Source organism: Brassica napus, chromosome C7 (genome assembly GCF_020379485.1).
Source record: "Brassica napus cultivar Da-Ae chromosome C7, Da-Ae, whole genome shotgun sequence".
Lineage (NCBI taxonomy): Eukaryota > Viridiplantae > Streptophyta > Magnoliopsida > Brassicales > Brassicaceae > Brassica > Brassica napus.
The window spans coordinates 53,799,922-54,014,984 of NC_063450.1; the positions used below are offsets into that span (position 1 = coordinate 53,799,922).

The 215,063-nt window shown below is 34.1% G+C and overlaps 31 protein-coding genes, 4 long non-coding RNA genes, 1 other non-coding gene and 3 pseudogenes across 51 annotated transcripts in view; 16 read left to right on the forward strand and 23 right to left on the reverse strand.

Moving 5' to 3' along the window:
* The window catches only part of LOC125590184, a 23,881-nt gene extending 17,059 nt beyond the window's left edge, over positions 1-6,822 (forward strand). Inside the window, exon 4 of the long non-coding RNA XR_007326387.1 lies at positions 6,567-6,822. This is a non-coding gene — a long non-coding RNA (uncharacterized LOC125590184). The remainder of the gene's footprint in view (positions 1-6,566) is intronic.
* A 1,220-nt stretch (positions 6,823-8,042) lies between these two features.
* On the forward strand, positions 8,043-9,814 carry LOC125590183. 2 transcript variants are annotated; one of them, XR_007326386.1, is made up of 4 exons: positions 8,043-8,272; positions 8,369-8,627; positions 8,934-8,991; positions 9,577-9,814. It is a non-coding gene; the product is annotated as an uncharacterized LOC125590183 (long non-coding RNA). The 2 variants fall into 2 exon arrangements; XR_007326385.1 differs by having other exon boundaries at positions 8,064-8,627.
* A 1,831-nt stretch (positions 9,815-11,645) lies between these two features.
* On the forward strand, positions 11,646-11,717 carry TRNAP-CGG. The gene has a single exon. It is a non-coding gene; the product is annotated as a tRNA-Pro (tRNA).
* A 717-nt stretch (positions 11,718-12,434) lies between these two features.
* LOC106411109 (aldehyde dehydrogenase family 3 member F1) lies at positions 12,435-15,278 on the forward strand. Its single transcript, XM_013851795.3, has 9 exons — positions 12,435-13,066; positions 13,177-13,273; positions 13,359-13,565; positions 13,780-13,904; positions 13,993-14,097; positions 14,167-14,339; positions 14,421-14,511; positions 14,597-14,746; positions 14,905-15,278. Exons 1-9 carry the CDS (start codon positions 12,797-12,799, stop codon positions 15,139-15,141), a joined length of 1,455 nt encoding a protein of 484 aa, XP_013707249.2. The 5' UTR covers positions 12,435-12,796; the 3' UTR covers positions 15,142-15,278.
* LOC125590185 lies at positions 15,035-15,977 on the reverse strand. Its single transcript, XR_007326388.1, has 2 exons — positions 15,310-15,977; positions 15,035-15,217 (listed from the first exon to the last, which is right to left on the reverse strand). It is a non-coding gene; the product is annotated as an uncharacterized LOC125590185 (long non-coding RNA).
* A 7,990-nt stretch (positions 15,978-23,967) lies between these two features.
* On the reverse strand, positions 23,968-26,508 carry LOC106409375 (protein SHI RELATED SEQUENCE 2). The gene is made up of 2 exons (XM_013850023.3): positions 25,091-26,508; positions 23,968-24,692 (listed from the first exon to the last, which is right to left on the reverse strand). Exons 1-2 carry the CDS (start codon positions 25,638-25,640, stop codon positions 24,301-24,303), a joined length of 942 nt encoding a protein of 313 aa, XP_013705477.2. The 5' UTR covers positions 25,641-26,508; the 3' UTR covers positions 23,968-24,300.
* A 7,911-nt stretch (positions 26,509-34,419) lies between these two features.
* LOC111208158 lies at positions 34,420-36,391 on the reverse strand (annotated as a pseudogene).
* A 1,005-nt stretch (positions 36,392-37,396) lies between these two features.
* LOC106408605 (purple acid phosphatase 6-like) lies at positions 37,397-39,531 on the reverse strand. Its single transcript, XM_048763404.1, has 7 exons — positions 39,317-39,531; positions 39,008-39,226; positions 38,807-38,918; positions 38,504-38,730; positions 38,283-38,421; positions 37,854-38,196; positions 37,397-37,766 (listed from the first exon to the last, which is right to left on the reverse strand). Exons 1-7 carry the CDS (start codon positions 39,476-39,478, stop codon positions 37,586-37,588), a joined length of 1,383 nt encoding a protein of 460 aa, XP_048619361.1. The 5' UTR covers positions 39,479-39,531; the 3' UTR covers positions 37,397-37,585.
* A 1,281-nt stretch (positions 39,532-40,812) lies between these two features.
* Positions 40,813-44,594, reverse strand: LOC106408607 (annotated as a pseudogene).
* On the reverse strand, positions 44,346-49,154 carry LOC106411174 (beta-galactosidase 3-like). The gene is made up of 17 exons (XM_048763403.1): positions 48,797-49,154; positions 48,561-48,656; positions 48,372-48,484; positions 48,228-48,294; positions 48,056-48,148; positions 47,823-47,966; positions 47,640-47,728; positions 47,451-47,556; positions 47,271-47,358; positions 47,072-47,190; positions 46,822-46,986; positions 46,567-46,745; positions 46,379-46,488; positions 45,985-46,094; positions 45,661-45,885; positions 45,008-45,547; positions 44,346-44,920 (listed from the first exon to the last, which is right to left on the reverse strand). The coding sequence occupies exons 1-17, from the start codon at positions 48,980-48,982 to the stop codon at positions 44,780-44,782; spliced, it is 2,571 nt and encodes an 856-aa protein (XP_048619360.1). The 5' UTR covers positions 48,983-49,154; the 3' UTR covers positions 44,346-44,779.
* Positions 49,155-60,885: 11,731 nt separating this feature from the next.
* On the reverse strand, positions 60,886-65,853 carry LOC106409581 (3-epi-6-deoxocathasterone 23-monooxygenase CYP90C1-like). The gene is made up of 9 exons (XM_013850188.3): positions 65,351-65,853; positions 63,720-64,044; positions 63,430-63,579; positions 63,046-63,321; positions 62,424-62,513; positions 62,190-62,268; positions 61,919-62,025; positions 61,682-61,812; positions 60,886-61,427 (listed from the first exon to the last, which is right to left on the reverse strand). Exons 1-9 carry the CDS (start codon positions 65,590-65,592, stop codon positions 61,310-61,312), a joined length of 1,518 nt encoding a protein of 505 aa, XP_013705642.2. The 5' UTR covers positions 65,593-65,853; the 3' UTR covers positions 60,886-61,309.
* A 4,183-nt stretch (positions 65,854-70,036) lies between these two features.
* Positions 70,037-73,599, forward strand: LOC106411402 (D-2-hydroxyglutarate dehydrogenase, mitochondrial). Of its 2 annotated transcripts, none has more exons than XM_013852158.3 (16): positions 70,037-70,395; positions 70,486-70,805; positions 70,895-70,996; positions 71,086-71,133; positions 71,393-71,463; positions 71,547-71,665; positions 71,749-71,848; positions 71,920-72,025; positions 72,123-72,203; positions 72,274-72,371; positions 72,440-72,548; positions 72,621-72,726; positions 72,791-72,876; positions 72,955-73,080; positions 73,165-73,258; positions 73,383-73,599. In XM_013852158.3, exons 1-15 carry the CDS (start codon positions 70,287-70,289, stop codon positions 73,255-73,257), a joined length of 1,674 nt encoding a protein of 557 aa, XP_013707612.2. In that variant the 5' UTR covers positions 70,037-70,286; the 3' UTR covers position 73,258; positions 73,383-73,599. The 2 variants fall into 2 exon arrangements, with proteins under 2 accessions (XP_013707612.2, XP_013707611.2); XM_013852157.3 differs by having other exon boundaries at positions 70,044-70,395; positions 71,749-71,844; positions 71,916-72,025.
* Positions 73,600-73,832: 233 nt separating this feature from the next.
* Positions 73,833-75,312, forward strand: LOC106407062 (probable ubiquitin-conjugating enzyme E2 17). Of its 2 annotated transcripts, XM_013847844.3 has the most exons (5): positions 73,833-74,055; positions 74,149-74,252; positions 74,329-74,495; positions 74,586-74,674; positions 74,771-75,312. In XM_013847844.3, exons 1-5 carry the CDS (start codon positions 74,026-74,028, stop codon positions 74,864-74,866), a joined length of 486 nt encoding a protein of 161 aa, XP_013703298.1. In that variant the 5' UTR covers positions 73,833-74,025; the 3' UTR covers positions 74,867-75,312. The 2 variants fall into 2 exon arrangements, with proteins under 2 accessions (XP_013703298.1, XP_013703297.1); XM_013847843.3 differs by having other exon boundaries at positions 74,586-75,312.
* Positions 75,022-76,588, reverse strand: LOC106407063 (50S ribosomal protein L7/L12). Of its 2 annotated transcripts, none has more exons than XM_013847846.3 (2): positions 75,995-76,588; positions 75,022-75,376 (listed from the first exon to the last, which is right to left on the reverse strand). In XM_013847846.3, the coding sequence occupies exon 1, from the start codon at positions 76,517-76,519 to the stop codon at positions 76,004-76,006; it is 516 nt and encodes a 171-aa protein (XP_013703300.1). In that variant the 5' UTR covers positions 76,520-76,588; the 3' UTR covers positions 75,022-75,376; positions 75,995-76,003. The 2 variants fall into 2 exon arrangements, with proteins under 2 accessions (XP_013703300.1, XP_013703299.1); XM_013847845.3 differs by having other exon boundaries at positions 75,022-75,310; positions 75,995-76,586.
* Positions 76,589-77,224: 636 nt separating this feature from the next.
* On the reverse strand, positions 77,225-78,715 carry LOC106409336 (peroxidase 49). The gene is made up of 4 exons (XM_013849980.3): positions 78,414-78,715; positions 78,147-78,338; positions 77,906-78,071; positions 77,225-77,823 (listed from the first exon to the last, which is right to left on the reverse strand). Exons 1-4 carry the CDS (start codon positions 78,636-78,638, stop codon positions 77,411-77,413), a joined length of 996 nt encoding a protein of 331 aa, XP_013705434.1. The 5' UTR covers positions 78,639-78,715; the 3' UTR covers positions 77,225-77,410.
* A 764-nt stretch (positions 78,716-79,479) lies between these two features.
* LOC106411026 (long chain base biosynthesis protein 1) lies at positions 79,480-82,251 on the reverse strand. Its single transcript, XM_013851700.3, has 11 exons — positions 82,061-82,251; positions 81,801-81,956; positions 81,625-81,719; positions 81,457-81,548; positions 81,284-81,377; positions 81,135-81,207; positions 80,918-81,050; positions 80,663-80,837; positions 80,437-80,577; positions 79,992-80,357; positions 79,480-79,920 (listed from the first exon to the last, which is right to left on the reverse strand). Exons 2-11 carry the CDS (start codon positions 81,904-81,906, stop codon positions 79,753-79,755), a joined length of 1,443 nt encoding a protein of 480 aa, XP_013707154.1. The 5' UTR covers positions 81,907-81,956; positions 82,061-82,251; the 3' UTR covers positions 79,480-79,752.
* A 1,012-nt stretch (positions 82,252-83,263) lies between these two features.
* LOC106411029 (probable methyltransferase TCM_000336) lies at positions 83,264-85,297 on the forward strand. The gene is made up of 4 exons (XM_013851701.3): positions 83,264-83,644; positions 83,723-84,136; positions 84,207-84,479; positions 84,882-85,297. The coding sequence occupies exons 1-4, from the start codon at positions 83,561-83,563 to the stop codon at positions 85,221-85,223; spliced, it is 1,113 nt and encodes a 370-aa protein (XP_013707155.2). The 5' UTR covers positions 83,264-83,560; the 3' UTR covers positions 85,224-85,297.
* Positions 85,298-85,564: 267 nt separating this feature from the next.
* On the reverse strand, positions 85,565-86,195 carry LOC106411030. Its single transcript, XM_013851702.3, has one exon. The coding sequence runs from the start codon at positions 86,092-86,094 to the stop codon at positions 85,726-85,728; it is 369 nt and encodes a 122-aa protein (XP_013707156.1). The 5' UTR covers positions 86,095-86,195; the 3' UTR covers positions 85,565-85,725.
* A 3,250-nt stretch (positions 86,196-89,445) lies between these two features.
* On the forward strand, positions 89,446-92,299 carry LOC106407005 (transcription factor BEE 2-like). 2 transcript variants are annotated; one of them, XM_013847777.3, is made up of 5 exons: positions 89,446-89,831; positions 89,932-90,114; positions 90,194-90,490; positions 90,577-90,668; positions 91,973-92,299. In XM_013847777.3, the coding sequence occupies exons 1-5, from the start codon at positions 89,592-89,594 to the stop codon at positions 91,998-92,000; spliced, it is 840 nt and encodes a 279-aa protein (XP_013703231.1). In that variant the 5' UTR covers positions 89,446-89,591; the 3' UTR covers positions 92,001-92,299. The 2 variants fall into 2 exon arrangements, with proteins under 2 accessions (XP_013703231.1, XP_013703232.1); XM_013847778.3 differs by lacking the exon at positions 91,973-92,299 and having other exon boundaries at positions 90,577-90,805.
* A 1,883-nt stretch (positions 92,300-94,182) lies between these two features.
* Positions 94,183-95,522, forward strand: LOC106408608 (transcription factor BEE 2-like). The gene is made up of 4 exons (XM_048763407.1): positions 94,183-94,548; positions 94,649-94,831; positions 94,911-95,207; positions 95,294-95,522. The coding sequence occupies exons 1-4, from the start codon at positions 94,198-94,200 to the stop codon at positions 95,387-95,389; spliced, it is 927 nt and encodes a 308-aa protein (XP_048619364.1). The 5' UTR covers positions 94,183-94,197; the 3' UTR covers positions 95,390-95,522.
* Positions 95,523-97,428: 1,906 nt separating this feature from the next.
* Positions 97,429-99,494, reverse strand: LOC106408610 (U-box domain-containing protein 5). Of its 2 annotated transcripts, XM_048763406.1 has the most exons (5): positions 99,348-99,494; positions 99,166-99,239; positions 98,886-99,071; positions 98,694-98,801; positions 97,429-98,617 (listed from the first exon to the last, which is right to left on the reverse strand). In XM_048763406.1, exons 2-5 carry the CDS (start codon positions 99,214-99,216, stop codon positions 97,529-97,531), a joined length of 1,434 nt encoding a protein of 477 aa, XP_048619363.1. In that variant the 5' UTR covers positions 99,217-99,239; positions 99,348-99,494; the 3' UTR covers positions 97,429-97,528. The 2 variants fall into 2 exon arrangements, with proteins under 2 accessions (XP_048619363.1, XP_022561310.1); XM_022705589.2 differs by lacking the exon at positions 99,348-99,494 and having other exon boundaries at positions 99,166-99,341.
* Positions 99,495-99,761: 267 nt separating this feature from the next.
* LOC125590187 lies at positions 99,762-101,181 on the forward strand. The gene is made up of 2 exons (XR_007326389.1): positions 99,762-100,970; positions 101,054-101,181. It is a non-coding gene; the product is annotated as an uncharacterized LOC125590187 (long non-coding RNA).
* Positions 101,182-102,429: 1,248 nt separating this feature from the next.
* LOC106409236 (GATA transcription factor 19) lies at positions 102,430-103,862 on the reverse strand. Its single transcript, XM_013849896.3, has 2 exons — positions 103,133-103,862; positions 102,430-103,021 (listed from the first exon to the last, which is right to left on the reverse strand). The coding sequence occupies exons 1-2, from the start codon at positions 103,433-103,435 to the stop codon at positions 102,641-102,643; spliced, it is 684 nt and encodes a 227-aa protein (XP_013705350.1). The 5' UTR covers positions 103,436-103,862; the 3' UTR covers positions 102,430-102,640.
* A 9,712-nt stretch (positions 103,863-113,574) lies between these two features.
* Positions 113,575-116,147, forward strand: LOC106408611 (annotated as a pseudogene).
* A 424-nt stretch (positions 116,148-116,571) lies between these two features.
* LOC106411049 (vacuolar sorting protein 39) lies at positions 116,572-121,066 on the reverse strand. Its single transcript, XM_013851724.3, has 11 exons — positions 120,597-121,066; positions 120,287-120,498; positions 119,717-119,848; positions 119,484-119,627; positions 119,291-119,403; positions 118,787-119,210; positions 118,379-118,708; positions 118,064-118,285; positions 117,746-117,988; positions 117,101-117,658; positions 116,572-117,006 (listed from the first exon to the last, which is right to left on the reverse strand). Exons 1-11 carry the CDS (start codon positions 121,009-121,011, stop codon positions 116,806-116,808), a joined length of 2,994 nt encoding a protein of 997 aa, XP_013707178.1. The 5' UTR covers positions 121,012-121,066; the 3' UTR covers positions 116,572-116,805.
* A 429-nt stretch (positions 121,067-121,495) lies between these two features.
* On the reverse strand, positions 121,496-123,582 carry LOC106409480 (CRAL-TRIO domain-containing protein C23B6.04c). 3 transcript variants are annotated; one of them, XM_013850111.3, is made up of 7 exons: positions 123,303-123,582; positions 123,182-123,224; positions 122,931-123,020; positions 122,658-122,834; positions 122,491-122,589; positions 122,155-122,400; positions 121,496-122,068 (listed from the first exon to the last, which is right to left on the reverse strand). In XM_013850111.3, the coding sequence occupies exons 3-7, from the start codon at positions 122,973-122,975 to the stop codon at positions 121,766-121,768; spliced, it is 870 nt and encodes a 289-aa protein (XP_013705565.1). In that variant the 5' UTR covers positions 122,976-123,020; positions 123,182-123,224; positions 123,303-123,582; the 3' UTR covers positions 121,496-121,765. The 3 variants fall into 3 exon arrangements, with proteins under 3 accessions (XP_013705565.1, XP_022561953.1, XP_013705567.1); XM_022706232.2 differs by having other exon boundaries at positions 123,182-123,228; XM_013850113.3 differs by lacking the exon at positions 123,182-123,224.
* A 1,277-nt stretch (positions 123,583-124,859) lies between these two features.
* Positions 124,860-129,041, reverse strand: LOC106410760 (plant-specific TFIIB-related protein 1). 4 transcript variants are annotated; one of them, XM_048763410.1, is made up of 6 exons: positions 128,431-129,041; positions 127,939-128,097; positions 126,190-127,771; positions 125,822-126,105; positions 125,544-125,621; positions 124,860-125,117 (listed from the first exon to the last, which is right to left on the reverse strand). In XM_048763410.1, exons 1-3 carry the CDS (start codon positions 129,010-129,012, stop codon positions 127,004-127,006), a joined length of 1,509 nt encoding a protein of 502 aa, XP_048619367.1. In that variant the 5' UTR covers positions 129,013-129,041; the 3' UTR covers positions 124,860-125,117; positions 125,544-125,621; positions 125,822-126,105; positions 126,190-127,003. The 4 variants fall into 4 exon arrangements, with proteins under 4 accessions (XP_048619367.1, XP_048619366.1, XP_048619368.1 ...); XM_048763409.1 differs by having other exon boundaries at positions 125,544-126,105; XM_048763411.1 differs by having other exon boundaries at positions 124,864-125,621.
* Positions 129,042-129,090: 49 nt separating this feature from the next.
* LOC106410761 lies at positions 129,091-130,642 on the reverse strand. 2 transcript variants are annotated; one of them, XM_048763412.1, is made up of 4 exons: positions 130,323-130,634; positions 130,039-130,254; positions 129,494-129,541; positions 129,091-129,379 (listed from the first exon to the last, which is right to left on the reverse strand). In XM_048763412.1, exons 1-3 carry the CDS (start codon positions 130,548-130,550, stop codon positions 129,515-129,517), a joined length of 471 nt encoding a protein of 156 aa, XP_048619369.1. In that variant the 5' UTR covers positions 130,551-130,634; the 3' UTR covers positions 129,091-129,379; positions 129,494-129,514. The 2 variants fall into 2 exon arrangements, with proteins under 2 accessions (XP_048619369.1, XP_013706810.1); XM_013851356.3 differs by lacking the exon at positions 129,494-129,541 and having other exon boundaries at positions 130,323-130,642.
* Positions 130,641-132,714, reverse strand: LOC106410759 (probable polyol transporter 6). Its single transcript, XM_013851354.3, has 2 exons — positions 132,352-132,714; positions 130,641-132,156 (listed from the first exon to the last, which is right to left on the reverse strand). Exons 1-2 carry the CDS (start codon positions 132,473-132,475, stop codon positions 130,772-130,774), a joined length of 1,509 nt encoding a protein of 502 aa, XP_013706808.1. The 5' UTR covers positions 132,476-132,714; the 3' UTR covers positions 130,641-130,771.
* An 11,307-nt stretch (positions 132,715-144,021) lies between these two features.
* Positions 144,022-146,194, reverse strand: LOC106407622 (vicilin-like seed storage protein At4g36700). 2 transcript variants are annotated; one of them, XM_048763414.1, is made up of 4 exons: positions 145,812-146,194; positions 145,531-145,709; positions 145,324-145,404; positions 144,022-145,118 (listed from the first exon to the last, which is right to left on the reverse strand). In XM_048763414.1, exons 1-4 carry the CDS (start codon positions 146,149-146,151, stop codon positions 144,273-144,275), a joined length of 1,446 nt encoding a protein of 481 aa, XP_048619371.1. In that variant the 5' UTR covers positions 146,152-146,194; the 3' UTR covers positions 144,022-144,272. The 2 variants fall into 2 exon arrangements, with proteins under 2 accessions (XP_048619371.1, XP_048619370.1); XM_048763413.1 differs by having other exon boundaries at positions 144,022-145,160.
* Positions 146,195-149,941: 3,747 nt separating this feature from the next.
* Positions 149,942-153,243, forward strand: LOC106411497 (HVA22-like protein k). Its single transcript, NM_001316249.1, is given in 6 exon segments — positions 149,942-151,922; positions 152,124-152,273; positions 152,449-152,512; positions 152,598-152,693; positions 152,774-152,846; positions 152,926-153,243. A coding segment is annotated over 1 exon segment (1,386 nt). The 5' UTR covers positions 149,942-149,943; the 3' UTR covers positions 151,330-151,922; positions 152,124-152,273; positions 152,449-152,512; positions 152,598-152,693; positions 152,774-152,846; positions 152,926-153,243.
* On the forward strand, positions 151,143-153,171 carry LOC111197755 (HVA22-like protein k). Of its 2 annotated transcripts, none has more exons than XM_048763415.1 (7): positions 151,143-151,581; positions 151,864-151,922; positions 152,124-152,273; positions 152,449-152,512; positions 152,598-152,693; positions 152,765-152,846; positions 152,926-153,171. In XM_048763415.1, exons 1-7 carry the CDS (start codon positions 151,549-151,551, stop codon positions 153,012-153,014), a joined length of 573 nt encoding a protein of 190 aa, XP_048619372.1. In that variant the 5' UTR covers positions 151,143-151,548; the 3' UTR covers positions 153,015-153,171. The 2 variants fall into 2 exon arrangements, with proteins under 2 accessions (XP_048619372.1, XP_013707726.1); XM_013852272.3 differs by having other exon boundaries at positions 151,314-151,581; positions 152,774-152,846.
* A 1,048-nt stretch (positions 153,244-154,291) lies between the features above and the next one.
* LOC106408613 (small RNA degrading nuclease 2-like) lies at positions 154,292-155,389 on the reverse strand. Its single transcript, XM_013849351.1, has 5 exons — positions 155,156-155,389; positions 154,958-155,077; positions 154,796-154,865; positions 154,417-154,712; positions 154,292-154,330 (listed from the first exon to the last, which is right to left on the reverse strand). The coding sequence occupies exons 1-5, from the start codon at positions 155,387-155,389 to the stop codon at positions 154,292-154,294; spliced, it is 759 nt and encodes a 252-aa protein (XP_013704805.1).
* A 5,864-nt stretch (positions 155,390-161,253) lies between these two features.
* Positions 161,254-163,626, reverse strand: LOC106409685 (homeobox-leucine zipper protein ATHB-40). Of its 2 annotated transcripts, none has more exons than XM_048763416.1 (3): positions 162,892-163,626; positions 162,225-162,544; positions 161,254-161,723 (listed from the first exon to the last, which is right to left on the reverse strand). In XM_048763416.1, exons 1-3 carry the CDS (start codon positions 162,977-162,979, stop codon positions 161,484-161,486), a joined length of 648 nt encoding a protein of 215 aa, XP_048619373.1. In that variant the 5' UTR covers positions 162,980-163,626; the 3' UTR covers positions 161,254-161,483. The 2 variants fall into 2 exon arrangements, with proteins under 2 accessions (XP_048619373.1, XP_013705721.1); XM_013850267.3 differs by having other exon boundaries at positions 161,294-161,723; positions 162,225-162,550; positions 162,892-163,618.
* A 12,082-nt stretch (positions 163,627-175,708) lies between these two features.
* On the forward strand, positions 175,709-177,607 carry LOC106410190 (probable NAD(P)H dehydrogenase (quinone) FQR1-like 2). Its single transcript, XM_013850674.3, has 2 exons — positions 175,709-176,409; positions 177,130-177,607. The coding sequence occupies exons 1-2, from the start codon at positions 175,841-175,843 to the stop codon at positions 177,356-177,358; spliced, it is 798 nt and encodes a 265-aa protein (XP_013706128.2). The 5' UTR covers positions 175,709-175,840; the 3' UTR covers positions 177,359-177,607.
* Positions 177,608-178,292: 685 nt separating this feature from the next.
* On the reverse strand, positions 178,293-179,999 carry LOC106410189 (BES1/BZR1 homolog protein 2). The gene is made up of 2 exons (XM_013850673.2): positions 179,613-179,999; positions 178,293-179,228 (listed from the first exon to the last, which is right to left on the reverse strand). The coding sequence occupies exons 1-2, from the start codon at positions 179,850-179,852 to the stop codon at positions 178,551-178,553; spliced, it is 918 nt and encodes a 305-aa protein (XP_013706127.1). The 5' UTR covers positions 179,853-179,999; the 3' UTR covers positions 178,293-178,550.
* A 1,721-nt stretch (positions 180,000-181,720) lies between these two features.
* On the reverse strand, positions 181,721-183,046 carry LOC106410191 (NEDD8-conjugating enzyme Ubc12). The gene is made up of 6 exons (XM_013850675.3): positions 182,885-183,046; positions 182,652-182,804; positions 182,454-182,562; positions 182,295-182,373; positions 182,101-182,217; positions 181,721-182,037 (listed from the first exon to the last, which is right to left on the reverse strand). Exons 2-6 carry the CDS (start codon positions 182,767-182,769, stop codon positions 181,900-181,902), a joined length of 561 nt encoding a protein of 186 aa, XP_013706129.2. The 5' UTR covers positions 182,770-182,804; positions 182,885-183,046; the 3' UTR covers positions 181,721-181,899.
* Positions 183,047-185,863: 2,817 nt separating this feature from the next.
* On the forward strand, positions 185,864-187,580 carry LOC106408619 (calcium uniporter protein 1, mitochondrial-like). Its single transcript, XM_048763417.1, has 2 exons — positions 185,864-186,529; positions 186,976-187,580. Exons 1-2 carry the CDS (start codon positions 185,879-185,881, stop codon positions 187,435-187,437), a joined length of 1,113 nt encoding a protein of 370 aa, XP_048619374.1. The 5' UTR covers positions 185,864-185,878; the 3' UTR covers positions 187,438-187,580.
* Positions 187,581-201,529: 13,949 nt separating this feature from the next.
* Positions 201,530-202,212, forward strand: LOC125590688 (calcium uniporter protein 1, mitochondrial-like). Its single transcript, XM_048764377.1, has 3 exons — positions 201,530-201,577; positions 201,750-201,989; positions 202,093-202,212. The coding sequence occupies exons 1-3, from the start codon at positions 201,530-201,532 to the stop codon at positions 202,210-202,212; spliced, it is 408 nt and encodes a 135-aa protein (XP_048620334.1).
* Positions 202,213-215,063: the final 12,851 nt, after the last annotated feature.

A 215,063-nucleotide genomic window follows, 5' to 3' on the forward strand; every position in this document is an offset into this window, starting at 1 on the left:
GTTCACCTCCTAGGCTGAACCAACCAATAGTGTTTGAATATTTGATATTTGATATTTTTTTTAAAAAAGAAATAAAATTAAATATCCGAATTAGATTATATTTTTAAAATAAAATAATAAAATTACATAAAAATAGTTACAAAAAATAAATTAATTAATATTGTTAAGTCTTTAGCAAAATACTAAACCCTATACCCTAAATCCTAAACCCTAAACGTTAAGCCTTAAACTTTGGATAAACTCTAAACCGTTGGAATATCTTAAACCCTAAATCATACATTAAAAACTAAATTTTAATAACACTAAACCCTAAATCCTAATCACTAAACCCTAAACCCTTGGGTAAATCATAAACTTTAGGGTTTAATTTTAAATATTTTTTATTTAGAATTTATGATTTATCCAAGGGTTCAGGGTTTATCCAAGGGTTTAGGGTTTAGTGATTAGGGTTTAGGGTTTAGTGTTATTAAGATTTAGTTTTTAATATATGATTCAGGGTTTAAAATTTTCCAATGGTTTAAGGTTTATCCAAGATTTAAGGTTTATAATTTAGGGTTTGGAGTTTAGGATTTAGGGTATAGGATTTAGTATTTTGCTAACGGTTTAACAATATTTTTGTAACTATTTTTATGTATTTTTATTGTTTTATTTTAAAAATATAATCTTCTTTGAAAATTCAATTTTGTTTTCTTTTTTAAAAGATATCAAATATCAAATACTCAAACACTATTGATTGATGAACCTAGGAGGTGAATCCAAGAATTTATCGTCCCATTTATTGACATTTTTCTAATTACCTAGTGTGGTTTAGATTAGTTCTATTTATCTAGTGTGACTTAGTTTTCGTCACTCACATGTGCAACAAGTATTATTTAAGTTACAAAAAAAACTTTTTTTTATTATATGAAAATAAATAGGAAATCAGACAAATTATAAAGGATATTCGAGCATTATGATGAAGTAATTATTGGTTTTTAGTGGATTTTGTTATACTAGTGGACTGATGAAAATTTAAAACATATTGTTAGAAAATGAATATGTATGTGACTGGTTCGCTATAATATTTGATGATCGTATAAATATAAGTTGTTTCCCTTAATACATAGTAGTTTGAAATTAGATATAATTTTTATATAAACAAATGATTAATTTTAGAAACAATGAGAAATCTCCATATGTATATATATATATTCTGATTATCCGCATGTATGTTATGTCATTTTAAAATTGATAATTTAAACATTTAAAATATTTTAACAAATTATACATATTAAGTATTAACAGATTAACTATATTTAGTATTACAAGATTAAAAATTATTAACCGATTAAACTGTTTTATATTTTATATCCTAAAACAGAAACATATTTTAACATAATATATTATAATAATAATAGATTTAATTATTTTGTTTATACATATATTACATACTCATTATAATTTAAATGTTAAAATTTTATATCAAAAAGACAGCTTAGGTGAATGGATTTTATTTTTCTGAACTGATAAGAAATAACCATGGGAAAATATCATGTTTACCATTTTTATGGTACCATTATTTATCTTTACCAACACTAAATAAACATTTTCAAAAATATCTTAGTCATTAAGTGACAAAAGACTATTATACTTTTGTTTTATATATATATAATAAATATTTATTTAAATAAAAAAATATGTTTTCGAATTACATTTTTTCAAATTCGAACTTTTTATAATAAAAATTCAATTTTTTTTTCAATTTTCTTTTTGAAAATCAAAAATTATGTTTGTAACCATTTTTAAAAAATTATATATATTTCACATTCCAAAAACTCTACTCATCTCTCAACTCTAAATCCTAAGTCTAGATGAGTTAACCCTAGGTGTATAAATGTTTTTTACCTTCATTAAAGCGATGATAAAAATGGTTAGTGTAAACATAAAAAAAATGTTATTATGAATTTGGTATCTGTGGCAATTTCCCAGTGACCACTTAACATGTCATAAATATATAAAGAGTAATTTATTTTCAAGACAATATAATCAGTATTGTTTAATAATGCAATATTGTAGTAAATGTTTTAAATATATAACAGTCATTACATATAAGAAAGTAAAGAAATATTCTAAAAATTCAGATGTAATGTGAATGAATAATAAAATGGTCAGTAATCATATTCTCCAAGATTAGACATCCACATTTCATTTTATTCCTACTTTCACATAAACAGAAGATTCCACTTTAAAATGTCCTGCTATTCTTATGTGTTCACCAATTAAACATTACTGAAAATATCCACAACTTTAGTTTGTGGCTTCTAACTGGATGAAGCAAAGCAAACAAACAAGTACATAAGGTCTATTAATTAATTATTATATTAATAGAAAAGCTCTAAAACTAGATATAGACCGACCACAAGCGGTGAGTACAGACAGTCGAGTAATTAATTACAACAACTACTCTTAACTCATGTCCGAACGCGGCGGCCGTGCGTGACCGATTAAGCGGTGGGTGGCCATGGTGGTTTCGTCAAACAATTAGTAGAGAGGTTAATAGTATTTAGGCATGAGACTTATTATCCGAGATCCGGATTCGATCCGAGATCCGACGCGGATCCGCTCCGAAAATCCGGATCCAGATAGTAAAATGTTGGATCCGTCAAGACCGGATCCGGATCCGGATCCGGATATCTTGATTTTTTTAGTCCGGATATCCGGATCCGTAATTTTTATTGGTAATTATTTTAAAATTTATATATATATATAATATAAAAACTAATTTTATTCATTATATTTTCATTTTTGTAATAGTATATATAAATTTTATAATACGACATAGAAATAATTAAAAATATTATATACATTTTTTTATTTTTAAATCATTGTTAGTATTTTATATATATATTAATATTATTTTTTATTTATTTTAAAAATCCGGATCCGGATATCCACCGGATATTACAGTGTTTAGAAAGATATCCGACACCTGAATATCCGAGAATCTCAAATCCATATAAGAATAATAAAATCATGGATCCACCTGATAAGAATCTGGATATCTTAAAATACCCCGGATATCCGATCCATCCCATGCTTAATAGTATATTAACTAATAGCTCAAAATCTTAGACATTGACTAATAGAGTGATAAGGCACCTTTTTGTCGTTACTAACAAGGTGTATTTCGTTCGCATCTAAACAGTTTTTTTTTTGTAACACACACATCTAAACTATACGGTTTTATGCTTTTATACGTAATGTATTAACCTTCAATTACATAGTTTTAATTATTATTATTTGACATAAAGTTATAATTATTATTCAAACATGTCTACCCGTCTGATCGGTCACCGATGAAGTGATTAGTGTCCAACCGCTTGCAAACTGTCTCAAATTGCATTTTAAAGCAAACACAGTTTTTCTTTTTGAACGATGACCACCAACAGATATATCATACAGTAAATCCTTTCCAAAGTCTAACCATATGTTTTCCTTGCTTCTAGTAAAGGCCGACTCTGGTTCTAATATAATGGATTAGTGCATAATCGATTTAGCTATAGCATAGTCAAGGAAGAAACAATTGATTGCTATTGTTTATCTATTTTTTAGAAGTGATATTTTGATTTCTACTTCTCATTAGTTAGTCTTTTAATTTTAATTTTCCAGCTTCACCAACGAGTTTTTTTTTTTTTTGATAAAAAGATTCACCAACGAGTTTCTGTGATACATGCAAACAACATAGGAAAAAAATCTAGCCAACTAGTTTTTTTCTGAAACTAAGTCAACTAGTTTACTCCAAGATCATAACTTTGTATGTCACATTTATATCACGAAGGTGTGCGTAACAATGCATGTTTCGCACTTGGCAAACTCGTTAGTTCTGTAATCATATAAATTAAACCATCCATAATTTTAAAGTATACATTCGTTAACGTATTAAATGGTCAAGCTAATACGTGTCATAATTATTTAATTTAGATTCAGATAAAATTGAAATCATATGTAAGATTTTGATTAACATTATAAATTATGATATTATTAGTAAATTAAGATTCAAATGGGATAAATTCACATATTAAAAATGATATCACAAGAATATAAAATTTTAAAGCTTTTTAACATTTTTTTTTTGGTTTGTTCTATAAAAACATTATTAACATTTACTTTACTATAAAATTTGTTCTATCATAATAAAATTATGTTTTATTAGTATTTAATAATTAATGATCAACCGTTAAATTTTAATGAATTTTATCAGATTTTGTTAATTGTTTAATTATTATTGGTTTACTTTTATTAAAATTTGATAATTAAAATTTAATATATGAAAAATATATAAAATTGTATTTATAGAATAAGTAAAATATTTTATAATATTTTATGCACAAATACATTAAATTAATTTGCATATTTTGAAGAGTTGAATTTAAATATGTTAGAGTGAAATTTCCAAATTGCCCATTCCTAACTATAACAAATAAATTTGCAGTTTGTACCTTTCATTATAAACAAAGTTTCATCAATTTTGTTATTATAACTTATTTAAAATCACCAAAAAACTGAAAAAGAGTGCTGACAAAACAAAAAACTGAAAAAGAGTTTATCGTTATTTTATTGTATTGTAAGTCAATTTGAGCATGATTTATGTTAAATTAATTAGTTGCAAATAATGTTTGGTAGGTAGCAGTAGGTAGTTGCAGATAAACTTTTGGTCAGCGAAATAATTAGTTTATTTTCACCCTGGGTTCTTGTTGTTTAAAACTTACTTATATTAAAATAAGTTAAATTGAAGTTGTTGATATTGTGAAAGTTTTCTTGATTAAGTTTATCAAATACTAATTAAATTAATCAATAATTATTAGTTCCACCAAAAAGTATTAAAAATAAATCTAAAAATCTTCAACTAAATGACACTTAAACAACCACGTACATGTTATAATCATAAATCAAAAGGAATGTGTAAACTACAATACATAGTTTTTAATGATCAAAATTAAAATATATATAACATATTTTTATAGTACTCTTTTAACAACTAGTTATATTAAGATAGATGCCCAACAAGTTTAGAAAGATACAACCAGAAACAAGTTCAACCACAAAGTTTCAAAAAAAAAAAGTTCACACAAGATGAAAGAAGAAACAGTACAAGAGGATAAATGATAGAAATGTTAAAGGTAGCATGACGAACAAACTAATATTCTTGTGGTTTTTTTTTTGTCATTATTCTTGTGGTATTTAGAATTATTTTTACTATTTTAAAATTACATTATCATAACCTAGACTAATATTCAGTTTATTTATAATATATTAAAAAATTGTTTCTTTCCTTTTGCTAAAATTTGATTAATTTATATTCAAAAATACATTATCAGAAATTAGTAATAATATTTGGGAGATACTATAGAAATCCATTTTCATATTTTTATTTTAAAATATTTTGATAATTACTATACATCTAAGAACTCGTTTTAATCCTTTATTGTATTTTTGAAATCTCTATGAAGTTATAAATATAGAATACGAATTTTATACTGTTCTATTTTAGTAGAATATTTCAGTTTTTGAAAAAGAAATCCATCTCATTGTTTATAATAACTGTCTATTTTAGTATTTTCCCAAAATGATTTGCCCTCGATTTAGGGCCGACGTCCGAAGCCAACCGCTATCCACAAAGGACAAATATTTCCTTTTCATCTCCATAATATAATAAAATTAATTAAAATCTTAAAGAAAACAATTACCCCATCTTTGCTTGACAAATCAATTACGTCGACATTTATTTTAGCAAGTCAACTCTTTCCATTAACGTTTTTTCTTTATAATAGGAAGATTTTGGATCGAATTCTAGATTACTTTTCAGTATTGATGATTTATGGATGTCTTTTTGTTGTTGTCATCGACGTAGATATATTCATATAGATTCTGCAAATTACTATGGTAATTATGCATCCATAAAAACGAAGAAAAACTGCGTACTATTATAAATATATTCATATAGATTCTGCAAATTACTATGGTAATATTGCGTACAAGATTTTCCGCCCTTTTATTATGCGTAGAAATAAAAAATTGTTAGATAAAACTTTGAAGATGATCTTAATTAGCTAGTTGCTCATCCTTATTAAACATCTAAGGCTCTCTTTAGAAACATATTAAACTAGTTCAAGAGAAAAATATATAACAGTTTTTTCAAAAAAAAAACAAAAAATATTTAACAGTAGAAAGAAATGGAAGTCGAGTCAATTTTCAAACTATGTAATAATAATATTTGAATATTATGTTCCATTAGTCAAACTGAAAATAGTGGTTCTTTAAAAAATGTCGCTTAGAGATTTTAAATAATTTTTGTAATCCATTTAAATACTTTTTACAAAACAATATTTAAAGTATTTTAGTATTATTTTATTATTAGTTTTAAATATTACAAAGTATTAACAAAATATTACAAATTAAAAACTGTATCATTAAAATAAAATTTGATTCACGAAACCATACTAATATTAAAACAGAAATGGTACTTGTGAGACTTTAAATTGCCATCGCATGGGATATGTAAGACATTCAAGATAAACTTACAGAAGTTGACGGGATGTGGTAGCTCACTTGGTAAGGACCTTGTGGGCCAATTGTCATGCTCACGGGTTCGACGCCAAGCGGAGGCGAACTACCCAATTCTGTCATCAAATGCGGTACTGGGTGTTGGGCCTTGTCCCCAGCCCAGGTAAAGCCCTCCCGGGTGAAGTGGACCGCTGCCTAACCGGGCCCAGGGGAATGACCCACGTAAGTGGGGAACCCCTGGATTATCAAAAAAAAAAAAAAAAAAAAAAAAAAAAAACTTACAGAAGTTTCAAAAAAGTTGTCGTAGATTATATAAGTCCTTCACCGAGTAATATAACAGAAAACACAAAACTACACATACGAAAATCATACGATGACAAATTTACGTATTGACATTTGAATTGTAAAATTATTTTTGGTAAGTCTTGAGCTTGGGTTTGCGATGAAATGGACTTTCTATTCTTCGTAAATTTTATTATTGGTAAGTCTATGAATTTCGAGACTCGAAAAAGCTAAAATAATGCTTTCAGTTTTTCTTTAGCGGACAAAAAGAAAAAAAAAATAGTAATCAATTATTATCCGTAGCAATATTGGATAGCTAGAAGTGGTGATGATTTAGCGGCATACTCAGGGGCGGTACTGAAATTTTGGGGCATACTGTTGTGTCTATGCAAAAACTTTTTTACGAATTTGGAAGCCTAAATTTTTATTTCGAGGATCTATCTGTATGTATTTAAAAAAAAAAAAATTGGAGACCTGTAGCAAATATTTCACTTAGCATGGTCTAGGGCCGTCCCTTAGCATAATAAATACTAGGATTTGATAAAAATAAATCCGAACCAATCCGGACCGATTGGATCTTGTTTTATGGTATTTCAGATTATAGATATTATCTTTACCAAACGCGAGCTTAAATGGATATCCATTAGAACCCCGGATCATTCAAAATCTCAAAAAAAAACTTGTACCAAACATGATTTCAATTCTTAATATATATGTACCTAAAATACACTAAGATATTATTGAGCATCTAAAATAATTATCTATTATATGAAAGCTGATGGTTGAAGCCTGAAAATTTTAGATTTTAGTTTTTTTCGCTGAATAATGTTTCTCATTTCATGAAAATTTGGTTTTCATTTTATGTTTTCATTTATTTAGTTTTCTTTTTTATCAATAAATATGTTTACATTTCGTTTGATTTTGAATGATCACTTTTGATGTTTCTTTCTTATTTTTGAATCGATTTTACTTATGTGAGGATTACAAAATAGGCAAATTAGATTTCGGTTTTTTCCAATCGGATTTCATAAAGGGATATTCAATTTCGTTTGGATAAAGGGATATTTAAAATTCATAAACTCTAAATAAAAAATATTTAAAATTGAATATCCCATTTCGAAATTGAATATCCCTAGTAAATAAAGGGATATTCAATTTCGTTTTTTTGTGAAAAAGTTCAATTTCGTATTTGAGCCATTATTATTTACACGGAAACTATTTCCACAATGAATAGTGTAATGACCCACCTCCACTATCCCCACTATCTCCACCATCCCCACCACTCCCACCATCTCCACCATCCCCAACTTCTTTAAAGAGAAAGAGAGAGAGAGGGAGAGAGAGAGAGAGAAAGAGAGAGAGAGAGAGAAAGCTCACCTGAGCTCCTCGCCGGAGCAACCGTGTGCCGTGATCACGTTCAGCTTGCCACCACCGATAAACGCCCTAGGTAACCGCCGAAAACCGCATTTCTTAAGCTCATTTTCGTTTCCGTTTAGTAAATCACCCATAACTTCCTAACCATTGATCATCTCGTACATCCAAGGCCATCATCGTGTTCCTCTCGTCGAGACGAAGCCGTAGACACCAACCACACCTCAAACGGATCCCGGACGAAGCCGCACGCGCCTCCCGAAGATTCGCCTCGGCGCGCGCGTGAAACACACGCGCCACCGCCGTCCGCCGGAGCCACCGCGAGTTCCGGCCACGCGCCGCCGTCTCCGACCAAAGTTCGCCGGAGCCGCCGTGACTGACCACCGTCCGTCCGCCGCCGAGAAGCCGCCGTCGCCGCCGTTGATTTTCCGGTAAGCCGCCGGCGACCGACACCGGTGACTCGCCGGTGACTCGCCAACTCGGCCGAGTCAACCCGGTGAGTCAACTCGGTGACTCGGTCAACCGGTGGTTTGACCGGTTTAAATCGATTTTGATTCGGTTAGGTTAAACCGGTCGGTTAAAATCAATTGGAAATCGGTTAGGGAAAACCGGATTAATTAATTAATTAATTAATTAATTAAATAATTAATCTTTGACCAGCGAGTTGACTTTCCCGTAAATACCCGTTTTAAACCGTTCGAAAGGCGTTCTGACTCGAAATTTCGATCTGATTTCAGATTTGGAGTCCATTTGAGCAGCTGGAGTTCATAGATACCACCTCTTATTGTTGCTAAAGTGAGGGTCTATTCCCGAACTCCTCTTATTCGGCTTAGGATCTCGAATAAGTATAATTTATTTCTAATGTGTTCCGTCTGTGTGAAATCGAGTCTGTCATTGCTTGTTTAGTTTTAGGTTCTTTACATAAACCGGAACTAGGGGGTTAGAGGATTCAACATTGATTGTTTCACTTAATGTAAATTCTTAGCTAGGATTGTTTTTGTTTGGAGACGGATACAGAGTCGGACTGCTGTATGCCGGATTGTATGGAGGTCACGGCCAACTTTAGTCGACCGGTTGAGCCGTAGACTGGAAGTGTCGATAAATCGTCTACGTGCGTGTGTTACCGAGCACTTTTTCGGTGTGTGTATGAACCGAGCACCTTTTCGGTAGTGTTTTGGCCTGTTAGTGGGCGGCGAGTGTGCACCTCGCTAGGACCATTGTTTGTTGCTTGAGTACTTTAGGTACTGTGTTTGACATGCATTAGAATTAAATTATATTTATTCGGAGTGCTATGTCCGGGTCCATGGACTTCGGGGTAGCATCCTATACCTCGCTGAGCGATTCCCCTGTCGCTCACCCCTCATTCTTTCCCCCTTTTAGGTGAGACCGATGAGCAGTAGTGATTATCGGACCGGTGCTATTGGGCTTTTGGGCTTCTATCGCTTTTACCGCTTTTATCTTTATCGGGCCTTTAGGCCTTTGGACTTTTATCGTCTATGTTATTCCTATTTCAGACTTTCGGTTTATATCGTATTTTATATTTCAGATGTTATCGATGTTGGGTTTTTAGGCCTTTTGTTACCGTATTGACTTTTATATTATATGAAGATTATTATTATTTGAGTTGTATTATTATTTTATTTCCGCTTTTATCAATTTATTATATTTTGAAAGTGACGGGTGTCACAAATAGTCTCCGCAAAACTAACCAATCCCTCTAGAAGAAAAATAAAGAAGGGAACCACTTCTAAATAAAAGGATGAATTGTCCATATTTTCAACGTAAATATTATTCGGAAATTAGCCAGTTTATTTTCATATTAATTAATCTTCCAGTTGCCGCTACAATCCTAAGATATATCAGACCAGACAATTATGTTGTGTCAGAGTTTAAAATGTATGACGTAGCTAATAAAAAGATTTTTTCTTAGATTCACCCCTACCGTTCAAGGTTCACCAGCCAATAGAAAATTGTCATTTTAGATCTAGTATATTTTAATTAAGTAAACAAAATAACTTGCCAAATTATATTATGCTTTTAAAATAAAAAAAAATAAAAAATAAAATAAATAAAAATAACAATAGTTCTAAAAAAGATTATTTAAAAAAATATATTTATTTTTAAGATTTGGAGTTTAGTGTTAAAGATTTATAATTTAGAATTTATCAAAATGTTTAGTGTTTTTCCAAGGGTTTAGGGTTTACCCCAGGGTTTAGGATTTACCCAAGGATTTAAGGTTTTCCCAAGGGTTTAGGGTTTCGGATTATAGTTTAGGGTTTAGTGTTTTGTTGACAACATGTTTAGTGTTTTTCCAAGGGTTTAGGGGTTTACTCAAGGATTTAGGGTTTATCCAAAGATTTAGGGTTTATGATTTGAGTTTAGGGTTTAGGATTAGAGTTTAGGGTTTAGTATTTTGTTGACAACATGTTTAGCGTTTTTCCAAGGGTTTAGGGGTTTACCCAAGGATTTAGGGTTTACCCAAGGATTTAGGGTTTAAGATTTGAGTTTAGGGTTTAGTATTAGAGTTTAGGGTTTAGTGTTTTGTTGACAACATTTTTTTTTTTGAATTCGTTTTTTATATATTATTTTTTATTTACTTTTAAATTTTATTTTGAAAAAATAATATAATTTGCCAAGTTATTTGGTTTCTTTAATTAAAAGATATTAGATTTAAAATGACAATTTTTTATTGGTTGGTGAACCTAAAGATTCACCCTAGAGGGTGAACCCAAGAATAACTCTAATACAAATTAACACTAATTATACGAAGAAACATTAAACATTGAACATTAAACACAAAAACTAGTAAGTAATCAACCATTTTCATTGGTTCACATTTAATATCATGAAGGTTAGATTCACGACATTCCACATGTGCATATGCTCTTTTGAGCTTATTCATAAGATTTGTTTAAATATTAGGTTAATGCTACTTAATCTTATGAGCTTTATTGTTTTTTGGGCGGCTTATGAGTTTTAATAAAAAAAAATGAAACGTATTGAAAGGTTTTTAGACTTTGACTTCATAATAATGTTTATTTACTTATTTAGCTAAATAAATTGATTTTTTTTTTTGGGCAAAAGCTAAATAAATTGCTAGAGTCTTCATTTTTGGATTATAATTAGTGACGATAAGAAATGGATTTGGGCCCATCAATTACGTTTCGGTGCCTTGTGGTTTCCGCCACTTTACGCATCTCCATCATTTTTTCTGGTTAATGTTATCAATTGGAAGATTTAACTTCTTTATTTGACTTGTCAATTTTTCACATCTACTAAAAATTTACTCCACTCGCATATCAGTTAAATTGAAAATTACATATTAAATTATTATCAAATGAAATCAACAAACGAATCAGAAAGTATAATCCATGTTTTTAAAAAGTTTATTTCATATAGAATTTCCGATATAATAGATAGTTAGTAGCTGTACAGCTACATCATCAACCGGGTGTTTGGTCTAGTGGTATGATTCTCGCTTCGGGTGCGAGAGGTCCCGAGTTCGATTCTCGGAACACCCCTCCCTTGTACTGCTCCTATTTTTTCGGATCTGATCATCGTAATAAAAAGCATACCATACAGGCCTATTTAGTCCAATGGGCTCCATTATTCCAGGGATATAACCATCGCCAAAAAATATAATACAGGCCTAGTTAGTAAAATGGGCCGGATCGCTTAAAGGCAGTAAAAAGTAGGATGGATGTTCAATGGGGTTTCCATGTGTGTCGGCAGAGAAGCAACCAGTACATAATGGACAAATTTTTTTTTTTTTAACAACCAACACATAATGGACAATTTTATATGAAAATCCTGATCGATAAATTTTACTTTAGATGCAAGGTTAAAAAAAATAATTTTCCCTCAAATTATAATATTTAAAATATCATTTTCTCCGTAAATATATGAAAAATTTGTTGTAGTATTTTCAGTTTCTAGATCGGATCAGAATTGTATGACTGTTTTGCCAACAATCACCTACACTACATAAGAATAATAACAGATCTAAAATTGGTCCATCAATCACCTACACTAACGTAGTACTGACGCTAACTTATTGAGGTTTCCAATTAATATGCAAACTTACTGAAGTTCCCAACTATGTATGAATTTGATTGCGGGTGTCACTAACAAAAATAAATAAAGAATTTGATGTTTACCAGCGGCGAGGCATTCAATGTCCGGTTTCAATAACCGACGTTCCGGACTTTGTTAGTTGTGAAAACACACCAATTAAATGTCACCGATTCATATATTTCATATAATATACTAAAAGCATTTGTAGAAATTATAATATCTAACACGTGAACATTGCATAAAACTATAAACTATAACATTTAATACAAAGACATGGACATGTAACTTCATGATAACGATTGTTAAACCTAAGATAGCAGAACCTATTTAATGTTTACCTTATCACTTTCCCAACTAGTTTTTTTTCTTTCCCCTTTTAAACACCACCTATAAGTGGTTGAATCTTGAAAATGAAACACTCTAGCTCCAAAAGAGGCAATCAAAAACAAACAAACAAGCAGAGAGCTTCTTAATAAAACCAAACTCTGCTTCTGAATAGAGTCGAGAGAGTTAGAGAGTAAAAGCCATGGAAGCCATGAAGGAGACTGTGGATCTGAGCTTGAGAGAGATGAGAGAGACGTTTGCGAGCGGGAGGACGAGGAGTGTGAAGTGGAGGAAGACACAGCTCAAAGCTATAATCGAGATGGTTAAAGACAACGAAGAAAAGATGTGCGATGTTCTGTTTCAAGATTTGGGCAAACACAGTACTGAAGCTTTTAGAGACGAGCTTGGTTTTGTCATGAGATCAGCTGCTACTGCTTTAAACAGTCTTGACAAATGGGTTGTTCCCAGAAAAGTAAGGACCCTACACCATGCGCATACGTTAATAATTGTAGTATGAGAGATAAAAATATTGGTTAATCATTTTTTGTTTGGATAATTGTTTTCTTGGTGATGAAAAAACAGAGCAACCTTCCTCTGCTGTTCTACCCAGCAACGGGGAAAGTGATCTCAGAACCGTATGGGACGGTTCTTGTTCTGTCTAGCTGGAACTTTCCTATATGTAAGAGTTTGGATCTTGAATCACTTTCCTTTTTGAAATATTTTAATAGAGTTAAATATTGTGCTTTTTAATTGTTTGTGGTCAGCTTTGTCTTTGGACCCAATGATTGGGGCAATATCAGCAGGTAACACCGTGCTGCTCAAGGCATCTGAATTAAGCCCTAACGCATCTGCCTTTCTCGCCAAGACGATCCCGTCTTATCTCGACAACAAAGCCATAAAAGTTATCGAAGGAGGACCTGATGTCGCAACTATCCTCTTGCAGCATCAATGGGACAAGATCTTCTTCACCGGTATCACTCTATTCACACCTCAACACTCTATAACTAGCTTTGTTGAATTCAGTCATTATGATGACGGATTTCAACTTAAAATCAATTGACGAATAAATAGACTGGTCCTTTCTCTTTATATATTAGTTAATTATTTCTATAACAACCGACGTGAGATTTCATTCATTTACATGCTTGTTGTAGTGGAATATGCCTAATTGTTGTTTGTTTGTAGGGAGTCCAAGAATCGGAAAGATTATAATGGCTGCAGCTGCAGAGCATTTGACTCCTGTGACATTGGAGCTTGGTGGAAAATGTCCCACCGTTATTGATCACCACTCTGTTTCAAAGGACATAATGGTATGTGTTTTTTTTTCTGTTTTTCTTACATCCAATATTAAGTAATCTTGAAAGTGTCTGAATTTTATTAACTTTCATGAGCATATAGTCGATTGTTAAGAGGATCTCTGGAGGAAAATGGGGATCTTGCAGTGGACAAGCTTGTATCTCCATAGATTACGTTCTTGTCGAACAGAGTTTTGCGTCTTCTCTGGTACGTGTCCACACAAATGCAAGCATTGTTTCTGTTAGTATCTCTAAGAGTTTGTTGTTTTTTCTATAGATTGAAATGTTTAAGCCGGTGATAAAGTCTTTCTTTGGAGAAAACCCTAAAGAATCTGGATGTGTAGCTAGGATTGTCACCAAGAAACACTTTCAGAGATTGTCTCGTCTTCTTAATGATCCTCGTGTTCAAGCTTCAATCGTCTATGGTGGCTCCATGGACGAAGAGAAGCTGTATAATTTTGATTTAATCATGTTTCTTTCATAACACGGAATCTGTTTTACAAGTCCTTTAACCTAGGTTTTGTATGACAGGTATGTTGAGCCAACGATCTTGTTGAATCCTCCTCTTGATTCTGAGATAATGAATGAAGAAATTTTTGGTCCAATTCTCCCGATCATCACAGTAAGCATAGTTAAAGTATTCACTAGAGTAAATAGTTGACTAATCCTTGCTGATTTTTTTTTCTATTTCCTCTGATGTAATGAAGTTACGTGACATCCAAGAAAGCATAGGGTTCATCAAGTCAAAACCAAAGCCACTTGCCATCTATGCATTCACCAAGGACGAGAAACTTAAAACTAGAATCTTGTCAGAAACATCCTCTGGAAGTGTTACCTTCAACGACGTCATGATCCAGGTATATATAATATAGTCCATATTCCACACACACACAAGATTGATTAATTAATCCCCATCAAACTAGTCTAAGCGGATCTACGGGCCTTCGGACCTATAATTTTCTAATCATTAAAAAAATACATTTCTCATGTCTTCGAGTGGTGCTTGGAATTGCAGTATATGTGTGATGCGTTGCCCTTTGGAGGAGTGGGAGAGAGTGGAATGGGAAGGTATCACGGGAAATACTCATTTGAATGTTTCAGTCACGAGAAGGCAATAATGGAAGGAAGCTTAGCAATTGATCTTGAACCTCGATACCCTCCATGGAACAACTTCAAGCTCACTTTTATTAGACTAGCATTTTGTGAAGCTTACTTCAAGCTTGTCCTCTTAATGCTCGGTCTTAAAAGATAAAATCAGAAAGCGAGAAGAGAAACACACACATATGTGATTGGTTCATATCACTTATGTTTGATTTTCATATCTTCACCTAATAAGTTTGCACCATATGTCATTCAAGTTATATGATATTCTATAAGTTGATTGGTTCATATCACTTATGTTTGATTTTCATATCTTCACCTAATAAGTTTGCACCATATGTCATTCAAGTTATATGATATTCTATAAGTAATTTTCACATATATCTCTACCGAGTTACAGTCTTAGTAACCACGGTTACATACGTACTTTTCATTGAGAAATTTATATTAGAATTAACTAAAAAAGTTGTACAAAAATTTGATTGCAAGACAGACAACCGCAGTATTTTCCACGATAGATCTCAAGATTAGTACAATTCCGTAAAACATTAATATGGACTTTAGTGAATTAAGTAGTACGTGAAATGATACTTATGAACAATTGGACTAGAAAATGAATGTATACCGTCTAAAATTCATTAATATTCATCTAACTGTTATAAAAAGAACTGAAATTTTATTATATCGCAGGAATTTAAATGAAGCAAAATTTTATATCCGTAGGAGAAGATAACACTGATATAGAGAGAGTGTTTCTTATTGAAAGGAAGAGAAGAGTTTTCAGTGTATTTACAAACGAACGCAAACGTTCGTATATATAGAAGAAAATTTACTGTGCAAATAGTGCAGCGGGCCCCACATCTTTTTATATTTTCAACGAAAGCGGCGCTGTCTCTATATGTCTTTTATAACACTCCCCCTTGGGGGCCGGTGTCACTATTCGCTCTCGCTTAACGTCTTTGTTGCCTCGTTAAAAACCTTTCCAGGAAAACCCAATGGGAAAAACCATAGTAAGGTAAAAAGAGTACAACTACGTAAGCTCCCCCTCGAATGAACAGTCATAGATCCTTCTGATGGCGCATCCCAATGTTATGGATGTGTTTTCTGAATACCGAGGTAGGGAGTGATTTTGTGAAGAGGTCGGCTGCATTGTCGCATGATCGAACATATCTTACTTCAATCTCTTTATTCTTCTCGAGCTCTTGAGTGTATGAGAAGAACTTCGGAGGTATATGTTTGGTTCTATCACTTTTGATATATCCTTCCTTCGTTTGAGCAACACATGCCGCGTTATCTTCATATAGAATAGTTGGCTCCGTACTTTCGCCAATCCCACTGCTTGAACAGATGTGTCGGCTTATTGATCTTAGCCATACACATTCTCTACTTGCTTCATGGAGTGCAATGATCTCAGCGTGATTTGAAGAAGTAGCAACAAGTGTCTGCTTCTGAGAACGCCAAGATATGGCGGTGCCTCCAATTGTAAAAACATATCCTGTCTGGGATCGAGCTTTGTGTGGATCTGACAAATAACCTGCATCTGCAAAACCAATCATTTGACCTTTTGAACTTTTAGGATAAAACAAGCCTAAATCAGTTGTTCCTTGAAGGTAACGAAAGACATGTTTAATTCCATTCCAATGTCTTCGTGTAGGAGACGAACTGAATCTCGCTAAAAGATTAACAGCAAAAGATATGTCAGGTCGAGTACAATTTGCAAGATACATAAGAGCTCCAATTGCACTTAAGTATGGAGTTTCAGGACCAAGTATTTCTTCATTTTCCTCAGATGGTCGAAACGGATCATTTTCAACATTAAGTGATCTAACGACCATCGGGGTGCTAAGAGGAGTTGCTTTATCCATGTTAAAGCGTTTCAATACTCGTTTGGTATATGTAGACTGGTGTACAAATATACCCTTTCGAGAATGCTCAATTTGTAATCCTAGACAATATTTTGTCTGGCCGAGATCTTTCATCTCAAATTCTCCTTTCAGATAGTTTGATGCCTTTTGGATTTCGTTTTGAGTTCCAATAATATTAAGATCATCAACGTACACCGCGATTATCACAAATCCGGATGTTGTTTTCTTTATGAAAACACAAGGGCATATAGGATCATTCGTGTATCCTTCTTTTGTTAAGTGTTCGCTGAGACGATTATACCACATTCGTCCAGATTGTTTTAACCCATATAATGATCTTTGCAATTTTATTGCACATAACTCTTTAGGTTTGGAACTTAACGTTTCTGGCATTTTAAATCCATCTGGGATTCTCATATAGATATCAGTATCTAATGATCCATATAAATATGCCGTAACGACATCCATGAGACGCATTTCTAAATTTTCATTGGCCGCTAGGCTCATCAGGAATCTAAATGTGATTGCGTCCATGACAGGAGAATAAGTTTCCTCATAATCAATTCCTGGCCTTTGAGAGAAACCTTGGGCTACGAGACGAGCTTTGTATCTTGTAATCTCGTTTTTCTCATTTCTTTTTCGGACAAACACCCATTTGTACCCAACAGGTTTTACATCTTTGGGTGTGAGCACAATAGGTCCGAATACATTTCGTTTGTTAAGCGAATCTAATTCGACTTGAATTGCATCTTTCCATTTTATCCAGTCATGTCTCTTTTGACATTCATATACAGACTTTGGTTCTGGATCTTCGTTTTCTTCATTTATTTCCTTTGCTAAAAGGTATGAGAAAACGTCATCAATATCATCCATCTCATTTCGTTTCCATATCTTTCCATTATGGATGTAATTGATAGAAATCTCATGATTTCCTTCAGATTCAAGATGCTTTATATTGTCGTTAGATTCACAATTTTCTTCGTCCAAAATATTTTCTGTTATTTTGGGAGTATCATGCTTTTCACATTCCTTACGTTTTCTAGGAAGTTTATCCTTTGAACCAATAGGTCTACCGCGCTTTAAACGTGTTCCTGATTCACGTGTATCAACTGCCGTTCCACCATTTTGTGGTATTTCAATACGAGCAGGAGTATTTGCAGCGGGTATATGTGATTTAGTTACCATTTTGGTATCAGCAAATGCATCAGGTAGCTGATTTGCTATATTTTGTAAATGCATGATACGTCGAACTTCTAGTTCTGACTGTTTCGTAGGAGGATCAAGGTGTAATAACGATGGTACACTCCATTATCTCTTTTCCTACTTGTTTATTGTCTCCCCCTAGAGTTGGGAATTCTTTCTCATTGAAATGACAATCGGCAAATCGTGCCGTAAACACATCACAGTTTGTGGTTCTAGGTATCTTATTATTGATGGAGAATCATAGCCAATATATATTCCCAACCGTCTTTGCGGTCCCATCTTTATACGTTGCGGTGGTGCTATTGGAATATAAACCGCACAACCAAAGATTTTTAGATGAGAGATATTTGGTTCTTTTCCAAATGCTAACTGTAATGGAGAATATCTGTGGTATGCACTTGGTCTTATCCGAATTAGTGCTTCTGCATGCAGAATAGCATGTCCCCATACAGAGGTTGGGAGTTTTGATCTCATGATCAATGGCCTTGCAATTAGTTGCAGCCGTTTAATTAATGATTCTGCCAAACCATTTTGTGTATGAACATGAGCAACAGAATGCTCTACTTCAATCCCTGATACCATACAATAATCATTAAAAGCTTGGGATGTGAATTCACCAGCGTTATCTAATCTAACTCTTTTAATTGGATAATCTGAGAACTGTGCTCTTAATTTGATTATCTGAGTTAGAAATCTCGCAAATGCCATATTTCGAGATGATAACAAACAAACATGTGACCATCTACTCGATGCATCGATTAATACCATAAAGTAGTAGAATGGTCCACACGGTGGATGTATTGGTCCACAAATATCACCTTGGATTCTTTCCAAAAACTTTGGTGATTCTTTGTCAATTTTGGTTGGTGATGGTCTTATGATTAATTTCCCAAGAGCACACGCATCACATGTCATTTTATTACTTTGGTATATATCTTGGGTTTTTATTGAATGACCATGTGAGCTTTCAATGATTTTTCGCATCATTGTAGTGCCTGGATGACCAAGGCGATCATGCCATAATGTAACATCTTCTGGATTTCTTTTTATCACAAGATGTGATTCTATAGCATCAATATAAGTGTGATGCAATCCAGAAGGAAGTTCTGGAAATTTTTCCAGTACAAGGCCTTTGCCTGATTTTTCAGAAGTTATATACAAATACTTCTTTCCATTCTCAGTTGCAGACTGAGTGTTATACCCTTGACGGTATATATCTTTGAAACTCAACAAATTTCTCTTAGAATTTGGAGAATATAAGGCATTATCTATGGAAAACTTTGTTCCATTAGGCAACATAAAGTTCGCCTTGCCAATTCCTTCGATCAGGTCTGTAGGACCTGATATTGTGTTTATAGTCATTTTTACTGACTTTAAAGTAGAGAAATATCTCTTATCCTTCAGTATAGTGTGCGTTGTGCCACTATCTGGTATGCAAACTTCTCTACCAATTTGTTTAGTTGTTGTTCCATTTGCTTTCTTATCCATTTCTGTAACACACAGTTAATATTAATAAAGAAAATAAACTTTCATAATTAAACATATTATTCATCAATAATTATACATTAGATATTTTGAAATATAACATTATTTTGAAAGTGAAATACATAATATTTTATGGCATCACTAGGCATTATTAAGCTTGATCAGTACAAACACTTCAATTATTTTGATGAGTGGTCTCGTCGAAATCTCCCATAAAGTCAGAGGATTCGAGGTATGTCGATGTTGTACCCACAAGGTGTTCATTGAGATTTACTTCCTTTGCCTTGCCTTTAATAGATTCTTGGTACAATTGGCATAGATGCCGAGGAGTTCGACATACTTGAGACCAGTGTCCCTTCGATCCACATCTGTAACAGACGTTCTCATTTTTATGAGTAGGGTTTTCTTGGGTTTCTTTCCCTTTTACCCGATCAGATCGATTCCATGTGTTGGATCCCCTTCCTCTTGGGTTGTTACTCCTTTCATAGTTGCGGTTAAATCGATAACCACGACCACGACCAAAACCACGATTGTGACCACGGCCACGACCACGCCCACGATAGGAATAATTTCCTTTTTCCAGATTTTTTATATCCGTTGCATTTACCTCAGGAAATGCTTTGGTTCCCGTGGGTCGGGCATTGTGGTTTTTAATGAGGAGTTCATTATTTCTCTCCGCTATTATAAGCGCCACAGCGAGTTCAGAGAACCTCGTATACCCACAATTTTATATTGTTCTTGTAGAACATAATGATTTTTGTGAAACGTTTGGTAAGTTTTCTCGAGCATTTCTGCTTCCGAGACAGGCTTACCGCAATAATCTAATTGCGCCGCTATTCTCAATATAGCGGAATTGTACGTTTCCACTTTTTCAAAATCTTGAAATCGTAGTTTTTTCCACTCATCGAGTGCATGGGGGAGAGTAATTTTCTTTTGGTTATCAAACCTCTCATTCAGAGCTTTCCAAAGATCTAAGGGATCTTTGGTTCTCGCATAATCATGCGTAAGATTTTCATCTAGATGCCTTCTCAGAAATATCACGGCCTTAGCCTTTTCATGAGAGGTTGATATATTGCCGTCTTTTATTGTTCCGAGTATTTCCTCGGAATCTAGATGGAGCTCCATGTTTGTAACCCATGCCGTGTAGTTTGTCCCAGTTACTTCCAATGCCGGAAACTGAAGTTTCTCGATTTTTGCCATTTGTATTTCTAAAGCATATAAATAAAAATTATTAGAATATTATTAATATTAAAAGAAACTGTTTACATTAATCATGCAAGCAATTACAAGGAGAAGCGATGTAAAGAAAATTAAACCGATATTCATCTTAAATTCACTCAGAGTAAATTCTCCAACGAATAAACCATAAATAGAAACACAAATAAAAATGGCACATAAAAACAAAAGTGCGCGAATCATCTTTCTTGAAATGAAAAATCAGAGGAGAGCGATTTGAAATTTTTGAGAGAAGATGAAATGTTTTGGATGATGAAATAGAGTGAAAATGAGTTGTATTTATAGATGAAAATTACTGTTCATGACCGTTGGAGAAAGGGGAAATTTTTGAAAAAATTTCTTTGTGACCGTTGGGGTTAAATCGAGTGCACTAAAAATCAGTCTGAAAATATCGTATTAATCAGTCAATCAAATCTATAAAATTTCATAAAAGTAAAAAAATTATGACAATGAAATATTTATGTTATGATAATTAATCATGCGACGGCTCAGCCGATCAATGCAGAATAATAAATAAATTATACGACGGCTCGGCCGACCAATTAATAATAAACAGGATATAAGGCGGCTCGGCCGACCAATAAATAATAAACAGGATATAAGGCGGCTCGGCCGACCAATAAATAATAAACATGATATAAGGCGGCTCGGCCGACCAATAAATAAATTAAATTACTAGTAAATAATATAGGCGGTATTCCGGCCATTATAACATGATATAAATAATAGTAGAGGCGGTATACCGACCATTATAACAGGGTATAAATGATACAAATAAATTTTACCGAATCGCAGAGTGATCGTGCTGATAACGTGTTATAAAAAGAACTGGAATTTTATTATATCGCAGAAATTTAAATGAAGCAAAATTTTATACCCGTAGGAGAAGATAACACTGATATAGAGAGAGTGTTTCTTATTGAAAGGAAGAGAAAAGTTTTCAGTGTATTTACAAACGAACGCAAATATATAAAAGAAAATTTACTGTGTAAATAGTGCAGCGGATCCCACATCTTTTTATATTTTCAACTAAAGCGGCGCTGTCTCTATATGTCTTTTATAACACTAACAATATTGTAATTATTTTTTACATACATGGGGTCGTATACATGTACGTAAAGGTGTGTATGTGTGTCTTGTCCAAAGAATAAAAAAAGCTGATGAAAAGTATGGGCGCGCACACCACAATAATAGGTCACTGCATCACTGAGGCAATTTCTTTCATCCCCACCCTATGTAAAACTCTACCAAAAGCCCTAGCTAGTTTCTTTTCTTTTGGTTGGTACGTCGTCCTTACTTGCCCCTCTTTATTTCCAATCTTTTCAACCTTCCTCACTATTATTAATTTCATCTTTACTTCTCTCTCTTTGTCTGCCTTTGGTTGTATATGTATCTTCTTGAACTCGAATCCAACCAGAAACCATATCTCTTCTAGTTCTGTCCTTCACTCTTGGAGAGTTCAAAATTAAGGGAGGATAGGTGACTTGCAAGTCAAGGTACGTTCCCGAGGCTATAAACTATACGTAACGTCATGTGGTTTACTTGTTTCTTGTCTCCCTAATTTCTTGTATTTATGATCAACAAAGTGAACATGTTATATATGGATCTGTATTCGTAGTTTCACACCTGTCTAATTTCCCGGGGAATTAGGATTACGTTAGTTATTTATAATTTATACATTGTTATTGCTTCCAAACTTCGGGTAATATATGCGCAATTAGATTATCAAGATTTATATAATAATAAAATATTTAATATACGAGTAACAGCCATTAAAACAGAACTTTAAAATTAAAACCAAAAAAATCTTCAACTCGTGTTGAGTTAAAAAAATCCCAACTTTCAAATATTAGTTGCTCTAATTCTTATATTTTGTTGACTCAACCATTTAAGAAACCCGAATAGTCAACTATTAAAATGGATTAAAAATAAATGTCTGTGAATTCTCTAAATGACATCATTTTTAAAATTGTTAAAATATTGATTAAACGACATTTTTTGCTTATGTAAACACTTAAAGAATCTCTTTCGCGAAACCAGATCTCCAAATCAACTTCATATTCTTCGCTCTGGTTTCGCGAAAGAGATGTTTTAAATGCTTACATAAGCAAAAAAAAATGTCGTTTGATCAATTTTTTAATCAATTTTTAAAATGATGTCGGTTAGAGAGTTAACAAATGTTTATTTTTAATCGATTTTAATAGTTGACTATTCGGGTTTCTTAAATGGTCAAGTCAACAAAATATAAGTGTTAAAAAACAAATATTTGAAAGTTGAGAATTTTTTTGGCTCGAACACGAATTGGAAGTTTTTTCACTTTAATTTAAAAGTTCAGGGTTTTAATGGTCGTTTTCTCTTTAATATACTCATTCTACGAATTAATTAGACTTTTATATACTGAAAATGTAACTAATTCATTGTAAAAAAGTTTTTTGGATTGAATAAATTTGACATTCATTAAAAAAAAAAAGAATATGTAACTTTTTTTTTTTTTGAACACATAAAAAAAGAATATGTAACTAATAGTAATTTTTTGTTCCAAAAAAAAAAAAAAAAACTAATAGTAATTTTTCTCTCACTAAACGAGCTCACTGGTTATGAAGTCATGATATTGATATACATATCTTATGGCCGATGTTTCTTAGCAGCATAGTGGCAATATAACAAGAAGTTATTTTTTGGTACTGTAATATATAAGCTTGTTGGTGTTATACAAGATATAGATTGTTGGCGTCGGAAAGACGTCACAGAGAGAAAAATATTAATGTTTTCATATTTTGTTAGTTATGCAATCTGCTACATTATTTAATGTGTTTGTGTAACCTAAGGTATAAGCAAGACTAATTTAACTCTAGGAAAGGTTGTATTAGCTAGGAGCTAATTAACTAAATCTTAGTATGCACTAAAAGTAATTGGTTTTATATACCAATGCTGTTACCATGGCCTGTGATGCATGAACAATCTATATCATTAATCCACGAGTTCATAACTTTTCAAACACCAATTCATTGTGAAGTGGAACCCTCTATGTGTAGAATCGACAATATATGAGACCGGCCAGTACGGTTATCATAACTTATTATATGCTGAAATTTTTTTGCCCTCGTTTGCTTTCCTGTCGTTTGTCACTATTGATTTCACTTTAGTTAGTTTGTTACTTTACTTTTAAATATAGATAGACTTCACTATACCATATGAAAATATTATAATTTATCCAATATTAAAACACAAGAATTTCTCGAGGTTACCCAATGGGAGAAGCAAACCGGCAACATCGAGAACCAAAAAAAAACAAAACTTACATATTAACGTAAACCACCAATAATATTTATGATAATTATTCATTACCGTACAAGAAGCATAAAATTAAACACATATTACAAGACAAACAAACATGCAGATGTTGATACGATATGAAAAGTCGTCCATCTATTACATAGGGCTGATGAAAAAACACTCAAAACACACATTACATATATAGTTTCAATATATTATATTAAAAACTGGAGTTCTTGATTTAATCAAGATCTTGGTGGGTTTTGATAGAATTGCGTACCTGGTGGCACGAACATCGTCATCATGTTACTTGAATAGTAACTACCAGAATTAGGATCTACAAACATCGCCGAGGATCCTCCTCTTCCACCGTCTGCTATAGCTGGAGTATTAGACGTATTTCCACCTCCTGCAGAAGAGCTATGATGATCGCTTCCGCCACTGCCACCACTCATGTAGCTGCTTTCAGGGCCTTGGTCATATAGAATTCCTTTGAAGAGATGACCTCCGATGTTCACCGTCGTTTGATAAGCGTATTGACCATCTCCTCCTTCGTCTACGCCGCTCATTTTTACACACCGGAAAAGCGCATCAGAGCTCACTTCGGGTGGAAAAGTCGCCTTCCCCATTTCTAACCCTAAAAAAATACACACATTAAATTTCAAACAATACACCCGAAAAATCCCACATAAACAATAGATTCTTGCGCCTAATTAATGTTTTCTCTAGTAGCGTTTGTGTTTTCAAATTAATTTATGTGATGACTGCTTTCACAACAGAACACAACACATAATGGTTTTATCAGACATCTTGAAAATCTCAAAAATCAAACGAAATTGACAATTTAAAGATGTTTGATGAAAAAAACATAAAGTCAGAACGTTATATTCTTACTATAAGCAAAAAAAAATTGCCGTAAAATGGAACATTAACAGCTGTGTTTTTAAATGTAACCCAGTTTTGTTCTAAAAACACATCAAATATGGTTGGAATCTGAAGTCGTCAGAATAATTAAACCAAATCTGAAACTAAAACCTGCTGAGTCGGATGGTAAGCGAGAGGAGGATGTTCCCGGAAGAGTAGTATCCCTATGACGTTTAGGGATACTCAAACCGCCGCTACCACCACGGCCTCCGCCTCCAGATGTTGACATATGAAGCTGCTGTTGTCTCTCGCGGCGTCTCGCAACGGGAATCCACGTGCTCCTAACGTGAGTGGAACAATCGAAGCCGCGGCTCTTACAGCAAGTTCTGCAACGCAGGTGAGTGCAATCTTTCTTGGCTTGGTTTCCACAGTCCCGACAGCTTATGGTGATGGATCTTGATGATGTGGATATATCAGAGACGTCTATCTGATGACCTGGATCAAGATCTATGCTTTGTTGTTGTGGATGTGGTTGATGGTGGTGCATGAGAATCTGTTGCTCTGGTGGAATCTGCCATACGCTCGAGCTTGGGTTAATATTATTGGTGTTTGTGTTTGATCTATACCAAACCCAGTTTGTCTTTTGTTGTTGTTGATTTCCTTCTTCTTGGTCTCCGTTGTTGTTGTTGTTGTTTCCTCCTAGTGAAAACATCCCAGCCATTTCCTAAGACCTAACACTTCAAACCCTAATCTTGACCAAACAATATCCATAATTCAAAAACCCTAATTACCATGAAATCCTTTTCCTATTTGCTTCTCTTTCTCACTAAAGTTCAGCTTTTTCTCACTAAAGCTGTTAGAATCTAAATCCTAATTTATCTCTCTTGGAGCAAAGTGTGATTCTTGGTAATGAGTAGTTTTTTTGTTTTTTTGGTAAAAAGTAATGAGTAGTTGAAGTGGGAGAAAGTAAGAAGAAGAAAGAAATAAAAGAGAATTAAGAAAGAAGAATTTAAGCTGGGTCTGTGTATGATCTTTGTTTTTCTCAATAGATTTCTGCCACGCCGCCGCGTTCTTTAGCTTTCTCTTTCCTCTGCTCTGCTCTGCTCATCCCTAGAATTTAAGTCTCTCTGATTTGGGTTTTTGCAGATTCTGTGAAAACCAAAGTGAAAAGCTTTTCTTTCCCCTTCTCACTTCGGCTTTGTCTGAACAAAACGCTTCTAGTTCTGTCCGAGTGAAAGTAAATATAATTAGAGAAATACTCTCTTTCTCTCTCTATCGACTCCGAGTCTCACACCCACGGGGGATGATCCACGGTCCAAGCTTTCTTGTTCTCATCCCATGGACTAGAGTTTGTCACGTGGCGAATTTTATCTTAACATGGAACAATTTAGTTTTTTTTCTTAGAAATTTTTTTCTTGATCAAATTTTCCTTGGAGTTATATAACATTTATGATTTTTACGTAGTTATAAAAAAAGAGTTAGCACATGTGCCTGTACGTATAGTTTAACGGAGTATTAATTATGGCTAACAACATCTCTAAAATAAACTCTATAACTCCAAATATAGAGTTTTTTGCTCTCCAAAAAGAAACTTCAAAACTTCAAATTTGAAGTTTTGAAGAGTGAAACTCCAAATATAGAGTTTCACTTTTCAAAATCTTTTTATTTGCATTTTGGTCATTACAATTATATATCATATTTACAATTTTTAAATATTTTTTTGTTTATTGTTTTAATCCTTAAAACTTTTATATCTCATAAATATTTCAAATTTGTTTTATAAATTTAAGTTTTACACATGAAATTAAATAAAAATTTTAAAACAAGATTTATAATATTTTAAAACTAGAATTAAACAACAAGAATATTACAAAAAACCATAATAAAAACTTATTAAAAAGACACATGAAGACATAATTATTACTCAAATTTAAATATTATAACAACACTAATAGTCTGGTAAATTTGCTCCAGAACCTCTCAAATTTCCAAAATATTGTCCAAACAAATTTTGTCTAACCGAAGATGATTGTTGTTGTTGCTCTTGACGCCTTTTTCGTACGATTCTTTCTTGTTCAGATCGAATGTATTCAAGAATATTAACATCATCCATAGAAGCTAAGTTTTTAAGCAATATTTTATTTTCCTCTTTTACTTCTTTAAAAACTAACTTTTTTGCTTCATTTTGTAGTCGTAATTCAATCATCTCATGACTTTTTTCCATGCTTGTTGCACTTTCGTTTAAAAGATCAAGGATTTTTTCGTTTGATGATATCAAACTATCAGCGGGTATATTATGAGGATATCCGTTTTCAACAATTTTTGGTTCGTAATCTACAAATAAAAAATAAAGAGAATCATTTCTTACTTCGAAATGCACTAGTTGATTATATATGAGAGCATTACGGAAATAATTTTATGGAATAATGTAGTATTTGCTTGCAGTTTAATATTTAATTATGTATTTTTATTTATAATTTTATATTTTAGTGTAAAATTTTTTAATTAATATTTCTGTAATGTTTATATTTATGTACTAGTTATTTATAGAAGTTTTATGAATTTACATCAACTATGACAAATATAAGGACCATAGTATAAAATATAAATAATTTTGAAGTTAGGTTTGAAATTTTACTTTTGGAGAAGAACACATTGAAACTTCAAATATAGAGCTTTGGAAACTTCAAAATAGAGTTCTTTTTTGGAGATGATCTGTTCTCGTTTAATTATACGTTTTATGATTTTATCTAGTCTCTAAGAATATTAATTGCTCACCTAGATGCCTTAGGTTCTCTTCTCGTACTTTAACGTAGCTTTAAGTAAGTTTTAATAATCATTTAAATGAATTTTATGTCTAATCACAACACATTTGTCTACAGAAATCATATGATCAAAAATGAATTTATAATTAATTAAAATTATTTATTTAACTATATATAGGATTATAAAATTTAAAATATTTTTCTGCAAATACAAAAAAATTATTCTAAATAAAGGAAATAGCAACATTTCCCTGAATATAAAGAAAATTAACATTTTTAATTTTCATATAAAGTTATGTAAAATATATTTTATAATAGAATTTCGAGTAAAATTTTAGAGATATACTGGAATTGTTCTTACGGTTTTTTATGATTGAAAATCTCTTAGTGAAGCTTAAATTTATTATAGTACATTTGGATGTCAGTATTTTTCTTTAAATTTATAGATATTCTTAATTTTTCACGCACCATGAAATCAATGATTCGGCGAACTAATTACAAAGAGTAGACTAACAATCAGTGTGTGTTTCAAAATAAAAAAAAAGACTAACAATCAGTGTTGTATAAAAAATCACCATAGAATAGTTTATGGAAAAAGAGAGATTCGGGGCAGTGAAAAAGAGGCGCTCTTTTTATTGATTGTAACAAGTGATCATATTAATATTAGTTGTGAGTGATCTGATAATTAAGGAAATATTTACAACAACAACAAAACTGAGGAAAGGTGAAAAAAGAAGAAAAAATGCACGTTCGTGTTCAAAAAAAAAAAAAAAAAACGTGTTCAAAAAAAAAAAAATGCACGTTACTCTTTGGACTCTCTGCGGCTATACAGGGGAACACTGCGCCACCTACGTCTACTTTTTTTGTATTCCATTCTTTTTACTGTGAATTATTTATGTTTCTACAAAAGACAGTAAAATAATGTAATAAAATCTATGAATAAGAATATTTTGATTTGCATTCTCTAGGATAACTAAGTGAACATATTCTGACACAAAATAACATAATATTAAAAACAAAGAATACAAAATGAGATGGTAGGATCACCTTTTTGCTCCAAAATTGAAAATTAAATAATATCTTCGTTTCATATCACTAGATTTGCTATCTAGATGACTTAATCAGGAGGTGTATATTTTGATTAGAAAATATATGTAAAATGAGGCTGTAAAATATTAGCCGTGCCTATATGGTTGAAGAAGAAACAATGGCGGCATCAAATTGATTTCAAATAAATTTTAGAAGCATGTCTACAAATACTTGTTTCTTATGGTTTAAATCTTTGTTTCTTCTTATAAAATTTATCTTTCTTTCTAATAATTCACTTGTTTATATTTAACTTTATTGAATTATATTTTCTTTAACTTCGTATTTAACAGTTAACTTTTATTCCATTTTTACTTTTTTAAAAAAGCTAATAGCTTTATATATAAATTACTGCATTATGGATCATAGTCCTATAAAATTTTATATTTTTGTTGTACTTTTTGTAAATAGTTTATTTTTATGTCAACAAACAGTTTGTTTATAAAGTTTACTTATTATAAAATATCTAAATTTGTGGCTAAGTTTTTATTGTGTTTAGGGCATCGAAAATTCTTCGCACGGCTAGGAAACACTTTCGGCAAGGAAAAACATAAGGACAACAATTAAGTTAAAAAAACATATGACAAACGATATTAGATTTGAAATATCCCTAATTATACTCTTTGGTAATAAGATCCCGTCCCCTTGCATCCTCTAGGAAGAGACCATATCAGGCCATTTAAGTTCAAAAAAAAAAAAAAAGACCATATCAGGCCATATCACGTAATGTCCGAGCTATTAAACTTCACAAATCACCATAAAAATATGTAAAATAAAATGCATACAATTTGATTAAATACGGATGCAATTTAATATATTTTCATTTTCATACACGAGTTCCATGCTATCCGATGATTATATGAGGTATATTCATCCAGTTACATGGTATTTGTTATCTGAGATTAAAAAAAAAACATTGTTTGAGATGTTAATACATCAACAAGGATTCTACAGTTGAAGATGCTGTGATGGACCAAAAACCTGTTGGATTGGTCTGGATTTTTTAGATCCAAAATTTAAAATCAGTCATTTTATAATTTCTCCCCTATAAAAATCAGTGGTGTCACTTCTGAATAGAACAAGAAACAATAGCTATATCGTTTATTTTGCTATTGTATAATTAAATAGTAAACTCGTCCGCTTGACCACATAATTGGACCAAATTAATATCTAATAATAAAAATCAAATTAAAATCGCCTTTTTATCAGGATAGGATCGATCAGGTTAGTCTAATCCGAAGGTTTTGGAAAGGAAATGCTATTTAAAATGGTGAAATTTAGTCATGAAGGGTTTTTAAACAAGAAAAGATAAAAGAAAAGAAAGAACGAAAGAATGAGAAGAGAAAATGATAAGTGGGAGAGGCCCGAGACAAGTGGGAGAGGCCCGAGAAGAAGAAGACGTTTGCTGTCTGTCCCTTAAACCTGTCGAGAGGTCTCTTGAGCCCAGTGTTGTCTTCTCCTCTGCGTTGACTCTCTCTCAGTTTATTTAAAATCTTCATTTTTTTTTTGCTTAAACTTTCATATTTTCTTATTTTGTAGTAGTTTATTTTTTTTATGTTTTATAAATAAATAACAAACAGTGTTTCAAAAAGGAAGAAGATATAATCGCTTGTAGGAGAGTGAGCAGTGGCTGAGCTACAAAATTTTTTTTCGCCGGGGTCATAATATACAAATTAGATATATGTATATTATTATCATAACAAAAAAAAAAAATTCAACAGATTAATGGGGGCAAATGAAAATTTATACATAAATTAGTGGAGTCAAATGCCAAATTTTAACTAAATATTATAAGGTGCACTAAAAAAAATTTCCCCCAATTTTACTGAGGTCACTTGACCCCACCAACCCCTTAGTGCCTCCGCCCCTGGGAGTGAGTCGATGTAATCTATACTAATAAAAATAACCTTTTAAATTCTATAGAACGTTTACATCAACAAAAAAAACTTCTCCCGGAAGAAGCCATGTGACATTGTTACTAAAAAATAAAAAAATAAATAATAAGTAAATATATACAATATAAAGAAAAATAAATATTAAGTAAATATGCAATATAAGAAATAGAAATATACATTAAACAATAATATGTAAATATACAATATAAGAAAAAATAAATAATACGTAAATATACAATATAAAAAATATAAATATTACATTAAAAATCTATCAGAAAAATGTATAGTAAAATAAATAATAACTAAATACACAATATAAGAAATATAATTATTATACTAAAAATTTATCGTAATATTAAAATACATAAATATAAAATATAAATAATAAATAATAAATAAATATAGTATATAAGAAATAAAAATATTATATTAAATATATATCATAATATTATCATTGATATAAAACCAAAAAATTTAGAATAAATAAATATACAAATATGAAAAGATAAACAGTAAGTAAATAAACAATATAAAAATAGAAAAACTAAATTAAACATATATCTGAAAAATATAATATATAAATATAAATAATAACTAAATACACAATATAATAAATATAAATATTATATTAAAAATTTATTGTAATATTAAAATAAGTAAATATAAAATATTAGAAAAATAAATAATAAGTAAATATAGTATATAGGAAATAAAAATATTATATTAAATATATATCGTAATATTATCATTGATATAAAAACAAGAAATTTAGAATAAATAAATATACTAATAAGAAAAGATAAACAGTAAGTAAATATACAATATAAAAAATAGAAAAACTAAATTAAACATATATCTGAAAAATGTATAGTTAAATAAATAATAAATAACTATACAATATAAAAATATTATATTAAATATCTATTAAAATATTAGAATAAGTAATATAAATATAAGAAAAATAAATAATAAGTAAATATAAAATATAAGAAATACAAAAAAATATTAAACATCTATCTGAAATACATATAATAAAATAAATAATAAGTAATATATAATATAAGAAATAGATATATTATATCAAACATCTATCGTATTATTACAATTTGATATAAAGCAAAAAAATTAGATAAGTAAATATACAATAAAAAATGTGCATTATAAGAAATGGAAAAACTACATTAAAAATCTATCTGAAAAATTTATAGTTTTACATTTTATTATTTCCAAATATTTTTATAAGTAAATAAACAATATAAGAAAAGCAAGCGTACAATATAAAAGAATAGAAATATTCCATCAAACATCTACCATTATATTATCATTTGATAGAAAAGCAAGAAAATTAGAATAAGTAAATATACAATATAAGAAAAATTAAACAATAGGTAAAATACAATTAAGAAATGAAAAAAATGTATAGTAAAATAAATATTAAAATAAATAATAAGTAAATACACAATATAAGAAATAGAAATATTACATTAAACATCATTCATAATATTAGAATAAATAAAATATACAATATAACGAAAATACACAATAAATAAACATAAATATCAGAACTGGAAAACCTAAATTAAATATCTATCTGATAGTAAAATAAATAATAAGTAAATATAGAGTATAAGAAATAAAAATATTACATTAAACATATATCATAAGATTATAATAAAAATAAATAATAAGTAAATATACAATGTACGAAATATAAAAACTACATTAAACATCTGAAAAATGTACAGTAAAATAAATAATATGTAAATATACAATATAAGAAATATAAATATTATATTAAACATCTATAAGTAATATTACCGTTTGATATAAAAGAAAAATAAAATAGAATAAGTAAATATACAATATCATAAAAAATAAATAATAAGTAAATATACAATATAAAAAATAGAAAAATTACATTAAACATCTATCTGAAAAATGTAATGTTTATATTTTTATTATTTATAAATATTTTTATAATTAAATATATATACAATATAGGAAGAAATAAATAATAAGTAAATATACAATATAAGAAGAGAAATTTCATAAGATAGTCTTTTTAACATTTTTGTCACAAAAATAGCACTCAATGAAAAAAAATGATCAAAAGAAGTTTTATTAAAGAGTAAGAATACATTTATACCCTAGGTTAACTAATCTAGACTTTGGATTTAGAGTTAAGGGGTGAGGTTTTGAGGATATGGTTTCAAATTTTCAAAAATAAAAAACTAAAATTAAAATTTTCAAAATAAAAAGGTTTATTTTGGTCATTTCCCTTAATGAAGGCTATTTTGTGACAAAAACTTAAAAAAGACTATTTGAGAGAATTGCACATATAAGAAATAGAAATATTACATATTATAATAAGTAAATATAAAATATAAGAAAAAAATATTAAGTAAATATAGTATAGAAGAAATAAAAATATTAAGTTAAATATACATCATAATATTATCATTTATATAAAAGCAAAACATTTAGAATAAGTAAATATACAAAATAAGAAAAGATAAACAGTAAATAAATATACAATATAAAAATGAAAAAAACTAAATTAAACATCTATTTGAAAAATGTATAGTTAAATGGAAAAATGTATAGTTAAACAAATAATAAGCAAATATACAATATAAGAAATAGAAATATTACATTAAACATCTATTGTAATATTACCATTTTATATAAAAGCAAGAAAACTAGAATAAATAAACATACAATATAGAGAAATTCTCTAGGATAGCCCTCAATGAGAAAATCTCTAGGATTGCCTCAATGAGAAAAAATACCAAAAGAAGTTTTATCAAAGAGTAAAAATACATTTATACCTTAGGGTTAATTAATCTAGACTTAGGGTTTAGAGTTAAGGGCTGAGATTTTGAGGATAGAGTTTCAAATTTAAAAAAATAAAAAGTAAATATTAAAATTTTCAAAATAAAATGGGGTTATTTTATTCATTTTCCTTATAGAATGTTATTTTGTGACAAAACTTAAAAATGGCTATTTGAGTCAATTGTCCTACGATATAAGAAAAACTAAATAATAAGTAAATATATAATATAAGAAATAAAAACTATATCAAACATTTATCTGAAAAATGTATAGTTTTCTGGTTTTTTATATGTATTCACACAAAAATACAATTCAGAATTTTATTGTTGTTCAGAATACAACGTCCAAAAGAATAGTTATATAGTTAACATTTGGAAATCAAAATAGTCTCGCGCGTAGCGTGGATTAATTTATAGTACAAATAAAAGTTGAGATTGTCGTCGTTGATGAGATTATAATAAAAGTTTGGCTTTTATTTTATTCTAAGGGTTTGTTTTTTTTTTAAGTTGTAAATATGTAAATGTTTATGTTAAGGCAACATTTGAACAAAGTAGTGCTAGAAGGTCTTAATTTTGGGATGCTTGCTTGCTTCATGAAAGGAGTACATTTGAGCAAATGGGAACAAGAACTTAGACAATAATGGAAAAAATGAAATTCTATTATAATGTAATGGCTGTCATTTTCTCAGCCTTTAAATGTGGCTTTTTGTTGATAACAACATGTCATATTTGAGTCTTTTAGAGAAAAGTCTAATCTATTGGATATCTACATCAACCATATAATAACAATATAGTTAAAGAAGAATAAGAGTTATGCACCAAACCTAACATATATCCCCTTCAATATTCAAATAATATACTCTTCTGTATTTTCTTGGTAATTTCATATTTGTTAATCGGAATTACATATCGAACCCAAACTAATTCCCAAAACTCATAAAAAGCTGGATTTTCTTACTATTGAAAACATCTAGAGATGGTTAGAAAAGTACTGAAATGTATACAAATACTAAATATATATAAAAAACATTTATAATGAATTTTCCAATTTTCAGTGGTTTTATTTAAAACTAGCCATGATTTTTAATTATCTAAACAAAGGTAAACACAAACCGAAAGTACAATCAAACCCTATACTACACTTTAAAGATCGGCATGCAATATATAAAGTAAAAATTAAAGAGCTATGGATCTTGGCTCAATCAATAATAATAGGGCAATGGATGTTGAATTTTGACTATGGTCCATGCGTTGTTAGTGATTGGTCGGTCGGTCCATATAAATGTAATGATGTAAATTGTGTTTTTTCACTTCGCACCACTCATTATCCATTTAATCCAGTTGGGTTGGGATGCAAATTAATTGATTACAGAAGATTCTACTGCACCTTTACCTCCTCCATTATTCATTTAATGAAATTTTATGTCTAATGGATTTTAATATAATTAAGATATATAAATAATGATAAAACTTAGGTTTCTGTAATTGTCCCCACTCTATAAAATTAATTTAAATTCATACTTTTGTAACACGCAGGACCACTTCTTTTTAGTCCTTACAAGTCTAGTTAACTTTGAAAGAGAATTGGTTCTTACAATCTCAACTTCTGATACTTTAAGTAGAACTATTTTTAGAGGCTTGTCTTAGATCCTAACTATTTTTCTGGCAGTTACAAATGCGCACGCTTATAAGAAAATGCAAGAACACCATAATTAAGTTCTTAATCAAACTAGGGTGTTCTTTAGATTCCAAAGAGTCTTAACGTTTTAACTAAACTTGCTGCATCTCCTTCCTCTTAGCATCCACAAGCAGAGCAAGTTGTGCACATTTACTTTTAGCTTCTTCCAGTTCCTTTTCTAAGTTCCTTACCTGTTTCATCATCCATTTACATATATGTTAGAACTTAGAATCTATGTAACAGACAGATGTTTGTCTCTGGTTTTATAATATGGAATCAAACTTACCGTCTGTTCCATTTCAGTCTCTTTCTTTGTATATTCCTCGCACCTACTAAGAAAGAACACATTAATAATCCATTTTTTCATGAAATGAATTTTTTTCATGTTGAGTTTACATATACACTGAAACCGCTAACTGGAAGTTTAGGCGCCTCTTTGATGAATCCAACTTTAATTTCAGCTGCAGCCTGTTATATATAAGAATGCTTAGCGATCATTGCTCTCACTGTCTAAACATTAACATGTGAAAGTACACATGAAAAGAAAGAAAAGAGGAAGTGTTGGTTTGTGTTCCATTGCAGCTGCTTGTGGTTTGTACATTATATTCTCAGGATATCTAAATTAATCAGCAATATTGAACTGCACCACAGGGATTCCCCGAAGAATAATCTTGAAATTTTAGAACATTTTGAGATATAGCATTGAAGTGTAAGCCTGAGGATAAAGAAACTAACAAAGTCAGCCTTTAAACACCCTTGCAACAGCAAGAAAGAATGTTCAGGAGAGTTACCCTTAGAGAATGCCTAACACGGTAAGAGATATGAGATCTAAGTTCTAATGTTCTCGAGTTAATCCGTTTCTCGTCCTGAACACTTTCATCTCGGAGTCTTTTGTCCTGTTATACAGATGTTAGAACCCAAGTCCTGCAAATTACCTGGCCCTTTAAAGAAATGTTAAGTACCTCGTCATCATCGTCAAAACTCAGCCCAAAGATCCCTTCATCATTAAGCCACAAGTTGTATATAATTACTTTTGATCCATGCGCTCCAATATCCTCAAACTGGTTAAGAATGGAATTAATAAACATGACACATTAGAATTACACGTGAAATTAGAGTGTTTAGAAGGAACCAACCTGTGACCATTTGAGAAGAATGTTAAGGTTGGTAGACCAATCTTCTGAAGATTCATAAACAATTGGTTGGGGCCCGCCCATCTTTGGATATATCAAATATCAATCTGCATTACAGAAACGATTAATATCACTTGAGATAGACGCATGGATATTATATACATAAACAATTAAACATAGGTCCTCAAATTATGGAGAAAAAAATTATTAAAATCTTTAGTAAATGTCTATATCTCCTAAATTCTCAAATCCATGATCAGATATTGTTTCAGGCATGAAAACAAGAAGCTACAGATGCTGAAGGTTTTACCATAGGAACAGTCACATCTTCCTGGCCCGTTTTCCTAAGGAACGTGTAAGACAGAAGACCAACGCTCTGTGTAGCTTTGCTAGAACAGAGAAGATAAAAACATAGTAAACTTAAAAACAGAACACACGCTAAGTTCAGAGTGTATATTGTATATATCAATACGCTCCAAGTCTCATGGTACTTGTCTTAAAAGTTAAAACCATTTTCATCTACACACGCAAAAGGTGAAACTCTTTGTAGTAACCTGACTAGAAAGAATCTCAACGTTTCTTTTAACAAAATATAAAAATACTTACGTTGTCCAATTGTCGTATTAGACTTCTTTGATGAGTAGCCTAAGCTCATGCATTTTCTGATCCCATAGGGATCCATCCTGGCGCCGTCGTCTTGGAAAGCTAAAGCTGGTGAGTTGTCTTTGACTATATCAAATCTTGTCGATCTTGACAAAAGTGGCCCCGTTTTGTTTCTGAGGACGAATACAAATGCAAATGCTGTAACATACAATTCAGTCACAGACTCACAGTGAACAAAAGATAAGCAGTTCCCTTTATGCATGCATACCTCGTTAACTGCATTATCAATATTTAAGAAAACAACGCGTTGTTTTTTTTTTGGAGATGGTTTAGTTACGTAAACAACAACACGTGTTTAGTTTCTTCCCTTTTGGAATGCAGATCAATCAGAGTGTTGTAGATATTTTACATTTCGAATTATAAAATATTATTTTCCTTATTAATGTATTTATTTTGTTTGTATATGAAAAAATAAGATAATATTTGATAATCCAAACAAATTTATCCCTGTAATATCGGGCAAAATCTAACGCAATCTTATTATTCAAGCTAAATTGAAAATATTAAATCTGATGAAAAAAGCAAATAGAAACAGAAAATCAGAGAAAACAAATCTAAAATCCTAAATCAAATAAGAGAAAAAAACAAGAACTTAGACATTCATGTTGGAGGAAACTACTCGTCCGTTTGTAAATTGTATCTGTTATACAACATGATAGAATCGGCTGCGACGGGTTCATTGTCTTGATTCCTATGCCATGTGTAGAGTGCATGAGTCTTGTTCTTGATCTCCAAGAGAGCGTGACCGAAACTAGCCTCTCTGTAGGCTGAGTAACTTGGTTGAGGGTCAGTGTAACTACATGCAAACACAAAACATAAAACTTTTTTTATATCAAAAAAATTAAAAAAAAAATCATTTTGTTTAAAATATTGTTCTTAGTACCTGTTTGCGATTCCTTCAATGTTTCCTCCATCTCCAATTGTAATGTACATTGGAGCATTAAGATCTTTCACAGGAGTGCTCAAGCCATTGGTGATGTTGTATTTAATATTGGAGAAACGTTCGGATCTCTCATAGGCATGGACGTGACCGGCCAAGACCAAGTCAACTTTGCTGTTAACAAGCCACGACTCAAACGCTATCCTCATGCTCTCACCTTCCATGTAATGGTAGTTGTTGCTGTTGTACCACGGCGAGTGAACAATGACAATCAACCATGGAGTCTCCTCTCTGTTCACGTTCTTCAGCTCTTGCTCCAGCCACAAGTATTGTGGTGTGTATTTGCCTGGTAATGAAATTACGTGATGTTACGTAATAAAAATCAAGAGAGATTACAAAAATGTTTAGGGTTTTGTAATTTTTTTTTGTTACCGTAAGCAGAGTAAGAGGAGAGTATGATGATGTGAGCAGGGCCACGTCTGACTGAGTACCAAAGAGGAGATATGCTCCCTGAGGATTTGTAGGAGTTAGGGTAACGGTGCATGTAAGGCTTGAAGGCGTGAGGCTCACCCTAATATTACAGATTCAAATTAAACCGAATAAAACCAAACAACAAAAAAGACTTGAATTGATGGCGACTAAGCGAATCTTACAATCTCCGGAGCGAAATCTATCTCGTGATTCCCAGCGGCAAAGATAAAAGGCTGGTAAGCAGCGCAAGGCTCCATGAATCTTCCCCAAGTATCCCACTTTCTCTGATCATGGTTTGGTTGGTCGTCTGCGTAAGACAAGTCTCCAGCAAAGAGAACGGCTTGGCCTTTAGGGTTCGACATGTAATGGTACAATGTCTCATTCGAAGCATAAGTTTGTCCAAGATCACCTACAAAAAAAAACTCATTTCATATCGATATGATAACACTAGTTTGAATATAGTTTTAAAGAGATCAGTGAATTACCAATAATCCCGAATGTGTAGGGAACATCGGGTCCAACCTTCGGAGGAGTCGTGAAGTGGAATTGTCTAACGGATTTAGCGGTACCAACCTCGTAGATGTACTTAGTATCATACTGCAACGTACAACAAAAACATTTAAGACACCATATAAAAGAAGCTAATGTTGTTAATTAAATGACAAGTTAAGTAATGAAACACAAACCTCGAGCCCTTTAATGTTAGCGTGATGAAGAAAACCAGAAGTATAGTCATAGAATCTGTAAGAGGACGTTGAACCATGAGCTTTCTTCTTTGCCGGCTTCACGTCGCTGCTGTTACCAGCGATCCAGTAAGTAACGACGTTAGTACCAGCTAGATTTAACGGTGTTACCCACGAGACGATCATGGCACGTCCGTCATGGTCTCCTTGCGTTAGATGAACCTGAAATAATACCGAAAAAAGAATACAAAAAAAATTAATACAAAATGATGGTTTGATACGTTAATGCAACTGAAAAGATATAGTCAAAACCTGTTCAGGAACATTATGACCAGAGGGTGGAGGAAATGTTTCCAGAGACATCTCAATCGATGGTAGAGCTTGTCTAACGTATTTACTTGTCATTCCACCATTGATTACAGTGGTAATGTTCAGAAGCACTAGAGATAATAGGAAGAAATGGATTGAGTTCATGTTTAATCGTTTGATTGTTTCAATAGCTTTGGTGTTTGTTCTGATCAATTGGTATAACTAGTCTTTATATAAGCTTGAGTCCGATGTTTAGGAATATGCTCTTTTTGTCATGTTTAGGAATATGCTAGTGATAAGTATTTAGTTAGGAATATTTTGTTTTTTGAACTGTTGGTTGGGAATAATATTGAAGAATAAAATTTAAACGGAAAGATGTAAAAGATTTTTTGTAAAAATAACTAATTTTGATTTAGTTATATACGATCGTATAAATAAAATGTAGTTAATTCAGGAAAAAAAATATTTCGGCTCGCTGATATTAACTTCGTTTATTTTGGTGAGTTTTGTTATTAACAAATGATCAAAATGTAGCAAAGTGTTGAATAATCATCTTCTTATCATATTTTTCGACAATTATAAGTTTTTTAAATTTGAGATATATCCGTCGATTCTTTATACGCAAAATATTACCAGCTTTTGTATTAGATGTTAAGATATGGTAAAATATTTTACACAAAAAAAATCTAAACAGAATACAAAAAATCTAAGGGGCTGTTATTGGCTTTTGATTTAAAAAGAGTTTTGATGATTTTTTAAAATTAATTAGTTTCTGAATTTTAAAAGAGTTATAATGATATTTCTATTTTCTTAATAATTTTGTTCAAGAGTTTTATAAAATCGTTAGATTCTTTATTCGAGATAATTATAAACTTAAGCAGAGTATCTTAAAATATTGTGTTGTTGTGTTTGTTGTTATCCTCTTCATTTTCCCAGTTTGTATTAAAACTGGAAGATTTTTAAAACTGCAATTTAGGCTTAAGTAAACAGATTAAAAGATTTTATAATTAACGAGTTAAAAAAAGGTTTATAAACATAACTACAGAAAAAAAAAGAGAAACCGTTAGAAATGAAAACACAATAGAATCTCCTCTCCTAACATAAACCGTTGACAAAGACAAATCAAAACCAAACATTAAACCGAGTTCATTCATACCCAACAATTCCAGTCTCCATAACCGGTTAAAATTGCCGTTGGTAACCGGTGGGCAGAACGTTTTGACAAGACCCGGAATTGCGTAAGACTCATCGCAACTTTTACCTAACTCACCGGGGGTTGTTGGTTATTGTATTTTAATGGATTTAAAAATTCGAACTAAATCTAGTATTATTGGTTCTATGATTTTTAAATCTGTATTAAAATCATGTGTTATTGGTTTAATGATTCATAAATTATGTATCAAATCAAGTGTTATTCAATTGTACGGATTTACTAATATATTTGATTTTATAATAGATTTGAATGGATTTGTTTGGATTTTTTTGTTAAAAATACAAAGACTAAAATCCGAGGGAAAACCTCCAGATTTGCATATTTTACTTGGATTTATAAATACTATATGGATTTCTAAATCAATCAAAATATATAAACCAATAACACCTCAGACTACTCTAAACCACAATGTTTCTGTTCAAAACTAACACACATTTCAACACATCTTACACTTTCTTTTCCTCCTCTCTCTGTCTTCTGTATAGTTTGGTTATACATTTTGTAGTCAAAGAGCTCAATAGTTGTCTTCAAGGCTTCCAACTGGTTAAAGATGTCTCAGGGGAACAAACAGCTTCAACAGTCAACCGTTTCAACACATTCGGACACGGGTCTTTCCCGAAGTTAGTGTTTGATATCGTCACTGCACATCTCGCTTTCCCTACACACTTCTGCATATAACAAAATCACACCACGGTTATAAAACCAAAAAAGTGATTAAAACTTTCTTTATATGAGTAAAGATTCTTACCCTCTCTAAGATAACGTATGAAGTAGCTGCATGACACTCTCCTTGTTGGTATCTCCCGCATTTTCCCAAAGGAGTACCAAAGCTTGCGAACTTGATAGCTGAAATAGCCTGACCAGGGCTCCATTTCAAATGAACCTTTGGTCTATGAAACGTTTGTCCTTTCCCATAGCTTTCCAGATGCCAGTTCTTGATATTCGGATGGTGGTGGTTCAGAAACTTCAGCACAAACTCCAGATACTGATCTTTTAACCAAAGAGACAGCTGATGGGTTTCCTCCAATCTCCTCGAATATGACCAACAGGTTTTGGCTCGGCTTTAACCATGATCTCGGCACATGGTAGTATCTTTGTGTAGGCTGACCACAGCCGGATAAGCACTTGTTTGGCTTATATGTTCCGGTGTAGCTACAGTGATCACAGTCACCGGTTGCAAATGCTGTCCAGTATCTACCAATGCTCTCACCGTTCACCCATATCTGACCTTTTCCCATACCTTCCATGTCCAGAGCAAGCGGCTCATCTCCTTCAGGTGCATCAAAATAAGTCTTGTGCCATGTCAGAGGCTGAGGCTTTTGTACAGTTAAGGACGTATCCATCCACCCAATAGACAGTGTGTTGGTTGGATATGCAAGATTCATAGCTTCACCTCTCAGCTCCACCTGGTATGTCCATTTTTGCCATGACAAGTCTCGCTTCCCTTGAGACAAACTGGGGCACTCACATTCTGAACACAATAGGGATGATCAGGACAAGAGAAAAAGGATTTAAAAAAAAAACTTGAAGCAGCAGAGAGAAACGAAAAAAAAGAGTACTAACTGGTAATCCAACAGCAACACTCAGCAATGCTATTCTGTTAGTTCCAGAATGTAGATTGATCTTTCCCCTATAAGTGAATCTCCTATTTTGCCTTATTCCAAAGGCAGAACCTGTGAATTTATATATTGCATATCAGAAACTCTCTAATGGAAGTTAATGAGGCAAGTTAGTACTCCCACCAATTCAATTTAGCTGTTATTCTAGAGTTTTGCACACAAATTAAGAAACTAGTTAAATGTTTAAATTTATCTTTGTTTGACTATTATAATTGCATAACTTTTATTATTAGTTTAATTAGGAGCAAAAGAGATAAATTAATAGAAAAAGTTACATTCAAATAATAAAACGACACTTATTTTGTAACAAAAAATTTATGTTACAACGACACTTAGTTTGAAACTGAGGGAGTATCATATACCTGAAAGCTGTCCATTGACAAATATATGAACGGCATGGCATGTGGACTGGACAATGAGAGTTGGTAGCTCTCCACCATGCAAGAATGATTCAGTTTCGCCAATATCAACACTACATCACAAATTCCAAAATGTTGGTTTAGCAAGTCCTGAGAATCACATTGCAGCCATAGCTCATGTTTTCTTTTTATTACCCAGTCATGTATCAAAGATAATCGCTTGTGTCACATGTGACATTTATCCGCTCCAAGAGCCAAATGATTATAGCATCTTAAATTTAGAACAATGATTATACACTTTACCTTTAAAATTTGTAATGTAGTGTTGATATAACAATTTGAGTATCTTAAATTTAGAACAATGATTATAACAATTTGAGTACCTTAAATTTAGAACAATGATTATAAACTTTACCTTCATCTTTAATGGTTTGATTGCTTAAGAGCTTTGGTGTTTGTTGTGATCAGTTGGTTAACTAGGCTTTATATAAGCGTTGGATGTTTGGGAATATGCTATTAGGAAGAATTTACTTAGGACTATTTTCTTTTTGAACTGTTTGGTTCCGTATAATTTTAAAGAACAAAATTTAAACTGAAAAGAGATATGTAAATCATCAAAATGTAACAAAGTATAGAATAATCTCATTATCAGATTTTGTTTGGTTGACAACCAATTATCAGATATAAGATTTGAGATATATCCATCGAATCTTTAGTTTAAAAAAAAAACAAAAAAAAAAACAAAATCCATCGAATCTTTATACGCAAAATATTACCAGTTTTTTCTATTAGATGTTAAGATGTGGTAAAATATTATTTTTTGTCAGCATCATAATCAGACTCAACTAAGACTCTATAAATAAACTTGATAACTATGAATCCATGTGTATGACGGAACATGATTGTTGCCGAGCACTACGTGTCAAACTATTCACCATTTTGTTGTGCGTCTGTTGTACATAAATGAGTTTTGAGTAGTTGAAACTCTCTTTTAGAAGTTAAATATCTTCCAAATATGTTGTAAAAGCTGGTCATTCTTATGGTTTTGAAACATTTACTGATCGATAACTCCATTGCAAACGTTACATGAAATTATCGTAGATTTCTCATACTTTCTATTGGCCAAATGAGAGATTTTATTTCCGAGTGAAGGGATGATATACTAGCTTTTATATTTTTTACTTCATTGGTCCATCAAAACTTTCTAGTATATTATGTGGTAAAGTATTCTACACCGGAATAAAAATCCAAACAGAATACAATTAATATAGAAATTTATTCGTTGACAAAAATCTAAGATTGAAATCCAGGCTTAAGTAAAAAAAAAGGTTAAAAGCTCTTATAAACATAACTAAATCAGAAAAGGAAAAAAAAGGTTGAAATGAAATCATAACTAAATTAGAAAAGAACAATTATTTCAAATAACCTCTTTTTAAAATGACCAAAAGAGAAAAATAATCAAAAGGAAGAAAATGAATAAAAGACATTTCATTAAATAGATAAAAGATCCTTCTACCTCTTGCTTTATAGATATATTAAAAAAATCTATTAGTTTTGAACTATAAGTTTTCAAATTCTAACATTTTTATAATTGTTTTTTCAAATTGTTTTAATTTTTTTTTTTTTTTGAAATTCGAAAATGCTCTTTGAAACTATTTCTAAAATTTTTATTTAAATTTTTTTAATACTTATTTATTTATTTTTTAAAATTTTAAACTCGACTCCCAAAACTCCAATTCTTGACTCTAAAGCCTAGTGGTATAAGTGTATATTACCGTGATACATTTTTTGTCATTTTATTCTCTCAGAGCTCTTCTGCTGGAAAAAAGACACTAAAAAAATCTTTTATAGGGAATTTCTCATTAGAAAACGTAAAAAGAATACGGTTTGAAACAAATGAACCTCACACAATAGAATTTCCATCTCCTAACATGAACCTTCATTGTTGATTACAGAGCCAAATCAAAACCAAACACTAAACCAACTTCATTCATACCCAACAGTTCCAGTCTCCATAACTGGTTAAAACGGTCGTCGGTAACCGGTGGGCGGAACGCTTTTGACAAGACCCGGAATTGCCCAAGACTCATCACAACTCTACAGACTCCTCTCTTACCTAACTCAAACTACTCTAAAAACCACAAAGTCTTCTGTTCAAAACTAACACACACATGGACACACATTTCAACACATCTTACACTTTCTTTTCCTCCTCTCTCTCTCTGTATAGTTTGGTTATACATTTTGTAGTCAAAGAGCTCAATAGTCATCTTTTTTAAGGCTTCCAACTGGTTAAAGATGTCTCAGGAGAACAAACAGCTTCAACAGTCAACCGTTTCAACACATTCGGACACGGATCTTTCCCGAAGTTAGTGTTTGATATCGTCACTGCACATCTCGCTTTCCCTACACACTTCTGCAAATAACAAAACACATTTTCCTAAGATAAAACAAAGAGTGTGGTTAAAACTTTATCTGAATAAAAGATTATTCAGATTCTTACCTTCTCTAAGATAGCGTATGAAGTAGCTGCATGACATTCTCCTTCTTGGTAACTCCCACATTTTCCCAAAGGAGTACCAAAGCTTGCGAACTTGATAGCTGAAATAGCCTGACCAGGACTACATTTCAAATGAACCTTTGGTCTATGAAACGTTTGTCCTTTCCCATAGCTTTCGAGTTGCCAGTTCTTGATATTCGGGTGGTATTCAGAAACTTCAGCACAGACTCCAGATACTGATCTTTTAACCAAAGAGACAGCTGATGGGTTTCCTCCAATCTCCTCGAATATGACCAACAGATTCTGGCTAGGCTTCAACCATGATCTCGGCACATGGTAGTATCTCTGTGTAGGCTGACCACACCCGGACAAGCACTTGTTTGGTTTGTATGTTCCTGTGTAGCTGCAATGATCACAGTCACCGGTTGCAAATGCCGTCCAGTATCTACCAATGCTCTCACCGTTCACCCATATCTGACCTTTTCCCATTCCTTCCATGTCCAAAGCAAGTGGCTCGTCTCCTTCAGGTGCATCAAAATAAGTCTAAAGAAACAAAAAAAGTACTTACCCATTAGGACAGATTATAAAAAAATGTCCTTACCCATTAGGACAGATTAGAAAAAAGCTTTATGGAGTTGTGTTTGATTCAATCAAACCTTGTGCCATGTCAAAGGCTGAGGCTTTTGTACAGTTAAGGATGCATCCATCCACCCAATAGAAGGAGTGTTGGTTGGATATGCAAGATTCATAGCTTCACCTCTCAGCCCCACCAGGTATGTCCATTTTTGCCATGACAAATCTCGCTTCCCTTGAGACAAACCGTGCAGTGCAACAGGACCCAAGATTCCAGTGTTCCAAGACTCAAAGTGTCCACCCACATTCTTCAGAGTTGAAGAACAAAAGAGATCATCAGGACAAGAGAGAAAAAAGGATTAAAAAAAACTTAAAGCAGCAGATGAGAAAAAAAAAAGAATACTAACTGGTAATCCAACAGCAACACTAAGCAATGCTATTTTGTTAGTTCGAGAATGTAGATTGATCTTTCCTCTATAAGTGAATCTCCTGTTTTCCCTTGTTCCAAACGCCGAACCTGCAATTTATATATTGCATATCAGAAACTCTCTAATGGAAGTTAATGAGGTAAGTTAGTACTCTCACCATTTCAAATTAGTTGTCGTTCTAGAGTTTTGCACACAAATTAAGAAACTAGTGAAATGTTTAAATTTGCCTTTGTTTGACTATTATAATTGTATAATTAACATTTATTGTTTATCTTAGTTTAGTTAGGAGCAAAAGAGATAAATTAATAGGAAAAGTTACATTGAAATCATAAATGACACTTATTTTGTAACAAAAATTTTATGTTACGTATACCTGAAAGCTGTCCATTGACAAATATATGCACAGCATGTCCAGTGGACTGGATAATGAGAGTTGGAAGCTCTCCTCCATGCAAGAATGATTCAGTTTCGCCAATATCAACACTACATTACAAATTTCAAATGTTTGGGTTAGCAAGTCCTGAGATTTCACACTAGAGCTATAGCACATGTTTTTTTTACCTGGTCATGTACCAAAGATAATCGCTAGTGTCACGCGTGACATTAATCTGCTCTAAGAGCCCTTGAGTGGTGAATGTGGAGCTGTCGTCTAGAGATGAAAGATCTTCCAAATAGCTCTGCCACTGGAAGTTGGCTGTGTTTGTTGGTAACATTTCCATCTGTGATGTTTGAACTCCAACCTGAAAATTAAAAAAGGAAAATCAGAAAAGTCACAAACATAAGTATTCTAAATTCAGAACAATGATATGACTTTACCTTGGCAGTATTGAAGACTGCATTTCTACAGTCAGGAAGAATGCTGATTGACCAAGGAGGTAAGTTGTAATGTACGTTGTTAAACAACACTCTTGATGCTGATTCTGTGTCATAGTTTGCAAGGAAAGCTGAACAATCTCCTGATTCTGAAGAGTATACATGAGCCTGAAAAAGAAAAAAAAAGTGACAGAGTTTAGTAAAAGGTACAGCTAAACCAAATCATATCTATCAAAATTAAAGCCATTCAGACCTGTTGCTTGTTTCCTAAAGATGTAACAACAGGATCAGTAGAAACCAGAGTTTTTTCACACATCTTGATAGCTTTGTGGAGCTCCTTTAGATGACCATATTTAGGTTGCCTGATTAATCCTATTCAACATGTAACAAGGACTCAGTTTGTACATAAAAACCATCCCATTAGCCTTATATTCCAATGAATCTGGCATTACCATATTCGTCAATGGGAGCATCATAATCATAGCTGGTGGTGACAAATGGACCTCCAGCTGTTCTTCCAAAGTTAGTCCCTCCGTGATACTGTTCTCAAGGGAAACAGAGAAAGATTGCCTTCAGGAAAAAACAAATCTAAAACCAAAACGTTTAGTTAAGAGGTTGATGACTCTACATACCATGTAATAGTTAACAAAGGATCCTCCTTTTTGTATGAAACGTGCAACAGCAAACGCTAGATCCTGAACTGGTCTATGGTGCATTGGCCCACCGAACTCAGTGAACCTTAAGATACATCAGTTTCAAGAATATATATAAATTATCAGTTTGAAGATGATTAGTCCATGTAAGTAAATGAATGTTTGTACCAGCCACTCCATGCCTCTGTCCATATGGTTGGCTTGTATGGCTTGTTTGGAGAAAATGAATCACAGTAGAAACCGTTGCATGTGTTTATCTGTCACCAAAAACCAATTAGTTTCAGTACCAAAGCAATTTAGTTTTTGAGTTCAACCAAATACTCAGTAAGTTATTACAAAGCTTGAACTCACCACAGGGTCAGGGGCATCGTCTTCTTTGCACATGACCCAGGGGACACCAGTCTCAGTTGCTATAGCCATTTTAGCAGCCCATGTCATGTAGTTGTGACCTTCAGCACCCAATAACTGCCCTTGTCTTCCATACTCATTCTCAATCTACATTCCCAATAAAACACAAGACACCTTTCTGTTAACTCATAACATCACTAATCAGAGTATTAATCTGTTCAAATTAAAGTAGTAACCTGAGAAAGGATAATGGGACCACCCTGGGACTCGTACAAATTCTCACTCTTCATCAGCTCAACAATTCTCTCAGTGAATCCTTGCATAGCTTTCTGCAACGTTACCCCCAAGAACATTTAACATCACAAGTTTCTTAAACTTTCTAATGAATAAAAGTAACTCAAAAGAGACCTTGAAAGGCTCATTATCTGTTCTGAAGCTGATTCCAGGAACATACTTCAACCAAACAGGGAACCCTCTGCTCATTGCCAAAAAAACAACAACTTTAGAGTTGAGGCAATTGAATCTAAAGAGACAAGACAAAAGCTTACTTACCCAAAATTCCACTCGGCACAAACATAAGGCCCAATGCGAAGATGAGCATATAAACCAGCTTTGTGTACTGTCTTCACGAATCTCACCAAATCATTTCTCCCATCAAAATCATACTGAAGAAGAAGAAGAACTAATTGTCAAACACACAAAAAGACAGAACATAATGTAGAAATTAGGAACAGAACTTACTTTGCCAGGAGAAGGCTCATGGAGATTCCAGAAGACATAAGTCTCAATCACATCAACGCCTCCATCTTTCGCCTTCTGAATCAAACCTTCCCACATCTAACAGCAAAAAAGTTCACAACTTTAAAACACCCTTTTATGAAATGAACGAAACAGAGAATCAAAGTTTTGATTTTTCGTTAAACCCACCAAGAAAAATTAAAAAAAAAAAAAGTTTAAGACTTTATCCAAAATTTTACATCAGGTGTGCTACGAGGGTAATGTATAGAGCCAGAGAAGAGGATTCGTCTCTGTCCATTGATGAGAAGCGCTTTACGGTCATAGGTAACGCCGCATTGAACAAAACCAACGACTAGAATCAAAAGCCCTAAGCAGAGCCAGAGAATCAGTCGTGGAGTAGAATCTCTTGTCCCCATTGACCGCATTGAACTTCAAGAGACCACACACAGAGAAGAACAAGAAGGAAGAGTTATGTAAAGCTCTTCTTCTGGGTTTGTGTAGCTCTCTGAAGAAGAAGGAGAAGAGAGAGAGAGGAAGAAGGGGTTTTATTGCACTACACAAGTGTTCTACTCGCATCAACAACACTACGTGGTCGTGAGCTACCGACGCTTTCCCACCAATTTTTACTCATTTATTAATTTTTTTATGAACTGAAAAATAAAATAAAGATTAAAAAAGGAAAAAAGGAGGCACGTTTGATTGGATTAAAGCAGCAAATCACGCTATTTTTCAGTTGAAGATTTTTACTTTCTTTTAATTTTTTCTTTTGTTTATTAAAATATTACTCCCTCCGTTTCAATATAGATGATGTTTTAAAAGGTTTGTTTTGTTTCAATTTACATGAAGTTTTGAGATTTTAAAGAAGTTTTGAAATTTTAAGGTTAATTTTAACTTTATTGGAAACTGTTCAACCAATTAGATTTTACCGTCTTTTTTATAATTGGTTAACTGATTTTAAAATTATATCTTTAAAATATTTTTCGAAGGAAATGTAATTTTCTTAATCTTTGTGCACTATTACAAAACATCAAGTATTATGAAACAGAGGGAGTATTGTATATTGTTGTGAGTTTGATTTCTTGGTTAGTAGATGTTGAAATGGATTCACACTGTCCCTGTATCTTCCACTTCCAAATCACAGTGTACCTGTCACTTACCCATGTACAAGAACTTTAGCATTAGTAAGTTCACCAATTAACAGTATCCTAAATTTGATTTGGTCGTATCTGAATTTTAAGTGTGTAATTTTTATCCGGAAATTGGATTATAAGTTAATTCGGACTTTAGTAATCATGTTCTGGTTTAATATGGTTCATCGAAATGTTTATGATGGAAAAATTATAAGAAAGTTTGCAACAACTGAAATCAATTATTTCAAACGTTGTTTATTAGGTGATGTTACGTTAGTATAAGAAAACTTCTAACACATCATTAGGAAGGCAGCCGAAGCAGTATTACATATTGCGTTTTACGACATAGTGATCACTTAAGTTTCAAAAAAATAACGTAGTGGTCGCTTGTTCATATGTTTTAACACCATTAAACTGAAAATCTAACATTACAGCTGGTTAAGAATCATTAAATAATAAATCTTTTAAAATGTTTGGATGGTTTTTTGCTGTCTTTGTAAATTTCCTTGAAAGTCAATTATCTGATGAGAGTTTGAATCCATAGCCCCACTTGAGATTAATTAAGAGATGCTTCCTTAATCAAGGGATTAGCAGTAAGACAGTAACTCTGGAGAATATTTTTTTTTTAAATCACATAAACATGTGAATGTCGATGCCCTCTTGTTTGGATGGTTAAAATTCCAATTTGACCCAGTGTTATTTTACACTAGTACCACCCACCGACACCGACACTAGTCTTGCGTTAGTGTGTTTGACTCGTGATTTCACAGTTCAACTAGGGTTATTTAGGGAACTCACAAAAATATTTATGAAAAGTTTGGAAGGAAATAATAAGACTCTCCTAGAACGCAAGGTCCGACATATACGATATGAAATAAACAAGATTTTCAGGTCATGGTTTGGTGTCCCCACGGTGGATGATTTAATCATGAGAAATCGGGAGATTAAGGATTTGTATTAAGCCGTAAATATAATTAAGGCTTGGACGACGTGACGTGTGGAGAGGAGACGGAAAAAAGAAGAAGGACCAAAAAGAGTGGGGGCAAACACGCAGTCGCATTACGCTTTAACTAAACTATGCGGCAGACCCACTTCCTTGGGGCTCTTCATTGTATCTCAGTTTTGCTAGGTTTTTGTTTATTCCATCGTCTTATGTGTTAACCACTAAAAGTTTTGATACACACAACAAGTATATATATATAATTTTTGTACGTCATATTGTCCTTTAATCTTACTTTTATACATACTTTAATCTCGTCTCAATATTGTATATTAATCTCTTAACTAATGGCAACTCTCAATCATTTTATAGATATGATTAAACTCACTTCAGACATATATATAAATATATTCTAGATATCAGTGTGAATTGTTTTTCGTCTGTTGTTTGGAAACACACAAGTTTTGATTCGAGCAATCCTAAAATGGACCTAAAAGATAACAAATTAATGCATCAAACACTGTTTAAGTTACGAACTGAAGACATTAAAACTCTTTATTGTGATATATTTTAGATTTTTTTGTTTTGTTTTATGCATGTTTCTATTTATAAACGTCAATGTACAGTTAGGTTTTACAAAGTTAAGCTTAGTCGGTCACATTATCATGTTTTATGTTAAGTGGTAGTTGAATTTTAGTTAGACAATCACCAACCCTATATGTTTTATACTCCCTCCGTTTTTAAATATAAGTAGTTTTAGTAAAAAGAGTTTGTTTCACAATATAAGTAATTTATATATTTCAATGCATTTTTTTTATTGGATATTGTGTGACCAATGAAATAATGTTAGGTTTTTAATAATTGGTTGAATTAATTGGTTAAATGATATATTCTTTTAAATAATAAATTTCTAAATATTCGTATTTTTAAGCAAAACTACTTACAATTAGAAACGGATGGAGTAACATTTTCTTCCCTTCCAATATAACAAATGAATAAATATCTCACCAACTGATAGTAACAAAAAAAAAAAAAAATCTCACCACTGATTAATTACATGTAAACGCAAATGTCGTTTAGTCTAGGTGTAGTAGGATGGTGCATTGTGCTTAAGAAGGGGTCCTACCTTTGTGGGAAAAGCTTCGGTGCACGTGTCTTGCGTGAGTTCTTGTCCTCTTATGTGCCATGAACCCACACACACCGTCGTTTCCTTCCGTCCATTTTCTTTGACTCTCATTGGCTTGGAAGTCCGTGAAACCACAAGATTCCACACACCGTTAAATGGCTCCGTTACTCTTGAGTTGTTCTTTTCTTATTCTACTATTGCATTTTTTTTATTAGAGGGAGAAAGACACTTCTCACACGCCTCTAACCTAAATGAGATTACGTCTGTCGGATTTTCCGATCTTTTGCTTGTTCCCAAGACATATATATAAAGTAGATTTTCATTCTTGTACGTTCAAATCTCGACCTATGTAACGCCAGATTTACATTCTCCATATCTTGAAGCATTACTTTTTGTTTTACTGTTCCTATAGTGCATATGAAATTTATAGAGGGAATGAGTGGAATATACCTGATTAAGGTCCAAATTAGCTGAATGCCCATAATTATGGATAATCTAAAAATGAGTAATTTTTTAACACTGTGCGGACGAAAATACCTTCATGTTTTATCGAAAACAAATAACTCTAGATTTATCAGCTAAATATTTACATAGCAGGTAACAATCTACATATCAACTAACATATCAGCTAATAATTTTAGTATCATCTAACAATCTATGTATCAAACAAATGTATCGACTAACAAATCATATATCAGTTAATGAAACTATTAACAATTAATTAGTTATCTATCAAATAGCCCCAAAACTATTTGTAACAACTAACATTTCATGTATCGATTAAGAATCCATTAAAATCTAAATAATAGCAGGTAAGTAATAAAATACCTACTAACGTATATATTATCTAAAAGTTGATTGTGAGTCGAAATTAGAAACATTGGAATTGTGGTGAGATAATAAGATTAGCATTATGGATGTTAAAAGAATCAAAATAAAAAAATAAAGATTTGTGTTGAATTAGAAGATGATTTGAAGAATCTATACGAGAGATAAAGAGATTAGAACTCATAAAAAGGAAAAAAGAGAGAGATAGAGATAAATGTATTATAGTCATAAAAAATATTAAAAAGAAACAAGTATATATGACAAATTATATGGTTTTTTTGGTGCATTCTTACCAATTACTCAAATTTATACCAGAATTTACTAACATATCACTATCTTTAGATAAACACACAAATCTGTTCTTGTTTTTCTTTTCTTTTGACATTCTGTTATATATTTCGACAGCAATACCTGGATCATAATATAATCTCACCTAGTAATAGCTAATGACTTAGTATACAACAAACTAATGTATCATTGTAAATATCTTAAAGTATCACCCTCTATTGCATATGAAAATGCTTGAGAATCATCCGTCGCATATTATGTCATAGAAGTGAAGGAAGGCAACATAAATTTGTAATATGTATTGCTTTATCCTAAGTTAGCTTTTACTATTTATGGATAGTTTAAAAAGAAGACGTTAACCAAATTATAAACCTGATGCTATTGGTTTGTTGCTGTTGAACAGGGCACGATTTTGTTACAAAAAAAAAAGAGAACAGAGCACGGTTTTGTTACAAAAAAAAAAGAACAGAGCACGGTTTTGTTACCAAAAAAAAAAAAACAGACCAGAGTTCTGGTTCTTAGAGCATCTCCAATGTAAAACTCTATTTTTTCCTCTAAAATAGAGTAAAAGTGAAAATGAAGTAAAATTGCTCTAATCCTATTCTATTTCCCACTCCGTAATGGAATGATGAACAAAAAAAATAGATTATTTCATTTATGTAGTAAATTTTATTATGGAGTGAGATATGAAATTGGATTGAAGTATTCATTACTCCATATTCATTTTTACTCTATTTTAGAGGGAAAAATGGAGTGGAGATAGATATGCAGTGTCTGTAAAGGCATTATGTATTAATTTGATATATATACTTTTATAGTTTCATTAACGTATTTGAAAACAAGAAAAGAACTCATTAAATCACTGACGCCGAGGAATTGTAACATTTTTTAACCACTAGGTAAAGTGGAATCTCGATCGGATCCTCCTGACTGTTGATTTGGCGCCACGTTAGTAGTTCGTTAGCCTTCGCGCCTTTGACTCTTCCTTGCGAGTTGCGACCCTTTTCATGTAGCTTTTTTCCCCTTTTTATTAACTTTTTCTATTTGCTTTAAACCTTTTTTTTGTTTCTTTTTCCCTATAGTAATTTGTAATCATTAGTTATAAACATAATAATGCTTAGCATATGATATGAGACATGTTGTGATTACAACAAAATCTAATTACCGTTACAGAAAAAAAAGCTACCATTGTCCGTTCAGCTCATCATCTCAATCAAATGATTGATTTTTCCTGTTGTTGATTGAATCTAAACTTTTGTAACGAAACTGTCGTGTGAATTATATCTTCCGAATCTTGCATTACATATGTATATATATGTTATTAATACTAGCTCAACAGCATTTACGGACCACTAGCTAGTATATGCAATGTTACCAGTTGCCACGCATTGCTTCACAAATAAGAATTCATCATTTACTACACATGTGTGGTTCAATCATAGATAATATATACACCGACACCAAAGGATGAAAAATATTTTAGTGTCAAAATAATTCATTTAATCGTGCATGTAAGTTAACACATTCACTACAAGAAAACAGCGGTATTCTGACGGACATTCCGACGGAAAATAAAATCCTCGGAATTTCCTCGGAATATACCGACGGAATTCCGAGGAAACATCAATCCGTCGGAATATTCCGAGGAAATTCCGAGGAAAAATGTGTTCCTCGGAAAAAACCGACGGAATTCCGAGGAAACATCAATCCGTCGGAATATTCCGAAGAAATTCCGAGGAAATATTATAGGGATTTTACAAAATTCCAAGGAAATTCCGACGAACTAGTGATCGATCGATGCGTTTTTGGACATATACCCATCGATCGATCACATTGTTACGCTTTGGTCCATCTTAGTGATCGATCGATGCGTTTTTGGACATAAATCCATCGATCGATCCGTTTATAAAAAAACATTCGAGATTTTGAAACCCCAAACACTAGTTCCTCGGAATTTCCTCGGAATATTCCGAGGAAATTCTGAGGAACACTTGATATCCTCAATCGATCGATGGGATAATCTCATCGATCGATCACATTCTTACGGCCCGGTGCATCTACGTGATCGATCGATGCGTTTTTGAATATATATACATCGATCGATGCGTTTATAAAAAAAAATTGACGTTTTGAAACCCCAAACACTAGTTCCTCGGAATTTCGTCGGAATATTCCGAGGAAATTCCGAGGAAATAGGGTTTTTAAACCGAAAACAACGTTTTGCGGTTTGAATAACACCTATATAACCCTTATTAAGGGTCTTACGTTCATTATGAAGTCAAAAATTTGTTCCTTACCCTATAATAAACACTTTTCCGATTGTATGAACGAAATCCCCACAACATAAGAGAAACACTTATACACTTTAATGAATGGTAAAGGGAATACTTACAATTCGTTTTGAAATTTTTTATTTCATGGTTTATGCTCATCTATACAAAGAATCCTCAATGGTATGCATTACAATTGTATAAGAAATGAAATACGGCAAAAAAAATTGATGTTTTGAAACTCCAAACACTAGTTCCTCGGTATTTCCTCGGAATATTCCGAGGAAATTCCGAGGAACACTTGATATCCTCAATCGATCGATGGGATAATCTCATCGATCGATCACATTCTTACGGCCCGGTGCATCTACGTGATCGATCGATGCGTTTTTGAATATATATACATCGATCGATGCGTTTATAAAAAAAAAAATTGACGTTTTGAAACCCCAAACATTAGTTCCTCGGAATTTCCTCGGAATATTCCGAGGAAATTCCGAGGAACAATATAAATTAATAGAAATACATGCACATGATATTTTTTTCCTCGAATTAATGAAAATATTCTGAGGAAATTCCGACGGATATTTAAGTGGCCGTCGGAATTTCCTCGGAATATTTTCATTTAACCGGGCAAACAAGCCGCCAAATATTTCGCGAAAATTGAAATTGAAATACTGAGGGAATTCCGACGGAAAATATCCGTCGGACCCAAGGTTTTATAAACTTGAAACGCATCTTCTTCCCCATTTCTCTCTTCTTCCCCATTTCTCTCTTCTTCCTCTCCGGCGATCTCTCTCTCCTTCCGGCGTTCTCCACCTTCTCTCGCGACGATCTCTCCGGCGAATCCTTTCCATTCCCTTGCAAATCATGTAAGGACCCTATCTCACTCTCTTAGGTCCTATTTGTTAGGTTTTTAAGTAGATTTGATGATTTTAGAAGGTTTTTGATAGATTTTTGTTAGGGTGATTGGTTAGGATTGTGATTTGTTGTGTAATAGGTTTAGAATTGTGATTTGGTTGTGTTGAATTGATTTAGAACTTTTTTTATAAATTGTTCATTATTTTTGTATTTACAAAACGTTTTTTCTATATAAATTCGATTTTACAAAACGTTTTTTGTATATAAATTCGATTTTTGGATTTATAAAAGATGATTTCATATTTTTTAAAATATTTATATTTATTAAAACTAATTTTGTATTTATAAAACATTTTTTTGATTTATAAACACTATTTTTTTTTATTTTTGTATTTATAAAAACTATTTTTAAATATACAAACCGTTCTTTGTATATAAATTCGATTTTTGGATTTATAAAAGATGATTTCATATTTTAAAATTAATTTTGTATTTATAAAATATTTTTTTTTGATTTAAAAACACTATTTTATTATTTTTTGTATTTATAAAAACTATTTTGTATTTATAAAAAGATGATTTCATATCTATAAAAATATTTATATTTATAAAACTAATTTTGTATTTATAAAACATTTTTTGATTTATAAACACTCTTTTATTATTTTTTGTATTTATAAAAACTATTTTGTATTTATAAAAAGATGATTTCATATTTATTAAAACTAATTTTGTATTTATAAAACATTTTTTTTATTTATAAAAACTATTTTATTATTTTTTGTATTTTAAATATGTTTTCTATTTCAATTTTAATTTTATATTTTCGAATTTCAATTTAAAAAAATAAATTTATAATTTTTTTTTTAATTTTGGAAATATTCCGAGGAAGTTTATCCCTCGGAATATTCCGACGACATCTTCCTCGGAATATTCCGAGGAATTTCCGACGAACTTGTGGTCCTCGGAATTCCGTCGGAAATTTCCGAGGGATTTCCGAGGAAATATGAATTTCCGAGGAGTTATTTCCGAGGATTTTTTTCGTCGGTATGTCGTCGGAATAGCGTTATTCCGACGACATACCGACGATTTTTTCCCTCAGTATGCCGTTGTTTTCTTGTAGTGATTGTTCCACAGTCTGCACAAAACATTCTCTCATATAAATGAAACACGATCACTGATATGCTATAATAACACCTTTCTTGGACAAAAACCTCTGCATGAAATGATCTAATAACGGCCATTAAGGAGGCTTATGCTTATGAGCTTAAGTGGAGTCATTATTATACCGCACATTTATATACTTTAGCGGAATATTGCAACCCATTATCTTACTATATTTTCTCCTGTGATCCGTAATCAAACATACGTATAATTTAAAATTATCTCTAACATTTGATACTTGGCCATGAGAAAAAACAAATGATACACACAGACCATGCCGTTGAACATAGTAATCGAGACCGATGGTCTAATTGACTATACAAAGAGACATATATAAGCACGTAGCAATAATAACATATTAGAAATATATATATTAATACATTGATGCTCACCATTATTACTTGGTTTACCAAATGCAGTTTGCTTAATATAAAGTTAATTCTTCACAACCTTAAATATTTTCACGTACTATATAATCATCATTTGCCCGTTTGGTCGGCCTGCGGATCCAGATGTTGACTTTTATTGTAGAAGAATTTAATTTAAAATAAATATTTATGTACAATTATATAGACCGAGAAATCTAATTCTTTCTCACCCAAAAATTACAAGGACATGTATATTTACAGTAATATTATTGTTTGTCATATACTGTAATATTGTTACTGGTAAGGAGATCAACAAAAGTATGGAAAACATCAAAAAGATTTGCTCATCAAGATATTGTATGTGTGTGTGTGTTCTATTTTTTTCCAGAAATTATAATCCATTCATAATCTATCCACTATGGAGAAAAAATCTTAAGAAACTTAAGTGCAAGGTAAAAAAACAAAGCAAATAAAAATCTAAATTTTGGTTATATAAGTACATATAAAAAGGAAATGGTTTTATTCAATATTCTTATGACAGTGCAGAAACTAAGGAAATGCCACAGGAAAATCTAATATGCAAAATGTGAGCTCATTATTTATAAAAAAAAATAGTTATATAAATTATCATTTCCTAATTATACCATAGTAAGTGCTTTAACCCTCCCCCCCCCCCCATACCAATAATCTTAGAGCATGATTATTGATATAAGAACCCGTCTTTTAATTAAAAAAGTTAAGAACCGTCTCTTAAAAATCTTATTTAAGAACTGGTTCTTACCTTTTTTATTTAAAAGTTAAGAGTCAGGGTTCTTATATTCCGTTAAAAATTTCATTTTAAGAACCCTCAAATAATCATGCTCTTAACTTCGTCCTCATTTTTACTGTTTCAATGAAAAATTCGATTTTTGTGATAGCTTTATTTCTATTTAACAGAACGAAAGAAATAAGTTTCTATCTTGATTTAGACAGTTAAACAAAAAGAAATATAAACAGAAGTTTCTTACTTGAATTCTTGATCCATCAACATAAGTTATAAAATCCAAAATACTTTAGTGAAGAACTGGTTAGAAATAAAGTGCACAATTATGGGCCATTGTAGGCTAACATTGGGCATTTAGGTCAAATATATTAGTATTGTTTTGTTCTCGTGTTTTCTTATTTCTAGGATAAGTTATTTAAAGCTTTTTTTTTTTTTTTTTTTTTGAGAAAGGGCTTTTTATTTAAAGCTGTTTCATAGTGTGTTTTAAGATAACAGAATAGTTTGATTTCTTCTTCATTATCCCGTCTATCAAAACATTATTAAAACTATTTTAATCATTAGTTTGCTTATAATTACATTTGAATAATTATATTAATATAGCAGAATTAAACATAACATAACTAGAGTAGATTAATAAAACCCATCCAAAGTAAACAAATAAATAAAAAGTGGCAATGTCGAAGATGACATAAGAAAACTCCACAAATTGATAATAAGAGAAATAATTATAAGGTGGGTCGAAGTACACAACATGCACGTGTATTCCCCATGGACATGTTTCGTCTTTCGTGCATGGCATTGTCCTTACTATGGCCGCAATAAATTTCAATCCGTTCTCATCACCACCCACCAAATTATACTCTTTTAATATCATATACTAGATACATAATACTTTGCTACGTATCTACACTTATATTATTGTACGAGTTGTTTATGGACCACATTCTAAGTTTGTCTTACACTCAGAGACATATTCAATATTTGAGACACTTTTTTTTGTTGTTTTCTATGTGGTCGGACAACAATATTTCTGTTGAAAGTTTCACTGGTTTGGTGTTCCAATATGGGAAACAAATTCAGTTTGGTCCTCGTTTCCTAGGATGCATTAATGTGTTACGTTTATTGATATAAGCTGCCAATTTGGAGACGGTAGTTTGGAATGAAACTTATGGATGTCATGAAAAATGTGGACGTGGTCATAGCTACATTCATATTATAGAAAATTCAATAAACTATAACAAAAATTGCATAATAGATTAAACTGACGTTTGGGTTATGTTGATATACAACTACAAAATGATAATCCATACTCTAAAACCGAAAAGAGGGAACAAAAATATATTACTTGGAGGATAACAAAAGAGGTATTTGTATACAGATTTATAGATAAGAGAAGTTTATATTGGAACCATGAGATAGCTCCCATTACTCCAACAACAACTGCAATGTTACTAATTGTGGACGGCTCACCTGCACTCACTTCACCAAGCAAGACATCATCAGAAACCACCCCACTAGACCCTGGAGATTGCATCCACATAGATCAATACCACGACTATATACATCACTCGTCCCCTTATTAACCGTCCACACACAACCCATCCATGCTCCAGTATCCACGCACCGCCCATCCACACACCACCCGTCCACCCCCTCCCGAGTCCACACTTTACCCATCAAAATTAAAATCGAAGCTTCGCAGATATGGGTTTTGAAATCCACAACGACACTAAGAAACCAACAAAACAAAGACGAATCTTATAGAATCTTAACTTGGATAAACCAATTAAAAACCCAAAATCAGAATATGTATGGGTTTTGAAGAAACTAACCTCGCATGTCTTGAAATCGAAGCAAATCGGAGTGGGATTAAAATTTGGGGATTAGACGAAATGAGGAAATCGATTTATTTATGGAGAAAGATAAAGTCGGTGTGCTTCAGAGATTCGAAGGATTTAGAAGATTGGACGATTTCAGAAAATCTAGGTTTCTTAGACATCGTTGTTTGAGGGGTTGTCTAGAAGAGGAGAAAAATGAGTATTTTGTTCTTTTATGCTAGATTAGGGTATGACAGCGACGATGTGATTCGGAAGGCTGAGAACGGAGATGTGTTACAGAGGGCAAAATCGAAAGGAGAAAAGTGTGAAGAACGATTAGTGAGAGAGGATCTAGGATTTTGAGAATTAGTGAGAGAGGTGGATTTTGAGAATTAGTGAGAGAGATCTAGGGATTTTGAGAATCGCCGCAAAAGTTATTCAGAGAAAGACTGTTATTTTTATGAAAAAATTAGGGTTGGGAAACTGATTCAAAATGAGTTTGGTTCAAAAAATAAATCAAAAAAAGTATTTGACCGGTTTGATGGATTGGTTTGGTTTATGGGTTTTCTATTGGAAAAGGGCATCTATGACATTCACTATCTTAAAAGGTTGTCACATGTTGAAAGTGTCTTGCGATGTAATTTCAAAGTGGTAAAATGTCTCGGAAGGTAAAAAATAAATTCTTATTGTATTGCATCGTCGGTTGAAGTAAAACATGCAGTTTCTTCGTCATCATAGAAATCGATAACAATTATTTATGCTTTACATGAAAATTTGGCGATGACAAATAGACAATAACAAATTCTTGAAAACGGATACAGATAAAATTTCTAGAGCATAAAACAAGAAACTCGATAGAGATTTAACTAACTTAGACCTCATGAGTAGGAACTATATTAGTTGACATACAATCCATACACATATAAATGAAATCATATCTCAAGTTGCGTTTGGCTCTAGTACTATAAATAAAAGAGAAAGGGACAACCTAACCAACGCTTATAATTTGACATGACAAAAAATACAAAATAATTAGAATCTCTCATCTTTGAGCCATCACTAGCTGTACGTATGGCTCTTTCTGCCTTACCCACCAATATTGTTTGCTTATCTTCTTTGCTATTTTACAAAATATATTTGTTTGCTTATCTGCCTCCTTTTGCCCAAACACTTTCGTTCTTTTCAAGGATCTATTATCTAATGATCTTCAACTGGGATACGAGAGGTTCTCTCGACTGGAGCCACTCGGATCGGAAGCCTCCGCTTCATCTTGACGGTTGGAAATGACACGATCTTGTCTTCCTCGGCTGTCCAGCTACAAGTATATCATTACAAATATATAGTTTCATCATCAGAATATATAGTAAAGTGGTATATCATCAAAACACATATATAGTACGTTTTGGTAAGAACGTAATTCTTTTTGTCGTCCACGACTTATACAGTTATATACACATTACTGTATTTAAACATGGGATGTGACATGACACTAGTACAAACCACAAAAGTTACACGTGGAATTGATTTATTGCGAAACACTTGAAAATTTCAAGACATTTATCGGTTTACCTGTATCGGGTTACGAGTTGGTGAAGAAAGATGGCGATTTCGAGCTTCGATAGTTCTAAACCAGGACATAGCCTTTGTCCACCACCAAAGGGTGTGAAGCAAACATTACTGTTTGCCGATCCATTAATTCTCTGCTTAAGAAGATAAGTATTAGTAGGTGACACTCGTCGAACAACTAAGCGAACTCATGATGTTTATAAATTATAAGGACATTAATGAGAGGAAATAGTCACGTACGTCCCATCTCCACGGATCGAATTGATAGGGATTCTCATAAATGTCTTCGTCCATGTGAACCGATATGAATGATGCCAATACACACCATCCTTTTGGTATTAAGTAACCTGCCATTCACCCACCAGAATTTATACTATATGATTATCCGAAAATTAGTGTATTGTCTCACTAAATACATTCAATTCAAATAAGGGAGCATGTCAATTCATGTTATTTCATTTAAAATTTAATATCTAATGGGTGATTATTATATAATGGTAAATGAACTTACCTTTAATTTCTACATCTTCGAGAGCCTTCCTCCACACACCGTTAATGATATTAGCCATTCTCAACGTCTCATTTATCACCTGTTTGTGTTTCGAAAAGGGCAACAAGAAATTAAAAATTACTAGAAAACAAGAAGATTAACCTTTTGATCAACTTCATTGGTACTTTTCTATTGATAATCAGTAGTAGTAATTTATACAAAAAATGGTAACATATTTTAATTAACGAAACTCACATTTTGAGTAAAAGAGAGAGACATATAGTCGGACCAGTTATATTCTTCTCCCGACTCCAATTTCCGCCTCTTCACATCCATATTCTCCTCCTTCAGTTAATCAAAAAATAAATAATCAAAAAATAAAAGTTTGAAACATTCGACAAAATTAACAAAAAAATCTAAAACAACTTTAATAACAAAAAAACTGATAAAATATTGAAAAGGAAAGCTAACGCGTTTTGATTGAAACATTAATGAGAGAGTTGAAAACAAAGCGTTTTCCGTGACGCGAACGCTGTTTTGACACAAACTCGTACAGACAGGCGTTCACTCAAATCGTCCTCTTCTGACAGCCATCCACTCCACTCTTTTTTAATCCTACGGTTAATATACTCGCACGTGTCTATTCCCTTCCACACGTGCGTGTGATCGTGTGTCTCGTCGAGAAGACTTTCGATAGTGACTTGACACGGACACAAGTCAAAACTCTTTTCTCTCTAAAACTATAATTCCCTCTCTAAAACTAAATCTCATCCGTTAAAATCTCCTCGAATTGAATCTACGGTTCACATACGTCGGCAGTTTGCATACAGAGACACACACGTGTGGGTGCTGTGTAAGTTTGTATATTAATACGTACCACGAGTTTGGCTAGAGCGACGGGATTGTCACTTAGGAATTTGACAGCCAAGGTCATTGCCGTAGGCATCGTTTCCTCTCCGGGTATCATCATCTCTACGATCTTCCCGCTGACGAAATCCAACGGCTGAGATTGCTTATCTGAAGAAGCACCGTCACTAACGTCTCTTAGTAGCACATCCACCGCGTCATTCGCTGGAGAGTTCTTCCTCTCCGTAGTTGCCACTTGCCTCTCCTTCACAACCTTCTTAACTATCTTAATCAGCCTCTCTTTCGCCTGCATGATTAATTAGTTCAAGATAAATAAATATTAAACCCTAGCAAGTTACAAGCGAATCTGACTAACAAAATAACAAAAATGTACGATTCAGTGATATACTCAGACCTTTAGGGATTTATAAAGTCTAGTTCCAGGGAAGTTGATGGGAATACAAATCAAACCCTTGATGAATTCTTCGAACTCAAGCTTGAGAATATCTAAATCTTCACCACGTGATATGCTCATCAACAGTTTTACTAATACCTCAAACGTCATCTACGAAAAATAAAACATTACACGATCAAAATGTTAGAAACATATATACTTAAACTCAGATAAACATAACATGTTATCTACAACATGTTACATGTGTGAATTGTAAACAAAAAATATTAATCTGAGTCTTGTAAGAATACCCTTTTGATCTCGTCTTGGACATGAACCACGGGAAGCTGAGCCCAAGAATCTAAGGTGAGACCAACCGAGGCCTCAATGTCTCGAGTGATCCTCTCCTTGAGGTGAGGAGATCTAAAGAATGCGCCAATGATCGTGTGTAGCCTCTTTTGATGAGGTCCATTGATGCTGAGAATAGAGTTTTCTCCAAGTAGTTCGGTGATCGACTTAGGGTATGCAGGGACGAATGTGTTGCCATGGTTTTGGAGCACCACTTTGTTAACCTCTGCATCGGTTGATATTATGATTGGTGTCCCTATTATGTTCGTCTTGAACGCCTTCCCGTACCTATATATATGGTTCACGTGTAGAAAGATTTCCGTAAGAATTACTCATATGATATAACTAGTTAAACCAATAAAAAGAAAATGCATCCTCTCCCACATCGCTTGGTATGAACACTTTACACGTTAAAAGTCACATGAAATATTATTAATTTTTAGTTACTGGTTGAAATATAGAATGGATATAAATACCTATGGTTTTCTTGTTTGAAAAGATTTCTCGAAAACTAAAAAAAAAACTGAACGAGATAAATGTATGAGTGGTAATTAAGAAACTAATTCTTTGGTTTCTATATATTTAGCAGGTATTCGATCGTTGGTAAATCGCTGGGAACTTTTTGTTTGTCAGTAAGAGTGTAAGGTATTTTTTAACACTGAAATTCATCAATATTCATCAAAAGATTCAAGAGCAGGATACATATCTTTGAAGGTATTGAAGAGATATTTGAGGACATATCTTTGAAAGGTTATCAGTATGCAGAAAATAATAATGAATAGCAGAAGAGCACAACATAGATGTTTAGTTTGTAATATATTATAATAACAACAAAGGAAAATAATATATAAAACAGAATAGATAAAGATGACACATGAAATGAAGTGAACTCAATCATAAAAAAAGAACAAGATCCTCTGCTAAAACTATTTTGCTGCTGTATATGGCCAAGAAGATGAAGACAGGTTGGTTTTGTCAGACTTTTTATAATCTTTCAAATTATGTTATGTCCAAAAGTTTTAATTTATCTATTCGCACCCCCAAAGAGTTACCTGTATATAACAAATTCATTATCACTATTACACTATATGATCCCCTCTAACTTTTTTATCTTCCCAGAAATGAGATAAATCGATTGTAATTCAGTGGAGTTAATTAGGTGTTTTCGTTTTTGATTTAATTCGAAATAAATTGGTGTACATTGGAAAATTGATTTATAAGAATACAAAAAGGAGATAATCTTCACTAATCTAAATTCATAATGAAGCATTTAACTCAGTATTTATTTTGTTGACTGCGATGAAGCATTTGATTTTTAAATTTTTTTTTATAATAACTGTTGTCTGGGTAGATGTGGATGTCAGGATGCGAAAAAAAGAAAACACTGGACTAATTACGCAGACAACACACATTTTGAATAGTCTATGAATCGTTGTTCAAAAAAAAAAAAAATAGTCATGAATCATTTTTTTTTTTAAATCGTGTTTAAAGAGATTTAATCCAATTCTCTTTTTAAAAATAAAAAATTAACGGACTTGTTAGGAAAAATTATTTAAGAAAATCTGCTTGAAGGAATTAAAAGAAAAGGACTTACAAAGACTTTCGTTTGTCCATGAAGGTAACAGGCCTAGAAGAATATCCACAAGCAATAAAGGCTAGGGTTTCTCCGATCACCGGCCATCCTAAGCTTCCCTTCGGAATCATACCCTTCTTCGTCCCTTTCTCTTTTTCTTCATCTTCATCTCTTGTTTTCCATTTTGTTAAACGAATCCAGAGCCGTGAACGGAGAATAATTCCGGCCGTCAAAACCAAGAAACCAACGACCCAATAATCCATAAAATAAGATGGCCCAAAAAGAATACCAGAAAGACTTAGATTATCGGAAAATACATAAACACGCACCAAAAGAAGCTAACCACGCCAAAGCACATGAAGCTATTGCACATGTATTGCGAATATAGCAAAAGAAAATATGAAAAAAGGAGTAGATGATAGAGAATTAGGTTTCTCAAATCTCAAAGGCCATGCATGAAGAGAAAGTGAGAGAAACAAATATTTGTAGAGCTAAAGGTATGGTAATGTCATTTTCAACGGGTGCCGAAACAGAGGAATAAATGATATAAAATCCACTTTAAACCGCTTACATATAATTTTTTGTCAAGCTGTATATATCATTGTCTAATAAGTATATTTAAAATAACAATTGGTTTATATATTTTGATTGATTTAGAAATCCATATAGTATTTATAAATCCAAGTAAAATATGCAAATTCAGAGGTTTTTCCTCAGATTTGACTCTTTGTATTTTTAACTAAAAAAACCAAACAAATCCATTCAAATCCATTATTAAATCAAATATATTAGTAAATCCGTACGATTGAATAACACTTGATTTGATATAGAATTTATGAATCATTAAACCAATAACACATGATTTTAATACAAATTTGAAAATCATAGAACCAATAACACTAGATTTAGTTCATATTTTCAAATCTATTAAAATACAACAACCAATAACCCCTACAAAACAGTCAATCACTAAATATAATACTATGCAACTTCAAAAACAACCAAAACAGTTTATGTAGAATTTTGAATTTACTAAAAACATAACATATCAACAAAATCATTTTAAGAAAATGTCTAATAAATAATTTAAAATAGAAATTTTATAAAGATTGTATTTAACTAGAGGAACCAGTTTTGTATTTCACAATTGTGTATTTACAATTGTAAAAGTGTGATAATATCTAGAATAATTATTATCTGTCATAAATTTTAAATATAGCTATTGTGATTGAAAATGATATTTCAACATTTAGATTACAGTTTAGATCCTCAATACATACATTAAAAAGTTATTTAGTATAAAATATTACGGATTAAATTAGATTGAGAACTGAAACTAACTAAAACAATATGACACTTCTATAATTTTCATATTTAGTTAGATAATTAAATTAATAATCAGTAAATTACAAGGAAACTAATTTAGACATTTACACATAAGATTTTGTTATTGATATATCTTATCATGTTTCACTATAGTGTTGGTATATAATTTTACTTTCCATTTATTAATTAAGTTACTAAAGTAATTATACTATAAAATGATTATCATTTTTAATTTGATATATTTCTAAAAAACATACATTATATAGATTTCTTTATGAAATAACACATATCTAGTTATTACTATGGAAATTATTTCTTATGATAACTTTGCATTGTGAACACAAAGTAATAAATATTGTGAACACAAAGTAACAATTACTATGTGAAATAAATAAGAGATTTATATTATATTTAGTATAATAAGTCTTAAACAAATTTTGGATGTTTTTTCATTGTTTCTGCTTTTGTTGTTTTGCAGACAAGAAGCTTAGATGTTAACTGGGACCTTACAGTTTAAGGGTTTAGTTTCGTTTAGGATATTAAAATTTACATGAAAATTATAAAATATTAAAATTTGTAGTGTAATAATTTATAGACATTTTATTTATTTTATTCAAAACGGCCAAGTGAATAGAAGTGGAGTTGGACCTGGGCGTAATACTAATACTCTTGTAACATCGGATCCGAAGTTTTAAAATGTATAAATCTAAGTCGACGTTTATACAATTAATTTAAGAGAGCAAAGAAAATAAATGTTGTGGTTTGTAATGGAGGAATAAATGAGGGGACATAAACTAGGAGCGGCTATTGCGCCACGCTTAGGCCGTTTTGTCTCGTCTCATTTTTAGACATCAGATAGCTACTTCTCACCCCCACTCAATTCTCTTCTATCTAATTATTTATTGCTTTCATTATTTGTTCCAAAAAAAAAATCACTGTTTTTTATTTTAGTCGAACTATTAGCAACATAGAACATGTTAGTATTTGATCTAAACTCTGCTCTAGACACCTTTTAACTGATGAACTTATTAGTCGTTTATATATGATACATGCAGTGCGGCCCTGAGATTTAGGGGCTATAGACGGTTTTTAAAAAATTCCAGCTAAAAATTTTTTTGGTAAATTTGAGGACCTAAAAAAAATTTTTGAGAACCTTTTTTTATGTGATTTTTTCCAAAATTTTTGGAGACCTAAAGCCAATGTTTCGTTAGGCTTTGCCCAGGACCGGTCCTGGATACATGCCATTTGTTTTGGTTGTGCATGGTATTATTATGTTTAGATCTCAACAACATCAACATGATCCACTTCCCCGGACCACATTGTTTATTTAACCAAGCATATATGATCAAAGCAACTAAAGATCGATCAGAAGAAGAAAAGATGACCCAATGCATTGAAAGAATAAAATGATTTCCGCAACTCAAGATCTACTTTTAGATTTTGAAACAGTGATGAACATAAGTTCACCGATTAGTACATGATAACAAATCATGACAACCACAGAAAATAATAACGTATGCTAATCAGTGCCACTGAACTACTACTCCCTCCATTTCATAATATAAGTAGTTTTACGTTTCAAAATATAAGTAGTTTTGACTAAAAGCACGAAGATTGAGAAATATTTTATAATAAATAGGTTAGATATAATTTAACCAATAAAAAATAAATCTATTTAATTTGATTGATCACACTGTATTCAATAAATGTAAAAATTATCTAGAAATACGAAAACTACGTACATTTTGAAACAAAAACATTTTCCTAAAACTATTTATGGTATGAAACGGAGGGAGTAGTACTGTATTACATTTGCCGATGCCATTATATGATTATTGATATTTATGTTATTATGTACCCGCACTTCTTATTATAAACTATACTCCTTTGGAATACTTAATCCAACTTTGTAGTTGGGGATTGTGATTACTACCACATGTCACAGGAGCTTTTTAGACTTAATATTTAAGACTCACATATTAATTAATCGAATATATGTCTGATAGAAAGCCGAGGTAAACACATTTTTAATGAAAAGGTCGGTCCACAATTAATTAATTAGAAAGCTTTCTGCCTAATGCGTGTATTATATACTTACTTGACCCCAACTTGTAATAACACAAAGCATGTGACATGAAAACCACTTCTGAAAATAAAAATGGCCTAGTAATATAGGCTGTGTTATTATTATCTTGATACCTATAGCCTAGACTCCACAGATAATTTAAAAATGTATCGAGCTGTGAACCTTTAATTACTCTCTAAGTATATTCATCGCTATTAACAGAGTCGCTTAAAAACAAAGTGAAGTATGGATTGGGGAGATAGATAGATGAGGATTCGTTTTCAGTGTCCTTCGAGAAATAGTAATGCATTTTGTATTTGAACTCGATTTTGCAATTTGCGTTTGGTATAGTTCTTGTATGGATCAGAACAATACGACTGCAATAAAATAAAAGGATGTGGAAACAAAGCATAGTAGAAAGAACACACAAAAACAAGATTGAATTGTCCCCTTCAAATCAACCATTTGGTGATTTTGAAAAAAATAAAATCATTTCTCATAAATGTATATGTTTTTTTGGAATGATTATGATTTTGGATTCGTGGATCCATACATCCCTTAAGATGAAATTCAGATGACATACATTATTATTCTGCATAGTAGATTTTTTTTTTCCAATGATATTTAAGTATATAACTTGCAATTCTTTTACTAAACAATGTAAAACTTTAACCACAGAGACCAATTGATGGTTGGTTATTGAATATGACATTTCTCAATCCTTTTTGATTTTTTTTTTGGATGGTTTACAAACCAGTGAGATTCCCATGTAAAACAATTGATTTGGATAAACTATAAACGTATACGTAAATTAAAACAAACAAAACAAAAGTTTAACGTGCTCAAGACGCAACAACAGCATGGACACCAATCTCAGGATTACTCTTCATATCAACACCATCAAGAAGACACTCTTTATCAAACCGAGGCTTTCTCCGGTATAATAATACGAATCTTTTTTTTAACAAGATCCAAGTAAGCTTCACTAGTGTATTCTCTATCACACCAGACTCACATAGCTCCTAAACCTCACGACCTATGGACTCTACATGACGTGACCGCTCTCTCCCTCTTGTAAACGGAACAATGCAGAAGAAAATCATCACTCAACACTAATGGCATGTAAAGTTACAGAATTTGCAGCTAACAAAATCAAATCCACCAAAGACGAAGACGATACACTTCCACAATCTATGGATTTTGTGAGCAATCACGTTTGATAGAATTGGCTTTTGGTAACTAATCAGAAACTCTGTTCTATCTAAAGTTCGAAACTTTATCAACAATAACTTAAAACGGGAATCTCGCAAAAAATTCTCTAAAGTTCAGAGCTTTAAGATCATTTCAATTAAATAGAAAGACTTACTCTGATTCGGTTTGTGGAGCGGTAAGAGAAGCGTTTGGCCTGAGCTTCTACAAAACGCAGCGTTTCGTTATTGGACCATCAACAAGAAAACGCAGCGTTTCGTTATCCAGACACAAGGGGGGTAATTGTTGTCGAACTAACGAACATTTTAAGCAAGCGAGACGGAGACGTAAGTGGCAGGAGGAGGAAGGAAAAGAATAATGATGATGATCCATAGATGGAGAAGATCAGGAGAGTTCGTAAGATCTGCTTGTAAATCTCTAAGTAGCCTCCGACCAGAACATAACTCAATGTCTCCTCCTGTTTCAGGTTCGGTTTTTTTTTTTTTCCGATGACTTTTTTGTTAATTCAAATTACACCTGGAAATTAAAAAGATTGAAACTTTGGGATTGGATTTAGGCTTTGTGAATCGTTACGAGTCAAAAGGAAAGACCTTTCAGTCAAATGCTTGGAATGATCATAACAGAGAGCTTGATCTTGGTAGAAACTTGGGGATGATGCAACAGTATAAATCATTTGGGTCATCATCAGCTTCGAAAGTCCAGAGAAACCCATTGTTTTCTTCGTTAGAACCGAAGGACGTTAGCTACTTCAAGGAGATACTTGGTGATAAACACGTGATTGAAGATGAAGAGAGGCTTGAGACTGCTAATACAGATTGGATGCACAAGTACAGAGGATCTAGTAAGCTGATGCTCTTGCCCAAGAACACTGAAGAGGTCTTGTCTTGTTTTTATTTTTCCAATGACTTTGTTTTGGATTCTGATGAAAATTTGTGTTGAACATAGATTTTTATGGTTTGTTGCAGGTGTCTCAGATACTTAAGTATTGTGATTCTAGGAGTTTAGCTGTTGTTCCTCAAGGAGGAAACACCGGTCTTGTTGGTGGAAGTGTCCCTGTCTTTGATGAGGTTCTTCTACACTTCTTTTTCTTCTACACATTGATTGTTGTTGATAAAAAAATGTTGGATGAGGTTCTACACTATTCTCATCTTTGCAGGTGATCATCAATGTTGGTTTGATGAATAAAGTCTTGTCCTTTGATGAGGTAATCAGCAATCTTGTATTTAAAAAAGCAGCTGCTCCTCTCTTTTTTTTTTGTCTTACCCTCTCTTTTTTTTTTGTCTTACTTAGATGAAAATTGGTGTTAGCTGATTAGTGGAGATTACAACCTTTTATTTTAGTGTCAGTTGCTTCATAAGTATATAGCTAATAAGGCAGCAAGATTCTATTAGATACAAAAAAATTATTACCTAAAGAGTAATGTAACTACATGCTTGGTGATGATATGATGCTCTATACTTCAGGTTAGTGGAGTCTTGGTGTGTGAAGCAGGATGCATTTTGGAAAATCTGGCAACTTTCCTTGACACAAAAGGGTAATAATAGAAGAGAAGAGTGTTTTTGTTTATTACTTAAAATTGTTGGGTTAGCAGCAAACATAGATTAATGTTTCCTCTAGTTTTGTAATGCCACTAGACTTAGGTGCAAAAGGAAGCTGTCATATAGGTGGAAATGTTTCAACTAACGCTGGTGGTTTGCGCCTTATCCGTTACGGCTCACTTCACGGAACCGTATTGGGTAATAATCAATTTATAGTCCTAGTCACTATATACTTTTGGATCTCATCTTCATTGTTTTTCATGTTCTTATTACCATCTCAGGTCTAGAAGCTGTCACAGCAAATGGCAATGTGCTTGACATGCTTGGAACTTTACGCAAAGACAACACTGGATACGACTTAAAACATTTGTTTATCGGTAGGTCTCATCATGACCTTGTGCTTATACAGTCACTTCATTAACAAAAGAGAGTTATAATTATCTCACAGGGAGTGAAGGATCACTTGGTATTGTGACTAAAGTTTCTATACTCACACAACCAAAGATGTCTTCTGTAAACTTAGCTTTTATCGCTTGCAAAGATTTTCTCAGCTGCCAGGTTTTGATCTTCTTTACACTTGTAATCAGATTCTCTTTACTATAAGGAGATGACGTGTGTGAACCATTGTCTCTTATTAAGTATTTACCTTTTTCAGAAACTTCTTGTTGAAGCAAAGAGAAATCTTGGAGAGATACTGTCCGCTTTTGAGTTTCTTGATAACAACTCCATGGATTTGGTAAAAGCTTTTAGGACCTGTTTGGCATTAGTCTATGATTTTTTTTGCTAAACCGATATTCATTTGACAGGTACTGAACCACTTAGACGGTGTCCGTAATCCAGTTTCCTCTTCAGAGAACTTTTATATTTTGATAGAGACAACTGGAAGTGGTGAAACTTATGACAGGTAAAATGAATTTGTATTTAAATCCATTGAGAGAGTTTAGTCTAAGTATGATTCAATAACTAATGCAGGGAGAAGCTTGAAGCGTTCCTTTTAAAGTCACTGGAACAAGGTTTAGTATCTGATGGTGTAATAGCTCAAGACATAAACCAAGCATCCTCGTTTTGGCGCATACGAGAGGTACACACTTTAGTATCATTTAATCTTGATGTTACACAGACGTATAATGTCATATATATTTTTATCTTGCAGGGTATAACAGAGGCGTTACAAAAAGCAGGAGCTTGTTACAAGTATGACTTATCCTTACCTGTTGAAGAGATTTACAATATTGTCAATGACCTTAGAGGGAGATTAGGTAAGATACATATCACTGCACTGTCTCCTAATAACTTCAAAACTGAATCATGCATATGGTTCAGGTGACTTGGCAAATGTTATGGGATATGGTCACCTTGGAGACGGTAATCTTCATTTAAACATCTCAGCCTCGGAATATAACGATAAGGCAAGTCCAAATATTGATCTAAAACACTTGGAAGATGTCTTCCAAAGTGATTAATTTTCTTCACTCTTTACTTTGCAGCTTTTAGGTTTAATAGAACCTTATGTCTATGAGTGGACATCAAAGCACCGTGGAAGCATCAGTGCAGAACATGGATTAGGTGTAATGAAAGCTAATGAGATCTTCTACAGCAAATCACCTGAAACCGTGAGCTTAACAAACAAACAACAAATCGATATAACATATCTATAGAGTTTTTTGGGGTGATTCTCGTCACACTCTTATTTGCAGGTTGCATTAATGGTATCCATCAAAAAGTTGCTGGACCCTAAGGGGATTCTCAATCCATACAAAGTTCTTCCTCACTCTTTCTTCTCTCCCTAAGGTAAAAAAAAAAAAGAAGATTATGCTTTATGATTATGCACCGAAATTATTGAAAGCACCTAAGAGGAATCTATCATCTTTAGTTTTGGGAATCATTGACATTCTTCTTTTAAAACGAATGCAAGGTGGGGATGAGAGATGATTCTTCCAAAAAGAATATGATGAGGAGCCCAAGTTTGAGCAGTATGATTGATGCAAAGGAACAATAAGCAAGTGTTGATTAAAAACTCACTTAAACTCACTAAAGTGTATATATGCTTGTTCCATGTTTGTTGTCACTGTGTCTTAATATCTTATTATCATGGATAAGAAAGAATAAAAAACCTATGGAGCTTACGTGTACTACAAGTTTGCAGTAAGGGAAGAATCTATCATCATAATCTTCGGAAGAATCTATAATCGGTGTTAGAGAAACAAGATTGGTCCAAAGACCTTAATTGAACCAGCTTTAATTGGGAAAGGTCTCTCTAGTTTAGGAAATAAAGGTTTTTCTGAATTTAGATTTTTGGAATGTTTAATGATTATATTCCAAACTGATCGTGATCGTGAGAGTAGCAAAAGCGTGTAAAGATTCGGTTTCTCCAGCACCAGTGGAAAGACATGATAGAAACGACTTGGGTTTGATGACTGGACATAGATGCTATGCTTTAACACACAAGTTGAAGGTGATAAGACACTATAAAAAGCTCATTGATATGGCTAAGGAGACAAAAACACACACACTCAATCTTCTCTTTATTGCACTCACTGTAATACTTTTAAACACAAATGACTACTTCATCTGAGACAACTCGCAAGGTTGGTTAACTGCTTCCTTAGATTTTATCTAACAATAAGTCTATTGTTATAACTCATTTGCCTTTATCATCTCTCTGTTTTTTATTTTGTTAGGGCCTGACCAAAATTGCCACAAATAGAGTTCAGAAAGAGTTCATGGAGTGGCAGACTAACCCTCCTGCTGGTTTCAAGCACAGAGTCTCTGATAATCTCCAACGGTACATAACACTATACTCATTCATACCCATTTTCGAAAAACAAATGATGAAATGTTGAAAATGTTGGTGTGAAAAGATGGACCATTGAAGTGAAGGGAGCTCCAGGAACTCTTTATGCCAATGAAACTTACCAACTTCAAGTGGAGTTTCCTGAGCATTATCCTATGGAAGCTCCACAGGTTATCTTTCAGCATCCAGCTCCACTCCATCCTCATGTTTACAGCAACGGTCACATTTGCTTGGGTAAGAAACAAACACAATGTCTCACTTGTGTGTTTGCCCTATCTTTCAAAGTCTGATAACATGAGATTCTGTGTATTTTTGGTGATGCAGATGTTTTGTATGGTTCATGGTCGCCTGCAATGAGACTAAGTTCAATCTGTCTTAGCATTCTCTCAATGCTCTCAAGCTCATCTGTGAAGGTTTGTTGTGTGTTTTGTGCATTCTCTTCTTTCTTTGGCTTTGACAGTATATTCTTCTTATGCTGTTTTGTATTCTCTTATGACCCATCCTTGCAGCAAAAGCCGAAAGACAATGACCACTATTTGAAAAACTGCAAAAATGGAAGATCTCCTAAGGAAACGAGGTGGCGCTACCATGACGATAAAGCATAACATCTCTCTATGTGTGACGCGTCCTTGTATTGTAATTAGAAACCAAATGTATGATCTCAGGTCAAGTTATTGACCTGTTTCTATCTTCAAAACTACAAAAAATAGTTTCTATGTGGTTTAATCACACGAAAAAGCTTGTGCATAAAACTATAAAGTCAAGAAATAACATGATTTATTTATTAAGTCTTAATCTTCTGTTGAAAAGAGATCATCCATGACTGCGCGCAGTACAAACCAAAAAATGATAGAACTATTGATCCAAAAGAAGAAACCTTTGCTCCTAAAAGCCTTCGAGTATTAATCGGCTGAAGGCAAAAATGTGTGTTCTACCATTGTAAAGAAAAAGGCTCATGAGACTTTCCATGACATCTTACATTGTAATAAACACTTAAAAGGACAACTCAGCAGACGCTTCATCTGTTCCTCGTTCCATTTTAATAGTCCCTGCAGCCAAAGTCTCAAGCTTTAGCATGTGAATTGAAGACTAAACCGGTCTACGGTCTGTGTACACTGTGACAAAATACAAAACCTTATGTTTGAGTGACCAGAAGAAACTTCAAAAGCCCCCCCATGAAACTCGATACAAATCCCACAACCAAAGTTCCATATAAAAATAAGCAAACAACTTTACGCAAACCCATAATCAAACATACTGTTTCTTATCAATGCCAAGACTTCATAGCTACAACAACTCAACAAGATCCATACACAACACTTCTCACAGTCACAGACAGAGCTAACGTTCCATAGAAGAAAAAGCAAACAATTTTATGCAAACTCAGAATCAACATACTGTTTCCTTTTCAATTCCAAGACTCCAATAGTAATTACAACTCAACAAAATCAATACACAACACTGCTCACAATCAGAGCTAACGTTCCATAGAAGAACCAACTTTACGCAAAACTCAGAATCAAACATACTGTTCCTTATCAATTCCAAGCCTTAATAGCTACTACAATGAGCACACTCAGAGCTAACGTTCCATAGAAGAAAAAAAGCAAACTTCTTTATGCAAACTCAGAATCAAACATACTCTTCCTTATCAATTCCAAGACTTAATAGCTCCTACAACTCAACGAGATCCATACACAACATTGCTCACAATCAGAGCTAAGAAAGAGTACCTAAAAAGGTCACTCCATATCAACTTTAGCACCAACAGCCTTCAACTTCTCTATAATCTTCTCAGCTTCCTCCTTACTAACCCCCTTCTTCAACAAAGTCGGCGCCTTCTCCACCAAGTCCTTAGCCTCCTTCAATCCCAAATCCGTAACCGTCCTCACCTCCTTAATCACTTTAATCTTCGACGCCGACTCAAACCCTTGCAGCATCACGTCGAACGCCGTCTTCGCTTCCGCCTTCTTCTTCTCCTCCCCCTTCCCGCCCGCCGCAGCTCCGGGACTACCACCTCCTCCAGATCCCGGAAACGCCATCGCCGCCATCACGGGCATCTCGGTGACGCCAAGCTTCTTCCTGAGGAGCTCGGTGAGGTCCATTGTCTCCAGGAGCGTGAGGTTGGAGAGCTCGGTCACGATTTTGGAGACATTTTCCGATTGCGATGAGTAGCTCCGATGGGATTGGATCGGGTGTGGCTGGATGGATCTCAAACCTCGTGAGAGATGAGAGGAGATGGTTCGTAGGTTCCTCATAGTTAGTTAGTTAGTTAACTTCTTCTTCTCTCTAGCAAGCTTGGAGGATTCATATGAAGTGAGGAAGAATGTATAAACCCTAACTAACCGAAAGTCATTTAACTGGGCCGTTATGGGCCTCTTATTATAGAGAGTATTTGGATTATTTAGGCCCAAAACTGCAGTTTTACATTCATAATTTCAATGTTTCCAAATAATAACAGCAAGTAGTCTAAAATAGTTATGGTGGAAAACAAGGAGTTCATTTGTTTAACTAAAGATTTATTAATTTTCTATAATATAAAATTGGATATTTAAAAAAATGTGATTCATTATTAACTATAAAGATTGATAAATTAAAAATTTATACAACATTTTTAATATGATGAAAATAAAAATGTTAGATGTTATCCACGAGGTGATAGGTTAGTGGTAGGTGGACTTTGGGATTGTTAAACAACACAGGTTCAAAGGTACTCCATTACACTTCACCTTGTGGCCACGCAGATATTAATCTATTTTACGGTCCGTTGAAATATCTGGAGTGGGAGTCCATCCGTGGACCGCACCACCCCTTTAAATATTAATCTACACCTCTTCATCGACTAGAGATACCTCTAAGATTAAAAAAAAATGTTAGATGTAGATTAATAAGTGATGCAAGTAAATCATAATAAACTAGTAGAATTATCATTTGTAGAATGAATGATGTAATTGCCCAATAAATCAATGTTAAAATAATACATTTCATTCTTATTTTAACACAAAGCAGAAATAACACAACATAAAACTTCAAATTGCAAATAGAATAAAAATACAACATATCCCAAACAAATTAAAGCAAAATGTTATTCATACATTTCTTTCCCCATAAAATGTTTTTATTTATTTCAATTTCCTCATATCACGCATTCAAGAGTTAATCTTCCTGCAGCTCTTCCTGATTTCCCCACTCGAACCCGTCAACGGAGAGATGTTTCCCATCTTGATCATGGACTCCGCAAACTGCTTGAAAAACTCTCCTTGATCCTCTGCGTACTTCTTTACAAGCTCTCTAGACTTATCGTTGCTGCTGAACAGAACCTGGTCCGAGTTCAACAAACCCATGTTCTCCATCAAGTTCTTGAAGTAGCTGTTGTCGAACTTCGCCGGGCTGACCTTGTCCAGCACCGAGAGAATCTGGTCTCCTCCGGATCTTGGACACCTTTGGCGCAAGTTAGCAGCGAAGGATTGTTCCAGTGTCATGTCTGGACGACCGTTTCCAGACTGGTTGTATAGCCTCTGTCTGAAACTCGTGCATCTCGAGAATCCAATGGTGTGACTCCCTGAAAAGAGTAAAACGTATTAGATTTTATAATTGAGTTCCGTGCATGTGAAGCAACTCTCACAAAGTGAAGGGAAGCTTACCGGAGAGAGCAACAAGGTCAGTGACATCAAGTCCTTGACGTTTAAACTTTGTGAGAATTGTCTGGAAAGTGTTGTTTGGTGCAGGGATGTTGTTGTTCGAACCACTCAAGCTTGCACTTCTTGAATCTCTTCTTCCCAATGGAACCATCCAGCTTGGTCCACCAGTCTAAAACCAAAGTACCAAACCGAATCAGCTAATTTTTTCAAATTTTTTTCAAGAGAGGTTGTGGAGGAGACTTGCAAGAACAGAGGAGTCTCTAGCGGCTAGGGTGAGAGCATCAGCGCAAGAGACAGTTCCAGGACATTCTTTCTCAAGTTGAGCTTTGATCTGGTCGACAACATCAAATCCACGAGCTGATTTTCTGTTAGGGTTTGAGTTTTTCTCACTCGTTATCCTCCCTCTGCTGTCTAGAAGCAAAGAGCCATCACAACCCTACATTTCACAGTTACCTTGCTCAATACGTAACTAAACCTAATAAACAAAAAAAAATGATACACGTAACCGAACCTGAACAAAGCAGTCGTGGAAATGAAGTCTGATCAAGGAAGCAGCCATACGAGTCTCTCTAGCAACAGCTTTAGCTACAACTGATCTCACTATCTCCCCAGCTTGAGGGCATGTATGTGCATAATAACCTGGGGAGAGTTTGCCTCCATAGCTCTTGTGACAGAGACAGAGAGGGAGAAAGCAAAGGAGAGAAATAACAAGGAGAAAGCTACTGAGTCTTGCCATTACTTTAAACAAGAAGATGAAGAAAGGAGAAGAGTTTGTGATGAGGAGGAGGGATATGAAGCAAGGGGAGAGAAATGAGTTATTTATAGTAAAAGGCTTTGAAGAAGAAGTAAGAAGTGGAGTTGTTATTAGCTACATCTCAAGATTTACAAGAAGATTAAAAGAGACAAAAGTTAAGGTTTGGTACCCAACATTACATGCTTAGTTTGACTAATTAGCCTCTCTTTTTTTGGTTTAGTTATATACAATTGATTTGACTTGGTTGGAGGGGAAAAGCAAAGCAAGCTTTGAAGTTTTAATATATGAAAGTTGATCTTTATCCATATGTTAACGACTCATAACAATGATTTGAAGACTGTTAATAAATATTTCTTTATCTCTTGTATATAAGTAAAATTAAAAGCGAAGAAAAAGACCAAGTATGAACAGAATAACTTCATCTTAAAAGGAAAGAAAGAAAAACAGCAATATAATGCCTAGATTTAACTACAGTATAAAAGAAGAATTGGAAATAAAAAACATTTACTTTTGCAAATGACTTGGTTGATACTATACATCAGGATATGTTAAGAGTAAGTCCAAAGACTTTTGCGTAGTGAGAAAGAGAAGAGAGTAGGAAGAGATTCTAACTACTCTTTTGACAAAAACAAAAGTTATTCAAGTGTCAATCTTTGTTTGACTTATGAACACACTCATGTTCTTGTAACCAAAGCAAATAAAAGAAGCTTTTGTTTTGTCTCTGTCTGTTCATAACACATGAATCTGCAGGTTAAAGCAATCTCGAGGTGAGCACTTTTCAACTTTTTTTGACTATAGTAGAAACTAAACCAGACAGTTCAACTGCATGCAATACCATTGATTGAGACAGCCATTATCAAATCTTAAAAAAACTCAAATGATCAAATGAAAGCATTTGGAAAATTTTCATAAAAAAATGTAAAGAACAAGAAGCCATTGTTCTTCAAGAACTCTTCTTCTTCAGCCTATAAACATCTACAAGCTTTTGAGTCTGCGAATTTGTCTTGTCTATAATCTCAAATGCAAGTGTTGAAAGAGTTCCTCTGGTGTTTTTGAAGAAAAACATCTCTGTGGATGAGTTTTGGTGTTTCAGGACTTAGAGTAGAAGCTCTGAAGCGAGTCTCTTCAGAGACTCAGATACTTTAACAAGATCAGACTCTGAATGTCCCGCTGAGACCAAGAGTTTGATACCCACAGGTAACCGGCACTTATCAAGAAACGACTTCTTAGAGCTCACAACCAACAATGAGTCTTCCTTCAGAGCCTGCATACATCCTAGTCATGTCAAGACAACCAGGACAAAGGTCTAAGATTCGATAAAAGATGTTGACTTACACGATCAGCCATTTTCTCGAGTAGAAGCAAGTCCTCTTTAGTTGAACCACTCGAATTCTCTAACTTCAAGAAGACAATAGGCGACTCAGGGTCGCTTGCTAGCGACATCCCCTTGATGTCTTTCAAACCTTTCCATAACAGAGCAATGTGCTGCTTCATCTTGACTAACAACTCAGGGTTTTGATCAATGACGTCGATGGCTGTGATAGCAGCGCTCGCAAGGTACGGTGGCAAAGAGGCAGAGAACACATATCCTGAACTGCTGAGTCTCTGGTAATCGATGATGCGGGCGTTCCCGGTGCAGAATCCACCCTCTGTGGCTAGTGCGTGGCCCATTGCAGCAGTCACAACATCTATCTTCTCAATCTGTTTCACGGAGAAAAAAATCATCAGCACCAGGATCTGATTTAGGAAATGATAAGTCTACTTAGAATGTGTTACGCACAGGGACACCGTGATGCTCTGCAAGACCTCTCCCGGAACGGCCAAGCACGCCGAAAGAGTTGCTTTCATCCAATATAACACGAAATTTATACTTCTCTTTCAGTTTCACTATCTCATCTAGAGGTGCGATTTGGCCAGAGTTCTGCAGATTTTAACAGAAGCAAATGGCAAAGCGTCACATTTCAAGTGAATGAAAGTATGAGAAGAGAAACAGCCGTTTATGATACCTGATATACAGCTTCAGCTACAATGTAACGCCTCAAGTTCTTAGAGCGCTTGTTCTTTGTCATGATCTTCTCGAGGGTACTACGGAGAGAGTCCATGTCATTGTGCTTGAAGTACACGATTGTACTTCTTGAAAGCTGGAGCCCATTTTGTATCCCCCAGTGAACACCCTCGTCGCTAAGAGAATACAAGAATGAGTCTAACATTGAGATTAAAGAGTTTAAAAAAATAACAAGTTCAATGCATTGTGTACTTACGCAACAATGATATCGCCTTTTTTACAGAAACAAGGAATGGTGCTGAACATCGTGGAAAGTCCATATGAATAAAGGATTGTATCAGGAGTACTCAAAAACTTTGATATTCTGGTTTCGCAATCAAGATGAACATCTATGCAACAACAAAAAGTACCAAACAGTAAGAGATTCTTTCGATAAATAGAGGAAAGAAGAAGATTCATGTTGGAGTTCTTACCAATAGTACCATAGAAACCACGAGGACCACAAGAACCAACGCCATATTTCTCCAACGCAGAAGTGCATGATTCCTAAGCATAGACTATCTTTAAGTACACACAAAAGAAACAATACTGAATACAAAGTAGCTAGCTTGTTGGAAGTTACCAGCAACTTCTCGTGTCCAATGAGTCCAAGATAATTAGCAGACGCAAAATTCACCACGTCTTTTCCATTAACCGTTGTATGCGGGCCAGCAGCACTGTATGTACAAACCCAAACAGTTTAAAGGCAATGAAACGAAGTACAGAGAAGTAGTATTCCACCACACACACACACACCTTTCAAGAACTGGTGGCTCATGCCTCATGTCTTCTGTAATTGGAGGTATAAGAGGCTCAGGAACCCATTCATCACACAGCTCATCTATTTCCTGATCATTAAATAATAATTAAAAAAGCCTCAAATACAATTCCACTATGCACAATCATAATGAGATTAGAAAGAACCTGCTCAGTTAACGGTCTCTTGGGAGGTTTGTAACTCTTTTGAGAGAGGAGGATGACAATGACAAAACCCAACAAAACTTCCACAAAGATGTGCCCTGAAAGGAAATAAATAAAGTTTGAACCTTTAATAATAATAATCTCGATAGGCCTCAAAACTATATATTATAATCAATTACATTGGATTCGGACACCGAACAAGACAACTCTAGCCGAAGGAGCATCCAGAGCCATTGTCACCCAGTTCAAACCGGCCCTGAACATTTCCACCAGATTCGTATCCATTTTTGCTCGATGGATCCAGCAAAGTGCAGCGAGAGAGTTCCAACTATGTCCTGTATACAAAATAACAAAAAAATGAATCTAATTTCACTCTATAAGGAAAGATCTGTGATCCGATCAATTACAATAGATCCGAGACCATGACAAGGGATGTTACCTGATCCCAGTGGATTTGGAGCAGAAGATATCGTTTGCCCACAAGAGTGGAGATGCAAAAGATTTGGCTTTCGAATTTTCTCGGGTGATTTTGATGATAGGAAAAATCGATTAACAGATTATTCTAAGGGAAGGAGGAGAGAAAAAAAGAACAAATTTTAAAAATTAATGAAGAGGAAGAAGACGAGTGGTGGTGCCTGGCGGGCGGATCTGTCAATGTCCGTGTTAATGGGCTCATAAGTGTCCATTAACATATAATGGGCTTTATATTGGCCCAATACCAACAGCTTACATTTACCAACAAAACAGCTTTGCGTCAATCCCTCTACTGACACGCGTGCGTGCCCCTCCCCGTATCGTACCAGATAAGGACTACTACACTCAGGACTCAACAAGCATTCCACACCACCACTAATATCTTAAAGGTTAGGAAACGATAAGAGAGAAAAAAAAGAACTAATAAAAGCCTAAAGGTAAGGAAGAGAGAGTGTACTAAAGCCTAAAGGTAAGGAAGGGATAGAGTGAAATGGTGGTCACACACACACACACACACACCTATCATCATCTCCCATTTTTGTTGAGCCTTCTACCTTTAAAAGTCAATTTATTTTCCTCCCTAATCATTTTCTGTCTCAAAGTTTCCCTTACTTTTCTATAATGTTTTGTAACAATACATTACACTATGTTTGTCCCTATTCTGTTCAACCATATATTTTATATAATTCTTCAGCATGTGAGAGACCATGTGATGATATATGAATACCCAATATATTCTCTAGTGAGTCAAGATATTCATGTATATCATCAAAGGTTCACCTACTTTTCTATAATGTTTTGTAACACCACATTACACTGTATCTGTCTCTTTCCACTTCAACCCAAGTTCAACCGTCTGTCATATAATTCTTCACCATGTAAGAGGCCATGTGATGATATGATGTACCCAATTGATTCTTTAGCGAGTGTCAAAATATATTTTAGGAATATATTGAGACTAGATTAATTGACATAAACAATAAATGGTAACAGAGTACACCACTAATAGAAATAGAGTCTAGCACTGACAGCAAGAATAGAGTAAAGAAAGTACAAACATAATAACATGAAGCCATCATGATGTAGTTGGAAAATTTTCGATTTTCGATTTTTTAATATTATCTTTTTCCTATTTTGGTCACTTTGGACTATACCTTACCATTTCTCCTTCTAAACCAAACTCACCATTTATTAGACCCATCTTTTGAATATCTTTTTGTTGAATCATGAACAATGATGAAAGAATCCCATTTTATAATTTAAAGTAAGAAAATAAAGAATTTATGGAAAATTCGTTATTTAATGTAAAAAAATGAAGAGTTTATAGAAAAGGAAAAAAAGTTTGGGTAATGGAAGATGACAGGCCAATTACTTATTTAAGAAAAGCAAATTATCACCAAAAAAAGAATTACAAACCCTAATCCAAGAAGTTAGCGAGGTTTTAAAATTTTATTTTCTCGTTGTGATGGATAAGAGGGATCTAGAAAGAGAGTTTCACATGACAGGAGGAGTTGGGAAAACTAGTTATGCAAGAAACTCTTCCTTACAGGTTCTTGATATTTTCAATTTCTTCACTTCATAATCTTGATTTCTAATTAGCTCTTTTTGTTGTTTTTGATATTTGTAGAAGAAAGCATCTGATGAGGCCAAACACATCACACTAGAGACACTGCAACAGCTCTACAAAGAGACAAAACCCAAGAGTTTAGTAATAGCTGACCTGGGATGTTCTTCAGGACCAAACACTCTCTCCACCATTAGAGACATCATCAAAGCCGTCATATCTGCTCACCGCCGCGAGATCCCAAGCCAGCTCTTACCAGAACTCAACTTCTTCCTTAACGATCTCCCAGGGAATGACTTCAACTCCATATTCAAGACCTTGCCTGACTTTCACTTAGAGCTCAAGAGAGATACCAGCGATGACGAATCCCCTTCAGTTTTCATTGCAGCCTACCCTGGATCATTCTATGGAAGGCTCTTCCCTGAAAAGACCGTCCACTTTATTTATGCCTCTTACAGCTTACACTGGCTCTCCAAGGTGAACATATTGAGAGATGGACTCCTTCAGGTTTATGTATATGCAAATACACTGAGTTGTTTCTTTGCAGGTTCCTCCAACTTTGTATGATGATCAAGGCAAGTCCATAAACAAAGGCTGTGTTAACATCTGCTCCTCGAGCCCTGAAGCTGTTTCCAACGCTTACTACAGTCAATTTAAGGAAGATTTCTCCATCTTCCTCCAGTTTAGATCAAAAGAGGTGGTTACTGGAGGTCGAATGGTGCTCATAGTACTTGGAAGAGAAGGTCCAGATCATGTTGATAGAGGAAACTCTTTCTTCTGGGAACTTCTCGCAAGATCCTTAGCAGATCTTGTTGCACAGGTATATATATTATATAGAAATATTCTAGAATAGTTAAATAAACACTTATCGTTTTCAAAAAACTAACCCACAAAGAAGAAATGAACAAAATAGCATTAACTAAACAATAAAATGACATTTTTATTTTATATTTGGATTTGAAATTAATAGTTATGGTTTAGAGTTTACTATTTAAAGGGCATGTTAGAAAAAAAGTTCTTTGGAGTAATTTAATAATTTTATGTCTTTTTTAGAATTTTTTTTTATCTTTTATTTAGGGCTATTTTGATCATTTTTTTAGTGTTAATTTTGTCATATTATTTCGGGTTATTTAATTTATTTTCCCTATTATATATAATTCTTTGTAATGTTGGTTTCACAAAGATGTATAAACCATGTTATGTTGTATCCATTTAATTGTAGGGAGAAACTGAGGAAGAGAAGCTCGATTCTTACGAGATGCACTTTTACGCTCCGAGTGCTGCTGAGATAGAAGATGAAGTGAACAAAGAAGGGTCTTTTGAATTAGTGAAGTTAGAGATGTTGGAAGTGGACAAGGAGAAAGGCAACGAGGATGGTATCAGTTACGGTAAGGCGGCTGCGAAGACGGTAAGAGCGGTTCAAGAGTCAATGCTTTCACTACACTTCGGGGAAGAGATTCTTGACAAGCTGTTTGATACATATGGTAGAATGGTTGGCGAGGAGTTGGCTAAGGAAGACATAAGACCCATCACATTTGTTGTTGTCCTAAGAAGGAAGCTCTGAAACATAGAAATGAAACCTACATATATGTAGCAAATATTGAATATAAATTCATAAGTCAAAGTCCATATCAAACCCATTGCAATCAATCTCAATGAAACCTGTAAATATGTTTCAGTGTTTTAAACATTTATTGGGGTTTACATTTTTGGAATTTTCCATTTTTTGTAAATGGAAGAAGAGAACCCCTCCTTGAGCTTCACGCAACCAAATGTAGACTCACTATTCCATACTTCCTCCTAAACGGCACCGTAGCAGTCTAGACATGACATGTCTCAATAGTCAAACCAAAACTGCTTGACCTTTTGCTTTGAAACTTTCTAAAATTTACAGTTTTTTTGAAATATACAATTTTGTGTCCAACACTTGTGTTCTTATAAGAAATTTAATTATTCGATAGCTACAATATACAAATATCATCACAAAATTAAAAGATATAAACTCATTTGTATTAAACAATTTTTTTTAAAAATTATTGATTTTCATTTTACATAAAATTCACCATCTACTTGAAATAAATAACAGGCGTGTTAGTTCTCGCATCCCACATACCACCTTCCTTCAAATACTCAAGATACCTAGAAAACTCAGGCTTCCTAGTTGTAGACTTCTTCTTCTTTCCATATAAAAAACTAAAGATCGGGTGGCTAAACTTGCTTGTTGGTTTGACTTTCTTGGATTTCTGACGAGGAAGCTCCTCAAGAATGGTCGGAACACCACCAGCACCAAGCTTTATAGATGGAGCGTAGTAAGGAACACTCGTCGATCTTCTTAGCTTTGCTCCGAGTAAACTGAAAGTTGAGTCGTCAATTACTCGCTCGTACCCTCCACGACGGCTTCTTGTCCTCGTGCTAAAGCTTCTTAGCATTTGCATCTTTTTTTATTTCTTAGAAATAGAAAAGTCAGTCAATAAGGTGATGTAAAGAAGAGATGATTTAGTTGTTGGTGTTGCAATGAGGCAGAGTTTCATTAGTGTGGTTTAAATATGGGAGATGTAATGAAACTTTATTGTTTTATTATTTTATTTTGTTTGAAAGTTGAAACGGTCAGAGTTTCGCTGCCAGTTCGTAAAGTCCAAATAATTCTATGGTTTTTAATTCTGAAAGATAGCATAAACTAATATGAAGGAAGGATTCGTTGAGCTTATTTGACTTTTCAATGTTATTCAAACGCAATCCTTGACCTCATCATCCAGGAACTTCCACGAGACTCCGTTTATACTACATTAAAATTAGAATGCCTAAGTAGGTCAAATAAATGTTTAACATGTTTTTTATTATTCATAGTGAATCAAATAAATGAATAAATATCTTGTTAAGATATCATCTAATGATGTTAGAGAACATGTTTTTATTGTTCATTGTGAATCAAATAAATGAATAACATTTTGTTAAGAAATCATCTAATGATGTTAGAGAACATGTTATTATTTTCAAAGTGAATCAAATAAATGAACAAAATTTTGTTAAGAAATCATCTAATGATATTAGAGAATGTTTTTATTGTTCAAAGTGAATCAAATAAATGAATAACGTTTTTGTTAAGAAATCATCTAATGTCGTGGGCCTTGTGGCAATCAGAGAAAATAAACCTAAGAGACAACTAATTGGAAACATAAAATATCTATATTATTAAAAGAGAAGTACCCATTTGAAAATGTTCTTACTTCGTTAATTAAACTCTCTATTTTTTGTTTGTCTTTTTCAGTTGCATTTATGAAATATCCTAAAACGAATTAAACTGCCTAATTTATTACTTGTTTTTTCAGTTACATTAATGAAATATGTTTAAATGAATTTAAACTTCCTATTTTATTGTTTGTCTTTTTCAGTTACCTTGATGAAATATCCTTAAATAAATTTGGACATAATGTCATTTAATCAACAAAAAAAACTCATGAGTTATCCTTACGTGCATAATTTTAATAATAGAGATTTTAAAAAACGTTCATCATTAAAATCTTACCTAAAACATACAGCACTAATATATAACATATCAATAAAATTAGAATTTGACTCACACAATTGTACGGATATTATTTTCAGTTGATTAAATTAAAAAGTATTTATTTATTCAAAAAATATTTAAGAATGACTATGTTTTTAAAAATTATATGGTATTATTTGCTCATAACTCATTTATCATTTGCTAAATTGTTAGAAATAAAATTTTAGCATAATATAACTCAGTTGTCATTTGCTAAATTTATGGTTTTTATTTATATTTTTTATTATTTAATTATAATATTTTCATTTTATATTTGAAAGAGAAATGAATTTGCTTTCAAACAATATTTTTGTAAATGTATTTTTTTAAAAATAATCAATTTAAATTGTTATTATCATTGAATATAATTATTTTTGACATAATTTGAGTTTTCGTTTATATCAAAACTTATCATATTTTAGGATAATTTTAATTTAAAATGTAATTTTTTTCAAAAAAATTCTAAAAATATTTTTTAAATATTTTGTTATAATTTTTTAAAAAAATATTGAGTTGCATTTCAAATAAAAAGGTAAAAATATTAAAAATATTCTAATTAAAATATGTAAAATTTAATATAGTTTTAAGGAAATGGTCAAAATTAAAAAAAATTACACATAAAAAAAATCATGATTTTTGTTAACTGGGCGGATCATTATTTATATGATATCGCAAACGAAAGAAAAATTTATGTTTTTACAATTATCTAATTAACTATGTATACTCATTTTTTTATATTTTTTTATATTATATCATACACTCGTAAAAAAATAGATAGTTTAAGATGCAAAAAAATAATATTTACTTAATAAATATAATATGAATGAATTTTACAAATACATCATTTAATAAAATAAATAATTAAAAACTGAAAATTCATATCCGCTCAGGATCTAGTTTACTCTTAAACGACTCTAGAAGCAAGTCATATAGCAAGGTCAAAGTAAACAACACAAGGCTCTACCTTTCTTCTGAGCTGAATCTATTCCAAGCTTCCTGGAAAGTTAGAAACATTTTAGAACAATTCTAGATTTGAACGTTCTTGTTCAGAGATTGTGTTGACAAGACATGAGATATGTGTGCAGTCATTAGCTTTAGGTTTACCAAAAAACAGTAATCTCGGATTACCTTGAACCGGACGGTTCAGCCATTTAGAGACACTAAAAACATGGATTCTGTTGACAAAACATGATCACTCTGCTCAGGTAAATCTCATTACCAGCTTCTTCTTGATGATGATTCCAAAAGAATCGTGGTTCATAGATGGATATGAGTGACATGTGACCAATTGTCGACTGAGACAAGAATACATTGTGTAGTAACTAACCTTGAACTAACTCCACAGAGAGATACGCATATCCAACCACTCGGATTTACAATCTCCACAATTTTTAGTAGAATTGAAAAAATGTTCTTCATCACTTAAGAACCATACGTCTATTTCAATGTTATTATAACTTACATTATGCCATCTCATTCTCACTCTCACACATAAACTGTAGCCTGACTACATTCAGGATAAACTACAATCTTGTATGGCATTCAAGATCATCTATAAATGAAAAACTTTCCAATATAGTATAGATTCTCTTGAATGATCTCACCGAGCATATAGATATCGTAAGAGATATGTAATTACAAAAATATAGAAGAAAAAATAATTGTATTGGGACCAAACACTTTGATATGTCGCCAAACGTCCTATCACTTATCTTCACACCCATTTTCTTCTTTGGATCTCTCTCTCTCTTTTGTTGTCCCTATCACTTCCAAATTTCTATTAAATAAAGTAGTATAATGTTTTTAAAACTATTCTTAGAGATGCCCTCTCTCTCTCTCTCAGATATAAAATCTTGGTCTAACTTATAGATTGATAAATGGTAGTAATAATACATCACAAGAATCATGCATAGATCCACAACAAGACATGAACCACCGCTCATGATTCAAACCATTGTTTCTATTCATTTGCAAGTAAAGATTCATTATTCACATTCCCCACATTCTCAAACTTAAGAAACACTCTTTCTTGAAGTAAAATTCTTTTAAAAAAAAAATCATCAGAGAAAGACACAAAAGACTAACTTAAGACACCCCTAACCTCATGTTCATAAGGACATGACCACATGGTAGGTTATGTCAATTAGACCCCACAACTTCTCATCTCACCTTCTATGTCCCCAACCTCCTCCACTTTTGGCACTCTCTCACTAGATTTCGAATCTCATGTGTGTGGGTCAATGTTGCTTTCTATTAAAACCTAAGAATAATCATATCAAATGGATTACATTTCTCCCCAGACATACCAACTCTCTCTTTCTCTCTTTAGCTTTAAACCCCCAAAAGAAAAGATAAGAGCTCTAAGTTTTTGTTTACCTTCTCTCCATGGACTTGACTGGACTTAAATGGCTGCAACAACAACAACAAATGGTTTCACCTGAGTTTCTTCACATACTTGGCTCAGATGGGAGAGAAGAGCTCAGAAGGGTTGAGAGTTACTTGGGAAACAATATTTATGATACTATTGATGGATGCATCTCCAGGACAAGTAGCTTCCAAATGGAACCAGTGAAGAACAATGAAGATAACAGAGTCATTGCCTTGCGGAACAAGAGAAAACCAGAGGTTTGTATCTCAAGAAAGCATTGATTTATGCGGTTTTGGTTTTGTTTGAACATTGATTTTGAATGTTTCTTATTTTTCTTAAATCAAATTTTGGCTTTAGGGTAAGACAGAAAAGAGAGAGAAGAAAAAGAAGATCAAAGCAGAGGATGAAACAGAGTCAAGCATGAAAGGAAACTCAAACATGAGCAACACGGAGACATCCTCAGAGTTTCTGAAACAAGATTACATCCATGTGAGAGCTAGAAGAGGTGAAGCCACTGACAGACATAGCTTAGCAGAAAGGGTAACTAACTAAAGTGTTATTACAAAAATTAATTTAAGAGAGATTACTTATAGGGTTTTTACCTGATTGTTTTTGATAGGCAAGGAGAGAAAAGATAAGCAAGAAGATGAAATGTCTTCGAGACATTGTTCCTGGATGCAACAAAGTTACTGGTAAAGCCGGTATGCTTGATGAGATCATCAACTACGTCCAATCTCTGCAGCAACAAGTGGAGTTCTTGTCCATGAAACTCTCTTTCGTAAATCCAGAACTTGAGTTTCATATCAATGAATTATCATCCATGATGGTGGATTCAAGGTCTTTTCCATTACACCAACAAGGCTCTCTAGATTACTCAGTCATAAACTCAAACCAAACCACATCTCTCAACGCTCTTGTAATAATCTTCTCCCTCAAAACAAATATTTTATTTCCGGTTCCTTGTCTGTGAAGCAACCTATTAAACCTTTTTCTTTCCTGCAGAAAATAGAGACATCTTCAAACTGGGATGTTCACTCACAGTGTCTTTACAACAACTTGAGAACTGATTCAGTTTCCAGTTTCTTCAGCCTCAAGTAAAGAAGTTAGGGATAAGGATCATTGAAAAGTCTGCAATTTTTATTTTTCTGATCATTCTCTTTGTTATCTGAAATTTGAACTAGAAAGACAGAGGAAACCATTTTTTATTATTAAATTTTACAATTGCAAACTACTGTCCTATCAAATTACAATTACATTTAAATTTACAAAACCCTAATTCAACAAAGAGAACCAGACAAAAAAGGCTTAAGTTAAAACTTAAATTAAAAAGTTTATATTTTGTTAATTCAAAAACAACATGTTAAGTTATTATTTATATTCTTAACAAGTTTATACCAAATATAAAATAATTTATATATGACAGCAAATTTCATTAAAATATATATACTAATTATTGTGTTGAAATTTTCAAAACACTCATATATTATAAATGTTTTAGACTATATTTTTATACAAATGTTTTTTCTTCATTAATATTTAATTATATACTGTTTTATATCTTAATTTTTATAATAAAAATATTATTTAAAGATAACAACACAACATATAAGTATTATCTTATTTTTTAGAAATATAAAATATTATTTCAAGATAACAACAAAATATATGAGAATTATCTTTTTAGAAATTTAATATTATTAATATAATATTCTTTTTTAATTAAATTATTATATATAAAATTTATTAAGGGTAACAACGACATTAACCAGTCTAACTTTTAACGTGAGAGCTCGATTCCGAAAATTCACTTCGCAAATAATAGTATAGATTACATATTTTATAGTTATATTATTTAAATTAATAAATTATGGACTCAACTAAAAACTATTAATAAATTAATGACTCAGTTTAAACCTAATTAAAACATGAAAAATAAGCAAAATTAGCTAAAATCATGGAAATCATGACAAATAAGCTAAATCACTTCATAAATAATAGTATAGATTTTAAGATATATATTAGCGATAAAATATTGCATTAAATAGATGTAAAAGTTACGTAATATTTATAATGTTAAGATAATTATGTTAGCATCAATTTTAATTGAGGTAAGTTTTGTATTATTTTAACAAATGATGTTTTAAAAAAAGTAAATGCATCGATTATTTAATTGATATCAATCTGTATAATAATATCATTTTTGTTTAAGTGATACAAAATAACATAAATTGTATCACTTTTAATGAATGGATGCAAAATAAATTAATAATGATATCATTTGCTATAACTGATGCTAACTTATTATTATTTGTATCATTTATAAATAAATAATTTAAAATACAATCACTTATTTTTGTGATACACTTTAAGTGATTTAATATGCATTTTTTTTTTGTAGTGATAGAAGCCGAGGGGACGAGCTGTAATGTATGTCTGGGGGAGCTAAGTAGCGAAAGTTGCTATGCACTCTCTTGTGGTCATGTCTACCACAAGAGATGTCTGTGTCCTCTCTTGTGAGAAAAAGCTGACTTTCATTGTCTTCTTTGGGATGATCCTGCTTTTTAAATTATGATTATCTAAAACCTACGTTGTTTGCATGTTGATTTAGTGTGATCCTTTTTTTTTTCTTTTTAATCTTCCGGTGTAGTGAACTTTATTATGATCATGTGTGTTTGTTTGGGTGCAACATAACTCTACCTTAATATATAATATTATTTGTGTGTGACTTGTGATTTCACTAGTTAAGTATTAACAAATTTGATGTTTTTTTTGTTATAATATTTGCACAACTTTTTTATTAAAAAATTGTTTTGTTAACTTTAAATAATTTTTTTTAAAAATATATGCTCAATTTATATATGTCTGTTATAACCCATTAAAAAATGGTCCTTATTTGGATCCCTATGACAATGCTAAATGTTCTATAATTTTAAATGAAATGGATGACCAGGGTTCCAACTGTATTGAAACCAATATTCTTAGTTTTCCAAAAGGGTCCTATCAAATTACAATTACATTGACATTTACAAACTCCTAATTCAACAAAGAGAACCAGACAAAAAAGGCTTTAAGTTATAAAACAACCTAACAAACTTTTCTTCTTCTTGAAAATGGGAATCTGAGTCCAAAAAGACCAGACTTCTTCAGAGATGGAGTTGTTAGCATCGGTTCTTGATGCTTAACTGGAGTAATAACAACCTGTGAAGTAGTTGCACCTTCTGGAGAACCGTTGGAATCTACTTCTTCAAGATATTGTTCTGCACTAAATATGAACATGACGTATTTATTAGTTTTCATACTAGTTAATCAGAGGAGGGGAAACGAGACATGCTTCACATGTATGAACATTTTAGTATTAATTGTCTTAATTTGGAAAAAAATATGCCAAATACTTATAAAATGCATTCTGAAAATATTACAATGAATGAATTTACACAAGTCATAAATTTCACTACTGGAATCTGAATGTTGGCAATTGACTTTTCACTAGAACTAGTGCTTTAGACTCATTATGTTGTTGTATTAATCGTCTTATTTTGAATCAAACAAAAACTATGGCTTGACCAGGCAGAGTGTTCCTTGAAAGTACACTATTTAATTTGGTTTTAAGTCAGCCATTTAGAGACACTACACACATGTATTAGTGAATTACATAACTTTCTAAACAATCTGTAATTACTCTTCTCATGTAATTCTCTCATTACCAGCTTCTTCTTGATGATGATTCCAAAAGAACCATGGAACTACTAGGTGTGACCAGTGTTCGACTGAAACAAGAATGCATGGTTCCTCATCAGTTGAGAACCAGACGTCTATTTCAGTGTTATTACAACTTTACATTAGGTCATCTCATTCTAACACATAAACTGTAGCCTTACGACATTCATGAGAAACTATAATCTCTTTTTGCCTTCAATGATTCTCTTGAATGATCTTCACCGAGTATATAAATAACGTAAGAGATATGTAATTACGAAAAAATATAGAAGAAATAAAGAAATGTATAGGGACCAAACCCTTTGATATGTCGCCTAACGTCCTATCACTTATCTTCACACCCATTTTCTTCTTTGGATCTCTCACTATCTCTCTTTTGTTGTCCCTATCACTTCCAAATTTCTATTAAATAAAGTAGTATAATGTTTTTAAAACTATTCTTAGAGATGCCCTCTCTCTCTCTTCTCTCAGATATAAAATCTTGGTCTAACTTATAGATTGATAAATGGTAGTAATAATACATCACAAGAATCATGCATAGATCCACAACAAGACATGAACCACCACTCATGATTCAAACCATTGTTTCTATTCATTTACAAGTTAAGATCCATCATTCACATTTCCCACATTCTCAAACTTAAGAAACACTTTTTCTTGAAGTAAAATTCTTTATAAAAAAAAAATTCAGAGAAAGACACAAAAGACTAACTTAAGACACCCCTAACCTCATGTTCATAAGGACATGACCACATGGTAGGTTATGTCAATTAGACCCCACAACTTCTCATCTCACCTTCTATGTCCCCAATCTCCTCCACTTTTGTAACTCTCTCACTAGATTTCGAATCTCATGTGTGTGGGTCAATGTTGCTTTCTATTAAAACCTAAGAATAATCATATCAAATGGATTACATTTCTCCCCAGACATACAACTCAACTCTCTCTTTCTCTCTCTCTTTAGCTTTAAACCCCATAAGAAAAGATAAGAGCTCTAAGTTTCTTAACCTTCTCTCCATGGACTTGACTGGACTTAAATGGCTGCAACAACACCAACAAATGGTTTCACCTGAGTTTCTTCAGATACTTGGCTCAGATGGGAGAGAGGAGCTCAGAAGGGTTGAGAGTTACTTGGGAAACAATATTTATGATACTATTGATGGATGCATCTCCAGGACAAGTAGCTTCCAAATGGAACCAGTGAAGAACAATGAAGATAACAGAGTCATTGCCTTGCGGAACAAGAGAAAACCAGAGGTTTGTATCTCAAGAAAGCATTGATTTATGCGGTTTTGGTTTTGTTTGAACATTGATTTTGAATGTTTCTTATTTTTCTTAAATCAAATTTTGGCTTTAGGGTAAGACAGAAAAGAGAGAGAAGAAAAAGAAGATCAAAGCAGAGGATGAAACAGAGTCAAGCATGAAAGGAAACTCAAACATGAGCAACACGGAGACATCCTCAGAGTTTCTGAAACAAGATTACATCCATGTGAGAGCTAGAAGAGGTGAAGCCACTGACAGACATAGCTTAGCAGAAAGGGTAACTAACTAAAGTGTTATTACAAAAATTAATTTAAGAGAGATTACTTATAGGGTTTTTACCTGATTGTTTTTGATAGGCAAGGAGAGAAAAGATAAGCAAGAAGATGAAATGTCTTCGAGACATTGTTCCTGGATGCAACAAAGTTACTGGTAAAGCCGGTATGCTTGATGAGATCATCAACTACGTCCAATCTCTGCAGCAACAAGTGGAGTTCTTGTCCATGAAACTCTCTTTCGTAAATCCAGAACTTGAGTTTCATATCAATGAATTATCATCCATGATGGTGGATTCAAGGTCTTTTCCATTACACCAACAAGGCTCTCTAGATTACTCAGTCATAAACTCAAACCAAACCACATCTCTCAACGCTCTTGTAATAATCTTCTCCCTCAAAACAAATATTTTATTTCCGGTTCCTTGTCTGTGAAGCAACCTATTAAACCTTTTTCTTTCCTGCAGAAAATAGAGACATCTTCAAACTGGGATGTTCACTCACAGTGTCTTTACAACAACTTGAGAACTGATTCAGTTTCCAGTTTCTTCAGCCTCAAGTAAAGAAGTTAGGGATAAGGATCATTGAAAAGTCTGCAATTTTTATTTTTCTGATCATTCTCTTTGTTATCTGAAATTTGAACTAGAAAGACAGAGGAAACCATTTTTTATTATTAAATTTTACAATTGCAAACTACTGTCCTATCAAATTACAATTACATTTAAATTTACAAAACCCTAATTCAACAAAGAGAACCAGACAAAAAAGGCTTTAATAAAATGACAATAAAAGAGAACGGTGGACGAATGAGCTGAGTGTGGAATACTAAAACATGTTCTTACATGAAATTGAAGCGTTGTAGTTTTTTCCAAACACTAACTTATGCCTTATTTAGAACACTCACTTCCCATAACATATATACTCCATTCTCGACAAATGGCACCTGCTAACCTAATAATAAAAAACAATCACAGCATTGGCATATTTGAAAGAAATTCGTCCAACCGTACCTCCTATTTCGAAAAAACAACTAGAACTAATATGATATGAAAAACAATAGTTTCAAATATATATATATATATATATATATATGAAAATAATGTTTCATTTGACATCAACCTAAAATAATATTTTAGCACATAATTAATAATATAATATCAAAGACATAAATTTTAAAATATTCATAAGAAAAAATATAATGTAAAATTTTTGTATTAAATTTTTTTTACTTATTATCAAAATTATCATAATTACAGTAGAATAAACAAAGAAAATATGTAAAACTATTATGTATTCATGAACATTTTAATATTGTGATGATCATGATCTATAAAAAGAATAACTGATATATTTATATATTTTTAGTTACTAACACGCCCGTAGCGTGGAGGGAGAGAGAGAGAGAGAGAGAGAGAGAGAGAGAGAGAGAGAGAGAGAGAGAGAGAGAGAGAGAGAGAGAGAGAGAGAGAGAGAGAGAGAGAGAGAGAGATGCTAATAGTAAAAATTAGTTTTTTTGGTTAATTTTAAATTAAGAAAATATTATATCTCATATACATCTCTTGCAAATGTAAACATAAAACACAAACCACAAATCATATAAAAAATAATAATCTTGATTACAAATAAAGTATATCTCGCCCGTAGGACGGGCCGACCTAGTATATATATATATACATAGGATAAATATTTATTTACCTGCAACTCAAAACAATACTATATTAGGTGTTTTGCCTGCACATGCGGGCACAATTATCTTACGGATATTTATTAATACATAAATATTAATTCAAAGATTAATAAAATTTTATTTATGTTCTCAACAAATTAAATTGAAAATCAAATTCTTTATATATGACAAAGTTGTTTATCAAAATATATATGATTATTATTGAATTTATAAAAAATAGAAACACAAACGTAATATAATTGTTTTTTTTTATTCATCAGTTATCAAGATCTTAAATTTCGTCTTTGTTTTGGGAAAAGCAATCCAATTTTTCATAACATGTGACATTAAATTTCTCATCAGAAAACATAGATAACATGAAATTACCTACATCTTATCTGAAATTATAAAAAAAATCTAGTGTTAAAAAAAAACTTTCCGAATAACAAAATGTTTGCCCTTTTTACGGTAGTAAACTTAAAATATTTAAATATTTGAATATTTAAATATTTCAACTATTTATAAAAAATTAATAAAATTTAAAATTTAATTTTTAATGATTTGGAATGTATAAAAAGTGAATTCTATTGATTTTGATCATTAATAATAGTAAAAAAATTAAGGTAAATCTAAAGATAATTAATTTATAACCTTTATGATTGAAACAATATTCATTTACGATAACAACACTATATACATAGGACTTATCTTTATACTTTAAAATATATTTTATTTGCTAGCCAAATTTTATGATATTAATTTATGATTGGATCAAATAAATATATCTATTTTTACTAAGGGTGTGATGATTCTTAGTCCAAACCAATACAGAAAACACACCCACTGATTCCTAAATAAATAATAAAATAAATATATTTTTATAAGAATATTTTTTTTCACAATAGATTATAGTAGGTTACGTAAGATATGTTTGCATTTAAGGTTTAAACTTAGTTACTTAATTAAAAATTGACAAATAAACAAAATTGACATTTACAAATTCATAATTCAACAAATAGAACCAGACAAAAAAGATTTAAGTTATAAAACAACCTAACAAACTTTTCTTCTTCTTGAAAATGGGAATTCCAAAAAGACCAGACTTCTTAAGAGATGGAGTTGTTAGCATCGGTTCTTGATGCTTAACTGGAGTAATAACAGTCTGTGAAGTAGTTGCTCCTTCTAGTGTGGAAGACTCTTCTTCTCTGTGAAAATCTACTTCTTCAAGAGCTCTAAGCAATTCTGATGCACCAACCTTGGCTTCCTCCGTTCCATTGTTTGATATCAAGAAAAGAGATGAGTAAATATCAACGCCCTCTCTCACAACAAGGTTGCAATACTCTATCTTCTCCACACAGAGCTGTAACAGGATGGAGATTGCATTCTCTTGCTCCTCCGGAACATATGAGTCCAGCAGTTCAGCTATTGAAGCTAAACAACTAGGTGTTTCCGTTATACAAACCCTTCCTTTCTCCGTGTTGCAGAGGTTCCTCAGAATGATTATCGATTGCTTGCTGAACACGCTTTGTTGCAAGAGAGATGTGAGATTCTTGACGAAACCGAGAGAAACCATTTCCAGACAAATCTCCTTGCTCGAGGAGAGGCTCTTGAGTGTGTTCATAGCTTCTTCCTGGAGATGGTCTGCTCCAGACTCTGCCATCTCCAAGAGGGAAGAGAGAGAGCCTATCTCCACCTCCCTGTGAGTAGAGTCTGTGACTTCAGTTCTTGATTCAGTGGAGAAGCTTGAGTTGAAGTCAGTACACCCGGCTTCTACAGCACTAGCACACACAGGATCATCAACAGACTGAAGCTGCGTGAAAGAGTTATCTCTCAAAATGATCTCCTCATGCTTCTTTAAAAGACAGAGAAGATACTTCAAAACCTGTCTCTTGTCCCCTTCACGCTCGCCTAACTTCACAAAAAGCGACTTTAAGGATCCTGTCTCACTCACAATGGCTTCAGGAGTTGAAAGATGGAGCTTCAACGCTGCGAAATGAAAATCTCTAATCTCATCAGAAGAAGATGTGCTCAGCTGCATCAGCTCTCTAACAGCTTTCCCAGCTTCTTCTTCAGATGGTTCTAGAGACAACACAGTTGATCTAAGATCTTGAACTATTTGAGTTATCTGCAACAAGCAAAACTCTCATCAGTGATTCTTCATTTTTTTTATAGAAGAATCAAAAATAGTTTGGTACACAAACCTTAACAGCCAAAACAGTTGGTACCATGCTTCTGATATCACTTAAGCTTTGCTCTAATAACTTTATGGCTCTACAACCTCTTGAGAGTATACCATCTCCTGTTACTGCCTGAAGAATGAAGCAACATTTTAGGCCACAGAAAAAAAAAATGCACATTTGCAAATTAAATTAAATTAAGAAAATGTGACAAACCATGTAGAGTTTGGTTGATTCACTGCAGTACCGAAGAAGCAGCTTAGCTTTCTCCAAAGCTTTGTTGAGCAAACAAAGAGTCTGTATCCCTGAGGAGGATCCGGGACGAGCATCTTCTATATCAGGAAAGATGCTCATGACCCTATCAACTAAGTTCTTTAACTCTAAGCACATGGAAGAGTGCATCTGGAAGCAGAGCAAGCAACACCAAACATGTCATTACAAATAACTAAACCTTAAGGCAAAAAAGTTAGATTATAAGGAGATGCTTAGAACAGACCTTGAAGGAATGAGGCAACTTCTCTATCCGGGTAGTGATGTCAATTCCCATCTAACACAGCAAGTTTCAAGATTCTGCCAAGTTTGATAAACATATATTTGTAAGACAATTTGACAATGAAACAGAACATCAAGTAAACAAACCAAAGCACAGCAGAGATAAAGGTAAGAGAATTGAGTTACTTTTTTTTTTGTCAACAAACTAAGATACAGTCTTTGAAGGTCACTCGTGTTAAAGATCTCGAAGGATTGCAAAAAAAAAAAACGGTACAAACTTTGGTTGTTGATTGGAGAAAATGAAAAAGACTATTATGAGAAAGAGAGGACTGCGAGTGTTAAAGTGACTCGTTGAACTTTCACATTTTAAAGGGCGATAACTGGGCTGTGACGGGAATCTACGTAACCGCGTAATGCTGGTTCCAAAGGATGGATTGGTCTTTAGTGTCGCGTCGCACTGGTCAAGTCAACAATACACATGCAAACAGTTTTTATTTTTCTTTAGTAATTTACACAATTTTCTTTTTAAATCCTTTTCTATTTCTCCAGGGAAAATGGAACTTCTGAGTGAAAAAGTCTTTCTTCTTTGGTCTTTTATTTCCGTGTGTAAAAAATAAAAGACCATTCATGGTTAATATAAAATTATAAATTAGCTGCCCATCTATGGTTTCATACATCTGTTTGCAAATGTTAATATGGACATCTATTTTTGACAAACTCTTTGCTAACGTTAAGGATGCGCCATTTCGCTTTAAATTACCTATTCAAACTTTTCCTCATTTTATGGTTTATTATCTTTCATCAGACAATCTTGATTGTTGAAGATAGAAAAAAAATCGACATTATCGCCAAGATTGGGTCCCATGCATGTTGTATCTTGCAATAATTTAACCCCAAAAGAAACTACAATGTAAATAACATAGGAGGAGTGTGTGGTAGTCACATCACATGGTATGAGTGAGATATATAACACTTTTTTTTTTTTTTTTTTTGAGAAAGAGCCTAAGATATAACACTTTCTTGTGACCACAACCTTCGCAAATGCAAATTATCAACGTTTGTGTAAGACTTTGTATTTCGTCGCAACCCGTTGAGTGGTCCACCTTTTTGTTCTTCTCCAGTAAATGCCTAAATCTACACTGTTTTTTCACATGAATATATTTTCAGAGATTGACATTATTCGCACGTTCAGTTTGTAATGATATTTTACAAGATGTGTAGTTTATTACTAAAAGAAAAGATTGTATGTGATGAATAGCTTATGATAGTATCTATATACTAGTATATTACTTTGGGCTGAATACGATAATATTGTAAATTATTCAAGCATCGACAGTTCAAAGACTGCTGCTTGAGTTTGATCCATGTCGAGTTCTTTCACATCCTTTTCATATCTTTTTGCTTTCTGGTTACTCTCATGGAATCCATTTCCTTTCTATTTCTTTCTCTCCTCATCTTGGTTTGCCAGCACCTATAGTGAATTTCATTATGTGTAAATAAATTATTTATGTGTGTAAGCAACCAACTATTCTGCATTAAATAGGAACATGACCTATTTATCAATATCATACTAGTTAGTCGGAGTAGAGAAATGAGACATGCATCACATGTATGAACATTTTATAATAATTCACAATGTTAACTGTTTATATAAGATCATACTAGTAGCATGGTATGTGGATTAGTTTTTATAGTTTTGTTATCGGCTTACTTATGTGCTATGCTACTGTGGTGTAGGAGTTCAAATGACTTTATCATGAAGACTACAACTTTGAGTACTTTCTGCCATTTGACAAGTCTCAGCTAGGAGTTTGTGTTTCTGATCCAAATTTATTTTACCTATCTTGTTTTTTTCTTACAATAATTTATGAATATTTGTATTGCAAAATCAGAGCTGATGGGAAACATAAGAGAGGAGCCGAGTCTCATCATTTGACAATTCACCAGATTATTGTTCTCAGTACTGATACCAATTGATATGGCTAAATTTCCAAGACAACTTGGGCGTTAATACTCTAAACATTCTTGTTGTCCATCATGCATATATTCTTCGCATAAATTTTTTTTTTTTTTTTGCTTTTTATTTGTGAATTCATTTCTAGTATTAATTTTTTCAGTTTGGAAAAATATGTCAAATACTTATCAAATGCATTCTGAAAATATTACAAAGAATGACTTTGTACAATTTCTAAATTTCACTCATGTCAGAAAACTGAATGTTGGCTATAGAGTTACTACGAGAACTAGTGTTGATCAATAGACCCATATTGATCGTCTTGCTCTAAGAATCAGACAAAACTATGGTTCTTCCAAATTTCCTCATAAATATACATGAATTTACAATTTTTAGTGGAATCCTGTGTTTTAATTAGGGGTGGGCGTTCGGGTACCAATTCGGGTTCGGTTCGGATCTATTCGGGTTTCAGATTTTCGGGTTTAAAGATTTCAGCCCCATTCGGATATTTTTAAATTTCGGTTCGGGTTTGGTTTGGATCTTTGCGGGTTCGGTTCGGGTTCGGATAACCCATTTAAATTATTTTTAAAACTTTAATATTCATTATATGCTTAAAATTTCTCAAAATCAGTAAAACAAAATAATATATTACATATAAATTTGTATAATATATGTCAAAATACCTAAAATGAACATATAAATTGGTTTGATTTGAATATTTGGATAGAAAATCAATCGACATTTCAAGATTTTGGTGTTTCGAATATATTTTAGCTATTTTAGACATTTACTTTTGACTATTTATGTATATTTTCAAGTATTTTAGACAACTTAAAAGTATCTTATATATTTTGGATGTTTTTAATATACATTAAATCTAAAAATAAGTAATATATTTAGGTATATAAATCTATTTCGGGTACCCGAGATACTTCGGTTCGGATCGGGTTCGGTTTCGGTTCTTTAGATACCAAAATTTTGAACCCGTTCGGATATTTAATCAATTTCGGTTCGGGTTTTGTACTACTTTTTTTGATCGGGTTCGATTCGGTTCTTCGGATCCGGTTTTTTTGCCAGCCCTAGTTTTAATAATTGTTTTTCAAATATGTTTTAATAGTTGTTAGTTGAAAATATAAGAAAAATAGTACAAGACAGTACTTAAGGATATATATGAATCAGAAACGAAGTTTACACTATACTAAGCGAAAGAGATTTGATCTTGAATCGTGGTCAGAGTAGAGCATACGTACTTAGAAGGTTATAAAGTAGGTACAAGTATCACTCGTTCATTTACCCGAGAGAACATTCGAAACGTTTTGAAAAAGAACACACAAGTCCTTCATACGAAATTTAAATTTAGAAAACTTACATAAATACCAAACAAAACATTTAGTAGATGTGAAATAAAGAGTAAAAATTAAATACTTTGGCCAAGGCCATGGTTTCTTTTTGTTGTTGTTGCTAGAATTAAGGTGGTATACAGGCTAAGACATTTAATGGGAAAAATCTATGTGACGATCATTCATCACATCGGAAAGTCGTGGACAAGGCTGGCCCGGTCGGCTACGTTAAGCCTCCAAGACAAAAACGGGTCGGACGTGAGGTCATTATTATCGTCTCTGACATCATCAACGAAAGAATATTCGTTATTTGCAGGCGAGTAATAAGGAACTCTTTGCGTATTTTGATGTTGGTGGTGAATCCAAGGCGACGATGAATCATAATGATTGTTATTATTATTGTTGTTATTATAGTAATAATTTGTAACTCCGTGATGATCGGAGACAGGAACGCCAGCCGCGGCCGTTGATACTCCGCCGGAAGTCGAGTTTCTGCCGGAGTTTCTGGCGGTCGACTCACGTCTCTCTTCCTTCTTGAATCGGATTCCACACGCATTGCACAATGACTGACCAAATTAAAAATAAAAAAGTTATAATGGATGTAGAATTTTTTTAAAATGGACCATATAGTATATGGTTTTATATAAATATTGATGTAATGGGTGCATATTATATACCTTGGGACCTCTTGGACCGTTTCTCCAAAGAGGTGTAGAAGTGGTGTCACAGTTAGCGCAACGACGAGCCAATAGGTTATTTCCGCCGCCACCACCGCCTTTCTTGCCACCGTGCAAGAAGTCCCATGAGCCTAAGGCGTTGGACATATTGTTGGAAGTGTGAGACGAGAATCTACGGTCATCGTCGTCATTGCAGAGGCGAGTTGAAGGAGTTCCAAGAGAGAGAGTGCAGTCAACAGAAGCATAAGCCGAAGAGTGATGGACACCATCGTTTTCGGAGAAGAACATTGAGAAACCCATCATTATACGTAGGTATATGATCGTGGAAACACTAGAAGGAAACTCTTGTTTTTGAGAGATACAAAGAGAAGTGTGTGTCTGTTTTGTGTAGTGGTTATATGGAAACGGTGAAAGAGGAGTCAGGTAGAAAACAAAGGAATACACGTTGCTCTGTGAAGTGGAGATAGGCGAGAGTATTTATAGAGCTTGGGTATAAGTCGACAATAGAGCAAACCTTGGTCCCGATGTTATATATGTAACGTATAACTGAATCCATATTGTTTTTTTTTTCTTTCTTTTTCTGTTTATTCTCTAGATTTAGATGGGTTTGCTTCTTTTCTTTTTGTCTAAAAAGATGTAACAATTATGAGTATTTTATATAGTGTTGGGTCTTTGGTTCAGTTCTAAGAGAGACCTTTTGTTGAAGTTACGTTATTTCGGATTAAAACTGAACGGTTGGTGATCTAAATAACAACTCTAATAATTTTATACATAGAAATCTAACTTAAGTAGAAATGAAGTCACGTATACAAATCATAACTCTTACCTACAGAACGCTTTAGTATCTAATGTAGCAAATACATTAAGTTATTTTATCATATCTCTTAAACAATTCCGCATTCATTTTCTTTCATGTATGCTTCTATTAAATCAATAAGTAGATTATAATAGCTGCAGCGCGAAGATAATTGGTTTTGGACAAAAATTTATGGTTAAATATATATTTTTTTTTGTAAAACAAAAAGGTTAAACCCGAGTCTATTAAAGACACAGACCTAACCCCCGGGTGGGAGGTGCAACCCACGGATGGATCCTCTCCCGGGTATTCAAATGGACCGTAAGCATGGACCCATATCCGCGTGGCCACATGTGGAGCTAATAATTTCGCACTAGAGGGGAGTCGATCCCTGGCCTGGACCAACATGGCAACTCCTCCTCTAGTGGAGACCACCACGATGTGGTTTGGTTAAATATATATTTCACCTTAAACAATACTTTTTGCACGGACGAAATGTTGTTAACACTGCTAAGCAAACTACAGTGTTATAATGAATTAAAGAAGATATTTTAATTTAATTATTAAAATGGTAAAGTAGGAAATAATAATGACAAGCTCAATCTGCAGTTAAAGAGAGAATGTAGTCAAAAGAGGACCACGTGACTGGGGGATGTCACGGTCTTCTAAGGATCAGGTCTCTCTCCGATCACGATCATCTATCTCCAAAGCCGAATATCTCAGTCCCCTTCTTCCACACGTCATCGCTTGCTTCACCAACTCGACGTGTAATACTCTCATTTTTGCAGTGTCTTTTTATATATGTCCTTATGGCGATAACGTTCACCGCAATAGGTTATGTTAAAGTATAACATGCATTATAATTTATAATCTGTGTGATAAAGGCTCTCATTCTTATGCTTAAGTTATGTCATTCAAAAACGTCATTTTGTATTCCGTATTCAGATAATAGCGATATCATATATCTATAACACTCATTTTCAATCTTATATATTAAAACAGAAGTCATAATTTTGATTCATGTGTGATTTTTTTTAAAATGGACCTAATGGACTTATTCCTAGAAAGTCATGTTACATTTAATTTCTAATCTTATCATTTAAATTTTGGGTCTACCATAAATTTTTATTGGGCTATCAATAATTAGATTTAAACAATAGATGATCCATTGGATTTATAGATAATATAAATTAAATAAATATAATTTAATATTGTAATACTATACCTCTATATGTTAATTATTTGTCGATATTAACTTTTAAAATTATAAATATTTTTTTTTAAAATAAAAAAAATCATATTATCTAACAATAATTAATCGTTACTACCTTAAACCAATGAAAACAAATTTTAAACTATATAGTTTATTTTAAAAATTAAACAAAAAATAAATGTTTAAATATTTACTCGATAATATAAATCTATGAAGCGAAAATTTTAATTTTTTAAAAACTTTCTAAATTTGTGAAATGTTACGATATTTTTGAATATGACAATAAAACAATATTTTACTAATCTTTATATATATAGTTACGATTTTAATAATGAAATAATAATCTAAAAATATATATATAGAAGAAGATACAAATACATATGAAAGTTTGAAACAATCTATTCAATGAAAAAAATATACCGTAAACTTATTATGTTTTAAACATTGATAGACACATATATATTATAATATATACCAATTTAGCATTGAAAAAAAATAGCATTGAAAACAAAAACCCGCGCGGTTGCGCGGTTTGAGATCTAGTTTAGTCGTAGATGAAATGTCTAGAAATTTGAATAAAATTATAATAAAGTGTGAATCAACTGGTTTGTTACCATGAGACTATTGAAAAATATTATAACTCTTATCGAAATCTCACTCAAAAAGACACTAAATATTTACTACCAATCGATTTTAAAACTGAACATTCACGCGTACTTTAGTCGTTACAAACTTTATATGCATTTGAACATTATCATTGCCACTATTGTGACCAATGCATGAGAGATATGAATGGTCAAGATTGGTGCTTTTAAGGAGTCAGGGAATAAAACTAGCCAATGTTCAGGTTAGAAGTGAAATATAAAGGGATAAAGGTAAAGGTGACCCGGTTGAGATACTTTGCAATGATTTAAAAGCAACAACATTGCGTTCTTTCTTTAGCTTGGCGAGAGATAGATTCTATTGGTTAGTCAAAGAAGCAAACTCCAACTCGAATTTAAAATATAAAATAAAAAGGGTACAAAGAGAATGAACTCATCAAATGAATGCAGTCTGTAGATCTACAGAAAAGTTTTCTGTTTTCTTTTTTTTTTTTTTTTTTTTTTTTTTTGTTTACCAGGATGGGTTCGGGCCTTCGGCCTTAATCCCTCCCTGAACCCGGAACCAGCCTGCGTCTGTACCCACCAGGGGGCCTAAGTCATTCCGTGACCGGGTCTCGAACTCGTGATGGCGGGCACCTCAGCCGAGGTTCCTATACCACCAGACCACGAGGCCCGGATAAATTTTCTGTTTTCTTTATCATTTATCTTCTTTTTCTTTTATTGGATCAGATCTATGTTGTTTTGTACATAGTTTTACAAGACGCAAAACAGCTGAGTTTGATCTAAGCGGGAAACAGTTTGATCAAAAGGGTACGTAGACTTATTACGGAAGAACAAAAATCAGATTTGAGTTTTTATTAAGAGATGTAACTATTAAGAAAGCCAGTATTAATGTATAAATTAGATTTGTTATTCTATTATGTAAAGAATTTGCTATAAGTTATGTATTTGTATAAATAAACCTATTGGCTAAGTTAATATAAGATGAAAGAAACTATTACACAACTTAGGTTTTCTCCAAATTTGACAGTTTTACAAAAAAAAAAATCAGATTATGAAGTAAGTTTTTGAACTGTTATTGTGGTATTATAACCATCAGTTAATCCTGACCTGAAAAGTACAATTTTGAATTTTGGATTTACAATTCATATTATAAGCTACATCTTATATTTGTGATGATAATTTTTTTTAACAGATTCCCTCAAAACTTATTTAGCCGAACTTTAATAACGTTTTGGATGTTCTATGTCGATTTTGGATCATTTTACTATAACATTTATATATCGATCTTTTAAAATTAACAGTCAACATTTTCATTGCCTGCAAAAAAATCATCATTTTTTTTGTTTTTAAAGAAGATTCAATATATAAAATTTTCAAAGAAGAAGATTCACTGTATAAACTTAATTCTTATGCTTAGTATGATATCTAAGATATTAGATACATACATCTTATATTTATCGTGTGGACCTTTTAACATAAATGCGGTGTCATCGACTAGTCTTTTTAATTTAAAATTGCCTGTCAACTAAGTTTGTAGTACGTAAACAAAGCAAAAAATAATCATCAATTTGAGTTTTAAGATTTAAAAACAAAAAATCTTGTTGGAGGACGTGTGCCGCCAAACATGAACGGACAAAAATACGTGTAACTGGAGAGAGTATGATGAATATAAAGATTTAAACAACACCAAGAGACCCAGAGAGAGAGGGAACAAAGAGAATCGGATCGGTCTTGAGATTGATGTTTTCTTGGTTCAACTGAGACGACCACACCGCTTTCCCAAAATATGCTTCTCTATCACACACACAAACACAAACACACACACACAGACCTTGACAATTTGCTTCTTGGAACACCAAAACTAGCGATCACCCCAAGACACTAAGTGTTCGACTTTGTAATTTCACATTTCCTTGTCGTCTCTCTTCGCTCACGTGACTTCTTATCTTATTCTAATCTAGACCCTCCATTTGCATGTATTTTATAAGTAGGTGACTAAAGTACATTTCTTGGTAATATATAAAATCATGGTGCAATGTAGTTGTTGTGCATGCATGATGCATGCCAAAACTAGAGTAGCTTATTAACAAGATACACGGCATACCTACGGTTTTTTTTTTCCTCTTTCTATCAATATTGTAATTTTTATGGTGTTTGACCACCAATTGTCTTTTATATAACTTGTAGCCGACCAAATATGCAACTATGTAATAAAACAATAACCATAATCCTCTATATATTAATAGAGAAACATTTAAAAAGTTATACCACGTAGTTTGTATTAATTAAAAAAATGCTCTGCTGAGTTGTCACGTAATTAGAATGCTAATTTTACTTACGTGGTGGTTTGAAAATCAATTGAGAATTTTGTTAGTCCAAAATTAAATTGTTATGAAATGTTATATTATATAGTATGTCCATTATGGACCATTCATTTATCAAATTGAATTCTTTCTTTAAATAAAACATACGAAATTACCTAATGTAATTAAGATATATATATGACAGTTAATGATTTTAAATAATAATAAATTGCTAACAATCTGTACTAGGTTAAGATCCGCGCCTTGCGCGGAATGAACATTATATATATACATTATTTTAGGTATTATATGTTTTTACATATTATGAAAAATAAATATATATTGAATAATTAAAAATTCAGTAACAATTACATATATAATTAAATTGGTACGGACATATAAATTTTATTAATCTATGAAATGATGCTTTCTACTCATATGTTTTTATATCATATATATATTTTATAGCAAAAAATTAAATTAATTAAACTGTGTGGGTAAGGAGTGAAAATACTCTAAATTTAAATGATATTAACGTATATAGTATATTTTTAATATTAATATCTATGAAATGATGTTTTCTACTTATATGTTTTTTTATCATTTATATATTTTATAGCAAACAAATAAATTACTGATAACAAAATTTTCACTGTGGAATTAATAGTCATAATAATTTTTTTTTTTTAAAAATAACTTGTTAATGTTTGTTCAAAGCTTTTATCAAAAGAAATTGTTCAAAGTAATTTTTGAAATTAAAATATTTATGTGTTTTATATGGTATATAGTTTAATTTAAAACAATATATATATATATATCTTTTAGTCTTAATAATTAATTAAATTAGACTTTGCACTTATATGATTTTGTAATCATTTGTATCTTGTCATACCAAAATTTTTAAACCAAGGATCACAAAATTTGAACGTGATTTTAACAGTTTTAGTAATTTCTATTCGTTTTTTAAAATTCAAAATATATCTTATACAAAAAAAATTTAAATTTTTATTATATGGTTAATGTGGTTGTTTAATTTATTTCAATAGTTTAAAATTAAACAAATATGATAGAAGATACACTATTTTTTATAAAATCTTTTTTATTCAAAATCATTAATTGTCATATATACTTTAGCCATATTAGAAAATTGCGTAACTTTTATTTAAGAAAATAATAGAAAACATTAATAATGAATTTATTTATGGTTAGTTTAATAAAAAGCTTATTATATAATTAGATGGACCAATCTATTTTTCTAAGGATTCTAAGAATCATCCTAGTGATGACACGTGGCTACAAAAGAAGTTGTAATGTTTCTCAATTAATATATAGAAGATACTTTCTATCATTTTTGTTTAATTATTTATTATTAAACTAAATTACATAATTACATTAATCATATAATAAAAATTTAGATTTTTTGTATATGTTGTATTTTGAATTTTTCAAAACAAGTATAAATTACTAAAACTGTTAAAAAATTCACATAAATTTTTGTGATCAAGGTTTAAATTTTTTTCAATAATAAGATACAATGATTATAAAATCATATGAATAAATAATTTTATTTTAATAGGTGATTATGTTATATATATATATATATATATATCATATCGTTTAAATTAAACTATATACATCATATGAAAATACACACTTATATTTTAATATTTACGTTGAACATATATTGAAAACTTAATATTTTAATTTTGAAATATTCATTTTTTTAAATGATTATAAATTATTGAAACCATTAAACATTCCACATAAAAAAAATTCGTTGGTGTAAAATTTTGTTACACAAATATGCAAACAATCATAAAATCATATGAGTAGAAACCTCATTTAATAAATATCCATATTAAAAGTATAGTATATATCTATGTTAATATCATTTAAATTTAAGTATATATCATATATGATAGATAATATTGATTGTTTTGATTTATTTACCCTAAAATGATTGCGAATAAACAAGAGCGATCGTTTGATTTATACGTGCACGCCAATTTATTATATGATAGTAACTGATTTCTTAGTTATTTAATATATAATAATTATTATTTTATTTCATAATATGCAGAAAAACATAAAATATAATAAATATAAAATATTTATTCTGCTCAAGACACGGATCTTAACCTAAGTATGTTTCTCTTTGATAATTTTAAATCTTAAACATTTTCTAAATCTCAGGCCAAAACAAAATAACGAAATGAGAATAAACTCGAAAATCAATATTTATATCGAGTAATAACCAAAATGAAAGAATCGACAAAAAAGTGAGAAAAATATTGAAGGTATTTAGGAGTGACACGTGAACGTAAACTTTTCATAACTATAATTAATTTTTAAATTGCTAAATCATGATATAAAACCGAGCTCTCATATTTTCATTGTAACCAAATAGTAGGCCTGAGATTCTTCGGCCTAAACGTTAGGTTCTTATGCGATAAATGATTTTTTACCTAAAATATTTTTAAAATGGAATCAGCTCATCAGTAAACAAATTATATAATTAACAAAGAAGTTCTTAAAAAATTATTTAAGGGCCAACAATATTTATTCGATCAAAAATATAAATTTTATTTTTCCATACGATATTTTTTAAATAATTTTCATATAAATTCGCCCTGTAAAACGCATGTCTTATCCTAGTTATCTTTAAAATCTAAAACCGACTCATTAATAATACCCAACATGCTCGACAATGAGGCAATCTTCTGAACCGTAGAAAGAAATTGCACACCAGACTCGCGTTTAACATATTTAGTGACTACTTCAGCATATATAGACCAAAAGCTTAATAACTTTTTTTTCTTATTTTAACTATTTTGTGATTTTTAAAATATGTATTAAGTTCGATACAAAGGTTACTGGCGTTAGCAATTTTGTGGTTACATTTATCTAGTTTCTATTTTATAGGTAAATTGTATATACTTGTCAGAATAATCAAATAAAAATCGTAGACTAGTCAGCCATATATTTTTGAGTCAATACAAATTTTAATGTTTTTTTATAGATTATATATCTTTGCAAACAAAAAAAAGGTTTTGATCATATGAAAACTTTGGGGGTATGTTCGTAGGGAAAAGGGCATTTTTAGATCCCAACAATTTGCGTAGTGCCTTTTTAGATCCAAACAAAACATAAGTGCAAAATTATTCCTGAACTGAGATTTTTGACCCAAACTTGACTCCGTTACATGAAATCCTACCTTGACTAACTTATCGTTAGTCAACCGTTAAACCATGATTAGTCGGATAAAGGAAAAGTGCTGATTTCAACCCGTACAATTTCGGTCGTGCTCTTTTAGACCTGAAAAGTGAGTAAGTGCGATTTCATACCCAAACTGAATAATGATTTAAAATTCATACCCGAACTGAATGATAGTCACTATAAGAAATCAATCATATAGCTACTGATTTTTTCGTAGCTAGAAAGAAAAATATGTTGCTGCAATGCGAAAGGCGACAGATTGCTACGGATTGGAACCGTTGTGTCAGCGTCGATGCTAAACCCGATCCGTCGCCATTTTGTAGCTTGCTAGCGACAAATTTTGCGAGAAAACTAGTTGTAGCTATTGGCGACTGCATGGCTACAAAGTGTTTTGTTGCTTAATAGCAACGGCATAGCGGCAGAGTGCTCTATTGCTAAATAGCTATAGAGTTTAGCTGCTATGTTTCTTTACCTAAGTCGTAGCTATATAAATAAATAAAAATTGATGCTAGTCGTGCTAAATAGAACAATTATAGCAACCACTTATCTCTGGCTAATGTATATCTATTTAGCTATAGACCACCAATGGAATCCGTCTATAGGTATATAGCTACGGATTGGTACAGTTAGCCACATATTTAGCTACAAAGTTAAAATTATGTGTTTTGTCACTATATCTTTAGGTAAAAAAATTGGCTACGAAAATATCTTTGCCAATCCGTAGCTAATTTAATGAATTCTTGTAGTGAGTTTGAATTTCATAAAAAACTACTCTGACTAACGTTTGGTTAGTCAACCGTTATTTTTGAGCGCGTCAGTGTCTAGGCAGAGATGACATGTCGAGGGAGAGTTAAAACGACGTCGTTTTAGCTAAAATAGTAAAATTTTGTCACTTGGAGAGCCGAACCCACGCCAGACACAGACAAGTGAATTAAACGAACACTTTACCATCAAGTCAATAACTTTTGTCATATTTACATATATACTAATTTATATTTACTTTCATATTACACCATTGTTTTACTTCTTCTCGATACTAGGTTTTCTCACGAATTCGATGCAGATCGATCCCTGACCAAATGGATTCGATTTCTTGGGCTTGATAATGCTTATGTTCATGCTAATCCATTTTAGACGAAGAAACTAATCTCCGCTTTTGTCTACGTGTTATACCTGGAGCTAATCTTCTTGGCTCCCAACGTTACATTCTCATACGATTTTAAAATGTTCATTACTATCAAAAATAGAACTTCTTAAAGACTGAAACTTCTGAAATTGGCAACTGAAAGAGAGATATAGCCACATGGAGAAGAAGCTAGTGATTTCTTTACTCGTTTTAGTACCTATATAATTTAGTATATATGTAGATTTTACAAAATTTGTCTTAGTCCAGTGGTTTAATGCTCAGTTTAGGGCTTCTCTAGGCGTGGGTTCGAGTCATAGTGAGTGTTTTTTAATTAGTTTAGTTAATGGTTGTCTAACCAAACATTAGTCAAAGTGATTTTTATGTTAATTTTAAAGTTCCGGTATGAAATTCAAATTATTGTTTAGTTTGACTATGAAATCACACTTACTCATTGTTCAAGTCTGAAAAGACACGACCAAAATTGTCCAGGTTGAAATCATCACTTTTTCCTTATCCGATTAAGCATGGTTTAACGGTTGACTAACTTATCGTTAGTCAAGGTATGATTTTATGTTACGGAGTCAAGTTTGGGTTGAAATTTTTTTAAAAAAATCTCAGTTCAGGAATGATTTCGCACTTATATTTTGTTTGGGTCTAAAAATATACGATAAATTGATGGGTCCCAAAAAACCCCTTTTCCCCCAAATCATTTTTTGGGCTTTCAAACCGTGGGCTCCTATAAAATTACGATGGGCCGACTATTAAAGATAAATCTGTCAAAACGACAACGTTTTTGTCATAAGAAATAATGAAAAATCTGAAAAGCAATTTCTATTCCCTGCATACTGTGGATTTATTGGTAGTCTGTGTTGCACCGGAACGGATACGAAGACAGATACGGGAACGGGAAACGGCAAAACAAAAAAGTTAAAGATACGAGTACGGCATATATATTAATATAAAAATATATATAAATTGAAACTAAAATAAATTACTCTATAATCTTAAAAGAAAACAATGTAATATACTATTTTAAGTAATAACAATAGTAAAAAATGATTTGTTTACTCATTGATTATTAAAATATGCTTGATCTAGTTCAATGTTCAAACTAGAAGAAATAGAAAGAAGGTTATAAATTTTTGTTTCTTTTCGTTTTAGTACTTTTTAAAGAAAAAAAGTAATGAATTATCTTAATGTAAGATAATGTTGATGTAAATATGTTAATAAACACACAATACATTAGTTATTAGACCTTCGGTTACTCTCACCGTCCCCAAGCCGTGCCCGTGCCGTTCCCAAGCAGTACCCGTCCCAGAAACGTTTCCGGAAACGTCGACCTAAATGACGTCCCCGTGCTTCATAGTTGATAGTTAAGGTTTTAAATTTTCAGGAGAAAATGCAATTCAGAGAGTTGTTCCCTGTTGTTATATGTGATTCATCTGCGCTTGTGAATTTGGCTTTCTGGATGACCAGTGTTGGATTCCAAGAGGTGCCTTAACCTGGAGAAATCTCTTATAAGCCAATTGCGTTCGCTTTTCTGATAATTTATCCAAGGATGTGGTTGTCTTTGTGACTTGTTCATGTAATTTTTTTTTTTCTTGGTCCGCACAGCTCCAAGATGAGGCTTCTTCGACGCTTAAATGCATGAAACTCAGAGATGGAGGATTCGAGGAGGTCTTCATGACTAAGGTCGACTTCCCTGTTAAATATGACCATTGCATAAGGTCAGCTTCGCTTCTCACTTCTCTTGTTCTTACTTTTGTCAAAATGTTTTGTGCATGTGAAGTATGAGATTTAAAAAGACATTTGAATTATTGATTGCCTCTAATCTATTTATTATCTAATCAACTCAATTTTGTATTTTTTTCTGTGCTAATTTGTGTTTGTCTTAGGTTACACCTGAAAGTAAAAACAGAAGTGTCTACATCAGGTTTTTGTTTGGACAAGGAGTGTTGGAGAATCTATGAGCAGAAAGTGCATAGCCTGCTGAAACAAGGAACTGGGTGACAGAGCAAAATCGATCCGCGTTGTTTGGAGAAATACTAATCAAGATTGGCATGTAGAGAGTAGTGTACGTTTTCTTCAGATAACGAATTCTACTTTCCGTTGCGGCCAAAGTGGACTCGTTATTCTAACAATTTTAACTGTCTTTGAAACAGGGCTTGTCAGTTCTTGACAGAGAAGCACTTTTCATTGGCATATCTATCGAAAATGCATTTAGAACAGTTGATATCGGTCCAGATGCTGAAAGCAAGATAGAGGCACTCAGATTCCGAAATTTTTGGGGGGACAAGTCTGAGCTAAAAAATGAAAGAATAGCAGAAAGCACAGGTGTGTTTATCAATACATGTTTTTTTTTTTTTTGGCAGAGTTTAATAAAAATGATTCAAGTAAATATTTGCCTATTTCATTATCTTAGTCTGGAAATGTGCTTAAAGCCTACGAAGATCTCTCAAAATGCTTGCGTCAGATCAAAGGCATACCAACAATGAAGGTCATGATTCAGGTGTGGGATCAGTACATATGCAGCTATAAGTTAGTTATCTAAACTCCCCAGTTTTAATCTATTCTTTTTGATATATGCAGCTAGAAGGTTCTGGTAACTGGCCCATGGATGATTTGGCAATTGAGAAAACAAAAACCGCCTTCCTCCTTCAAATTGCAGAGAAGTGGGTAACACTTCATTGTATTATGTCACATAATGTTCTTATCTAATCTATTACAAATGAAAATACTGACAGCCTTCAGAACGTTAAGGGAGTACCATGCACAGCTACTGAGGATAATGTCGATGTTTTCATGGGTAGTTATGCATTTCGCCTGAGAATTTCGCACGAAAGAGGCCTGAGTTTGGTGAAGAGAGAAGGTAAAAATTTCTTCTCTTGGTCTCATCATATATCTGTGATTCTAAGTTCCTGATAAAATGCTTTTCATTCGCAGTCAACATGCAAGCATGATCAACGGTTTGCAAAGCCGGTTTCCTATTTATGCACCAGTTGCAAGGTAAAAGGCTTTAAACTTCTTGTGCTTACTTTTGTTTTTGCTTTGAAGCTTCATACCCTTGTCTTCGATCTTAAGGCTTGCGAAAAGATGGGTTTCTGCGCATCTCTTTTCTGGTTGCCTGGCGGAAGAGGCCATTGAACTTTTGGTTGCACATGTCTTCCTCACGCCTCTCCCTCTTGGTGTTCCTTGCTCCCGCATCAACGGGTTCCTGAGGTTTCTTCGATTACTAGCGGAGTATATATGACTGGATGTTCTATCCGTTGATTGTTGACATAAACAATGACTTTGGCAGAAATGACGAGAAGGAGATCAATGTGAGCCATTTTATAAAAAATAATGGGTCTAATGTTGAGATAGATTTGTTAGCAACGTTATGTGTAAATTGCTTTCTGTTTTTCTCGTTAAATTCATAAACTTATATATTCTGGCAATGATTTGAGCAGGGAGACATGTGGCGCGCGGAAAGGCGAGTACAGCGTTTAATCCATTTTTGTTGGCTGGAGATTTGAAGTGAAGACCCGAGGAGCTTAAGAAGAAGATAATGGTGGACTTTGAGCCGACCAAGTGCTTCATGAGTGGGTTGCAGGCAAGTTTTTTTTAATCTAAATAAAAACATTAGAAGTTACTCAGTTCACCGTGGTTATTATCTTGTTCGGTTGTCTGCAGAAAGAATTTGGGACGTTGAAGCCGTGGTATGATCATATAGGAGGCGACGCCATTGGTTTAACTTGGACTAAACACAATTCAAAGGTAAACAAAAATCAACAACTTCTGATGTCTTTCTTTACAATTCGAAAAGAAGAAGAGATGAAATGTGTAATGTGTGATTACAGAAACGAGAACGAGATGAAGATGAAGTGGAAACTAAACCAATAGAGATGTTAAAGGCGGTGGGCAAAATGGGTAAAGGGTTGGTTAGAGATATCTACTTGCTCAAGCCTCCACGCTTTCTCTAAGCTTTTATTGCTGGAGGTAGAAGAAACTGAAATGTAATTTTTGCTCGAGCATCTTCACTAAAATTTTGTTTAATGTTTTTTTCTTTAAATTTGATATAATGTATTTCTTATTACTTAATTAATATAATCTGATCGATTAGAACTCAAGATGTTTGTCAAAATTGACAAATGAAAATTTGCATCATCTTAATTGAATTATATACTAAATACCAGACAAAAAACACAAAATCATTTTTATAAATTAATTTCCAACCGAAACTGGTTTTACAACAAGACCGAACTGGTTTCCTCAAGACCATCGTCACCATTTTCCACCAAACACAAAAGTACAAAACCAAAGAAGAACAGACATAAAAAATCAATAAGCTCAAAAAGCTTTACAAACTTACAAACAAGGAAGAAAGATGGTTTAGTGTCTTTAAACATGTGTTTAGTTACAGTAAATGATCATCTCATCGTCTTCTTCCCTGAGATGTCTTAGAAACAGCTTTCATTCCTTGAGAATCTTTGAAGCAGACAAAGTGAACTAACGTTTTCCCGTTGGGATAAACAGCAAAGACGCTTGCCCCGATCTTCTTGTTGCACAGCGAACACATGCTATCACTTGTTACTTGCACCACTCCCTTCCTATGTTTGTACAGTTCCTCTTTCACCTATTTGTTTCAACATAAAATTTGCATCAATCCTAAGAAAGGTTTATGATTCATCATCCAATAGAACTTAGCTTCCTGAACATAAAACATATACCTGTAAGTTTTCACTCTGCCTCAAACTCTTGATGACCGAATAGTTCCTGTGTGCTTCACTCGAGTTTCTAAGAAGGGGTGCAAGAAACGGAAGCAGGTTCTGCAGTTTAGTTTCTCTAGGTAAAAGCTTGAGAGCCTGTGCACCATTGATCCTCTCCCACCTCTGACTCAACAGATCAAGAACTTCAGAAATCATAACGGTGGAGTTTCCTTCTTCCATGGGCTCTTCAGCATCAACGTCGCTTCTTCCGCTATCAGTGCTGCTACTGAGACCAGCTCGCAGCATATCCTCAGCACCTTCTATCGCAACAATTTTCTTGGACCTGCCTCCTTTGACTTTCGAAGACAAAACAGACTCCATCATCTTCGTGGTGTCTGAACTCTCGAATGATCCTAGAGCTACAATACGTTTTGCAAAGTCCTTTGCGCTTTTCTTAGGATTCAGGTAGATTTGGAGAAGTGTGAGGTAGATGTTGCTTGACGGTTTTCCAGATGGTAGAAAAGATACGGACTCATATATACGATCACAGTAAGCCAGCGCCAGATCAGGTGCATGAAGCTATAAGAAAAAAACAACCAACGAGTTAATCCATAAGCAAGATGTAGAAGATTATTTTGGTAACATGAGAAGATTATTGATAGGTACCTTATGAACATAGATGGACAAAGCGAGCTCGTGTTGATTCATTTTACCCAAAATAACTGCACGCTCTTCATAGAGAGCATCACGTGGAAGACGCTTCAACAAAGTCTGTGGATTATATCCGGAGATGTTCTCTAATGCAGACAATAGTTTTTTCCTTTCGGGAGGATGATCCTTGTCATCCCATTTCTGCTGCGCGCTTAATGCAGCATGCAAGTCAAGCACTTCCGAAAGGTAGATTTGTACCTGTTTAACATCATCCAACTTGTTACTTCCAGCAAATATGTAGACGTAAGCGCAATGAAAATGCTATTTCCTCACCATCTCGTTTTGGAGATTCCCAGAAACTGCGGTTTCATTCATCGCCATCATGAGTTCCAAATATCTACCCTGCATATTTGGAGCATGCTGCTTCAGATATGAATTGACAAGGTCGGCCGAGATGTTTCCAGACAGAAACAAGTCGATGGTTTGTGTTGGACAGCTCTCCAGGACTAGCATAGAGTACTCCAACACAAGCATAGGATCAGTCCTGCATAGAGGCTACAAAAGAGCAAATCCAAATAACAAACAGTTAAGCATATCACAGCTGTTTCTTAGTATCTAAAGATAGGCAAGAAGAAAAACTAGCAATACCTTGAGATATTCAATGATCAACTCAGGACTAAAGATCTGTTTTACATCAGTTTGTGACTGGTTTGATTTGGACTCTTCCGAGAGCTGATTAAGAAGCTTAAGGGCTTCATGGTGCATCGAATTGCTCTTGAACAGTTCTAACAGTGCAGAATAACTTTTGCTTTTCATTAGTATCTCCTCACAAATCTTTACGTCGCAGTAGTTGACACCCTTTAATAACTCTACAGAAGCTCCAGACTGTCCAGTGTGTAGAAGTGCTTGGAGAAGAGCTGTGTCAAGAATCGCTGCCATCTCCCTTGCACCTGAGTTAAGCGAGATCGTACCACGTCCCTGCAGATAAAAAGTTGTTCAAAAATGTTATCATTATCCAAGTAGTCATCACTCATCAATCAGCTATTAGCCTATTACCTTGTTGGACTTCTTAGTCTTGGAAGAATCATACGCTCCGTAAGTTTTGCCAACGGCATCAGAGATGACCTCTTCTGTTCCTTCAGAAGTGGCCTTCTCGATAATACTTGGTCTCTTCTTCTGCAAGTACTTTATAAGAGCCATCAGAGTGTTGTGGCTCATTTTCTTAGATTCAAGGGCTGCATTGCCTTCAGATTCCAAAAATGAAGACTCCATATCATCAGAAAAGCCAGATGAGCCTCTTGACAGAGATGCTTCCTCTCCAGAAATGTCTAACATCTTATCCGGTGGAGGAATCATTGTTGTTTTAGGAAGAGTGATGGATGGATACATGGAGAGTACATGCGTGATGTCTACTTGAGATGCCAGAAAGTGTTCCATGGCTTCCTCATAGCTCCCGTTTTCGAAAAGATAATGAGCAAATCTGTATCATAACAAAGAGACAACGATTATGAACTGCACATTACCGCTAACGAGTAAATATTGAAGTTTTAGGTGAAACACCTTGTGTGAATCGAACTCTCTTTCGCAGCTCTTAGGCTTGACTCTTCAGAGGGGAGTAACTTGCATAGAGCTAAGGCTTCCTCAAAGTTCCCAGAAGCTGTTAGTTGCACAATCTGCAAAGACACTTAACTTTCTCAAAAAAAAAAAAAAAAAAACTTAAAAACCAAACATTCTCAGAGCAATGAGTGAGTACCTGAGCACCGATAGAAACAGGGAAGAGAGCATGAACAGAGTTATCCAAACCAACCATCACAGCATTGTTGCTCTTGACAAGGTGACGAATATTCTGGAGAACAATTGTCTGTATCAAAGGATAGGGGCTTCGTAGCAACCGAACCTATCAAAACAATGGCATAAGCGTAAAACAGGTTTCAGGACATGTGACAAGAAGCAAAATGGCTTCTCAATATGGAGAAATTTATATACCTCAACTCGTCGAGGTAACAAGGCTATTGCATAGGGATTCTGAATGACAATAGCTGTTGGGGCCTCTGACCAGCAAAGCCTCTCTGTCTGGAGCAGCTTCCCATTTTGATCAACAAAAACTCCAATGTTATCCTACAAGTACAAGAAGAAACTAATAAAACAACACAAAAGGGGACAAAGTTGGGGAGCTACAAAGATGTCAGATACAAAGGAAGAATATTTCAAACATGACAAAGAACAGATGCTACCACATTGTTTCTCATGAAAATGGGAAAGAGAAAAACAATATATACCAATATTCGTGAAATCGCTAGGCGGTAACTACGCTTGATAGAGGACTAGTTACTAGTCGAGTAGTCGGTTTATTCGGTATACAAAACAAAAGAAAATAGATAAATTTGTGGAACAGAAGAAAATAGACAAGTGGATTTGTACTAACGCTATTGTTAACTTAACAGCATTAGACTAATTTAGATCGATTCAAACCGATTTAGAACAGTTTAAACATATTTTAGTTGTATCAATCAGATTTTAAGAAAATCGTCTCGAATAGGACCATGATATGTATACCTTCCCAAGGAGAAGTTCACCAGAAGGTAGAAAAGTGACGAGAGGAGGAGCAACTCTCCCAGAAGGAAACACCTCAGAGAGAGTCCCATTAGCAGTGTTGAGAATCACATACTCTTTCCTAATCCCCAAGCAAATATTCTCACCGCACCAAGAAATGGACTTTACAGTATCAGGAACTCCATAGTCCCTCACCTCCACAAACCCTCCTCCTCCTGTAACAAATAAAAATCCAAACTTTCTTTTTTAATAAAAATAAAAATCCAAACTTTCAAAATCACAACTGAGTAGAAAAGCTCCGATCTTTTTTTACCGTCGTGCTTGAAGACGCAGACCCTCTTCTGCCTAGAGAAGCACAGGAAGCCACGTCGATCGTCCCACGAGTAAGCATTGGCGCCTTTCGCTTTGGTGATCACGGCGACGGTCTCCAGATTGGGAAGCTTGTGGAACGCGATCGACTCCGAGAGAGAGAGGAGCAGCTCTCTGGAGGCCAAGACCTTCATCGCCACGATGGGTTTCTTGGCGAATCCGGTGACGGTCGTTTCGAGGAGGTACGAGTCTTGGCGGAGCTCATCCGAGGAGGAGGAGGAGGGGGATTGGGGGGAGTAGATGCGGAGGGAGCCGTCGTAGCATCCGGCGAAGAGCTTGGAGTTGTGGGATTCGACGGCGTCGATCCGGGCGGGGCAGTTGGTGAGGAGCTGAAAGGAATCGTAAGCATTGTGAACCATTGTTTGTTCTCTCTCGTCGTCAACCTTGATGGGGAAGAAGATTGTAATCTGGGGATCACCATGGTGTTTAAATCCAATTAGAACCAAAATGAAAAATGGAAGTTCGAACCCGCGACCTTTGAGTCGAAGACCAATGAATGCTCTAACCAAGGAACATTAATTAGATAATCGGTTCCAGAACAGTTCGAACCGGTTGCCTTTATTAATTTCAAATTAGATGTCGTTTTATTTTTTTTCATGTAAACTAAAAATATAGCTAATATTCAGTTTTATCCTTATTTAACTATTAAAAAATATTATATTTATTTTAAAAAAAATTAATGATATAAAGTACAATAAAATAATAGATACTTATTTTGTGACAAAACTTTAAAATGAAACAGAAAGAATATAATTTAACATTTCATTATGTCATTTTAAGCTAAATAAACGTGCTTAGGTTGTAGCAGACATAAATAAATTGAGCAAATATTTCATAACTAAATAAAGAAAAATTAGAACCAAAAAGGATGATTCTCATTTTTTTTCAATTAATAAACACCAAACAATTAGACATGGTAACAACATTCTAAAACATACATTAACTTGAATAACAAGGAACGTGTCTGTCAGCTAGCTAGAACATTGAAAAAGTCTTTGGCTCACTAATTTTCTTAGTAATCTGCACGTTTTTTTTATTGGTTCTTCAGCAATGAGAATAAAGCATTTATTAATCTTCTCTTGTTGTTTGTGTGTTTATATGTAGATTTAACTCTCAGTTAGCTACTGATGCAAGAGAAGTGGCCGGTTCACGAACAACATCGGCTGGAGAGAAACCGTTTGGTATCGGATACTGTTTCTGTTCTAACCCCCAGAACTTTGCGGTTTTGAGATCGTCTTCAAACATTTGTCTTGAGAATTCCTCATGGTCATACTCTAGTGTTGCTTCTCCACCAAACTCCTTGGGGAGATTCTCCATATCAAAGTGTGATCTCATCAGTTCATCACTTGCTTTGTCTTTTGGGTACACGAAGTTCACCTTTTGAGCTGTTCTTGGGTCCAAGAAGTACTTAACAGCCTAGTAAATAAATGCCTCTTTAAAGAGCTTTTTAGAACTTTATTAAAAAGAAGACAATATTATTGTGTAATGATGACTTTATGTACCTTGTAGCCTGCTTGGAAAAGTCTTGGGGGATTGTAGAGAAAGGACATACCGAGTCTCTCAGGGTAATGATTCTGTAGAATGTAGATAATGTCTCGTGTTGTTTTCATGGGGGCATTATTAGCCATGGACCAACCAGTAAAGTCTATGAGCCAAGACATTTGCTCTTGTCCTTTGGGAAGATTAATGATTGCGTTTTCAAGAAGATACACCAAGTGCCTGATATTACCTTCTGCTGATGTTGTGTTCTGATTCACAATATTAGTTGAGAGACATATGTACATATGAGAGTTCTTGAAAGGGATTAAAATAACAAACAGAAAGTCCGATTAAATTACCTGTAAACCTGGTCTCATTATAAGCACAGTCCTACCTTGACGATCATGAAAACTAGCTCTTGAAACTTTTCCAGTCTCACCTTCATGTGCTACTTCATGCTGGAGATAACCAGAGAAGAAAATAAACAAACATGAACGTATCTTTGATATTTAGATGTTGAAGTTACCCAAGGGATCTCATGAGGCTTGTATGTTGATCTCCATTTAAGTGTCTCCTCAATCATTTGCTTGGCGTTTTCGACATTCCAGCTACGAGCATCCAAGTATCTCCTCAAGGAAGCATCAGAGCAGAAAACTAAACTATGTCCTGAGAGTGGTCCTAACGCAGATTTCAATTTGCTAACCTGAATGTTTGTAGGGGTTTTAATAATTATTATGGGCCCCAATTATTATTACTAATGCTTAAGTAAATTATGTTAATACTAAAAAGCTAGTTGCACCTTGTTATCTTGCTGAGAATCATCCTCAAGTTGGTGAGCACTCATGTTTGGTGAAAAATCTTTAATCTCTAAGGAGGACAGCTTCAAAGCCTAGAAACGGTTTCACAAAAACATAGTTTTAATCCAATACGAGCAAAGATTAGATTCATAAGAAAAAATCAAAGAGGTTATTAACAAAAATTCAGTAATTAGCAACGATAAGAAATTTGCATTAAATGAAAAACAAGATCAATGAAATGGTTGAAGCTCACGTAAACTTCGTTCGTCGAGAGAAACTTGAAAGTAGTAGGAGCCCTGCCTTGTTCAATTCAATAACACGTATGATGGAGAAACATGAACATAATGAAAATCAAAATGCAAAGAGGATCTAACCTGATGATACGGATCTCTTTGTATTAGTGAACGAGAGATAGAGAAGGATCAATGGGGTTTGGTCCTGACGCGAGCCTAATCATTCCCACTTCAGGAGGACTAATAAAAAGCTAAAAGGTGGAAAAAGACATTAACTAATTGTGTGGCAGTTAAAATTAAAATATTATAATTAGCAATATTATATGGTTTTGAGCTTTGATTAAATCAACAGCATTGACTTTTGACCAGTTATTAAATGGCACAAAATAACACCATGTCACGTCAATCCGACCCTTAACGCTTCTTAATTTGTAGTTTTTATATATTTTATGCAAATGAACATTATTTACGATCGGGTCGTCTCAACTAGAATGTAGATAATAATATTACAAGAATATTGTTTGCTAATATCCGTCGACTTGTTATAATCCAAAAAACAACTCATTGATTAAGTCAAAAGAGTAGTCGGGCAGCTACATTGCTAACCGTTTATGTTACCACACCAAAACTTTTTAATTGGTCATAACCACATCAAAACTTTAGCATTCCATATCAATTTTACTAGTTTATGTTACCACACCAAAAACTTTTCAATTTTTTTTATATGAAATTTTTTTTTTTCATAGATTTATTTTTTTAAAAAAATAATAGTTTAGAAATTAATTTTTTTTTGTCTCAGGGCCGGACACCATTGAGCCGGCTCTGTGTCATTGAGCCGGCCCTGCCAAACGCACAACATGATCTGGCAAGAAAGTCATACTGATCATCATCAGACTCTCAGCAAAAGTATACTATAGAGTGATCTTCATGGAGCTCAGCTCACAGGATATAAACTATGGAAGTTAGGTCAATTTCTATTATCCATCTGCTACTTCATCCCTAAGCATATGATATGTGAACTTTAGGGCCCAGCCGTTGTTCTTATTTATTTTATCATTTCAAAGTCCAAAAACAAAGTCCAGATGATCATAAAGATGGCCATGCATAACTGTATTTTGTGTGACCGTTTGTGGTTAAAGGTCATTGCTTAGTTGCTTGTAATTCAAGTCACATAGTTAATCGTCATCACTGCTTCACCACTGACAATTTTCCTCTTTCCCTCGCGTAAATTGCCAAAACAAAAAGATGTCCTCCATTGAAGCCATATAGTTTTCCGCATACCCTAATAATATGTACAGTAACTCTGATATATCAATAACCAAATTCAATTCGAAATTAAGATAATGTAAAAAAGCGTGAAAAAGACATCTGAGGAAGTAGACAGATCTGGGTGGATTCGAACCACCAACCTCTCGTAAAGAGAGCTCTACCATTTTGAGCTTACAGATCTATTAATGCAAACCTTGACCCAATTTAAATTAGAACGTATGAACTTCTTAGGATTGACATGGCCGCTCTGATATTTCTTCACATTCCTAAATAAAAGACCCTATTAACCACAATAGAGACACAAAGTCAACTAACCCATTAGATATACGGATCAAGATTTGAAGCTTGCTTTTAGAATACCAATCATTTATTCAAAAATTATAATACAGTAACATTAAAATTAATACTGCAAATGCAACTGACCAGCACTGAATCAATAAAAACTGTAACTACAGTATAAAAATTATTATACGGTAACATAACATGGATTGCAAACATTGTAACTATAGTAAATCATCGTTAATCTCAAATCAAGAATGAAGTACTGTCTCGACTTAAAAACATTAGAAATAGCCTATAACTGTGATAATTTGTACAAACAGAAGAAAACAAGTTGCCTGTTCAAGATACCTCACAGATTCAACATAAAAAACAAACTTGTCTTGAGGGAAGAATTATCCATAGCATCTGTTGATATAACAATACAGCCGGGAACATCACAAAATCTTTCAAGCCATTAGCAACACCATAATATCCAAGATACAGTTACAATAAGCTTACAAATGATGCAAAAGTGTAGTATCTGATAGTGTTGTTACAAACAAACCGCTCCAAAACACATAGATATAGAGGATATGTATCTTATGTCACTAGTGCTAATTTTGCAAACGGTGAACATCTAATATAAAAGAAAAAAAAATTGAAAAGTTGTACAAATTAACATCAATAGTTAGTACTATAATATTTGCTCATACTTTATGATGGTTGTTGATAATTCAATTTTGACTAGTAATGATCCATTGCATATAAGATTAAAGCGGGTTTGAGGTCAGATAAGTTATGTAATGCGAATAAATAGCTGAACGGGGAATTGAAACTAAAATTTAAAAGTACCTTTTGGTCTCCATGGATTATGTTGGATTAGGCCGCGTTTGACTCCAGATCTGCGATCTGGATCCATTCAAAATATGTCTGTATCGAGATATTTTGGTGGAATTTAAGATCAAAAAGGAATCAGAGTGAGTGTGAGAGCAAGCGAGATGCAAGAGACACAAGGTGAGGGAGAGAACCCGGGCTTAAAAAAATATCCCCGTGCGAACTCCCCTCACAACAACACGAAACTATTTTTTTTTATTAGGGAATTTTTTTGGTGACCTGCCATGCAAGCGCACCTGTCATGGCAAAGGTCGGATGACAAAGATGCTTAATCAGAACTCAAGCCAACTCATCGGGGCTTTATCGTCCTTAACAAACATCTCATACATCCTTCATACTCATCTCATATCATTTCACATATCTTCCTTCCTCCTTTGGCTCTTCCCTCTTCTTCAATCGCTCCTCTCCAGAATCGAGAGAGTTGACGGATTCATCATCATCTCATCAATCCGCAACGCAAATCACAGATCTGACGACGAACCTCAAAGCCGAGATCATGAATCACGATCCAACATCAGATCTGGGAATTCAAAACAGGAAAATCAATACTATTACAAGGAATCCAATCGAATTGATAATCGGTTATCAGAATAAGCATAATTACCAGCTATTCAACCGATCCTCGGAGATCTCAGCAGCTAAGATCCGTCTTACGCCATGGATCAAATCAGAGCAGCTAGATCCGTGCCGATACGTGATCGATCGGTGGATCGAGAGCTGAAACTCCGACGATCTGAATCGGAAAGACTCCAATACGTTGACATAGCAAAAAGATCTAGAGATAACGATGAACACAAAAAAAATAAGTTGAAAAGAATAATAAGGAAAAAGCGGGTATGGTAACCAAAGAGATCAATGCGTTATCTTTATACACGGAGCTAGAGCTAATCAACGGACAAGATCATATAGTTACATATAAGATCAACGGTGGATGCTTTACACGAAAGAAAAAATAATTTTAAAGGAAAGTGGACAGCAAATATGGGTGGTTGGCGTTTTACCAATTCCTTGCAACACGTTTTCTTTATTTGAAAAGGGAATATTCCTTGCAATTTCCTTCACGACTCTTCTATATTTTTATTTTATTTATTTTCCAAATTTGCCTACCAGAAAAAATAAGTCAAAAACATATAACAGGCCACGAAGGTGATTGGGCTATTACAAAGCCCACTACTAAATCGCTGCAGCTACTACTAAAACCCAATCCATCAGACACAAAAGGTTTATGCAGCATAACTTTGTACTTGTACTCTTCCTCATGCAGTGCCAGTGTGCCACTGATTGTTTACAAGACCAGAGAGCAACGACTATGAAATTGTACAGCCAAGATGCATACGAACAAAGACAAGAGTTCGTGCATTGGTTTATGTAATAACTTCAAATCCAAGTGAAGAGTGTCACCATCATCACACTGATGACTAATCTCCATGGGGGTTATTAGCATTCTTGTTTCCTGATTGAGATCCACTACCTCTGATCTCAGCATAACCCGGAGGCAGCTTGGGCGGATGAACAACAGGCAAGTTGCTTGAGGACCCGTTGCCACCAGAAGGTCTGAACGACCAGTTGATTGTGCTGATACTTGAAGATGGAGATGAACTTGAAGAGAACTGGTTATGTTGTCTGAGATATGTAGGCAGTGTCTCCTTATCACTGAGCTGCTGCTTATCAAAGTCCAGAGCATTAGGTGATTTCGCCGGCTCGCTTATCATCTCCCCTGGGTTCATCACACTGGCGGTTCCAAACAGCCAAGGCTGTCTGAATTTCGGATGCTTATCTTCTTTGCCTTTGGGTTGTTCTTGTTGTTGGTGAGCATGATCAGAAGTTTCAATGGGTTTAACCGATGGCTTGTCTCTGTCCGCTAAACTCGGTTCAGGTGGATCTACGGCTCTAGGAGTTGTTGAACGGGTTGTAGAGATTGTGGTTGTGGGGAACGCTTTCTCTGGTGGGACGGCTGGTGTGTAGTTAGATGGGAGAAGGTCGTCCCAGTTCTCAAGAAGTTCCTTATAGACTTTGCGAAGGGTTACCTCGGTTAATCCGGTTATTTTGCAAATCTCTGCTTGCGTCTTTCGTTTGTCTTCAAGCTGACATGCTAGGTAGATAGCAGCTGCGGATATGCTGATGGGGTTTCTACGGGTGCAGAAGCATTTGTTGATGACCACTTCTCCGATATGTGTTGCCAGTTCCTAAGAAGATTGAAAACAGACAAATCAGCAACGGTGTAATGGAAGCATCTGTGAAATTGAGTGGGGACAATGTCACTACAAGACACTTTCAAGACTCTAGATCTCAATGGAGAAGGGAAAAGAGTCAGGCACTGATACACTAGTGAGGTTGCATTATAGGGGCAAACCTGGGCAGATTTGTTAAGTTGAAGGAGGGTGCAGAACCTTGGCATATGAACCGATATAGAGTTGCTGTTGATGGGTTGGCTTAGTTGTAGAGCTTCTCCTAAAATCTTGATGTACTTGCCAATCTCCTTCTGCTGTACATTGGCTGCAATGGAGATTTCCTATTGTTCAAATCAAAGAAAAGGCATCAGACAGTTGTTTAAGTCACTGCAATGAACTAAAACAAGTGCTGCTTATATCTAAGTTCAGAGGCAATGAGAAAATTATGTTTTCACGCTAACATATAAGCAAAACATTTCAAGACTATCGATAAACAAAGCTCAGAGAAACGATAAAACACATCACTACGGTAGCTAGATTCATTCCTGCAAAGAGACATAGAACTTGTATTGCTGATTTATAATACAGACTCAAGCAAACAGGCACAGCCATTTCAAGAACCTGAGGCACAGTAGCTGAATAAGTTTTGAGAGTGAAATAGGATCTCTGGTAACCTGAAGTGTTCGAGGCTCTTGAGCTTCTCTAATAGCTTGAACAAGACAAGCAGTAGCCAACGCCTCAACGCTTCTGTTCCTCAAGCAAGTAGCCGAGCAGCAATCCCTAAACAACTGGAACGCATGCTCAGAGATATCGCAATCCAATCCCAAAATCGACGCCACGTCGACGATCTGCATATAAGCCCTAAGGTTATCCACCACAACCGTCGACGACGAATTCGATCCGGAAGAAGCGAGCTCCAGGGTTCGTTCGAGTTCCGCGAGGTGGCCGGAGAAGGAGAGGGATGAGCGAGCGAAGATCGGGTTCGGTTCGAGTGACCAGGTGGAGAAGGCCGTGATGAATCCGGTGGGCTCGAACGGATCTTCCTCGTTGGCTTGGGACGGTTGCGCGGCGGGGGGTTGGAGATCGGCGGTGACGAGGGGGAGAGGAGTGTCTTGCGCGCGGAGATGGAAGAGGTGGTGGTTTTGCGTTTGGCGTTCTTCGATTACGCGGCCGCAGGAGGTGCATTCCGTTATCGATATGCCGGAGCTCGTGGTGGCGCACCGTCCTTGCGCCGATGAACAGTACGGACACTTCATTTTATTTATTTTTATCTTTACTCTTTTATGTTTCGTTATGACTTGAGAGTGTTGTTGAATATATTTATATAAAGAGCGTGAAAAATAATATTTTCTTCAAGATTTATTAAACTTCAGAGTTCGATTGTGTTTGCATTACATATGAAAGTATAACACAAGGATCCCATGTTATTGCATATCATAAATGTATTTGTATGTAACTACCAATCGATGGAATTCAAAAGGATCATCTTTTTGGCTTCAGCAAGTAGAAATGAACTTGGGTTTTTATATGTGAAACGTGTGTTATATCATATCATTATCATCAGCTACTTGCTGCTGGCTTGTGTAGAATCTTCTTGAAGCTTCTTCCCAGACCCCTTGCGCTCTGATGATAACAAAACCCAAATGTAATTAGAAGAGATCATAGTCAATATACAACTCAACAAAGTCGAAAAGAAGACATCTAAAGACTAATTCTTATGTTTATCAAGAAGTTAACCTTGGAATGATCAAAGCTCCTCTACCATACTTGTTCAACCAACTTCTTCTACAAGTGGGATTTTGGAATAAATGCAATAAACAACACCAGAAGCTATAGCTATCAGAAATCCCATAAGTGAACATAATTTTTCAAGAAGACTCTACTGAATCACATAGACCGACCAGTACCTCTAAAATGTAATATCCTTAACCTAACATTCGATCCATCTTCATACCTTATCTCCAGACTCACTAAGCCTAACCGTTAATCACGTATGATCAAACCTTCCCAGGCATCTTTCAATATCTTGGATAATCAAGCACATAGCCATACATCTGGTCACCATTAACAGACCAGCTTACAGAGTAACACAAGATTTCAATACGGATGAACTTGACCATCGAACTGAACAACCTAATGTACACTTGAACTCAAGATTCTACTATTTATAGTAACTAAGCAAAAGATAACAACTCAGATTACTACAAGTTCCAACAATCTACTGATTCCAAGTCACTAATCCAAAACACACCAAAGAGACCTATAGAATCAAGAATCCTCACCATAGATCGGGAAGGATTCGAATCAAGATTGATAGACTGAACCGACATCTTCGCGATTTCACCAATAGCAGCATCTCTAACCCCAGGTACATCACTAGTAAGCTCTTCATAAGCAGCAACGAACGCCTCTTGCCAAAACTGAGGCAACTTGATCCGACGACTGTTAGTGTACACATCCCACATACGCTTCACCACTCTCTCCCTCTTCTCCATTTCCTACAACAACCACAAAATCAGCTTCTAACACACACCAAAGACGAAGAAATCAAGAAAGAAAGAGTCACCAGAGCGTCGAGGTGATCGTAGTTTCGAACCCCGAGATCTTCAGATAACCGGTTCAGATTACCCGTGGATAACCGGAGAGTGACAGTTCCCGTGAACATCGACCAAAATGCTAGAAGCAAGAGAGCAGCAAACGCGTAGAACTTGTAACGACCTCTTCCGAACAACACGGTTTCGGAGTGTTCCTTCTTCGAATTCGCCGTCGTCGGCAAGGCGTCGCCCTCCTTCATCGCGAAAAGTGTCGGTTCGATTTCGAAGCTCACTCTCTCTTTCGCTGATACTTGTACGAGCCGTTGATCTTAAATTGTTAACAAGTATACTAAAATTGTAACTCGATCGTGACCGTTGGTTTATATATATAATTTGATAAAAGCCACATACAAATAAACATCCAAACGGCGTCGTATAAAGAAAACACACTAAAACGCAGTCGTATAAAGAAAAAAAAACACTAGGCTGTGTCGTTTTCACCGCGTACTTTATGATCACCGTCTCTTTGGAAAAGCGCTTCGATCTCTTCAAGCGACTTTCCTTTAGTCTCCGGCATCAGGAAGAAGAAGAAGTTCCACGCCACCGCCGCGATTCCGGCGAACATAAAGAATGCTCCGCCGGTCGTAATCGCCTTGGATAACGACAAAAACGACATCGACACGGTGGCGTTCATGACTCTGTTCACCGCAACGCCGAGACTCGCTCCTTGAGCTCTAAGCTTCAACGGGAAGACCTCAGAGCTGTACACCCAAGTTATTGGGCCGAGCCCAATAGAGAAAAACGCCACGAAGCTATAAGCGGAAACTATACTCAGAACCAAAGCCCAAACCAGTTTCCCGCCAGAATTTTGAGCCATCGTAAGCCCAAACCCTAACATTGTCAACGCGCCAATCATCCCTCCGACGCTGGTCAACAAAAGCTTCCTCCGACCTACCTTGTCAAGCAAGAAAGTCGCCGTAAAAATAAAAGTCGTTTTCATGATTCCGACACCGATCGTAACCAAGAAAAGCTTGTCTTTAGTCGTGATTCCAGCTTTCTTAAAAATCTTCGGACCGTATAGCAACACGGCTTCGATACCAGTTGCGTGCTGGAAGAAATGAATCCCTAACGCAGTCAAAAGAACTCGTCTCACCGCAGGTGTAGGTCTTAGGATAAGCTCTTTCCAAACTCCTTCCCCGTGAGTCTTCTTGTTCTCCATCTTCACCACCTCGTCTTTGCACTTCGGGTCGATTCCCGCGGCGGTTTTGATGTCTTGAAACCGTAGCTCCGCCTCTTCAGGCGAGTTCGACACCAAGTCCAGTATCCTTTTGCCTTCTCCGAGACGCCCTTGCAGAATCAACCACCGTGGAGATTCCGGCATTTTCAAGATCCCGAAGGCCAGCACTAGCGACGGGATCGCAGCTATACCGAGCATCAGCCTCCAACCGATATGCATAGGTAGCTTGGAGAAGAAGTAATTCACTAGGTAACCGATTAAAATCCCTATGCTGATGCAAAGATGAGGTAGAGAAGCTAGGAGTCCTCTGTGCGAAGCGGTTGCTATCTCGGCCGAGTAGACCGGTGCAACCATGAGGGCGAAACCGACTCCGAGCCCGGCGGTGCATCTACCGGTGAGGAGAACGGGATAGCTTGGGCCCCAGCCCATTAGTATTGAGCCCAACATGAAGAGTATTGAGGCCAAGACGATTGTGTAACGTCGTCCGATTATGTCCGACGTTCTTCCGGCGAGCAGTGATCCGACGAGGGCACAAAGGTTGAGGATTCCGGTGAGGACTTCGATCTGAACTTCGTTTGTCTTTAACTCTTCTTCTATAAACACCATCGCTCCACTCATAACGCCAGTATCTACACACAACGTATCTTATCATGAGTTCTTATTGTTACAACTTACAAAAGAATAATAATAATAAGTATATATAACACCATGACATATTTGTTTTTTTTTTTTAAACAAATGTTTTTTTGAAAAATTAACAGCTATACATATTAAAATCCCTATAACTTTTGGAGATATCTTAATTATTATTATTATATACTTACCGTAACCAAAGATGATGGAGACGATGGAGGCGACAATAGCACACTGAAGCGCGTATCTATTAACTCCGGTGTTCTCCTCGGTCGGCTTCTCGACCGCATTCTCGCTGGAGATTTGATCGTCCATGATTAATTCACCAGCACGTAATTAGAAAACTATAGAGTATACAAACGTTAACTAATGTCTCTCCCAGTTGTAAGCTTTTGTCTGAAAGTTAGATATGTGTTTGGTTCTTAAGTTTTCTCTCACTACCAAAGAAGATTCGTTGATTATATATAGAAAAGAATAGATGACAACACAGAGAAGACTGTACTCGTGAAAGCCACAAGTTTGAAAAGAGAGGATTTAGTTATTTTTGAATCCAATGGACAAGAGTCATCCATATCTTCTTATATTTTTATACTAGGTGATAACCCGCGCTTTGCGCGGAATGAGATTATTATTTTTGGTATTTATAAGATAAAAAGATATAAAGTCTGTTATGTGGACATCGGTTTGATTGTATGTAGGATTTTGTTGTATTTTACTCTATTGAAATATAAGAACCATTCGAAAGTCTTATTTATTTTGGTTTGGAGAATTCACAAAAGTGCTGGAGGTTAACGATGAAAAATATTGTAGAAGAAGTCTTATAAATAAAAAGCTCAATTTTATTAAGACACATAGAGATAAAACTGATAGTACGATTTAAATCTATTGCCATAAACTAAGTTTTTGAAATATATGCAAATCACCTATTCATAATTAACTCAATCACGCATATTAGCAAAATAGGCAACCGTCGTATAGTAAACTTGAAATAACCGAACTGAAGCGTGGTTTATCTTCGTTGATTTCAATAGACGTTCCACTTCGGAACCGACCGGTTCGATTCGGTAAACCCACAATCAGAAGTTCCAACTTGGAACTAATAACAGTCGCGTATGAATATATCTTTTTTTTGGTTTGTACGTGGCTCTCTTAGCCATTCATCTACAACAAACTGCACAAGTGAAGAAAAAAAAAGGAGAATCTTCTAGTTTAGCTTAAAAGCTGTGTGTTTATCCTATAGATTTTGTACCGATTATCAACTCTGTTGCAGAATCTCCATGATCTCATAAGACTTCGACCCTTTTTGCCTTCGCATGCACCGCCTCCATTAATTTGTACGTGATAATAAAGAATAAACAGTATGCTTAAAAGAACGTATGGTAGGTACGAGTGTGCTGGCCAGCCATGCAAACGTAAAATTATTATCATTGGCAATGTAAAAATGTTATCATTTATGTTCGTGAGCTTGACAAAAGAAAGGGGAGAAGAGTTCGTGAGCTGCAGTAGTTTATAATAACGATAATTCTAAGCTTGACGAAACAATGGGAGAAGAGTTCTCTTTTTGACAGTAATAATCAACAGCTACACACAAAATGCAAAAGAAGTCGCCTCACAAAGCCGATCTAATGAACCGAAACTTATAGGTTCTCTTCTCCTCTTCAAGACTTCAACAATGCACTAACGGATGCGTTGGATTTCTCACAGGTTCGGTCGAGAGACACAGTTCTTTTCATCTTAGTTTGTGTGACGTTTGTCCACGACTAAAGTCCCCATCTGAAGAACCTTGCCGAGAATAACCTAGATGGATCGTCGTGTAGGCTATGCGAAGAAGGAAGAGGAGACTTCTATGTTCATTAGACTAACAGATGTATTGGATTTCTCTATTTTGTCTTAAAACACAGTTCTTTTCATCTCAGTTTGCAATTTATAATCTTTTTTGTCTATAAAAATTGTCATCACCTGATGTCTGATGAGATATGTTGAAACCTCGAAGGTGTGAAGAAGATTACAAACTGTTTAGAAAGTGTTTCAATCCTCAGGCTAGTTTATAATCAAAAGCTCGTTAAGAAGATCACACAAAAAAAAATACCAAGATGCTCCAAAAGATGGAAAAATAAGGAAATAAATATGTGAGAGTGTCTCTCTAAACGACACGTGTCAATATTGGTGTGAACACATTAATTGCAATGCTCCTCTTTTAATATATAAGAGATATTTATAGAAGTTTGTTTGTGACAAGAGGACCCGATCAATGATTCTAATTACAGACCCTAATTAAGTACATGTGTAATAACAGCTGGACGTGACTCTAAATTTGGAAGTCTGATGTATCCAAACGTTGATCAGTTGCCTTAATACTAGTTAACTTTTGATTTTGGATAAGAAAATATCTATAACCAAGCTGGCTTATTGGTCATAGTTAAAACGTAGAAGTTTGACTACCTAAGATATTTTGTAAATTTAATGAAAAGATATATATGGGTAGAACACGAGTCTGCTATAATTGGATAAGAACTAATTTTTTAATAGCTGCTTTTTGTTTTTATCCACGTGAATGTCTTGATGTCAATGTGTAACCAAACTCATGTTGGGGCTGGACTCACAGATTCAAGGTCAACTGTGGAGAGTACCGTGTAAAACGTCATGGGTCCATTTTCATTAGTTTTCAGAAGTTTGAATTTTTGATTATTTAATGGGAAAGTGAAGTGGCTATTTGGATTTTAGACTTTTGAGTCCTACGAAAAGCCAAATATGGTTTGCGTAAAATTTTGAAAAATTAATATCATGTTTACATAATATGATTGAAGTTATTTCTTCCATCTTTTCTTGTAGTTTTTCATAATTTTTTCCCAAAAGAAATAAAATAAGATAAAACCCAAAAATCTGATTTGGGAAGCTTACACGTACATCAGATTACATACACTACATACGATAATAGTACTAAGCAAGTGTTGATGTACATAAAACATTTGTAATCAATAATGCATACTTATAAATGGGTTTTTATACAACCAATTAAAAAATACTTTAGAATAGTAGCTTACTATAGTCCAACAATAGTTAAATGAAATTTCTATATCCACAGTCCACACCACCACAAACTATACAATCCTGACACATCTTGCGACTAAACTAAATGGGTCCGATTTAATAGAAATATCTTGAATAATTAATTTGATTTGATCTTGAAAGATTTTTTTGTTGACAATGTATTACTATAATTAATAAGAACTTGACAACAAAAGATCTAAGAAAAGTCTATGCATTGTGCTTTGATATTTTCTGCATAGTTTATAACATTTTCTCTAATATTGACTAATAATACATCGCGATATCATAACCTTGCGTGGTATTTAACTAAACTATCAAAGATAGAGGTAATGTTGAATCGCTGTTGCCATTTTAAACTCAAAGTAATGTTATATATTTTTAATTTTTTATGAAATTATTAAATTTTGTAGTTATATGTTAGAACGACTTTATTTATTTATTTTTTTTAATTTAAAATTGTGAGATTATTAACACATATTTTGATCGCTCTCTAAACTCTGTAGAAATGATATAATGTACCAACAAGAATCACAGTAAATTAACCGTAACCATACCTCACGCACCCTGGGCTTTAATCTTAAGTTAAGTTAACTTCTCTAATCTTAGTAAGTTTATGAGTATGAATTGGGTCAAAATTAGTAAAAAAAAAAAAAAAAACTTCTCTAATCTCTATTATAAAATAAGTGGACTTTCATCTTTTCCATAAGATCATCATTTGAAAGAAAATATATTCGACAGTACTGTCTCCGGACGAATGGTGTTATTGGACTTTTTCTTCAAAAGTTTATGTTGGACTTATTAGTATGGAGACATGATACTTTTCAACAAAAGTGTTCAATAAACAAGTTTATTAAATTATTTAAGTCATATTGATATTGCAGGAAATAATTTGATTATTGCACATTGTCTTATGTGCAATAATAAAATTACTTGTGGAATAAGCTAGCTAAGCAGAGTGCTGCTTGAACAGATAAGCTCCTACCGTACTTAACAACAAACTTCTTCTACAAGTGGGATTTTGCAAGAAACAATACTGAAAGGTGAAAGCTATAGCTAAGAAGACCGAATCTGCTCAATCACATGCTACAAATTTATTGAAACATAGAGACTAGTACCTCTAAGATGTTATGTCCTTAAATAACCTAACACTTGATCAAATGATCGATCTTCGTAAGACCATGATTAACCCGGGGTTCTTAGCGGAAGTAAGAACCCCATCCTAATAACCCCGAGTTAATAGTGCTCTAAGTAATCTCATGATCACTAACCCTAACAGTATGATCGAACCGTTGCACGGGTCTTGCAAGGATATAGCCATACATCTTGTCACCAATAACAGATAAAGATAGAATGGAGAGGGTTTATCTTTAACAACTTAAAGAGCAACATTAGATTGCAAAACGGAAGAACTTGACCATCAATCTAAGTGAAAAAAAAAACTCAGTGAATTCAGCTATTAAAAGTTAGGCCCAAAAGAATTTTTTACACCATTTTAATACTTATATCCATAGCCGTAGAAATAAATATTTAGGAACCATATGTCATATAATATTTAGGTTATGTGAAAGAAACCTAGGTTGACTTTTTGGATCTTCGTTTTGAATCCGTCTCCATCTCCGGTGTCCTCAGGAGTCAGGACTGAGCTTCTTGGACCTCTTTATCTTCTCCTCTGGAATGAAGAGTGTAGACTTCTCAGACGCCAACATCTGTTAAAGGATTGAATGACATATATATGTATTAGCACATTTCAAAAACTTTTGTTCAAAAGGAAAAAAAGACACATTAATTACCTCGTCAGTCAAGGGAATGGAAGTCTTTGCTCCTTTCTTCACCACTGCACGGGCAAGCTTCATTGTAGCTTCTGCCTTTTGAAGGCAATTGTTTGGGGGCTCTTCATATCCCAGTATCGACTGGGATGAAAGAAAAGAAACAGCAGTGAGAGTTGGCTTACACTAGTTATTAAAAAAAAGAAAAATATTCCAAAAGGCAGGGGGCATAAATAATGTACCTTGCATAGAAAGTCCAGAGAAGGCCTTCGAGGCTGAATTGATTCAAACTCAATGCATGTCTCAAAGTATCCATTATTCTCCTTTGGAGGCACACCAGAGTATTCATATTTGAAGACTTGTGAAGTGTCTAATACTTTGGTGTGATCCAACTTGAGTGCTGTACGAAATAAGTAAAAAGTCAGTAGGGAGCGAGTGAAGTAACAATAGTTAAATGAATTTAAAAGCTAGGGAGTTGTTTTTTTTACCTTGTAGGTCCAATTTGAGAGAGTGACCGACCACGATAGTATCCACAGAAAGTAAGTTAAGCAGTTTCTCCTGCCAAAGGAAATTGATTCAGCAGAATGACAATTGAAACCATGATATAAATATAAATATATATATATATATATAGCGGGAAAAGAACCTGAATATCTGCAAGAGAGAGAGTGTGGGAGGCATTCTCAAGATGTTGGACTGCTTCATGACACGGTGTAAAGAGCTCATCTAGAATCACCTTAAAATCAGAGTTAATAGCAACAACTCTAACAGAGTGAGCTTCACTCTCATCTTGAGAAAGAACCATCTCGCAACAAAGAGAAATTGCATCGATATTCTCGAAATATCCTGATCCGCTTTTGTTTCTTCCAATCCCAGTAACAACCCAATCCTGGTTTTAGCAAAAAAAAAAAGAAGGTTATCAGGTAATTAAAGAAAGAACAAATCAAATTTAAGAAACATACATACAGACCTCAAACGGTGGGGACAAAAAGTAGTCCAAAGGGTAGTCTTCACGAGACAGAGTGGTTTTAACGAGAATTTGCCATCTAGAATATATAGAATAATCGGTGAATTGTGTTGGTCTCATCGTCGTGCGCAACACGCTTTCATGAATAATGCCAGTAGACCGATCTGAGAGTAAACGAGCCAGAAAACGGCTGGGATTAAGAATCCAAGCTTGTAATAACTGAAACAGAAAAAACAATATATATATATATCAGCTGAGAGGAGAATATACAGTTGGGTGGGTGGGGATCTTAGCACTATAAGTGAAGCAAAAAAAAAACAGTTGTGTTTGATTTTAACCTGCAAGTCATCTTTCTTTTGGAGGCTCAGGAAGAAAGCGATGAGTTCTCTTCTGCTTCGACATGCAGGAGTAAGAAACCTGGGTGTTTAGATTTCATGAACTCGTCCCATGTCCCATGGTCGCCTTCCAAGCCACGACTACGCACTATGTGCATCAGTCTTAGCAAATCCTATTCAAAATCCCTTTGTTTTATTAGCACCATATATGAATGAAAACAGATACACAATACAAAATAGTGTGGCTACCTTTCTGTCCAGTGACTCTAGCATGCATGACCTCCATCGCGGTGGCGTAGCTTGCGGATTTTCCAATCTCCTTCGCCGCTTTTTTCAGCTTCTAGAGAGTTAGGGTTTCTGTTTTAGCAATCAAACCGTTTAATTAAATAGAAATTTTGATAATTTTCTTTTTTGACGAAAATAATGAGAATTATATCTTTTTTGAAAAAGGAAAAAAACAACGTATATATATGGGATGTGGATCCTCGTAGCGAGCAGCATCCCTTGGAGGAGAAGTCTCCACCGTCGCGCAAACGCCTGCATTCACCACAACTGACTCTAGTGCTGAAGTGAGCCTTGATTCTGAGTTATACTGGTGGCATGACAAGTGCCAAGAAAACCAAATTATTTCAACCGAGTTCACACAGGTTACGAGTGGAATAAGTATAACCAAACGCACTACGATCACGACAAGCCGCCTCCAGAACTCGTCCAAGGGTACAGGTTTCACATCTTCTATCCAGATTTAGTAGATAAGATCAAGGCTCCCGTTTACGCTATAGAAAAAGATGGGACAAGCGCTGAGACTTGTGTGATCCGGTTCCATGCTCTGGTCCGCCTTATCAAGACATTGCGTTCCGGATTGTCAATAAAGAATGGGAATATTCTCACAAGAAAGGTTACAGATGCACGTTTGAGCGTGGGATTCTGAATTTGCACTTCAACTTTAAACGACATCGTTACAGGCGATAAACTGATCGGAGTTTGGCCGGAGAACACGAAGTTGGCAGTCATAATACATAGTCTTGATTAGTTTTTTATTTTATTTTTGGAACCAAATCTGGACTTCTCTCAAGTTAATGTCTTTAAGATTAGAAGAATATGCATTATGGGATATTTTTATTTAAACTGATGATCCAACATAACGGAATAGAACAACAGTTATGTCATTAAAATATTTAAATCCTTCTTTTTTTTCGTTTTTTAAGCATCTTTCATGTTTGTTTGCTTAAACCCCGCTCTCAGAATCTTAGCCCTCCCTCTATTGCTTTTAGGTTTCAGGCCTCGCAACCCGCTCAGTTCTCTCTCCAGTAGTGCCATAGGAGAGCTGCTTTTTGTTTTTATCCTCGTGAATATTTTGATGTCAATGTGTAACCAAACGCAAGTTGTGGCTGGACTAATAGATTCAAGCTCAACTAGAGAGTACTGTGTAAAACGTCATGGGTCCATTTTAATATATTGTTTTTAAGAGTTTGAAATGTTGATTACTTAATGGGAAAAGTGAAGTGGCTATTTGGATTTAGAAAAACCTATAAGGATTTGATTATTAGACTTTGAATCCTACGAAAATCATATATGTTTTGCGTAAACTTTTGAAAGTTAGTATCATGTTTATATAATGTTTGATGTTTGAAGGATATATTTCATCTTTTATTTGAGTTTTCATAACATGTTTCCTAAAAATAAATTAAACAATAATATTATAATCAAGTGTTGATGAACAAAAACAGATGTTTGTAAGAAATGATTAACACTTATAAATAGAACTGTTGTATATGCAACCAGTTAAAACTTAAAAAGTTAGTTTCTAAACTCTTAATTTTCTATCACGAGTTAATACTTTGTTTGCTGAATAAGAGTTTTCTTGCTCCAACGGTCAATGAAGTTGCATCACCAAGCCAACGACAAGGAGAAATCCCAAACTGTAGCCCTGAACCAGAATCTGAATCTGATCAGCAAAGATGAGTGATGATCTGGTCTAACCTTCACAGGTACACCAGCCTGGGAAGACCATAAGTCCAGTCCCATATTCAGATTAGTGCCTGGGGCTAGTGGCTTCATGGGCACCGGACCTTGGATCTCACCAGTAGTGTTATTACTCTGAAAACTTGCTGTTTAAAGGAAACTTCACCAAGTCAACAAAAAATAAGAGCAAAGATATACCATGAGCTTGTGGCCATGAAGAGCTTACCATCTGCCAGCATTTGTCCAAAGCTCAGCTTTCTAGTTGAAATTGGTTCCTACATTAACATGTAATTCAATTATACATCACATCATGCATCAAAAGTAACAGAGAACACGACAAACTCAAATCAGCATTTGTCTGAAGCTAGGCTTTCTAGTTGAACCTTGTTAATAGGAAAGACTAACTATGAGACCTTGCTCGTGCAACCGGTTTGCACACTGTATAGTATGGATAGGGAATAATGATTGGAAGCTTGAGTTTGTTGACAGAAAAGATTGGCTCAGTTTTAAGGGGATTTATAAAGAATGCTATGTGAACAAAATGCAAAGTCATTTCTATATCTGGGGTAACACAAGTGTGTGGGTATGCTCTCTACATTGTGAATCAGATCCTCAAGGCAAGGCAGTCAGTTCCATGGAAAATTCAAACTGCTAAGCCTTGGTATGTTCTCTCTACATTGTGAATCAGAGACTCATGGTGGTTAGGGTAGTGATATATTGGCTTGCCATTTGCAGAAATTGTGAGTAGTATAGACTCTTAGAGTTAGAGTTATATGAAATAGTCTTACCGAAGCATTTTTTTGAATATCTGTGCAAGGTAAGCCTTTGAATTTGTTTTTGTTTTTTTTGTAATTGAGAAAAATCGAATGATGAATATTAAGCCAACTGATGCACTGTTATGTTCTTTTCTTCCAGTCGATATTGGGATATGAATTGCAGAAAGCTCCTAATGAAACTCTTTCGGAGATTGCACTTGAAAATTGGCAATGGATAGGCTTTGATCGAAAAATCGACCAAAGGAAGGTGGAATGGATGATGGATTGTAGTCAAAGATGGTCTTCAAGATGTTCCAAAAAACAAATGATTTAACAAATTTAAACGTAAATTTTATTAAAAAGGCTAAATGAATAAAACAATACAAAGCTAAGCCTTTATATAATAGGCCGTAGATTAGATCAAATGTCTAAATTATTCTAGTAAATACAAACTACATAAATAAAATGGACTTGGCCAAAAACCAAGACTTTTGACTGAATTTTGAAATTCGTAGTCACAAAATCCTTCGGCTGGTCGCGTCTTTTCGCATGGTCTTTGATCTCTAAATTACAGTCAAATTGATATATTATTCGACCATATCTTGTATTTTCTTGTTGGACCTTTTTTCTTTAGGCTGAAACTGTTCATAGACATATTCTTCATAAATCTTCATGCCTATATTTTTTAAACGCAAACCATTAAGCCAAATCCTCAATTTGTTTGTTTGTTACTAAATAAGGTTGCATCAGTTCTTGACATTTGCCTTCACAAAAGCTTAGAGAAATAAGTCGTATTCATGCAAAATTAGAGCACATATTTTTTTAATATAAGAAAATCATATTCATACACAAAAGATATAATAAAAAACAATACATGAATCATATTACAAACACATAATTAACCCTAGCAGAACAACAACACACACAAAAACTTAAATAATAATAAACATCAACAGGTCCAAATTAAGACATACAGTAGTTTTCTTGCAATTTAAAACATCCAAATTAAAACATAACATAACTAACATAGAATTGCAAGCCACAACAACTTATGTCTTAACATATGATGTCCTTGCAGTTTGGACACATAAACTGATAGGCGTTTTGATTGTTGTTATGAACTTGGTTACTCCATATCCACCGGGAGATGCATTTCTTGTGGAAGACATGACGACAAGAGAGCGCAATGACATTATCAATATTACCTGCAACTTCGAGGTGAAATTTATTCAGACACAAAGGACACGTCTCATCATTAACATCACCTTATTGATCGGCTCAGAATTCATGTCTCCAGTGGTTTTCTGATGACGTGATTTTGAGCTCACCAAAGGCTATGTCACCTTTCACCCCAAAAACTTCCTCTCAAGAAAAAGTGTCATCGTTGAGGGTAAATTTGGACAGAGTAACACCAACTTTCATCCATTTGACATCAAACACGGTAAACAACTTGTTGTGTCCATTATGTAGGATATCGTTAGGATCCTCCATATTCGGTAGATTCGAAATGATCTCATGACAAAGTGCTTGTCTAGTGTTCTTCGCATGCAATGGTAAACAACAGCATTGAATATCCAACATTTCTGGGTGAATAACTTGCTCCAATAATACGTCGCAGTGCTGGGGTTGGCGGTAAATGGTTCTGGTACAACAACTTTTATCTTGTTAAGGGTGATGAGAAATGGTGGGATCCTGACATTATCATAATCCCAAAACACCGCCGGTCTTTTTCTTCATCAATTCTCCTTGATCTGAGCCCAAAAAATATTCTGCACAAAAACAGTACACCGGAAAGAAAATGATGCAATGTGTTGAAATTATAAGCAAGTGGGTAATCTCTTTTTTTTGTGCGTGTGTGTGTTTTGCTCTTACATGTTTTTCCTTTAATCTCTTACTAGATAATAATTCACGTCTTGCGAAGGATTAAATACCTTTTTAAAACTATACCTTATGTATTTGTTACATGTAATACAACTTGTATTGTAATGACATCAAACATAACAATATATTTTAGTATTTTAGTATTTTTTGTATGTTAATAGTAGATATAAAATTATTAGCTTTTTGAAATATATCTATCATATTTATTGGGTTTTATGCTACTTTTAAGCATAATATTAAATGGACTAGATAATTATTTAAAAGAACAATGTCTTAAAAATGAGCTCGACCATACATGTCAAGTATTTTATTTTTGGAGAAGAAAATAGGCACCAATAAAATAAAAATAAAAAGGGATTAGGTTTTGTGTGAGCAGTTCGTTAGATCTCTTGTCGACGTGAGATTTTTAACAATTTTAATAGTTTAAAATCGTTTTTAAAAAGTCAAAATATAACATATACGAAAATATAAATTTTTATTAGATGGTGAATGTGATTGTTTAATTTATTTCAAATGTGAGACTTTTAACAATTTTAGTAGTTTAAAATTGTTTTAAAAATTAAAAATATAACATATACAAAAAAATATAAATTTTTATTATATGGTGAATGTGATTGTTTAGTTTATTTCAATAATATAAAATTTAAAGAAAATGATAAAGGATATAAAAATTGCTACAAAATCTTTATTGTTCGAAATCGTTAATTGCAATATATATTTTAATTATATTAGGTAATTTTGTAACTTTTATTTAAAGAAAGAAGAAAACTATCTTTTGTATATTAATAATTATTTTATGATTAGTTTAAAAATTATATTATATATTTAGATAGACCAACATAATTCTCTAGTGATTATAAAAATCTTTGTAATGATAACACATGTTATAGTTTAAATGATGTAATGCTTCTCTTTTAATATGTATAACTATATAAAGGATAGATTATACAATTTTCTTAGTGTTTTTTCTTCAATAAAGCTAGTAATCACCAGACTTTTCCAAAATATTTGGTCACGTAGGTAAAACCCGTAGTAAATTTAATTCATCACGGACTCTAGTTTAAGACAAAACTAAAAAGGGAGCATAGACCCTCATGGACTCATGGGATGCGACATAAGTCATTTGTTACTATATATCATAGAGATAAGTTTTTAATCATTTCACATTCCGCATCTACGCACAAACATTTAAGCAAAACAAATCACAACACAAAACAATACAAACGTAATGAAAAGAAGAAAGCAATACAAAATACATTAACAAATAAACAAGAGAACGACCAAACTTTCGACCATCAACAACCTAAACACTCTTGACATAATTAAAAGCTTTATCTCTGCGTTCTCTCATCCTTCTCCGGCTTGCCACCGAGGCTGAGGCTGCCACCACTTCTACTCCGGTGGTTGTTGAGGCAGTGGCGGCCATTGCTTCTCTTCTTCTTCTTCTCGTTTTCTCCTCTCTTCCTCTTCTTTCTTCGCCTCTTCTTCTTCTCTCTTCCTCTCATCATCCCTCTTCTTCATCTCCGTCTCCACTTTAAGCTTCTCCAACTCTCCTTCCGCACAATAAGGACATCCCAACACAGCCGCCTCCTTCTGAGCTCCCAACAATCCATTAACCATCACACTACTCACATTCAACGACGCAGCTAGTACCTCCCGGTCAAGAAACCGCAAAGCTGATCTCTGGCCGGCTAAGAACTGTGGCTCGTTGTTCCTAGCTGAAGTAGTAAACCCAATGAACACTAATGACTCATTTATAAAAGACATTTGAGCCATTGGATGTAACCGTGGAACTGCGAAAATATCTCCTTCCTCTACCTTAAACCTCATGTTCTTACACTCTGATGATGATGATGTTGAAGAAATCGAAGACCTAAGCACACGAACCATTCCTGATCCTTTCAACACAATTGAGATCTCACAAGCCCATGGGTTCCAGTGAGGTCCCATCATCGATGCTTGAGTTAGATTCACCATGGAGACTCCAACCATTGAGCCGCTTAACACTTCTAGATCCTTCCTGTTAATCGTTATAGTACGACCGTTAGGGCTCTGGAAGTCAGGTTCCGATTCGAAGACATTGAATGTCTTTGCTTTCTTTGTCTTCTTCTCCTTCTTCTTGTTCTCCGCTGCGCTAACATATCCGGCAAAGAGTTTGAGTAACCGCGGTTGGAGCTGCCACGTGTAGGTGTTGGCCTCACCAGGCGTGCTCAGCATGTCATGCACGATCAGTGGTGGCTGCGTACGGTTCGTCATCAGACCAATAATTTCCTCAGGAACCTGATTAAATCTAATGAATCCAATTAACACAAAGGAAAAGCGCGTCTACTAGAGTAGCTTGAGAGGCAAGGTATACACATATTTGTATCTTGCAGCTCAAGTGACCTAATATCATCTCTAGTACTACAAAGTATAAACCATATATTAGCAAATATATCCATACCCCAAAAGCTGACTGGAGAATGGTCTCATCAAAACCAAACAATAGATCTGTGATGCTCGAATACGCACCAAAGCAAGGATCCTGCATCCACAATAAGAAGAAAAATATAAAACAAACAAATGAAGAAAATTAAATTAAAAAAAAATACACCAAAAAAAATATAAATAAATAAATGAAGAAAATTAAAATAAAATAATAATATCTTACATGTAAACACTCCTCGGTGTTTGAGAAAATTGCGTAAACCCTAAGTTTGGTTCCAAGAAAGATATCAATCGGTTTGCTTTGTAAGTAGAATACTGTACCGGGACGTAACCTGTAAACGTCCCCTCGTCTTATCTCAGAACTCGTCGCTTCCGCCTCGACCCAATTCAGAATCCCACTTCCTATATAAAATAAACAAATCCGTTTTTAACTAAACCGCAAAATTTATCCGTACACCAAACTAACAAAAATACGTACATGACAATGAAACAGTTTTTATATACCAGACTCGACAAAGAAGACCATGTCTGAATGAAGAAGAAGAGGGAGCAAAAGAGCGTTTGGCTCCAGCGTTATGGAATGTATTTTGTAAGGTCCCATCCCGCCGCATCCCTCGCCGATTTGAACGGTTGAGATCTGTCCGAACTGGGTCCCGAAGATTGGTTTCCATTGATCTTTCTTGATCAGAAGAGGCGACGAGAACCCGCAACATGACGGTACAGCAGCGACGTCGTTTTCTTCGTCCGACGACTCATCAAACTCTTCAGACTTAGCCCACGACTTGGTGCAGAGTAATACAAGAAAGAGAAGAACAAAGAGTGGTAATACCGTAAACTTAGTCATCTCTGTAATTTTTCTAATAAATGTTTATGCTATCCACTGCGTATTAAATCGTACAATATAAAGGGAACGGGAGAAATAGACACTGTAGGGTATACAATCACTACGTGTTTTAATTGTTTGTACACGTGCTTGTACTACGTCGACAAGTGCATGCGGTTCACTGATAACAATTTAAATTACCCGCGCCGCTAAGATACAAAGCTCAAATTTGAAAAATCGGGATGATAAGAACCGTTGATGGTAGTGTATAATGTATGAACAATAGAGAGGCATAGTTTGTATCGCTAGACCAATTATATGTCGGGCGTTAGGGGTTTAAAATATTGTATTTTTCACTGAAGTCGTGTTACCATGCATGGGCCACTTCGTCCAAGGGAACGCATACGTGATTCATTTCTTTATTGGTGTTGGGCTGAAAGCCAACAAAAGATAAAGTTTTGTCGTAACGTTTTTCAAAGGGTAAAATGTTTGATGGATCACAATCGTTTAGTGTTTGGGCCAAAAACCAAACGTATGCCTGCACTCTAAGGCTTATTGGGTGGCAACCAACTATACTTGCATGCATTAGAATTGAGATCGTCATTCTCATCATATTTTCTATTACTGGATACTGTAACGTACGTTCTCAACTTCGTTTCCATCTAAAAACATCTTTTTTTACAGGCAACAAAGCAAAACCTGAAATTGGTATGTTAGATAACAAATTATATTTTGGAGATACATATTTGTGATCGTAGACAAAGAAACAATAAATAAGAACCAAAGGAAAGATATATGCGTACAAACTACAAATTAAGATTATCTAAAATGAATGATAACATATAACAAAAACTCATGATAAAAGGATATTAACTAATAATAAACGTGTAATATAGAATATGTTGCAATATAGCACATCCTCCATTTGATAAAAAAAACATCCTCCATTTATTTTCTAGTCGGTGCATTATTGACTATATATTAATCTTTTTATTAGCTGAATTTCTTATTTTAATGTACGCCGAATTCATAACACCAGCTAAATTTACAGTGGTGAAAAAAATTTCTACTGCACTTTACAAAGCTGACTGAATATATGCCTTGTTTCATTTGCAAAAGGAAAAGAAAACAAGTCTACTTCAAATGAATTAACATAGTTTTACGAGATCTAGATGGATCTGGATAAAATACATACTGATTTTTTATTTATTTAAGCTATATTATAATACAGATTTAGTAATTATATATAATTCAATCTCCCTAATATTCTCTACGAACAAAAAAACAATTGATCAAATATTTGAAACTCAGCATTTGACAGAAAGATCACCATCATTCAATTGTAAATTAACCATTATTGCTTCTATTGTTGAATTAGCATATATATTATATTGTTTTCAAAATATTTTACGTTTTATTATTGTGAATGACAGAAAACAAGAATCTATTAGGAAAACGAGTTGTTGCTTTTGTGAGGATGAAGCATCTCTCTTTTAAGCGTAGGAAGAAGCGTTTGTCGTGGATTATCGGCCTCTCCTTCATTTCCTTACTTCATAAGTATGTGACTTTGCTATGCATATAAATTACTTTTTCTGTGTGTGGCTAGTGGTTAATTTTGACTAATAATTTATCAATAAAATACGCAACTAGCTCTGGTTTTACTATGCAGAAACTAAAATTTTAAGTTTAAATTGCAAAAGTTGACAATGATTACTTTGGTCGTCAATAAATTTCATACTTTCGTGGAAAAATAAATAGATTGAAATCACGAAAACTTACATTACTACCACATAGATTTCTAAACATCTTAATTTATGAGTCATTGCACTTGATATAATTCACAGTATTCATCTGTTTACCAATTACCAATAAAGAAAAGAATAAGAAAGAAACCTTTGGCAGTGGCACAATTCTGGTAACGAGAGAATCCGTTGGTCGATCAGTAAAAGCATTTTGTCAGAGTGGGAATATAAGATATGATCGTCCATTCATTTATTGTAATATATGATCACGTGTGTAATAAACATAACTTGTTTTAGTTACCAAGTATTGTTTATGACATTCAGTCTCTATTTTGTCAAATTCTAATCATGTTGGTAATATTGTCCTATTTGGAGACGTTATATATTAGTATATATACTAGTATGCAGAAGCAGAACAATTATCATTCACAAGTTTTTTTTATTACAGATTGAATATGCCTCGTAATCTTGTATAGTTATGTAAGCAACAAAAATGTGGCCTTGATCATTAGTTTAACAATAAAGAATAAAAAGAGATAGCTGCCATAGAAAGAACTTTAGTATGTTAATTGAGCCGCTATTACAAGCATAAAATCTACATTATATAACACGGGTAGATATTAAAGACTAAAAAGACAATGCTTTATTACAAAGAAACGTTGAATTTATGTTTAAAAAAAGTTGAATAATGACTAAGGAGAGGAACTTTTTCTCCACGATATTAAAGCTAGGTTGTATAATTTCTTAATGAGAGGAAGCTTTTCTCCACGATATATGTTAAATATAAACTAGGTGATAGCTTCATACAATATATGATTTTCATAGTATACACACATTGATGCAATGATCGCGCTGTATCAGAATAGCTAGGATGACTAAACCTTTGATTTTTGGTAGTATATTCAAAACTCAAAAGAATGGGGAATGGATTTTGTAGTTTTCTGGTACATGTAAGACTAAAAGGAAGAAAAGAAAAAGATCATTTCCCATGAAAACGAAAGCAATAAGTGAGGAGGAGAACATATTCTTCCTCTTCTTTCTCCCTCCCTCCCTCCTTGCAGCTTGGGGTGCCAAAGTAAGTGGGCGTGATTCTTACGCGCTGACTTAATGATCAGTCAATCTCTGTACGGTAAATACCAAATAGCCCATGGGCTTCATAGACAGTATCTCCGACAAAATTACTTCTAAACTAAGCCGATTGTAGGCCCGGTTATTCTCCTCCCTACTTTTACCGTGTCCAAAAAAATTATTTAAAAAAAAAAATATTAAATTTGTTTTTTTTAAACTAAGCCGATTGTTTTTTTTGGATTTTTTCTTAAAAAAAACCATGATGGTTATATAAATCTACAAAGTGTCTAATATTTTAGGATGAAAAAGTGAAGAAAAAAATCCCACTCAGAGAAAGAAAATATATGATTAACCTTTTTAACTTATTTTTCTCCTTTTTCAACTTTTACCATATTGATGATCATCATCATAGTGGAGCTTGTTGTGTCTCTTTCAATCGAACGATCTTTCTTTTTTTTTAAAGTAGAGGAACTTTAACTGTATGTTAGCCCTTTAGAGAGCCGGAGAACTTGCTAGTTGTATGTTTAGTATATAGTTTTGTAATATAATAAAAACATAACATATATATAAGAAAATCATCTGAAAATTTATCTTGCAAACTACTATTTATATACAAAATTAAGATACTCTTCGACTTAATCTATAAATTATGAATCGAGAGTCGAGACTGAAAATAAATAAACGGGATCAAATACAAGTCAATTTTAATTTGATTTTATTATATTCTCTAAACCAAAAATCCTGTCCGATTTTAAAAACACCTATCCAGACTGAAAATAAATAAACGGAATCAAATACAAGTCAATTTTAATTAGATTTGATTATATTCTCTAAACCAAAAACCCGGGTTAGACACGGTTAGCTTTATTGCACGCACTACCACAAGGATAAAGCTTACCAATCATACCTTTCAAAAGCCCCGCCACCTTCTTCTTCCTTTTCTCCCACACTTCCACAGAAGAAAAAATAAAAATAAAAACCTTTCCTTTCTTATTAAACCACCATGAAACTCCAAGCTTCATCTCCTCAAGACAACCAACCATCAAACACGACCAACAACAGCACTGACAGTAACCACTTATCCATGGACGAACATGCCATGCGTTCCATGGATTGGGATTCAATCATGAAAGAACTTGAGGTTGACGATGACTCTGCACCTTACCAGCTTCAACCGTCGAGTTTCAATCTCCCTGTCTTTCCCGATATCGACTCATCCGATGTTTACCCCGGTCCAAATCAGATAACCGGGTACGGGTTCAATTCTCTCGATAGCGTTGACAATGGAGGATTCGATTACATCGAAGACCTCATTCGAGTCGTGGACTGTATCGAATCAGACGAGTTACACCTCGCTCATGTGGTTCTATCACAACTCAATCAACGTTTACAAACTTCCGCGGGTAGACCGTTACAAAGAGCAGCGTTTTACTTCAAGGAAGCTCTCGGTTCGCTTTTAACCGGAACTAACCGGAATCAATTATTTTCGTGGTCCGATATTGTTCAGAAGATCCGAGCGATTAAGGAGTTTTCCGGTATATCTCCGATTCCTCTCTTCTCTCACTTCACGGCAAACCAAGCGATCCTCGACTCGCTCAGCTCGCAGTCGTCTTCTCCGTTCGTCCACGTGGTTGATTTCGAGATCGGGTTCGGTGGTCAATACGCATCGCTCATGAGAGAGATCGCTGAGAAATCAGCAAACGGCGGGTTTCTGAGAGTCACGGCGGTTGTGGCGGAGGATTGCGCCGTCGAGACGCGGCTGGTGAAAGAGAACTTGACTCAATTCGCGGCGGAGATGAAAATTCGTTTTCAGATAGAGTTCGTTCTGATGAAGACGTTCGAGATTTTATCTTTCAAGGCGATTAGGTTCGTGGACGGAGAGCGAACCGTCGTGTTGATATCTCCGGCGATTTTCCGCCGTGTGATTGGAATCGCTGAGTTTGTGAACAACTTAGGAAGAGTGTCGCCTAACGTCGTCGTTTTCGTGGATAGCGAAGGATGTACGGAGACAGCAGGATCTGGTTCGTTCCGGCGGGAGTTTGTTAGCGCTTTTGAGTTCTACACGATGGTGCTGGAGTCGTTAGACGCCGCCGCTCCTCCGGGAGATTTGGTGAAGAAGATCGTGGAAACATTCCTGTTACGTCCGAAGATCTCCGCGGCGGTGGAAACGGCGGCGAATAGGAGAAGCGCCGGTCAGATGACGTGGCGGGAAATGTTGTGCGCCGCCGGGATGAGACCGGTCCAGCTAAGCCAGTTCGCTGACTTTCAAGCTGAGTGCTTACTGGAGAAGGCGCAGGTCAGAGGGTTCCACGTGGCTAAACGACAGGGAGAGTTGGTGCTGTGCTGGCATGGGAGGGCACTCGTTGCCACGTCAGCGTGGCGCTTTTAGATAACCGTATTATAGACTTGTTTGGTTTAACAATGATATAGAATCGAATTTCGGTTTATCACTTTTTCCCTTTAATTTTAAATAAATAAATAAGCTAGTAATAATATCGTCAAGACACTGGTTAAACTAGAGTCTTCAAATCGTTCATAAGCCCTATTCAGAACAGGGGAAAGTGTGTAAAAAACAGAGTTTGTCAATCTGCTTCATATATTCCAATCCATGGCGCTTATCGGATCCGGCTTAGCCAGTGAGGTAATATATGCTCTATGTGATGATTGTTTTCGCTTGTATGTATTAAAGACAAAAACTTTATTACTCTACTTGATTGGATGTGTGTTTGGGTGGATTCTATCATCTTATTGTGTCTTGTTCGAGTTCAAAATTTTTATTACCATCATGCCTGCGGCTTTGTCTGATTATTTGAAAGTTCAAGTCTTTAATAACATTTTATCTTCTGGTTTGGTGAAATTGAGTTTTGATTCTATAGTGGATTGGTCTTTTGAATTCTCCCATGATCACTATGGAAACTTTCAGGTAGGGTTACGTGTACTGCTTTCTCCACTTGGTTCCAACATCGTACTTCGTACAGCATGGTCAGTTTTTTTTAAATCCTGTCTCACCATATTTTAGTTGTTAAGACTATGCTACAGTATGATTTCATTGATTTGGAGGAAGGATTTGAGTTGGGAGTGTCTGAAGAACAAGAAGCCAATCTCTTTGTTTGGGAATCTTGAACTTTTGTTTCCTAGTTGTAACTTTTTACTGTTTTTTTCTGAATATTTGTTTTCCTCCAGCTGTTCCGTTGGCATAGGGTTGCCTGTATACTCCACTTTCAAGGCAATTGAGAATAGAGATCAGAATGAACAACATAAATGGCTTACTTACTGGGCAGCTTATGGTTCTTTCAGCCTTGTTGAAGTGTTCACGGACAAACTCATCTCTTGGTACGTTTGATATCTCACCTATCACCTATGTACAATATCTTTATTAATTACTAGAGATGCAGTTTCTTGCTTCTTCTAATGGACTTTATCAAGAAACATGGCCTTTCTAGAAATCATATGCAGAGTATTGAACTATTGATAGAGTTTCTTGTTACTGATACTTGTTTGTTTACAGGTTTCCGCTATATTATCATGTGAAGTTTGCGTTCCTCGTCTGGCTTCAACTTCCCACCGTAGATGTACTCTTCTCTATCTCTTTGTAACCATATCATTTAATATGTTGAGAAAGCTTTATCAAACTGTTACTGATTGGTTCTTGATTAGGGAGCGAAACAAATATATAACAACCACCTTCGCCCTTTCCTAACACGACACCAAGTTAGACTGGATGGACTCGTGAATGGAGTATATGAGCAAATGGTACATTGTTGCTTTCTTCAAAACTCAAAACACTCTTGAGCTACTTTACAGATGCCTTATGTAACACACAGCATTTGCAGGTCAAGGTCATTAGGTCACACCAAGGAGAGATACGTTTTGTGCGATCAATGATTATCAGAATCTTGGGATCAGGTTAGTTTCTAAACTCTAGCTTTCTATCACGCGTTGATACTTTCTTTGTTTGAATCTGGGAGTTTTCTTGCTGCAACAGTCAATGAAGTTGCATCACCAAGCCAACGACAAGGAGAAATCTCAAACACTAGCCCTGAACCAGAATCTGAATCCGATCATGAAGACTAATAGAACAACAAATGTATTCATAGCTTTGCAGCTTTTAAACACTTATGTCAAACGATTGTAATGGTCACGTAAATCTCGAATTACTTTTAGAGTGGTAAAACAAATAAGTGTTGAAAAATCCCTATAATCCGTTATAAAGCAGCTCCATGTTTCCTCATACTAAAGTATAAGTTACCTTACCTGGTTCAGAGAACTTGTGCCTCTTGGAATTCAAGGAAGTTAGCAGATTCTTGATGTTTTTTCAGTGTATTTTCGGTCAAGTAGGTACTGTCTCTAATGCATCTACTCAAGAAGCATATAAGTCATGATTTGGCTCTACTAAAACTTATAAGCTGGTCCTCCAGCATTGCAGATGACCAAATTTGGTTGGGATTGGATGATTATGATTATGCTGATAGAGGAGTTGGTATGAATATCCAGGCACTTCTTTCAGAATTTGGAGACTTTGGTGACTTCTTTGAGAATGATGCGTTGTCTTTTGGGGAGGTGAAACAACTCCATAGTGTTCTGAATGATACTTGGCTTTGTTCAGAGATACCTAGACTGTGTCTAATAGACGTTTGGGAGGAGGGTGGTGCCTCCTCGATTTTCCGTTTCTACTTCAAGGCAAGGCTGGTTCCATGAACGGTTGGGTTCTCCTCTTTTAGAGCTTTAATCATGTTCCCCTGATCATATATGAGTGCCTTATCAAAAGTCAACAAGTCATCAACAGCAGTGTCACTTGAGCTCCGTTAAAATTAGATGTCAAGCTCTTCTACTGGTGATTTTTGGTCATTTGATAAAAACAGAAGCTATGATGATGATGACCTTTGCTCCTCCTCAGTATGGAGCTGTTGAAGGCACCTATGAGCGACATTTCCTCTTTCAAAAACCCATATCTCCTCAAATCTCATAAAAGTGGAGAGTTCAAACTCAACGAGTAACTATGTTTATGGTTCTGTGGTTTCTTTGAGTCACCATTTTTAGTTAAAGGTCAAGTGAGAAGAAGTCAACAAGGTCAGCCACTTGGTTTTCAAATTAAAAGGATTATGAAGATTATTGTATTATTAAACAATCTCAGCCGCCTATAATGGTTTTTCTCAGCTATATTATTGTATTATTAAACAATCTCAGCGGCCTATAATGGTTTTTCTCAGCTATATAATATGAATGTACCTAAACGTAAATAAAGGAAACATGACAATATTGTATCTCCTAATAGAAGATCTTGCTTGCATGCATGCTGGTCATAGTGGAGCTCATGGGAATACACCAACCATCACTCCTTCGACTACATATCAGATCTTTACCCACTCCCACTCATCAGATTTCAACATCTGCATATGAGAGAGAGAATTATGTTTTTTCCATTGACAATTTAGATGAAATTAATAAGAAAGAAAAAGGGGGTTCCACTCTTTACCTCATCAGGTTGTTGAACAGAGGTGCTTGCGCCATGCACCAGTATAGGACGCTCATCAGGTAGTGGCACAGAGGTGTGTGCGCCACGCTTCAGTATAGCAAGCACAAGTTTCATCGTAGCTACAGCTTTATGAACACATCTGCCCGGAGATTTCTTGATTTCACATCCCAAAACAGACTTGCAGAGATGATCCAAAGAGGGCCTTGGAAGTTTTTCGATACCACCACCACCACCAGAGAGATCATAGTTGAACACTAGTGAGGTATCGATCACTCTTGCATGATCCATCTTCAAAGCTGATTGAGTAGAAGTAGTAAGTCAGTACACACTACTAATAAGGTGGAAAAGAAGGAGGTAGTAGTTAGTGATTGATTGATACCTTTGAGATCACTGTTCAAAAGGTCACCTACCATTATAGTTTGCATATGAAATAGTCCCAGCAACTTGTCCTGAGGAAACACACTAGAAATTGATTGACGGGCCAACACAAAAAAAAAAGAAAGAAAGATAGGAGGTTGTGTAATATATTCGGAAAGACTACCTGTATATCTGCCAAAGGAATAGCATTTCGTTGTACAAGAGTAAAACAATCGAGTCCGGTAATGCTGGTTCTGTAGTTGATAACTGGCTGATCAGGTTCGACAAGCTTGTCAAAAACCACCTAATTAGAGTTTGATGAATCAGTATTTTGATTTTGATTGGAGGAAAAAAATAATGATGATTCGGAAGAGAAACCTACCTTGAGCTTGCGGTCAACTGCAGCAACTCTAACAGCAGCTTCGGTGTTATTTGCACAGAGAACCTTCTCGCAACAAATGGCAATCATGTCGGTTTTGGAAAGATCGAAAGGCACCTTTGGGCGAAAGGGTACAGGAGAATGAGGTGGGTTCTCTAGGATACCAGTAAGGACCCAGTCCTTGGGGTTGTAGGGGATCATAAAGTCGAATGGGTACTCGTCATGTGTTACAGTCATTCGAACTAGGCTCTGCAGCAGCAAGTACAAATATATATATATAAAGAGAGTTATTGAAAACGAATTTGAAAAAAAAAAACAAGAACAAAGAAGAGTAGACACACCTGCTCAGCTGTCTCGTTCGGGTGTTTGCATGAGTATTTGCAAACCAGTGGATGGATGGGATTCAAAAGCAAAGCCAATAGCTGGGGACAAACAAAAAATAAAATAAAAGGAAGTTAGATGATTCAGCCAACATTTAGAAAGAAGAAAAAACAAAAAAAAAGTAATTTGAAGAAACAGTTTTTATTACCCGCAGATCTTCTTTCTTGTTGAGTGAAGTAAGAACTGGAGCAAGGTAGGGTCGGCTCGCGAATCGGGAGAAGAATATGCCTCTGCTTTTTTTGGGTCGCAAAATTTTAGAAATTTATCCCATGTTCCGTGCTCCCCTGACAATCCCCGACTACGCACTTCTTTCGTCAGCTCTACTAGAACCTACAATCCAAACATGTTAGAGAGAGACAAAACGACCATCTGCATATGAAAGGAAGCATCCAAACGTTACTCTACCTCTCTCTCCCTTGTTGCTAGTATGTACTCCGTGAACTAAAACTCCGAGCAGCTAGAATACGACGATAACCTTTTTTCTATGTTTTTTGTTAGGGTTTTTTCAGGCTTTTCTTACAAGTTTTCGGGCTTCCCTTCTGCCTCCTACAGAATAATAGCTACCGGGGTCTCTTCTCTTAAAAAAGCATAATTACATCAAAAAAAACATAATTACATTAAAAAAAAACATAATTACATCAAAATGCTTCTTCATGATCAAATTGTAATAAGTAAAACACATTGAATAGAGCGTTATAGGTCTCACCTCGGAGATACACCATCGTTCCCTGAACCAGAGGGCTCCTTCACCCTTTCTTTTCAAACTCCCCTTTGACATCTTGCCAGGGACTCGATCTTTCCCGGTCTCCTAGTTGGTTGACCCAGAAGCTGGAGGCTACAAACAGAAGGATATCGAGCAGCAAGTTTGAATCATGTTGAAAGCAGTTAGTGATCTTCGCATAAGAGCCTTCTGCGACTCCGACTGGGCAGCATGTCCTCTCACGAGGAGGTCTCTGTCTGCGTTTATTGTACTGTTGAGAGACTCACCCATCTCCTGGAAGACGAAGAAGCAAGATACAGTATCTCACTCTTCTGTGGAGGCAGAGTTTAGTTCAATGGCGGCGACTTTGCGTGAGCTAAAGTGGTTGAAGCGGCTGCTTGCGGACATGGGAGTGAAGCATAATGATCCTATGCAGCTTTTCTGCGACAGCAAATCGGCCATATACATAGCTACTAATCCAGTTTTCCATGAAAGGAAAAACATATCGAGTCGGACTGTCATAGTGTTCGAGACGCAGTGCAATATCGACTGATAACATTACGACACGTTCGGACGATGCAGCAGCTAGCTGACGTAATGACGAAGGCATTGGGTAGTTCCACATTCCACTATTTAATGAACAAGTTGGGCGTTAGGAACTTACATGCACCAACTTGAGGGGGAGTGTCAAGAGTGGTATGGTTTAGTAAGGTCTACTAAACCAAACCGATCGAGATGAGTCTCAGGTTATTAAGGTTGTTGAGATAATTAAGTACAATGTATTAGAAAGATAAAGATGTACGGTAGATGTAGATAAAAGTAGAATCTCTTGTAAAGATATGAAGGTCGAGTATATGTATCCAACGTGATCAATGAGATACACACACAGTTTACCAAATACACTTTCTCTCTGAGTTTACATGTGGTATGTATTCTGAGTAACAGAACAAAAAAATCTATAGACGATAACATGAATGGTATGGAGATTGACAAGTTTGGATAAGGTGTGGGCGGGATGTCCTGTAAATATGAGGAAGATACATCAAAAACAAGTAGATTAGAGAAAAAAATATGTAACCAAAACTGTATCCTTAATTAGACATGTATATCCAATATAAAGAAGAGTGTGATCAAATCAGAGGATTCAGTCATCCAAAACTCAAATAGATGAAGGTTACGTTCTAATATAGAAACTTGACAACACACACAAAATCACAAGAAGAGCAAATTCAAAACAGAGACAAATACATACTAGAAACAAAGCAAAGGTACAACATTTTTTATTCGAAAACAAAATCTCACTGAAACTAACACACTGTATTATCATGTGAAGTTTGTGTTCCTCGTCTGGCTTCAACTTCCCACCGTCGATGTCGATGTACTCTTCTCCATCTCTTTGTAACCACCGTCGATGTAATCTTGACAATCATTGATCGCTAGCTCCCAAGAGACTCAAAGCTGGGAAGAGCTTTGCAGTTAGCTTTTCCAATGACTTGTAGTAAGGCTTTGCATTCAACACCAGTCCCTGGAGTGATAAAAGGACTTGAAAGATGCTAGATGATTTGGGATTCCACACTTCACTTTTTCTGCCTTGCCATGTATTAAGAAGGCTTAGACAAATGTTTCCTCTTTCATAAAGGTTTGGATTTAGCTTCCACCCACCAGACTGATAATATCTCATCTGCAGCATGGAAAACACACAACATTATTACATGTTATGGATTAGTTTGGGTTTTACAATGATAGAAAATTCATACCGGTGGCTCGCTAGAGTACTAAACCCACCTGCCCAGTTGGCTCGGAAGCTGAAAAAACATACTCGCCAAGAGAGAAACGATGGTCAACAACGGTTGCATCTTTAGAATCTTGAACTTGTTCGGTATCACCATTCATCCAACGCACACGACGCTGGTAGTTCCCATTATTTCTGATTTAATCATAACACATGAAAGAATTTCAACACAGTTATTCAAGTCACTGGCTACTTCACTAACGAACTAAGAGATAATTTTTAGTCCATAAGATGCCTAATATGTTTTGTCTTCTGATTCCATTATAGATTTTGTTAAAGGTTTGTTTCTTAGATCTTATGTTTTCTTTTATTGAAAGACACATATAGATGTACAGACATAGTACATTTTCCTTATGTTGAATAATGAATATCTTATTATTGAAAGAAAACAAAAATAAAATATAAACAGAAAATATAAACCATAATTTTTCAAATAAGTTATTTTAAGTACCTAGCAGAACACATGCCACATGTTAGTTTTTAGGTAATTCAACTCTTTAAAAATAATATAGCATAAATCAATAATCTTATTATAACAAAACATAAATATTATTTACTATAGAACTTTTTTAGATACGGAACCGCTATGTTTGCTTTTAATAAGTAATTCTCTTTATTAAACAAAAAACGATTTACAACCAAATTTTAATACTTGCTAGTCTTTCAATTGAAAACTTATTGTTACACACTATTCTGTTGGTTCCTTTTAAATATCTGATAATTACATGTAATCATGTCTAAGTTAAATTTTATTTCAAACACTGCTATATACCATCATTTTTTTTAAATTGATTTTACTAATATATTTTACTATGAAGTAGATTTTAATCAATTTCTTTTTTGTGTGGTGGATATATATAAGCTAGCAAAATAAAATAGTATAACATATTTTCCGACAAAACAATTGTGGGTATTTTAAACTATCAATGTGTAGTATTCTATTTTACAAATAATTTCAACCAAATGTTGTTAAATAGTTAGATTAGTTAAATCACATAAAACTATATTAGACAAATTCATTTTCTAGAAAAACCTTTTGTATTTAACGGACAGTTCTTCTTAGTATTGCTATCCTCGATTTCCAGAGCTTCTACACTATGCCATCAACACTAGTTTTTCTCTGCTCTTCCTGATTTTTCATATATCGCACAGTTATGTGGGCATCAGTTACACTCAGACAATGGATTGTGGCTGTGTAAAGACACTCAACCAATTCAGGACAGCCCCTCACTCTGAAAAACCTAGATCTAAGTCGACAACTAGTTCCATCGCTATCCTTGAGGAAGCATCACGACTGAGAGAGAAAACAACTCGTTCATACATAACTCACTCGTTCAAAACACATCTATCCAATATTAGTTTGTCCATAATTTTTATCTCTTTATAGTGTGTCCACGTTTTTAGTTAATAGCATTAAAATGTCCATAATTCTTGGTTACCAAGATATCCACCAAATTTTATCTATCAGAAGTTGTCCATGATGTTATATATCATAAGTTTTCAACCATATCTTGTTCATCAAATCATCTACTAGAACCTGATAATACAAAATAAAATATTAATATTCTACAAGTACATAAAATACTTACAAATCTGTTTTGATAACAAATAATTAAATGAATGACAAATATAATTAAATATTATTTTCAATTGATTAAAATTATTTAATTGATAATGTTTACCTTAAACTTATCAATCAAATGCTATTTAATTTTCAAATTAACAAAGAACTAATGTTCAAGACGGGCTGCATTGTCCTTGACCAAGCTACTCCGGTAGATAGATGACATTTATAACTCCGGTAAAATTAACAAAGAACTATTTACTTTTATTTCTTTCGTTGTCTTGTTAGATGCTAGGAAAAGATGAGTCATTTGTTAACAATTCTGTTTCACTATAATACTAAATATATTTTCCTATATTTATTATTTTCAGTTATTTCTGTTTCTTTACATCGTTTATAACATATACTTTTAATTTGAATTATTTTCAGTTAAAAATCTAGCATAATTAAGAACGTTAAAAGATGAATACTTTGTGTTTGTGTGACTAAAACATTCTGATTAGAATGTAGAGAACATTTTCATCCGATGGCAAAGTTAACAATATTTTAGTGGATCCAAATGACATATTGTTAGAAGTTAAAAATTGGTTTGGAAATCTATAACATAGATGTCAAAATCCGGTGTACTTCAAACAGATCATTATCTTAAACAAATATATTATCTATCGTGGAGCATTAGCATTGCCATTAGGTGATCATGTGATTGATCACCATATAAAAAAGGTGAGAAACTTTCTTAATCTCATCGGAATGAGGACTAGATACAGTGAATGTTTTAAAACTTGAAAGTAGATACGAGTACTTCAAACACACTACAAGAAAACATGGATTTTCCTATTGAATTTTGCGACTACAATCGGAGTCGCTAAATATGCCGACCGAATACCGACCGTTTAGCGACTGATTTGCGACCAGTTAAATTCCGTCGCTATTTTACGACTACAACATTTCGTCGTTAATTAGTCGGCTATTTACGACTATTAAGCTACTCAAATGAGGTCGGTAAATTGTCGTCGGTTATCAGTCGCAAATTTCGCGACCGCTGAACGACCGAACTGTGTGGTCGTTAATTAGGAAAGACCACTACACTACGTTTGCTTCACACTTCACTTTCTATTTTACCCAGATTACATCAAATCTTTCACTTTTTCGCCAAACATTTCTTCGTGGGTCCACAGTTTCTAGCTAAGCTTTATGAGACCAACAAATTTTCGGTCAATATTAAACAGATGCATGAATCAAATATCTTGTAAGGATATACTAAAAAGATGTATGCATGTATCAAGAATCCTCAAATCAGGAATAAAATATTTTGCCTTTCAGAATACGTATGTCGTTATAACCATTTTCCATAATGAGTGTCACCAACAACACATGAAAATTAGTAGCCCACACTTAAATGGATCCATTCAAACTGGATGATTGTTCTATCTTGATATACTAATGCATGTAACCAGCTGATAATTGTAATCCTTTGGTTTCTTTCGATTTTGATATGACTATCACGACATTTTCACATTAAGCATGCGACAACTGGTGAGAATGACCAATATGATCGCTAACCACATTATGGATTTACTCATTAGTTGTCGAGTGACACTGCGAAACTTGACTCATAATGTTTCACCAACATTGATATATTTTATCCGACCTCCTAAACTCTTATCCATCGATTAACAACGTTTCTCAAGAATTTATACGACAATGCATTTTAAATAAATATATAAAAAGATCAAGAATTTCTGAAACCCATCGTCGTTATATTTGTTTGTACACTAGAAATTCAGCAGTTACATATTCTACTAGGCACTAGCTAGTTTACTTAAAAAAATACTACTCCCTAAATCAGGGCACTACTTAATACAATTAAAAATATTACATTAAGCTATTAATTTTATATGTATATATTTGCCCATTCTACTCCGTCTATGTAGGTGTTTTCTGGCACCGGATAAAAGAGGTTATAGTCATCACCGTCGTCTCCGACGTTATAATCTCCGAAAAATGGTGTTTCGTTAGCTTCGACAGAAACTGAAGAAGAAATGGGACTGTTGCTCGCGCCTCTTTCTACTCTTTCTGCCAATCTTTGAATTTCCCTCTCTGCATCATAGAGTTGTTCCTTGAGCTGAAGAAGCTGAGGAAACAATGTAACGTTAATTTAATCAATAAGCAATTGATCACAAAAGTAAAAGGTTTTTTTTGTTAGTGGATCTCCTCTAGAATTTTGAGTCCCACTGAGAAGGACACAAGTGATTATTACAAGATTATGACGCATATAAGTATTTTATGTTGTGTAATAACGTGACAATTTACTGTTAAATGTCGCTTTTTTTTGTTCTCAACTCGAGTCTTTGATGTCTTAATTATTGTGTTTTGTACTTTTATACTTTCTCCGTTTTTAATACATAACGTTTTAACTTTTAAAAAATAAATAAATGATATTTTTAACTTTTAATAGAAAATTTATTAATTTTTATATTATATGACTATATGTATTCTGTAGTCAATTTTATTATTAATCGAATTGTTTAAATGAATAATTAATAATGTTTTATTTTTAAAATATAAAAATTAAATACTTTCAAAGTTTTTCTAAAAAAAATTATAAACCAAAGAGAGAAAAAAAGAACTATACCTCTGACTCAAGTCGGCACTTGTCAGCAACGACGTTCTCATGTGAGTTTTTGAGGTTGTTGTACTCTTCCTCGAGCCTTTTGTTCTTCCACCGTGCACGACGGTTCTGAAACCAAACAGCAACTTGACGAGGGTCGAGCCCTAGCTCCGCGGCAAGTTTATCTTTCCTCTCGGACTCAAGCTTGTGCTCATCACCAAAACTCATCTCCAACATGTTCACTTGCTCATCGCTAAGCTTTCTCTTCCTAAAAAAACAGTTGCTTCCGTCTCCAGTAGCCACGGCTCTTTTGCTCTTCTTCCTCCTTCGCTTCGGTGGCTTCACTGCTCCTACCAACCAAAATAGATAAAATCAAACGAGTAATTCGCTAAAAAAAATATGACAAATACTTGTCAAAAAGAAACATGACCAATAAAGTTTTGGATTTTTCTTTACTTTTTAGTTTCTTGATGTGTGCTCACATGCACTAGATCATATCAATAGTTGTGTTGGTCGTAAACTTCTATTTTTTTGGAAAGACTCAAATAGATAGCCCACTTGAATTTCTATACCTTATTCCTTAAAATAGTGAAATTTTCGGATAGACTAACTAACCCACTTTTACTTTTATATGAAAGTCCATTAAGTTGGGGTTTCTAGAAATTCTAAACAAAAAATTATTGAAATTTACCTTCTTGTGGTAGTATCTGTGTGTAGACATCGGGGTACAATTGAGAGATAAAAGCCAAGTTTTGATCATCATCCATCGTGTGGTTCATGTTCTTGGATCACTCTCGTTCTCTCGTAATTTGTCTCACTTTTTATGAAATGTGAGAAGTTGTGTTGGGGGGAGAGGAAGGCCTATGATTTATAAGGAGCATAGGTGCAAAGAAATGAGTGTTTTTTTGTATGAAGTGTAATTTCCTGAAGTGGGGTTCTTGTATTTTAAATTAACGAAAATGCCACTACACATAAGTACACACCTTGTGTCTTGTGACTTAACAAGTAGATATGATAATTAATTTTAAACAATGATTTTGAAACTAAAGAGAGAGAAAGGTTTTTTCTAAGTAGTTTTATATTGTTGCATGTTGTAAAGACAAGGCTTGTAATTTAGACAAACATGACTATATAATGTAAAGAAATATGGCTATATCATTTAAACAATATGATTAACTTAAAACTCGTGAGTTTCTAAAAAAACTCATGTAAAAGTAGTATTTTGAGAGATCGGTTATAAGAAATGGAACGAAAAATATATGAATAACAACTGCTATGTAGTTTTTCTTTATTTTCTTTCTATTAAAACAACATTCTTTGTTAAAATGAGAGTTGTCTTAGTGTAGTCTACACATGTGTGCGTTATGTATATTGGATACATAAATTGCAAGCAATTTTTAGAGAGAGATGGTGCTCGATCGACTTTCACAATACACACACATACACCTTTGCACGGATAAGTATTCAACAAACAAAAAAGAGAAAAGTCGAAAGCAGGCACGTGAACTTAACAAAGTGAAAGTCATTTACCAAAATCGAATGATACATAATGTGTTGTAGTAAATAATATTTGCGAATTTTCAAAAATAATAATAATAATATTTGCGAGCCTCTGGGAAACTATATAGTAAAATATTAGAGGGAACACCAGTAATTAAGGAGGGATTGGCATATGTGAGTGTTCTGTCCAATTGATAGGCCATGCACTGATATCAATGTTATCCACGACCCAATCAGTCCCGGTCATTACTAAGATTCTTTTCTCTTTAGTTTTCTTCTAATTCGTGTTTAGGGATGGCTTAGAAGTTGTTTACTATATTTGGTAGAGATGGTCCGTTCCCTTCTTCTAGTTCTAGTCATTAGTAGATTAGGGCTGGAAAATAAGCCATAATTGGGTTGTCTTACAACTAAGATTTCAGTTGACAACATTTTACTCCAGCGGATGAAAAAAATCGTAGTATATATGAAAAACATTTATTGAAACTAGATTAACATAATAACAAAACGGCATAAATTTGAGCAAAAAAAAAACGGAATAAATATGTAAGAGGATCGGTTAAAAATGATATCTACATTTAGACAGTAAAGATGTCCAAGAAGACATATTATAATCATAAGAATGAAAAAAATACACATCCTAAAAATGAAACTTGTTATTTTATTTCATAACTGAAAAAAGAGAAGAAAAAAGATGGCCAGTGAGGAAAATAATTACTTAGACTATTTGCTTAATTGGTATAAACTCTAAAGCCAAAGAGGATATACTTGGGTATCAAAATAGAAAAGTATAGAAATTTATAAGTGGTTGGAGTGTATACTTAACGTCATGTCGTCATCTTCCAACACCTCCCAATCAAATCATTAATTAGTTTTAGTTAACTTCTTAAAATGGGTTTAAGTCCATCTTCATGATGTGAATTACTGATCTTTTTTTTTTTGGTTTAAATGTTAAATGAATTACTGATCTTTTAACTGCATTTTGCATCATGTGGATATTTTGGCTATAGATGGTGACTACTAGGCTCGCACTCGTAAGCTAAATTGAGGATTTTGTGTACGTCATTGATTTTTTTTTTTTTTTGGTCGGCATCCTTGAAGTTATTGTGTCACGTTTTTTAATCCTTTTCTTTTATTTATTCTGAGAGGGTGTAAAGAGAGAAAAGGGAGGACAAAAGAACATGATGGAAGTCATGTGAAAGGAATACAACACACTACTAATGTACGTACGTATTATAATTTTTTAGGTTTTAAAATACTTCAAAATTAATATGATTGTAAAATATAGAGAAGTAGACAATGGAAGCCAAAGCCTTCTGTCTCCCTCTTTCTTCTGCTTATAGCGTGTCCGCGTTATGAACACTGCCATATCACTTAACATTTTTACCCAAAAAAAAAAAAACACTGCCATATCTTTACTCCTTTATATGTTCTTCCAATCCCACCCTGACATCTCTCCTCAAGTAACATCCCCAATACATAATTTAGGAATTGTTAAAGAAAGTTTTGTAGACAAGTTTGCTTAAAAGACTATATATATTATATGTCCAAGAACGTTCATATCAAAACCCAAAATATTGATATTAAAAGCACCACCCAAAAAGTATGGCATGTGATGATACGCACCATGTTTTTGGAACTTATATATGCGCGAGTCATTTACAAGACTTAATAAATATTATGATGCTTTTAAAACTTCAAGGGTATATTTCGGGCCTAAGTAATTTTGACAGTTGTATTAATATGCATTGAAACTGTTTAGACAAATTTTGCATATTTAGCTAAATGGGGATAAAATATGTTTATATTTGGGCTAATTTGGCTTAACGCTTAATTTGCAGCTGATGATCTTTAACTGGAGCCTGCTGGAAGTGAAACAAATGTTAATCAGTGGTGTATAAATATTGAGTTAAGAAGGTCATATATTGAGTTAAGGGCTACAAAACAGTCACTGGATTCAAGTACATATATATTCATTCGAGTTAAGGAGGTTGCATATTACTTTAAGTGTTTATGGCTTATGGGAGTCGGTTGACGGATCTGAAAAAATATTGATCTGATTACTATTTGTTTTGTTATTTTTATCAACTGTAGCTATAATTAATCCATGTATGCAAGCAAGCATTTGCATGCGCTCAAAGAAAATTTGGGTTGTAGTGGTTAAGCTTATCATTGTACTTTAGGTGCGCTTTAAAGCAGGCACGTCTCGAAGTTTTTCATTTTTTTGGACATAAATTTTCCGTTTATAATATTAAACATTTAAATGAAGCCAGAACAAAAAGTATTAAAATTAATTTTGCTTTCTCCAGTAATGTGACACCAGTAGATATTGGAAACACATTTTTAGAAATATATATTTTGTCACATGATGATCTGTAGCTTTCATTCGCTTTTTATTTCAAGATTCCCTCTCGCTTTGTTGTTATTTCCAAATTAACAGTTTTTTATTGTTGCATAAATCCAAACAAGCGTTCATATGGAATCCTAAGAGCATGATTAACCCGGAGTTCTAAAGATAAGGTTTTTAGCGGAAGTTAAGAAACTGTTTCTTAATTTTTAACTAAAAAAACTAAGAACCGGTTCTTAAATAAGGATTTTAAGAACCGGTTCTTAGATTTTTTAGTTAAAAGTTAAGAAACCGTTTCTTAACTTCCGCTAAGAATCTTTGTCTAAGAACCCCGGGTTAATCATGGTCTAAGTTTTTCTATATTTTTTTCTTGGGTATTTAAATTGTAAATAAACATAATATATATGTGTATATATGAACCAAACTGACCTTCAATATATGAAGTTTAACTGTATTGTTTGAGTAGTAAAAGATTTTTTTTTTGAATGAACGTCAAATTTATTTAACCAAAAAAACCATTTTCACAATGAATGCTTCATGTATCTATTTGTTTCTTTGAAAAGAGTAGTAGAATAATTTCTTTGTGTGAATCAAGGCCATAGATTAAACTCGACCGTATCTACTGATATCCTCTTATTATACGTTTCAAATGGTAATACTTAGTATTCCATTTTCTACATCTTAAAATGAATAGTATGAGTTTGATTCCATAATCAACGTCGGTTAAAGAAATTTCCAACACTTTCGAGACATGCTTTTGAGAAAGGGTTAAAAACTAATAGCACTGCTCGCTTTCAAACCCCCTATAAAATACACTTGGATATAGTAAGTCACTTTTGATATAGTAACAAATTATGTTTTTAGTCTAATTACCCATTTGATCCTTGTCTATATATATAATATATATGCCGAACTCAAATTAACAACTTTTTGGTTAAAATCTGATTCCACGCCAAAGAGAAGGATTTTTGGGGGGGGTGGGGGAGAAGGAAATTAAATGTGATAATTATAGCAAGAGCATCACGTGCTTTATACTAGCCAGCATAGTACACATCCTCTTCTGTTGGTCCACGTGTTCCAACCTTCAGTTCACGGAACCTGACTCAATTTTCCAGACCAATTAGATTCGTTTCTCCCATAGCCGCCATCCTCCATTTTCAGTTATAAACTTTTATTTTAGAGCATCTAAATCGGTTTAGATTAACCAAACAATTCATACCAAAAATGAAAATGAACATTTTATAACAAATTACTTGATTTTCTTCTTTTTATAATAAGTTGATATGAAACCAAGTCAGCTGAACCAAGCCAAGTAAAAATTAATAACCATTTTTTATTTTGGGTGAAAATATTTCACATCAGTGACTTATGCTAAAAAAACTAAACCCAATTGAATTTGGTATATGTATATCAGTATATATCAAGTTTAAAAGAACAAGATTAATTTGTACCGGAAATTTCGAAACTGATAAGCTCATGTTGAGCCAATTTGATTTCTCTATAGTTTCAACTGTATAAAAAGATAAATACGTATTAATCGGAATTTTGGAAGGGGAAATATACGGGTAATTATACGATTATCATCCAAAACTACTAATAATATTACCGGATTTTTTTAAAGATATATGATAGACTTTTTAATGATAAAGTAGACAAGCATAGAGGGGTATTTTACACATTTCTTACACCCAAAGAAGCAAAAACTTATCCACAAAGAGCCGTTTGGCTTTTTGCTTATGACACAAAATAGTTTGCGTCACAAAAAGATCACGTGTTGGAACAATATTTACTAGATCAATGGAATTTGAACTGTGAATTGGGTAATTCGTAAAGGAATCGTTACGTATGTCTTTAGAAATTTCCGAATTGGGTAATGAGACCAAACAATGTAACATGTGAGTCTACTTTTTGCCCAAACCGGGTAATTTCAGTCCGGAACACGTATGTTTTGGATCCTCATTCTCTTTTGCTTCTTGACCATTTCACCTTTCTTAGAAAGCTCTACACTTAACTAAACGGCTTATGTAACTATGCCATTAGTGGAATAACAAATGTTTTAATCTATGAAATTTACCAATGCTCGAGCGCAAACTGCTATCTATGATTTAGCTAGCTATGAGCATGTTGTTATGTGAGGTTAACTTTTATATTCAGTAAATCACTGTTGGATTCAAGTTACAAAAAAAAAGAGATCTGCAGTAACTTGAATTGCTTGTTTGGCTGTTCAAGCTTAGAAGAGCTAGCTAAACGAGATTAGATTTGGATTAAAAATTAAGTGCATCCTTTATATACTAAATCACAAGTCGCCTAACCAATAAAAATTTGCCACATAATTCATATTTACAAAATGAAGAAAAAAATAAATTAAAAATATAATGCTTAAAAGAAAAAAAAATAACAGAAACAGTAGAACGGTTTTAAAAAAAAAGCAGCCCACAACCCATGATTCTTTATTTGTCCACGATCCTTTTCTTTTGATTTTTTTTAACAGTTTATGTTTTGTATTGTTTTCGATCAAGTTAATTATTGTCTACTTTTTTTAATCTTCCTTTATTAAAAATTCTTTCAGTTCTATTGGTGAAACTGTTTTCCAATATCTTTACTGTCCCACTACCTTCACTTCTTTTGCATCTAAATAAACTGAAACCTCCACCTTTAAGAGATCAGAAAACACCGTAAATTATAAGTTTCACATAAAACACAGAAAATTTCTAACACATGTATTCATTGTGTAAAATATTTAAGCACGGAAGACATAGAACAAGAAGCACCAACTCTTCGAAGTCTAATAATTATGGTGATGAAATGTCTTAACACTTATTTAAAGCTCTGTCGAATGTAATTCGTTTCTCAAATGCGTTCAAGACCTCGAGTTCATCCACAAAAGCAGTTGTCAACTATTAAAAGTGTGTATTTCTGTATTCATTTAAGTGGTAAACAATGGTAACTAAAGCTTTTTCTCAAAAAAAAAGGTAACTAATGTAATGTTTTTCATGTTTAATTTGACAATTATTTTTCCCTAATACTAGTTACTATATAAAGCTACAAATTCTTAGACCCACGGAAAGAAATTGATATCTTATGTTATGTACACATACATAGGTATAATCAAATGCATTACTAATTAGGGTCCTAAAGCTATATATAGACACAACATAGAAGTTAGGTAGTCTATAATATAATAACAATGAAAGTTTATCCAATGGATTACGAGTAACAGGAATAATATCGTGTTTGTATGCTCTCCCATCCAATATGTTACTTTAATTGGAAAGTCGTATCTTAAAATATACTTAATACCCTTTTAGTTAAATTATATGATTGGTTGTGTTTATGCCAACACGTTTTTTTTGTCTCAAAGTAACTTTCTTTGGGGAACATTTCTAGAACAATGTTTGTTTATTAAATATTCTCCCTCAGTTACGGCTTAATTTGAGCACGAAATGAAAACTACGATGCCTTATTTAGTTCTTTAATATAAGGCGCACATGCAAATACTTTCAAATATATATATATATATTATATTTATTTATTTTTTTTATTTTTTTTGAAAAAAAGGCTTAATATTTATATATATTCCTTCACTGATTTGAAATACGTAGAAATGTCTTTTCAAAAACAGTATACGTATAAGTCTTGTGTTGGCTCAAAATATAAATCAGCGTAGAATTATAGCTCTACTAGATCACACTCGAGTTAGAGTTCTTTAGTGTCTTCTGAAGCTACCTACGATATATATTGAACAAGATACGCATGAAGTTTAGAACTTGTATTTTTCAAAAAAAAGTTCAGAACTTGTATTAGCACATAGTAAGACTGAGTTTGCTCTCTCACGTGTTTGGTTGCGTTACTCTTGAATAAGAATAAGAATTGACCTAATACATGTTTTGCAAGTAAATAATATTTTCACAGTTTAATTATAAAGTAGAAGCTATGGACTTTACAGCATGTTCAACTCGTAGAACCGCTAAAAATACTAAAATAAGAAAAATATTAATATTATAATAATTTATTTGTTTTTTATTTTTCTGTAAAAAAAAAAATCAATAACTGAATGTCACGTATATGAATTGTGTTAGGAACATTTTTTTTTTTTTTTTTGTAACTTACGTATCTTAAAGTTGTTATTTAAGAAACGTTTTCATTTTTCTTTCTTATTTTCTCATTATTTTTAATTCATTTATCTAAAGAAATTGCGTTAAAAACCTTGGGTTAACCATACTCCTAAAAGCTATAATAAAGCATGCACAGATTTGTTATTTTCTTCGACCAAAAAACAATTGGGACACAAGCCTCTCCGTCTCGCACGTCGCTCTTACACAACTATCATCTGTGTTTTTAATATTATAGTCTTATACTAAAAAAAAACTACGGTGTTAGCTTAAATTTCGTTAAACCTAATAATTTAACGATTTGGTGCTAACTGCTAATTTTTCACAAATATTATTTTCATTTCCTGTTTTCTAATAACCAGTATGTAATTGAAGAAGTAGTTGATTGTTGAAATTTGTTTGTTTAAAAATCCAATAGATACCCTTAGATCTTTCCGTAGTGAATTATAAGCATAAATAATCGGTAAACAGCTAAGACTAAATCTTTGGTTCTTTAAAATAGCAATTAAAGATTCTCAATTACTCGATTAAGGCCTCACTAGTTTTCCCGCTACCACCCGCAAACGCAGTTTTTGCGGTTGCTAGCGGTTGACAGCGTTTCGAAACAATCATACAAATCGCTTCAAATCGCTCCGAACCTCTTAAAATCAAATGCTGGTTCCAGCTAGCGTTTGCGGATTGCGGACGGTTATGGGAGGATAATTTTTTTTTTTTTCAAAAACTATATAAATACAAAAATAAAAATATTCAATAAAAATTTAAAATTGGAATTATAAAATACTAAAATATATCTATTATATTTTAATTAATATTATAAAATTTTAAAATAAAAATATTTTCTATAATATTAAAAATTAAAACTATAACTTTCTAAATATAATTTTCATATTTATTATAATATTATGATTTTTGATATTTTTTATAATTATATAAAATGTAAATATTGTTAATTTATTATTTAACTGTTGATGTATTTGGTAGTTAACCAGTCATAAGTATCCCGCAAACGCACCAATTTCTAACCGCAGAACCAGTCGTACAAATCTCTTAAAACCGTTAGAAACCGCAACCACTCGCATTCGTAAACTCCCGCAACCGTAACCGCTGCGTTTGAACCAATCAGACCGATAGACACTAATCACACCCTATCTTAATGATCAACTTCAATCACAAAACACAACGTGGACGGTCCAGAAAACACTCACGTGGAGTAAAAATTGATTTATACTTCCCACAAAAATATACTCCACGGTTCTTTGCTAATTTATTTTGCCTCTTTCGAGGTCCAACCTGTCTCTCTGTTTCTCCCTCCATCCAAAATCACTATTAGAGCTTTACGCACATGGTTAGCAACTAAACAAATCTTGTCAATAGCTCCTTAATTTAAGAGTATAAATTTCCATAAATAGCTTTATGAAACGTGGCATGTCTATTATCTCCACCGACGTCCCTAATGAGTAATGACAGCTAAAAGAGGATACATTTTCTAGATTGCTCTCGGGTTTGGTCCTAGATTCGTGGGTAATTCTAGTCTTTTAACTGAAGTTTTTAGCTTTGGATAGAAGACGATTCTTCTATTTTCTTAAATTATAACTAAAAAAAAATTAAAAACCGTCTCTTAAATAAGAGATATAAGTACCGTCTATTATAGTTATATATCTTATAAGATAGCCGCACATCTTGCATCTCCGCCAGAATGAAGGTATCTTTCTGGTGCAGCTCCTCCTGTCCTAATCACGAGCCTCTCTTCCGCTGCTGATGACGTTTCGCTCACCATCTCGAAGCTCTCCCTCTTCTCCTCCAATGGATTCCTCTGCAACTGTCTCATTTGGTTCTCCTCCCCTGCCGCCTGAACCACCAGATCCGGATCTCGTCGTGGTGTTTCCGATAAATCCTCCAGACCCTCCACCGGTTCTGCTGCCTCTCTGCTCAGATGTCGATGTGCTATCCACTCAGCCTGCTCTGCTGCATCTTTTGCTGGCTGGAATTTCTTCCTCCGGAGCTCTCAGCTCTGGCCTGAGTTACTCTTCCTTTCGACATTATCCCGTTTCAAAGCCGATAATTATTACCTCTTGTGTGGAACATGTTTTGTTAAAGTCAGCCTTAAGGGCATCAACGATTTATCATCAAGAGTCGTGTGTCGTTTCCTTATTTGTTGCAAGATTATTGGTATCAATAGCTGAGTGCAAGCTGACTTCCCTTCAGTACTCATCTCTTCAAAGTCTCGAGGACTGGGCTTGGAAGATTGAAATATTGGTGGTGATTTTCTCTCTGTTTGCAGCTCTTAATACCTCAATGCAACATTTTGAAGTGGAGCTCTCTATTGTTTTATGTAGTTCTCAGTCGAGGCCTATCTTCTCTTGCTTCAAGCTCTCGCTAGATCTTACTTATCTCAGTAGGAACCCCATTTTACTTCGGAATGAAGAGGTTTTGCTATCTTGGATTAGTTATGTGCCTCATTTTGAGGATGTTACACTCTCTTTGAGTTTCAGGTTGAAGCTCTTTTTACCTCAGTATGAGGAAGTTACTCGTTGTGATACTACTTTGTTACCTCAGTGTGAGGATTTTATTTGGACTGCTGTCTCTGTGGCCATGGTTTCACTTATCTCAAGCGTGTCTAGGCTATGGTGGTTCTCCTCACAGCTCTCAGTCTCTTCAAAGAGGTGTTTGGTCGCCTTTGAGATTGTAGTTGGGTCTTTCCCAATTGGTTACTTTCAGATTTGTTCGGCGAATGGAATGTGGATGGAAGCCCGTGTCCTCCATCGCTTATTGAGTAGAGTATGTGTAGGCTCTGGACACGTCGTCAAAGCGGTGATGATTCACAAAGCCTTTCAACCAGCAATATCAATTGGACTCTCAAGACTTCAGATTCTTCTAGACTCAATCGTCCCCTTCTCTGCCCAACGCTTAGGGTTGCACTTGAATGAGATTAGAGGTTTCTTGAGCTTCAAAAACCTTGTTCCTCTCTTCACTCCGTTATCATGTGTTTATAATCTATGCACATCGTTATGTTTAGATGTTGCTTTTGCAAAAGGTGTTGTACCCAGACTTTGTATTTCAAGTACTCTGTTTTGAGTTGGATATGAAATGAAATTGTTGGAAAAAAAAAACCATCTATTAGCTGAAAAGTGTAAAAAAAATAAAAAAAAAATGTCAAATCATAAGTTAAGAATTCCGGCTAAGAAACCGGGGTTAACCATGCCCTTGGTTTTTAACGTATTATTTTATAAAAAATATTCTCATAATCAGTCTTAATTTATTGTTATGAACTTACAGTATTCTTTCTATATTCGCTATTGCAGCTTTAAATGTTATCTTGTAGGATTTTCGTGGTGGTCCAAGGTAATACATGGCACGACATGAAGCATGGTGTTAATAAACTAATTAAGCCTATCAAAACACTAATAGTAGTTTATTGGCTAGCATAACCAATCAGGTAAGATCTAGCTTTTAATAGCTACCATAAACAGTTAAAGACAAACGTTTAATCAATTCAACATTTTGAATGTATCTTTAGCGTCGACCAAGTAGAGTTTGATATGGAATTACTTTAACCAATAGCTGAAATTTGACTTTCAGGGTGTATTAACTATTCTCCTCATTAACAACTTTATTTCTTTCTATTTACAAAATGTACCACTACGATTGATAATTTCATGCAACTCCTTTTTGAGATAGTAGGTAGGATGATATTAGGTTAATTTGATTACGTTAGTTAAATAGTACGCTTTCAAATACGTCAAAAGACATTAGGATTACTGGATTAGCCACTAAGAAAGCAGTCATAATCTTATATATTAAAACAGAAGTCACAACTTTGATTCATGTGTAATTTTTTTAAAAATAGACCTAATGGACATTTTCCTAGAAAATCATGTTATATTTAATCTCTAATCTTATCATTTAAATTTTGGTCATACCAGAAACTTTTATTGGGCTATCAATAATTGGATTTAAACAATAGATGATCCATTGGATTTATAGATAGTATAAATTAAATAGATATAATTTAATGTTGTAATACTATACTTCGTTATGTTAAATATTTAAATATTTGTCGATGTTAACTTTTAAAACTATAAAGATTTTTTTTTAAATAACAAAAATCATATTATCTAACAATGATTAATCTTTACTACCTTAAACCAATGAAAACAAATTTTAAACTATATAGTTTATTTTAAAAATTAAACAAAAACTAAATGTTTAATTATTTACTCGATAATATAAATCTATAAAGTGAAAAGTTTAATTTTTTAAAAACTTTCTAAATTTTTGAAATGTTACAATATCTTTGAATATGACAATAAAATAATATTTTACTAATCTTTATATATATAATTACAATTTTAATAATCTGAATATATATATATATATATAGAAGAAGATACAAATATATTTGAAAATTTGAAACAATCTATTCCATGAAAAAATTAAAAATTGATAAACACATATATATTATAATATATACCAATTTAGAATTGAAAACAAAATATTTATATAAAAATAAATGAAAACAAAAACTCGCGCGGTTGCGCAGGTCGAGATCTAGTAACAATTATAGTTGCAATACTGTAGCTATAATTATAATATACTCTTTCTATTTCTAAAAGATAAAAAAAAAATTTATAGATACATTTAAAAAAATTTACATATACTTTTATTAGTTAATATTACAATTATTTTAAAATTATAGAAAATAGTTCATTCCAAAATTTTAATTTTACACATACATATAATAAAGCTGGACGCTACATGGAATTTATTAATAATGTAGTTTTCATGCTTTTTCAGTTCGGATTAAAGATTAAAGAGAAACAATTCAAACTAATACAAATCGAAAATAGATGAAGTCTTTATGAAAAATGCAACAGAAGTGGGATACCATACTACTTACCTACTTGTTCTATCCTAGAAATTTATATAGTTATACTTTCAATTTAGCTCCATGATTATTATAAGGCATCAACAACAATAATTGTTACCATAGTATTGATTTTACTTATTATTTACAAAATATCAATTCTGTTGCCACTGACAAACGGTAACATAGACAGTTGTAGAGCTGATCTCTTTAGTTTGTCGAGTTCGCTAGTCCCAGTCCGGTTCTCTTATTTTTTTCCAATATATTTTAATGTATTTTTAAACTATTTAAAACTTTTTCGAACTATGGTTTCAAGGATTTAAATGAAAATTGTCTGTGAATTTTTCTACTTCGATCTATTCTCTTCTTTTAACACTTTTATCCTAAGTTCTATTGTTTTCATGTTATTGTTCATCTTATATATATCCTGTTGTAGTCGTTTAAGCGTCTTGGCATTGAGTTAATGAAATTTGTGGTAAAAAAGGAAAATATATAAACTCAATATGAATTTAACCCATGCTAATATTGTAAATCACAAACTGGACAATAAATATAAAGCCCAATAACCGGTCATACTCATTACCTAAGCTTCGGATATATATCATAAACGGGCTGATAAATATAAAGCCCAATTGTAAATATTGACCCGTAAGGCATACCGTGGACCTGACTTTGATTCTGTGCGTCTGTTAAATCTTCACTTAACCCCATCTTTTAATTGCGATCACTATTTAGAGTGTTTGATTAGTTTTGTTTTTATTTTTATTTTAAAAATTAAATAGATTTTATCGTTGACGGAAGCTTGGGGGAGATTTTCACGATGGGGAAAGGAGGCGGATGCGTTCCCAGCAAGAAGAAGAAGCCGTCCTCTCTCGCCACCACCACCACCGCCGGCGATGGAATCGACGACGACGGCGCCGCCAATGCTCCGATCCCAATCGAGGACGATCAGACGACGAACACCGCCGGAACAACGACCCCATCGATCACGGCGAGGACGATCGGTCCGCCGCTCAAGATCTTCGTCGTGTTCTACTCGATGTACGGACACGTGGAGAGCCTGGCGAGGAGGATGAAGAAGGGAGCGGACGGCGTGGAGGGAGTGGAGGCGAGGCTGTACAGAGTACCGGAGACGCTTTCCGCGGAGGTCGTCGAGCAGATGAAGGCGCCGTCGAAGGATACGGAGATCCCGGAGATCACGGCGGCGGAGTTGGCGGAGGCTGATGGGTTTCTGTTCGGGTTTCCGACGAGGTACGGGTGTATGGCGGCGCAGATGAAGGCGTTCTTTGACTCGACGGGGCAGCTGTGGAAGGAGCAGACGCTCGCCGGGAAGCCGGCTGGGTTCTTCGTGAGTACGGGGACTCAGGGAGGTGGACAAGAGACTACTGCGTAAGCAAAGCTAACTCTGTTGTTTCCTTTTATGTCTGAAAGTAAAGTAGTTGACTTTGGAGTACAAGTGTTTAGTTCTTGTCATCAAAGTTTTGTCTTTTGATTGAGGCATTGTCTGAAATAAATGAGTTAAGTACTTAAAGACATGAACTTTATGTTTTACCTGAAAAGTTTGTTGTGTTCAGGACAATTGAATTTATATATAGTCTATGTTGGTAGGATAGGACTGTAAAAATGAAAACTTTTATTAGATTTGATTCTGTAAAATAAACTTTATAAGAATTGATCCAAATTTGTCAGCACCATAGTTGCTAAATTTCTAGGCATTTGCCTCCTGTAAATTGCATATCTTGCAATAGATTCTTCAATGTTTTTTTTCATTATTTTTACTCATAGTGTGGAATCTCTTCTCTTCATCTGATTTAGTTTCAGATTCTATGGAATCTATTCCCTTCTTCTTCTTCTTTTTGTAACTAGGCTTCTGTGATAGTTTGGTTCCTTTACACAAAATATCTTTGCAATTTCGTCTTGTACTGATAAGCTAACAAGGTAATATAGAGAAGCATAACAATGTGGGATCTTAAGAGCTAAAGAAAAACAATGTGAGGTCTTAACATCACATGGCTTTTGTCAGATCTTAACAAGTGTACAATTAGATGGTCCTTTATTCTGCTATTTTTAGTGTCAATCTCTGAAACATATGATGTGTTTGTTTTGCAGATGGACAGCAATAACACAGCTGGTGCATCACGGGATGCTATTCGTCCCCATAGGCTACACTTTTGGAGCAGGAATGTTCAAGATGGACTCCATCCGTGGAGGGTCACCTTATGGAGCTGGTGTGTTCGCTGGTGATGGCTCAAGAGAAGCTACGGAGACAGAGTTGGCTCTTGCTGAACATCAAGGAAACTACATGGCTGCAATTGTCAAGAGACTTGCACAACCTTGAGAAGAAATACAAAAAAAAAACTTTGGTGGCTTCTTTATTTTCTTGTTTTATTTAATTCTATCCATTTTTTTCTGAGTGTTTTTGAGTTTTGCCATTCTCGGAAGAACATTGAACCTATCATAAGGTTCTTACGTCAATGGCCGTGTGTACATGCTTCTTATTTTTATTACAATTCTCTCTTTGATTGTTCTCCTCCACAAATGTGAATTCCTGTCAAAAATAAAAAAAGGTTTATTGTGTGTTCTTTTATTTGAGCTTTTGAATCCGAATCATTCCCAGCATTAGTTTCTTCACTTCTCTCACTGTTAAACGAAAATTATTGCAAGACACTACACAGATTCTTTTCCTTAATTAGTTTCCGATTAGAAATCCACAAAATAAAAGGCTCATGTTTCTGATTATCAGTTCTTGAACCTTGTCTATATCTTCCTGACCACCAAAATTGGTTTAAATAAAAATGACTGGTCATTAACGTGTCACATGACGATGAACAATGTTTCGATCGTAACTCACCACCAAAGCAACAAGAAAAAAAAAGAAGGAAAAAAAAATAAGAAGCAACTCAGTCTCACGTGGACCCGAAGTAGGTCGTGTTACAGTTGCCTCATCAAATGGGCAATGAAAATATTGTCCTGTATCGTGAGAGTTACGACATATGGTATTTAATTTACAACACGCGATAACTTATTATAAAAGAAAGAAAACAAGTGCAAATTGGTGAAGAGAAGTAGTTGCTTTAGGTCCCAGCAAAAAGAAAAAGATATAAAGCACATGGTAGTAGGGGTCCATTATCCTCTCCTGTCCGTTCGTGGAGGTTTCCTTTCATTCAATATACTTCTTTGCACCGAACTTAACACACACCACAAGGTCCACAATAAACTCTAAACTAATAACAATAGCTAAATAAAAGAAAAAAAAAATCTGAATATTATCATATCCTCAAACAGCTTATATTATCAAAAACCCATTCATTATCCTGTGACGACCAAACATACATTACATCTCCAATAACATTATCATCACAAAAGAAAACATTTAAAGTATAAATGTAGAATGGTAACGGTATCTAAAAGGCTCGACCCTTGTTTTGACCTTCCTAGGCCATGCCAGCTCCTGTACAGTGCCAAAGATTTGCATAGGTTAATTATGATCACAAAGACACTGATCACACCACCAATATTCAAACTGATATTCATCGAGTTTTAGTGACGCCGAGAGTGAGCTCAAGATCTTCTACGGCAACTTCATGAATCATTTCGCCTTCCCATGCCTTAACAGTTCCATTCTCAAACTCAAACTCTGAACCTTTAATATTCATTCCTGACATCCCCCAGTCTGATCTCTTCATGTCAATAACCATAGATGTTTGCTTCACAAGATTAAACGTTGGTGAGCTAGGAGCCGTAGACTGAAAATTAATCCACCTTCCTGAGTCCTCAAACGAACTCTCCTCTGACTCGTCACACTCTGGTATAGTAGGAGGTGTCTGGTGACCAGCACGGCGTGTAGGGCTAGATGGAGCTGAGATAGCGAAAAGAAGCGGATGTCTCGGTAACTGTTGCGTCATGAGTTTCCTCTTTGAACCACGAGAAGTAGGAGAGGACAGAGGCGGAGTTACAGGAGCACTGTTTGATATTCTAAGAGGAGGAAGGTTTGCTGGAATGGAAGAAGCGATGTTGTGTAGGAAAGGGAGTAGAAGGTACGAGGAAGGGTTACCGTCGTAACGAGATGGGCTTGGGAAGGAAGATGAGACAGGACTTCCATGGTAAGAAGGTGCGGGGCTTGGGAAAGCAGATGATTGTGGACTTGGTTGGATTGAAGAGTTCGTGCTGAATGTTCCTAACATGTCTGAAGCTGGTGGCTTAGACCCCTGTCACACAATTCAAGAATCCGTCACCATATGTCAAAAAGCAAAACAGATCAGTATTCTAAAAATCGGTCTAGACAGTACTTAGATGTCCGCATATGCATATCTCAGACCTAAGCGAAATAATTTTTTGACTAATTTTTAGCGTCCGCCTAACCAATAATCTCGTGTAACATGTAACATGTCTAGTTACGGTTTATCGATTTCTTTAATATTGAAGCAGTTATTCAAACTAGCTGTTTCTTGGCATCACCAAGATGTAATTACAACGAAGGCAAGACTAAGTTACTAAGATTTGAAGTTAGATCGGTAATGAATCATTTTGAGATTCTTCTTCTCATCTAAAAGTATTTTAGGTTAATTAATTATTAGAAGAAAGATCAGTACCTTGCGATAAGTGGTACCGTCGTCTTCGACGATCCAACCAGCTTCGAGACAAAGAGCTTTAAGAACCTCGTTGTTATCGCAGTGCTTAGGAAGCTTGTAGTTACCTTGTCCCCTGAGACCAGAGTAAATCTTTGCCGTGATGGCTCTTCTTCTCCTCTCTCTCCTCTTATTGTTCTCCCTCTCCTTCCACGTTGGAGTTCGTCCAGACGATGATCCTCCTCCTCCTCCTCCTGCCGCCATTGAAAAAGCTCTGATCTCTCTGAATCTCTTTCTGCCTTTGTCAGTCTGGCGCACGAGGGAGAGAGCGTTTCTTTATTACGGTGACTTGAGCCTTTTCTTCATCGTGTCTGAATATAAACTTGTTTGTCTCCGCACGTGCGATCCGCTTGTCCGCTTTGGAAGTCATCTTACACGCGTCAGATTAATGTAACGCACGAGCTGTGGTCCCCTCGTTGTTTCCCCTTCACTATTCAATGAATTGGTATCTTTTTTTTTTCTTTTGCGATTTAATGGTTTTTACAGAAACTTTTTTTTCGGCACAGAAAGCATTGTAAACATAATTGAAAATAGATTTGCATCTCTTTTTCATATTTTAAAAATATGACGACATGATTGCATAATGTCATATCATGAGTTTGCAACGCATCGATACAACTCACAAGAGTTCCACATAAATTTCTTTTTACAAATAAATGTATGTGATCTATTCGAGTTGTCTAATCGAATAATTGAAATATATAGTATTATTTTCTAGTTCATGTATATGCATAAATCTAAAATTATATTTTCCATTTGTAGCATCTAAATAACTCAAAGCAGTGATATTCAGCTCCATAAAAATCCAAACAATTTACTTTAATTATTTGATGTTTATCAAGTTCTATAATTGTTAGATTCGGGTTTTATTATGGATTTCCAACTTAAAACCAATTGATGATCAGTGGATTGGTCATAACCCTTTATATATTACTTAATGTCCCTTAGAATTCCCGATGTGGATATATATCCCTAATACTCCATCCTCGAGATGATGGCTCTTATCGGCCAGAAATCTCGGAACTTTAGGACATTTATACTCGGTCGAGCGAGTTTAACACAACATTTATACCCGGTTGAAAAGGTTAATCACGAAGGTTAATTTTAATTTTAATTAGGAGTTTAGGGTATTTAGGATCTGGGCTTTGATACCATGTTAGATTCGAGTTTTATTATGGGCTTCCAACTTAAAATCAATTGGTGATTAGTGGATTTGTCCTAACCCTTTATATATTACTTAATGTCCCTTAGAATTTCCGATGTAGGATATATATCTGTGATAATAATCATCAAGATACACTAGGGAAATAGTTTGATGTCATTCAAATATATCTACGTAATCAAGAGAACTAAAAACATTTTAAGCATAAAGAAATGACACCATTTGGATCATGGTGGTCGGACCACGTGCGGTTCCAGTTAGGCGTGAGCAAAGACAGGAAGCAGAATCCCCAGCTGGATTCATGCTATTATTACACAGCCCCAGCCAACTAATTTTAGGATAATTAAACACAACCTTTTATTTATGTACTCACCGATTAATTTTTCACAATTTCAACTGATTTTAAAATATTGAAAAATATTACTTGTAAACTACTTACCAATCAATGAAACTATTCGCGTTATTTTTTTTTGTTTTGTTTTGTTTTATTATTTGCATTATTTTTTGTTTATTATTTAAACCACGTTCTATACTTTATATTCACAAACCCAAAAAAACACGAAATTGAAAAGAAAAATACAATATAATTGGTGATACAAAAATATCCAGTCTGTCAGTGACTTTGGATCAGATCACTCACGTGGGAAATATTAACATCGACTTGTACGGCGTGGTCACGTACATTTAATCTACTTTGATTAAGCTGATTAATCTAATCTAATTAACCGTGCGGCGTCCATTGAGTCCCAAAGGACCCAAACCAACCAAACTATTCTCATTTCTCAGTACTGTTCTGTTTGGTCTGAAATGATCTGAAATGTCGACGATGGCTGTTCTGTTTGGTCTGAAATGATCTTGAGAGTTTTTAGTCGTTCATTACCAGACACTTATAAACTGAAACCGAACAAACTAAATCCACAATTTTGAGTTTTCATTTCCTTTCAGTCTCTAAGGGAAAGGGAGAATGTAATTTTACAAAAGCAAGCAAACAAACAAGGGTCCTTTGAGAATAAGCGAAATACAATGGAGGATAAAGTGGTTTCAGGTTCTATCTTTTTTTCCTTGAAGAAGACCAACCAGAGCTTTTTGTTAAATACAGCGAGGGAAAAAGGTTTGACCAACATATCCACCGGTCATGGCTCTCCGCACATTGGTCTCAAAGAGCTTCGGGTTATCCCTTAAGACCTGTGCAGCGTCATGGTTCAAGGGATCTTCAGAGTTTGGTTCCTGTGTGAATTACACAAAAGTATCAGTTTAAGAGAATCTATTAGGCTAATTATTTTGTTTTACCGTGAAAAGATGGAAGAGTCCATAGATAACAGTGTTAATGTTAAGAACAGGTTTCCAGTCTTCACGCAAGATGTTGAGGCAAACGTTTCCTTCCAAATCGATATTGGGATGATAAACCTAAAAACAGAACACAAACATCGTTACATAAATAAACAAGTCACATACCAAGTAGAAGTCAATATTCATAATCCAACCTTGGTTTTGCATTTAACTTTAGGAGCTTCATGAGGATACACAGGAGACACATGGAACGTGAAAGCAAACGTACCGTTACTGTATTAATTCACAAGAAATAAACAAATGAGTTTCCGAACCATTACAAGTGTGAGAAGAATAAAAGCTTCAGACTTAACTGGTAGTAACCATCATCAGGTTTAATGGAGACTTCAAAGTTCATCAAATCATCTTTGCCATTAGGGAAAGATATCGTGCAAGAGCTCGGAAGGTTCAACTCTGAGATATCTACACCAATCCAAAAAAAAAAAAAACTAACATTAGGAAGAGAGCATAAGAAAGAAGGAAAGAAAGATTAAAAAGGGAATATAAAAGACCTTTGTGAAGACGAAGTTCACCAGCAGATTGCTTCTTGACAGAAGCTCCTCCTCCTCCTCTACTAGCGTTCTGAGCTTGTTCTCTTTGCTTCTCCTTTACTTTAAACAACCCAATCATTGCTTCTTCTTAAAAGAGAAACTCTTACACAACAGCTGTCACAAATTAAAGATCAACTGATTCTTAGTGTGATGTTTGATCAAAAACAAGGTGGGAAAGCTATCAGATGGCTTACAAGTTGATAAATTCGATACGTAAAACGATGATCGGAAGAGATTAGGTAGGAGTGGATCAAAGGTCGCCGACTCTATCTCTCTCTCTCACCCACCGGATTCTCGTCCTCGGAAGCTAGACGACGAAGAATGTTGAATCTTTTTAGCTTTTTTGTCGACGGACGCTGTCTTTTATTGATTAGACAGATAGGTCCATTAGGCCCATAAAGTTTATTACGGCCCATTAAGTGATTTGCGCGCGCTCTAACTGTTAATTATTTGCAAAGCCAATTCAAATGTCGCAAGACTCATAACTCAGTCCAGAAGCGGATTTGACCCCGTATGCATGTATCATCATGCGGCACTTAAAACTATTTCGTGTCAAAGATCAGCACAAATGTTGATTTTCATTATTGATTTGTTTCATTATTGATTTTCGCAAAGACTTTTTTTTCTCTAAAGTTTTTTTCTTAGTTCGCTATATTTAGAATTAATGTTTTTCTTCAAAAAAATTTAAAATTGTTAAAGCATTTTTTTTCATTGTTGCCTTGTTGAGTTTTAATATTTTAATCCATCATTCTGAAAAAGACACACTGCTGTATAAGTCGCGAAGTCGTGAAGGTACTACAACACGGTGCCGTTTTAAGTCGCGAAGCTGGTAAGGTCAACAAACGGAGCAGAGTTGAGGATACAGAGTTTAAGATCAGTAACATTAACTGAACAAAGCCTGTTAAGCAATTTGACCGAGACAACGAATATGTTATTAAACAGTTCAATTTTTTTGAAAATGGACCAAGCCCGCATATTTGTTCACAGATCAAACTCCCAATCAAAATATTGGGTTCTTAAAAGCGATGTATGTAGCTATTGGAATCACATTCTATTCGACCCGAATCTTTAAATGTCCGATCGATAGATGGATTTCCTATCCTTTGCAGCTGACCGTACCAAAGTCCGTACACAACTCTCCCCATGTTGTTTTATTTATTACTAGTGGTATAGATTAAATTATGGTGTGGTGTATAATCAATGGTTAATGGCGTCCATTCTTTTTGGAATCCCCGTGTCTTGTGGTGTTGGTACATGCAGCGTGAAGATTTAGGATTTTTTATTCTCACTTTCTCAATAGTATCTTTCACGTTTTTATCTAAATTTGATATTTTGAGCCCTTTTATACATATTTTGTAAGTATGCTCCATGTGCATATATTCTCTAGTAAGAATATGACATTATCACCCAAGGTGTGTTGGGCTAGTGGTTTAGTGCTTGGAGTAGGTTCCATTGCACCCCTAGTTCGATTCCCATGGGGAGGGGTGCTTTACGCCATGTTATCGGTATCAGCGCCGGCCGGCCCCGGGCCTGGGGTGGGATTAAGGCCGAAGGCCCGAACCCATCCTAGTCTACAAAAAAAAAAAAAAAAAAAAAAAAAAAAAAAAAAAAAAAAAAAAAAAAATATGACATTATCAAAAATATACTACCCTTAAAATTACAAACAAAAAGTAAAATTACAGAATCTGATTTCGTTGGTTGATGTTGTGGTGTATCATATGATCATGCGTCGAAAAGGAATATCTACAAATTTTGGTACATTCCTGATTTCTGAGATTGTGTGAAACTCTGGAAAGAAAATGGATGTCTATTTAAAAAAAAATTCTTGATATTATTATTATTACTTTTTCTCTGATTAACCTGGAGGTATTTCAGTTCTATGGAGAGGTCTAGACTATTCTTCAATGGGAGGTGGGCCACGGATGGACCATTTCCTTGATATAATGGTGAAGATTCTAACTAAGATGATCTTATACCCAGAGCTATACTACATTAATAAGAATTATTGTAGTTGGTTTAATATATTGAGGTGCATATATTTGTAGTGCTTATAAACAAAATTGCATCCCATAATATTTTGTGACTATAAAAAGAACACGTGCAATAGATCGTATTAAATGTATAAATCTTGCAACACGAAACTGGCCACTTGCGCAACGAAACAAATTGTCACTTGCATGATTTTCCAGCATTGTTTTATAACTTTATATAGAATTGGGTTGAAAAAGAAAATGAAGTGCTACTAAAATAAATTTATCATTTAATTTCTTACAAAGTGACTTGAATTTATATCAACTATATTAATTTTAAAGAGACTAATAAATATTTTTGTAAATGAATAGTTATTTGGATTTCCATTATCTTTGTAATTTCTGTAATAGTTGTCAGAGTATAACTATAAACTACATTTTTCAAATAATCATCTCTTTGTTTAGTTAACATATCTTATCTGGTGATACTCTTTTTCCTAACCAGTTATAAAAAAAACTTATATAATTATTTTTATTGTTATTATTATTATTATTATTATTATTTGAAAGATAAGACTAATACTGTATCACCAAAATAAACCAAATAATACAAAATCTTTCACCAATAAGGCAAAGACTAAATGGAAAATGTCGCAACACGTCAACTTTCAATATTACCGGATTTCCAAATATACATACACATAAAAACCATCCTTTCTAACATTATCATCTATATGTAAAAGATAAAGTCAGAAAATGGTGACACCTTTCCTTACAAACTATAACTGAGTTAAAACCATAAACAAATTGAGTAACAAATCAACAAATCATCTCCTTTAACATAACCATTCACTTCCTATATGTAAAAAGGATAAAACAGAAAATATGTGGCGACACGTTTTTAGCTTTAAAATCTGTTGTTTCCATTATAGTCGAAGAAAGATAATATTTACAAACCAAAATGTTAATCCGACGGCTGCGGAGTCACCGCAAGCTATCACCAACGGTTGTCAGCCATCCAATATCTCAAGAATTATTCAGGAAAATGCAACGTAGTATATTGTATTGAATTGTTCTGATATACATATATCGGCTGACGTGTGCAGGTCCCACTTAGTTAATTTTGTTTTAAGACAAAAAGTAAACTAGATTGTAACAGATCAGGACTTTGGTTATGAACCCTATATAAAGCTATCTTGCTCCAGCTATTATTTTTCAATGTATATTGAATTCACTCTTTCTCTTTGGTTTTTCTTTGTGGATTTCGTTTTTGATTATTTTGTTTTGATTTTGGCAATGGCTATGGGGAAGCTTTTGTCGCAGCGTTTGTTCAACATCTCTAAGATGTCGTCGCAAGGTCTCATGAACTGTCGAATCTCGTCGTCTTCGTTAGCCGTGCGGACCAGGGTTCCCAACGATCCAGGAGAAGCCACGGTTGATCCGAAGCCTGGAGATGTGTCGGTGTCACGGAGGTTTTTGCAGAACATCACCGTGAACTGGATGGATACGACTCTGAAGAAGCCTGTTGGGGAGAGTTTGATTGATAAGCTTCGAGAGATGGATGTGAACAAGGGCCGGATTCGATTAGACGGACTTTCACCTCCGACGAAACCTGCAGCTGCGGAGGAGACGGTGGCTTTGGGGCTTACCGTGCAAGACGCCAAGAAGTTGCTTAGAGCTGCGCAGATTGAAGTCGTGAAAACGAAGCTGATGGAGACAGGGCAAAGCTGGATCCCTTACTCTGATTTCGTCAGCGTCTGCAATGATTCTTGTTCGGATCCTGCTCATGGAAGTTGGATAGGGAAGATGCTTGATGATTCAGGAAACGTCATCGTTCTGGGAGATTATGTTTGCTTGAGACCTGATCAGGTAACTTGTTCTTGTTCTTCTTTCTATTTAGTTTGGCCAATTTCAAATAATCATTAATTAGATCAATGTTTAAGAAATTGCTGGGTGGTAAGGTAATTAGGTATTTTATAGAAAAATATGTTTAGGCAGGCATATAGGCGCCTACACCAATTTTTTAAAAAACTGTCTTATAAATTTTGTTTTGTTTCTTTTTTCTTTTTTCGGTCAAATAAATTTTGTTTTGTTTACGACCGACGATTTGTTTAGGCGCCCATGATTTGGATGATTGACAAATTAGTCAATAATATCATTGATCATAAGCTGTCTTGTGTGTTTTAAATGCTAATCATGTCCAAACATGTTTGACAAAAAAAAAATCATGTCCGGTTAAAGCTTAGAGAGGTGGTGAATTTGTTGTTATAACTAAAAGTTTATACTATGTTTTTGTATTGTGTGTGATCAATCAGGTAACCAAATCCATTGAGGGCCTGCTTCCCTTACCACAGATCCGTAACCCAAACGGCCCAAGAAGAAAGGAGCTAAAAGAGCTTGAAGCCATAAAGAAGGTCATTGACCAGAAATCACATTCCTTGGTGAGGAGAGAGCTTCAGGCTGGTCTTGGTTACATGATCCTCCAGACCGCATTGTTCATGAGGCTAACCTTCTGGGAACTCACATGGGACGTTATGGAGCCAATCTGTTTCTATGTCACATCTATATACTTCATGGCCGGTTACTCTTTTTTCCTCAGGACCTCAAAAGAGCCTTCCTTTGAAGGGTTTTACCAAAGCAGGTTTGGGGATAAACAGAGGAAACTGATGGAGGCTCAAGATTTTGATGCTGGGAGGTATGATGAGCTGAAGAAGCTGTTTAATCCAAAGCCTTCTTCAGCTTGTGTTTCCAAGATTCTTGGAACTAGACAGAATTAATCTTTGATGAAGGGCATATTGTTACATACCGTGATGTCTCATTGTCCTAACCCGAGAAAGATATTCTATTAACAACCCAAAAACTGTGAAAGAAAAGAAAGAAAACAAAGTATTCGGATAGGTGCGGCTTATGTTAACATTTGGAAGAGTAGATAAAATATCTAATATGATGTATACGTAATAAAAATATCGTAACTATTATCATAGTTTTTTTTCTAACAAAATATCCATGCATATGAACTTCGATTTCTAAAGTGTGAAGTTCTTAATTTTTTAATTGGAGAAAATTATTGATTGTAATTATTGTATCCAGACAATCTCAATAATGCTAATGTATCATATCGTCACGTTTGTATAAGTTTAGTATAGCAACATGTATAACGTTGCCTAATCTTATTTCGTCGGACTTTGCTTAAATGATTGATAGAAGCTCACCGTAGTTGTTGTTGTAACTTGTAAGCTCACCGTCCAAGTCCGTTGTAGGTATTGGTAAACACAGTCGAAAGACACAAATAAAATTTAAAGGACAAAACTTATGCTGCAGTTGTGGTGGCTAATTAACATTAAACTTCATTTGGGTATCACCACGTCCAGTGCCGTGCGAAAGCTATTAGGGGTCTAGTGCAAAAATAATTTATTTTCTATCAATTATGAGTATTAATTTTTTTTAATACGAACCAGAAAATAAATTGTTTTCTTATTTTATATTTTAAAATTATTTTTAAGAAAAATTAATCTTATGAAAATTAATGGCAAAAATTATGTTTTAGTTACAACTGAAAATTGTATATACAAACTCAAATTATATGCAGAAAAATATTTTCGACATTCAAAATAAAAAATATACAATAAAATTAATATTCACAAAATAGTCATATTATTGAAAAGTATTAAGAGATAATTATAGTTTTAACATATTATCATATATTAATTATATGATTTATGAATATAGAGACCTTAAAATGTACTAATGTGAGAGGGGGCCTGGGGCCAATACCCCAAAATTGATAAGGTGAGCACGGCTCTGACCACGTCTACGTCAGGAGGTCATACGAGTCTTACTGCTGCAGATCGGCTTCAGAATCTGGGGCAGATTGTTATTCAAGAGACAGTGGAGACTGAAGAGTGTAGTGATTATGGTGTTGAGTCAGTAGTAAGAGTGAGGGCTTTACCTTCCTCACTCTCTTAGGCCTCTAGAGCAACAATTCAAGGAAAAGAGGTCAAGCGTGGTTAAGGGAATGGAAACACTCTTTAGTTGTTAGGCTGAGGGGATAGAATTGATACAATGGAAAGAAATATATATAGGAAGGAGCAAAGTATCCGATGTATTGTCACTTCTGAACTCATTGCAGTTGAACTTTGTGATTCAGGAGTTATCGAATGTTTATCACTGCCTAGAGATTCAAAGGAGGCTCGAGCCAAAATGTTTATCATTGCAGTTGGAACCATAATAAGGTTAGAGTTATTTAAGTCTTTTGAGGACTATGTCTTTTGAGAACACGAATACACGCTACACCAAACCAAGAAAGAGTAGGGCTGGCTTAACATTGTTATGGATTTGAGAACAATTTTTTTTTATCTTTTAAGATTTATATTTAGATAATGTTTAAAATATATTTAAACTATATACATATCAAATATTTTTGACCTATTTTCAAATTTATTTATTATATTTATGACTTTTAATATAAAAATATAGATTTATATAAAAAATTAAACTTCTTAACTATTGATACACGGAGGACACGGACTTGGCCCCGGAGTGGTTGCACCGCTTGTCCCCCTACTCACCCGGTCCTGGAAAAGAGGAAGCGGATTGCAGAGGTGGAGATAAAATTATAATAACCTTGAGGACAAGGTTCTTCAAGGAGGAAATAATGATAAGCTAGTAATTTGGCTGTCACGATCATTGCTTCAGAGTGGTTATGGGCTTAGGTTTATTACTAACTTATAACTTTTTATGCTATAAGTATCGAGAATATTTGTATCCAAAACTTTATCAAATTATCAAATAACAAAATATCTTAGAGGGATGTGTTCAACCGAGAGTTTTAGGTGATTTGTATTAAAATGACAAATTAACTGTTATTCAAACATGAATTTTAATAACTCATTTGAAATCCAGTGTTATTGAACTTAACATTTCGTAGAGTACTCTAAATTCCACTGTTATTAAATATATTTTAAGTTGTGGAGTTTTAAAGCTTTAAGGTGACTTTAAGTGTTTGAGGTGGAGTTTCTTAGATAAAAAAATTAAAACTCAAATCCCATGGTTTTAGGTTATATTCTAGAGTGGTTTAACAAAAATCACCTAAATCTCTGCAAATTATTAAAATCATCTAAAACTCCATTAAAAATCAAATCACCTCAAATGTTATATTGAATACATCCCTCTTAATCTTCTCTTTTTTCTTCTGAAATTCTTCTGTTTCTCACCCATTTTTTGTCACAAATTAGATAAGCTCAGAAAACAAAATGTTCTTGGGAATAGCTAGGTTAAGATCAAAATTTACATGAAAGCTACTAGGTTAAGATCAAAATTTACAACAAAAAACAAAAAGAGCAAGTCTCCTCCCCCTATAAAAGATGAACATCCGTTAGGTGGGGTGGGAGAAATTTCTCTCTAATAGTGAGTTCTGTTATTTATGGTAATTGATTATTTTTTTTTGGTTTTGATATTATATGTTTTAGAAAATATTTTTAGAAAATTCCAAAAGTGACCCAAAGAGCTTTTTAGATGCCGAATCTTCCTCTTCAATGGAGATGTAGGGTTTCTATGGTTTCAGACTCCTCTGGGAAATAGAGAGTGACTGTTTTGATTTTCTTACTACACTTTCAGCCCGTTTAGACCTAAAAATGTGTAGATTTGCAAATTTCACGACAGTTCAGTTTTTTTAGTAACTTATATGACTATTTATACACAACAAACAGAAATTTTAACAAAATAGAAATAACTACAAAATTTGGAATAATGACCTATTATTTCAAAACAAACAACGAAAATAAAAACACTACCAAATATATCGTTCTGCTACAACAACGAAATAAAAATACTACCAAATATACCGCTCTACTAAAACAACAAAAATGATTAACACCAAAACACATTACAAAAATACTCACTTACACAACTTCGAACACGTTACAATACAAATCTCGGGAAATCAAAGACCAAAGAAAAACATAGCATCACTTCAAAATTTTATATAAAACAAAAAATGAGTCAATGACGCACTTAGTCTACTACAATAAAAGAGAGTTACCTTTCTTCACAGGCCGCCACATGGAGGAGATAGTGTTTTTGGACACGTGGCACTTAACAAAAAAAATTCAACAAAAACTTAATTGCGTTTGTTTTTTTTGCTAATATTATACTTTGTAGCTCATTACATTTTACACTATATTGACAAGGTAGACCCATCTCAACCTTTTTCTCATCTTCCTTGTTTCTCTACTGTAACGCTTGCAACCAGTCGTCCTTTTAGGCAACTTCTACATTGTTCTTTAAATTGTCATATTTCGGTTTTGTTGAGACTCTTCTTTTGTTTCATCAGCTAATGTTTCATTTTTTCTTTTCATAGTGTAAAGTCTTTGTTTCCTTATGTTTGGACAAAGTTTCTCTAAATGACGGAGAATTGGAAAGATGGAGATTTATATGGCTATGATCTAATTCATGTTGAGTAGAATCAGAGGTCATATATGAACGTCCAGATGAATATCATGATCTCTGTTTTGCCGTTAATCCCAGGACTTCAATAATCTGATGGACTTTAAGGAGGATTTTTTCACCTCAATCGGGGATGCAGCAAAAGACAACTTACAGTGATACGTGAAGCTGATTCTCACGCCGGAGAAGATGACCGGAGTGGACTCACGGAGCAAGCAGCGGTGGTTCAGTTTCTTCATTCAGTAGTCGACACGTGTTCATCCATCCAATTGTTCTACGGGAAAATTGTCATTTAAATCACCAAAATTTGGTTGAAAAAATGAATTTTTCGTTGGACCATTTAAAACACCAACTTAGTTTGAATAGCCATTTTAAACATCAACTTGATTTGACTAAACCATATTAAATACGGCGTTAACTCGGGTAACAGATTGATTATATGGAGTTAATCAACGTCTAAATATCTGTTAAATCCAAATGACATTGTTTTGAATTTTTTTAAAAATTTTTTTGAAAGGAATCGAACACGTGACCAAAGCTACACTCACTATCAACCCGAACCACTAGACTACTTACAATTTTGTTTACATAAATAAATACTAATAGATATTATTATTACACTTCCAATTCATCTTCTTCCAACATAAATCCCTAAGTTAATCCCTTTACGTATCTGCCTCCTTTTATCAGGTGAGTACAAATGTGAATGAATGAATGAAAACAGAGCAATCTTGATTTTTTTGTTAAGAAAAAACAGAGTAAATCTTGATTCTCCGTTATGTGTCCGCAGCAACTCGAACGTCCATCCACTGGTGATTGCGGCTCATCCTCAAGAATCCAATATGTTTGATGTGGGTCTCTCAGACAGTGGGGTTCATATATTTCAGCTGCTTGACTTAGAGATTTAGGATGGGAGAAGATGATTTGGAGGTTTACTAATATTATCTATTAGTATTTATTTAATTTAGCAAAATTGTAATTGGTCTAGTGGTTCAGGTTTACGACGAGTGTAGTTTTGGTCACGGGTTCGTTACCTTATAAATATAATTTTTAAAAGAAAGTCAAAACGATGTCGTTTTAACTTAACAAAGATTAGCGACGGTGATTAACTCCGTCTAATCAATATGTTACCTGAGATAACGTCGTCTTTAATTTGGTTTGGTCAAATTAAGTTGATGTTTGAAGTAGTTATTTAAGTTAAGTTAATGCTTTAAATTGTCCGAATTAAAGTTCCTGTTTTTTTGTAATGATATTATCATTCTTCGTAATACAGAATGTACTTATCTGGATTGATTGTAATAGTCAGCTATACTTATAGAAACTAAATTCCCATGTTTGACTAGTTCATTTTGTATTCAAGATTTAGCTATAGATATATGCGTCACTAATTTTTTACAAAGATGTTAAAAATAAATAATGTTTTCCATACAAACGCTATAAATACTCAAACATGTTTGCATCTTTATCATTCCAAAAAATATCTCAGATCCACAACATGAAGCATTTGATAGTTTTTGTGTTTATTAGTGCTATGTGTTTTGGGTTAAACGAAGCTTGCAACAAAATTTGCAACAGAATAGTAATTAGAAATTGGTTCGATCATGGTCAAGTTTTGTTGGTCAAGTGTAAAAGTAACTGGGGGAGATCAGAAACTTCTCGTTTAGTTGCCAGTGATGATGGAACTTCGTTTGTCGTTGATTTCACTGACTATCCATGGCCATTTCATACACGATGGGATTGTAATATTAGTTATAGACATGATAATCATACGTATTATTATGATCTTGAAGCATATCATTCAAATTATCCGCGACATGATCAGATACGTGTATGGATTGGCAAAGATGATGGAATTTGGTTTACAAGAAGTTATGAACCGTCGTCTTCGCCAGTGTGGGTTCTCCCTTGGAAGCTAGCGTAGCTTTCTGCTTTACTTTGTTCTTCAAATAACTATAAACCATAAATAAAATAAATCGATTTGATATAATAAAAAGTTTAATATTACATCGCCAATTACATACCTTATACAGTTTCAAAACTCATCAGAAACATATGACTCATTCGAAAGAATCATACTCTGATTGTTTAAATGATACACCCCTCTTTGGGTGTCTGTTCCTGCTCTTTGACAAAGATTGTTTTATGTTTGAGACATTAGAACAAGTTTGGAAACTGAGAGATTGGATCTTCATCTTTATGACCGGAGTTGACTCACGGAGCAAGCAGCGGCGGTTCAGTTTCTTCATTCAGTAGTCGACACGTGTTCATCTCATCCAATTGTTTTACGGGGAAATTGTCATTTAAATCACCAAAATTTGGTTAAAAAAAACGAACTTTTCACTGGACCATTTAAAGCAGCAACTTAGATTGAATAACCATTTTAAACATCAACTTGATTTGACTAAACCATATTAAAGACGACGTTAACTCGGATAACAGATTGATTAGACGGAGTTAATCGATGTCTATAATATCTGTTAAGTCCAAATGACATCGTTTTGAAATTTTTTTAAATTTTTTTTGAAAGGAATCGAAACCGTGACCAAAACTACACTCACTATAAACCCGAACCACTAGACTACTTACAATTTTGTTTACTTAAATAAATACTAATAGACATTATTATTAAACTTCCAAATCATCTTCTTCCAACATAAATCCCTAAGTTAATCCCTCTACGTATCTGCCTCCTTTTATCAGGTGAGTACAAATGTGAATGAATGAATGAAAACAGAGCAATCTTGATTTTTTTGTTAAGAAAAACAGAGTAAATCTTGATTCTCCGTTATGTGTCCGCAGCAACTCGAACGTCCATCCACTGGTGATTGCGGCTCATCCTCAAGAATCCAATATGTTTGATGTGGGTCTCTCAGACAGTGGGGTTCATATATCTGAGCCGCTTGACTCAGGGATTTAGAGATCTAGGATGGGAGAAGATGATTTGGAGGTTTACTAATATTATCTATTAGTATTTATTCAATTTAGCAAAATTGTAATTGGTCCAGTGGTTCAGGTTTACAACGAGTGTAGCTTTGATCACGGGTTTGTTACTTTATAAATATAATTTTTAAAAGAAAGTCAAAACAACGTTGTTTGAACTTAACAGAGATTAGAGACCGTGATTAACTCCGTCTAATCAATCTGTTACCCGAGATAACGTCGTCTTTAATTTGGTTTGGTCAAATTAAGTTGATGTTTGAAGTAGTTATTTAAGTTAAGTTAATGCTTTAAATTGTCCGAATTAAAGTTCCTGTTTTTTTTAACCAAATTTGAACAAATTAAAGTTCATGTTTTTTTAAACCAAATTTGAAAGTCGGTGATTTAAATGACAATTTTTTCATTGTTCTATACGTCTTTGTATATACGTTAATCATGCTTTTATGTATTGCTGTATTTTCTCTCTGGGCTTTTAAAAGTAGACAAAAAAAAACAAAGAAAAATATTTTAAAAATTAAATGTGGAACCTACATATGCTTAGGTGGAAACTTTAGAAGAGAGGAAAGTCTCACATTGTATATATGATTTTATGTTATTAAATCATTATATATATGATTTTATGTCAAGAAATCTTTTGTTTAGGTAGTTACTTTGTACGCATTATCTTTTATTTATAATGATATTATCATTCTTCGTAATACAGAATGTACTTATCTGGATTGATTGTAATAGTCAGCTATACTTATAGAAACTAAATTCCCATGTTTGACTAGTTCATTTTGTATTCAAGATTTAGCTATAGATATATGCGTCACTAACTTTTTACAAAGATGTTAAAAATAAATAATGTTTTCCATACAAACGCTATAAATACTCAAACATGTTTGCATCTTTATCATTCCAAAAAATATCTCAGATCCACAACATGAAGCATTTGATAGTGTTTGTGTTTATTAGTGCTATGTGTTTTGGGTTAAACGAAGCTTGCAACAAAATTTGCAACAGAATAGTAATTAGAAATTGGTTCGATCATGGTCAAGTTTTGTTGGTCAAGTGTAAAAGTAACTGGGGGAGATCAGAAACTTCTCGTTTAGTTGCCAGTGATGATGGAACTTCGTTTGTCGTTGATTTCACTGACTATCCATGGCCATTTCATACACGATGGGATTGTAATATTAGTTATAGACATGATAATCATACGTATTATTATGATCTTGAAGCATATCATTCAAATTATCCGCGACATGATCAGATACGTGTATGGATTGGCAAAGATGATGGAATTTGGTTTACAAGAAGTTATGAACCGTCGTCTTCGCCAGTGTGGGTTCTCCCTTGGAAGCTAGCGTAGCTTTCTGCTTTACTTTGTTCTTCAAATAACTATAAACCATAAATAAAATAAATCGATTTGATATAATAAAAAGTTTAATATTACATCGCCAATTACATACCTTATACAGTTTCAAAACTCATCAGAAACATATGACTCATTCGCAAGAATCATACTCTGATTGTTTAAATGATACACCCCTCTTTGGGTGTCTGTTCCTGCTCTTTGACAAAGATTGTTTTATGTTTGAGACATTAGAACAAGTTTGGAAACTGAGAGATTGGATCTTCATCTTTATGACCGGAGTTGACTCACGGAGCAAGCAGCGGCGGTTCAGTTTCTTCATTCAGTAGTCGACACGTGTTCATCTCATCCAATTGTTTTACGGGGAAATTGTCATTTAAATCACCAAAATTTGGTTAAAAAAACGAACTTTTCACTGGACCATTTAAAGCAGCAACTTAGATTGAATAACCATTTTAAACATCAACTTGATTTGACTAAACCATATTAAAGACGACGTTAACTCGGATAACAGATTGATTAGACGGAGTTAATCGATGTCTATAATATCTGTTAAGTCCAAATGACATCGTTTTGAAATTTTTTTAAATTTTTTTTGAAAGGAATCGAAACCGTGACCAAAACTACACTCACTATAAACCCGAACCACTAGACTACTTACAATTTTGTTTACTTAAATAAATACTAATAGACATTATTATTAAACTTCCAAATCATCTTCTTCCAACATAAATCCCTAAGTTAATCCCTCTACGTATCTGCCTCCTTTTATCAGGTGAGTACAAATGTGAATGAATGAATGAAAACAGAGCAATCTTGATTTTTTTGTTAAGAAAAAACAGAGTAAATCTTGATTCTCCGTTATGTGTCCGCAGCAACTCGAACGTCCATCCACTGGTGATTGCGGCTCATCCTCAAGAATCCAATATGTTTGATGTGGGTCTCTCAGACAGTGGGGTTCATATATCTGAGCCGCTTGACTCAGGGATTTAGAGATCTAGGATGGGAGAAGATGATTTGGAGGTTTACTAATATTATCTATTAGTATTTATTCAATTTAGCAAAATTGTAATTGGTCCAGTGGTTCAGGTTTACAACGAGTGTAGCTTTGATCACGGGTTTGTTACTTTATAAATATAATTTTTAAAAGAAAGTCAAAACAACGTTGTTTGAACTTAACAGAGATTAGAGACCGTGATTAACTCCGTCTAATCAATCTGTTACCCGAGATAACGTCGTCTTTAATTTGGTTTGGTCAAATTAAGTTGATGTTTGAAGTAGTTATTTAAGTTAAGTTAATGCTTTAAATTGTCCGAATTAAAATTCCTGTTTTTTTTAACCAAATTTGAACAAATTAAAGTTCATGTTTTTTTAAACCAAATTTGAAAGTCGGTGATTTAAATGACAATTTTTTCATTGTTCTATACGTCTTTGTATATACGTTAATCATGCTTTTATGTATTGCTGTATTTTCTCTCTGGGCTTTTAAAAGTAGACAAAAAAAAACAAAGAAAAATATTTTAAAAATTAAATGTGGAACCTACATATGCTTAGGTGGAAACTTTAGAAGAGAGGAAAGTCTCACATTGTATATATGATTTTATGTTATTAAATCATTATATATATGATTTTATGTCAAGAAATCTTTTGTTTAGGTTGTTACTTTGTACGCATTATCTTTTATTTATAATGATATTATCATTCTTCGTAATACAGAATGTACTTATCTGGATTGATTGTAATAGTCAGCTATACTTATAGAAACTAAATTCCCATGTTTGTCTAGTTCATTTTGTATTCAATATTTAGCTATATCCATAGATATATGCGTCACTAATTTTTTACAAAGATGTTAAAAATAAATAATGTTTTCCATACAAACGCTATAAATACTCAAACATGTTTGCATCTTTATCATTCCAAAAAATATCTCAGATCCACAACATGAAGCATTTGATAGTGTTTGTGTTTATTAGTGCTATGTGTTTTGGGTTAAACGAAGCTTGCAACAAAATTTGCAACAGAATAGTAATTAGAAATTGGTTCGATCATGGTCAAGTTTTGTTGGTCAAGTGTAAAAGTAACTGGGGGAGATCAGAAACTTCTCGTTTAGTTGCCAGTGATGATGGAACTTCGTTTGTCGTTGATTTCACTGACTATCCATGGCCATTTCATACACGATGGGATTGTAATATTAGTTATAGACATGATAATCATACGTATTATTATGATCTTGAAGCATATCATTCAAATTATCCGCGACATGATCAGATACGTGTATGGATTGGCAAAGATGATGGAATTTGGTTTACAAGAAGTTATGAACCGTCGTCTTCGCCAGTGTGGGTTCTCCCTTGGAAGCTAGCGTAGCTTTCTGCTTTACTTTGTTCTTCAAATAACTATAAACCATAAATAAAATAAATCGATTTGATATAATAAAAAGTTTAATATTACATCGCCAATTACATACCTTATACAGTTTCAAAACTCATCAGAAACATATGACTCATTCGCAAGAATCATACTCTGATTGTTTAAATGATACACCCCTCTTTGGGTGTCTGTTCCTGCTCTTTGACAAAGATTGTTTTATGTTTGAGACATTAGAACAAGTTTGGAAACTGAGAGATTGGATCTTCATCTTTATGACCGGAGTTGACTCACGGAGCAAGCAGCGGCGGTTCAGTTTCTTCATTCAGTAGTCGACACGTGTTCATCTCATCCAATTGTTTTACGGGGAAATTGTCATTTAAATCACCAAAATTTGGTTAAAAAAACGAACTTTTCACTGGACCATTTAAAGCAGCAACTTAGATTGAATAACCATTTTAAACATCAACTTGATTTGACTAAACCATATTAAAGACGACGTTAACTCGGATAACAGATTGATTAGACGGAGTTAATCGATGTCTATAATATCTGTCAAGTCCAAATGACATCATTTTGAAATTTTTTTAAATTTTTTTTGAAAGGAATCGAAACCGTGACCAAAACTACACTCACTATAAACCCGAACCACTAGACTACTTACAATTTTGTTTACTTAAATAAATACTAATAGACATTATTATTAAACTTCCAAATCATCTTCTTCCAACATAAATCCCTAAGTTAATCCCTCTACGTATCTGCCTCCTTTTATCAGGTGAGTACAAATGTGAATGAATGAATGAAAACAGAGCAATCTTGATTTTTTTGTTAAGAAAAAACAGAGTAAATCTTGATTCTCCGTTATGTGTCCGCAGCAACTCGAACGTCCATCCACTGGTGATTGCGGCTCATCCTCAAGAATCCAATATGTTTGATGTGGGTCTCTCAGACAGTGGGGTTCATATATCTGAGCCGCTTGACTCAGGGATTTAGAGATCTAGGATGGGAGAAGATGATTTGGAGGTTTACTAATATTATCTATTAGTATTTATTCAATTTAGCAAAATTGTAATTGGTCCAGTGGTTCAGGTTTACAACGGGTGTAGCTTTGATCACGGGTTTGTTACTTTATAAATATAATTTTTAAAAGAAAGTCAAAACAACGTTGTTTGAACTTAACAGAGATTAGAGACCGTGATTAACTCCGTCTAATCAATCTGTTACCCGAGATAACGTCGTCTTTAATTTGGTTTGGTCAAATTAAGTTGATGTTTGAAGTAGTTATTTAAGTTAAGTTAATGCTTTAAATTGTCCGAATTAAAATTCCTGTTTTTTTTAACCAAATTTAAACAAATTAAAGTTCATGTTTTTTTAAACCAAATTTGAAAGTCGGTGATTTAAATGACAATTTTTTCATTGTTCTATACGTCTTTGTATATACGTTAATCATGCTTTTATGTATTGCTGTATTTTCTCTCTGGGCTTTTAAAAGTAGACAAAAAAAACAAAGAAAAATATTTTAAAAATTAAATGTGGAACCTACATATGCTTAGGTGGAAACTTTAGAAGAGAGGAAAGTCTCACATTGTATATATGATTTTATGTTATTAAATCATTATATATATGATTTTATGTCAAGAAATCTTTTGTTTAGGTTGTTACTTTGTACGCATTATCTTTTATTTATAATGATATTATCATTCTTCGTAATACAGAATGTACTTATCTGGATTGATTGTAATAGTCAGCTATACTTATAGAAACTAAATTCCCATGTTTGACTAGTTCATTTTGTATTCAAGATTTAGCTATATCCATAGATATATGCGTCACTAATTTTTTACAAAGATGTTAAAAATAAATAATGTTTTCCATACAAAGGCTATAAATACTCAAACATGTTTGCATCTTTGTCATTCCAAAAAATATCTCAGATCCACAACATGAAGCATTTGATAGTTTTTGTGTTTATTAGTGCTATGTGTTTTGGGTTAAACGAAGCTTGCAACAGAATAGTAATTAGAAATTGGTTCGATCATGGTCAAGTTTTGTTGGTCAAGTGTAAAAGTAACTGGGGGAGATCAGAAACTTCTCGTTTAGTTGCCAGTGCTGATGGAACTTTGTTTGTCTTTTTTTTCAATGACCATCCATGGCCATTTCATACACGATGGGATTGTAATATTAGTTATAGAGATGATAATCATACGTATTATTATGATCTTGAAGCATATCATTCAAATTTTCAGCGATGTAATCAGTTACGTGTATGGATTGGCAGAGATGATGGAATTTGGTTTACAAGAAGTGATGATATGCCAGTGTGGGTTCTCCCTTGGAAGCTAGCGTAACTTTCTGCTTTACTTTGTTCTTCGAATAACTATAAACATTAAATAAAATAAATCGATTTGATATAATAAAAAGTTTAATATTAACTAAAAAATTATAAAACCTCATTTCTATAATACATAAAACAATTACATCGCCAATTACATACGTTATACAGTTTCAAAACTCATCAGAAACATATGACTCATTCGCAAGAATCATAAACTCTGATTGTTTAAATGATACACCCATCTTTGGGTGTCCAGCTCTTTGACAAAGATTGTTTTATGATTGGAAATTAGAACAAGATTGGAAACTGAGAGAGTGGATCTTCATCTTTTATGATTTCATAGTACAAGTACATGTTTAGTGCCTCGCGAGGTGCCTTTCCTTGAGTGAGAAACCCAGTGTATGTATAAGTATAACAATCCAAAGCTAAAAGTATTTATTAGACATGTTGCGGAACACTCTCAACGCGGCTGTGGTGTTACCAACCTTGCAGAGATAGTTTATAAGCGAGTTTCCCATGACAAGATTCCATCTCCAAACTAGTACCAATGGTGATACGAAGATCCAAGTCTCTAGACAAACATAGACTAGAGAGTACTGAAGCAAACGTATACTGATCCGCCACAAGTTCCCTATTCTTCAAACTACTAATAAAAACATTACGAGCTTCTTCGAATCATTACTTTCGAGTTTAGTAAAATGTGTGTATCATCATCACATTCACAAGAACGATATCTGGAGCTAAACCTTTAGATTGTAATAAACTCAACACACTAAACGCTTCATCAACCATTCCGTAATCTACAAACCCTTTGATCAAACTAGTATACGTCACTAGATAGATTGGGAGAGCAACCGATCTTAACCATCTTGTTGAACAGATCAACCGCCTTTTTTGGATCTCCTGACCGAAAAAAAAAACAACTAACCAACATGCTCCAGACATTAAATGACACAGAGATTCCACTACATATCATCAAACCAACGACTTGAAACCCTTCACAGACACAGCCTGTTCTACAAAACACTCCAAGAACCTGTCCAAACCTCTCAGTGTTGGGATAAAAACCTTCTCTAATCATCAACTTTGACGATCGCACCCGTTCGTGAAGAATGATTGGCACGTGCAGTTGTGATCCGTGGATGTCGGATTTCTGTGGAGATGGATGAGTGAACTTGTAAAACAAATTGTTTAGGAAACAATGAAGGAATAAAGTATTTTCAAAAAATTGTTTAAGAACAATTATTTCGGTCATAACTGCCGCTTATCTGTTTTATAGATTAATTCTTAGAACATTAATTTGGATTATTGACAATTTAGTCATTAGTCTCAGGTAACCAAATCCATAATTGTATAGATAGTCATAATTGTATCGCCAAAATCAACCAAATAATACAAAACCTTTCACCAATTTTGCAAAGATTAAATGGAAAATGTGGCAACACGTCAACTTTCAATATTACCGGATTTCCAAGTATAAGTGCACATAAATAAACATCATCCTCTGTAACATTAGTCTCATTGATCACAAAGCTGTCTTGTGTGTGTTTAAATGCTAATCATGTCTATTAAAGCATAATAATAGAGATGGTGAATTCCTTGTTAAAACCAAAAGTTATTTATGTTTTTGTCTTGTGTGTGATCAGGTAACCAAGTCCATCGAGGGCCTGCTTCCTTTACCACAGATCCGTAACCCAAACGACCCAAGAAGAAAGGAGCTAAAAGAGCTTGAAGCCATAAACAAGGTCATTGACCAGAAATCACATTCCTTGGTGAGGAGAGAGCTTCAGGCTGGTCATGGTTACATGATCCTCCAGACCGCATTGTTCATGAGGCTAACCTTCTGGGAACTCACATGGGACGTTATGGAGCCAATCTGTTTCTATGTCACATCTATATACTTCATGGCCGGTTACTCTTTTTTCCTGCAGGACCTCAAAAGAGCCTTCCTTTGAAGGGTTTTACCAAAGCAGGTTTGAGGCTTAACAGAGGAAACTGATGGAGGCTCAAGATTTTGATGCTGGGAGGTATGATGAGCTGAAGATGCTGTTTAATCCAAAGCCTTCTTCAGCTCGTGTTTCCAAGATTCTTGGAACTATACAGAATTAATCTTTGATGAAGGGCATTTTGTTACATACTGTGATGTTATTGGACTCAGCACGCCAGCGCCTCATGTTCAAGCCCAACCAAGTGTGAAGCCCACATCAGCCTTCACAACTACACGACAAAACCCTGCAACGGTAACAAAAGGAGTCAAAGCTCAAAACAGAGAAAAGCAAGAAGACAAACGATGTACCTTTGTTACAGCTCATCAGGTGGCTCTCGGTAACAGATTTGAGGCACTTAGGGATCAGGATGTCTGAGCTGTCAGAGTCACCTGTCCTCAGTCTAGATCGTTCTTTATGTTGTGTATAAAGTAGACAAACCCAGAGTTGTATCTCTCAAGCAATCAATGAATATTTTCATGAAATCTCTCTAAACGCTTCTCTGTTCTATCACCTTCTCTGTTTCACCTATATGGTATCAGAGCTCCGAAAGTAGATCATGGAAGACAATCAAGATACACTGACGGTTGCTGCCCTCACAATCACCCAAGGTGTTACCTTGAAGCTCAAAGAAGGCAACTACCTCTTATGGAAGCTTCAGTTCGAGCAGTTTCTTTCAAGTCAACAACTTTTGGGTTATGTCAATGGCTCTCATCCGTGACCACCTCCGACAGTCACGATTCGTAACGGAGAGCAAGTCACGGAGGAAGCCGACCCCGAGTTCAACAAGTGGATCTAGAAGGATCAGCTGATTCTAGCGTGGTTATACGGATCTCTTACTGAAGATGCGCTCAAGTCTGTCTATGGCCTTCATTCATCACAAGAGGTCTGGCTGGCCTTGGCAAAGAAGTACAATAGGGTTTCGGCGACGAGGAAGCTAGATCTACAAAGGCGTGTTCAGACAACTCTTAAAGGAAACAAGACGATGACTGTGTATTTGTCTGAAATCAAATCTTTGTGCGATCAACTCGACTCCATTGGGGCTCCTATCACAGAGCAAGAGAAGATCTATGGCATTCTGAATGGTTTAGGGAAAGAGTACGAGTCTGTCTGCACCGTCATTGAGCATTCGGTGGATCTCTTTCCTGAGACACGTCTTGATGACATAGTTCACAAGCTCACTGGCTTTGATGACAAACTTCAAGCCTACGAGTCCCCAACAGAAGTCTCAGCTCATCAAGCCTACTATGTCAATCGTGGGGGTTACTCTGGACGAGGAAGAGGCCAGAACCGTGGTGGTTACAGAGGAAGAGGCTCCTACTCTACTCAAGGCAGAGGTTTTCCATAGCAGTTTGGTCAAGGAGCTCACAAAAGCACTTCTCAGAGCAACAATCAACGGCCAACCTGTCAAATTTGTGGGAAGTATGGACATCCAGCTTACAAGTGTTACAGAAGATTTGATGAGAACTTTGCTGTCGATGATCCTCCTCCTCAAGCGAACGTACTCACTTCAGGATCAGGCAACAAAATCACCGGTGCAGAGTGGTATCCAGACAGTGGTTCATCTCATCATGTCACTAGCTCCGCTCAGCATCTAGACAATGCTCAAGAGTATGATGGTCTGGACAGTGTGATGGTAGGCAATGGCGAGTTCTTACCAATCACTCATATGGGTTCTGCGTCCATTGCTTCAGCAACAGGTAACATTCCTCTGTATCTAAGTTAACAGATGATTATCCCTGTGAGTTTACGTTTGATGCTACAAATGTGTATGTTAAGGAAAAGGCAACCAACAGAGTTCTCAGTCTGGGAAACAAAATTAAAGGGCTGTATCGGCTGGATGATCCTCAGTTCTCGGTTTTTTACTCATCAAGACAACAGAGTGCGAGTGAGAATGTGTGGCACAAGAGGTTGGGGCATCCTAATGATCAAGTCCTGGAGCATCTTTCTTCAATAAAAGCCATCTCCTTCAATAAGACTTCTCAGTCAATTTGTGAATCATGTCAACTTGGCAAGACATGTCGCCTCCCTTTTCCAAATTCAGAGTTTCGGTCTGGTAGAATCCTTGAAAGAATAAACTGTGATGTTTGGGGTCCAGCACCTGTTGTTTCTGTTCAAGGTTTTCGTTTCTATGTAGTGTTCATTGACAATTGTTCAAGGTTCTTTTGGTTCTATCCTCTTAAATCAAAGTCTGATGTTAGTTCTGTATTCAAAGCGTTCCAACTTCGAGTAGAGAACCAATATAAACAGAAAATATCAGTGTTCCAGTCAAATGGAGGAGGTGAATTCATAAACAAAACACTGTTGGATCATTTTGCTGCTACTGGAATTAAACATTTGGTTTCATGTCCTCATACTCCTGAACAAAATGGACTAGCAGAACGAAGACACAGACACATTACAGAACTTGGCTTGTCAATGATGTTTCAAAGCTCCATACCGGCTACTCTGTGGGTCGAAGCTTTCTACACTGCTGCCTTTCTCAGTAACTTACTACCGTCATCAGTTAATGAGAAGCTTGTCAGTCCCTTTGAGATTCTCAATGGTAAAGCTCCGGTTTATACTTCTCTTTGTGTGTTTGGTTGTGCATGTTATCCCTACCTTCGTCCCTATCAGCACAACAAATTTGATCCAAAGTCTCTTCTTTGTGTCTTTGTTGGTTACAACGAGAGATAAAAAGGTTATAGATGCTTTCATCCTCCCACAGGCCGCGTCTACATCAACAAACATGTCCTCTTTGATGAAGATAGATTACCCTATTCTGATAGCTATCGTCATCTTTTACCTGTACCTGCAACGCCCCTCAGCTCTGCTTGGCGTCTTCAGGTTCCTGCTATGCTGAATCCTCAACAAGAATCAGTACAAGACCAAGTTCAAGAGGAAGTAACAAGGGTGATCAAGGTGGCTCTGCCTACGCCTCAACAACAACATTCTCCTGCTCAGTTATTGGATAATTCTGAAGCATCTACAAGCTCTTCAGAAGCGAGCCATGATTCAAACTCTGATGCAGAGAATATAGTTGTTGTAGCCGATGAACAAGCCCAACCTCCTGCTAATTCTCATCAGATGGCTACAAGAGCCAAGACTGGTGTCAGGAAAACCTAATCCTAGGTATGCTTTGGTCACAGTGAAAGGACTTCCTCAGCTACCAAAGTCAACTGCTGAAGCTTTAAACCATCCTGGTTGAATTGCATCAATGGGCGAAGAAATTGGTACATGTGAAGAAACAGAAACGTGGAGTTTAGTACCGCTTCCTCAAGATGTTAAACTCATTGGTGCATGTGGGTTCACAAAGTCAAACTTAATGCTGATGGAACGTTACTGAAGTTGAGATCAAGACTTGTAGCTAAAGGAAACCAGCAAGAAGAAGTAGTGAATTTCCTTGAGACGTACAATCCAGTAGTCCGAACGGCAACAGTGAGACTTGTGCTTCATCTAGCTGTTATGCATCATTGGGACATCAAACAGCTAGACGTTAAGAATGCATTTTTACACGGAGACCTGTCTGAAACGGTCTATATGAGACAGCCTCCGGGGTTTGAAGATAAGAACCACCCTGATCATGTGTGCTTACTGCGCAAAGCTATATATGGGTTAAAACAAGCCCCCAGGGCATGGTTTGATAAATTTAGCTCATACCTACTGGAGTTTCGCTTTGTCTGCAATGAAAAAGACGCTCCCCTCTTCGTGTATCAGAAAGACAAAGACGTGATCTTCTTGTTACTCTATGTTGATGACATGGTCTTGACTGGTAACAACAAAGATCTCATTCAGAAGCTGCTTGTGTCACTTAAGAAGCAGTTTCAAATGAAAGATATGGGACCGCTGAGTTACTTTCTTGGAATACAAGCTCACTTCACTCCTCCTGACTTGTTTCTGAATCAAGAAAAGTATGCGTGTGACTTACTGTAGGCTGCTGGTATGTTGGATTGCTCTCCAATGCCAACACCGCTACCTGTGCAACTTGACAGAGTTCCACATCAAGATCAAGACTTCTCCAACACGAAATACTTCAGAAGTCTCGCCGGGAAGCTTAAGTACTTAACTTTGACGCGCCCTAACCTCCAGTTTGCAGTCAACTTCGTGTGTCAAAAGATGCACAAACCTGCAGTGTCTGATTTTAATTTACTCTAGCGCATCTTAAGATACCTGAAAGGCACAATAAAGATGAGAGTTCATCTAGAATCAGACACAGACTCACAGATTCGAGCCTACTGTGACAGAGACTGGGCTGGTTGTCAAGACACAAGAAGATCAACAGGAGGGTTCTGTACCTTTCTTGGTTCAAACTTGATTTCTTGGTCGGCGAAGAGACAGGATTCAGTAGCCAGATCCTCAACTGAGGCGGAGTACAGAACACTTTCTGATACTGCAGCAGAACTTTCTTGGATAGTTGGCATGTTGAAGAGTGTTGGTGTCAAACAATTCAGTCCAGTGGAGATTTATTGTGATAATCTATCGGCGGTTCACTTGACTGCCAATCCAGTGCTACATCGCAAGTCGAAACACTTTGCTACTCACTATCACTTTGAGAGAGAGAAAGTAGCAGATGGATCACTCACTGTCAAGCATATTCCGGCGGCGCAACAGCTTGCTGACATCTTCACCAAATCGCTTCCTCAACACAGCTTATGTTCCTTGCGTTTCAAACTCGGAGTTGATAACCTTACCACCTCGAGTTTGAGCGGGAGTATTGGACTCAGCAGACCAGCGCCTCATGTTCAAGCCCAACCAAGTGTGAAGCCCACATCAGCCTTCACAACTACACGACAAAACCCTGCAACGGTAACAAAAGAAGTCAAAGCTCAAAACAGAGGAAAGCAAAAAGATATGTACCTTTGTTACAGCTCATCAGGTGGCTCTCGGTAACAGATTTGAGGCACTTAGGGATCAGGATGTCTGAGCTGTCAGAGCCACCTGTCCTCAGTCTAGATCGTTCTATATGTTGTGTATAAAGTAGACAAACCCAGAGTTGTATCTTTCAAGCAATCAATGAACATTTTCATGAAATCTCTCTAAACGCTTCTCTGTTCTATCACCTTCTCTGTTTCACCTATAGATGTCTCGTTGTCCTAACCCGAGAAAGATATTCTATTAACAACCCAAAAACTGTGAAAGAAAAGAAAGAAAACAAAGTATTCTGCGGCTTACGTTAACATTTGGAAGAGTAGATAAAATATCTAATATGATGTATACGTAATAAAAATATCGTAACTATTATCATAGTTTTTTTTCTAACAAAATATCCATGCATATGTACTTCGATTTCTAAAGCGTGAAGTTCTTAATTTTTTAATTGGAGAAAATTATTGATTGTAATTACTGTATCCAGACAATCTCAATAATGCTAATGTATCATATCGTCACGTTTGTATAAGTTTAGTATAGCAACATGTATAACGTTGCCTAATCTTATTTCGTCGGACTTTGCTTAAATGATTGATAGAAGCTCACCGTAGTTGTTGTTGTAACTTGTAAGCTCACCGTCCAAGTCCGTTGTAGGTATTGGTAAACACAGTCGAAAGACACAAATAAAATTTAAAGGGCAAAACTTATGCTGCAGTTGTTGTGGCTAATTAACATTAAACTTCATTTGGGTATCACCACGTCTACGTCAGGAGGTCATACGAGTCTTACCGCTGCAGATCGGCTTCAGAATCTGGGGCAGATTGTATTTTATCTTTTAAGATTTATATTTAGATAATGTTTAAAATATATTTAAATTATATACATATCAAATAGTTTTGGGCTATTTTCAAATTTATTAATTATATTTATGATTTTTAATAGAACAATATAGATTTATATAAAAAATTAAACTTCTTAAAAATTGATATACGGAAGACACGGACTTGGCTCCCGGGTGGTTGCACCGCTTGTCTCCCTGCTCACCCAGGCCTGGAAAAGAGGAAGCGGATTGCAGAGGTGAAGATGAAATCATAATAACCTTGAGGACAATGTTCTTCAAGGAGGAAATAATGATAAGCTGGTAATTTGGCTGTCACGATCATTGCTTCAGAGTGGTTATGGGCTTAGGTTTATTATTAACTTATAAGCTTTTATGCTATAAGTATCGAGAATATTTGTATTGAAAACTTTATCAAATTATCAAATAACAAAATATCTTAGAAATGTGTATTCAAGTGAGAGTTTTAGGTGATTTGTATTAAAATGACAAATCAACTGTTATTCAAACATGAATTTTAAAAACTCATTTAAAATTCACTGTTATTGAACTTAACATTTCTTAGAGTACTCTAAAATCCATTTTTATTGAACATATTTTAAGTTGTGAAGTTTTAAAGCTTTAAGATGACTTTAGGGTGTTTGGGTGAAGTTTCTTAGTTAAAAAAATTAAAACTCAAATCTCATGGTTTTAGGTTATATTCTAGAGTGGTTTAACAAAAATCACCTAAATCTCTGCAAATTATTATCTAAAACTCCATTAAAAATCAAATCAATACACCCCCCCCCTCCCCCCCCCCTTAATCTTCTCTTTTTTCTTCTGAAATTCTTCTGTTTCTCACCCATTTTTTGTCACAAATTAGATAAGCTCAAAAAAAAAAAATGTTCTTGGGAATAGCTAGGTTAAGATCAAAATTTAACAACAAAAAACAAAAAGAGTAAGTCTCCTCCCCCTATGAAAGACGAATCAGAGGTCATATACGAACGTCCTGATGAATATCATGATCTCTGTTTTGCCGTTAATCCCAGGACTTCAATAATCTGACGGACTTTAAGGAGGATTTTCTCACCTCAATCGGGGATGCAGAAAAAGACAACTTACAGTGATACGTGAAGCTGATTCTCACGCCGGAGAAGATGACCGGAGTTGACTCACGGAGCAAGCAGCGGCGGTTCAGTTTCTTCATTCAGTAGTCGACACGTGTTCATCTCATCCAATTGTTCTACGGGAAATTGTCATTTAAATCACCAAATTTTGGTTGAAAAAAATGAACTTTTCGTTGGACCATTTAAAACACCAACTTAGATTGAATAACCACTTTAAACTTCAACTTGATTTGACTAAACCATATTAAAGACGACGTTAACTCGGGTAACGGATTGATTAGACGGAGTTAATCGACGTCTGTAATATCTGTTAAGTCCAAATGACATCGTTTTGAATTTTTTAAAAAAATTTTTTGAAAGGAATCGAATCCGTGACCAAAGCTACACTCACTGTAAACCCAACCTACTAGACTACTTACAATTTTGTTTACTTAAATAAATACTAATATAGATCCTATCGGATTCAAGTGTCCTCATTTCAGCCCTGCGATCAGGGACGGTTCTGAATGAGATAGCGGGATTTCTTCATGAAATTAGTCACCTCATTTCTCTCTTCTCAACCTTATATTTTATTGTAATTCCCCGATCAGCAAACTCTGTCGCTGATGGGCTAGCGAAAAACGCTCTTGCAGCTTTTAGCTTGCAAAACCTTGTTTAAGTTTATTAATGAAGTACTTCTGCTTTGACCAAAATAAAATAAAATAAGTACTAATAGACATTATTATTAAACTTCCAAATCATCTTCTTCCAACATAAATCCCTAAGTTAATTTTTCTACGTATCTGCCTCCTTTTATCAGGTGAGTACAAATGTGAATGAATGAATGAAAACAGAGCAATCTTGATTTTTTTGTTAAGAAAAAACAGAGTAAATCTTGATTCTCCGTTATGTGTCCGCAGCAACTCGAACGTCCATCCACTGGTGATTGCGGCTCATCCTCAAGAATCCAATATGTTTGATGTGGGTCTCTCAGACAGTGGGGTTCATATATTTGAGCAGCTTGACTCAGGGATTTAGAGATTTAGGATGGGAGAAGATGATTCGGAGGTTTACTAATATTATCTATTAGTATTTATTCAATTTAGCAAAATTATAATTGGTCTAGTGGTTCAGGTTTACAACGAGTGTAGCTTTTGTCACGGGTTTGTTACCTTATAAATATATTTTTTTTAAAAAAATCAAAACGACGTCGTTTGAAATTAGAGACGGTGATTAACTCCGTCTAATCAATCTGTTACCCAAGATAATGTCGTCTTTAATTTGGTTTGGTCAAATTAAGTTGATGTGTGAAGTGACTATTTAATTTAAGTTGGTGCTTTAAATTGTCCAAATTAAAGTTCTTGTTTTTTTTAACCAAATTTGAACAAATTAAATTTCATATTTTTTTTAAACCAAATTTGAACGTTGGTGTTAAATGACAACTTTTTCATTGTTCTATACGTCTTTGTATATATGTTAATCATGCTTTTGTGCTTTTATGTATTGCTGTATTTTTTTCTCTGGGCTTTTAAAAGTATACAAGAAAACAAAGAAAAATATTTTAAAAATTAAATGTGGAACCTACATATGCTTAGGTGGAAACTTTAGAAGAGAGGAAAGTCTCACGTTATATATATGATTTTATGTTATTAAATCATTATATATATGATTTTATGTCAAGAAATCTTTTTTGTTTAGGTAGTTACTTTGTAAGCATTATCTTTTATTTATAATGATATTATCATTCTTCGTAATACAGAATGTACTTATCTGGATTGATGGTAATAGTCAGCTATACTTATAGAAACTAAATTCCCATGTTTGACTAGTTCATTTTGTATTCAAGATTTAGCTATATCCATAGATATATGCGTCACTAATTTTTTACAAAGATGTTAAAAATAAATAATGTTTTCCATACAAAGGCAATAAATACTCAAACATGTTTGCATCTTTATCATTCCAAAAAATATCTCAGATCCACAACATGAAGCATTTGATAGTTTTTGTGTTTATTAGTGCTATGTGTTTTGGGTTAAACGAAGCTTGCAACAGAATAGTAATTAGAAATTGGTTCGATCATGGTCAAGTTTTGTTGGTCAAGTGTAAAAGTAACTGGGGGAGATCAGAAACTTCTCGTTTAGTTGCCAGAGGTGATCATGGAGCTTTCTTTGTCTTTTATTTCACTGACCATCCATGGCCATTTCATACACGATGGGATTGTAATATTAGTTATAGAGATGATAATCATACGTATTATTATGATCTTGAAGCATATCATTCAAATTTTCAGCGATGTGATCAGTTACGTGAATGGATTGGCAGAGATGATGGAATTTGGTTTACAAGAAGTGATGATTATCCTGTGTGGGTTCTCCCTTGGAAGCTAGCGTAGCTTTCTGTTTTACTTTGTTCTTCAAATAACTATAAACATTAAATAAAATAAATCGATTTGATATAATAAAAAGTTTAATATTAACTAAAACATTATAAAACCTCATTTCTATGATACATAAAACAATTACATCGCCGATTACATATGTTATACAGTTTCAAAACTCATCAGAAACATATGACTCATTCGCAAGAATCATAAACTCTGATTGTTTAAATGATACACCCATCTTTGGGTGTCCAGCTCTTTGACAAAGATTGTTTTATGATTGGAAATTAGAACAAGATTGGAAACTGAGAGAGTGGATCTTCATCTTTTATGATTTCATAGTACAAGTACATGTTTAGTGCCTCGCGAGGTGCCTTTCCTTGAGTGAGAAACCCAGTGTATGTATAAGTATAACAATCCAAAGCTAAAAGTCTTTATTAGACATGTTGCGGAACACTCTCAACGCGGCTGTGGTGTTACCAACCTTGCAGAGATAGTTTATAAGCGAGTTTCCCATGACAAGATTCCATCTCCAAACTAGTACCAATGGTGATACGAAGATCCAAGTCTCTAGACAAACATAGACTAGAGAGTACTGAAGCAAACGTATACTGATCCGCCACAAGTTCCCTATTCTTCAAACTACTAATAAAAACATTACGAGCTTCTTCGAATCATTACTTTCGAGTTTAGTAAAATGTGTGTATCATCATCACATTCACAAGAACGATATCTGGAGCTAAACCTTTAGATTGTAATAAACTCAACACACTAAACGCTTCATCAACCATTCCGTAATCTACAAACCCTTTGATCAAACTAGTATACGTCACTAGATAGATTGGGAGAGCAACCGATCTTAACCATCTTGTTGAACAGATCAACCGCCTTTTTTGGATCTCCTGACCGAAAAAAAAACAACTAACCAACATGCTCCAGACATTAAATGACACAGAGATTCCACTACATATCATCAAACCAACGACTTGAAACCCTTCACAGACACAGCCTGTTCTACAAAACACTCCAAGAACCTGTCCAAACCTCTCAGTGTTGGGATAAAAACCTTCTCTAATCATCAACTTTGACGATCGCACCCGTTCGTGAAGAATGATTGGCACGTGCAGTTGTGATCCGTGGATGTCGGATTTCTGTGGAGATGGATGAGTGAACTTGTAAAACAAATTGTTTAGGAAACAATGAAGGAATAAAGTATTTTCAAAAAATTGTTTAAGAACAATTATTTCGGTCATAACTGCCGCTTATCTGTTTTATAGATTAATTCTTAGAACATTAATTTGGATTATTGACAATTTAGTCATTAGTCTCAGGTAACCAAATCCATAATTGTATAGATAGTCATAATTGTATCGCCAAAATCAACCAAATAATACAAAACCTTTCACCAATTTTGCAAAGATTAAATGGAAAATGTGGCAACACGTCAACTTTCAATATTACCGGATTTCCAAGTATAAGTGCACATAAATAAACATCATCCTCTGTAACATTAGTCTCATTGATCACAAAGCTGTCTTGTGTGTGTTTAAATGCTAATCATGTCTATTAAAGCATAATAATAGAGATGGTGAATTCCTTGTTAAAACCAAAAGTTATTTATGTTTTTGTCTTGTGTGTGATCAGGTAACCAAGTCCATCGAGGGCCTGCTTCCTTTACCACAGATCCGTAACCCAAACGACCCAAGAAGAAAGGAGCTAAAAGAGCTTGAAGCCATAAACAAGGTCATTGACCAGAAATCACATTCCTTGGTGAGGAGAGAGCTTCAGGCTGGTCATGGTTACATGATCCTCCAGACCGCATTGTTCATGTGGCTAACCTTCTGGGAACTCACATGGGACGTTATGGAGCCAATCTGTTTCTATGTCACATCTATATACTTCATGGCCGGTTACTCTTTTTTCCTGCAGGACCTCAAAAGAGCCTTCCTTTGAAGGGTTTTACCAAAGCAGGTTTGAGGCTTAACAGAGGAAACTGATGGAGGCTCAAGATTTTGATGCTGGGAGGTATGATGAGCTGAAGAAGCTGTTTAATCCAAAGCCTTCTTCAGCTTGTGTTTCCAAGATTCTTGGAGCTATACAGAATTAATATTTGATGAAGGGCATTTTGTTCCGTGATGGTGTCTTGTTGTCCTAACCTGAGAAAGATATACTATTAACAACCCAAAAACTGTGAAAGAAAACAAAACACAGTGTTCGAAATAAGTGCGGCTTATGTTAACGTTTGGAAGAGTAGATAAAATATCTCCATGTGTATGGACTTTCGTTTCTCGAGTTTGAGGTTCTTAATTTTTAATTGTATACGATTATTGATTGTATTATTGTTTCCGGATAATCTCAATAATGCTAATGTATCATATCGTCACGTTTGTATTAGTTTAGTACAATAGTCGCTTTATCCGTATAGCAACATGTATATATAACGTTGCCTAATTTTATTACGTCGGACTTGCTTAAGTGATTGACAGAACATGCATTTGCGTGGTAGTTGTTGTTGTAACTTGTAAGCTCACCGTCCCTGTCTCTTTTTAAATTAATTCACGAGAAATCAAATTACGACCGTGTAAATAAAAGAAATCTTGAGTTTGGTAGGTCAGACGTCACTTATCGCATATACTGTGAATCAAGTGGACAATACCAATAAACCAAATTGCTCATCGTGAATTAACAAAGAGATGTATTACCGTCCTTGACACAATAACGACTAGGATAACCGACAACTAATAATTAATCCTGTTGTTTGATTACGTATCTACAATCGTTAAACTCAAATAACTCGATAGTGTACTAGTACCGGTAAAAAAGTGAGGTACTCAAAAAAGTTATACCGCCAAAATAAGACCAGCATTACTATTTTAAATTATTTTACTGGATACGTATCAGATATATTGTCTCAGCTGTTCATCAAATTGTGTGAAATAATAATTTAAATAACATTACTACTGATTATCCATCTTCGTAATAGTCGCCCGACGCATATTCCTGCATGTTCCGTCTTAGCCATGAAGTATGTATATCGACCGACCCAAACTCTCTTTTTAGTCCAGATGTGTTTGGGTTTTGAATGGGATTTTTAAAGATAAAACCCCTCGACTAAGTTTGTTTTGAGTAAAAACCTTCAAACTAAGTATTCAATGAAAAACTCTCCAAACTAACTTTGTTTAGTGAATTAAACTCTAATAGATCATAATTACCATTACTACCGATAAATCTTTAGTTTAGGAGTTTCTACATTAAGTAAACATAGCTGAAAGATTTTACCTTTAAAAATAAAAAAACTAAATTAAATTCAAAATTTTATAATATTATCTAAAAATTAGTAACTTAGATTTTTTTTTTTTTTGTAAATATATGAGTTTGATGTGTTTTTAACATCAACATTATATATGTATAATTTAAAAATGTAAAAACCCATAAAATATAGTAAAAACTATCTAAAGATTTATTATTACATTTTTATTAGATAAGATATAATTTTTATTACATTTTCTTGTTTTTTACATTTTTAATATTTTAGTAATTTTATTACAGGTAAATCTTTGGATAATTTTTTGTTTTTAAAATTTTTTAAAATTATTTAAAGATTTATTATTACATTTCTATTAGATAAGATATAATTTTTATTAAATTTTTTAGGTTTTTACATTTTTAATTTATGCATATATAATGTTGATGTTAAAAACACATCAAACTCATATATTTACAAAAAAAAAAATTAAAAATGCTAATTTTGAAAATTTAAGCTACTAATTTTTAGGTAATATTATAAAATTTTGATTTTTTTTATTTTTAAAGGTAAAACC

What these genes read in the sequence shown, in the direction of transcription:
- LOC106410760 (XM_048763410.1), bottom strand. Translation starts at nt 129,012, where the DNA reads ATGAAGTGTCCGTACTGTTCATCGGCGCAAGGACGGTGCGCCACCACG. An exon ending in AAGAGCCTCGAACACTTCAG is followed by an intron (nt 128,098 to 128,430) that starts GTTACCAGAGAT and finishes TTTGAACAATAG; the next exon opens with GAAATCTCCATTGCAGCCAA. An exon ending in AACTTAACAAATCTGCCCAG is followed by an intron (nt 127,772 to 127,938) that starts GTTTGCCCCTAT and finishes CAATCTTCTTAG; the next exon opens with GAACTGGCAACACATATCGG.
- LOC106411109 (XM_013851795.3), top strand. Translation starts at nt 12,797, where the DNA reads ATGGAAGCCATGAAGGAGACTGTGGATCTGAGCTTGAGAGAGATGAGA. An exon ending in GGACAAGATCTTCTTCACCG is followed by an intron (nt 13,566 to 13,779) that starts GTATCACTCTAT and finishes GTTTGTTTGTAG; the next exon opens with GGAGTCCAAGAATCGGAAAG. An exon ending in TCCATGGACGAAGAGAAGCT is followed by an intron (nt 14,340 to 14,420) that starts GTATAATTTTGA and finishes TTTGTATGACAG; the next exon opens with GTATGTTGAGCCAACGATCT.
- LOC106408605 (XM_048763404.1), bottom strand. Translation starts at nt 39,478, where the DNA reads ATGAACTCAATCCATTTCTTCCTATTATCTCTAGTGCTTCTGAACATT. An exon ending in GTCATAATGTTCCTGAACAG is followed by an intron (nt 39,227 to 39,316) that starts GTTTTGACTATA and finishes GTATTATTTCAG; the next exon opens with GTTCATCTAACGCAAGGAGA. An exon ending in CTACACATTCGGGATTATTG is followed by an intron (nt 38,731 to 38,806) that starts GTAATTCACTGA and finishes TTTTTTTTGTAG; the next exon opens with GTGATCTTGGACAAACTTAT.
- LOC106411030 (XM_013851702.3), bottom strand. Translation starts at nt 86,094, where the DNA reads ATGCAAATGCTAAGAAGCTTTAGCACGAGGACAAGAAGCCGTCGTGGA.
- LOC106411026 (XM_013851700.3), bottom strand. Translation starts at nt 81,906, where the DNA reads ATGGATACGAATCTGGTGGAAATGTTCAGGGCCGGTTTGAACTGGGTG. An exon ending in GTTCGGTGTCCGAATCCAAT is followed by an intron (nt 81,720 to 81,800) that starts GTAATTGATTAT and finishes ATTTCCTTTCAG; the next exon opens with GGCACATCTTTGTGGAAGTT. An exon ending in GAGCCACCAGTTCTTGAAAG is followed by an intron (nt 81,378 to 81,456) that starts GTGTGTGTGTGT and finishes TTGTACATACAG; the next exon opens with TGCTGCTGGCCCGCATACAA.
- LOC106408608 (XM_048763407.1), top strand. Translation starts at nt 94,198, where the DNA reads ATGGATTACATTTCTCCCCAGACATACAACTCAACTCTCTCTTTCTCT. An exon ending in GGAACAAGAGAAAACCAGAG is followed by an intron (nt 94,549 to 94,648) that starts GTTTGTATCTCA and finishes TTTTGGCTTTAG; the next exon opens with GGTAAGACAGAAAAGAGAGA. An exon ending in CCACATCTCTCAACGCTCTT is followed by an intron (nt 95,208 to 95,293) that starts GTAATAATCTTC and finishes TCTTTCCTGCAG; the next exon opens with AAAATAGAGACATCTTCAAA.
- LOC106407005 (XM_013847777.3), top strand. Translation starts at nt 89,592, where the DNA reads ATGGACTTGACTGGACTTAAATGGCTGCAACAACAACAACAAATGGTT. An exon ending in GGAACAAGAGAAAACCAGAG is followed by an intron (nt 89,832 to 89,931) that starts GTTTGTATCTCA and finishes TTTTGGCTTTAG; the next exon opens with GGTAAGACAGAAAAGAGAGA. An exon ending in CCACATCTCTCAACGCTCTT is followed by an intron (nt 90,491 to 90,576) that starts GTAATAATCTTC and finishes TCTTTCCTGCAG; the next exon opens with AAAATAGAGACATCTTCAAA.
- LOC106410761 (XM_013851356.3), bottom strand. Translation starts at nt 130,550, where the DNA reads ATGAAGGAGGGCGACGCCTTGCCGACGACGGCGAATTCGAAGAAGGAA. An exon ending in ACGATCACCTCGACGCTCTG is followed by an intron (nt 130,255 to 130,322) that starts GTGACTCTTTCT and finishes TGGTTGTTGTAG; the next exon opens with GAAATGGAGAAGAGGGAGAG. An exon ending in CGAATCCTTCCCGATCTATG is followed by an intron (nt 129,380 to 130,038) that starts GTGAGGATTCTT and finishes TGTTATCATCAG; the next exon opens with AGCGCAAGGGGTCTGGGAAG.
- LOC106409236 (XM_013849896.3), bottom strand. Translation starts at nt 103,435, where the DNA reads ATGATGGGTTTCTCAATGTTCTTCTCCGAAAACGATGGTGTCCATCAC. An exon ending in ACGGTCCAAGAGGTCCCAAG is followed by an intron (nt 103,022 to 103,132) that starts GTATATAATATG and finishes TAATTTGGTCAG; the next exon opens with TCATTGTGCAATGCGTGTGG.
- LOC106408613 (XM_013849351.1), bottom strand. Translation starts at nt 155,389, where the DNA reads ATGACTGTAACACATGACGAGTACCCATTCGACTTTATGATCCCCTAC. An exon ending in TTCCTTTGGCAGATATACAG is followed by an intron (nt 154,866 to 154,957) that starts GTAGTCTTTCCG and finishes GTGTTTCCTCAG; the next exon opens with GACAAGTTGCTGGGACTATT. An exon ending in CTGTTCAACAACCTGATGAG is followed by an intron (nt 154,331 to 154,416) that starts GTAAAGAGTGGA and finishes TCTCATATGCAG; the next exon opens with ATGTTGAAATCTGATGAGTG.
- LOC106407622 (XM_048763413.1), bottom strand. Translation starts at nt 146,151, where the DNA reads ATGACTAAGTTTACGGTATTACCACTCTTTGTTCTTCTCTTTCTTGTA. An exon ending in GGTCTTCTTTGTCGAGTCTG is followed by an intron (nt 145,710 to 145,811) that starts GTATATAAAAAC and finishes TATTTTATATAG; the next exon opens with GAAGTGGGATTCTGAATTGG. An exon ending in ACACCGAGGAGTGTTTACAT is followed by an intron (nt 145,405 to 145,530) that starts GTAAGATATTAT and finishes TTGTGGATGCAG; the next exon opens with GATCCTTGCTTTGGTGCGTA.
- LOC106411402 (XM_013852158.3), top strand. Translation starts at nt 70,287, where the DNA reads ATGATGATGATCCATAGATGGAGAAGATCAGGAGAGTTCGTAAGATCT. An exon ending in TGCCCAAGAACACTGAAGAG is followed by an intron (nt 70,806 to 70,894) that starts GTCTTGTCTTGT and finishes GGTTTGTTGCAG; the next exon opens with GTGTCTCAGATACTTAAGTA. An exon ending in CCTCGGAATATAACGATAAG is followed by an intron (nt 72,877 to 72,954) that starts GCAAGTCCAAAT and finishes TTTACTTTGCAG; the next exon opens with CTTTTAGGTTTAATAGAACC.
- LOC106408610 (XM_048763406.1), bottom strand. Translation starts at nt 99,216, where the DNA reads ATGGGAATTGACATCACTACCCGGATAGAGAAGTTGCCTCATTCCTTC. An exon ending in AATCAACCAAACTCTACATG is followed by an intron (nt 98,802 to 98,885) that starts GTTTGTCACATT and finishes TTCATTCTTCAG; the next exon opens with GCAGTAACAGGAGATGGTAT. An exon ending in CAACTGTTTTGGCTGTTAAG is followed by an intron (nt 98,618 to 98,693) that starts GTTTGTGTACCA and finishes TGCTTGTTGCAG; the next exon opens with ATAACTCAAATAGTTCAAGA.
- LOC125590688 (XM_048764377.1), top strand. Translation starts at nt 201,530, where the DNA reads ATGGAAAATGTGGCAACACGTCAACTTTCAATATTACCGGATTTCCAA. An exon ending in CAATATTACCGGATTTCCAA is followed by an intron (nt 201,578 to 201,749) that starts GTATAAGTGCAC and finishes GTGTGTGATCAG; the next exon opens with GTAACCAAGTCCATCGAGGG. An exon ending in TGGAGCCAATCTGTTTCTAT is followed by an intron (nt 201,990 to 202,092) that starts GTCACATCTATA and finishes GAGGCTTAACAG; the next exon opens with AGGAAACTGATGGAGGCTCA.
- LOC106411029 (XM_013851701.3), top strand. Translation starts at nt 83,561, where the DNA reads ATGGATAAGAGGGATCTAGAAAGAGAGTTTCACATGACAGGAGGAGTT. An exon ending in GCTTACACTGGCTCTCCAAG is followed by an intron (nt 84,137 to 84,206) that starts GTGAACATATTG and finishes GTTTCTTTGCAG; the next exon opens with GTTCCTCCAACTTTGTATGA. An exon ending in TAGCAGATCTTGTTGCACAG is followed by an intron (nt 84,480 to 84,881) that starts GTATATATATTA and finishes ATTTAATTGTAG; the next exon opens with GGAGAAACTGAGGAAGAGAA.
- LOC106411049 (XM_013851724.3), bottom strand. Translation starts at nt 121,011, where the DNA reads ATGGTTCACAATGCTTACGATTCCTTTCAGCTCCTCACCAACTGCCCC. An exon ending in GAGAGTTCGATTCACACAAG is followed by an intron (nt 119,211 to 119,290) that starts GTGTTTCACCTA and finishes GTTATGATACAG; the next exon opens with ATTTGCTCATTATCTTTTCG. An exon ending in AGACTAAGAAGTCCAACAAG is followed by an intron (nt 118,709 to 118,786) that starts GTAATAGGCTAA and finishes TTTTATCTGCAG; the next exon opens with GGACGTGGTACGATCTCGCT.
- LOC106410759 (XM_013851354.3), bottom strand. Translation starts at nt 132,475, where the DNA reads ATGGACGATCAAATCTCCAGCGAGAATGCGGTCGAGAAGCCGACCGAG. An exon ending in CTCCATCATCTTTGGTTACG is followed by an intron (nt 132,157 to 132,351) that starts GTAAGTATATAA and finishes CGTTGTGTGTAG; the next exon opens with ATACTGGCGTTATGAGTGGA.
- LOC106409336 (XM_013849980.3), bottom strand. Translation starts at nt 78,638, where the DNA reads ATGGCAAGACTCAGTAGCTTTCTCCTTGTTATTTCTCTCCTTTGCTTT. An exon ending in TCCACGACTGCTTTGTTCAG is followed by an intron (nt 78,339 to 78,413) that starts GTTCGGTTACGT and finishes TGTGAAATGTAG; the next exon opens with GGTTGTGATGGCTCTTTGCT. An exon ending in TGACCTTGTTGCTCTCTCCG is followed by an intron (nt 77,824 to 77,905) that starts GTAAGCTTCCCT and finishes TACTCTTTTCAG; the next exon opens with GGAGTCACACCATTGGATTC.
- LOC106409375 (XM_013850023.3), bottom strand. Translation starts at nt 25,640, where the DNA reads ATGGCTGGGATGTTTTCACTAGGAGGAAACAACAACAACAACAACGGA. An exon ending in CTTACCATCCGACTCAGCAG is followed by an intron (nt 24,693 to 25,090) that starts GTTTTAGTTTCA and finishes GTATTTTTTTAG; the next exon opens with GGTTAGAAATGGGGAAGGCG.
- LOC106409581 (XM_013850188.3), bottom strand. Translation starts at nt 65,592, where the DNA reads ATGGATTATTGGGTCGTTGGTTTCTTGGTTTTGACGGCCGGAATTATT. An exon ending in ATGGACAAACGAAAGTCTTT is followed by an intron (nt 64,045 to 65,350) that starts GTAAGTCCTTTT and finishes CCATATATATAG; the next exon opens with GTACGGGAAGGCGTTCAAGA. An exon ending in CAACTCGTAACCCGATACAG is followed by an intron (nt 61,428 to 61,681) that starts GTAAACCGATAA and finishes ATATACTTGTAG; the next exon opens with CTGGACAGCCGAGGAAGACA.
- LOC106409685 (XM_013850267.3), bottom strand. Translation starts at nt 162,979, where the DNA reads ATGAACCACACGATGGATGATGATCAAAACTTGGCTTTTATCTCTCAA. An exon ending in ACAGATACTACCACAAGAAG is followed by an intron (nt 162,551 to 162,891) that starts GTAAATTTCAAT and finishes TTTGGTTGGTAG; the next exon opens with GAGCAGTGAAGCCACCGAAG. An exon ending in AGTGCCGACTTGAGTCAGAG is followed by an intron (nt 161,724 to 162,224) that starts GTATAGTTCTTT and finishes TTGTTTCCTCAG; the next exon opens with CTTCTTCAGCTCAAGGAACA.
- LOC106407062 (XM_013847843.3), top strand. Translation starts at nt 74,026, where the DNA reads ATGACTACTTCATCTGAGACAACTCGCAAG. An exon ending in GTCTCTGATAATCTCCAACG is followed by an intron (nt 74,253 to 74,328) that starts GTACATAACACT and finishes TGGTGTGAAAAG; the next exon opens with ATGGACCATTGAAGTGAAGG. An exon ending in CAACGGTCACATTTGCTTGG is followed by an intron (nt 74,496 to 74,585) that starts GTAAGAAACAAA and finishes TTGGTGATGCAG; the next exon opens with ATGTTTTGTATGGTTCATGG.
- LOC106409480 (XM_013850113.3), bottom strand. Translation starts at nt 122,975, where the DNA reads ATGAGTGCTCACCAACTTGAGGATGATTCTCAGCAAGATAACAAG. An exon ending in TAATGAGACCAGGTTTACAG is followed by an intron (nt 122,401 to 122,490) that starts GTAATTTAATCG and finishes ATTGTGAATCAG; the next exon opens with AACACAACATCAGCAGAAGG. An exon ending in TTTTCCAAGCAGGCTACAAG is followed by an intron (nt 122,069 to 122,154) that starts GTACATAAAGTC and finishes TTTATTTACTAG; the next exon opens with GCTGTTAAGTACTTCTTGGA.
- LOC111197755 (XM_048763415.1), top strand. Translation starts at nt 151,549, where the DNA reads ATGGCGCTTATCGGATCCGGCTTAGCCAGTGAG. An exon ending in ATCGTACTTCGTACAGCATG is followed by an intron (nt 151,923 to 152,123) that starts GTCAGTTTTTTT and finishes GTTTTCCTCCAG; the next exon opens with CTGTTCCGTTGGCATAGGGT. An exon ending in TTCAACTTCCCACCGTAGAT is followed by an intron (nt 152,513 to 152,597) that starts GTACTCTTCTCT and finishes GTTCTTGATTAG; the next exon opens with GGAGCGAAACAAATATATAA.
- LOC106408619 (XM_048763417.1), top strand. Translation starts at nt 185,879, where the DNA reads ATGTATATTGAATTCACTCTTTCTCTTTGGTTTTTCTTTGTGGATTTC. An exon ending in TTTGCTTGAGACCTGATCAG is followed by an intron (nt 186,530 to 186,975) that starts GTAACTTGTTCT and finishes GTGATCAATCAG; the next exon opens with GTAACCAAATCCATTGAGGG.
- LOC106411174 (XM_048763403.1), bottom strand. Translation starts at nt 48,982, where the DNA reads ATGCGGTCAATGGGGACAAGAGATTCTACTCCACGACTGATTCTCTGG. An exon ending in ACGATGCCCCTGACCCTGTG is followed by an intron (nt 47,729 to 47,822) that starts GTGAGTTCAAGC and finishes TTTTGGTGACAG; the next exon opens with ATAAACACATGCAACGGTTT. An exon ending in TGCTCCCATTGACGAATATG is followed by an intron (nt 47,191 to 47,270) that starts GTAATGCCAGAT and finishes CATGTTGAATAG; the next exon opens with GATTAATCAGGCAACCTAAA.
- LOC106410190 (XM_013850674.3), top strand. Translation starts at nt 175,841, where the DNA reads ATGGGGAAAGGAGGCGGATGCGTTCCCAGCAAGAAGAAGAAGCCGTCC. An exon ending in GGTGGACAAGAGACTACTGC is followed by an intron (nt 176,410 to 177,129) that starts GTAAGCAAAGCT and finishes TTTGTTTTGCAG; the next exon opens with ATGGACAGCAATAACACAGC.
- LOC106410189 (XM_013850673.2), bottom strand. Translation starts at nt 179,852, where the DNA reads ATGGCGGCAGGAGGAGGAGGAGGAGGATCATCGTCTGGACGAACTCCA. An exon ending in ACGGTACCACTTATCGCAAG is followed by an intron (nt 179,229 to 179,612) that starts GTACTGATCTTT and finishes ATTGTGTGACAG; the next exon opens with GGGTCTAAGCCACCAGCTTC.
- LOC106407063 (XM_013847846.3), bottom strand. Translation starts at nt 76,519, where the DNA reads ATGAGGAACCTACGAACCATCTCCTCTCATCTCTCACGAGGTTTGAGA.
- LOC106410191 (XM_013850675.3), bottom strand. Translation starts at nt 182,769, where the DNA reads ATGATTGGGTTGTTTAAAGTAAAGGAGAAGCAAAGAGAACAAGCTCAG. An exon ending in TGAACTTCGTCTTCACAAAG is followed by an intron (nt 182,563 to 182,651) that starts GTCTTTTATATT and finishes GGATTGGTGTAG; the next exon opens with ATATCTCAGAGTTGAACCTT. An exon ending in CCTGATGATGGTTACTACCA is followed by an intron (nt 182,374 to 182,453) that starts GTTAAGTCTGAA and finishes GAATTAATACAG; the next exon opens with TAACGGTACGTTTGCTTTCA.